The sequence below is a fragment of the Brachyhypopomus gauderio genome, chromosome 14, assembly GCF_052324685.1.
Source record: "Brachyhypopomus gauderio isolate BG-103 chromosome 14, BGAUD_0.2, whole genome shotgun sequence".
Taxonomy (NCBI): Eukaryota; Metazoa; Chordata; class Actinopteri; order Gymnotiformes; family Hypopomidae; genus Brachyhypopomus; species Brachyhypopomus gauderio.
This window is the reverse complement of record NC_135224.1, coordinates 15,739,700-16,006,210: the sequence shown is the minus strand read 5'-3', so window position 1 is coordinate 16,006,210 and position 266,511 is coordinate 15,739,700. Positions and strand designations below refer to the sequence as shown.

General features: G+C 41.7%; 9 protein-coding genes, 1 long non-coding RNA gene and 1 pseudogene across 30 annotated transcripts; 6 read left to right on the top strand and 5 right to left on the bottom strand.

Annotated features, from left to right (window-relative positions):
• Nucleotides 1-49,014: 49,014 nt before the first annotated feature.
• On the bottom strand, nt 49,015-54,242 carry adcyap1a (adenylate cyclase activating polypeptide 1a). 5 transcript variants are annotated; one of them, XM_076973459.1, is made up of 7 exons: nt 53,726-54,229; nt 53,197-53,292; nt 52,352-52,486; nt 51,825-51,929; nt 51,223-51,357; nt 50,637-50,748; nt 49,018-49,472 (listed from the first exon to the last, which is right to left on the bottom strand). In XM_076973459.1, exons 2-7 carry the CDS (start codon nt 53,289-53,291, stop codon nt 49,464-49,466), a joined length of 591 nt encoding a protein of 196 aa, XP_076829574.1. In that variant the 5' UTR covers nt 53,292; nt 53,726-54,229; the 3' UTR covers nt 49,018-49,463. The 5 variants fall into 5 exon arrangements, with proteins under 5 accessions (XP_076829575.1, XP_076829574.1, XP_076829573.1 ...); XM_076973458.1 differs by lacking the exon at nt 53,726-54,229 and adding an exon at nt 53,507-53,713; XM_076973457.1 differs by having other exon boundaries at nt 49,020-49,472; nt 53,722-54,224.
• Nucleotides 54,243-70,799: 16,557 nt separating this feature from the next.
• LOC143475512 (tyrosine-protein kinase Yes-like) lies at nt 70,800-86,682 on the top strand. 4 transcript variants are annotated; one of them, XM_076973372.1, is made up of 14 exons: nt 70,800-70,942; nt 71,055-71,159; nt 75,742-75,813; nt 76,955-77,236; nt 77,413-77,512; nt 78,444-78,542; nt 78,702-78,805; nt 80,501-80,650; nt 80,920-81,075; nt 81,531-81,710; nt 82,523-82,596; nt 84,425-84,578; nt 85,434-85,565; nt 85,724-86,682. In XM_076973372.1, exons 4-14 carry the CDS (start codon nt 76,963-76,965, stop codon nt 85,930-85,932), a joined length of 1,632 nt encoding a protein of 543 aa, XP_076829487.1. In that variant the 5' UTR covers nt 70,800-70,942; nt 71,055-71,159; nt 75,742-75,813; nt 76,955-76,962; the 3' UTR covers nt 85,933-86,682. The 4 variants fall into 4 exon arrangements, with proteins under 4 accessions (XP_076829487.1, XP_076829486.1, XP_076829485.1 ...); XM_076973371.1 differs by lacking the exon at nt 75,742-75,813; XM_076973370.1 differs by having other exon boundaries at nt 70,807-71,159.
• Nucleotides 86,683-88,019: 1,337 nt separating this feature from the next.
• Nucleotides 88,020-92,424, top strand: enosf1 (enolase superfamily member 1). The gene is made up of 15 exons (XM_076973373.1): nt 88,020-88,179; nt 88,424-88,526; nt 88,770-88,885; nt 88,969-89,055; nt 89,248-89,274; nt 89,386-89,458; nt 89,568-89,606; nt 89,914-89,996; nt 90,498-90,620; nt 90,701-90,835; nt 90,953-90,994; nt 91,076-91,205; nt 91,335-91,434; nt 91,647-91,728; nt 92,120-92,424. Exons 1-15 carry the CDS (start codon nt 88,096-88,098, stop codon nt 92,219-92,221), a joined length of 1,326 nt encoding a protein of 441 aa, XP_076829488.1. The 5' UTR covers nt 88,020-88,095; the 3' UTR covers nt 92,222-92,424.
• Nucleotides 92,425-92,692: 268 nt separating this feature from the next.
• On the bottom strand, nt 92,693-100,162 carry tyms (thymidylate synthetase). The gene is made up of 7 exons (XM_076973374.1): nt 99,807-100,162; nt 97,917-97,990; nt 96,825-96,999; nt 95,960-96,061; nt 95,629-95,804; nt 93,431-93,502; nt 92,693-93,326 (listed from the first exon to the last, which is right to left on the bottom strand). Exons 1-7 carry the CDS (start codon nt 100,033-100,035, stop codon nt 93,189-93,191), a joined length of 966 nt encoding a protein of 321 aa, XP_076829489.1. The 5' UTR covers nt 100,036-100,162; the 3' UTR covers nt 92,693-93,188.
• Nucleotides 93,479-124,961, top strand: LOC143475510 (collectin-12-like). 11 transcript variants are annotated; one of them, XM_076973362.1, is made up of 11 exons: nt 93,479-93,667; nt 107,391-107,570; nt 108,722-108,835; nt 109,167-109,217; nt 114,749-114,871; nt 116,536-116,634; nt 116,788-117,831; nt 119,983-120,474; nt 121,489-121,634; nt 124,052-124,161; nt 124,250-124,961. In XM_076973362.1, exons 3-11 carry the CDS (start codon nt 108,829-108,831, stop codon nt 124,395-124,397), a joined length of 2,220 nt encoding a protein of 739 aa, XP_076829477.1. In that variant the 5' UTR covers nt 93,479-93,667; nt 107,391-107,570; nt 108,722-108,828; the 3' UTR covers nt 124,398-124,961. The 11 variants fall into 11 exon arrangements, 10 of the variants coding, with proteins under 10 accessions (XP_076829477.1, XP_076829475.1, XP_076829478.1 ...); XM_076973360.1 differs by having other exon boundaries at nt 107,391-107,595; XM_076973363.1 differs by lacking the exon at nt 107,391-107,570.
• A 1,174-nt stretch (nt 124,962-126,135) lies between these two features.
• hacd1 (3-hydroxyacyl-CoA dehydratase 1) lies at nt 126,136-136,784 on the bottom strand. The gene is made up of 7 exons (XM_076973375.1): nt 136,568-136,784; nt 135,082-135,199; nt 134,782-134,800; nt 134,578-134,666; nt 131,553-131,674; nt 128,095-128,273; nt 126,136-127,458 (listed from the first exon to the last, which is right to left on the bottom strand). The coding sequence occupies exons 1-7, from the start codon at nt 136,684-136,686 to the stop codon at nt 127,376-127,378; spliced, it is 729 nt and encodes a 242-aa protein (XP_076829490.1). The 5' UTR covers nt 136,687-136,784; the 3' UTR covers nt 126,136-127,375.
• Nucleotides 136,785-144,891: 8,107 nt separating this feature from the next.
• Nucleotides 144,892-194,706, top strand: LOC143475507 (macrophage mannose receptor 1-like). 3 transcript variants are annotated; one of them, XM_076973355.1, is made up of 33 exons: nt 144,892-145,066; nt 145,352-145,753; nt 149,664-149,837; nt 150,907-151,062; nt 152,141-152,254; nt 152,392-152,532; nt 152,881-153,063; nt 153,341-153,498; nt 153,680-153,793; nt 154,876-154,991; nt 156,906-157,058; nt 166,793-166,941; nt 167,126-167,322; nt 167,503-167,618; nt 168,217-168,298; nt 170,357-170,501; nt 179,292-179,330; nt 179,662-179,828; nt 179,925-179,989; nt 180,090-180,190; nt 180,283-180,422; nt 180,565-180,673; nt 181,321-181,493; nt 183,022-183,066; nt 183,293-183,325; nt 184,645-184,747; nt 188,998-189,230; nt 189,415-189,580; nt 190,483-190,635; nt 192,213-192,329; nt 192,474-192,632; nt 192,823-192,855; nt 193,041-194,706. In XM_076973355.1, exons 1-33 carry the CDS (start codon nt 144,994-144,996, stop codon nt 193,274-193,276), a joined length of 4,545 nt encoding a protein of 1,514 aa, XP_076829470.1. In that variant the 5' UTR covers nt 144,892-144,993; the 3' UTR covers nt 193,277-194,706. The 3 variants fall into 3 exon arrangements, with proteins under 3 accessions (XP_076829470.1, XP_076829472.1, XP_076829471.1); XM_076973357.1 differs by lacking the exon at nt 156,906-157,058 and having other exon boundaries at nt 144,893-145,066; XM_076973356.1 differs by lacking the exon at nt 156,906-157,058 and having other exon boundaries at nt 144,893-145,066; nt 152,392-152,550.
• On the bottom strand, nt 161,302-164,634 carry LOC143475432 (zinc finger CCHC domain-containing protein 18-like). Its single transcript, XM_076973290.1, has 2 exons — nt 164,319-164,634; nt 161,302-163,863 (listed from the first exon to the last, which is right to left on the bottom strand). Exon 2 carries the CDS (start codon nt 162,970-162,972, stop codon nt 161,302-161,304), a length of 1,671 nt encoding a protein of 556 aa, XP_076829405.1. The 5' UTR covers nt 162,973-163,863; nt 164,319-164,634.
• LOC143475509 (uncharacterized) lies at nt 171,245-174,780 on the bottom strand. Its single transcript, XM_076973358.1, has 2 exons — nt 171,521-174,780; nt 171,245-171,334 (listed from the first exon to the last, which is right to left on the bottom strand). Exon 1 carries the CDS (start codon nt 174,761-174,763, stop codon nt 171,926-171,928), a length of 2,838 nt encoding a protein of 945 aa, XP_076829473.1. The 5' UTR covers nt 174,764-174,780; the 3' UTR covers nt 171,245-171,334; nt 171,521-171,925.
• A 5,673-nt stretch (nt 194,707-200,379) lies between the features above and the next one.
• LOC143475517 (uncharacterized) lies at nt 200,380-206,333 on the top strand. Its single transcript, XR_013121036.1, has 3 exons — nt 200,380-205,197; nt 205,348-205,463; nt 205,773-206,333. It is a non-coding gene; the product is annotated as an uncharacterized LOC143475517 (long non-coding RNA).
• A 13,038-nt stretch (nt 206,334-219,371) lies between these two features.
• LOC143475508 (macrophage mannose receptor 1-like) lies at nt 219,372-260,628 on the top strand (annotated as a pseudogene). Its single transcript, XR_013121034.1, has 32 exons — nt 219,372-219,518; nt 221,281-221,685; nt 222,368-222,541; nt 223,515-223,670; nt 225,664-225,777; nt 225,944-226,084; nt 226,438-226,620; nt 226,922-227,079; nt 227,259-227,372; nt 228,073-228,188; nt 229,674-229,822; nt 230,182-230,378; nt 230,559-230,674; nt 230,950-231,031; nt 233,538-233,682; nt 234,812-234,850; nt 235,143-235,309; nt 235,406-235,470; nt 235,573-235,673; nt 235,766-235,905; nt 238,397-238,505; nt 238,819-238,991; nt 250,522-250,566; nt 250,767-250,799; nt 252,117-252,219; nt 252,945-253,177; nt 253,355-253,520; nt 255,413-255,565; nt 257,640-257,756; nt 258,163-258,324; nt 258,515-258,547; nt 258,712-260,628. The product of XR_013121034.1 is annotated as a macrophage mannose receptor 1-like (transcript).
• The last annotated feature ends 5,883 nt before the right edge of the window (nt 260,629-266,511 follow it).

Genomic DNA, 266,511 nt, shown 5'->3' with positions numbered 1-266,511 from the left:
TCAATGATAAGTAGTAAATGTAAGTTTTGATTGGACTGGTGTAATGCTGGTGGTTTCCTGTAGATCTGCAGACGACTGCTTTCTCTGCTATAGGTTACTCAGGTTTTGAAACGAGCGAATAAGTGACCCAGCCACCATTTTCTTTTTCTCCATTTCTCTATCCTTAAACATTCATTCATGTTCTGTCTCATTAAAACATGAAGTTGACAGCTGGAACTGTCCAATTAAAAGCTCTCCCTCACTCTTTCTCTGCACGCACACAGACACACACACACACACACATCTCCATAATTAATGGCGTCTCACTGTTGGCATTTAGAAAGACTGAATCAGGTCACTTACTATCATGTACCTGCTCTAAGACTTGTCAAATCACACCATCATAACCCCACTATGACACCTCTGCTATAGAGTGTGTGTGTCTCCATGTGTGTGAGAGAGACCTTGCACATGCGCAGTCGTGGCTAGATAACTATGTTAAAACTGCTCTTATTTGTTTTCTAGGAATATTTCAGAAAATAAAGGGTGACCACAATTGATGATTGAATATGATTAATGGGGTTAACTATGATTTTTGTATCACTGCCTTAAGTTGGGCCATAATTAGACCAGATCCTATAAGTAACCACTTCCCAGTAGTAATTCCTCTACAATCTGTTACTGTTGCTATTCTCATTTCCTTATACATCTTCTTGTATCATGTCCCATGAGTATTGTCATTTGTCTTACTTACGATGTTTATTTCACTGCAATAAGGCCTACTCTGCTAATATGAAGTGGTCAGTAATGAATGTGATTCATGTCTTCTTGAGACAATTATAAATCTACTCATGGCAAAGTAAGAAAGAATGTTTACCCCACAAGACATTAGGTCATCACATCAAGATTGTGTTTTGTGCATTGCATCAGGTTACACTATTGCATTATGTGGGCGAAGCCAAATACAATAAATCACTGAGGTTATTATGTTTATCATGCACAATGCAGTCCTATTGCAGCCCAGAATGAGCACTAATGTTTTGTCATTACTTAAACACGAAAAGATGGAAGTATTTTCATCTTTCACTCGGACACACACATATGGACACAGACAAATGCTCACACACAATATCAGTTAAAATAAACATTTTTTGTTCTTACTCAAGCCCTTATCCACACTAAAACCATGGGCATTACTGTGGAGTTACTCCCTCTTTTGCAGCTCCATTGTTAGGAGCAGGTTTTCCACAAGATCTTGGAACGTGTCTGGGGGAATTCAGAGCAATTCATTCAGATGATTGATCTTAGGCAATGGAACTGGTGTTCACTTGAATTCCTCCACACCAAAGGCCCTGAATCATTTTTATGTGTCCTTGCTTTCTACATAGGGATATTGACATATTGAAACAGAAATAGGTCTTTCCTACACTGTTTCCTCTGAGAAGAATAAATCTGTCTACATATCTTTGTATGGTGTAAACAAGCATGCAACTCATACATATTGCATTTCACTTGATCTCAGGGGCCCATGCAGCCCAGACACTGGAAAAGAACCTCAGACTACCGTCTTACCTCCCCCAACGTTACTGCTGGCATTACGCTATCCAGTAGTGAATCCATCCTCCTGGCATCCCCCTAATCCAAATTCATACATCAGGCTGCCCGTTAGTGAATCATGATTCCCTCCAGACAACATGTTTGCAGAGTCCAGTGGTGGTATGTGCTTTACGCCACTGCAGCTGATGCTTGGCACACGTTAGGCTGTGCAGCTGCTCAGCTGGTCTTGTGCTGACACTGTTTCCAGAGGCGGCGTGGAACCCTCTAGTGTGTGACGCACCCCGCTGCACACTTCGTTAACATGGCAGCCCCAGTCTTTGAGTTTGCGCGGTCTACCGTTTTGCGACTGAGATGTTATTGTGCTTAGATGCTGATGCTTTCGTCTCAATAATATCACTTAAAGTTGACTGGAGCAGGTCGAACAGAAGAAATTTCAGAATGTACATCTGGCAAATATTTGTCTGTGGACACTGCTCAGCTAAGTGCCGATTATATGACAGGTATGAATGAGTTCAGCTGAAGCACCTGCATTCAGTAATTAGGAGTGTCATACACGTGCTTGTGCATATTTAGGCACCATTGTTCTAAACATTTATGCTGTATTTGTATATATATATATATATATATATATATATATATATATATATATATATATATATATATATATATATATATATATATATCCAGATAATTGTAGGTAGTTTGTTCTTTTTAGTTTCTAATGTAGGGGTTTTAATAAAAATTGGCTTCCACTGTTAGTTCACTCGGGATGGTTGAAGGATTAGCAACAATTGTTTTTTATGGATGTGGATTGCCTTCATTGCATATGTCTATGTCTACCTGCCCTCAGTCATATCTCTTTGTTTTTCTAAACAATGCATAACAAACCCATACTTCTGCATGATATCCATTCCTCCTGAATCCCCCAGGAAGGTACCAAAAATGGTTCTTCAATTACCATTGCATCTAAAGCTAAATGACTAAATCTAAGCGTTCTGTGCACGTTGCGGTCATTGGGTTGTGCCCTATACCTGTGACTTGCATTTTCTTATCAGTCAGCGGAAGTGGAAGATCTGTATATGAACAGTCAGCTCCCGTATCAACAAGCACATTACATAACCGGCCTTCAAGTTTGTTCTAATTTTGATACAATTACCACAATGGATAAAACTGCCTACAGGAATGGAGGCCACACTCCCCTATTTGGGAGCGCTGTGTCTATCTGATCAGTTATTTGAGGTTAGATTTTATGAGCTTCGAATTGCCGTCTTGTACTGCGTCTAACTGCTGACTGATTAGTACAGGCTGCTCTCACCAGTAGGTCTAACCTCTTGACGTTCCTTTGGCTTATGTGGCCTTTTAGACTTCTGTTTGTTTAACTTGAAACAGTCCTCAATTAGGTGTCCTACCTTGTTACAAAATTTGCAGTGTTCGGTGGATTGCTCCTGCTTGCGATGTGAATTAAAAAAGTGAATAGTCCCGTCCATTGGCTCTAGTGTGGAATTTCTTGTTGGATACGTCCTTTGTTTGGAAGCTAAAGTTTATTTTAAACTCCCACGCCTTACAATACCAACAACACTGGAATATGCTGCACATTTATGAAAAGTTAGCTGTTGGCTAACATTAAAGCGTTCACCATTGGGATCTGTTATTGATTTAATGACAGATACTCTAGATGCACTAGCAGTTCTAGCCCTGCAGTGAATAGGATTACGCTCCCTGTGCTCAGTTAATCCTGGAATAGCTGCAGCGAGCACCTGACTGCTTTTGTCTTGTCTCTGTCTAAGTTGGACTTACGCCCACATGGTCTTCCTCAACCAAATCTGCAAGTGGGGGTACAGGCTCTGACCCTACAGCCTGGGCCAAACCAGCTGCTCCAGCTAGCTGTGGTATCACAGCTGGAAACCGCTGACCAGCACCATTATGAGGCTGTGGCTCTACTCCAGGTGCAAGGACTGGTGCTGGTTGGGGTGGTAACACAACCCCCTGCTGGCAGGCCTGGTCTAATCTACTGTTAGCAACGGTCATTAACATAACATCTTCATCACCCTCGGTATCATCCAACAAAGGCAAAATTGTTGGATGATACAAACAAATTGTTGACGGGGGGTCTGGCGAACGTAAAATGTCACGGGGGGGGGGGGGGGGGGGATTGGACACAGCGAGACAAAAAAGACGGATTTAAAGTGTGCAGAAACAGTCTAAATAGTCGTTTGAACTAACCTAGTGAAAACCGGGACATTAAATGAATTATTTTTTTTGCCGGGACCGAATATTAAAAAGAAGGAAAACCGGGACAAACCGGGAAAACCAGGACAGCGACGTGAAAACCGGGACAGTCCCGGGAAAACCAGGACAGGTGGGAACCCTATTCGTACCTGCTCTCAACTTACTTTGGAGACTAGCTATTTGTCTAGTGAATGTCTCATTCTGGCGTCTATTTGTAAACGCATTCTCCTGATCTCCTCAGATCCAAGTTGTGCATACTGTCCAGTGCTTTCTTGTGTTGCTCTAAGGAGTTTAGGCTGTTGTGGAGGACTAAATAGCCTGTGGCAGCTAAAAGTGTTTCTTAGGCTTTTTCAATAAAATATGTTGGGAGTTTTCTCCTAGTGCTAAGCTTTCAACCCTCAGATGAAAGCCACTGTAAAATGAACCTATTGCTAAAATCTAGAAACAATCCTTTGATGCGCATTTTACCTCCAAAGCCCAATCCTCCATGAAGGCCTGTTCCTCTGCACTAGCATATTCCTGAGCCATTGTGTATACAAGCTAAAATCCGGCGCGCCTGCTCTGTGGGTATTTCGACCCATTCTACAAATGTGTCTGTATGGTGCACCTATGTTTTCCCTGCTGATAGACAGAAGGGTAGATGTGTCTTACCTCAGAAGAGACCAAACCCAAAGATGCAGCAACATAGGTGTGAATCACAGAGAGCAATCCAGCGGACGGTCGTTTTCTGCTCACAACACTGAAAACTGGTTACTTTGTACGAGTACTGGATCATGTCATGGTCACCGATTTCTGTAGGGGTTTTAGTTACGATATTTAACTAACATACCTACTTGTCTACAATCAAGAACGGAAATAGGAGCAGAAGGATTGATGTGCATAAAACTTTATAAACCAACTAACCAACTTTATAAAGTTCCTTGCTATAAACAACAGCTTGCTTTGTCAGAGGTTTATCATAAACATGCGCAGCAGATGGGATACTTTAGAGGTGTTGGTGTTAGCAGTGTTTACCTTTATTTGATAACAATTAACTCATTTGGTCCACTATAGCTATAACCAAAGAAGACTGTGGCCACACAATTAACGAGATTTATTCAATGTTCAAAACAATTCAAAACAATAACATAACCATTCCCCCACAGCATCTCAAAGGGACAGCAGTCACAAAAACTAGGTTAACCAATGGGAATCAGGCTGCTGGTAAAGACAACAGAGTACATTTCCACCCAGGACTGCCACCTTTGGGGTGAAGTCTACAAACCTTCTCAGTGACTGATCAGTGTCTCTTACCCTTTTAGCATAACCTTTCCCAGCACATAACAAGCTGCAAAACTAAACATGCCACACAAACACACTGATATAACCAAAACACAAATGGTCAGTTTTATCCCATTGCTATGGGAACGTCTTGAGGTAAACCACCATTTGTTGCCCCCCATGGTTTTATGCAGGAACACCAGATCCTGCATCCCCCACAGGAACATATCTGACCACTCTTACACTAACTCACCATAATTTTGCCCAAACCTCATAGCTGTGTTTTCAGACTCAAGGTAATGGCAATCATTTGATCTCGGATAAAGGTGAATGCTATGCTGGGTGGAAGAATTGTAAATGAGAATTAACTTGTGTGTATATGTGCGTAGGTCTAATGAAATTGATTTTGCCACTATTGGACCTTTTAGCAAAGCTCCCATATGTCCTCTTTTTCCCGGACATGTCCTACTTTTGAGACCTAAAAAAATGTCTGGGGGGAAATTCAAAATCGTCCGGGATTTTGCGAAGGAAGTGTGGGTAGATCACATGACATTAAAAAGTAGTGGATGAATGACAGGCTATCGTCCATCTGCACTGACGGTTGTATTTTGATTGACATACATGGTCGCCAATCTGACGTCTACCCAAATCTGGTCACCCTACCATGTGTTACCATCGCATAAAGTTCAACTGAGTTAAATGAAACTCCTCTGCTCATTCTAAAACAGACTGACTATTCTACAGCCCTCACCTACCTCTTTAGAATGATTGTACCCCTGGTTTTAATTGTGCATAGCACAACCTCACTAGTAACTTTAATACTGAGAAAGTTACTACTCCTCTGTGGAGTCTTGCTGCACTCAAATACAGCCAAATGGAGTGTTGGTTTAAATCCTTCAGAAAACCTGCTAAATGTCTCCAGGAAACTTGCGTTACCATAATTGTCTTTTAGGATACAAATTGGTCTTGCAGGTTTTGCTGATTTTATTTGGGTGAACTTTTCCGAATGGTTGAAATTTCCTGTGGCAACTGCAAGAATAAAACGAAATGTGGAAAATGTCATTCAAAATATGCTCTAGTTTAAATGTAAAAGGCACAAAGTCATTCAAACATGTTCTAGTTAAATATAAAATGCACAGTGTGCAACTATGTTATGATTTTTTTTTTTTTACATTTTTTTTTTAATAGAACACATCCATTAAAAAAGGTATGAGTTGGAAATGCAGCAAACCTCCAATGTCATATTATCCCAAATGACAGTGAACGGCTGATGAATGAGTTATTATTACATGATGAATGTGTTATTATTACATGATGAATGGGTTCTTATTACATGATGAATGTGTTATTATTACATGATGAATGGGTTATTATTGCATGATGAATGTGTTATTATTACATGATGAATGGGTTATTATTGCATGGTGAATGTGTTATTATTACATGATGAATGGGTTATTATTACATGATGAATGTGTTATTCGTTTCGATATAACGATTCGGTATCGTTTATGCCTTCACTTCTCACTTCAAAAGCCTTTTTGTATCAATTTAAGATATGAATTGGTGCTCTACGAACAGCAAACTGCTCAGGATTGAATTCATACTTGCAGTGTTAATCTTTGTCCAGCTGGGCTTAAATGAGCACGGTAGGTGTTAATTCAACACCACAGGTGTTAATTCAACACCACAGGCGTTCATATAACACTGAGGATTTCGCTCGTTGGTGAGAATTGTTTGGGCCAAAGAGATAAGGAACTAATATGGGCTTTAATTGGTATGACAGCCATGGGGTTGCATGTTCACCAATACCGTATTTAATGTAGCATCAAATCACATCTACAGGAGGCACCCTGGGCTGTGTTTCCTCGGATTTGTGACTCACCTCTGAGCAAAACTGAGATGAGACGTGTGGATTTGGATCCAAAAAGTCGCTCACATTCACCATGCCGAGCAGGGTGCACAGGAACTCTGTGCCATAACGTTACACATGTGGTAGCACACGGAGCAGTATGTGAGGGAAACACATGTTATGCCACATGCAAACAACATATGACTATATAACACAGTGTGGTCTAACACATGCTAAAGCTACAGTGCCCTAACGTGACTTCATCAGTTTGAATGGCACATACCAAGTAAATGTGTGACACTTACTACTATATACTATTTACATATAGCAAATAATCATCGTGTGGCACAGCACATAATGTGTGGGTGTCTTTGAGAGTGCTCTGAGCCGTGGCAAGCTAAGGCACTGCTACTCTAGCCATCTGTGGCAGGGGAACCATGACAGCCTGTGTCATCTCAGTGGGCAAGACACCAGGCTTCCTCTCCTCCCGTCGCTACTTAAGAAGCGTGCTGATTAATGGAGGGTGCCTGCACAGGCTAACTGAGGAGACCAGGGTAAAGTCTCGCCACAAAGGGAACTGACTGCACCTACCACTGTGGGAGAACGCGAGACTACACGCTTGGCTTTCATGTGAAAAATGCTGCTTTATTCTGTAGATATAAAAATGCCTTTGTGCATGAAAGGAGAAGTAGATTCTGAGCAAACAATATTTTTTTATCCCCTGGACCGTGGACTGGTCCGGAAAAAACTACACGACGTTTCATGACATGCGTGAGCTGTGTTAGAAATTATGCAATAGGATGACTGAGAATCTATTGGCTCAACTTTGGTAGCACATTGATTCTATATCTCATTCACTCATGACACTTACTGGCAATCATGTTCATTAATATTCTTTATTATGAGCAGGGTTACATTCAGCATATAGAATACAGCAAAACCTCATGTTTAAATGGTCTGATTGGTTCTGCAAGTCTGTGATCATGGGGTGAGTGTGTGTGTGTGTGTGTGTGTGCTTTCACTCAGACAGATATCATTAATAACCATTTGCCCCTGTCTGAGTGGCCATAAAATAAGACTATCTATGCCCTCCACTCAAACACCAATCCATCTATTTCTCCAGTCCTGCCCATTGTCTGTCCATCTCTGCTCCCTCGGCAGGCAAGTCATTGAAAATACCCCCACCACCACCACCACACACACAAACACACTGTTACTCATCTTTGTACTCTGTCTCCCCTCAGTCTCTCAGACTTGATTCAATATTTGGAGCACTTGAAACTTGCCTGGAAAATAAAATTTTATTAGCGGGCTGCAAGTTGATGCTGCTTTTCCATATACAAGCATGCAAAACTCTAGATAAAAATTCTATTGCCAGCAGAAGCACCTCAGAGAAAGTGTTAGGTAGTCATTTATATAATATTAGGTAGTTATTTATATAATAATTCAAGCCTGGTGTAAAGGAAACAGAGGCCACCCTAATGAAAGTGAAACTTTCAATCTGTTCTTTGAAGCTTTGATGAACCTTGCAGTATCCTAGACTATAGGCCACATGTTGCTAGGCGGCCAGAGTATTCAAAGAGTCAGCGGTGAATGGTAAAAGTGGTAAAGCGGTGCTAAATAATATGGCCTAATGTTTTCAGTTTATATTCCTGCAAGAAAACCAAACTCCAAAGGACAGTGCTGTTGATGTTCTTATTATGTATTATTGCTTACTTTTTGATCATTTTGGCTTATTCTGTCAAAGCTGGAAGCTGGACAGAAAATCAAAGTCATGAGGGGAAAAATACAAAAATAGAATCACGTCTGGTTTAAGTCCTGTAGGGACACAGGGAATCAAAATTCAAGCAGGGCTCAAATCTCTTTCTCTGTGTCTTGTTCTCTCTCTCTCTCTCTCTCTCTTTCATTCTCTGTTCAGATCTAAGGTTTATGCTGATATCTGATGCTTACCAGAGATAATCTGATGCTGAATCAATAAATCTGTTCAAAATATCACCATTTTCATAATTTGTCATTTGTAAACAGGATTAAACATAAAGAAATGATGTCTACTGAGGATAAAATGAACAAGTCTCTTTAAAATGCGACCAGCCATTTGATTACCCATTCAGTTTATTGCATTAATTAGTCCTTGTGATGCCATAGAGATTAATCCCTACCACTAAATATTGACTGAAGGAACATTGTAGATGTGATATGAGTTTGTAAATGGAGTTGAAAACATCAGTTGACATAAACAGACAATCAAAAAAAAGTTTCATCTCTACATTTTTATAGTCAGTACGATGCTTGTTCTATGAGCTGAAGCATGATGAGTTGTCACGGTACGCAGGCCCCCTTTGTCCTGTTGTGGTAACTTCGTCTGCATCCCCCAGGTGGACCATTAGGGGTCCCGACACCTGAGGGTCATTTGTCTGTCTATGTATGTCTTGTCTTTCTACCAGTTGACTGCTGGTTATTGTATCCTTCATTTGGATTATGCTATGGGTTTTGTGTTGGTGCACTTTATCTATTAATTATTATTATCTATCTCCCTTTTCCCTGAGACTGGTGTGATCACTTCCTTCTTTTTTTTGCCCTTCCTCACCCGTCACAATATTACTATTTAAAGATAGCACCATCAACAATACCTAATATTAAACGATGATTAAGAGGCATGCATTTTATTTTTTCATTCATAAAAAAAGAACGTTTCTGAAATGTATTAAGTTTACACGAAGTGATGCTTTCTGCCACCACTATCAGATGACTTGTTCTAAGCTAAATAAGTCCACCAAGTATCACAGAGACGAAGCATGACTCCTACCAACACAGGCTCTGCCAGCATTTATGTCCACAACCAGCTCAAGGACATCCATTTAAACACATTTCCATAGGAATTACAATAAGCCTGACTAACTACATAACATAAAAGTTTGGGTGTTTAATGGTAGCATTGCAGTGGAGGCTTTTGCTGGTTGCATGGTGCATTTAATAACATTAATTTCATTATTTCTGAAAAAACACTTGAGGTTTTCCTCCCATTTGAGACAAGAAAGTAAAAAGTTAGACCAGTTAGTATTCCATTATTGCAACTATACTCATTTACACTGGGATTACTGCCTTTAACCGATTGCATTAATCCTGTACCTCAGGTTCAGCTTCACAGAAGTGCAAGTGCAAAATGTATTTTTTTAATATAAAAACTTAAGTGCAAAATATTTTGTCCGTCACACTATAGTAAGGAGAAATTTAATACTAAAATGGCAAAGTAATTGTTGCTTTTTTATTATGTCTTTTGGGTGAGGATAAATATGTACCAGGCTTTTGAAACGGGATTTGGAAATATCCATCCACCATTGCATCATGATTTATGCACATGTGAGTGTTCTCTACTTTCCTCTAACTGTGCTTCTGGATGTTTTCCCAAACTGTGTTTTATTAATGTTACTGAATATTACAAACTGCGCATCTGCACCAGAGTCCATGGTAGGTGTGTGCCCATGTGTGTGTGAGAGCAATATAGAGAAAGGGGAGAGTGTTGATAGATGAAAGACAGGTAAGATTCATCACTTAAGCTCTATTTACCATCTGTTCCTAGTCGAGCAATGTTGGCTTCAACCTTCTCCACTCATCATCCAAATTACCTGAGCACTCATCTTTCTTTCTCCCACTTTTGCTTGTATGTTGTGTGTATATTTAAACAGATAAGTGAGTAAATAGATAATTGAGTAAATCAATATAAAAGAAAGAAAGATTGTCATCTCTGGTGATCATTGTCTTGGTTCTGACTTCTCCCTCATTTTGTTTTCACTTTTTATTTATCATTTATTCAACTTTGAATTCAATGGATTATTCATGGTGTCTATTTTATATTGCGCTTTTACATATTTAGCTTTGCTCTGTTTATGATGAATGTCTTGGTGTTACCTCAGTGTCTGCACTGTTTATTGTTAGTCATGCTTGGCTGAGTACCCATGGCTTGTCACCTTATTATTGTCCATGTCCCATGTAACACCATAACCTTGTAAATGTAATTTCTTTTACATGTCTCTTGTCCAGTATGCCATGGATATGACAAGGTGTGCTTTGACTTATGTTCAAAATGATGTTCAGTCAAAAATCAACCCCAAAATGAACACATTTGAGGCAAAAAGAGGCTCCACTGAACAGATTTGTCTGCCTACTGTTGGTCAAGGGAAAGACTGAGACCTTGTCTTCGAAAAGGGGGCCTTGGTTCTGACACTGTCCTGCAAGACTGTACTCAGAATCTTGTGATTCCAGTTTCTATGGCTACAGCTATTCCACGTGCAGCTGCTTTATAGTTATGTTGAACCTTAGATTAATGAACAGATCTATCAGCATATCACAGACTAGGTGTATTTTTGTTCGGACAGTAAATGGTGATGTTAGAATGTTTGGTTGATGTTGATATTTTGAAAAAGATTCTGTCATCAACTCATGTTCACTTCTGAATTTTTTCAGATTTCTACCAGTATTCTTGTAGTGGAGCATCTCTCCTCTCTTGCAGTCAGCCTTTTTTTTTTAAAGCTGCAATAGTGAATTTCAATCTCTGATGTGTCTCCTCCTGAACCCTCTCACTGTACTGACGTCACATCTCCACAGCTGGCTGATCAGATGCCAGGGGTTTCCAAATATATAGTGGAGGTTGGAGGCCCAGCACACACTCGAAAGGCAGGACATTCTTGGCATACTCTGCCCAGGAGAGCTAAGTGCTCCACGTCTCAGGATGTTCCTGGCAGACGAGGTGTAGGAACTTTTCCAGATCCTGGTTGACTCTGTTTGATCATTAGCCTGGAGATGGTGTCCTCAGGTAAAAGCTTACCGTGATGTTGACTTTACTTAGCAGCTCTCACCATACCCAGGATCTGAACCCACCTGTCCAACACAATGTCTTCTGGCCAAACTGCTGGAAAACATGGCAGCCCCAGGAGTGGGGTGAATCTCACAATCCTAGAAAAACGATGGTGGTGTTTTCCTCTGGTGCTAGCAGATGTGTAATGGTGTGGGGAGGGGGAGCAGCTTACCTGCTGGTAGTGTACGTGGGTTTTGCTCCATGTACAATCCACGCAGGAGGGAACATGATGTAAAATGTCCTGTGCATCGTCGGCCATCAGTGCACTCAGCTTATGAGGCAGGCCGTGCAGTTGAGTGTAGAGCTGCCTCAATCTCATTGTCCAGGTTCCAGGCAGGTGGAAGCATTGGCTCTTGGCTGGTGTGTGGTGCCTCTGTGCTGGATTGGCAGGAGAGTGTGACCACCCTCACGTTCTTCTCCTCCACTAGATAGGTGATGTGGAATTTGAACCGGGAAGAAGAGTGACCACAAGTTGTTCAGTGGTTTGGAGGTACTCCAGGTTTTTGTGGTTGGTGATCACCATGAAGAAATGCTGTGCTTCCTCCTCCCTTCAAAGGCAAGGTTCATGGCCAGCAGGTCCCGATCACTGACTAGGTAATTCCTCTCTACAGAAGAATATGAGAATAGTGTGCCTCTGGATTGAGCTTGCCTCCCTTACCTGCCTGTTGAGACAGCGTTGCTCCGTCTCTGATGTCAGACACATCTATCTCCACCACGAAGGGTTTAGTAGGACCAGGCTGCTGCAGCACTGGGCCCCAGTGAAGGCTGCCTTGAGTTGTTTAAATGTGCTACAAGCCTCTGGAGACCATCTGGGTCGCTTGGCTACTCCTCGGTGCAGGTCTGTCAGAGGTCTGGCTGATAACCGCTGATAGAAATTGCTGAACCCCAGGAACCATTTAAGTTTGCAGTGCATCTGGAGCTTGAGACACTCAGACATGACCTTCACCTTGAAGGGCTACATGCTTATGGAGCTCTCCCTGATGATGAAACCCAGGAAGTTTACCTCTCTGAGGTGAAACTTGCACATCTCCAACTTGCAATATACACTCACCAGCCACTTTATTAGGTACACCTTGTTAGTACTGGGTTGGACCCCCTTTTGCCTTCAGAACTTCCTTAATCCTTTGTGGCATAAATTCAACAAGGTACTGGAAACATTCCTCAGAGAGTCTGGTCCATATTGACATGTTAGCATCACGAAGTTGCTGCAGATTTGTCGGCTGCACGTCCATGATGCGAATATCCTATTCCACCACATCCCAAAGGTGCTCTATTGGATTGAGATCTGGTGACTGTGGAGGTCATTCGAGTACAGTGAACTCATTGTCATGTTCAAAAAACCGGTCTGAGGTGATTCACACTTTATGACATGGCGCGTTATCCTTCTGGAAGTAGTCATCAGAAGATGGGTACACTGTGATCATAAAGAGATGTACATGGTCAGCAACAATTAGTCAGGTAGGCTGTAGCATTGACATGATGCTCAATTGGTACTAGTGGGCCCAAAGTGTGCCAGGAAAATATCCGCCACACCATTGCACCACCACCACCTGCCTGAACCGTTGATACAAGGCAATATGGATCCATGCTTTCACGTTGTTGATGCCAGATTCTGACCCTACCGTCTGAATGCCACAGCAGAAATTGAGACTCACGAGACCAGGCAACGTGTTTCCAATCTTCTACTGTCCAATTTTGGTGAGCCTGTGTGAACTTTAGCCTCAGTTTCCTGTTCTTAGCTGACAGGAATGGCACCTGGTGTGGTATTCTGCTGCTGTAGCCCATCCGTGTCAAGGTTTGATGTGTTGTGCGTTCAGAGAAGCTCTTTTGCATACCTTGGTTGTAACAACTGGTTACTTGAGTTACTGTTGCTGTTCTATCAGCTCAAACTAGTCTGGCCATTTCCTCTAACCTCTGGCATCAACAAGCCATTTGTGCCCACAGAACTGCCGCTCACTGGATATTTTCTCTTTTTCGGACCATTCTCTGTAAACCCTAGAGATGGTTATGTGTAAAAATCCCAGTAGATCAGCAGTTTCTGAAATACTCAGACCAGCCCATCTAGCACCAACAACCATGTCACGTTCAAAGTAACTTAAATCATATTTCTTCCCCATTCTGATGCTCGGTTTGAACTGCAGCAGATTGTCTTGGCCATGTCTACATGCCTAAATGCAGTTGCTACCATGTGATTGGCTGATTCAACATTTGCGTTAATGTTGGACAGGTGTACCTAGTAAAGTGTCCGGTGAGTGTAGGTAATTGAGGAGGAGAGTGCTGAGAACTACATGCATGTCGTGCATATGTCAGTCTAGGGAAGTAGATTAGGATGTCATCAATATAAGCAATGATGAATCTAACCAGGAACCCTCTTAAGACCTTGTTTATGTATGCCTGGAAAACAGAAGGGGCAGTTGCGAAGCTGCATGGCAGAACCAGTAGTCATAGTGCCCAGGGGTGGGAGGGGAGGGCGGTTGCTAGCCCACAGGATCTGGGGGTTGTGAATCAAGTGACGTCTAATGTGAGAGGCTGTAATGGAGAGAGAAATATGTTAAAGGAAATAAGTTCTGTGTGTGCATGTATGAGTAGTCGGACTTGCAGGGGAGAATAAGATAAGCCTGGTACTCAAAGGTCTGCCATTGAGCACATGCACAAGTGCATGCACTTGAGAGGGGGAAGGCAGAGGGATACACCAGATCCCCAGCATCTTAGCGAAGCTCCAATCCATCAAGTTTCCACCCACACCTGAGTCCACTACCGCTGAAACAAGAGAAAAAAACGACCCCTGTGCGTGACTGTGTCTGGAATTTGGCACACGGATGTACTCAGACAATCACTCACTGGGTTGTTTCCTGTCTTGGGTGGCTGTCGCTGTCCTTGGACTCCAGCGCCCCCCAGCTGCATTGGCATCTTGGGAGCTGCTGATCCTGCTGGGAGTGGAGGCTCCGGTGGAGGGGACCCTTTGCGGCGAGAGTGATGTTTCTCCTGCAGAAGATGGTCATATGTGATGGCAAAATATATTACCTTGTTTAACAAGCCTGTTTCCTGCCTGCCAACTAGTTCTATATGCAGTTCTCTCCCCCAATCCTCCTATGACGACATCCACCAGCATTGGATCGTTCCAGTGGGCCTTGGCTGCCAGTATCTGGAACTCAATGGCATACTCTGCTGCTGGACACGAACCCAGTCAAAGATGCAGTAGGGCTTGTCCTCATACCCTTCCCCTATGAGGGTGGTTGAAGACTGTACTGAGTTCCTTTGCAAACCCTGGGTAGTCCGACAGCAGCGGAGAGGAACCAGACACCAGTGCCGTACTCCAGGAGCAAACTCAACCCATGATCATTTTGTAAGTCACTCTGGCTAAGAGCGTCTGCTAAATGCCATAAATGTAAATGTAAATGTAATGATCATGAGATACCCAAGGCTACTTTGGCCCAGTCTGACAGGTGGGTTTGGAAACCAAAGCAAAGTTTACATTGTACAACAAATTCTCTACAGACTTCTGCAACCCCATCACAAGGCTCCATAGTAAGCCAACTTCGGAACAATATTTCATTCAGAAACCGCCTGGCTGTCCTCCATGCTCATGGAAACACTCTTAATGCAGCGGGCTAGACTGTCCACCATGGACCGGAGCACATCGATCTCTTGGCCCTGCTGACCAAGCGCCGCCATCTGTGAGGTGAGCAGGGCACCACTGTTGGGATACCTGCATCACCACTTTGAGGCTCTGCATTCTATAACGTCAGCAACGAGGGAGCGAGAGGTGAGAGGGTTGCTGGATGGTCTTTATTATCCATCTTATGATGTTAGACAAATATTAAAAAGCTGACTTTGTAGCAGAAGGAACTATTAGCAGTCTGTAGATGACAAAGTATCAAGACGAAGAACTGGCAGTCTCTGGAAAGACTTCAGGGACTAACATCTATCACAGCTCAGCTAACATTGTGCAGTGATGATGGCAGGAACCTGTAGGTCTTAAATAGTGATTGGAAAGAAAGCAACAAGATGCATGTGCAGTGAATGAACTAATAGTGAGGGGATATTGAGTGGCCAATGCCTGCAAGTGAGAGTGGGTGTTAGAGGGTGTGTGTGGCAGTGTGGCAGTGGGCGTGTGCCTTCTAGACTGGGACCAGTGCACCGTGACAGATATAAGTCAAAACCCACCTAAGGACCTTTTCTTCATAAACTGAAGGGTTAGAACTTCACTATAGAAATTTCACCATAAAATCTGAACTATTTGGGTTTTTTCACTTATATCTTTCAAAAGACACATAGAACCATCTTATATTACGAAAAAAAATCCCTCATGTAACAAATCTGCTGATGAAATGATATACAGATAACTTACATTTGTGGCAATTGGCAGATATATATTTTGTGTTATTGATAACATATGGCTGCTGTGCCTGTGCTCATGTGTGTCCAAACATGCAAGTTTATGAAGGATAACATTTTCTGCTTCATAACTTCATGTGGTCTGGGTTTTATTGAACATTTAAACCACTCCAGTATGCAAGAAAATCTGACAACAATTGGCAATGGTGCAGTAAAATTGAGAGCTCGTTTTAAACTGGTCCTACATGTATAGATTAATGACGCCTCCACCTTACAACCTGTGTCCTTCCCTTACACAACATCCTACTGTGTAAACAAGTGATGACGTCCATGTTGGCCATTTTGTGAGCTGTATATTTAGACGTGTGTGTTGGGAATGAAAAGCTCTGTGTGCATCACACAGGCAAAAGCCTGCCCACTCCATTTTACCTGTTCCAGCAGTGTGTGGATCTTCCAAGTTCTGTCTCAATTACTTAAGGGAGGAAGAGGCATGGATGAATCATTGCATGCTATTCAAAGAGAGATGTGCACGTGTGTGTGTGTGTGTGTGTGTGTGAGAGAGAGAGAGAGAGAGAGAGAGAGAGAGAGGGAGAGAGAGAGAGAGGTAGAAGCAGAAAAGATGGCAGCAATCCTGCACTCGAATGACATTTTGGACCTGACAACAAATGGCCTACAATGGCTTTGTTCACCCTTTTCTTCCTGATTTGGAAAGCAAGCACAGAGCTTGTCAAAGGAGTCATATGGCCCACAATAGCCATCCAGGCCTCTGTCAACAAATGTCTGGCCATAAATGAAAAATGAAGTGAAATAAATATATAGATATGTAGATATCTAAATAAATAATCCCCGCATCCTTTCAGATAACTCCCAAAAGACTGACAGGTGTGGCAACATGGGATATGCGGTATGAGTCACTGAACAGGCACAGGAATTCCCAGCAGGTGGTTACTGCAAAGGAAGTGTAGTCATTGAAACATCCCAGCTTTGTAAAAGTTTAACAAAAAAAGGGAAAATAGCTGACTCAAACAAATGGCTGACTGAATTACTGATTGGTGAAGGTCAGACCTAATAATTTTGTTTTGCTTATCTCATGAATTATTAATGAGACCTTCACTCTGCTAGGCATGGTTGAACGAAATGTCAGTTCTGTCACACAAAGGGAGAATGTGCGAAAAGAGAGAGAACTGCGTTGTCTTTAAGTCTTGGGTAGGTTATGTTAGTGGCTGCTATTTCAAGTTTGCACTAGAAGACGTCCTAAGGGAAAACCAAAGTGAATGGCAATATATTTCAGTGTTTTAACTTTGGGCTTTTATTTTGTAACTTGGTAATGGTTGGGAGCAAACAGACTGTCACATTGGATATTCAATAGTTTTAATAGTTATGTATAATTATCATATCATTTATTACATGGTTGTTATATGGATTAAATGCATTAAATGGTGTCTAGCATGTGATGATAAGTCACTAAGCAATAGGTTGTCAGTAGGTGTCAGTAAGGGTCAGTACAGTAATGGTAGATAAGATGTGCGTCATGCATGTCGTGTTTCATATGGGATCTGAGAGCCATTTAAAAGAACGAGGCTGTGTCTTACCACAAAAACCAACGGCACCAAAAGCATCAGACCTTGAACGAGAACCGGACGACCTCCCAGAACATGCAGAGCTGCTGATTGCTTACATATGGGCACCATCATATTTGTGACAAGGCTCCTGGGATTTTATGGAAGGAAATATGATGGGAAGAATCTCAGTATCAGCTTTGATTCAGGAGTGCTGAAAACAGCATGCAAACAACGCATGAGGTATCGCCAAAATGTGAAAAACAGCAAGGATGATAAAGTATAGCACAAGTGGAATTACAAATCAAACAGTGCAAACTAATAAAAGCATTAACTTTCAAGCATTAACTTTTAATGCAATTTTGGCACAACATGCAATGACAGCACAAGACCAGTCCTTCCAGACCTTCCAGTATGGAGCATAGCCCAGAATCCACATGAGCCAGTATGACTCTGATGTTTTCCCCCCAATAACCACAAAACAAGGCAAATCAGCAAAAAAGCCTGAACTGTAGTTCCCACACAAGTGCTGGGCTTACACTGGCAAACACACAGAAGTGACAATCAAATATATTTGTATAGCGCTTTTCACAACACAATGTACAATGAATACCGGGCCTTCAAACACTTTCTGCACCCAGTTCAACAATGCTGTATGGTCAATGGCATTTACAGTTGTTTTGTAAGTTAAGCAGACTAAAAGATGACCAAAAGGAGCTGAAGCAGAATGGGTGTGTGTGTGTGTGTGTGTGTGTGTGTGTGTGTGTGTGTGTGTGTGTGTGTGTGTGTGTGTGTGTGTGTGTGTGTGTGTGTGTGTGTGTGTGAACGTGCGTACAAGCATGTCCTGCCTTGTGCTGTGTATTATTTTGCCTTTTTTTAGTCCAAGCTCATTATCTGAAATGTGAGTGTATGTTTAAACCTATTATGTGTGTGTGTGTGTGTGTGTGTGTGTGTGTGTGTGTGTGTGTGTGTGGTGTGTGGTGTGTGTGTGTGTGGTGTGTGTGTGGTGTGTGTGTGTGTGTGTGTGTGTGTGTGTGTGTGTGTGTGTGTGTGTGTGTGTGTGTGTGTGTCCAATCCTGGCTACAGGAGGCTAATTGGCCAGTGGCATTTAACACACAGTTCTGACAGACACAAAACACTGTGCGATATTGCCACACATACACACGTAGACCCGTTTAGCCTAGGGGGACCAGCAGCAGGACAACTCATTCATGGACCTTTCATATTAGAGGTATGTCTCATAAAGCTCATGTAGACCTACTTGACGTACATTGATATAAAGAGGGACACATTTCAAATGGAGGTTAACAAAGATAAATGTGTAATAAAAACAAGAACAGGGTGGTATAGATGGGGTGTAGCCAGGAAATAGGTGAAGCAAAATAGTGGGTGGTGAAATGGGTGGTGTCAAGGCAGAAGTAGAGGACCCTTACCTGACCTTCAAGATGAGGTCATAAAGTGTATGTAAGGTGAAAGTGTATGTAAGGTGAAAGACTAGAAAATAGATTGTACAATGCAACAACTTGTTGCAAGTAGCTAGGCCAGTATTTCATGGTGTAGATGGATTCATTCATTACATATAGGTTTCTCCTCAGCTCCTGGGAAAGATAATTTTTGAGAAGTTTTTTGGGAAGGTCGGTCTGGGAGTGACCGTATAAGAGGAAAAAAAAAATCTGTGGAGTCATGGAGGATTGACAGGAGTCTGTATGAGTGTGAGGTGGTGACATTTCTGCACATGTGTAATACTGTAGGACAGTAGTGAAGAAGTGAAGAATTTTTTAATGATTTATGTCCACAAACACAATAAACGGATGAGAGTGTGATGTCATTCCAACCCACTACACTCTTTGTGAGAGTAAAAATCAGAAACCAACCCATGGAAGAGACTTATCTGATCTATCATGACGTTTCATTATTACACACATAGATACACAACCAACTAACCATACAAAACGACACATAAACAAACTAAAAATGCCACACATCAAAAAGAAAAGAATGTGGAACAGGTTTTGACATTTTATTATTATTTTATTATTCTTTTTTTAATATTATTATTATTTGAATATTTTGAATATCAAAATATTATAAACAACACTATTGGCAAAACTTGTGTTGATTTGTGGTGTTAATGTCTATTATTTCTCTTGTTTACATTAATGGTAATCTCTCTCTCTCTCTCTCTCTCTCTCTCTCTCTCTCTCTCTCTTACACACACATACATACAAATTTAAATACATAAAAGTAACAGAAATGTGCGGTTTTATTGAGGTGTGCTAAACTGACAGTGATGACTACACTATATTGCCACTATATGGCCACAGTTTTATAAAATTAAGTAATTTTGTGAAAGAATGGATTGCTCTCAGAAGCTCAGTGAATTCCAGCAATTAACTGTTATAGGATGCCACCTGTGCAAGAAATCCAGTCATGAAATTTCCTTGCTCCTAAATATTCTACAGTCAACTGTCAGCTGTATTATAGGAAAAATGGAAGTGTTGGAGAATGCTAGCCTTCAGATTAGCTCAAGAACACAGAGAGCTTCATGGAATGGGTTTGCAGCTGCATCCAAGCCATACATCACCAAGGGCAATGCAAAGTGTCAGATACAGTGGTATAAAGCACGCCGCCATTGAACTCTAGAGCAGTGAGGGCGCATTCTCTTCTCTATCTGCAGTCTGGGTTTGGCAGTTGCCAGGAGAACGGTACTTGTCTGACTGCATTGTGCCAAGTGTAAAGTTTGGTGCAGGGGGATTATGGTGTGGGGTTGTTTTTCAGGAGCTGGGCTTGGCCCCTTAATTCCAGTTAAAGGAACTCTGAATGCTTCAGCATACCAAGACATTTTGGACAATTCCATGCTCCTAACTTTGTGGGAACAGTTTGGAGCTGGTCCCTTCCTCTTCCAACATGACTGTGCACCAGTGCACAAAGCAAGGTCCATAAAGACATGGATGGCAGAGTCTGGTGTGGATGAACTTGACTGGCCTGCACAGAGTCTTGACCTCAACCCGATAGAACACCTTTGGGATGAATTAGAGCGGAGACTGAGAGCCAGGCCCTCTCGCCCAAAATCAGTATGTGACCTCACAAATGCGCTTCTGGAAGAATGGTCAAAAATCCCCATAAACACACTCCTAAACCTTGTGGACCAATGTCATACATATTGAGCCCTATTTGGGGATTAGGAATGTGATGTCACTTAAGCTCATATGTACGTCAAGGAAGGTGAGCAAATATGTCACGTCCAGCCCCTCCCTCCTCCCTGGTCCCGCCTAGCTCCCCGCTCCCATTCGTTCCTCCCTCTGTCTGTCACGCCCCCTCGTTAGTGCCCACACACCTGAGTCTCGTTTCACCGTCTTGTCTCTGTGTATAAAGAACCCCGAGTGTTTCATTCCCTTGTCGGTCATTCCCTGTACGTAAGTTCCTCAGTTGTACCTTGCTATCTGTTCATGCCTTTGCACCCTCTCTGTTTTGTTTCTAGTCTTTGTATGTTGGTTTGGTTCCCCCCCGTATTTCATGCTTGTGTTTACTTTGTGCTTGTTCTTAGTCTTAGGTAATCTCTTGTAGTTTATATTTCCTTGTCTGTTTAGTTCATAGTCTACGCTATTGTTGTCCCAGCATCATTGCTCCCCTCATTGTGTACCTCCCCCCACATGTGTGTTACGCTGTATCCTGTTCCGTTGTGGTCTTTATGATTTTTTTCTCTTTGAGTGTTTCCCTTAAGAGTACTGTCTGGTGTTGGTTTATTCTTGTTGTCTTTATTAAAACCCCTAAACTTGCATTTGCGTCACACCTGTCCCCTGCCAACGTTACAAAATACTTTTGGTAATATAATGTATATTTAATCATTGGAATGCAGGCAGTTTTCTTAACAATGCCAACAATATTTTACCCACAAATAAATAATCTATTTTTAGTTCCTACTTAATTTTTCATAGTATGTCCTGGAGACCTTGTCAGAAGCACATCTGCTAAGCAGACAATTTGCCTGAAAGAGAAACAGATTCATGAGCTCTGACAGATATTTAATGAATCAGTTACGAGGACATTTGTTAGCACTTAAGTACTACAAATTTATGTTGGTAATTGTCTTAAGAAATAATTGAGTTTTAAAAAGTAATCAGTAAAATGACTTTATTTGAAAATTGTTTATCAGTAATCAGTTTATCTGTAATTATTCCTTAATAAACACTGCTTGTGGTGGCTGGACTTTAATGAGTAAAATGTTCAAGCCAAACCAAGATGTTCTCATTTGTCATGTGAGTATTTTGTACCACTAGTGTGGAACTGGACTTACTCTACTTTTTTTCACAGACACCCTCACATGTAGCTGTTTGACTCATTTGTTTATTAAAACTTGCATGGTGGCAGTATGTCAAATACATTTTTTCAAACATAAATGACATAATATGGGTTTGTTTGTGACAAATTTCAAGATGATGAGTCAAGTAAGCTGTAACTTGAAGATGCCCTACTACCTCGGTACAAGTTAGGACATCCAAGGTGTGAACATGTACACACACACACACACACACACAAACTTCACCAGCACTAAGGGCTCCAGTGGATGAAGCATTAGTCCTTTTCAGTGACAATCTCCCTTGTGTGTATCTGCATATGTGTAGGAGTATGTTTTCTATGGGGAACTCCACACCACTGTATCACACTCCTCTGCATGTACTCACTGCTGTCGCTGTCCAAAAGCTTGGAAACTCGCCCAAAATCTCGGAAATATCTCTGTATTCTTCTGCATTACACATGCATGTTACTCTGTTACACCAATAAATTCATAGGAAACCAGTATTTTATAAAATGGTGAGATGTTTTTGTCCCAACTGTTCCAAATGCTCAAGAGACATTTTAACAAGAGATGCCACAAAAATCACCACTTTCCCAGGTGCTCATTAAAATGCAACCGGTTGAGGTGTTTTGCTTCCTGAAACACTTGCAGTGAAGTGAACCCACGGCCCCTTCTGTGGAAATATTCAAGGGCCAAAAACGAATTTTCAAGTGTAACTTCATCTTGCAACATACTGTGGGTTGAGCAGTTTCCATGGGAACGATTTGTTAGTCTGTCATATACCCATCTCCCTTTGACTCTGTCTCTCAAGGACAACAGGATCGAATACACTACTATTTAGGTTAAAAATCCATCGGGGAACAAGGCATTCTTTAAGTTAACAGGTCTGAGTAGGCCGCCTGCCTAATTGTTAACAGGCACGATACAAAAACTGCCTTCTATCAAAGACTTAGTGTCAGTTCTGTCTCAGTTTCCAGGCTGGCCATCGTCGTTCAGCATGCAAGTTCTCCTTGGTCTTTTGGCTCTCTGAGTGATAAAAAAATGTCTGGTGCTGTCCATAGTAGGAAGCAGCAGACTTTTACCTGTCCATTCATATGGGCCATGTGCTGTGCAAAAGTGAGCATGAGTTTCACATGAAGACAGCCATAATCATACAGATAAAGGGACCAGATAAAGGTTGAAACATTACATTAATTAAATTCTTAGTTTAAAACTTAAGAATAAAAAAAAATAAAAGTGGGATGAAGTCTGTACCCTGGGAAATTTAATTACAGGCACAACAGAAGTGATTTTAATCTGGATTTAATTGGGGCCTGTCTGAGACCTTCTGGGAGGTACGGTCCCAGCTGTGTAGCATAGTAGCTAAAAGCTCCCTCACCACATTTGGCTCAGATTCTAGACACTAGCTGATGAGTTCGTATTGATCTGAAAGGTCTACAGGGTTTGCATTCTTCAAACATATCACAAATGTATTTTGACCCTAATCCATTTAGTGATTTATAGACAAATGGATGCAGTTTGAAGTCTATTTTGTAGCTAAATGGAAGGCATTGGAAAGATTCAAGCACTGGGATAATGTGTTCATTTTTTGTGGTGGTGTTTTAACATTCGAGCAGCGGTGTGCCGATTGAGCTCAAGCTGTCTAATAGCCTATTGGGGGAGGATAGTAAGGAGTTCACTGCAATAGTGCGGCCTGTTAGAAATTAAGGCATGGAAAGAAACAGGCAGACTGTTATAAAATAGCTAAAAAGAAGAGCCACAGGGCAAATGTGAGCTTGTGAAAGGCACAGAGCTTGAATGTGCCAAACATCAGAGACCCCTTGGCCATCCTGCTTTACAATCACTTTGGAGTTCAGAACACCCAGTACATGGGTAATCCTCTGCTTCTCACATCTAAGTTCGATGGAAGTGGATCTATACAAAGCTAATTCCATCTCATCCCACAGATTTTCATAGGGGGCTGGGTGCATCTGAGGAAATGCTGTTGAATTTTTTGCCCTTTTGAAAATCTTTAAGCTGGACAATTTTATGTGCTCAAAAACTTTAGTTATGACATTAGAGTTTGGTATTACCATGCTGTAGTTTTACTTTAGACTGCAGTCATGTGTTTGTCACGCTGCCCTTGTCCACGTGATGGGACTTTCCACCTGCCTATTGTTTATTGTTCCTTTCTGGCAGTGTGCTTACATAATCTTTGTTTACTTCCCCTTTCCACATGCTACCACGCCCCTCTTGTCAGCTACCTCCCCCACTTCAACTTTATCTCGTTCTCTTTCCTATCAGTGTGTGTGTGTATACCTCACTTTCATTAGTAATTTCATAATAATTTCATCGGTAGCGATTGTAGATGTTTACTACGCTTGCTGTGTTCACTTTATTTTCATAAAGTGTTTAAGGTTTTTGACTCGTGGCGGTGTCCTGGCTCTTTTTCACCCATACACACCGCTTCTTCACAGTGTTGAGTACCAGAGCTTGTCAGAATGATGTGTTTCAGCATAAATCGTGCATAAAACATGACTTTGTGCTATTTAAAGCCAAAAACGGCACTACTAAGACAAAATTCCTTATTCTTGTCACACTAAATGAAAATAAATGTAGAAAGAGACCTTTGATTCTCTGTCTCTGTCATTATATTTGGCACTGAAGCACATGTGGAGACACAACTTCACCTCCATTTTCCCAAGTATTTATTGAAAGCTCAATGCTTATGATGATTAAGGGTCTCGTTGTGCTGAAGGTAATGTAATAAAAGTTCTGTTCTGGGCTACACCGTGCAGACATAATAACGTTATGAAAGCAGGGACAGGAGAGAGAGGTCGCCAGCACACATCGCCCTTCACAAGAGCATCATGGAAGCCCATACTAGCCTCAGTGTGATGTCTTCAACAGCAACAGCAGACATTACTCTGGTCAGATTCTTGAACAGAAACTATGGACAACTATGCACTTCAAAGTCATCAGACTTTGAAAGCATTTGAAATCATTTGAAAGCATTTCTGAGTATAATTTTTTCTATCACTCCTGTACTTCCCGGACTTTGCTATTCTGGCGTGACCCTGGACCGGCCCCACATCCTGCTCAACACTCCGGTGTTCTGTGCTGTTGTTTATGCATGGTGCCATTCGCCTTTGGCGTCTGTCCTGTCATCAATAAAAGCAGCACTATTCCGCACTTGGATCCTAACTTGGACCCTAACCCTAATCCGAGACATGATTGACAAGTTCATGTTTGTTAATAATCAATGACATTCTTATCTTTTCCCTCTCATTGTCACGTAGGGCTATGCCCCCCTCCCTTCGCTGTCACTCCGGTGTCTCTGTTCCTCGTGTCTCTGTTGTTCCTTGCCCGTTAGCCCCACCTTGCTTGTCTGTTGCCCTGGTTTCCCTCTGTCTGCCACGCCCGTGTCATTATCATTCTCAGCTGTGTCTTGTTAGTTCCGTGTACTTATAGTCCCTGTGTTTCCCTAGCCCCTTGTCGGTTATTCGTTCTCTCGTGGTCGTTCTATTGTGGTTTCATGTTTGTTTGTGGATTGGTGTTTTCTACCCTCGCTGCCGTCGTGGTATTTGCTGTCTCTGTTGTTTCAGTGCTCTGTTCTGTGTTTGTCATGCCCATGTACCTGTCTAACCTGGATGGCTCTCCCGTTATGACCCCTGCCTGTGACTACGACTTCGATTATGGAATGCCCTGTAATAAATCTCACTCTTCTCAGCGTTTGTGTCCACCTCCGTGTTCTGCATCGCGCAGATCGTTACACTCATTAACAGACCATGTCCGTCATGTCGCAGCCATCTCAGCCGTTTTGACTTGCCTGCAACAGAATCATATGTCAAGGCTGTGAAATGCAAATTTCATCAGACTACAGTCAGATTTCTAGGTCTCTATGGATTCAGATAAAGTGTCCGGTTACCGACTGGCCGGTCCCCCAGACAACGAAGGACCTGCAACGGCATCGCCAATTATTACTGAAGTTTCATTAGGGGTTTTAGAATGTTGGCAACCCCTCTCACAAACCTCCATAGGAGCTAATAAAGGAAACATTTCGAGTGGACTGCTGAGGCGGATCGTGCCTTCTCCTTGCTCAAGGAAGCCTTTACATCTGCACCCTTGCTGCACCCCAGCTCCCTTTCATCATCAAAATTGATGCCTCAGAGGTAGGTGTGGGACCTGTTCTTTCCCAGTGACACCTGAAAAAATACCCACCTGAAATATTTCCATGCACGTTCTACTCCAAGAAATTGCAGGTAGCTGAACAGAACTATGATGTGGGAAACCGAGAGCTCCTGGCAGTAAAACTCGCCCTAGAACAGTGGAGACACTGGCTGGAGGGAGTTAAACATCCTTTCATGGTGTACACTGACCATAAGAACCTGGAGTATCTGAAGTCGGCCAGGTGACAGGCCAGGTGGACTGTTCTTCTCTTGTTTCTGTTTCTCTGTCTCCTACAGGCCCAGCTCGAAAAACCTGAAGGTGGACGCCCTCTCTCGAATACACAAGAGGGACCCGAAGGAGAGGAAACCGGAGTACAAACTGTTTCCTCACAGCCATTCGGTGGAATCTTCAGGGAGAATTTGAAGAGGCACTTAGAGAGGACACACCGACTGCCCAGAGGCTAAACAATATATCCCTGTGTCGCTAAGGGGTCGAGTATTATAGCTTGCTCACGCTACTGTGTGCACTGGTCACCCTCTCTTATGGTACTGGAAAGAAGCTGCAACTTATAAAACATGGTACTCACTCTATAAAGCACTTTAAACGGTCCGATGTTTCTTACATGGTAGATACAGATTCAGATTACGAGTAGATAGCCAAATTCTCTGAGCTGGGTGATAGACCAATGCTGGCAGACGACAACAATCTGCATTACGTTGTCGGTTGTGTAGGGCACGCCTCAGGTGGACGTGAGCCAGTACCCAGGTGAGCGTAGTCCAAGACCGGCACATCAGAGCGGCTAGTGTCCCATGACCCCCACATCCCGTTCAACACTCCGGTGTTCTATGCTGTTGTTTATGCATGGTGCCACTCGCCTTTGGCGCCTGTCCTGTTATCAATAAAAGCAGCACTATTCCGCACTTGGATCGTCCTGTGTCTGGTTATTACGTTACACCTGGATTTAGAAATATTGTTGATTGAGCAATTCAAAATTTTTTAAAATCAAAATTTACAATAAAAAAACTACTAATTAACTATTTCTGTGCATAGCTTGTATTTATTATAGTATCAATCAGATTAATGCACATATATTAATCAAAATGTTTACTAATATGTCATATATAATATTTAACAATACATAACCCTGACAAATCATGAATTGCAAAAAAAGGACAGAAATTGCCTGGTTGCGAGTAGTAGTGAAAAATGTCATTACAAACGGTCATCATAAATACAGACATTTCCAAAGAAACATGTTTTCATTTCATAATAATGGCCTCTAAACAGTCAGCCAATTTTAGCCAATCACTGAGCCCCATTATCCCTCAGTCTCGGCCACTCTTCTCTTTGGAGAATCTTGAGACACATACCGTGTTTTTTTTTTTATCAGCCAGCTATAACAGCCGCTGAATCAAATAATAGGAGCATACGTCATGTAAACCATAGAACTGTTTAAAGTACAAGATTTTAGATGTGCACTGTCACATCTGGGGATTCAAAAGGATAAACAACACATATATAAAAAAGACTGGTCTTTCATTTGTAACATTTGGCTGTTTAATGATGTGCCCAGAAAATAAAGGACTGTACAAAGTCAGGAGGCCTGGGAATCATTTTGTTTGCTTTTTGGCCATGTGTCATCTGAATCAACTTCTTACCCATGTAGAATAGTTTGCCCAGTGTTTTCAGTAGCCATAAAAATATGACCTTCCACAATAACAGGATATTACATTTAGATACTTGCTTTGTGTGTACATCATATACACATTTGTCTGCCAGTCCCAATCACAGAAACAGTAAAACACTTTATTAAACAAACATGCATCTCCTGATATTGTATTCAGGAATCGTTATCTTTATCATTGGTTTTTCAGATGAAATGTAAAGAATTATGCTGAGTGTAATAAACCTGAAATTTTATGCATTGATATAATGGTTCAGTGGGTGTATTTTATTGTTGTTGGTCCTAACAGTTCATGCAGAGAAATGCACGTACACACACAAACACACACACAGGCACACACACACACACACACACACACACACACACACACACACACACACACACACACACACAAACACACACACACACATAGATGCACCTGTCAATGGTCATAAAAAATATTTTATACTACTAGATGGTAATCCTCATAGCTTTTTAATATGAGCGAGGTTTGGGACAGGTATACACACACACACACACACACACACACACACACACACACACACACACACACACACACACACACACACACACACCTACACACACACACACACACACACACACACACACACACACACACACACACACACGCACACACACACACACACACACGCCTGCTGTAAAATGCAATAAAGCTTTTGGCAATTGCTTATGCCTTTTAAATGAATGAATCTTTCACCTTAATGAGAAAAGCTCAAGGGTCACAGAGAGAGAAGGTAAACTGCAACTGTTCCTTGTAAAAAACAATTCCTTGTTCCTTTTCTCATTACCTGGAAATATGTAAAATATAAAATAGCCCTGTGTGATAATAGATGTATACTATAAAATAGCGCTGTGTGTGATAGTAGATGTATAATACAAAATAGCCCTGTGTGATAATAGCAGCTTCAAAGGTTTCAAGCTGGCATGTGTTCCACTTGCACTTTTGACTTCCCATTCATAAATTCCATTGTTCAAAGTGAAAATCAATGTAAGTGATTTCCATTTATGAATTAAATGCAGTTAATGATCTTATTAGATATATATACACATATACTCAGAAGCTCAATTCAACTCTTGTTAAGTGTGTGCAGTTCATACAGTTCAGGTCATTTAAGACCATGTCTACTCAAATTGCTGTGTATGAGCATGAATATTAGCCTCTCTATGTTATATTAGCTATGGACTCCATCGTGTGAGTTTACTGTGTGCATGTGTGCCCAATTGGTCATGTATCATGTTTATGTGTACATGCACATGCATATTGTGTGTGCGTGTGTGTGTGTGTGTGTGTGTGTGTGTGTGTGTGTGTGTGTGTGTGTGTGTGTGTGTGTGTGTGTGTGTGTGTGTGTGTGTATGTGTGAGGGAGAGGGGGCAGTGAGCAGAAAAGAAGAAATAAAGGATTCTCTTAGGACTTTGCAGATTTGCATATTCTATCTTCATTTGAAAGGCCTTTCATACTGGAGCTCTAATCTACAACACAAAGTAAGGACAAGGTTTTGTACACACATAAATAGCCATGGGCCACTGTAATATCATGAATTGAATTATCAAGGAGTTCTTTTTTGGGGTGGAAGTCATGTGATAAATGTTAAAAATGGCTTTCTCTCAGTGTCAATGGGTCAAATGCTTCTTTCATTCTCTTGTTCTTTTACAAAAGATCAGCTGGCATTAATAGCTGGGGGATTTCTTGAAGTTAAGACAGCAAGACATAGATAAGCTGTTTTCATTTTGAAGAAAGATCAGACAAGTAGGCCCACAACCTATCCCTTGCCCCTGCATCCCTCACACCCCAGCTAACAATGCTGCCTTAATGTCAACAAGTCAGACACCACAAGCACAACTAAACTGACACATTTGCAGCTCAGCCCTTTAAATCTACCTCCAAAACCAAGCTACTTGGCGTGTATTCAAGAAATATCTACATAATTACATTTTATTTACTTGTTGGTTATTACAAACCTAAATTACATTTTAAGTCAAGAAGGTAGGATAATACCTGCACATTCCCCCAAAGTTTAACCTCGATGTTTACCAATGTTTGTTTTGCAATCCTATTTTTGAACCAAACTGCAATGCCAATAGTGAATCACCATTGGACATTCTTTTTAGTCTTGGCTTAATTGGGGTCTGGGAAACTGGCCCACAGGGCATTAAAAATGTCCACCTGAGGAAATCAAGATGTGTGGTAGTGGAAAGCCAAGGGACACATTGTTAAACAACAATAACCTCAAGAGAAGTTAATGTAGGGGCCAACAACTAACTGATGTTTTCTTGTCTAATCTTTGGCCTGGTGCTGTAATGCTTAGAACAGGGTTTCCCAGCTGTAGTGCTCTAGAGAGTGACTGCCCAGTATAGTTTAGTTCCACGACAAATGGCACTAATGTTTAAATGCTACTGAAGGTCTGGGTAAACTCATTAAGGTGTGCTGGATTAGAGTTGAATCTATATACTGCAGGATGGTAGAGCACAAAGACCAGGAGATTTACTCCAACCTAAGATTGTGGTACATGTGCTGTGAACATTTTAATATACCGGTAGTAACCAGCTGCTATTGTCATGATTGACCCCGCTCACACCTGTCTATCACATCTTTGTTTTCGTATTCCATGTGCTCAGTGTTGTCATTTCGGTTGCCATGCCTGTTCATTTGTAACCCTACCATAGTGTTATCACCTGTGTATGATTTAATTACCTTGTTATTTTTGTGCATTTATACTCTGTGTTTTGTCTTGGGCTGTTGGTGTTAATCCCAGTGTTTATATGGATCCTGTTAATGTTTATACTGATCGTGTCTCTGTTTTTGGTTTACAACGTCTCACTGTAACGTATTGACCAGACAGAGAGGGATCCAACTGCGGAAGTATACCGCTTTTATTCAAATGAGTCACGTTTACAAGAAACGGCACGAGTATCACTAGCGCTAGGTGCAGTAATAACAGCAGCGTTTTCGTGGGATGGTCAGGACGGTCCAGGGTCATAACGGGGGGGGCAGAATCCGGGAGGTACAGGAGGGCTAGACAGGAGGCGAGGTCTGGAGAGAAAGCAAGGGTCAAAGCACAGGAGATCGAACAGGCAATGGAAACGCTTGGTATGCTGCATGGGAACGGCAATACTTCGCGACGAGGAAGTGGTGGGAAGGTGTATATATGTGACTGAAAAGGGGGCGTGGTAATTAGTAGCAGGTGTAGCTGGGAGGGACATATCAGACGGCATTCCTTACACTCACCAAGAACTACGTGTTGGTCATATCTTTGTCTGATTCTACCTAAACTGTCTACATGATTCTCACTATGGATTTGCCCTTAATAAATCTTGCTCTTTTGAGTGAATACGTCCATGTCCTGATTGCTTACTGTTACAGCTATAAAAATTGATCTGTGATTTCTTTACAGATAATATTCCAATGAACTTGTTCATCCTGAATGAACAGTATCGTAACATTAGTCGGAGCAGTCCTATATAGGCCTAAGTGCTTTCAAGTGGTTATCCAAAGCTAAATACGATTGCTCCAGTTCATTTTTATTGACAGACATTTGTGACCTATTGACAGACCATTTCTTGACATTTCAGAACCTAAATCAATGACAAAGTCAATGTCAGGAGAGCATCACAAATACTGGGAATGTATGTCCACACCCTCTTAACGAAAATGAAAGTTAGCAAAACATTTCCAGAGTCACAGGTCTACATATAACTAATTTAGTTGTTAATTATAGACATACATCTATAAAGCTGGAAATTATATTTAAATGTGTGTGTGGTGAGCTGTTTAAAGTGCATGATAAATAAAGTGCATGATAGAATTGCATGCTAAATTGTCCAGTACACTGCCCAGGGTGGTGCACAGACGGTTCTTATTTTCTGTAGGATAACTACATCATCCTCTTCCGGTGTCAGCTTCAAGAGAGGATTACAGTCCATTTGTCTACAGTTCATTTTAGTCAATATAGTTTTCACTGCATTACATAGTGATTTATGCAGCCTTGGCTGACACACAGTGATGAAAATGTTAGCGTGGTAAAAAAAAATGTTGATGTTGGGTCTTTGTGGACCCAGGATAAACTCTTGGGTCCTCACAGATATCTGTACATAAAGTGAATGTGAAAAAATAAGAAATTATTGTAGAGTTAGTTTAATATAGTATAACATTTCTTATATACTTATATACCCAGAACACCACTGAGGTTGTACATTATTCTGTGGCACAAGGATTTGATTCAATGCAGCCAATCATTCAATTTCAAACATCACTATTTTTATTTTTCATATATGATAGTGAATTTTTTTAATACAATGTCTGATTATAATCATGTTCATATTATGAGCAAATATGTATTATAACCAATAGATGACTTCTGACCAGTTTTTTAGTATGTACGTTTATTTAAGACTCAGGGCTGCTTTTCTGGGCACATTTAACATTTTTGTCTCTCTTCTCTACCTTGAGTGGGTAATTTGCTGTGAACCTGTCTTGCGTCTGTAGTAACAAACATGACTGGTGTGGGTGGAGAAAGGTCCAGGCTGCAGAAATGTATCCAAGGGAAAGGAGGGAGATGAGAAGGAGAAGGTTCATATTTTCAAATCCATTTTCATATGCTAGCATTACTAGCAAGCATTGGTCACTGAAGAGCATTATGCAAAATATATTCCCAATCCATCGCACATTCGCTTCAAACCATGTCCTGTTAATTAAGCAGTGTCACATTTAGTATGGTTCAGAAGAATAGGTAACCATATGAATGACTGTTATCTAAAAAAAAGTATATTCTCAGAGCTGAAAGATGCAAAGTGCACTATATCAGAAGCTCTCTCTGTCAACTGTAATCAGTTCATTTTTGGCACAATGTTTGACATGACACGGTGTATCCTGCCATCCTGTCTCACTCTGCCTCAAAATGAAGCCGAAGTTTTGCTAGTGAAGATGTGATTTTTCATGTATTTGCAGAAATACAGGAGCTCACACCAGGATTAGCGGTGAGTAATCTGCAATGTCAGATCTGCAGTTTGTGATGGGGAAGTGACCCTTTGCTGGTTTCCTTACAATATCATGGTTGTATATTGAATTTTCACTGTAATTATGTCTCAAAGGTGCAGGCGAAAACACAAAAATTGACCTACATGTTCAAATTTGCATCATGAAAAAAATGAGGTGAGAGGTGAAGTGAATAATATGGATTATCTCTTCCAGTGGCCTGTACCAAGGGGGGGGGGGGATATATTAGGCAGCAGGTGAAAAGCCAGCCTTTGAAGTGTTGGAACCAGGAAAAATGGGCAAGCATTCTTGCCAAGGATCTGAATGACTTTGACAAACTGTGAAGGCTAGATGACTAAACAACAGGTCTGGTGAGGTATTCCCAGGATGCAATGGTTAGTCCCTGTCAGAAATGGTCCAAGGAGGGACAACCAGTGAACCAGCAGCAGGGTCATGGGCACCCAGGGACGCGTGTATGAAGCAAAGGTTGGCCCATCTTGTCCGATTTCACAGAAGAGCTACAATAAATGGCTGAAAAAGCTGGCTATGTCAGAAAGGTGTGAGAAAACACAACGCATCACAACGTCCTCCGTATGGAGCTGGGTTTCTGCAGACCAGTCAGAGTGCCCAAGCTGACCCCTACCCACTGTCAAAAGTGCATAAAAGGCAAGCTGGCAGTGTGATGCTCTGGGCATTCATGTGGATGTTACTTTGACATGTGCCACCTACCTAAACCTTGATGCAGACCAAGTACTCCCCTTCACGGTAACAACATTCTTTAGTGACACTGGTCTCTTTCAGCAGGATAATGCACCAGACCTGACAGGGACCTACAGAGTACTAATCAGGTGCTTTTATTGTTACAGCTGATCAGTGTAAATGCCTTTATGTGTGTTTACAGAGACCTGCTGCAGTGCATTGTTTCAGCAAGCTACAATAACACAATAAATGATCCATGAGGTAAACTGATTTTTAATGAGGCTAAACAACATAAAACATTGCCAATTTTCTCAGAAACTATTATCAGCCCAGTTTACATCTGCAGTGCACGGAACAGCAGTCTCAAGTTACAGCTTCATGTGGTGTGTGAAACTGAATCTAATTGCGATAACCGAAGGAAACGAATTGTGATACGAATGAGCTCAAGAAAGGGCATTGAGTGAACGCTGCCACACAGTCTCTGTCAAGTGCAGTTAAGTGGTTCAATTAGCAGATAGTTGTTGATTGTGTGAAGTCACCAACAATTTTGGGATGGTAAATAGATATTTAAAGTATGGAAAAGTCTCTTTCTGTTCTCCTTTTATCCCTTAGTCCTGTTATTTAAGGTGGAGCATTTGGGCTGATACCTGCACGTCTGCACCTGTACCTGCAAGTCTAGTACATTTGAGATTGATTAAAACAAATACACACACCCAGCTGAACATAAACCCAAGCAGGTACATAAGAACTGAACTGATTCTCCAGCGTCCACTATGTCTGTCTTCACACATACGATTCAAACAAACCTTAACACTCTCCTTCTCTCTGTCTTCCTCTTGCTCTTGCTCTCTCTATTTCTCTCTCTTTCTCTCTATTTCTCTCTCTCTCTCTCTCTCTCTCTCTCTCACACACACACACACACACACACACACACACACACACACACACACACACACACACACACACACATCATTTCACACCTGCATTCACACATACACATGTGCAGACACACAGTATACTACTGCCTATATTTAAAGTGCTAATTAACTCTCTTCCTCCTTCCAGAGGGACTTCCTGCTGCTCAGGTTTGTCACTTACAGGTTTCCTTACCTTCAATCAACTTTTTTTTCTTTTTCCCTCTTTTTCACACTACTTTTCATAGAAATACACTTTATCTGGAACTCCCACCCTGCCTTGTTAAGTTAAGAATTTTCTGTCTGCGCTTGAGTTTGTGTGTTACTCACCTGTAACGGGAAATCAATCAACATTCGGAGGAAATCTCTGCACTTTTATGTTAGCTTGTGCAGAGAGTTTGATGAGTGGTTGCTAGGCAATTCTGTCACTACCACCTGTTGACTTCATGGAACATGGTGAACCCCATATCTAAATATCTAAAGTGTTTGGATAGACAGGGTGGGGCAAAAGCTAATATTTTTTTACTGAGGTGGGGGTGTGTAAACCAGACATATACATGCAACCAGTTTCAATCTACCAAACAAACTAGGAGAGGTTTAACGAAAGCAGAACACCAGAGGGGTGTTTGGAACAGAAACAGCGTATGCAAAACCAGTCAGGTGTCAAGGGTTCAATATTTAAATGGTGGAATGTGGTGACATGTTCCTAGGTGTCTTTCAGAGAGGGTGTGAGAATGAGGGAAAGAGTACAAGTGGGGGTGGTGGGAAAGTGTCATACATGGAGAGAGAATGCAAAAGAGAGGAATGGAGAGACATGTGGGTGGTGGCAGAAAAGGATGAAAGTAAAATAGAGAGAGACAGAGAAAGTTTCAGGATGAGAGTGCTAAAATTATTTGTGACTTTCTTATTTCCTTTAAAGTGTCCAAGACATGGTGCTACTATATAAATATACTAAAGAGCTTCCACAGAGTGTTTCTATAAGGTCGTACAAAAAAGAAAATATGGGATATGTAAGCTAGCTTTTAACCCTCTGAACCAGTGTATGATTGCACTTGCAATGAAGCAAATGCCTCTCAGTGGAATAGCAGGAGGCTACATTCATGAGCATTCACAGATGGCAAATCATTACAGCTGCTGAGTAGCTGGATTGATTTGTTTGGATATTAGATTATTTACTCATTCATTTATTTATTCCATGTCCTTATTACAGGGACATAAAGAATTAGTTTCCTCTTATGTGATTTAACGTGGGGAAAAAAATAATTACAGTACAATACAGAGGCCCATACTTCCATAAAACATGGAAGAAAGCTTTTAAGAATTATCCTGAGAATCCATTGAGTAGAAAGAGTTTGCAGTGTAACAGTCCGTTTAATAGCCTTCCATTAAAATGTCATCAGTGGTTCTGGCTATTTTGATCTTATTTACTGTTGGACTTCCTAAAATGCCATTTAAGATCACACGTACATACACACAAACACACACACACACACACATGCACACACAAAACACACACAAAACACACACACACACACACACACACACACACACACACACACACACACACACACACACACCATGGAGCTGCAATGAAAGTTTTATAGATGTCTCATAAGGTGCTAATTACAATAGAAGAACCTGCATCAGTGTTAAACTGTAGCAGGTAAGATCTATTAGATGCAACATTGCTTTCAGTGGTGCAAAAGTGATCAATTAAAACTTTTGAATGTACATATTTAAAAAAATTATATTGTATTGTGGTATTTGTATCACACTTGTGCGCATAAAAAGTTTTAGGTTTTATGGGTCATTCATGCACTGGCTGTAAGTGTGTATAAGGGGGCAAGGGAGTATATATCATGGTACCATTTGCCTGATCACCCCTGTAGTGGAACAGATATAACACAAGCATTGATTGCCGCTGAAGGAAGCCACAAACCCCAGCTTTTATCTGGGCAGAAATGTAAATATTTTATATCCCCTTTAGTCATTAATTGGTCTTTGTCAATTACCAATAAAAAGTACCAATACCCATGTTAAGACCTTTAAAAATGTCTGAAGTTCCTACTTTGGTGTTCGAATAAACTCATGTTCCCTAGACATGAGCATTTAAACTGCACTAAAGTGTTTCTTTATCCAGGCTAGATAACTCCATATTGCTAGGGCTACCACTCCTAATGTAACACATGGTGACCATAATGTGAGTGCATGCAAGATAGGACATAAGCAATCAGATGCCCTTTGTTGGCATTTTGCTGTTTAACTAAATGGTACAGCTGTATGACTTTAAGCTCCATCTAAACCCCTGTTGATTGGAACTCCTGGACATGCTCAACACTGTAAGAGCGTTATGGTTACTATAGATCATCACCTCCTCTCTTAAGCTGGACATGTCAATCTTCTCAATGTTAAAATATGCTCATTTGTCTATCCACTGAAATAGTAAATTTTTCTTCAACAAATTAGTTAATGGCTATGTGATGGTTGCAAAGATTGGGATAAACTTGAGATAGAATGCACACATACCTAGAACCTACAACAGCTTATGCCATAGGGATAAATATGGAGTTCCACAATGGCCTCCATCTTGGCTTAGAGTAGTGTCACCATATTGTGCTTTAAATTGCTCAACATAATCCACTTATGAGGCACTGTAAACAACCACACAGTCAATATAGGTAACCACATGAGAAAGTAATCCTATTCATAAGGCACTGGAATGTCACTGGAGCATTTATCATGCCAAATGGATGCATCAGATGTAACAAAGGCCAAAGCCTCTTGAGCATACTAAGAAAGAGGCACTTGCCAATAATCCTTTAGAAGATCTTACTTGGACACAAATTGAGCTTCCCCATTGCAATCGATGCAATCTTCCAGCCTAGTTATGGGAAAAACATCTGTCTTCGTAACCTGATTTACTTTCTGGTAATCAATTTTAGTATAATATCAGGCTTTGAGACCAACACCACTGGTGAACTCTGCTCACTGATAGCCGACTCTACTACACCAATTTCTAACATATGGTCCTTCTTAACCTTCTCATGTTTCTCTGAAGACAAACCTATCAGTCTCAACATGATGAGCTAGGAAGTTGGTGAGGCCAGGAATAACCTGACATAGCTCTGGAAAATCTCCAAGACTTTAATATCCGTTTGATGATCCAAGGTCAAATGGATAAATTGCTGACTGCACTTCTCCAATTCCTCAGAATTTCTAAGACAGGTACAACCTGGCTCTACCCTCACTACAGTCTCAAAGTCATGACACCAGTGCCACTGAAATTGCAGGAAGGTGCTGAGAATATGTCTTTAACAAATGAATGTAACACACTCTACACTATCACATCATTTCTATCTCCAGCTTTTTTTTTCTGATGGTATAAGGTCCCAAACATTCCCTACACAATAGCAGTGATATCAGAACTTTATTTCACACTTCAAAAGGACAAGCCACTATCCTTGTGTCATACGAATCCTTCATTATTTTATTGGCAGGCTAGCCAAAGATGATCCTTAAAAGCAGACACATACAGAAGTAATAAATATGTAATCAGATTGATACCAAGCTCACATGTAACATCCTAAAATAATTCAGAAATAAAATTAGAACTCTGATTTGATTGTACCTCTCTTGGCAAACCAAACCAGGAACAAAATGTAAACCTGTTTTACATGGTCGTTTGGAAACATGTTGTCGTATTGATAATAGCCATTAAAAACTCATTACCCTTTTTGGTCTTTTTGGTCAACAGTTATTTAAAACTCAAGAAAATGATTCTTCTGCCACAAAGAGGGGCTTAGGAAAATAAATATTCTGCTTGGGTTTCCTTACTATCTGGCTCAAACAACAGGACCTACAGAAGGCAACCACATATTTGGAATCAAAGGGTTTCTGTGAGGATACGCTTTGTATCTAAAAGAGTCAAAGAAAATTCTTTGTAAAATTCCTTTGAGTCTTTTAGATACCCATTGATGCTTCCGTTGATGCTTCATCTGTGAGGCACAGCATGGCCTCACACAAACCCTCTGGTTCCATGATCATCTACACTCCCTTCTTCAGTGGCACAATGATCTGGTTGGTGATCAACATTTACACTTTAACACATCATTTTGCAAGGAAAATGCTTGTGCCACCGGTGCCACATCCCAGCTCTCTTCAAAAGAAGCTGCCATTCCTCAACGGGACTTGTCAGTCAGACCCTAACCCAATTATCCTTGCAGAACAACATGCGATTAATTTTCAAGCAATCAAATGCTTACCTCTGTCTTAAACTGATACTAACCTAATTGTAATAAAGCTTTTATAAGTTGAAGCAATATGCTGCTTTTTAGCCTCATAGATTAACATTGATAATAGGAAAGAAACAATGAAACCTATGCATCATGCAACATCATCAAGCAGAATGAGTTTTAATTAGACACAAGTCTCAGCAATTTGACCAAAGGTCTGCAGGCTTATGCCTCATCCTTGTGTGCATGTTTTTTAATCACCAGCTATGATGGCAGTTAATCATGTGAAGGGTCGTGACCTTGTGGGCTGTGACTGTCGGGTAGTGTCATCATATTCCAGAATTTGTGATTTCTGTGTCTGCTTATGTATAAAAATATTTTAGTTTGAGCTTCACCACAGTGTGTTTACTGATGTGTTATCACTTTTTTTAAATAAAATAATCAATTCCTTTTGAATTTAGTGCATATGCATGTAACCACACAGAGATCACAGATACAGTCCAAATCACATGTGCCGGAATCTAAACACTCCCGATGTTCGAGCCCTGATGTAAAACCACAGAATTAACTGATAGTTCTGAGCCAAGTCGACCAAATACTCGGCCTAGAGTTACAACTGGTGTTCAGACCAACTAATTTTAAAAGTCCAGCAAGCCAAAATTAACTTAGGATAGCATACAGTACACTACGTGTACTTTATGTGTATACAGAATAGCTCATATTGTTCATTTTCTACCACATCCCGCCATCCTATCCTCTCCACCAGCCCTTCCCTCAGATACAAAGAAGAGGACAGGATCAGATTACATGTAGATGCAACTGCTCGTTTATTAAATCTCATCATTTTAATAGAGAGTGTGTAAAGGCCAGTGCAATGCTACAAAACCTGCTCATACTTCTCCTCCTCATATTGAATTGTCAGTGTGTATGAAAGGTACTGTATAAATAAACATGCCGTGTCTCATATATGAGCACTGTACGCTGGCACCTAATGGCTGATAGCATTGAGAACGCTTACTGCACGTAGCTGTATTTTATAAATTTTATGAAATGCATAAAACAGTGTGCACAGAACTTGTAAAATTATAATGCTCACTGCAGAGTAGTTTTACATAGGCTGCATTATTTGATCAAAGCATTAAATAATGTTAGGCATGCCAGAAAAAGTAGCTAGCTTAAATTATTTAAGATAGTCAGAACGTTTGACAGAGAGCATCCAATTTCTCCCTTAAACACTGCCTGCACTTTTTAATTGTGTCTTGTACACCCGATTTCCATTGAATTCTACAACAGCATCTCAACTGGTTAAAATATTACAATATAATAAGGCTTTGTGAAACACTTGAAACAATTGTGCTGGAAATTGTTTCGAAGTTTCAAAACAATCAAACACCAGTCTCCATGGTGACATCTACTGGCTATCATCATAATGTAATTGTGGACCAATGACTCAGACAACCAACAACTTGGCAAACTCTAAACAAACTATTGTTCTGGTGGATCATCCCAAGGTATCAATACAAATTATCAATAAATATTTTGCAGAAATCACTATACAATAAACAAAGAACACAGTGACAGCATATTGAGACTGTAGTTTTCAATGTGTCAATTACTTTCTTTGTTGTGTTGTGTTCTTTAACATCCATTTCTATTGTTAGTTCATGTGCACATGACAATTATCACGATAATTTGGTGACAAAAGTCTGACATGTTTATTGGGAAAAATAACATGGGTTTTGTGGGTTTGAGTGTACTTACTATCCAATAAAATGTAGGCCTCTTCAATCTGTTTATTTGTAGAACACATTTCATCTGCAATTAAGTGTACTAATTATACTTGGACAATGAAGATCAATAAGGGAAATTAAGGGAAAATGTAACACATTTGTTTTATGGCAAGATTGTTATTCAGAAATATAATGTATTCTGCTATTTTGGGGATGAGTGAGTCTTATTCTAAATTACCTTAGAAAGAATGTTCAAATGGTACCCTTGCATCCTCTAAATGGCAGGATGAGTAATCCTCAAATGTACAAATCGGACACCCCACTATAATTGCAGTTTTCAAGCAAAAATAATCTCACACCATAGATCAGATTTATGTAGACTCTCCATATATCCTATCAGTCTACCTGCATCTATCAATCTACCTACACTTATCAATTTACCTTCACTTATCAATGATCTCTCACCAATCTTGTACTGTTGCTATCACTCTCTATATTTTAATGTCACTATTTCTAGCCTATAACTCACTCACCTATCAATAAGTCCTCTCACTAGCCTTATTTATAACTTATCACTCACTAAATCACAGTGTCAAATGTTATGTTCCTTTGTCACTAGCTCTCAAAATGTTTCTCCTGTCATAAAACCCCTCAAACGTGTGATGTTTTTGCTTGACGCATTCAGAGACTTTGAAAAAGCCACGTGGCACATCACATGACATCACATTGTTTTGGAAGCTTGACACAAGTCAGTATCAAGCATCCCATCCCTAATTGACACACTTTTTACCAGGTTACACTGCTGATTCTGTTACCAGTATTGGCCCAAGTCTTTTCATTTCTCTGTGCGGGCCACATACATTATGCCAAGCGTGGCCCGAGTTCAGTTATCCACTGCTCAGCCCTACTGACACCTGAATACTGAATAACCGTTCTTACTGCAGGTACCAGCTCATGCTCACTCCAGAATTTCTTTAACAGAGTAGCCAGAAGCCAATTATTTAATAATGCAATAGACTACATACTCCTATATCACCAAAAAGCATGGAATGACCTTAGTGAAATATTAGCTTTATTTATCTCCTTAATTTGTAGGCTAATGTTATTTGTTTAGCATTAGGTTCTGTAATGTTATGTTACACAGCTTGCTAGGCCTAGTTACCTTGCTGGCTAATGACCAACTCAGTTCACCATTAATGTTTTACTATCATCAACTCACCTGATTTTACTCTGGCTAACTAGAAGTGTTATTCTTATTGCATTAGATTTGACAGATGGCCATTAGCTAGCCAGCTGTCACTGTGCAGTGATGTCAAATTCTCGCCCTCAGTTGCACTCCCTCTGCTCTGGGTGGTCCCTTGTTAAAAGTAGCCTATCAGCGGGTTAATTTTTTTGAGATGGTCTGCAGTCATGTTTTTCACTTTTCTTTGAATGGCTGCAGCAACCTGGGGTGGGGTGGGGAGAGGAGGGGTGGCCTTAATAGGGGGAGCAATGGCAGGGGACACTTCTTATCTTTTGGGGGGGGGGGGGGGGGGGTATTCAAGCTTTAACTGCAGGGGGCACTGGTTCCTCCAGGCCACCACCCTTATGCCAGATGTCCCATGCCCCACCCATATGTGGCCCAGTAGAACACTGCTAGCTGGGAAGGGCTTTTCAGGTGCTTCTCCCAAAATTGCGGCCTGCAAGTAGAGCAAGTCCATGACAGTAATACAAAGTAATACAACTATTACTTACAATTACAATGTCCTGCAGCTTTTGCTCCTAAGAAATATTATTTCATTTATTACATCATTTATTTTTTGCTTATATTGTTTATGGGACAGCAGTACCAACCACTATAGTTGGACCTGTACAAAGGCAATAAAATGTTGAATTTGGCCTGAATTGATATTGGAAAACTGTCCCCTGATTTGACCTAAATTGCCATTCACATCAGACTGATTTGGTGGGGTGTGAATGGGATGTAAATGTTGAAGACTTATAAGAATGTGTCTTCTGTATTTAACACTGTAAATCCTACTTTGATTGAGAAGACTTGTACACTGTATGTATGCATGTGTGTGTGTATTTATGGTTTATTGTGTGTGTGTGTGTGTGTGTGTGTGTGTGTGTGTGTGTGTGTGTGTGAGAGAGAGAGAGAGAGAGAGAGAGACAAAGAAAGAGAGAGAGAGAGTTAACAGAATTTGATAAGCACGAAGGGACACTGTAATTAGTGAGCAGTGGAGAGGTTCCATCTGGACCAAAATCCCCAAGGAGACAAGAGAAGAAAGGAGAGGAAGAAAAAGAAGTGTGTGTGTATGTGTGTATGTGTGTGTGTGTGTGTGTGTATGTGTGTATGTGTGTGTGTGTGTGTGTGTGTGTGTGTGTGTGTGTGTGTGTGGGTGTGTGTGTATGTGTGTATGTGTGTATGTGTGTGTGTGTGTGTGTGTGTGTGTGTGTGTGTGTGTGTGTGTGTGTGTCTGTGTGTGTGTCTGTGTGTGTATGTGTGTCTGTGTGTGTAGCAGATGTTGTGCTATGTAACCTGGGCTGAACCAATAAAGTTCAACAGGAGACTGACAGCTGTGACATCACACTCTCCTAAGAGATGCACACATGCGCGCACGCACACACACACACACACACACACACACACACACACACACACACACACACACACACACACACACACACACACACACACAGTCTCTCACTCTCACTGACATATGCACACACTATCTGAATCAGAGGCATGTGTGTGAATGAATGGTGCCATCATCTTTCTTTTTCCTTTTACCCTTTGCTTGGCATTTCTCTCTCTCTGTGTCTCTTTCTCTCTTTCTTTCTCTCTCACTCGATCACTATTGTTTTTTTCTACTGATCTTTTTCTTTCATTTGCTCTCTCACTTTCTGCCTTTCTCTTTCTTTCTTTCTTGTATGTTTTTACTTCTCATCAGCACTTCTTCAGCACTTTAACTGCCCATTTAGCCCGATGACGAAACATGTCTACAGCATGAAAAAAGAACAATCGGTCCATTTCACTTAGCCACAAAGGAGCTGAGAAGATATTTTTTCTGGGGGGAAAAGGCAGCTGTTGGCAGTTACTAAAAAAGAAACCCATGATCAAAACAGTGTTAAATCACATTTCTCTGGAAGTATCACAACATGTGTATAGCCCTTGCACATCATTTTTTTTTTCTTTCTTTAAAAAGCTGCTATGTTTTGGATCCACGCTTTAGAAGATATCTTCTTTCATGTCAGACTGTATTCCTAGTACACTGAGTATACTATACTCAATAATTTGGTTTCAGCCGTAAACTCCACCCACAACTGCAGGCGTCCTCCCATTTTTAAATCATGCCCAGCCAGCAGCATGGGGTATATTGTCCCAAATGTTCACAATAGACTGATATTCTGAAGGAACACAGCTATGCAAGCCCGATATGTGCTGTAGTGCTCAACCATCCAGTTGTAGATGTAGCTGAGCTACTTGAATATCTGTGCCTATCAGCTCCTGTAATCCAAGTCTATAGATTGATGTAATGTTATCAGACTTTAATGCTATTTTGAGGAACTTCACAGTCTGACAGTCTGCTAATCTGAAACCTGCAGCGTTGTGATAATCAAGTGCAAATTGCTTTAGTACGAACCAAGTGAGTTCCACTTGAATTCATTTATACCGTATTTATCTCGTTCATTTTAACCCTCCGGTGACAGGTTTAAAATAAAGACAGACATGCACATACACTAAGAATACCATACAGCCTGGGGGGAGGTTAAGTCAGGATACATTCATATTCTTACTTACTGTCCTATAATCTCAGTCACCCCCTGCACACACACACACACAAGCACACACACACACACACACACATGTGCATACACATCCAAACATGGACACACACAATACTTTGTCTTCTCCTTAATGAAGTCTGGCCATGTGTCACGTGATGAGTTAAAATAGTGATAAAAACTGTTGTGTGTTTGAGAGGGAAGATACCTCTGTGATTTATGCACCTGTAGAGCACCTGTGAACACACACATGATATAGAAGAAAACTATTGCAAAGAGCCTTAATGCATAAAACTATAAAAGTATCCAATCACATTCGTGTAAGTGTGTGTGTGTGTGTGTGTGTGTGTGTCTGTGTGTGTGTGTGGGTGTGTTTGTGGGTGAGCACACATTAACACACACTCACACCCTCTTTTGAGTTGCTGTGTCACTCTGAGTGTGATACTAACACCATATGGTGGTTATGATATCATTTAAAACAAAAGATGCGACAACAAAGAAAAGCTGCTGGCTTTAAGCAGGATCTATTTTTGTCCTGTGCAATGATACACATAAATTATTTATAGAATAAGGGTAAAAATTAAGTGGAAATAGCATTATAACTGAAATCAAGACTTAAAGGCACATTTAGCTGGTGCCCATTTGACTAATACACACTGCATCAAAGAACCTGATGACTCTTTGAAGTCGACTCCTTTTATCATCATCAGTCCATCTGATGAACAGAATGCGGGTTTTCTTGGACAGACGGCTGTCTTCATTTCACACACACACACACACACACACACACACACACACACACACACACACACACACACACACACACACACACAAACCCTCATTAGGAGTCATGGCTATAAGCATTAAACATTTAGGCTCTCATTAAGCTGGTGATTAGAAGGAGGAGGTTAGAAAGAGCGAGAGGGCATGAGGAGAGAGAACAGAAGATATTGTTTTGGTCCTTTCTTCTGTCTTTTGAATTATAAAATGAAGCATCCTGGTGGGGCTGAAGCAATGGCCTATGAAGACCATCTCAATGTCTCTGTCTATGTCTCCGTCTCACTCTGTCTCTCTCTTTCTCCCTCACGGGTCATAACTGCTCTTAGAACTCACTTCACTCGTACTATGACAGATTGTCTTTTGTGCTCACACAGAGTGTGCCCACACTGCAAAGGAGAAATGTCTATTTAATAGTGAGGAGAAAGTGTTATTTGATAATATGTATAACATAGTTGCTATTTTTTTGTAACTTGTGGCTTTTTTTTTGTCTGTTGTTTTATTCAAGATTTAATTACAACTGTTTTTTTTAGCCATGGTATACATATCATATACCATTACATTTCATATATATATATATATATATATATATATATATATATATATATATATATATATATATATAATTTCATATACAAATATTATTCTTTCAAGTAAATCAGAATAATGGGTTAAATGTCATAACCATTGCCAGTGGAGATGGGCCCTGAACTGATGGACCCCATCAGGGAGGAGTGAGCACAAAACTAAGTGAGGATAGAAACATTTGACCTTATTCGGACCGATATCTAGAAATAGTAGTATATGAAAATAATAACATAATCCTGGCTTATTATGATTTTTTTCATTTTGAGACATATTATTCAGTAATGAATATGAATGTTTCAGCAACAACACAGACATTAATATGTAATTACAAGAGATATGACTAAGAGTCTGGATCTATTAGCGGGTCCTTGAAGTATAAGGACCTATTTTGCTCCATTTTACCACAAGACTGACAGGTAACACAAAAGGATGCAGAGTCCATTAACTGATGCCACTGGTTTTTGTCAACCAATGAGGGAGAGTAGAGGACTCTCTACTCTGGCCCCTTTTATCCAGAGATCAGTGAACCAGAAACTCAGCTGGGATGAGTTACAGCTGACTCTCAGGGTTTGACCCTCTGAGATCTCACACATCACTGAAGGTTCCTGAATGTTTTTTTAAGTTGAAAACTTTCAAGAAAGGGAAAAGATGAGTTTTTTCTCAAGTATTAACTGTTTCATACATGGTCTCCAGGGAAGACTAATAGTCCAACCCCCTTGAATAAGGTACTACTAACTGTGACTCTATAAAGTTTGTGGCAGTGTCTAGTATCCATGTTCAGCACAATGAACATTGTTATGGACAACTAATCATATGTATGCATACTGACAGTTGATGGCCTTATACAATCAGAAATATAACGTATATATTGATAACACACAGTCAACTAGCATCAGTCAAACTATTTGCATGTCTATCCATGCATGACCACACACACATCCAAAACCCACCCACAGCCGTATCTTCTCCGAGTCCTGCTTATGGTAAAATGAATAGTTTTTATTTTACTGCCCGTGTCGCTGTGTCCTGTAGTGTCACCGAAGCCATGGGGTGATCAAAACATGAGCCTGAGGCAGCGGTCCAAATCCACGGGGTGCGAGAAGAGGACCGTAGCGTGCGTAGGTGTTCATCAGTCACACCGACCATGCTTCCCTGTGTAGCACCACTGTACCCCTTCCAGCTCAGCAGTGCCCTCTGTCCTTTTGTGTGCCCTGGGGTTCTCTGAGGGCACACCAAACCACATTCTAACAAACAGGGAAGAACCTCAGCAGCCCTATTTCTTTGCAGATGCTCCAGAGCGAACCAATTGGGCAGGAGTCTGAATCTACCAGGCACATTCCACCACTTAGCATTCTCCTCTAAGCAGTCATAACCAATAGGAGAGTGTTAAGAATGCTTTTAGTTTATTCGTCCGCATATTTGAAGGGGAGAAAAAGGAAATACCAGACACATGCCAGGGTTTGACAAGATGAATCTGAGTTCGTCCTTGGCCTGAGATGCATTGTAGATAAGTAAAACCTTACGTTTTATTTCAGGTATATTGCATCTTTTATTTTATCTTGGCTAATCATTTATTGTATCTAAAGATATTAAAGCCCTCTTGATTTTAAGGCAAACTGTAATTCATCATGGACAAAAGTTATTCATTTTATCAAAAGCCACCAAGAGTGAGACTCCTAATCTGTTGTAAGATCCTACCCTGTATATGAAAGCACAAATAAAGGTATAAAAAATTACCTTATCCGAGATCAGCATTGCTATTTTCATACATTTGATAAATATGATCCATTGGTGTTTTTTTTTATTTTTATCATTTTGTCTTTAAGCTGATCAAATGCAGCATTAGTGGATGATAAAGTACACTGTATTTCAAGGTAAGAAGCGGAGGTTCATTTTGTAAATAAAAAAAAAACACCACTACACCATCCATAAGGACCATGGATAGAATGTGTAGTTCAATATTTATAATGATCCACAGTGTAATGCTCTTTATTTATACACAGTTCCGCAAAACAAGAAAACACACATATAGGTCAAAATGTATTAGTCTGGATCATTAACTGACAAGGAAATCACATTTACCATTCAATGTGTATAAGCAAGTAGGTGGTTAGACAGGAGAAATGAGATACTGTGAAAGGAAGGGACAGCAGTGGACAGATATGCGCTGATCTGACGTTTGTCCTGTACCAGTTCTTTATGGATGAAGTTTCATATGGCTCGATCCAGTCAGGTCATAACCGGATCGTCCATCACTGCCACACCCGGAGACACTGCATCCTCTTGGGACTCGTTGCCTGGCAACGTGAGGTGATTGGGTTTGGATGGATAAGAATGCGAGTGTGTGGGTGTGTGTGTGTATGTGGGTGTGTGTTTATAGGGTAGATGGTGTATGGAAACTGATGAAGGTTTGCTGTTGCTGTGTAAACTTAATAAATAAGTATTACATTCAAATTCGTCATTTTAAAATTACTAAACTAAAATTTACTTTTTTCCTTAATTCTGAGATTGCAAACTTTAGAAATAAATTCACCACTAGATTGAAATGTTTTGTTTGAATATAAGCATGTACAAGGATGTGTATGTATGGGTGGGTGTGTGTGTGTGTGTGTGTGTGTGTGTATGTGTGTGTGTGTGTGTGTGTGTGTGTGTGTGTGTGTGTGTGTGTGTGTGTGTGTGTGTGTGTGTGTGTGTGTGTGTGTAAAGGTCAGTATTTTCTCCATGCTGTGATGCAATGATCTAAGGGTTATTAACTCTGATCCTCTCTGACAGACATTGAAAGGTTTCCTTGTAGCACAAAACACACCTGAAGAAGTCATAGCTCTGTGGGAGACAGCACCTCACAGCTCCGGCCTCTCTGTGCTTCTCTGTTTCTCTTTCCATCTCTGTCTCTCCCTCTCCCAACTCATACACACAAACCTAAGCCACAATTGTTCCTCAGCTCAAACTGGTTTATCTATCACTAGCACTCCTGGAGAAGCCTGTCACCCGTATAGACTCTTTATCCTTTCAGCACCTACATGCAGTTTTTCTACAATTTCAAAAGTTTTACTTGGTTTCAGTTACTCTTGATGCATCTACTCACATTCATTTTGTAGCCCTTGCTTGAATTTCTCTTACCTATTAATCTAGCTTCTCTTATCTTTTAATCTTTTTGGATTCATATTTGAACCACCTGAGACATCCCATTTAGTTTAGTTGAGTATGTTCTACTGTTTATGTTATGTATTGTTTATTTCTAAGTAGACGGTGTTACTATAGAAACTCTGACCTTATGTTCTCCAGTTTATTTACATGGTTCTTTGTGATCACAAGATTGGCCAATCAACATGTCACATTTTTATGGTTGTCATTGGTGTTTTTGTTGTTGCTGTTTTTTGTTTTATTTATTTATTTATTTATTTTTATATGGGATCGTCCATATAAATGACTGGATTGAATGAATGTTGTTATGATTTCTCACTTTGCATGTTATTTTCAAGTTTCAAGCTGAAATTTCTTTTAATACGTTTAAAAAATTACACAATATTGTATTGTTTACAAAAATTTATTCATACAAATCTTACAACACTTTATTTTTTGACATTTTTTGGTGAACTCTTTTGTGGTTCCCGTGTCTTATTATAACCTATTCATCTACACAAGAAATAGATTTGCTTATTTAAGATTAATTTGAAGTAAGGCTTTAGGCGCTGTTAAACTTTAAACACACAGCATGGGTTTCAGGAGTGTAAGTGTTCGATGATTTCGACTCAGCTACCAGTCACACATGATGTGTGGTGAAGCTTAAACACAACAGGAAATGGAGTAGGAAGTGAAAAAATAGGGTGGGGCCGGGTGGCATTTGAATACACGTAAACGTGATCCAGTGAAATGGAGGGAGTGGGGAGTATGAGCAGGTGATGTGCAGCATTGGAGGGCCACTAACGTGCCATCTGAGATTGGTGGCCATTTTTTAAGTCGAAGCAAAGGCACCCGAGCTGCAAGCTGCCCTCCTGCGTCACAAAGCCTGCAGGAGAACGCATAATTAAACACAGATTGATTTCACACTCACACCTTCTCTCTCTCTTTTACATACACTCTGTCACTCTCTCCTACACACACACACACATACACACACACGCACTCTCTCTCTCACACACACACACACACACACACACACACACACACACACACACACACACACACACACACGTACACCCACCCTGATTATGTTTTAAGCTGTTTGGAATTTTTTATATATATATATATATATATATTTGTTTGTTTATTTATTTATATATCTTTGTTATGTGTTTTTTCTCACTCTGTCTGCGTTTCTTGATATTTGTTATTAATGGTGTATTTTCCATCCAATTCTACCTCAAGATTTAGTTCAGCTTCTTTTCTAAATAAACACACATGAATATTAAAGTATCACCACTGAACAAAAGTATGATTGCCCTCAATCCTTGTAATTATCTTCCAGTATCCCAAGAGGCTTTAAAACTAAGGAGATATGCAAAGAGAGAGGTGTCCAGAACTCCAGGACACAAAACACATCCTTAGACAATATTACAAACTTGACAGCCCATAACAGCATTAGCACAGAGAATGTAGATACCTGACATTAACAAGGGCAGATTTCAAGGGCAGTTTTATCTGTGATTTGATCCTTATAAACCTTATAAAGTTTGTTCAGGAAAACATCTGTGCGCTCATGCAAACACACACACACACACACACACACACACACACACACACACACAAACAGACATTCATAGGCTGGAGTCCCACTCCTATGAGTGAAAAAGGAGTGAAACAGAATAGCTCAGAAGGATGAGAGATAGGGTGTTTGGGAATGCTTTTACAGGATTGGTGGCCATTGGCTCAGATGCAGGCAGTTCTGCAAAGGCTTCTAGATTCTAACGCTCTGACAGTGTACTGGAGTGAAGTGCTCCTACTTCATCATCCACGGGACCCGAGAAATATTTTTCAACAAACCTGTTAACATGAGATAGATGTCATGGTTGGTGGAGAGTCAAAGAGGAGGGCGGACAGGTGAGGGAGGGGAGGAGTTTGGCTCGTGAGATTCAAGCGATAGATGACAGGAAGGATTACGGGAGAAAAAGGGAGGGGTGGAAGGCACCCCTCCGAAAAAAGGGCCGGACGGCAGCGGTGACAGGGGACTCACCAGGAGATCAGGAGGGAACTGCCTCAGCCAGTTCCACAAATATGCCTCAAACTCATCTCCATCCGGGAGCTCCCCAAAGTCTATGTCTTGTGGCAAATCTATGTCTTCAGGGCTGTTGTAAATGAAAAACACTACACTCTTAATTTCAAGTTCAAAGGTATGGAAGGAAGGTAACATTCAATGCAGCGAATGTCTTCATGACAATTTATTTACTCATACTCATGTTGGTCGATATATTTTAAAGACAGGGAAGGACGGAGCAGTGCACAACCACTTTCTTAATGTCTAAAAATAAATAGGTAAATATAGACTATCATTTGGTCAAACTAAACGTTTGGTCCACAAAGTAGATTTGTGCATTTCCAAGTGCTTCAGTACAAAAGAAAAACAGTATTATTATCAAAATATTCATTTTAATTTCTTTACTTCATACATAAATACATGTTTAAAGAACACAGGTGCGATCAACTCATCTCCACATTCTGAATGACTTGGGCTGTACATACAAGGTCGTTATATGTTTGTATTTTAAAAGCGCTACAAATAGGCGAGCCGTCGTCCTTTGGTTCTAAGTCTCTGTCTATACCTTTTGCCAAGGACCGCGGCCAGATACTTCTTCACGGCCATTTGCTTCCGATAACGGCTGTAGCTGTCCGTGAAGACCCCGTCTGAGTGGCGCTTGGATAGCGGTTCTGTCTCGTCCTCCATTGTACTTCCTCCTCTACGCGTGAGAGAGAAAAGCAGGAGCGCGTGGTGGTTAGACCGCCGGTGCGCCCAGCACAAGAGTGCTGCACAAAGAACAGTTCAGTTCTCTTCAAGGAATCAGAAATTCAGTTATTTCTCTGTCCTTCAGTGCCTTTCTGCCCTAAATGGGATACATAATTTATATGGCAGTTCACTCATTCTCGTTAGGTAGTGCAGCACTTCTTAAAACAAAATGAACGATAAAGCATATTATACATTATTTCAGTGTAACACGTGCCAACAGTTGTTTGTACCAAACGGGTTTCTTTAGTAATTCTTGGGAATGAACAGACAACATGAACAACAACCAGAAATGATGGTGTGTGAGTTGTGACCCACAAAGTAGACGCACCGAAACGGGTACCAAATCATGACATAAAAAATAGGGCGGCTGTTTTCAAAGAATATGGGAGGGGTGGAGGGAGGGGAGGGGTGGGCGCTTACCCTACGCGTTTAGCCATCAGAGAATGCAGGTATTTCCGGGCTGATAACTGACCCAGCGCTTTCCTGTAGGCTTTATTAAACATCCCATCTGCATGCCTTTCCATTCTGGGGTGACAAAACGCCAAACACAGACATTGTCACACACCCAGCACGGCGGGGCAACGTCTCAGACTACAATGCGTCAAGCATTGCCCAAAATAGGGCCGAGTTCAATTTATAACGTCTCACTCTAGCCTGGTCGTTTTCAGTCATTTCGTTTCGAAACACACTAAGTTAACTCACTTGCTTTGATCTTTTCATCATGATTTGACATATTTGTTCCCATAACGGTCTGCATATTCAGATAATCCTATCTCGACCTCCTGTAAATTATAGGTCTTAAAAGAAAGCGCGAGACTCGCTATCTGACACAGAACACATATATCACATAGATCAACGAGACATCGACAGAAAACAGATTCCGCATATGAACGAGTGGAAGAATGTCCAGATGACCGAAACAAAGAGGCAACGGAGGGATGCTTCACCTTTTCTCTGGTGGATAATATAACGTGAATACATCATCCACGACCGAGGGAGATCCTCGAAGAGCTATCTGGTCACTGTCAAAGGCCAAATCCGGTAACGAATTACCTTCATCGTCGTAGCCTGCATTCTCCAACCTGAAGTAAAGAAGTGGTTGGAGAAAACATTTATTTTCAGTCCTTTAATTTTAGTTCAGCAGCTCTTGGTCATAATATTCTCAACGAGCATAAAATTGACTACTTGCAATAGAAACTAAACAAAGCAATCAATTTCGTTTTAAAATAAGAAAGATCAAAACATATATATAATAAAGAAATACACTTTTTTATTTCTTCAATCTCCAAAAAAACTGTAAATAGTTTTTTTTTCCAAAAAAGGTCTTCAAATTTGTGTTCACATATACGCCATATCATGCATTAAACCATTAATAATGCATTAAAACTCCTTAATTTAATTAATTGCATGATATCTCGTTAGCAGTGTTTTCAAAAATAAAGATTTGACTTTCCATTAATCTGTTATATAATTTAATTATTAATTCCCTTATTTGCTTATACAGTCCTCAAAACAAGGACAGAGGATTAAAAAGTTAAATTTATATTTTATAATAGAATAACGTATGCTATTGGCTGGCATGTCTTAAAATTTTCAACGAGTTAATCATCAAAAGAACGAATATTCGCATGCGGTGTGAGCTGACCCTTGCGATAACTGTAAAACAATTCTGTCCTTTTGCGTCTCCATCCTTTCATTTTGCATCTATCCTGAAACGAAGCGCCTATTGCGCACAAATTGCAATACAGTTTGCAGTATTCACTCGTGGGTCGGGCAGACACGGGTTTCGTACCTGACGTTTGGATAGGTTAGTGGAGCACACACGCTGCAATGCACAAGAAGCCCGTAGATGAGGAAGGCTAGAGTCGCTTTGCTGCTCGACATCATTCTGAGGGAGAGAAATGCGCTGCACACGTTAGACTAAACTGCGTGTAACTTTTCTATATCGCACAAATTAAATGTACAGCACTATTTAAAAAATATATGTTAAACTGCGTCTGGTTAAATCAAACGTTCAAAAGTTTAAAGTAGAGTTTTACACGATGCTAGAACGCAGCAGGTGTCATGAGATTCACTACACTGGGTATCATGGAGAAACCAACCTTTTAATTGGCCTTTGAAGGTAAATGTTGTCTATACGCTTTTACAACTTTTCCCACTAATCAAGCTCCTGATCTTAAAGTACATACAAAAAAGTATGAATATGAATTTAATTATTCAAACAAAGCATTCTCCTCAAACTCCTCAGATGTTTCTTGTTCAGTAGTTCCGTTTAGCCATTTCACAAGAACTAAGAAGTTCAGCGTACGTGACATACCTACAGCAGCGGACGAGCTGGATGCAGTCCGGGTGAGGCTGCGACTACAAGGATGAGATAAGATCTCACTCTCTCTCTCTCTCTCTCTCTCTCGCTCTCTCTCTCTATTTCCTGCGTGCTTTCAGACCTTCCCTACCTATTACGCTAAACTTGACTTAGTCGACTTGGTCGTAGTCTGTCCTTCAGTGTCCGTTCACAACCAGCGCCAAATACCAAAGCGAATTTCTTAGATATCCTCGTTGAGAACGCTGTTAGAAATCGCGCAATCGTCTGCCTCCATGTCTTACTCTCACGGCGGCACCGCGAGTTTTATTCTTCCATCACGCACCGAGCCCTTTTCACTCCCCACTTTAGGGATGCTGACGACGTCATTGACCTCTTCCCTCACGCTCCCTCTGTCGTCACGAGCAGCTCACGCAAATATTCGGGTTCTTCGCGCAGAAGAAAGGAAGGCGCTCGATTTACACCACAGGTGATCGGTAATATTTGCCAACGTAATGTGTCTTGCGACTTGTGAGGTCGCCACTCCTAGACAGTTTTAGATACTTGCCATCATGACTCATTCTTAACTTAGCGCCGGGAAGAGCTTGCCTGTCCGATCTAACACTTATGCGCCTCTCTGCAGACTCTCTCTGTCCCGTGGCGGGTGCTGAAATCCCCACACTGACAGTCGGAAAAATGTCGTGCACCAGTAATTTGTGAATTATACATTTATTATTCAAGCACGTCCTTGATGTTTTCGTATCTCCTGCATCGCTTTTTAAAAAGCAAATGACACATTACAGGGGAAAAACGCAGTAACATTCATCAGACCGTGATTTCCGGTTTTTACTTTTATATTTCTCACTGGTTCTTCATTTTATTTAATTGATTAGGTGGTATTTGGGGTGCCTTATCTAACATGAACCAGTATGTTCCAATAAATAAAGAAAGCAAAGAAAATGATAGAAAAGATAAGGTGAAAATAGTATGCACCCGTAGAATCCCGAATTGCATTTAACTTTATAATCATATTTTTAAGCATCATGCTGATACAAGATTAGTTGTCGTCCTTCTCAGAAAATGTTAACAGGCAAATAGATTGGATTCTAATTCTGCCCATGCCCGGCACTCGCCCTGAGACTTCTGTGAATGAATCACCAGGTCCGTGAGTGGCGCGATCGTTCGTCATGTGATGAATACTTAAGAATACTTCTGGGGAAACACAAGAAGCTAAAACTTCTAGAAACAAATCGAAAAGAAAAAAAACCAGATAGTTTCGTATATCTATCATAAAGGGATCTCAAATTGCTAGACAACGTGCGCCATCAAGTGTTTTAGATTAATAAATACATTATATCACAACATCTCATTTGTGTGTTTATGTTTTTGGTTACTATTTTGCATGTCAGTGGGATAGGGTCTGTACGGCGCTCCTCAACATTAAGAACTCAGAGAGTAGCTACTGTTAATGACAATCTATGGCTTCAAAACAATGTACATTTCTCTTCGTCAGATGTCTAAAGTCTAACGAGTCGTCTTCTCCAGGAGGCTTGCCGTAAGGTCTCGTTCCCTGCAGAACGTGCACACACATTTCCCCGAAACAAAACCACACCGGCAAATAACCTAAATCTAATACTGCAAGCACTGTCAATATCCGGCCAGCAACGTGACCCCAAAGCGGTAAGTGGCACAGAATCCTGTCATGCATCTGATAAGGCTAAATTTACATCATTTTTTTAAACACAAAAGGATGTTTAAAGCAGAAACCTCTCAGAGATGTTGTAGATGCAACCCGAAATTAGAATTTCAGGAACATGAGCTAGTTAGGTTATTAATGAGTACTGATAGGCCTATACTTATGTTGTGATAGAACAGTGCACACACATTCACAAGAGCGGAGAACAGCAGGCAACCTTTCTGAAGATAAAGCGGTGACACTTCACTTTTACATTTTAAGTCTACATAACAACTGACAAACATGAATGAAATATAGGCTATAGTCTTGTAAATTCCAAGTGTCACTGGTCATTAAAACTGTGTTTATTAACTTTTATGTTAATTTGGCATAAAGAATAGCACAGATTTTTGCACTTGGGTGGGGAGATGAGACTTTGCACATTATGTCAACCGAATTTGCATTTTAGTGTTTTTAAATAAAACACATTTGTTGAGTTGTGTCTATCAGTTGTGACTGTAAAATGCTCGTAACAGTAAACCTGTATAGCATAATCGTTTTTATTAGCAGGAATAGACTCTTCTCATTTGGGTTTATGAACATATTTATGAATCCCCATGTAATGCCATGCTAATGTAGTGACAGCGTTATGCATTTTATCGTTATCTATTAAGTAAAGTGAGTTCCATTTGAAGTGAGCTGCATTTCCTTATGTAATAACTGATACCAGAGTTCTTGTACTTGGTGACACCCTCAGGGCATTGGAGAGGTTGTGACAATATCGTTCACATTATCACACATGATGGCTAACTGCTGAACATTAAGAAATGAAATTTTGAAATGCCACAACATTTACTTTAATCCGCACAATGGATACTCGCGTTTTACCCACTAAAGATGCACAAGTTAGCTAGCCTAGGTTAGAAAACTTGACAACCATGCTAACTAGACTTTTTAAATGTGCGCTCTGCATTCAATCATGCTGCTCTTTTCACTCACATTAACAAAGAGATGTGTTGGATAGAAACCGACGAGCAGTAAATGATGACTGGCTATACATTAGCACAATAGGTGTTTTCTGCTAGCTGGGGATTGGAGTTCCATGTGACATTTTTGAAGTAAAGAAAATGAATTCCACAGCAGTAACATTTTCTAACATCATGGGCGATTTCTTTTCAGTTTGCTAAGGTAGCTAGATACATAAGTGGGGCTTGCTGCTAGCATTACCTTATGTAATGTTAGAAACCCAACTTGGCTGGCTACATTGTTAGCTAGCTACCGTTATAGCTATAGCTAGTTAAAACCAGAGACTGTATATATAAGTGGACTAGGGGTGGTCGAATCGATATTTATATCGATAGTATCGATACAAAGGTGAGGATCGGTATCAGATCGATACCATGGCGAAAATATCTATTCTTTTGCTGCAGTTTATAGGTCTGCACGGGACTGCTTTTTTAATCCCGCTCCCGCGCGCTCCCGCTTGTTTTAATCCCGCTCCCGCCCGCTCCAGCCAAAAAATCGCTTGTTTTAATCCCGCACCCGCCCGCCACATACACATTTCTGTCGCCCCCGCCCGCAATCCTAATATGAATTGAATTAATTAGATTTAGTACTTGAAATTTTCTTATGTATTTATTAAAACAGCAATATAGCGATGGATCGCGCTGTCCCATTTCTTACCACAGTCCAAACACATGCCGTCAGGTGACGTACACCAACACTTTCTGATATCAATCACAACAAGCCGATTTTCCTCTCCATTAATTACAATGGAATATGACTTCCATACATCAGACTTTCCTGTAGTTGGCTTAATTGTGGTGTATTCGCCTATTTTAATAGAATTTTCCACAGCTGAAACTGGTTGACCGTCTACAGCAGGGGTCGGCAACCTATGGCACGCGTGCCACCATTGGCACGAGGAATAATCACTGGCACGCGACACGCTGGACCAGCATCAGCAAAAATATATATAATTTAATATAAATTAGTATATTAATGGATTATAATTTCAAGTAAAAATTATCGCCCCCCCCCCCCCCCCCCAACGGTTTGGAAGTATCGGTATCGGTATCGGCGATACTAACCAGTATCGTATCGGTATCGTATCGATACCAAAATTCTGAGTATCGCCCACCCCTAAAGTGGACTGGATGACACGAGTGAAAAGTGAAGCCTCCGTGAGTCAGCTGCCCTCTAGTGGCTGGCTGCAGTACAACTTTTAACCCCGCCAATTCCCATGTAAGTGAACGGGCCGGACGAGAAACTTTGAATTTTTATTACACGTAAAATAAGTTTTTTTGAGCAATTATATTTTGTCAATTCTATAACACTCCGTTGCGTTAGTATCTCTCCCAGTGATTTTCTCTACGATAAACAGATTTTATAGAAGTTATTAAGAGTTATTTAAAGGGGTGTGGCGATAGGGTGATTAACAGTTAATAGCTGCGTTGGTTGACATCTAATACCAGACGCTCAAACGTGAACGCGCTCAACATCAAAGCTCTCGACAGCAAAACTCTCGAGAGCAGTATTAAAGCCTTTTACCTTTGTTTATTTTGTAAAACGTCAAAAGTTTCTATACTGGTGGGCGTATCCTAACGAATGTCGGGGCGGAGATACGGTCTCTGGCGGAGATACTGTCCTGCCTACCGGTTCTAATACGCATGCTCTGACTCCAATTTTCAAGATGGCAGCGTCCGTGCCATGGTGGCTTCATGGTGGCTTTTTTGGTGGCTTCAAAAACTCACAATGGGAGTCAACGGTTACGTACCGTCCATTATATATACCAGGGGTCGGCAACCTATATATATATAATATAATATAAATTATTATATTAATGGATTATACTTTCGCGAGTGACCGTAGCGCACACCTCGCGTGAACGGCAGAGGCGTTTATACTTGGCGATCGATCGCGATATAATACTTAATTTGTGTCAATTTACACCTTCCCCCCTCCTCGGTCAACAATTTAAACTCGCCGCCATAGTGGCACACTCATTGACTGGACATGTTAAAGTTGGCACTCCATGTCTCAAAGGTTGCCGACCCCTGATATATACGGTCAATGGTTATAACTAGCTGAGCAAGTTTGTTGATGTGTTACTGAAACACTTGACATCAAACTTCAGGTTGAGTATTAAAATGTTGTTAATTATGTCACTACAATCATGTGAATGATATACTGTAATTAACTTAAAGAAAATAATTGGCAGTTATTAAATAGCTCATCTTTGGATGGGGGTCTGTGTGGAGATATTGGTTTCATCCTAAATTGCATTTTGCCATGGGCCTACTACACACTACACAAAAGTAATAGGCGAGTACGGTTAGTGTGTTTGAACGTAATAATCATTAAAATGTACGCGAAAAGTCCCGAATGATGATTCTGACATATGCGACAGCCACACTGCACTAACCCCTGATTCTACTGGACTTGCAGACACCTTCGAATCTGAGGGGGAAAATGGGAGAAAGCAAGGTGTCAGCTGTTTACAAATTTATGCAAGATACAACCAGGGGGAAAAAACATTGTATGTGTTAACGGTACGGCGGCCCCCTACCGGTTGTCTCCGTCCACAGCGGCTGTTGTTGTAGTTGTTGTGGTGTTCGTCCCTCAGGTGGGACGGGTCATATATTGTCTATATATGTCTTGTCTTTGTACCAGTTGACCGCTGGTCATTATATCCTTCATTTGGATCAGTTCACAGGTTTTGGTTTGCGCACTATTTCAATTAAACCTTACTTTTTCCTTGAGGCGTGATCGCTTCCGTTTTGTTTCACTCACCCTGCCCATCACAGTATGGTTATGTACATACCCAAATAATGAGTTGTTTTAGAACTATGTAATACTAAAACAATACTAATAATATTAAAATAATGCTAAAAATAATATTAAAATAAATATTAAACAAAACCCACCGTCTGCTTTAAGTAACGTGTCAGAATGTTCGTTTTAGTTTAATGTTTTTCTTGTGTAGTAATCCTGTTTACGTATTCCATTTTGGTTGCAGTCACTGACTCACCTACAGTCTACATTTGCTCTTGCTCTAATTTTGATCTATTGTGCAAGCACACAGATGGCAGCTCCCCTGTCAGCCATCTTAGTTTTTCCTTGCCACTGTCGCCCTTGGCTTGCTCACTGGGAGCTTGGACTCGGACACTTGTAAAGCTGCTTTGTGACAACTGTTGTAAAAAGCGCTATATAAATAACTTTTGATTGATTGATTGATTGATTTTGGTGACTTTAAAAATTCACAGTGGGAGTCAAGGGACACACACTGTCCATTCATATATACAGTCTAGGTGTAAGTACTCAGGTCACGTGTTCCAGTACATGACCAGAGGTATTTTCATGGGGTACTATATCATTTAATGTGGTGGACAATCTTTCTCAAGTTGACAGAATCTTCATACTTCTTGTGACCCCATAGTGTGGTTTGTGTTTGTCATATACTGGATACTATACGGCTTACAACTACAGGGACCAGCATGCAGTATGGAGAATACCAAGTGCAGTATACCATGCACAGTATATAGTAGGCTGTTTCAAACTTAGCCACAGTTTAGCAAATTCCTTATTCTTCCACCACAGATTTAAGATACTATTAAAACATCAAGAAAGTAAAATAGGATATTTTGATGTGCCGAATACTAACTTTTAAAAACTTGAAACATTTTTGACTTTTTGATCACTCTGCAAACAGCATGGGTAATTCTAAATGCAATTAACATGTATGATAGTGCCTAAATGTGCTAACTAGTGCTGTCAATTCCAGGTGCCACGATTAAAAGTCCTCACCAGGATTTTGCTCAAGCTTGCTAGATTTTCTAATTAGCAATCCAGGTAAAATTAGTGGAATCAACACAATCCAGGAAGCCAGAGCAAAATCCTGGTGAGGACTTTTAATCGCGGCACCTGGAATGGACAGCACTAGTGCTAACACATAACATCTTTCACAGTGTATTTGCATCTTTAAAAATGGAAACAGTATGACATTTTGCTTGTGCAAACGAAGTACATCAAAGTACATTAGCTAAACATATAAAAAATAAGGAAGAACCTATTCGATTTTGTTGGCTAGCTAGGCACTTGTCGAGCAGAAAACAAGCAGCTTTGGCAACATTTTGAAGTCCCCTTTCCTTCAACTAGGGCTCTTCAGCTGGAAGCTGCTAAGCTAATGTTGACTGTCTTTCTGCCAACCGTGATCTCTAAGCTTTTCTGCTTCACTTTTTTTCATTTGGCATAATGTTATTTGCTTCCAAGTCTACTATTGTTTCTGTATTGTTGTATTGAGTATCAATGTTGTTCTATGACAAACAAATGGCTTGTTAGGTCTAGCAGTAAATATACCATAGGGTAGGTAATTGACATCTATGACAGACTCTTTTTGAAGTCCTCGCTTTTGTTCAGTTTTACCAACAGCCTCACTTGGCAAGCTGTGCATGTCATTTGCATTACATCACCCTGAAATACCACAAAATAATCTGCTGAGCAGGATAGTCAGTTGACATAATGTGCTTTTATTTCATCTGTATCATTTCATATAATTGTTATACCCACTTCATATCCAAGTTGACAAAGACAGATTTTAAGATGTTTAAGGATAAAGGGCTTATATAGCCTTCTAAACAGCGTCCTTCATTAAAGTGTTATCAAGAATGTTAAGTGAATGTTAAGTGAATGTTAAAAGCGAATGTGGGAAGCAGAAAAAGGACTGCTGTTCTTTTCCAGTGGTGTCCTCAGGGACCCACAGACATGGAGAACTAGGACAGAAGGTGCCCTTGCCATGCACACAAAAGACAAAGTGAAATTATCCAAATCATTTTTAAGATAGCCTTCATGTGGTATGACATAGAGGTCAATGTGTCATGTATATACAACCAAATCACAGTAATGCTGATTTGTAGACACAATACAGCAATGCAGGAAAGGATAATGTTTTTAAAAAGTTTTTTTGGCTTAATTCATGTGTCAGCAATCAAAATACCTTCTCAATATACACAAGCACACATACAGAGAGAGAGACAGAAAGATAGAAAGAGAACAGCTTGCGCATTCAAAATGGAGACAAGTCACAGTAAATCCTGGTACAAAAGGGACAGTGACTTGGTACAAACACACAGTGACAAAAGGAACAGTGACAACATTACTCAACTTCTGGGTCTACCCCTATAAAAAGTTTCTGAATCTCTCTCTCTCAGTTCAAATTAGCTTCATTGGCATCACTGTCCACGGCACAGAAATATATGTCTGAACAGTCTATGGAACTAAAAAGCACAAAATAATAGTAATAAGAGTTTGGAAAAAATAATGGCAATATATAACAGAAAGTAGAATAAATAAAACTCCCCCTCCTTTGTTTCTCTTATTTCCTGTTTTATATTCATTACTGATGCATATTGTTTAATGAAGGTTGGTTACAATCTGCTTCAGACTGTGACACAGTCATAAAAAATTCTGTGATATGGAGCAATAGCCTGTGTTAGTATGATACCCAGTGGCACATTTGCACATGTGCACACTATGTACATCAAGTAATTTAATTAAAATGTGTGTGTGTGTGTGTGTGTGTGTGTGTGTTTGTGTGTGTATGATTCTGCAATAAACTACTCAGTAAACATGGGAGTGTAATAGGCTTTTACAGTAAACTGAAATTGAAATATTCTTTACTGGAAAGACACTGTTCACTATGTTTCCAGCGTAATTTTCAAGAAGCTAATTCCACTCACCTCATCCTCCTCTCTCTCTCTCTCTCTCTCTCTCTCTCTCTCTACCCTCCTCTGACTCATCACAGCTTTTCCTTTGGAGGCAGTGCTGGAAGCTCAGCAGGCAGTATTAGAGCTCAAGCAGTCTTGTTTTGCTTCATCGGGAGCTTTAAACGGACACACCTTAAGACTATGTAGCCTTAACTTCGATATACCACACCACTGACGTGGAAGCATCCCTCTCACTTTGGGTGAGACAGACCATGCTTCGAATAAAAGCAGTATATCCCCTAAGAAATCAAGCAGCCATGAAAGTCAAGTCCTGTTATTCTTGGTATGCACCACTAATCAGATGAAATATGCTTATTCTCACAGACAATCTGGTCATCATTGCCCAAAACTCATGGCAAGTGATATTTACTAAGCAGATATTCTGAGCCTCTTCAACCACCGTTTCAGAATTTGGAGCTCCAAATGGCTGAAGCATGCAGCTCCGACTTGGGGGCACTGCTGGTCGGTTTGACAGGTAACAGCATTGAACCTGCAGCATAGTGAGCTGGGTGAGCTCCAGTCAATGATAGAAGGCTTAGCTCACTGCATCCAGGCTTTCTTCATGGGACGAGAAGCCAGACAGAAGTATCCCGTACCAGCTAGTGGCGTGGAGATGGTAAGGTGCACCATTGCCCCTCCAGAGCCTTACGAAGATTATCCCAAATAATGTAAGAACTTCATAGTCCAATGCAAGCTGTGCTTTGGTTTCCAGCCTCGCCTGTCTGGCAGAGCTACTGTGGTACCAGTGGATGGTCCACTAGAGCTGAAGTGGTTGGGTGGCAGTGGGGTTTGTAGATGGTGTGGAAATGACAGAAGAGACATTCAAAGTGTTTGTGAATGTCACCCACAAGGGTCGATCTTCTCTTGGTTCAGCTGTCGTGGACTCCATATATTTGTATCTATAATAAAAAATAAAGAATTTAAAACAATGACTTCAGGCTGGGCCAAGGCCAACATTAGTACAAACAAAACTCCATAATTCCCCGTTTCATCTTAATTAACCTTACAAAAAGAAAACAAATGAAAATACAACAACCTTTCCTATCTCCCTATGACTTAACCAAGAGAAAAAAAGCCCAAAAGATTACAGCAGCCCAGCTTTACAATCTTAAAGCAATAACCCAAAATAGACAACCCCCAAAATCCCCCCCCCCCAAAATTATCTTCTTTATGCACTATAAACAAATACAAAAAATGGGTATTAGATATAAGCATGTAAGCATTACTTCTTACAACGCTTATCGATATTTCTCATAATAGACCTGACGGTAAAACCATCGGTCCAAACTCACACAGCCAGTTACAACTCAAGCCAGAAATCACTCAGTATCAACCAATGACCAGGTGGAGTCCTGGTCTGGACCTTATAAAGACACGCCATACAATCTCGTCCTGCACCATGAAGCCACATGACTCCCACACCAGATGGTATTCAGGTCATTGTGCCATCTTCATGAAAACCTGTAAAATAACTCCAAAACAACCAAACACCAAAAAAAAAAAAAAAAAAAAAAACGTGGGGCTCGCCAAAAACAAGCTCGCCTGTTCTTTGCATTGCGTAGGTGCTTGTGTGTCCTTTGCCCTGTAGTGCTTTTCTTTGTTTCGGGGTGCGTTCGTGTCTTGCGGTTTTTGTGTTTTTTGGTGTGGGGGTGTTTTGTGTTGTAGGTAGTGGTACCTTTTGGAAATGTTCAATTTAGATGAGTTTGTTGCTGCGCCTTCTGTGGACACATTCGACTCATGCGGTAAGGGGGATTTGTTTCGTATAGCTGACTGCTTTGGCATCAAGGTTAATTGTGGTGTTTCGAAAGCTAAATTAAGGGATGACCTGTTTCGTCTGTTGGTGGACAAAGGGGTGTTGCCTGAGCCAGAGAATGTGGAGGCTTGGATTGTGGGCAATGTTACAAAAGTGGGTTCACCTGTGGCAGTTGATGCTGCAGAAAAAGTCCTTGGCGCCTCACGTGCTTCTATATCTACATTTGTTATAGATCCTACCCTAGCAATTTGCTTGAAGGAGCTTGAGCTGGAGTAGCAGTGCCAGAAAGTTTGTGCACTGGCAATCCAGGCCAACAAGGAAGTTCGGATAAGGCAGTTGGAACTCGAAGCTCAAAGGGCTGCTACACTGCCAGCCTTTCCTCAAGTGTCCCTCTTGGATAGCTCTGCTGTTACCTAGGCTTGGGATAATGTTTTAGTTCACAGATAGAATCCAGCTCAAGATCATGATGGCCATAATTGGGACACAGTGGTGCAAGTTGTTCTTCCTGAAAAATATAGATCCCAGGTTTTAGCTTTTGCTCATGATCATTCTTTAGCTGGAATTTTAGGAGTAAATAAAATGTACCAGTGAATTTTACAGTGTTTTTTGGCCAGTTATGAAGACCGACGTGAGAAGTTATTGCAATTCGTGTCATGTTTGCCAATTGGCAGGCAAACCTAATCAAAGCATTCCACCAGCTCCTTTGTGACCAATTTCTATGGTTGGGGATCCATTCGACACACTACTTATGGATTGTGTCGGACATTTGCCAAAAACGAAATCAGGGTATCGATATTTATAGACAATGATGTGTGTTGTATCACGTTATCCGGAAGCGAGTCCCTTACGTTCAATAAACGCCAAAGCTGTGACTAAGGCCTTGCAGCAAAATTTTTGCTCTAAGTTTGGTTTACCTCATTATATTCAAATTGACCAAGGTTCAAATTTCTCATCCCGTGTTTTTGAACAAGTCCAATAACCAGTTGTCAATTAAACACAAAATAAAATGTTGAGTGCCTACCATCCTGAATTGCAGGGTATGATAGAGAGATTCCATCAGGCATTAAAGTCTATGCTGAGAAAATACTGTCTAGAAACTGGTCGCGACTGGGATTAGGGCGTTCCTTTGGTTTTATGTGCAGTGAGGGAGACTATACAAGAGTCACTTGGTTTTAGTCCAGCCCAATTTGTGTTTGAGGACTGTTGAAACTTTTTAAAGAGAAATGGTTAAACAGCAGTGTCTCTCCTGTGAATCTTCTCCAATATTTGAGCCATTTTAAGGAACGTCTACATTTTGCTTGTCAAATGGCAAAGAAAGAACTGGCTAGAGTCCAAGATAAAATTAAAAAGACTTATGACAAACGAGTGGTTGCACATTCATTTAAACCAGGAGATGAGTTTTTGGTTATGATGCCAGGTGTTGGGAGCAAGATTTTCTGGTCCCTACCCAGTGGTATCCAAGTTAAGTGACACCAATTACATAATTCAAATACCTGATCGGAAACGTAAAACCTATGTGTGCCACATTTATATGCTAAAGCAATATATATATATATATATATATATATATATATATATATCGCTGTTCTCCGACAGTTGAGTTGTTACCAGTAGCTGCTGTTGAAATTGTCTCTTCTTAAAGTGTTGAACATGAAGATTAAATATCTCCCTCAGTACCCATATTGGCTGCTCGTTTGCCCAACTCTGAAATTTTAAAAGACCTGGATGAGTTTTGATCAGGTCTTACATCGGCCGAGCAAACATCAATAAAGGGGTTAATTTGGCGTTATCCTGGTCTGTTCTCGGATGTTCCTACTCAGACCCCACTAAGATGGTACATAATATTGACGTAGGTGATCATCCTCCTATTAAGAAGCATGCCTATTGAGTTAGTCATGTAAAGCACGTATGCATGCAAGCTGCAGTGAAGTATTTGATTGAAAATGGTCTAGCAATTCCTAGTTTCAGTCCTTGGAGTTCGCCTTGCATAGTTATTCCTAAACCAGATGGAACAACATGCTTTTGTACTGATTACCGAAAGGTGAATGCAGTTTCTCGTTCTGATGGCTTTCCATTGCCTTGAGTGGATGACTGTATTGACAGAGTTGGTTCAGCCCATTACATCAGTAAGCTAGATTTGTTAAAGGGATACTGGCAAGTTCCGTTGATTTCTCGTGCTTCTGACATATCAGCTTTTGTTACTCCTGACAATTGTCTACACAATACCATTATGGCTTTTGGTATGAAAAATGCGCCTGCCACCTTCCAAAGGTTAATGAATCACGTGTTAAGAGATATACCTGACTGCACTGCGTATTTAGATGATGTCATGCATTCGAAGAGTTGGGACGAATGAACATCTTCAGACCCTCGAGTTGGTCTTTTCTCGGCTGTGGGCGGCATCCCTCACATTAACCCTTGCCAAGTGTGAGTTTGGCAAAGCGACCGTTACCTACTTGGGGAAAATGTGTAGGGTTGGGGTGTGTACGATCTGTGACTCATGCGTTGGGTGTTGGGAGATACTTAATAGTATCAATACTTAATACTGGTGGTATTCCACTTAGTCCGTTTATTTGCTGGTTGACCAAAATAAATATATTCGCAAAAATATTCTCATTTACTAAAGGGGGGTACGGCAGAAAAAGTTTGGGAACCACTGCCCTAAACCATCGTCCTCACTTTTAAGGGAGAGGGGGCAGAGTTTTTTGGGGTGTTTTTTTGGTGTTTGGTTGTTTTGAGGTTATTTTACAGGTTCTCCTGAATATGGTGGAATGACCTGATTACCATCCGGTGTGGGAGTCATGTGGCTTCATGGCTCAGGACGAGATTGGATGGCGGGTCTTTAAAAGTTCCAGATGAGTGGACTCCACCTGGTCATTGGTTGATACTGAGTGATTTCTGGCTTGAGTTGTAACTGGCTGTGTGAGTTCAGACTGATGGTTTTACCATCAGGTCTGTTATGACAAATATCGATTGTTGCTGTTGAGTGTTATGAGAAGTAATGCTTACATGCTTATATCTAATACCAACTTTTTGTAATTGTGTATAGTGCATAAAGAAGATCATTTCTGGGGGGATTTTGGGGGTTGTCTATTTTGGGTTTATGCTTTAAGATTGTAAGTGTGATGTGCAGAGGAGGCAGGCACGACGAAGAATTTGGTGGTGAAACATACACTTTAATGAAAACAATAGTGAAGTTCCGCGCGGTTAGTGCAAGCACACAGATGGGCGACTCACACAGACACGAACTTTAGACAAAGACGAGCACGAGACATTACGCGAACGCACATTAAATAGGTGAATAACACTAGGGGTGACCTGCAATAGTCACTGATTCGACTATAGTCGACTATACCCCCTAGTCGACTATGAACGTCATAGTCGAATGTACCATTCTAACTTCATGGGGGTGCCCAAGGATGCAGCTAAGCATTAGTTGTTACATGAAATGTCTTTGTTTTCATTATATATAGCCTTTTGTCAAATAAATTCATCCTAATTTCTGTTAATAAATATTTTTAAATGGTGTTTGCGCATTAACATTAGGCATCTACACATTAATAAATCACACCCTGCTGTTGCACGAGCGGAGCTGAACACGCTACAGAATACGCGCAGCATCTGCCGAGATTATAATGGCTACTAAAAAACTTCAAAAGTATTTTGAAAAACATAAAGATGAATAAAAAAAAAAAGATGAATTAAAGTGCAAGTTATGTCATCAACGTCTTTCATTTCGCACGACAACAACCAACATGGCATACCATTAAAAAAATAAATAAATGTTTGTTGTTTCAGTCATCTCGTCGCGGTGCGTCTCGGCAAGTAGGCCTATAAACATTTTTTGTTGTTTGCTTTTAAACCCCATTACTTGAACTTTTCCTTGTATTTTTTTGCTGTTGTGTGGCAATTTTTAAAATATTTTCAGGCAGGCATATTTTATTTAAAATATTTTTGACATTTTGCACAGTGCCTGTCTGACAGTTCGATATGCGCAATGCGCACTGATGGCTAATGTTCTCTAACGTTTCATAATTAAAATAAATAAGTAAATAAATAAAAGCTGAATAAAGCCAACCTACCGTGTTTATTCATTTATCTGAGTGTTTTAGGTTTTTACTTTGAAGAGGAAAAAAGTCCTGAATTAGAACGGGATCCCGTTTAAGGTGCTCTAAATTAAAAAAATAAAAATAAACCTGATTAGACTATTAGTCGACTAAAGGGAAAAGCTGATGAATCAGATTCGACTATGAAAATCCTTAGTTGAATACACCCCTAAATAACACACATTCCCCAGTGATCACCAGACGGGGCACAGGTGAGACCACACGAACACACTCACAAACGACCCACACCCACGGAACTACAAACATGGACATAACTAGACGTAATGACATGTAATGACACGCCCACAAGGAGGGGTCCGGAGCTGAACCGTGACAGTAAGGCTGGGCTGCCATATTCTTTTGGGGTGTTTTCTCTTGGTTAAGTCATAGGGAGATAGGGAAGGTTGTTGTATTTTTGTAAGGTAAATTAAGTTGAAATGGGGAATTAAGGAGTTTTGTTTGTTATGTTGGCCTTGACCCAGCCTGAAGTCATTGTTTTAAATTCTTTGTTTATATATAATAAACAAGACATCAATTTCAGTGTTGCCCTATATATTATTTTTTATTTATTTTTATGCTGCAATCCTGACTAGCAAGCCGGGTTCATCTGGGTCGTACCACCCACTAGAGCTGAGGTAGTTGGGTGGCAGTGGGGTTTGGAGATGGCGTGGAGTGTATGCTTTAGATGGCAGACCTGCGGGCACAGGACAGATGCACATTGGGCAATAACCCATTCCTGACCCCTACACTGACATTGCTGAGGTCTTCAGCCCCATTAAAGTTGCACAGCTGCCCTCTCATCACACATAGGGTTGTGCAATCTGCCTTCAAGAGGAAGCTGTACTGCTGCAGTGTAGACCCTACTATCTACCCCCTATCAAAAGAGGAGGAGCAGGTCATGAAATAGTACATCAGAGAGTCTCTAGAGAGGTCTCTCCTCCACACCAGCCTCAGCCTGCATCTTCTTTGTAAAAAGGAAAGACAAAGGGGTGGAGGCCACGTGTACATTATCAAGGGCTCAGTTCCCTTTTTGTGAAGCACCCATACCCGATGCCCTTAGTACCAGCAGCAATGGAGCAGCTCATGGGAGCTCTGCACTTCACTAAACAGGGTCTATGCAGGCACACACACACACACACATACACACACACACACAAACAACCATTCCCTCTGTCTCTATCATCTTGTTATTAATCACCTTATTACTAGGCACGCTTACTATTTATAGCCCACAGGTACTCATCATCTTTGCTGCACATTCAGCCGCAAGAGAAATAGGTGGTCTCCTTGTGCCTGCTCTCAAGGGATCAAGTGGATCAACCCTGAATCTAACTGTCACCAGATAAATTCAGATCCTTAATGAGCAAGCAGGAGGTGACAGTGGCAAGGAAAACTCCTTGAATGGAAAAGAGGCTCCTGCATTATTTTACTATGTCCTAGATTTACTATGGTAGTGTGTTTGACAGGGTTTGTATCCTTGAATATGCAATCATCGTTAATGCATTTGTAGCAGAAATTACAGTATTATGGGGTGTCCGTGTGGCCATTTGACCTTTCCATTGATTTATTGTTAACTGTTGTTGGTGATGTATGTTTTTTCGACAGAGTAGCAACATAATGACAAAATATGATTCTTTACAATACTATTTTAGGATTATATTCAATAGACCTTTTAAGTATTTGATTCCAAACAAAGTGAGGAAGTTCTTCAGAAGGTATGATTACGAACGAAATTATTTATTTAAAGTTCCATTATAAAATACCGATACAAATTTTCTGTTCTGTTTTCTGAACACCCTGGTGTTCAGACTCTTTAAATGTTTTCTAATTTTACATCTAAATTGTCTTCTTTTGTATCATTTAATTATTTTAAAATGTTTGTCTTCTTAATTGTTAAATAGCATATCCCAAATGCAAACTGATTGGTGCTAAAGCTTCTATTTCTGTTTTTAAGATTTGCTTGATGAAGTGATGCTATTTTTTCAACTTTTGTGACTTCAAAGTACGAATATTTAAATAATTTTTATCTTTATTTTGCCATTTTCCCTTCGTAACGGCATTGTTTATGTTTTATGTTTTGCATTTGTAATGAATTTAGTTTAGGAGAGGCCAGGTTTGGTTGTAACATGGGGAGAGTTGTAACACAATCAATTCCACCGATCACAGATAAGATAGGGGTCATATGATCATTCCAGTATTTACCCAATTCCTCCCTGATTTACCCAATTCCTCCCACATTGTTTATTATTTGACCTACATGTTCTTTACACAGGTACAATTTATTAGTGTTCATTAAGCATACATATTGTTAAATAAGTTTGTTCTAGTACACTAATTTACACACACCTGAGTAAAACAGAAGGTGGATTTGAGTTGAGAGAGAGAGAGAGAGAGAGAGAGAGAGAGAGAGAGAGAGAGAGAGAGAGAGAGAGAGAGAGAGAGAGAGAGATTGTTATGGATTGTTATTTTATTTAAAAAACCTCTTTTTGAAGCATATTGCATGGTGTGGTTTTTGCTTCTTTTGTCTAATTGCTACTACTTACCCCAGCATGTATTACAACCTACAGTGGGGTATGGTGATATTTGAACGCGACGTTGTGATCTTATGTTCATTCATTTTCAAAGAAAAGGAATGTGGCAGTGTAAGGGAAATACCGCTCGATGGCGCCATGTGATTTGTTTAGAGGGATTTCATCGAACCAGAAAGCCTTGCCGCAGTCTATGAATCCCCATGTCTGTGCCCCTCCGTATACGCCCACCCCCCAAAACACACCGGCGTCACCAAGAACAATCACAACAAAAACAAAAAACACGTGTTTGTTCCAACGTGGGTAAATATCTTTGCTTAGCTGTATATCTAAATTCAGCTTCCGCCATATTGTGACTACAAGTCTAAAAGGGGAGAGAAAGGAACGAACATAAGCTACAGATGTACAGTCATGTAAGCGTCAACTGAACCACGTTTCACGTATTCAAGAGAAACCAGTTCGATTTTTGTTGTCAGTTCCTGACTTAAGTCTTAACTGAATTCGGTAACTTTTCCCTGAACTTAGTTGCATTTCCCTGGATAATAGCAAGTTTGCTAAGTGATTTACCAGGCGTAGAGAGACGAAATGAAATGACTTTGGAATGGACAATTGAGTGAAGAACAAGGACCGGTACGTGCTTGAAACATCGGGTTTATGAAAAGTTAAAAGTTCGTTTTTGTTTTTTTACGCTTTATACAAATGTGTGTGTATAGTTTCACAGACAATAATTCTTTTAACACGAACGGGTGGATATGATTTCTAAACGTGTGAGGTGTGAGATTACATTTAAATATATGTGTCAGACACAGGACGGTGCTTGTGCGTATGTGTCTACATTTTCCGCACCAAATGAAACAGACCTGTATTTTATGTGATACGGGACTTTTATAGTTAACAATTTCAACCACATTTTGAGTTGAGTGCTAACTGCATCAGCAATTATACGCACGAAATATAGCCATATCTCAACACAGACGACATACAAAACATCATCTGGGAAAGATGACTATATAGTCACACATTATTAGTTCTTCCAAATGTAAATATTAATTTTCTATTCACTATAGCACAACTGCGAGTTGTATGTCTGAACTGGTAAGCCTACGACATTTTATGGACTGAGCCTTCCTCTTCCAGAATCCTGTTAGTGAGCTGTGTATTATATTTCACAACATGCAGATATGTGTCGTGATGATTTTTTTTTTCCTACACAGTAATAAGCATAGCGTGTGTGTTTAGATCTAGAAGAGTCTTTGCCTTGTGTGTAACATGTTTTGTCAGTCAGCATGTTCAAAAATAATTATTACCTAAAGAGTCTATGAGAGGCAGTCTGAATTTGGGCTGGTCATGTCTATATATATATATGCACTTTGCACAGCTGATGAAGAGCTTGTATGTATGAACCTTTAATTATATATATATATATATATATATATATATATATATATATATATATATATATATATATATATATATATATATCCAAAGAAGCTTTATTGGCATGTAATTTACAACAATATTGCCAAAGCATTATAACAGTAAATGACATTATCAGTGCATTGCATGTACTGTAGACATGGCCAAGACGATCTCTTGCAAGTCCATCTTCTGACGGCTACTTCCAGCAGGATAACGTGCCATGTCATAAAGCCCGAATCATCTCAGGCTGGTTTCTTGAACACGACAATGAGTTCACTGTACTCAAATGGCCTCCACAGTCACCAGATCTCAATCCAATAGAGCACCTTTGGAATGTGGTAGAAAGGGAGATTCGCATCATGGATGTGCAGCTGACAAATCTGCAGCAACTGTGTGATGCTATCATGTCAATATGGACCAGACTCTCTGAGGAATGTTTCCAGTACCTTGTTGAATCTATGCCACAAAAGACTAAGGCAGCTCTGAAGGCAAAAGGGGGTCCAACCCGGTACTAGCAAGGTGTACCAGTGGCCAGTGTGTGTGTATACACACACACACACACACACACACACACACACACACACACACACACACACACACACACACACACACACACACACACACCCGGCCTCTGTCGGTCAGGAGATACAGCTCCAGTTCTCTGGTTTTATCACTAACCCTAACCCTAACCCTAACTGCATGTGATTAGTTGGCTGGTATTTAGACAAGGCTGTTGGACAGTGCTGTGATGACCCTGTCTGATGGTCAGAGAGTCGTAGAGATCTTTTTTGGATGTTTAAAATCAGAAGGAATCACCCTAATCTGCCCTGCATGCATTGGTTGGTGTTTTCCTTTGGCTTATTTCAAACGTTCTATAGAATGCTGCATGCAGGGCTTCTGTTGGGGGTTTGTCCCGTTTAGTGTAGCTGTGAGATGGGAATATCTATATTGTGAAAACTTTTCTGGATTGCTCGCAGAGCTTTGTATGCTTATTCCTTTAGTGCATTCACTGCTGCGCTGAAGCTACCTGATACAGTGATGGTGAGGCTGAGGTAAGTGTACTGAAGTTTGTGCTCTAGAACGATGCTGCCCAAAGTGAACTGGTACCTGTGTTCTTGATATCTGAGCGTGTTTTCTTTAGGTTTACACCTGGCCCAGTTCTGGCAGTACTGCTCCTGAAGGTCCAGGTGCTGCTGTAATCAATGTAATCCCGGGGACAACAGCACCATGTCATCTGCATAGAGCAGAAACTTACTTCCCCATCCTGCAGGGCCAGGCCTTGGAGCTTGAGTAGTATTTTAGCTGTTTTCAGGACTACACTTTTCTGGACAGAGATCTTAGCTGTTGTGCCTGGGATCTGCTGGAGTCTCTCGGTTTGGGGGTCACAGCCCCTAGTGCTCCACTGAAATCACAGGTGCTTTCACCTTCCACATCTTTTCAAGCTCTTCACCCATGGAATTTCTCAAACATTTTGTGTTCCTTGTTCCTGATGTTGATATCACTTGGGATTGCTACTTGTACATTTATCACTAAGACTTTCTTCTGTTATTTGTCCACCACTACTTTGTCTTGTTGGTTACCATTTTGTATACTAGTTTGTATCTGGATCTTAGTTCCATCGATCTTCACCACCTTCGGGGGTCTGTACACTTTGACCTCTTACTTGGCACAGGTGTTTTTGCATACTATGCCAGCCGCCTGATTATGGTGTTCCATGTACACTCTGAGTTGCATCCTGCTGTTATGTGCTTGATTGTTTCAACTTTGCACAGTCTGCATCTTGGATCTCGCCTGGTGTTGTAGATCTATTGACTTCTATTGATGTTGTATTCTTGTTCATGTGCTGCCATCGTGCCTCCATGTTGTCTTTCAACCCAGCCAGGATATCAGCCACATCCACAGTTTGCTGATGGTATATACAGTACCATGAAGAGGTTTTTCCTCCCATGATGAGTCCTGCTGTATGAGGTACTCTAAACACTTGGTGAGCCGGTGTAATTGAGCTTGTGTCATTGTGCTGTTGCACTTAAGAGTGCTTCTTTGTTGCAAATGAAGAATGAAGAACATTTGTATAAGGAAGTAGCAGTTCGTTTAGTGGGAGCGGATTTGTGTAGCTGTGATATTTACTTTCTTGAATGAGCTGCTTTATTGACTGAGTTGTGGTTATATGCTGCTTGGATGAGGTGTGTGTGTGTATGTGTGTGTGTGTGTGTGTGTGTGTGTGTGTGTGTGTGTGTGTGTGTGTGTGTGTGTGTGTAAGGCTATACAATAAAAACAAATAGTGAGTTGTGTTACCATGCACTTTTGTTTTCAAATACATTTGTATGTGAGTGTTACTTGTTGATTCTGGTTGTGGTGAACTCATATGTAGGGGAAATTTTTCAGCATGTGTTCAGGTGCAGGGATCAAGTACATTAATTACAAATTAAAGTCTGTTCAAAATCTGTCCAGTGTATATATTTTGGTAGGCGATGAAATGGATTAATTATTGATTAATGCAGTGTAATTGCAAACATAGTATCGTAACTAACTGGCTAGATAATTCCTCATATTTTTTGTTGCAAATATGAGTGTTATGCTACTGCACCTCTTCAAAAGTGGTTTCATGCTAACTGAATATCAGTGATTCCTGTTAGAGAGTTCGCCACTTGGCGTGGACATTTGCAACTCTTGCCTGCTATTCTCTGCCCGTTGTTCCTCTGGCCCTGCCCTGAACCTACCCTGACCCTGCCCTGACCCCATTTTGGCCCCTAACCCTAACCCTTCTAATTATGGAATACACCTGTTACTGTGAAGTGAGACATGCCTGGTAGTTTCCCCTCACCTCTTTGCGAAGTACATGTACAAAATGGTGCCTCTCTTCCTGGTTTTGTGGTTTATCTTAGTTTCTTAGTTCCTTCTTCCTAGTTATCTTATTTTTTCATGTTTCTAATTGGCTGGCTCTGTCTGGTTCTGTTAACCAATCTCTTTTATTGTTTACAAATATACATAGAAGTTGTTATCTGGCATAGTTTTGACTCCAGTGTCCTACAACGATACAGGGATATGCTTATGTTATGTTACCATATATTACTATACCACATCATATGGGAAATTTCATAGATATTCAAGTGCATACATGTCCCTTATAAAAATGCAATTTATGGTTTACTGCACTTTATTCTACTTTCTGTAGTGTTTTCAGATTGTTCTAGAGGTAAATTCTCCTTATTCAACATTTACATGGGCCTCTGTCCTTCCTTTTTCTTCATTGGAGATCGCTAAGATAAACATTTTGACGGGTGAAGGGTGAAACTGGTAAATCATGCACCACTGCTGTGTCTTAAAGTTTGTCAGTCCTTGGGGACCACCACTGGCCTGGGGCCACAAGCAATTGGCTGACATGCCTAGTGGCAACTAGGTGTAAGTCCTGCAATCTTATGCTATCTAAAACGGCAATCTTGTTATTAATAATAATAATAATAATAATAATAATAATAATAATAATAATAATCTTTATTTGTACAGCACATTTCATAGAAACATACAAAGTGCTTTACAGAATAAATAAAAAAACATTAAAGGAAGCATTTTCATCATTCCTTTGTGAATCACTACCAAGAACAAGAACCTTTGTCTTCTCTTTATTTAATTGCAGAAAATTGTCAGACATCCATGTCTGTATATCAACTATGCAGTCAAACAGTGAGCTAATTGATTTTAGCGCTTTAGGTTTTAGAGAAATGTAAAGTTGAGTGTCTTCTGCATATTGATGATAAATAATAACATGTTTGTTAATGATATGTGTTAACAGAAGCATATATAGGTTGAACAGTAAAGGCCCAAGAATTTATCCTTGGGGGACGCCACAAGTGTGGAGAAAGAGGTACTTAATTGCAACAAAGTAATCACGCACAGTTGGATATGATCTAAACCAGTCTTAAGACTAAGCCACTAAGGCCTACCCAGCTCTATAGTCGATCAAGAAGTATTTCATGATCTATGGTGTCAAAAGTGGCGCTTAAATCTAGCAGAAAAAGCACCAAGAGTTTTTTTCAATCTCAGGTCATTTACTAAAATAAATGTAAATGTGCCATATTTTGTCAATTGTGAATTTTTCACCACAATTGAAATCTGTCCTCCGTTTTTTTTACCCATCTGTGCATTTAGAACACACACACACACACACACACACACACACACACACACACACACACTAGTGATTACTAGGGGGCTGTGGATCACATGTGCCCAGAGCGGTGGGCAGCCCTAGCCCGGTGCCCGGGGAGCAGTTGGGGTTAGGTGCCTTGCTCAAGGGCACCTCAGTCATGGCCTCAGGTCTGGGAATCAAACCCACGACCCTCCGGTCACAAGACCAGTTCCCTACCACCAGGCCATGACTGCCCCGCAACAGGCCATGACTGCCCCAATTAGTACCAACTACTACCTTAACTAGTGCTGTTTCAGTGCTGTGGAGAGCTCTGAAACCAGATTGAAAAGTGTCATTTATTTGATTTATTTTAACATAATCATTGAACTGGATTGCCAACTTTTTCAATGATTTTGCTAAGAAAGGGAAGGTTAGATATAGGTCGATAATTATTGACACTCTTTTGTTGTCTCTTTTCTCTTTTTTCTATGATGTTATCAACGGGAATTCAGAGCAGAGCATAGGTAAGAGTGCACTGGTAAAAGTGTACTGGCACAAACAGTGGGCAGGAGTGTGAGTGGTGGCTCAGTTACACAGCTCTGTGGAGACCCAGAAATGTTGATTAAAGCTGCCTCTGCTTTGAGCCTGTACCTCTGAACATGCCCATTTAATGGAACACTGTACCTCTGAGGATAAACCACTATAAGCTAGTTTGTTTGGCATTAAACATTTTTAAAAACCTTTTTTGAACGTCCAAGTAACAATTCTGTTAAATCAATTTTTATCATGCAAATGAGTGTATGTAAGTGAGAAAGCTTGTGTTGCTGTCTGCCTGTTACTTGAGTGTCTGTTACCCATTTGTCTGTGTGTGTCACAGGTTTGGCTATGGGGTATTCACAGAGTAAAGAGGACAGTGACCCAGTACAGAAGACCAATGGATCTTCCTCTCCCACCCGGTGCACAGACCAACAAAGACTATATGGACCTGAGCCTAGAAACACCACACAGAACCAGGATCAGCACAAAAGTCCACCAACTGACGCACCTGTCATCACAAATTACTGCACACCATGTGCTATTATAGAAGATGTGACACCTTTCGATGGAGGTGCTTCCTGCAATCCAGAAGGGGGCGGTTCCATCCCTGGGAGCATAACGGGTGAGAATTATTCACATGTAGGAGCACTCCTACACTTACTTAAAATAATAGGATGTGGGAGGTATGCTATTTTTGGCACATGAAGTCATCAGAATATTCAATCTAGCTTTTGCAAAGGCCTTTGGCTTATATGGCTTATAAAGCACTCCCAAACTCTGATTTGCTGTTCATCTTAGGTGGAGTCTCTTTGTTTGTTGCGCTGTATGATTATGAATCCAGAACAACAGATGACCTGTCATTCAGAAAAGGAGAGCGATTTCAGGTCATTAACAACACGTGAGTGAATTTGAGTGCCACCATAGGTTGCCCCGCCACCATAGGTTGCCCTACTGCCATAGGTCAAGGCACACTTAATTGCTCTGCCACAGCTCGTAATTTGACAATAACAGCAGTCACATCGATGCCAGATAAGACAGAGAATTCTGTCACTTGCTCGATTAACCTTTTGCACTGATCGAGTATAAATGAACCACAAGGACTCATCTGCTACCATTTGAATTAATCTAATGAGCTCTTCTGCAGCCATGTTTCAATAAACTCGCCTGTACTGCTTAGTCCCTATAGTCCCGTCCTGATTGGCTGAGCAAGTGTGGAAAACTGTGGAATCTGATTGGCTGACTGAGGTGGAAGACTATGAAAATGAAAAGCATTCGAAATGCATTGTGAAAATGTTGTATTTTGTATGTATTTTGCTGTTAGTATCATAATGTTATTGCAAAAACTCTTTTTAGCATGGTGGTGAGATTGAAAAATACCTTTCAAATGAATTATCATGGAATGCAAATGCATATTAAGTCAATAACATTGTAGTGATAATTTTGATACAACCTTTGCATGGTCACATGAAACATACAAATAAAGCATCAAAATTTATTTGTTAATACCTTGTATAAAATATGGTTAGACATCTACCAAATTGCGAAAGTAAATGGAATTATTGCATTTGAATTTGAGCTCAAAGTTGCTAGTATATGTACAACATGTAAATGTCAATGTAGAATTACATTGCCATTTTGCATATTACTTTTTAATTTTGATTTTGAGACTTTTGAATTACTCACATATCAGCAACATATCATACAGCAATGGATCTGACCTGTATGGATTCCACAAGATCTCTGAATGTGTCTTGTGGTTTACTTAAAAAATTAAAATGTAAATAATATTGTGGTCTCTCTCTCTCTCTCTCTCTGTCTGTCTCTCTCAGTGAGGGTGACTGGTGGACAGCTACCTCGTTAAGCACTGGCAAAGAAGGCTTCATCCCCAGCAACTATGTGGCTCCATCTGGCTCCATGCAGGCCGAGGAGTGAGACTGGTTGACATGCTTATTCTGTTACTTTAATGGTTAACACACCACTCCGTAATACTAAATCCTAATATATTCTCAGGTTTATTATAATATATTACTGTGAATAATTGTATTTATTGGTGTTTTTTAATATTTCTAAATGTTTGTGTGGATCAGGTGGTTCTTTGGGAAGATGGGACGTAAGGATTCAGAAAGGCTCCTCCTTCAACCCGGTCTCCAGCGAGGGGTATTTTTAGTGAGGGAGAGTGAGAGCAGTGAAGGTAATGGATAAACAGATGAAAGACAGATGCAATGATGGGTACAACACACCTGCAGTCAGTGCCATGTAAAAATGGTCACCCCCACTGGCATTAATACATTAGGTTCTTGCTACTTTTGGAAGAATATTAGCATCATTATCTTAGTGGTTGTTGATCTTCTGTACAAGCCTCGGGTCTCTTACAGACAGGAACAGGTTTCCTTGGCTCTGTATTTGGCTCCATCCATCTTTCCGTCAACTCTGACCAGTTTCCCCAGACCTTGCAGATGATAAACAACCCCACAGAATGATGCTGCCACCACCATGCTTCACTGTGAGGATAGTGTACTCAGGGTGATGAGCAGTGTTAGGTTTGCATAAGAATCTGCAACAAGACTAACTTTGTCATCTTCAGAGCAGAGTTCGTTTTTTCCAGAAATATGCTGAGTCACTATCATGCCTTTTCACAAGTTCCACATGTGATTTCCAGTATTTCTCCAGCTTTATGGGGTGTCAAGTCCTGTGCACTGCATTTCCCATCTCAGCTGCACATATCTCCAGCTTCTTCAGAATAACCTTCGGCTTCTCTGATTATTATTGTACTCCTTAATAACTTACTGACTTTTTCTAGGCAGTTATGGTTGTGCTATATTCATTCCTGTCACGGTGACAGCTCCGGAACCCTCCTTGTGAGCGTGTTGTTATGTTGTCTGCGTGTCGTTATGTCCATGATTGTAGTTTCGTGGGTGTGGGTCGTTAGTGAACGTGTTCGTTTAGTCTCACCTGTGCCTTGTCTCGTGATCACGAGGGTATGTGTTCATCAACTATTTAATGTGCGTTCGCGCAATGTCTTGTGCTCGTCTTTGTCTAAAGCTTGTGCCTGTGAGTGTATGTGTGCCATGCTTGCGCTATTCACACTGCACTATGTTCATTGTTCATCACAATTAAACGTCTGTATGTTAAAGTACCTGCTAGTCGTGCCTGCCTCCTCCCACCGTAACAATTCCATTTCTGTATAAAGCAATTGCACACAGGTAGAATAATCAAATAAACAGGGGATGTCTTGTGGTAGTTGGTTGCACCAGAACATATTTATGCATTTTCACACCAGTGGAGGTGAATTCTTGTGCAAGCAATTTTTTAAATGTAAATTTTTATACAATATTTACCTAATTTGTGAAGAATTTTGCAAATTGGGAAGCCGGTCCAAGTCTAGAAGCCAGAAGAAACAATCCAAATAACAGTACAAAGAGGGACAAGACAGGTAGCCAACAGGTTAGCCAAACACAGCAAAGGCAGTCAAAAGAATAACATTCAGGTTACACTGGTAAATACTTCATAAAGAACATTGAACAGGTTACTCAATCTAGTGTGAACAGGATTAGTAATCGAGTAACATCAGAGGGGTTATGGGTTAGTGGATTGAGCCGATTCCTGATTCGTGTGGGCCTCTGCTGGATTCTGGGAAGTACAGTATATGAATGAGCCCATTGATTCAACAGAGCTGGCAGGTGAAACACACTGAGTTAGAAGTTAGAATAAAGAGTGACTACTTTGTGTAGACTCATGATTTATAATTCCTATTAAGATTATTTAAATGCCAGGTTGTAACACACATACAAAACAAAAAATTAATCTTGAATACCTGTAAGGCAATATAAAGGCCTAACAAATGTCCCCCGTCCCCCTCCCCAACCTCTCCTGTCCAACTCCCCAGATGGATTTTCTTTGTCTCTCCGTGACTGGGAAGAGGGTCATGGAGATAGAGTGAAACACTACAAAATTAAATCCCTGGACAACGGACAATATTACATCACAGCCCGGGCTAAGTTCAGTACACTCCAAAACCTTATCAAATATTATTCAGGTAAAACAAACCTCCCTCCCTGTGCATGTAATTCTCGTTCTGCATTTCAGCATGCTGACTGAACACAGGATTCACAGGATTGGATTTGTGATCCAAATGAACTGACTGATGTATATATGAAACAATATTTCAAATATACAAATATATTTGATTTGATTTGATTTGATTATTTAAGTGCAAAAATGATGTCAATGCAGTTGCAAAATCGGTCTGATGTCAAATAATACAACAAAAGAAAATCTCTCTCCCTTTGTCTTTCACTTTTCTAGTCCATGCACATGGGCTATGTCACAGACTGACAGGAGTGTGTCCGATGACACAACCACACACACAGAGCTTGGGTAAAGATACATGGGAGATAACCAGGGACTCTCTCTCTCTGGAGGTTAAACTAGGTCAGGGGTTCTTTGGAGAAGTTTGGTTAGGTAAGAGTGAACACATGCATACACATTCTCTCATACTGGCCAACAGCTACCATTTATTACAACCAACATTAGCATTTATGAATAATTCATGAAGAGATTGGTGATGCATTGGGCAGTATTTCTTCTAAGTCTGGACTGTGAGGAAATATATGTAAATTATGACAAGGTACTTTGTGCTTTAGCCTGAGGGACAGGATGAAAATATAATTTTTTCAGTCAGGAACAGGAAGAGTAAATGAATTAATGCATTATAAATAAAACAAACTTCTGTAAGCCAGGAAGAGTAAAATGTTTAGGCCTTGTAGTAATAATAGTTACTGTAATACTAGCCACTCAGTTTAGAATCAAGAAACCAGTATGAGAACATTTTTGATAATTTTTTTTTACAAGGCTTCAACAACACAGTTCAACATGTTTCATCAGGTCCTCATCTTTGCTTTCTCTTTTTTGATCAGGCACATGGATGGGAAGCACTAAAGTAGCAGTCAAGACCCTGAGGACAGGCACAATGTCTCCAACATCTTTCCTCCAAGAAGCTCAAATCATGAAGACGCTTCGTCATGATAAACTAGTGCAACTCTATGCTGTAGTGTCAGTGGAGCCTATTTACATAGTGACAGAGTACATGAGCAAAGGTATACCCTGGCACACACACACACACACACACACACACACACACACACACACAAACGTATTAGATTTGTTCTAGGTTGTCTGCAAAACAAACTCAGATTTTGGTGAAAGCAGTCAGACCAGTTTTGTGGGAATGATTGTTCATTATGTCATGGACATACTACATGACAGTCAGCAGGTCAGCAGATCGCTGTGCTATTCTCATTGCACAACTATCCTGTAAATGACAATATTCAAGTTGTGGTTTGCAAACTACATGACTTATCAGTGACAAGGGATCACACACTATCACACAACGAGTCTGTCTGGTCTCTGGAGAACAGAGAAATCACAGAGAATGACACAATAGTATGCATTGTTGTTTTATTTACGGGTAATTATATATGTATACAAACATATACACTCAGCACCCCATATTGACAGGAAAAATCAAATGTAGAAATTTTAGCAAATTTATTAAAAAAGAAACCTGAAAAACCTGAAAAAAAACCTGAAAAATCATATTGCTGCTATAGTGGTTCATGGGGTGTACTTAGGTTTTCACACATGACTTCATTTTAGCTTAATTTTTGTTAAATTAACCTTTGATTAGAGATTAACCAAAAACTACAATAAAGTGCTTCTTCAATACATGCATGTATACCCACCTGCATAAACAATGAAATCACATTACAAAAGATTGTTATTCAATTTGAAAAATTGGTCTACAAAAAAAAAAAACATTCATGTTTTGCATTCATTCATTTGTATGTAGGCCTCTGTATCATTTGTATTCATTTGTTTAATCAGTCGCACACGGTCACTATTCTCACAGGCAGTCTTCTCATGGTCCTCAGAGGAGAAGGGAAGACACTCAAGCTTCCCATGTTAGTGGACATGGCAGCAGAGGTAAGACGTAGTTTATCACTGGTACACACACAGAAACCCTTCTCTTTTACAAAACCCATCAAGAATAAAAAAAACACAGAACAATTATGTTGAACCCATAGGAAAGATGTAATGCCACAGAAGAGTATTGTGTAAATATACTTTTTGATCAGTACTTTTTCACACATTTTCTGGAGCGGTCCTTGGGGTTTGTGGATTAGTCCACATCTCTATATAATGATTTCAGGGATTAACTGCTAAAGTGGTTCTTTTCACTTACATAGTTGATGAAGCACTTAAACTATATACACTTTATTCTATATTGGAATATCTTAATGCAAAGGATTATGCGCAGTGCCTTGCAAGAGCATTCAACCCCCTTAAAAGTGTGACATGAGCGGCACAGACGAGAGGTGAAGTAAGATCAAAAGGATCTCTTTTTTAGTAATAAAGTAGCTGATGCAGCAACAGCGGTAGCAAGCAGCACTGAATAACATCTCAGCACCGCAGACACAGCGTAGATCAGGTGAATATGAACAAAGCAACAGGACTCATGCAGGACTCACGGCTGGTGTGGGCAGCACTGACAGCAGGAACCTTTGGGCTTAAATAATGCTGGAAGTGTGCATGTGTGTGTGCGTGTGTGTGTGTGTGTTTGTCCATCTTGCTCTGGGTACCAGCACAATTCATTTGAATTACAAATGACACTTGCACAGATTATTACATTAACAAATTCTTTTATTTGAAAAATGATATGTTTTTAAAATAACATTTCAAATTCAAAATTTGTTATTTGTCAGTAAGTCTTTAAAAATACAAAACTGAAAAATGCTGCTTGCATAAGTATTTCAGCCCTTCAGACTAGTACGGTGAACCACATTCTTCTTTAGCAACTCTTGGGGCAGGTTTCTACCAGCTTTGTAACTGTTTGGAAAAGCGTTTTTCACCCTTACTGTTGGCAGGTGTTCTCCAGGTGGCTCGTTCACAGAACATTCATCTCTTTGTTTTTCAACATCCTGCATTTCCCTGTGCTTGGGAGCATTGTTATACTGACGTGACATTTCTCTTGGATATTTATTGCAGCTTTTTCCTCTCTTGTGCATGTCTGTTTAAGCTATGTCACATGAGCAGGAGTGCTATTCTACTAAATATTAGCATGGCTGCAGAATGGCTGTAGCCGTGCTGATATTCAGTATGACAGCATGACCTTGAAAGTGACATTGCTTATGCACTAGATCTACAAGTTAACAGTAATAAGAACAGCACCTTTTGATATGTTCACTAAATACCTTTTTTTGGCTGCGTCAGCAGAAAGGTTTGCAAGTGGACTGGACTGTTGCCATGCAACACAAACTTTATCCTGTACACTAGCTCACTAGCTAGCTCACTCAGTGTTATCACAAAACATTTTTGAACATAAAACCATTATCACTTTAAATTAATTAAATCTGTTTTTTTTTACAATAAAATGCCAGTGTAACAGAATGGTACACTCCCCCCATTCATCTGATCACAGTGGTTTGGTCCACCATATGCCACACCCCTCTGTCACACCTGTCACTCATTCTCCCTTAATCAACATACTAGTATATACTGTAAGTATATACAGCAACATACCCTACCTCACACACAACACTCACTGTGCGTCACAGACAGCATTAACATTGCCATGTTAATTGTATTTTCAGACAAGTCTGATGCCTTTCGAAGAGTTAAAAATGTGTGTGTGTGTGTGTGTGTGTGTGTGTGTGTGTGTGTGTGTGTGTGTGTGTGTGTGTGTGTGTGTGTGTGTGTGTGTGTGTGTGTGTGTGTGTGTGTGTGTGTGTGTGTGAATATTTATCTTGAGCAGATCTCTGATGGTATGGCCTTCATTGAGAGTAAGAACTATATCCACAGAGACCTGAGAGCAGCCAACATTCTGGTCTCTGACAATATGGTGTGTAAGATCGCTGACTTTGGTTTGGCCAGACTCATTGAGGACAACGAATACACAGCCAGGCAGGGTAAGCTGATGGTGGTAACCTAGAGGGTAGGACTTTGGGCTAATGACATCTGTGGTCCGAATACCAGCTCTTCCATTCAGCCATTGTTGGGCCCTAGAGCAATATGTGTTCGTACTGTCCAACCATTCTGTCCAATGGGTTTTTAATTACTGCTTTTCCTGTGTCCTGGACTGAAGCCAATTTACCAGGTATGGCACAAGATGAAGTTTAATTATGTTTAAAGATCACCCTGGTGTTCCATGGGTCTAGTCAGTCTTATTGAATGAAATCAGATGTAAGAGAAACCTGCAATTGTACAATTCCAGTAAGCTTGTATTGTTCAGTGAAGACTACCAGCAGGCCAAACAAATATACATTACACATAAAGGGTTTTGAAAGAGAACAAAACAAATAAATATTGCATAATGACTACATAATGATATGACCATGTGCACGTGAATACATTGTAAAATGGAATGTAGTTCATTTAACATAAGTAACATGGTATGTCCACTGGGTAATGGCATAACCTACTTCTGTTAAATTTGGCATGGGACATTCACTTCAGGTGTCACTGCAGTTGCTTCTGGAGAGGCTGTCCTAAACGTGGTAGCACAATGATCCTTTGCAATCTTCAGACTTATTTCTGCAGTTTGAGATATTTTGAGGTTGTGCATTAGGGGTGGGGAGAGCCCTTTAGAAGGGAGGAGCCTTTAGAAGGGAGTGGCCTGTTGCCACAGGCCAGCTCCCAAAGCTGTTGCTTATGCTTTCTCTCAGCGGCCTTACTGAAACCTTCTGTTGGTTTAAGATGACTTATGAATTCATAATGGCTGCTTCTTCCCAATGTCCTTGCTTTACTCTATTCTCTCTCTGTAGGTGCAAAATTTCCAATTAAATGGACCGCCCCTGAGGCTGCTCTCTATGGAAAGTTCAGTATCAAATCAGATGTGTGGTCCTTCGGAGTTCTGCTCTGTGAAATTGTCACCAAGGGAAGGGTCCCTTATCCAGGTGAGCAGAAAGGTCTAGCTGCATACTAATGTATACACAAATGGTAGCATGATCACTTTCTCTTCCTGTCTGTGACTTTCACACACACCCACATCCATGAGTCATAGGACTGCTTTTCCTTTCCTATCTCTCTGCACACCCCTGCCTCCTCTGTTCAGGTATGCTGAACCGGGAGGTAGTGGAACAGGTGTGTTGTGGGTATCGTATGCCGTGTCCCCCTGCCTGTCCAGCCTCCTTGTATGAGCTGATGCTGCACTGCTGGAAGAATGAGCCAGACCAGAGGCCCACGTTTGACTACATAAAGAGCTTTTTAGAGGATTACTTCACTGCAACAGAGCCTCACTATCAGCCTGAAGAGGAGCTGTGAAACGCACACACAGAGTTCACACACGACTGATTTATTAATACCAGTGAATTGGCCTGAGAAAGAGATTGGATTTGGAACAATATCCAAACACATAATCTCTAACCACCAAAAAAGGATCTGTGCACATTATTTATAACTGGTGCACTGCGATCATGGTTTAGCCTCAGTGAGTCAGAGGAAAACTGGAAAACTTGATATGCTCACTAACCTGATGTTCCTTGCCCGGTTATGCCGCCCTGCGTGCCTGTTGTCCTGGTTTCCCTCTGTCTGCTACGCCCGTGTCGTCATTGTGTTCAGTTGTGTCTAGTTTAGTGTACTTGTATCTCTGTGTTTCGCCCGTTGTCGGTTATTTGTGGTTTGTTCGGTTTTGTGGATTATCTGTCATCGCTGTTCTGGTATTTTCCATCTCCGTTGTGTTTCTCCGTTGTGAATGGCTCTCCTGTTACGACTCCTGCCTGTCCTGTTGACCACTTGGACGGCTCTCCCGTTTTGACCCGTGCCTGTACAAACGACTTCGCCTATAATTCTCCTTATTAAATCTCGCTCTTCTCAGCGTTTGTGTCCGCCTCCTCGCTCCGCAGCGCGCTACGCGTTACACTACACTTGTTAATATGAAGGAGTTCAAATTCCTTTTTGCACTTTTTTATTAAGCTAATGTTTTGTCTTTGTTGCTTATTAAGGACATGTTAATGCATTTATATGCAGAAAATAGATGTATGTTGGTGCAATAAACATACAGATCTGAATTCATTTAAAATGTGTTCTTATTGAGAATAATTTGTAGTGTTTTTCATATCCAATTATTTGAAGTGCGTGGTCATGTGGCCCTCCAATAATAGTGCTGAAAAAATTTTGGCCCTCTTTATCATGGAAGTTGCCCATCCCTGATATATATATATATGAGAACTGGATTTCGTATATAACATTTTGGTGATAACATAATGATGCTTTCTCCTTGCAGACAAAGTGCAGGTCACTTTTCATATATCCAGTAGTAACAAAACAAATATTTTGGTTCCATGCCAGCTCTGCACCTCCATCTTACTGGTCTTGGGAAGCCGTCTGTTTGCATTCTCCTGAGATGGTGCGGTTGCACGTGTTTCCCTGGCTTGCCTTCTGGGTATTTTTTTTATTTCATCATGAGCAAAACTTTTTTTTTTACCGGTGACTCAAATTAGGGTGTGCCATCAGCAAAACGACCAGTCAAACTGCACGACAACGTGGCGAGCACAGCTAGCCGCAGTGGCCTGCAAATGCAACCTCCACCAATCTTTCTCAGCACTGCAGAACACCAGTAACTGCTAATTTCAGATATGTGATGCACACTCAACACCTGCTTTATTAGGTGTGTTAATGGGAATATCTGGGCCTGCCTATTGCCTTTCACCATCTGACAGACTCACAGATGTAGAACTTGCATTACCATTCCACTGCTATATCAGTGTTATAGATGCAGAGTGATTGTGTGTGGCAAAATGAACCAATAAGACATGTGGAATTAGTAAGGTGCCCAGCTGGAGAAGCTTCAAGGGAGACATTTCTAATGAAGTGGTTTGGAGGGTTACTTTACTGACAGAATGAACAGGGTGAACAGCAAAAAATGCATGGGTACTGATCTCTGAATATTTAACAAAACATAAATGTAATTGGACATTGAAAGTGGCCTGCCTGGATATTTGTGAAGTAATGAGACACAGTGACTTAATTGTTTAAATCATAATTTTTCTTATTAGAAATATGTCAATGAATGGAGCTCCTGTCCACCAATAAAAACAACATAATATTAACTGCTAATGGTCAACCTATAATCATTAATTATCATTAATTAAATGTTTTCATAAGGGTCTGACTTCACATTTTTTTATTTAAGTAAGCATTGGCTTAAAAGCAACATACTAATATATTTGCTATTTTGGTATAAGTGCTTGGATAATAAGAATGCTGTAAATACTTTTTTATGTTTCTGTACACTATCCATACTACAGTAGTAAATTATATCCATATACCCACACTTCAGTAGTAAATTAGTGTAATTATGGGTAAATTATAACGTCTTCCTTTACAGTCAAAGCACAGCTAAATCAGGAACAGCGTTCTGGGGGCGTGGTCTTCTGACATTGAAGGCTTCATTACTTACCTAAACAGGCTACATTCCGTCAGAAAATGCTTAAAGGCAAAATTGTTAAACTAGTAGTGAGCGACGTGAGATTCCCTACGTCTTTGGAACATCATGGATCAGACGCCATGGTTTGTAGAATATTGTATATATATATATTTTTTTATGATGTTTTCCTGCAGATGTCGATGACTGAAACAAAACAAATTTCGGCTTAAATGCAGCCATTTTAAATACACGTTCATAACGATTAGGTTACTGTCAGTGACGTTCAATGGAAATAATGCACGGAGGCCCATTCTATAATCACTAAATTTGTATACAACAACATACAATGACAAAAACCTGTTTCACGGTCATGTGACTGTTTCACAGCACAAGGACCCGGACTACTCGGTTGCTTACGTCGTAGCTGAGACCGAGGCTGGTTTAAAAGGCTACGGACTAACTTTCACTGTTGGACGAGGAACGGAAATTGGTGGGTTTCTTGACTAATATTAATAACCAAGCCCATTTGGTATCAGCAGACACCACATGTAGAGAAATTGTATACTACGTTAGTGTACTGCACATTTGTTATAAGAATGCGCCACCTCGTGGTATTACATAGCATTTAAAAATCGTTCTGTCTCAAAGCACTTGACAAGTAGGATGTTAAAACTTAAAACTGACACTCATTTGTGTTGGAATTTGAAAATTAATTCCAACATTCTGTCTGTAGTTGTATGTGCTGTGGAAGCCCTGTCCTCGTTAGTAATTGGAAAAACATTGGAGGAGATTGTGAGTGACTTTGGTGGCTTCTACAGACTTCTAACTAGTGATGGTCAAATGAGATGGGTAAGTGGCCAAACCCATTACAGAAGGGTGAACATGTTGACAGACCAACATTCATCAACTTAATATTGTTAACTGAATGACAGATTGGGCCAGAGAAAGGTGTCATCCATTTGGCAACTGCGGCTATTCTCAATGCTCTCTGGGATATGTGGGCTCGGGCAGAGAACAAGGTAAAACCCAAAACATTTCCCTCTTAGTTTTGTCACTTTTTGGCACCATGTCTGAAAACATCCATAGTTCAGCTTCCAAGTCATTTACATACAGAAATGTACTGCATGTAGATGTTCTATGTTTACCATCCTAGTTATGGAACAAAGTTATAGAATACAGAAAAAAAATATTGTGATTATTTTTCTGTACAGCCCCTTTGGAAACTCTTGGTTGATATGGTAAGCCCATCTGACTATGTAAGCAGATTGTTGGTGCATTATATTTATGTTTTGTGTGGCAGGCAGCCTTTGTTTCACATTCAAGAACAAATGTGTTTTGTGTGTCTACAGGACCCCAGGAAGCTCATTCAGTGTATAGATTTCAGATATATCACGGATGCCCTCACTGAGCAGGAAGCATTAGGTGAAGTCAGCGTTATTAGCAGTCAATTAAATGGTGTTTACCCAGAACTCTATCAGCTTACAAAGCTTTTTCTCTGTCTCTCTCTCTCTATCTTTCTCTCTGGAGACAGATATACTGGATAAAGCCAAAACAGGAAAACAGAAGAGAGGTAGGAGGCTGATATTCTGATTTAGATGTGGATATACAAACAACTAATCGAAGCTAGTCGTCATGCTCATTAATACTGTGGCAGGAATTACAGTGCCACTTCACTGAAGGCAAGAAGACTTTATTGCAGTAAGCAGCAGATATTTAGACAATAACTGTAGCTGTACCTAAGCACATATACATAGAGCGAAATTTAGTGAAGTACACAGTTTACAGAGAATCAGGACATTTCAGACATTGGTACTTAATCCGCTATGTAAGCATGTATATACACTATGTACTATACCCATAACCCTCAATCCTTATAGAGCAACAGATGCTAAAGGAAGGTTATCCAGCCTATACCACGTCCTGTGCCTGGCTTGGATATTCAGATGAAAAGCTCACACAGGTATGTGAGTGTATGTGTTTTGCCCTTTGTGTCATGAGGAATGAAGCAGAATTGTGTATTATGTTAAGGCAGGGCAACAAAATTTGAACTTCTTTTTTCATCCCACAAATGAAAATATATGATCCTTATATTACCATTTATTGCTGTATTCCAATATATCTAAAACCCTTCTGTCATGAATGGTTTTTAAATGCCAGTAATAAAATTTTATATATTTTTTATATTTTATATATATAAGTATATTTTTCAGAAGTAAGGCACTCAAATCATTATACTTATAATATGTATATTCTAAAATATGTCTAATTCTAAAATATACAGTTGTGTAGTTTTCGCATACATTTGGCCTTAGCAGCATCCCTCTTCAATGCTCTGCAATAGTTTTCTAAATGGGGTCCCCTATTGTCAAACTGAAACCATTTGGATTCAGACCTCAAAAATACATAAACCTGTTTTGTTAAGAGAGTATTTGCGAGCCATGTGTCTTTGTGTTTTGTGTAGCTGTGCTCTGATGCACTGACTGAAGGGTGGAGCAGGTTTAAAGTGAAGGTAGGAGCAGATCTGCAGGACGACATTCGCAGATGCAGGCTCATCCGGAAGAGGATCGGTCCAGAGAACATACTGGTACTTCTAACTAGCAACCGAACCATATAATGGTACCGCAGCAATTTCTGCTTGATGACTTTTGACCTCACCACACTTAGATGATCGATGCGAACCAGCGTTGGAACGTTGCTGAGGCCATTTCCTGGGTAACCACACTAGCGGAGTTTCGCCCACTGTGGATCGAGGAGCCCACTTGTCCTGATGACATTCTTGGACATGCTGCTATCTCCAAGGTAATCATGGAATGTGAGATCAGCATTGATGAAGAGGTCTGCATTAGGGGATTTGCCCATATGGTTTTAGTTATAGCTTCTGTTGTTTGCATGTTGGTAAATCTATATCTGTTTCAGGCTCTCGCCCCTTTGGGAATTGGAGTTGCCTCAGGAGAACAGGTGAGCCTGTTTGCTTTAAACCTTGAACTCCAAAATGTGCAGTTCAGTGATGGTGACTGACAGCATGGATGTGTTTTTCAGTGCCATAATAGGGTGATGTTTAAGCAGTTTCTGCAGGCCTCAGCTCTACAGTTTGTTCAGATCGACAGCTGCCGTGTGGGCAGCATCAATGAGAACCTTGCCATTTTGCTAATGGCTGCCAAGTTCAAGGGTGAGACCTGAGTGGGTGAACTTTGGAGTCTGTCCTAAACTTTGGCTAACAATATTCTCAGTGGGAACTTGCCTTGTTGTTGTGTTGGCGACTGTATGTGCATGTTTGCATTTTGGTGTGGATCTGCAGTTCCTGTGTGTCCTCATGCTGGTGGAGTAGGACTTTGTGAGCTTGTTCAGCATCTCATTCTGTTTGACTACATCTCAGTGTCTGCCAGCCTGGACAACAGGTGAGCATCCAGGGAAGACCCACAATTAATGGGCCTATCTGACCTCAAAGTATTACATCTTTATTGTGCCTTATTATTGTCTGTATAGCCAGATGTGTAGTTACAGCACCATTACAGTCATTATTTTAACTGGATACGGTCTTGAAATTCACAGGTATGAAATTAAGTCTATAATATTTCATTTCTAATGCACTTCATGTTCTATTTGCAAGGATGTGTGAATATGTGGACCACCTCCACGAGCACTTCAAAAGCCCCACAGTAATCAAGAATGCCCATTACATGCCTCCCAAGGTAAAGCTTCAGAACAATATTAAGCACATGGGGATAATGTCATTTTAAGGCCTGCGATGATCTGTTAAGGGACTCTTGTGTTTTAAAAGAATCGTATGCAATAGCTGCAGGTTCATTTGTAAGAAAACATATACTTTGTATCTATGTTTACTGGCTACATCAGGTGTCCATTTGTACCAGCCCAGTTGTCACTATGCACAACTTTAACAGCAGCTCTATTTTCTGTTCATCGTGGGTCATTTTCAGAAACCAGAGACCAGTTTGTGTGGTGCACCATTCTTAACACCATGTTGTGGGTTTGCTAGTAGTTGATTCACTCATTTAAGGCGTTCAAAGAGAAAAGGACTTACACTAGGCAGCATATGCCTACCTGTCTTATTCCTCCCCTCAGGATCCTGGATTCTCCTGCGAGATGCTGGATGAGTCTGTTCAGAAACACCAGTTTCCTCATGGAGAAGTGTGGAGATCCATTCTGGAGAAGAAAGGATCTTAAGATGTACAGCCTTCAAGAGTATGTCTCAGGATAGGCATTGTGATCATCAATGATTTTTTTCTTAAAATTATATATACCAGTACACACACCAGTCAAGTTTAGACACACCTACTAACCTACTAAGAAAACAGGTTAGATGCAAACCAACGAATGAAAACATGTCATGCTCTAATAAAAAAATAAGATTATTTGAAGTAACCATCCTATATTTTGAGGAGCTTTTTCACTCTCTTGGTGTTCTGTTAACCAGCTCAATGAAGCAGCCACCTATGCTTTTTCCATCAGTCGTGAAGACATTTCACATATGCAAAGCACTGGTAGAGTGAGGAACATTTAAAGTGTGAGGGTGCATTTAACATTGTTTTGAGAATGAATTCATATATAACACTTTTCCCAAATTGCATTTGTCTTATAAACAAATGTAAGCATAATCCATAAGATTAAAATGTTTTTTTTTTATTATTACAAACATGCATTTAGTCAGGTGTCCAAACATTTGACTGGTAGTGTAATGTTTGTAATGTAACTGGTAGAGATACACGAGCACACCAGATTACAGAGAAATACTAATAATTGCATTTAATAATCAAGTTTTATTTACAAAACATCTGAGACAATTAAACAAAGGCAATAACATTCTGCCGGTAACATTCTGGGTTTTCAAACATTAAATCTTTCTTGCATATTTTATAAAAATTTGACATCTGATTAAAAGATATTTCTTATTCATTGAATCTGTAAACCTTGGCAATGGACAATATTACACAGAAATATTTTGAAAACTTTTGAATGACAATATTAACTAATTTAATTTAAATTTTGAATTTAAATGTCTACATAAAACATTTAACTATATGTATTTTTCTAAATATGTTGGTTATTTCAGCCTCAGTAAAATTTAGAGAAATATAAAATATTTAAACATAAGCCCTTATAAGAATATCAGTTGAAGCACAGCGGTCAATGTTTAAACAGCCATTTGCATCTTGATTGTGGGGTAAGGGTTATAGTCGCATATCTCAAAATGCTCAGCCCTGAAGTCATCAATACGTTCCACGGTACCGCAAATCTTCAGCTTGGGGAAAGGGCGAGGCTCTCTCTGAAGCTGTACAAACATGAAAAACAAGAATGTAAATTAACACGGACACACACACCCATCCCGACCATTTCGTCAACAGAAGCAAAAAAAGAAAAAGAAAAAAGACACACCTGCTCTTTTAGAGGCTCAATGTGATTGAGGTAGATGTGGGCATCACCAAGAGTATGTACAAAATCGCCAGGCTGTAGAGAATGAGAGAAAAACAAAGTTACGCCCAGGCAGAAGTTTAGATAACACTGCGGCGATGGGATGTGTCGACATTTTAGCTCATCTTGTGATGAGAAGCAAAAAAAAAAAAAAAACCATATCTGAAATTCTAAAGCAGATGGAGCTGAAACATCCATACGGTAAGATGTTATTATACGGTAAGGTGTTATTTTTCTAATACATTGAATGTACCATATAGGTGCTACAGAATGGAATTTTGTAATTTTCTTGGCATAGTTGATTAAGCAGAGTTCAGTTCATGGAATTTACATACCATTAACTATAAAGATTGTTGTCTTTACCTTCAAACAAGAACTTTGTGCTGCACATTTCACTCAACATTTTCACAGATCTTGGACAATATTGAGCAGGTTTCACTCAGTGTTAGACAATTGAAGGGCAGTTCCTACATTTTTGGGCTCATAACCCCAACAATCAACCTGTACATAACCATGCTGTGCAATTGTATCTAGTTTTTGTCGGATGAAACTGAAAGTTTCATAGTGAGCTACCAACTTGTATTGTGTTGTCAAAAGTAGCTAGTATAAGTAACATTAGCTACAAGCATGCTCCTTATAACTAGCATGACTCTAGATTATTTACACATGCTTATTTTAATTCTGCCTGTGTCTAGTTAAAAACACAACCTTTGATGTCATAGAAGTCTACAATATGTATTGATGCACATACAAATATGTATTGTTGTCAATCCCTTTACAAGGTCATTTTCTAATTTATATTTCATCAAGACATACTCACAAGGTAACTAGCTTGTTTGCTTCGAGATTTCCCTTCTAAAGCTAACTTACTCCTTCAAGCATCTCAACCACAGTTGATGGATTTTGTTTGAGAACTTAAGCATGATATCTTTGCATGTTTGCATTACAAAGTAAATTTAATTACCCCCACTTACAAATGATGCAAGCTGCCAAACTACTTTTCATTCTAAAGCCAATCCATAGCATTGTAAATGAGTATGCAAAACCTCATCTGGGCATTTTTGGCCCCAATCCAAATCACATACTTTCTACGTAGACATCAGTGGACAGCTTAAGACACTGAATATGCATTCTAGGGCAGATTTGATATCGACTCACATAGTGTTGGGCGGTATGACGGTATTTTGGTATACCACGGTATTTAAATATGGTGATGGTATATCAACTACGATGGCCTTTTACTAGTAGGCTATTGAAATTAGCTAGCCAACTAGCTTTCTAGTCAGTTGACAGCTATGTTATAGCTAGTTTCGATTCATTCCTTTGATGCCCTCGTGCGCGTTGTTTACATATTCCGCTTCCGAGGAACACGGAGCTGTGGAACCTTATTTTGTTTGGAAACTTATTTTGCTTAAGAAGTTATCTAGTACATACGTTATTGTTTATTGCGTTTCTAAAGCTGTACTGTCATCTCAATGTTTTATTTTTTTCTTTATTGCAGTTAATTAGGAGGGGGGGGGGTGATGGGAGCGGGCCCAGGTTTAATGGTCACGGTTCACTACTGCATTTTAATGTCCCTATTAACACTAGCTCCTCTACGCACTTGTCTCTGCCTCCTTTATTCCCCCAATCCGCGGTGTTAGACAGACAAACTTAACTTTTTTGAGCATTTAAATGCTGCATTTAAATGCTGCTTCTGATGATGATCTGAAATTGAACCTATTTAAATATCAATATATGTACACTATATTGCCAAAAGTATATCCAACTTTCTACAGAGTCAGTCATTACAGACACATTATATCTCTCAGCTGTTCTGGGATCACAACCCACACATGGATAAGTGGATGCAAAGGGATGCATGGAATATAATTCAAAATATAATAAAATTTGCCTCTTTATTAAGATGCAAACAGAAAAACTGGAAATGAAAGAAAACTAAATTTGAAATCCCCTCCAAAAACTGGGGACAAATTGTCTATTGATTGCCAACGTGTGCAGTGGTTACAGTTCCTTGAGGTTTAAAAACCTACACAGAACTGATGGATTACATAAAGCAGGAACTACTTTAGGGTGTAGAATATACATGTAGAATAAAAACAGGATGTTGAAAATAGTTGATGTCAGTTGTGGATTCTAGTGAGGCTTGTGTGCTTTTTTACCTTAAGCCCTGTGACATGGGCAATCATGTACGTCAGCAGAGCATAGCTAGCGATGTTGAATGGCACGCCAAGACCAATATCTCCCGACCTCTGGTATAACTGGCACGACAACTCGCCATCTGAGACGTAGAACTGACACAAGGCATGGCAGGGTGGTAGGGCCATCAGGGGCAAGTCTGAAAAAGAGGTACGAAGTTCACTTACAAATCCCCTCTGCCCTGATCACATCATGGAGAAAGTAGATGCACAGATGAAGATAGGGAACCACTCTCGGTTCTGGTACTACACATGACAAATGCAATGTGGTGCACCGCGCATGTTTAACCTGTACCTTTAGGATTCCAAGCACACATAATGATCCTCCTGTCCTCTGGATTGGACTTAATGGTGTCAATGACCTTCTGGAGCTGGTCAACGCCTTGTCCAGAGTAATCTGTCAATGAGTCAATCGCAACTAAGGTGATGCCAAGCACGCAGACGTAATCTGTGAGGTGACCACCTGGTTGCACTGTTGTGCCATATTGTTTCTTGTTGAAAGAAGCTGCACAAAAGGCCATTACTTCTGAAATTAATTCATAATAGACAATTCACCACACAGTGTACGGTTAAGGGAAACACGCAGACCCCTGGACATTGAAATTGTTAATTAAGAATTTTAGTTTCAAATGTCACCCACCATGTGTACCGACATTGTATTAGATTAAAACGGATTTAAATATATGAATAGACCAAACAACCCCTCACTGAATATAAAAAAGGAGCTGTTTGACAGTTAAAAAAAACAACAAAAAACAGCACTTACTGGTGAGCTGTGCTGACTTATACATTTCACAAATTTCATTCATTACTACTTTTGACAAGAAAATTCTCATTTTGATTGCATTTGTAGTCAAGCATAATTTTTAAGACATTGCAACTCTACATAGGTTTCTACATAGACCACAGTCTTTGTCTGGGGGCATTCATGGTCTGGTGGTAGGGAACTGGTCTTGTGACCGTAGGGTCGTGGGTTTGATTCCCAGGCCTGAGGCCCCAACTGCTCCCCACCGCTCTGGGTACGTGTGCACCACAGCCCCCTAGTAATCACTAGTGTGTGTTAACTGCACAGATGGGTAAAAAGCGGAGGACAAATTTCGATTGCAGTGAAAAATCACAATTGACAAATATGGCACATTTACATTTTTACATTTACTTACCAGCGTGCATGTCCGTGTACTCAGCACCAAAGTGTCTCCACTGGAAACCATACACTGGGCCCAAGTCTCCCTCTTCACGCTCTTTGAATCCATTCTTATCAAGGAAGTCTCGTGAGCCGTTCGCATCCCAAATCTTCACACCTTTTTCTGAAAGCTCTTTGGCATTTGTTGAACCCTGTTAAGTAATATCACCAGTTTCAGAATGCAGTCACCCAAATCAACAGCTACACTGCTGGGACTGTTCTGGGACTGCACTTTGACACTAAAATACATACACTTGTCAGGACAACCCCATTCTAGCCATGTACAGTGAATAAAAATCCTGGCCCCAGCACAGCACCTAGAATATTCCTGCCACTTGCTGATGGTTAGGATTTATAAAACAGCACTGTAAGCCAGTCTGTACATTATAATGTCCTATATGTCTGCTCTAGTCTCAATTGCACGACATGCATAATGTACTGTATACCACAAATTAGTCAAAGTTTCAGTGTTGCTTAGATGAATGCAAACGAATTATAGTTGGTTAACCTATTTCCAAGTAATGGGCCATTATAGCCTGCATTTCTGGTCTCTAATGCTCAGGGCACCATGTTGCCATGCAAATATGAGATATTAAAGTTAAAAGGCCCTTCAGGATCTCTTTGGAGTTTCTGCTTCTCATTGTCTGTGAGCACAATGTGCCATTGTGTCCAGTACTGTACTTCATCATTACATCCCTATTACAGCTCTAAGAATTTATTTTGTCAAGGAGAAGATTGTCAGTTGACAAATACTGATATTACAGTAATGCAAACAGCAATATGACAACTTATTGAAATCTTGTTCTGTGCCAGCCTACAGTAGTAATTTGAGAATGACTAAAGAGTACCTTGTACAGGCAAACAATTAACTTGGCATTATTTAATGTGGTCCAGAAATTTTGAATAAAGTACAAATGAGAAGTATTCATCCTCCATGTAGGTAATCTAATTAATATCCCATCTTACATGCCAAGTCACAATTTTACCTTGTAACTTTTGTAATCTACCATGTTTGTACTGAAAATTATTTGTTACATATACATAATTAACTAACTGGCTAGCTACTTACCTTTATGAACCACAGCAGCTCCTCCAAAATACCTTTCCAGAAAACTCTCTTCGTTGTTAGCAAAGGAAACTGATCTAAACAGAGTGACAAAAAAAAATTATGTCAGGACTGACAAATTGTAAAGATCTACACTGGGATGAGATTGTTGCCACCACACCCATTACCCACATCCCCATTCCACCCATAGCCAATATTCCCAACATCCCCCCACCCCATCCCTAAATCAACTTGAAATTTATTTTTCAAAACTTGGGGGAATTCCTCCCTTAAATGTGTTTAACAGGGGGGATTTCTACACTTTGAGAGGGGGGAGGGTAACACTTGTGAGCTGAACTTACCTCAGGTATTCTTTTTTTGCACTTTTACAACTTAAGTTAATAGTCTGCAAACTATATACATTGCTAAATTGTGTCCTTGTGCTTCTCTCATCTTTTCCATTGTCCATACACTATTCTTTCCCTGTATTTCATCAAAAAAATCCTCTGAAATGAGCAAATGAGTGAGGCTTATATTCCTTTATTCGGTTTCAGTTTCATTCTGTTTGTGCTAAAACTATATTCGCTCAGTATCACAACCAACACTGCTAATTCACTGCTTCTGTCCTTCTCCCGGTCATCTCTTAAAGCTCATCAGTGTCCTTAGTATTTGTTTTGGCTGCTGCCTTTTCTCTTGTCTTCAAGTTCTATTCTTCTTTTGTTCTCTGCCTCCTGTTTAATCTCCTTCCACTTGATAATGGCACTGTTGAAATCAAATTGCTGTCGGGGAGGGCCAAATTCTGAAATGAGCATTCGATTATTGTTATGAGCACTAGATTATTCCGAATTTGGTTTTAATCCCGTTTTGTGTGCTGAATCCACGTTCACATGACACGTTTGCAATTGGAATGAGCTTTTTCTTTTTGTGAACCATGACAGAACAGCAGGAAATCTTCTGTCTGTTTCATCCATATATCTATCCAAATATCGTACATACCTCTTCATATCATCAATGACTGACTGAGTGTTGAACTCAAAAAGCTCATCTCCTTTAAATCATTCACATTCTCAAAACTTGTACTGGCTCATCTACCTACAATTTCAGCGTTCCTGAACAATTTTGTTTTTATTTTGTTTTCGTCCATGTATCTTATACACAATCAGTCATTTCATGTCTGTGGACTCATACAGAACACAGGGGACGTTTTTAGCACAACTTTGTCAAAATCCACTAGTGCTTTTGCAATTGCTTGGTGCATTTCTAATACATCTTTCTCATTAAGGTAGCTTCCATAACTTGTGGGGTCGGTTTTTAATTCTGTTAAAAGGAGGACACTCCATTTCTTTCACCAAATTGCGCAAACACCGTCCAAGTGGCAACTTTTTGCAACACCTGCTAGTAAAAGGCGAGGCTGATTTCACTTAACTTCAAGCCACGGATATATTCTAAGCCAATTAGCCTGAAACATATCTTTGTTATCTTTTGTATCTTTGCGCGGAAGTCGGTCCGTCCGGATAGACGTCCCTCATTCTAGCGTGCAAACGTGATCTGAGTTTCCCGCATAATTAATGCAAAATTAGCGGGAGTCTAAGGCAACAGCATTTTTGAAGAACTTTGGTGTAGAAAAGCACTTTTACATCCATAATTACTTGACTTAAATGCAGGCCCTACGGTACAGCTTACTAATTATATACAATAGGTTAGTTTGGGTCTATTAGGCGACATTCCATCTGGAAAGAAGTAATTAACCTATCTGCATCATAAAACTACCTTAAATATCAGCACTAAAGTAAGGGACAAGGTGTCACAAGGTTGTGTTCTTTTTCCATTTGTTTTCCTGTCGAATCCATCAAGACTAGATTCTGGACTAGATTTCATCACTGACCAAGATGAAATCCCGTGCAAGTTACTCACCTCGAAGGTTATATCTTGCCTGTAAGCCAAATACAGACACGACTCCAGTCCCTGTACGGTCGCCTTTTCGTGTCCCATTTTGTAAAATGTATTCAATTTGGTCCAAATATCCCTGCTCATCACAAAACAAAGAAAACGACGTAACCTTTTTATTTTTAGGTATTTGTTTTTCTTCTGCATCGCCTACTTTGCATGAACCCCCCGTATGCATTTCAGATGTTGCCGGCATTCTATTCACTTTATATTAAATTATCTATTAAAATAATTTAGTTTCGGGGCAAGAACAACAGTTTATTCTACAGACACACTTCCCGGCCCGGACACGAAAATTCGCGGGAACTGTTCGTCATATTGATGTAACCAGTAAGAAACAGGGCGGTATGACGCCATTTCCGTACCAACACTTCCGCGCGCTCTTTTTTCACTTCAGTGTTTTTTTTTCCGTCTCGATTTTATCACGGTTCTTGCGCAACAAGCACACTTATGGAGTGATTTTTGTTTCAAAAGTTCTACAGAAGCAAAAGTAAATCTGCAGGCAAAATTCTTAGCATCAAGAGCAGAAATTATATGTTATGAATGCAAAACAGAAAAAAAATATCAAAAGTATATTTTAAAAATATAATTGGTTATTTTGAAACTTATTTTCGTTTGCATTTTGACAAGTTTTTGGTTCCATTGTTTTAGTTTATTTGGATTTTCCCAGTAAGGTCTTTTGCTTCTGGAATCTCTCTTTGCTTCTGCTTCGTTTTTTGCTCTGGGACCAAGCCACGCCCATCCCACCAGCTTCCCAGCGTTTTCAAACATGGCGGAACGTGTGGGAAATTGTGTGTCTTGTCGTGTTCACCTGAGAAGGGTAATGCTGCAGACCGGAGCCCTGGTGGGCGTGGGTAAAGGGCGGAGCATGTGTCAATCATTTTCGACTGCAGCCAATCAGATACTAGACTTTCGTTGTCAAGCAAATTTTATTAAGCCAATTATCAGCCAGAGTTAGCTGTCAATCATTTTTTACTGCAGCCAATGGCGTTTACGTCCTCAAAAAGGCGCTTTGGCAAGTTGAAACAGCGAAGGATATCGGGAGCAGCGGGAGCAGGCTCTGTTTGCACTATTTGCACTCTGTATTGACAGAGAAGAACTTTTTGTTTTGCACATAATACAGTGAGTCCCCTCTTAACGACGGGTCTGGTTAACAACAGACCGGAGTTATGACCGACAGTGGCAGCACAGTGGAGTGTTGTGGAGTGTAGTGGAGTGTTGTGTACGATAAGCCCACCTCAGCAACGCGATCACTCTTTCTCACGCTGTACGCACGAGAACATTGTTTTTTTCTATACTGTATTTACGATTAAAGCGCATCTAAATCTAGGGTCACACTTAACAACGAAAACTGCTTTACGATGGACTTTTCAGTCTCTAACACCATCATTAAGCGGGGACTCACTGTAATATTGTTTGCTCTTGAAAAGAAGGAGAAATATTTAATATTATTTATTTTATTTTAACTTTTATGAATTTTTATTTTAATTTCAATTTGTAGAAGAAGACGTTTATTAAAAGTTCATGCGTACATAATGCATGTTGAGTTATAATAAAACATTTCAAAATGCATGTGTAACTCAGTTAAATAAAAGTCTGTTGTCCAGTCATATAATTTGTATTTTAGTGTTCTTAAAATCTCATTTCGTTCTCGTGAACACAATATCGTGTCTCGTCTCGTGAGCTGAGTGTCTCCCCACACCCCTAGTGAGAAGTATTTTAAACTTTGATTTAAAAATGTCTAAAGTCATGGCTCTTTTAATGTTTTATTGAGCTACTTTTGTGTAAGAGCGGCATATACTTCTGTTTAAAGAGCTTCTCTGTGCAGTTTCTGCCTTCTTTTTGCAGATCTGTTAAGATGATTGGCTGCAGTAAAAATGATTGACAGCTAACTCTGGCTGATAATATGCTTAATAAAATTTGATTGACCACGAAAGTCTAATATCTGATTGGCTGCAGTCCAAAATGATTGACACAATATTTACATGGACATCCATTATGTATTATTTTACCTTTGTGTACTTTTGTCCCCCAGGATGCTTCAGCTGCCCCCCCCTTCTAAGCTATAATGGCCATGGGCTCTTCTGGCCTGCATAAAAGAAGCCCTGAGAGGCGCCCGCACTCCCTTACATTTCCAACATTAATTAATCCCAACATAGAGTCTTGCATAATGGGGATGAGATAGTGATGGGCAAATGAAGCCTCTTGAAGCAATGAAGCTTTCCAACCCTTTGCTTTGCAAAAAGGTTCATTACTCGAGGCTTCATTCATCACTCACTAGTGACATCTGCTGGTGAAACTGTAACAGCCTCGTCATTCAGTTGGATCATACTTTCAAAAATGTGTAAATGCAATATTGTCACAAAGTTTCCATCAAACTCATGTTTAGTAACAGGAGAATCATTTAAATCATACTTAATTGTCATGTTTTAATTATTAAAATGATTTGTAGCCAATCTAATCCTTGACCATTAGTGGTTGTGTTGGGTTTTCTTGTATGTCATGAACGTATTTGACAATGAAGATATGTTGTACTTTACTATGTTGGGAATTGAGTGATTGTTGAGTGACTGAATATTTGGAGTTAGAAACTGATTTTTTTTTAAAACAGAATGTGTTTAAAATAATTGCTTCTTGGGGCTTCTAGATCTGGTTTGGCAGTCATGACCTGGTGGTTAGGGAAGGGAAGTGGTTAGGGAACTGAGCTTGTAATCGGAGGGTCGTGAGTTCGATCCCCAGGCCTGAGGCCATGACTGAGGTGCCCCTTAACCCTCAATTGTTCACTTATATAAAAATGAGATAAAATGTAAGTCGCTCTGGATAAGGGCGTCTGCCAAATGTAAAATGTTTTTAACATTACAAATAAGGTTTGCCTCTTCCAATGGTTTTTAGTCTGTTTTTGATGTGTGAATCTGATGTACATCCTGATCAAACAAAAAGAATTTAGAACGTTCCAGATTTTAAATTTAACCACCTACTACAACCCACGAAGCAACAGGGTTCATAGCGCTTTTATTTTGAAAAACGATACGCAAAATGAAGCAATGACGTGGCCGATGTAATGCGAGGCCTCGTTTGTTGCTGATCACGTGATTTTGCTCAATATGACACAAGCTCCGAAGCGGGGCTTCATCGGACACGCCCCTTTTTACTCGGTACACGCTTCGAAGCCTAGCTTCAGATGTCCCATCACTAGGATGAGACAGGCTCTTCTGACCTCATCACAGGGGGCCATAAGGGGGGGCAAGGATGTTGTGACAGAGGCAACCAGATGGAGAAGTGTAATTCGTCACTCCAGAGAACATGCCTTCACTGCTCTAGAATCCAGAGGTGGCGTGCTTTACACCCCTGCATCCCACACTTTGCACTTGGTGATGTATGGCTTGGTTGCAGCTGCTCGACCATGGAAACCCATGACTCTGCATGGATTGACTCTGCAGAAATTTGGCAACCTCTTCACACTATGCGCTTCAGCATCCGTTGACCCCACTCCATCAGTTTGTGCGGCCTACCACTTCTTGTCTGAGTTGCTATCGTTCACAAACACTTCTTCAGGAGCGAGGAAATTTCACAACTGGATTTGTTTCACAGGTGGCATCCTATCATAGTTCCATGTGTTATGTTTTATGTCTCCTCACGTGTGTGTGTGTGTTACGATGTACAGTGTGTTTAGGTAGGCAATCCACTCCTTAGTTCCACACTGAGAATTCCTGCATCACCGATTGTCCCCCATACTTAACAGTGGGCATGAGGTGTTTTTCTGCGTACTCATCCTTGGTGTTTTGTTGCCAAAAAGCTCTTTCTTGGTCTCATCCTACCAAAGCACACGGTCAAAATCCAATTAAAATCCCAGTACCGCTTGGCAAACTCCTCCCGTTTACACTTATGAGTATAACTCAGAAAAGGCTTTCTCTGTGCATGTCTCCCAGACAGTTTGTTGGTATGTAGCAATGTCTCAGTGAGCCCACATCAATGTGGTCACCTCCGAACCCCTCCCTTTAGTTATGCTGCTATAGATTCGCCTGCCAGAGCCACATGCTAATCACTGGCACGTGAGCTGTCTACATTTATATCAATGATGGTTTAAATTGATGTCCACACATCAATTATTGTCTAACTTTTTGCATGCTTCCACCCAAGACGATTGCATGCAAGCACCTACAAGCACCTGGGAAATGATCTGGCTTGCCAGTGGATGTACTGATGCCGGGGTTGGATGTGCCATTTCTGCAAGAGGACGTGCTGATGCTAGCTCCTACCTGAGGCTCACCATCTGCACTGAAGGGACTGTGACTACTTGGCCGGGGAAAAGGACCTTAACTTTATCTGTAGAACCATCCTGCGCACCACGGACTTGTGCTAACAGGCCGCCCAATGGAGGATGGGTTCCCTTTTGAGTCTTGGTCCTCCCGAGGTTTCTTCCTAATCCCCACCATCAGGGAGTTTTTCCTTGCCACTCATTAGGGATCTGGATCATACGATTCTAAAGCTGCTTTGTGACAACATGTGTTGTGAAAAGCGCTATATAAATAAATTTGACTTTGACTATGTAGATGGTGCCTGAAGGTTGTTTGGGAGACCTCAATTCTTGTCAATTGTCTTTCCTATGTTTAAGAGTGAGCAAGAGAAATAGGCCTCTGTGTAACACCCTATTTATACCCCAGGGAAACAGAAAGTGATGAATTACTAATTAAAGGTTTTTAGATACTTTGATCCAATTTATAAACTACAGTACAGTAGAAATGACATAAATGGTTCAAATACATTTTAAATACATTTCAAGAAATTGTTGAGTGCTAATAATGGTGGAACAGGTCATTTTATGGGAAATAAATTTCTTAGTCAGGATTTTTCTTTATTTTATTTTTTTCACTTGAGTTGAAGGTTGCTATTTTCAATTTTTTTTCAGAGTGAGATTATGCTTCTGCAATAAAAAAATTCTTTATTTTAAGGATTTTAACACATTTAAACTAGGGGTGTCCAATAATTACAGAGGGTGCTGTATAAAATACAGTAGAAATATGAATGCATGTCAGGTTGGCATTGCTAATTAACATAATTAACATTTTAGAAAACTAAAATATGTTGATATGTCTTTTTATATTGAACTTGTATGTTTTAAGGATATTTCTCTCAGGCATGGTTAGTGCATATTTGTTAGTGTATACCCCTTCTCTCTTACTGCTAGGAGCAAACACAAACACATTCTTATAAATGAGCTAGTGATCCATAATCATCCATAATCAGTAAACATCTTTCTTTCCATCATCCACATATTGGAATGAAACATTTTATTTATTCCTCATAAAATGATCAAATTAGCTAGCAAATTATCTGACATTTAATGTTAGCAAGCTAGCTAAATAAACTTACATTAACAGTAAATTAAGGATATTGTTCAAAATACTTCATTTAATATGAAATGATTAGCAATGTTTCTATACTCAACCCAAAGTTAAGTTTGATGCCAAGTGAGTCAGTACAAAAATTGTACTGCAGACAACCACAAGAGGGCAACAGATGACTTTACATGCTGTCATCAATCAACTTGAATATAGGGATTGTATAGAACAAAAATATGAGAAATTATTTACTTATATTTAAAGTTGAATGTAAAATTTAAAGAAGAAGCTCTAAACATGCAAAATGAAAGTCAACTACTGCCTTGTGCATACCTCATTAAAGCCAAAAATGATTTGCTTTCTATAATGTGTGATCAGCAATGGACGTTTTTCAGCATATGTGATAGCTGTAGTATATGATATTCTGGGCAGAAGAATGCTAGGAGCTGCTGCATTAATAGCCTATAATATCCAAATAGACCTTTTTGCATTCGAATGTGCAATTTGTTTCTGAATTTGACAAATATTAAACTTTTAGCCCACACCCAGCCAACACACATACACATAGCCAATCAGCTCCAACTCCAACTCAACAGTCACTAACATATCTAAACTTCTTCACTTCCATGTATCAAATCACATACTTTTTGATTAAACTACTCTGCACCTTGATTTACATTACCTCTTTAAACATACAAACCTAAAGTAGTGCAGTAGTGAACTTTATGCAATGTTTTACATTTACAGGAATTTTAAGAATTAAGAGGGACAGCTTATTATTATTCACAAATTATGGCTAACAAATACATGTGACCCATTTTGTTTTGAGGAGCAGGATCACACAATCAAACAAGAATGCTTTCTAAGGGCTCAGACAACACCAGGATTTTATTTAATGGAGCAGGAGAAATAACTTGATTTGGTTTCCCAGCTATCTGGCAAATGTGACAGGAATGTCAATGCTGTGACACATCTGTCTTCATCATTGGCCAAAAGAAGTAACATAACAGCCATTGATATGTTTTCCTGATGCCAAGGTGTCCAGATATAACCTGAAAGATGGCCAAGCCTAGCACATGTGCTCTGAAGGGCTTGGGAATAACTACCTGATTATCTGATCTACACTTACAATCAGTGTGGGGGCCAGGTTTAGTCCATTTTTGCATAAGGACCCATTCATCCTAGCAGGGGCGAGGCTAGGGTATTTTTAGTGGTGCTAGAGCACCACCGTGAGGTTGCTTAGCACCCCCTGGCTCAACACATTTTTTAAATATTATATTTTGCAAAAAACTTGCTCTGCACCTGCGCAATACTTTGGTATTGTGCCTCTGTGAGCACTGGGGGCTGGGCACCCCTAAAGACCAGATCCTAAAATCGCCCCTGCATCCTAGTAATGCTCTACAGAATGGGTGGTTATGTCAGCCTCTTTCACCCTGTCAGACAAACATCGAGATTTTGAGCAGTGTTGTTGTTGCATTTATATAAGTAAGCTGATATAAGTGGATACATTTACAACAAGGACATTGAAGGATTTGGTATGGACAACGCATCACACCAGACAGACTTCTGGAAGGCCCACACTGAAAATGGAAAACAACAAGCAAACATAAATACCACGTTTGCTACCCAAAGAGTGTCTGACTTCCCTACACCCAACAAAGAAAAGAAAAGACAAGCTGACTTTCCTAACTCCTCCTTTTACACCCATGACAGAATAACTAGCCATTTTGGAAACTGTAGTCTATTTTAGTTTTTTTGTGTATGTGTGCAAGTATGTCTCTGCATGAGATGCATGTTGTTTGTTGTAAAGTGAGGGGATGTAAATAAATGTGCCATATTTTGTCAATTGTGATTTTTACACCGCAATCGAAATTTGTCCTCCGCTTTTAACCCATATGTGCAGTTAGAACACACACACACACACACTAGTGATTACTAGGGGGCTGTGGATCACACATGCCCAGAGCGGTGGGCAGCCCTAGCCCAGCACCCGGGGAGTAGTTGGGGTTAGGTGCCTTGCTCAAGGGCACATCAGTCATGGCCTCAGGCCATGACTGCCCCGTTGTGAGTTTTTATGCTGCATTGCATGTTGTATTTGTGTTGAATGTGGATCACTATATGTTTACTTGAACACGCTAATGCGTCACCTCTTGGAATTTGGAAAGGGCTAGTGTTGATATGTGTGTGTGTGTGTGTGTTTCTCATGCAGATGCAGCTCCCCAGAGGTGTGGTGGTCCTCTTGGGTCTTCAGGGGTCTCTCAGTAGGCAGGAGCCCCCTGATGTTATGGGGTGACCAGAATACTCGTGTTAAAGAGCCCCCCTAGGAGGTGGAGGCTCCCTGTATGTGTTGGGGCCCACGGTGCTCTGGTCGGAGGAGGTCCTGCTGAAGGTGAAGACCCCTCCTCGTACTTGAGGTAACCAGGAGGAGGACCTTGGGTCATAAGTAGCTTCCATGGTGGAGGCTCTCCTCGAGGTCCAGTAGGTTGGAGGAGTCATACCTCTAATGACACTTACCGGAGGGGAGGTCTCCCCTAGAAGTTATCGAGAGCCAAGGCCTCGGTCTTCTGAGCTTTCTGAGCATATACTCAGAAACAATTAAGGTTATCCCATTGATATTACTTGCAGATGTTACTAGCTTACATATTTAGAAATCAACCATAATGTTTGTTTGTGATTGTGTGTGTGTGTGTGTGAGAGAGAGAGAGAGAGAGAGAGAGAGAGAGAGAGAGAGAGAGAGAGAGAGAGAGAGAGAGAGAGGAAAGGGGTAATGCATGTAACTGTGCGTAAAAGTATATTTAGAGAGTCTTGCTGTGAGTATGTGTATCAATAAATCAGAAGACATAGGTCCAGATGCACTGAACAGAAGATACAGTATAGTAGACGCACTCTGATAGTATGGATGAATATAATATCAATACAATACAATTAAATAATTGTATTGATTTACTATAAGACCACATACACAAACATGCGTGTTCACACTTTCACCTCTAGTTTTTTTCATCCTGTAAAACGTTCATTTCCTATTGCTTTGAAATGTTTGGCCCTGGTTAGTGCTGTGTGTTTGAATCATCCATTGGTCTGCTGCGCGAAAATCTTTAACGCTTTGAAAGGTTCGCTAATGATAACCAGATGTTTCATCCGAGGTTGCTCGCTCCATTGGGGCCCGGTAATGTAATCATAAGCCGTGCCATTACTCTGGGCAAGAGAAAATCTCTCCCTCTCCTTTCGATCCGTGGATTCAACAGATGGAGAAAACACGTGCTCACGGACGTGTGCGTGCCACTTCCTCTCTTATTTGACATATTTGTGGTTTTGTGAGCCCACGCCGCGCGGGAGTAGAAACATCAGTACCGCAACGGCGCTCAATCGTGGCGAGTCCATCGGACGGGACAAGAACACAGCTGCCACTCCGAGGTTTTTCATGTGCAACTTTGGACTTTTGGAAGGAATACTGAAGCCAAAGCTCTAGCAACTCTTAGCAGTTTGTTTTTGCGTCTGCTAAAGTTGTGTGAACATGGATAACTATGTTGTTTTCAGAGACGGCTTGTCAACAACAAAGATACGTCATTTGGTGTAAGAGTATGGTGACTGAATCGTCGAAGCTGAAGGCTTTCTTCTGAAACGCGTGTGCTGTGTCAGCCACTATGAAAGGTAAGCTACAGTACAAATATTTCATATGTGGCGTCGACTGTTTACTAGACTGTTTACTATGCGTTCTTGGAGTAGCATATCAAGTACTTTTCTGCGATTACGTGCGTGCACGTCTGTGCATCTGGTCGAACTTAATTGTAGAACATTGTGAAATGATTTGGTGTTTGAGCGCAGATTGCGTAGACGAAAGCTGGGCGACTAAATTGATCCACAGCCAGTGGTACTAAGAAAAACTCACGCCTGAAATGCAATTTCAGTTATATCTCACATTTCCAAAAATGAAATTGATTCTAATTGATTCTAATAATTGATTTCTCACTCTTGAACTCAGACGAGATTGCTGAGGAGGACGATGTCCAGTCATTTGGATATAAGAGGTTCGGTAAGCATCAACTCATTACCTTTGAATGCTGTTATACCGGTGAGCAATGCACATCTCCCCGTATCCCTAGACGTGTTTGCAAACGTTGTTGTGAGGGCACGGTTTCCCCCGGTCTTCTGCAGTGTGCATATGCGTGCAGGGACTGTTTGACGCTCAGCAATGCAGATATCCACTCCAGTACGTCTTGGTAAAGCAGGTTGAACATGATGCTAAGAATATCTAGACCTCACAGGGAGTTCATGTACTGCCATATTGATATATGCTATGTACTTTGCTCTGCAAAAGTCTGTCTGACAACTTATGTAAATGTGTGTTTTCAAATTTTCGTGATTTGCCTGTTAATATTTTTGCACCTTGAAATGAATGGGTGTGGCATAAACAAAAGTGCATGACTGAATGCAGTATTATGGATGATTCAAAATAGTTCAAATATATCAGTGGTCCTTAGTCAGTTTTGTTTATTACTAGATTAATATAACACGTATAAGCAGAAGACTAAGCACTCTACGCCAGGAAAATGATCATGCCGAAAGAGACACTGGCAAGACAAAACTCCCTGGGTGGGATAATGGAAGAAACCTTGGTAGGACCAGTGCTCAAGAGGGAACCCAATGATTGGCTCAGTTTGTAATCAGTCTATTCTTTAATTTGTCCCAGTACCCACGTCAGTGTAGGTGTGGAGCCCCATTTTGTCCAGTGGGTCTAGGGTGGGTGGGCTACTGGCAACACTGGCTCACACAAGATCTCCAGAAGATCCACAAGTAGAATGCAGCTGCTGATATTCACACTGACATATCGGTCAGCTGGGATTTAGTTAGACTCTTGTATGTTACCTAGATTCTTGTAAAATCATTTTTATCAGGAACCAATAAAAACGGGGGGAGTTGTCATCCTGGGTGTGTGGGACTAGAGGTGTATGGGACAGGCCAGTGTTCTGTGTGGTCCATCTGCACAGCGCACTGTCAGATGCCTGGAAGCTAAACAGGGTTCTCTAGACATGTTATAGTGTTTTGTTGTTCAGATTTTCATAGATTAATTTCATTGTAATGTCCTCTGGTATATTTAGAAATAAATATTTAGGCCAGGACAACATATTAATCAATAGTTTTGGCAAAATGCTAAACATGATAAATTCATATGTAACCCAAAGTTAATCAGTGGTTAGTGCTAAGTTTTGAAAATCTTGTGCATGCATGCTTGGATGCTTGCGTGCGTGCGTGTGCGTACATTGGCACACTCAAAGTCACTGGCCCATCGTACATGTTGGCTGAACATTTTATCTCTCTTTGGCCATTATGTGACACACAGGAATTGGTGTACTGCAGATCCTTTGTTTTTCACTTGGGGTTATGAGACAAATTAAGTCATAACAGGGGTTTACCAGGCCACCAGTTGATCTCTTTGTCTTTGACTGTCTCTGTGTCTGCAAAAGGCAGAAATAAATCTTTCGTCTGGCTATCAGGCTTGGATTTGAAACTGCTTGCAATCAAGTCATAGGTATGTGGCTACAGGTCGAGAAATTAGGATATATGTATATACAATTTTTTATAGTGAATAGCAGCTATCTCTGTCAGGTTACGTATTTGTGTGCTTTCAGGCTTAGGTTTGTTGCTTGTGTATGTATGTGTGTGTTGCTAGTGTATATGTGTGTGTGTGTGTGTGTGTGTGGGGGGGGGGGGGGGGTAAAAAGTGCATCTGCTGTGTTCCATCATTGGTTTCAGATGGTATTTTGGAAATCATGTAAAAATCCAGTCTGTGACTCTATCAGTCTCTCCCAGTCACCACTTCATATTCACACACACACACACGCACACACACACACGTGTTCACATACTTCACTGCATCATTCCTTCACAAAGAAATATGCACATGAAATGTTTTTCTGTTTGCATTGGAAATAACTAGAGATTGTACATTCTAAAGTCATTCTAAAGATGATATTAATCTGTTATTTAGTATTTCTACTTCATGCTTCCTGTAATCTATCAAATAATGTCACATGGCCTGCTACAATCACTATGTTTCAAATCCTAATGTACCATAAAGCAAACTCAAGTGTATGCCAGTGATATAGCAGAATACTGACCCAACAGAGGTGCATTAGAAGTTAACTACAGGGGAACAGAGCAGAACTGGCACCTGACCAAAGGCACTCCGTAACAACCAATGCCAAATACTGACAACACTGATAACATTGTTTATTTTTAATATTTATATCTGCATTATAAAAACAGGGAAAGTATCGATGCAATGAAATACAGGATTATGATGTGCTAAACAAACACTAACCATCATATCTTTATTGTTGAGAGTAACCTACTGTATACTTTGATGCTTGAATGATGTCTTGAAGACACTGTCATGTATGCAGAGCATTTGTAGTGTAACGAACTAAAGTTCTCAAAGAAAACCATTTGATGTGTATCTAAAATGTTCTGTTTTGAAAATGAATTCATATATATAGGCTAATAATTTTGCCAAATTATAATTATCTTGTGTTTAATCCATTATATTCAAATGCCTTTACTATTACTATTAGAACATACATGCAGTCAGAAGTGTCCAAACCTTTGACAGGTACAGTATATGTATACGTTTCTTATTTGGGAGCGTGGAACACTGCAGACGGTGAGGGGAAGAGTACTGTGTGCTCTCAGTCTCTCTGACTGTCGTACCTTGTTACTGTTCATTTTTGCTGTATACTAGGCCTGTGTTGAAAAAATCGATTTTCCGATTCAGAATCGATTCGCATATGATGATCTGATAATCGATTCGTATGTCCAAAGATCGATTTTTAAAATTAAAATAATTTTTTACATTTCCCCCAGTGAAGTTTTACCCCCACCTTGTCACTGAATTCACGCAGGCGCGCTCGGTCTAACTAACTGTAAAAAACATGGTGTCGGACAGTGACGGTAACGACGATAGTCAAATCGGAAATCTGGATTCAGAGAACTAAAAGGAACAAATACCCTCGACAAAACTAAAGCCATATAATGGACAAAAAATAAGTATTATATCGCGATCGATCGATCGCCAGTAGTTGGCGAATTAGTAACTCGTGTGAGCATGTGAAGACAGTCAAATGCGTGTTTTCCACTACGCCAGTTTTAAAAGTGTTAGCGGCTCGCTAGTCTTGTAAACAAACTGCGCAGCACGAAGATGTAGCAGTGTGTCGCCCTCAGAGTTGATGAGGTAACCGGGCCACGACACAGACCGTTAGTGCAGGTGAGAGTGGACCGGCTGGGGAGCCACATGAAACCAAAGAGCCGCAGGTTGGACACTCCTGCAGTAGGAGTCCACTGTTGCATATAGACACCTCAATGATGTCCTCTGTTTATTGTCCTGGATTACCTTTCTTGAAGGTAGATTTACGATTACCCTTTTCACCAGTCTTCCAGCCATCAGTAACTACCAACTAATAACTATTTGCTGTTTAATATCGATATAATACCCTACTAGTTTTAACTATAATACTAGCTTCTCTACACAGTCAGTAAACTGCTCAAATACATTTTTAATAACACCAAACCCCCGAATTGGATCGAATCGATTAAATCGAAATAAATCGATTCTTAATCTTCAGAATCGGAATCGGATCGATTCTTGGAATTTGAATCAATACCCAGCTCTTCTCTATACCACTATTTGTCACACTCTGCTAGCACAATAGGGCCAGTTTCACACAGAAGAGTGGAGAAGTTGTAAATATGAAGGACTATGACTTGGTTCTATTCAGTCTCGTGGTTTCATAACGGTTCACTGTAAAGTTTCCTTCCACTAAGCAAAAGAAAAGTATGGATGAGGCATGAAGGGATGAAGGAGGAGGAGGTAAAATAAAAGAGCTTGGGGCATATCATATGTTTGTTTTTTTTCCAAAAATGAAAACAGAAGCTAAGATATTAATGCAAACCACCAAAACCAAATCTTGAGCCAACATCAACTGTAGACTTCTGTGCATGCACACACACACACACACACACACACACACACACACACACACACACACACACACACACACACACACACACACACACACACACAGTAATACTGAACAACAGACCAGACCACCTACTTAGAACTGGCAGCCTACTTTACATTCAATGTCATGACGATCATAACTAAGAAAAGAAAGTAATTTCATCAGGGAGAGCAATTGAATCACACCTTTAAGACTTTAAAATCATATTTCCCAGCTGTGTAAATCTCTGCGTATGCAAACACTTGACTCCGAACTCTGACTCCAAACTGAAACTCTTATGAAAAAGTGTGAAATATTTAACAAGTGAATCATCACTAACATCCAGATCGTTAGCCTTTATGCACATGTTCCTAACATTTAACCAAGTTTTTCCACAAAAAACTACACTGGCTGAGGCTGTAATACTCCTTTGTTTGCAATGTTTGAAACATTTTAGTGATATTCTGTGACGGAGTGAGAGATGCAGCAGGAGGCAGAGGCTGAGGGTGACTGGTTTTATTTTCCATCGTCCAACTTAAATGCTCAGGCCACAAGGCAGTATAAACACGAACAGAAAAAAGATAACAAAGGCAGTTATACTAATTAACAACGGAGTTTAGTGGTGAGAAGAATATGGAGCAGGTCTTTCTCCCACGGTGCGAGGCGGGGTAGCAGGCTGAATGCACAGCACTGAACAGCGCGACCTGTGGGAATAAATACACCACCACCTGATTATGTGACGGGCGTCAGTACTCCGGTGATTGGGAAGGTGGGAGTAACCGAGACTGAGAGGGTGTGCTCTGTGTGGTTGTGCTTGCATGTGACAGAGGGGGTGTGTGTACGCGCCCTCTGGCGGCGTCCGGGCTGACCTACCGTGACATATACGTTATTCTCATATACCACTTGAAACATAGTGAGGCTGCGTCTTTGTTGTGTTGTCATTTCACTCAGCGTGATAATAGAATGAAAATAATGCTGTCAGTCTTATTGTTGTGTCGACTAAAGGTGAACTTCATTTCCAAATTTCAAGCACTTGTTTGCATCACTTGTTTGAAACCGTGTATTTGAGTACCGGTCTTACATCAGCTTTATTCCACACAAAGCTGTGACCAAAAATATTAGAAAATGCAAATTACGCAGTTACAAACCAGTGAAACATTATCTTCCATCATCTTCACCTCAGCCTCACACAGACACTCATTCTGGCTCGTTACTCTCTGTAGTCATCGCTAACACCATGAGCGTGACGTGACCTTGGAGGTCCTGCTGGGGATTCTTCTCTAGCGTGTTTGGATCTGTGTGTGTGTGATTTTCAGTAACGGGGAAATGAAGTTTCCACAAAGAGAGCGAGTCTGTAAGTGTGGAAGGTGAGAGTTTGTTCTGGCACCAAGACCGCGAAGCTGTGGGAGGAATAGAGGATCTCAGTGCTTGTGCTTTTTCTCTTAGATGTGTGTTCAAGTGTCTATCAACTGTTTTATTGGGCTGTACATGTTTACCCTTATTTACAGTTCATCACAGGAATAAAATCTATTAAATGTAATGTTGATATTCCATATTGATCTTTCTACAGGTATCCAAGAAGGATCTCAGTGTACTAAGTGTAAGACTCAGGGGGCACTGAAGGTTGCTATTGGCCTTCTGTATGTGCTGTGTGTTCTGCTCACCGTTGCTGTAGCCGTAATGGGTTACAAAGGTAACACACACACACACACACACACACACACACACACACACACACACACACACACACACACACACACACACACACACACACACACATACACATTTTATCTCTCTCTCCCTCTCCCTCTCTCTCTCTCTCTCTCTCTCTCTCTCTCTCTCTCTCTCTCTCCATCTCTCTAGGGTATGACTACACTAAATTGCTCAGCTCATGTTACTGTGCTTGTGTTTAAGTTCATGTTTTGATCCTGTTTCATTGGCATGTTTTGCTAGTTGGACAGTAATGTTTATTTCATTGGTTTGAATGTGTCTGAGGTCACATCTTCAGTCAGTTTGTGTGGGGTCTTAACACAGCCAAGAATAAGTACTCTGCTGTTTAATCACCATGGATACTGCCCTGGGTTTGTTTGTATTGTAGTGGTTGCAAGTGCAGCTAGTGTATATAGGGGGTGGGTGTTATGAGTGTGTGTGTGTGTGTGTGTGTGTGTGTGTGTGTGTGTGTGTGTGTGTGTGTGTGTGTGTGTGTGTGTGTGTGTGTGTGTGTGTGTGTGTGTGTGTGTGTGTGTGTGTGTGTGTGTGTGTGTGTGTGTGTGCCAGCCCACATGCAGGTTCTTTGCAATTACATCTAGGAATGACTTGTCAAAGAGGCCAAAGGGTGTCGTGGTGGTCGGGGAGGTAAAGAGGGATTCTGGACTCATAGTTGAAACTAAGGTTAAAGACAGACTTCAGAACAGTTTCAGAACAGGTTTGTTTAAGTTTTTAATGCCAAATAGCCATACCCATAACTACCTTTTTGCATAGAAATTACAGACTCAGCCCAGTGAGTTTGAGTAACATGAACATTGTGGAAAAACAGTAAAAGAAATCAAGTAGGTGGATCATAGTGCACTGAATGAATGGTTTGGGGTTTGTATAGAAAGCATGCATGTCTCTCGTCATGTCTCATTTTTATCATTCTTAAATATTTGAATGCTTGACTGTATGATTTATCTCCCACCAAGGAGAAAATTATTTAAAGATCATTTTAGCCTCTAGCATTTTCTGAGAAATGCCAGTTGTTCAATTCATAATGATGTTGGTGATATATTACTTGACCTCAGATAACTGTACTATCTTGTGCTCAGACACTCAGGCCCACCCCAAAATCAGTATGGTGTGTTGTTTCCTCATGGATCCTCACTGAAAGAGATTTTGTTGAATCTGAGGCTGTTTGTGAGAATATAGCCCTTCTTCATATCCTCAGTTCACTGTTGTTAAGCATATGATTGTTTAAGATTCCTATGGAAAGGATATTTGGAAAGAATTCTGAGAAAATCAGTAATTCTGAATTTTCAGAGGAAATTGATGGTCCTGTCTCCTTTGGGTATGTGAAAACAACCCTCACACTTTTCTGATCAAGAGATTACTGGCAAAACATAACATCTATGGCCAATGGCTTTAATCTCTTGGGTTTACTGAAATGTTTTCTAAACAGCATGGTTTCAAATGACCCCAGAGCAAAGATTTAAAGGAACTAAAGAGTATTTAACAACATTATGCTTTATTCCAAAGATTATAAATGGCATATTGTAATGAGAAAGACAACAGTGAAATACTTTTCAGTAATTTGTTGGATTGTGTTTCTTAGTACAATGCTGTTACTCTGTACTATTACGGTGTTATATATTTTTTCATCAGTGGTACAGAGGGTTGAGGCTGTTACTGGAAGAATGCATAATTATGGAGGGAAAATCAATGCTGTGGAGTTGGATGTGAAAAAGCTTGGTAAGCTTCATGGTAATATAAACTACAGCCACAAGTTGCTAATTCTCACAATCTAGCAGCCAAGGTTATCATTCAATTTCTTTCTATTCTTTGCTGTTTCTATCTTCCTTGCTCTCTCTCTCTCTTCTTCTCTTTTGGTTTCTTCATGTGCTCTTCATGTGTCAGATGATGAGGCTGGAGTGAAACTGAAGAACACGTCCGGTGAGCTGCAGACGTATCGCTCGGGTTTGCAGGCGCTGCGTCAGGGCCTGGCCGCCGTCTCTGACCATGTGAACAGGAACGCCGCCACACTGCGAACGCTGCGCTCCTCGTCGCAGGACCTGCGTGCCCTGCAGGACTACCTGCGCTCGCAGCAGGAGGTGAACGTTGGGGCCCTGCGCTGGGCCAATGCCACACTCCTAGTGGCTGTCGCTGGTGCGCCCGCCCTGCGGAGGGAGGCGGAGCGTCTCCGGGGGGACCTGCGCTCGTGCATGGAGACGCAGCAGATGCTGCAGCTGGCTACTAACCACCTCAACCTCACTAATGCCCTGCAGGACTCCGCTGCTAGCGCACTGCAGCGGTCCGCGGAAGGTGTGGTCGAGGCCACGCAGGGCACGCGGGCCGACGTGCTGACGCTGCAGCGGGACACAACGCTGGTGGCCGGCGACTTGAACTGGCTGCGGGACAAGATCCGTAACGTTGAGAGTGCTGGGCTCGATGCCAAGACCCAAACCCAGGCCAGCTTGGAGGTGCTGGAGGACATGAATGCTCAGCTCGCTAACATCTCCAGTCAAATTGCCAACGTTAGCGCGCTCACCGACAACAGTGGGGTCAGCCTGCGCGAGCTGCTGGATCAGCAACAAGAGTCCAGCGTACGCACGGACACCCGATTTGACCGCCTGGAAGAGCGGCTAGATGCCGGGGAAGAAAGCGTCGACATGGTGACGGGAAATATCAGCTACGCTACGCAGATGCTGGGCGGCGTGAATGGGGAGCTCCTTAACCTGAGGCGCTGTTCGGATACCGTGGGGCGGCATTCGGACCTCCTGCTGGGTCTCAACAGGAGCCTGGCTGAAGTACAGGCACAACGGGCCACTCTCAGGACCCAGCAAGATGATTTGTCGGCACGGCTGGACAAGGAGGTCAGCAGCATGGCGATTGTCATGGAGGAGATGAAGCTAGTGGACAGCAAGCATACGCAGCTAATAACCAACTTTACAATCCTGCAGGGTAGGATATCACCCATGCACACACCTGTATACACACTGTCACGTCCAGCCCCTCCCTCCTCCCTGGTCCCGCCTAGCTCCCGCTCCCATTCGTCCCTCCGTCTGTCTGTCACGCCCTCGTCGTTAGTCTCGCACACCTGAGTCTTGTTTCACCGTCCCGTCTCTGAGTATATATTCCCCGTGGTGTTTCACTTCCATGTCGATCCTTGTGAATCTGCGGTGTTCCTGTCTCCCCTGTGCTTTCTCCCCGCGCCAGTTTGTAGCCTGCGTCTTCTCCTTCCCGTTCGGGTTTGTTTTCCATTTTGTTCTTGTTCCCTTTTGTCTTCTTGTAGTCTTCCCCTCGTCAGTTAAAATATGATTCCTCCCTGTTCTCTGTGTGGTATCTCCTTCCTTGTTTCCCCTCGCCTGTGTGGTTTTGTTGTTAGGTTATAATAGATGTGCTCTTTGCTCCCGGTTGTTTATATTGTGTTCATGTTTCCGTGTTCGCTACAGTGTGACCGTTTAGTCTCAGTTGTGTTCTAGTCTTGTGCTTAGGCGTCTGTTGGTATTTGTTTCATGTACATGTCTACTCGATTGTCCTGGTATTCCTCTGTATCGTTACCCATCTGCCCTTTGTCGCCTACTTACCTAGATGTCGTTGTCTTCCTTTGTTTTATCCGTTACCTTTGTTTAGAATAAACCTTCCTTTTCTTGCGTTTGCGTCACACCCACCCCTTGAATCGTTACATAAGGACCGACCTAAAGTATGACGCAGCAGGAAAGGCCAGTTCTCGCTAACCACGATATGCCCCAAGTTAGGAATCGTTTTTGGGATAGCTTGAACGACCTTCAATCAAGGTTTGTGAAAGATGCAAGTGGTAACCCTAGGAACTTACCCTCTCTTGCTTACTGCCCGGATATTTACAACGGAGAACAAGCACCAGCGGAGACATTCGTTATGCAGAGTACGGAGTATATCAGACTCCTAACATGCCCAAGACCTCCTGACAGCTTCCTGGTTTTATTCCTGCGTTCCTTGCTAGAAGGAAAGGCACTAGAGTGGGCGAACATAATATTAGCCACTCGTTTAGTTGAGGCATGGACTGTGGAGGGGTTCTGCAACCTTATGCTGAGTAGGTTCGCTGGAGTCGTCTCTCTGGCTGACAACATCACCCCAGCATTCCTGCCTGCTCCTGACGGCGCCGCCTCGGCGTCCCCAGCTTTGGATGACGCTTGCCCGGTGCCCCCCGATGACTGCATCCTGGAAGCCACTCCCCGAAGGCCCCCCAAGAATTTTTTGGGGGGACGCAGTAGCCACTCGCCCCAGGAGTGGCCGGCTCGGACCCGGGATGATGTCAGCGTGGCGGCCACGCCCCCCGATGATGTCAGCGTGGCGGCCACGCCCCCCGATGATGTCAGCGTGGCGATCACGCCCCCCGATGACGTCGGCGTGGCGATCACGCCCCCCGATGACGTCGGCCCGGCGGACACGCCCCCCGATGACGTCGGCCCGGTGGACACGCCCCCCGATGACGTCAGCCCGGTGGACACGCCCCCCAATGACGTCGGCCCGGTGGACACGCCCCCCGATGACGTCGGCACGGCGGCCTCGCCCTCCGATGACGTCTGCACGGCGACCCCGCCTGTTCCCGCTGCCCGCCAGCGGGCCCCGCCTGTCCCCGCTGCCCGCCAGCGGCCCCCGCCTGTCCCCGCTGCCCGCCAGCGGAGGCGTCTGTTGGTATTTGTTTCATGTACATGTCTACTCGATTGTCCTGGTATTCCTCTGTATCGTTACCCATCTGCCCTTTGTCGCCTACTTACCTAGATGTCGTTGTCTTCCTTTGTTTTATCCGTTACCTTTGTTTAGAATAAACCTTCCTTTTCTTGCGTTTGCGTCACACCCGCCCCTTGAATCGTTACACACACACTTTCAGTCATATGAAACCTCATGCTTAAGCAAGGACAAGAGTGTGCATTTGCGCACTTTTTTACACACTTGCTGAGTGCAAAAATGTGCATAATGTACTCATTGGTATTAATGTGTGTGTGTGTGTGTGTGTGTGTGTGTGTGTGTGTGTGCATGCACATTAGTGAAGTACCTTTGTAACCCATTATGGCTACAGCAGTTGTGCGTTGAGCTTCCATTGAGTTGTGTATTCTGTGCTTTCCTCAGGTCCACCTGGTCCAAGGGGCCCTCTTGGTGAAAAAGGGCACACTGGAGCAGTTGGGCCTCCTGGCCAGAAGGGAGAACGAGGTAACATTGGAGAGGCAGGTGTACCAGGCTCTCAAGGAGAAAAGGGAAGCTCTGGTTATCCTGGACTTACAGGATTCACAGGCAAGCAAGGGTCTCGTGGAAGCTCAGGACCAAAGGGCCTACGAGGGTCAGGAGGCCGTGCAGGACCACAGGGTGTTAAGGGAGAGACCGGTACACCTGGACAGCCAGGCAGAGACGGGCTGCCCGGACCTCAGGGGCTCAGAGGACCAACAGGTGTTCGTGGACCAATTGGCCCTGTAGGGGAATCAGGACCTCCAGGTCCAGTAGGGCCTATGGGGCCTACAGGACCACCAGGGTTACCAGGACCCCCAGGAAAAGTAGCTCCATTGCCAACTATGGGTGTTGAACTCCAAGGAGAGGTGCCAACAGTTGCTACCATATCACTGCCAGGTGGGAGCATCATGTATGAGGAATGTCAGTTTGTCAACCCAACTGAATAAAATACGTTTTCATTGCCAACCAGAACAGAAATTGGAGTCCTCATATACTTTTTATGTGATTTAACCTAATTTTAGTGCTATATTTTTAATTGAATTCTTTGTCTTCCTTCTAAATTATGATCATGCTGATTTGTTAATCTCCTCCATTACGCATTATTCAAAAAGTGCTTCCAGGCACTGGTTCAGGAACCAGAACCATTAAAGAACCAGAACTCATCTCTAATTAGATCAAATCTCCCTTTGAACTAAATAACTAAGTGTCAGCTGTAAGGCAGTTATGCTTTTGAGCAGCTGGATGATAATTTGACTCTTGAGCAGAATGAAGCGTCAGCTGACAGAGAGCTGAAAGTGAACCAAAAACAAAATAGTAAACATTGGAGACACTGGAAACGGAGCAAACACCTACAGAAATCTGCAGTGTAGCTCAGTCGAGAAGAAAGGGGGGAACCTAAAAGTAGAACTTCAGTCAAAGTCTAGTTCAAAACCCATGTGATATGCTTTGAGAAGACCTGAAATAGGCATTGATTCAAGAGTCCTCAATCACTTGAAGCACTTCTGTATGGAGGAGCAGGCCAAAATTCCCTTTGAACTGATATATGGGCTGATAGACCATTCCAGGAAACAGTTGCATGAGGTTGTTTTTGCCAAATAAGGGGATAACAAAAGATACAATTTCTGCTGCCTGGATGGTACTGAATGAGTAATGAATAAACATGTGTTAATTATATTATTTGAACTGATGTCTCACTAAAATCAGGATTGGATATCCAGATATTCCATCTAAATATTTTTAAAAAGCCATGGTAAGGTGCAACTTCATAAATAATATGCACAAACACAGGCACATTAGGATGGCTGAACTGTTTCGTATTCATATTCACCCATTTTCATTCAATACAGCTCTAAATACCCACTGACTGCTTCTATGCACAGGACTGACATCATGTCCCTTTGTGTTGTATAGGTGCTCCTGGTTGCCCTGGAGACTGGTTAAGGTTCAGAAACAGCTGCTATAACTTCATTACCGAGCAGCTCAGTTTTGACAGTGCCAAGAAGAAATGCAGCTCTGTGTCTTCATCCTTAGTCATCATCAGTGATGGTGAAGAACAGGTGAGGAAAGACTCCCAGGAGACACTACCAAGAGAGACTCCCAGGTGAGTCTCCCAGGAGTGACTCCCAGGTTTAGTGCATCTTGTACACTTGGACATGGAGTTCCGAGTGCAGTATATATGAATCAGAAAAGTATCTCATTCTTTTCTTGATTTTTTTAAATTAAATAGCATCGCAGGGTTATTCCCATATGTGTCACACCATATGAATGGATTACTTTATGGTTATGGTACTTGTTCAGCTTTGTTAATGATGAAATACTGAAGTTATCTTAAAGGTATCTTAAAGGTATAAAGGTCTAAAGGTATCTTATCAAAGCATAATGATAAAAAAAAACAAAATATATAAAACACAGATGGAAAGAAGTTAATGTTATTCCAAGGGAAATGTGCTTTAAGATTTTTGAATCATGAAGTAAGTGTGCTAACATACCTGGATAAAATCTCTTTGGAAATGTGTGTTTTTGTATTATTCCAAAGCAACTGCCAGGGGAAAACCACAGATGTTGGAGGCTAGAGGGTGGCAATGGCCTATGTTAAGACTTCTTTGGACAGAATTACATGAAGCTTTGGAATTATATAAAATTTTATAGTACCATATGAATTTGACACATTGTCCTGCTAAATTTAAACATACGTTCTGATAAATATTATGGGGTATTATTGTAATTGCAATTACAATAGCCATAATATGGTGTTCTTATTCCCCTGCATCAGAGAATTGGATAAACCTAAGCAATAAAATTTATGAAATGAAAGCAACTGTTTTAGTTCAACTCAGTTCAACCCATGGGTGAGATAAATGAAGGGTGGGGAAAACCGAAACAAGAACTAGGGAACAAAACCAAAATATAATCACAGACAATGAGGAGGAGACCATCACCACAGGAAATGCAGCACAAGTAGAGGGGAACTGTATCAATGAATCCATACAGCCAGATCTCACTGAGATACACTGTGAATGACTACGCTCCTCTATATTTGATTATTATTATTATTATTATTATTATTATTATTATTATTATTATTATTATTATTATTATTAATAATAATAATAATAATAATAATAATAATAATAATAATAATAATACAGATTAGGTCTGGGGTAGATTGTGTAAGAAAACAGATGAGTCAATAGATATTACATAAAATGGGTGATATGCTGAGATGAGTATGTATGAGTTAGACGATGGGCAGCTGAACCATTTGAAGTTTGTTTTGCAAGGAGGGGCTAATGCTGGGGTGAAGTTGAAATAATCAAGGTGGCTGGAAAACATGAATGATAGATTCAGCAGTGCTATATTTGTGACGGGCGGGGGTGAGCAACAAAAAGGAAGTGATCACGCCAAGTCTCAGGGAAAAAGGATGGTTTAATAGAAAGTGTGCAAACCTAAAACCCATGCTATATCTCCAAATTAAGGATATAATGACCAGCGGTCAACTGGTACAAAGACAAGACATATATAGGCAAACAAACGACCCTCAGGTGAGACGGATCACGGGCTCCGCCCACCTGAGGGACGCACATGACGTCACCAGACAACAACAACAACAGCCGCTGTGGACGGAGGCGGCCGGTAGGGGGCCGCCTCACCGTGACAATATTGCACAATATTGCACCCCCTGAGAAGGAACTAAAGTAGAAGATGTATCACCTGAGAGTATTGAACTGTTTTCTGTATGAAATGTAGGAGGTAACTCAATTAAGACCACGATCATTAATATCCCACACAGAGCCTAGAAAGAAGAATGGAAGGAGAAAGCATGTGAAAAGCACTTGGAACCAATAAGAATGAAAGCACTACTAGCAGCAGAAAAGAGGAGGGCATTTGTACATAAATGTGCCATATTTGTCAATTAGGATTTTTTCACCACAGTTGAAATTTGTTCTCCGCTTTTTACCCATCTGTGCAGTTATCACACACACACACACACACACACACACGATTACTAGGGGGCTGTGGTGCACACATGCCCAGAGTGGTGGGCAGCCCTACCCTGGGAGCCATTGGGATTAGGTGCCTTGCTCAAGGGCACCTTAGGCCTGGGAATCGAACCCACAACCCTCCGGTCACAAGACCAGTTCCCTAACCACCAGGCCATGACTGCCCCTTTAAGGGCAGTTTCAGTGTGGTGACCCTACTGGAAGGAAAAGCTTATTATTCTTTAGGTTTGTAAAAATAAGGTGCAGCTGTAATATATGGTGAGTCATATTTGAGGTGATGTCACTGCTTGCCTATAAATGTGTCACTTTCCAAACATAAGTACAGTAATTACCAAAAAAAAAAATCACTGTACTTGTTTTACATAATTGAAGCTCAGTGTGACAGACAGTGTATGGAGGATCTAGACAGCTCTGTATAGTTGGGTGCTTATGTCTACTGTATGTTACTGTGTGGTCATGTCTTCTCCCCTCAGGGCTGGCTGCATATTAATACAGTGGGTAAAGGCTATTTTTGGCTGGGTTTGACAGACAAAGAAGAAGAGAATGTTTGGCGTTGGGTGGATGGCTCTATACCTACTTTCACGTAAGTACAGGAGCAATACTTCTGTTTTATTGTCTCATGTAGGAGACTAGATAAAATAACCACACAAAGTGGGTGTGTTCATGTGTAGGAAATGGAGGCCAGGTCAACCTGATAACTGGAGCCATGGACATGAAGAAGGAGAAGACTGTGCAGGGCTCGTTCATGGTGGCCTGTGGAACGACTTCTACTGTGATGACCACATCGGATCCATTTGCGAGAGAGCAGTGGACAGCTGAGATCTGATATACAGCCACTGCAGGTATAATAGCGTGGTGAGCTGTGGTCAACTGTGGTCACAGCTTAAAGCATGGAGATGCTCTAGAAGCAGATTCGATGAGAGAGGACAGTCATCTTTTCCTGCAGAGGAAGTCAGTGACTACAGCCTTTTGGGTCAAGAATTCGATTTCCACTGTAACCTGAGATTACATCAGTGTTCAACAGGTGCAGTGGTTCAAAACAATCAATTTAAGACCTTGCTGGAAACATGAACATTTATCCACCACTTATTTAAGGTGTGTATTACATATCAGAATCAGTCAAATGGAAGCACTAGTGTTAGGTTTCTCATACAAAAGCTATGTAGAAATAAGATGAAATAGTGGACATGCTAACCATGAACTAACAATGAAGTAAACACACAGATAATCTGGCTTCAGGGATAGAAGCATATGAAGTTGCATTTCAGTACTTCGATAGAGTCATATCCCATATATTTCTCATACTTAAAAAAAAAAAAACTCTAACCTTGCATTTCTATGTACCATTTGTTCTAATCTCTCAGGTAATCTCACACAGACCAATATCATTAGTTGCTGGGCCCTGTGGTTTAGCACAGAATAATTGACATTCTGTGAACATACAATTACATAAAATGTAATAAATCATGTCTATGTCTATCATAAGTGAGTTAATTATTTTAAAGTATTGGTATAACAGTATTTTCCCACCAGTTCATGTAAAAAAGAAAGAATCCCAGTCATATTTCTTTTTTACTAGTTCTTTATTTATTCTTGTCTCTTACCTTGATTCTATTCATATAATACACTCATTAACCTGCAGTGCACTTAACGCGTTCGAACACATTCATTTTCTTAAGTATTCACATTTTTATCATTTCACTATTTTGTGTTCATTGCCCATAACCCTACCCCTTTCCTCCACAGCTGCACAAAATGATTTGACGGTAGCACCTTAGAGAGAAAGACAGAGAAAATGTTCTTTTAAAATAGTTTCTTAAAAATTTACTATTCCATGCCAAATCTGTTGAAAAGATCTTCAGATTTTGGAGCCATTGTAAATAGAATCTGCTAATTGTTTTAGAAATGCAAAGAAAATGCTTACATTGCTAACAGCCAAAATCTACCAATTTAAATCGCAATAATTTCATTGCCATGATCCAGCTACTGACTTTATTTCTATAAGACCAGAAAACCAAGATCTTCAATGCACTGTTTTTCCACCTGTGTTTACACCTATCAAAGGCTGATAGAAATTAGATGTATTCTCCTAATACAAAATATTTTAAGTACATCCGTCATGTTCAAGTAAGGCAGGGTGGTATCCAAGATGTCAGTGTAGTCTTGTTATAACAAACAGCTAATCAGGAGAGTGGGGTATTAGATTAACTGTATGGTATGCTACAACATTAATTAGTTTTCTGCCAATTCAATTCAATTAAAGCAGGTAATACTAAAAAAATTCATCTGTGAATAAAGTGTTGAATTAACATATTTAAAACATATTTTGCATGTGATTTCTAACAAAAGAGACGTGGAATAACAAATAGAGCAAAAAATGTCAATTATGATGAGGAGAAAATAAAACTGCTCAGGTAGAAATGGTAGATTCTCAATGTCTTGCTCAATATGATGTAGTTCATATATAAAACCGGCAGCTTCAGTTATTGCATAATATCATGTAATTTTAATGTTAATGTTTCAGTCTTTATAGTGAGGCTCAGTTTTTGGTTGACACTATTGATATAGTTTTTACTTGACTATATTACTTGAAAACTGCTCCAAAAGGGACCTTTTTAAAATAAAATTCCTGAGATTAAATATCTGAGAAGAAAATGGCTACTTCACGTTTACACCTTTCTTTACATTTAGTGAACATTATCATAAAAAACTGTATATCCAAGGTATTTTGGCAAATGGTGTGGTTCCAAATTCTGTCATGGTGTTTAGACCAAGTACTTTGATATGGAATGGCCCAAAACACAATACAAAGCAAAGCTTTGAAGGCTATCTGATCTAATCAGGATTCAGAACAGGTTTAACTAAGTCCTTGAGCTACCCAGCACAGAGCTGCTCTTTCTTCAGCTATCCCTGAACAAATTTCACCAGTTTTAAACTAGTTTGCGGTGTAAACACTGAAGCAACAAAAATAGTCATATTGCAGTCGAAGTATTAAAAATATTTCAAAAACATTGCAACATTTTTCCTTCCCTTCGTTCTGGCACCACACTTGTGTATTTACATTCCAAACACAAACAAAACAACAGCACTGACACAAAACTACTGTGAAAAAAACATTTATATATTGCTATTTATGATCTAGACGATTTTGAAAACATAACTTGGACCAGATTAGACCATCTTTAACATACAAAGCAGTATGCAGAAAACAAACTTTTTAAATAAAACCTTTTTAATAAATATAAATGCAGGAGAATATTCATGTCCAATTGTTTGTTTATTAAAGAACCAAACCTTGTGTTTGGGTGTTTTCACCCCAGTTAAGTAAACTTTTAAACTTGTGTGTGATATGTTACTGAACAATTAAAGGGAAAAAAGTTCTGGGGCATCCTTGCCACTCATTTTTTATATTTCCTAATGTTTTCCCACTTTTTAGTAAATATCCATCTCTGTAATGGATCTCAAACAATGTTTCTTGTGTAAATATTCTGGATGAATTTGGTAATCATACCATTGGTACTTTCCATCCAAATAAAAACCATCTAGTCAAGTCTGGTAGAGCTCGTCTCCAGAGCTGAAGAAAGAGTGTCATACTAGAGTGGTTCCGTAGTATTTCAATTTTTTTGGATTTTTGTTGTTTTTTCTTATATGACTTTGGCTTATGGCTTTGGTTTGTTGATAGCCTGCAAACACAGAGGTGTAGCCCATTTGATTTATCAAGCTTTCTTCACCAAGGATGGCTGTCGATTTTCAGAGCTCTGGCTGTCAGCTGTCTGGCGGTTAGCTGTAGACTCTATCTATTCATCCTTCTCTACTATAACCTCTCCATGCAACACCCTTCTCCTCTGACGTAGCATGTGCAGGAAGAGCTGAGGAAACACTGAGGAGTGGAAAGACAAATGAGAGAGAGAAAACAGATCAAGGTTAGTTGTGTAAACAACATGGCAAAGCATGCAGTAAAGCAGACAGCTATGAGAACAGAGAAAATCTGACATCTAAAGAGTTATGTTTGACAGAGTGTCTCTGTCTGTAATTTAGTTCTCATGAAAGAATATATTGTCTAGGAGAAAATTGTGGCCTGGCACTAAATATGCGATGCAAAACAATTATTTTTTTATCAACACAATAGCTCATTTGAGTTTGGGTTTACAACTGACTGACTAAACCTAAATACATTTTGGTTTCCCAACTGGTTTGAGCTCCCTTAAGAAGACAATGCACTGTGTGTCCTATTTTTTGTGGTCTATGATGCAATAAACACTAAGGATGCAACTTTCCATGCATAGATGATTACCTTAAAAAATGAATCTGAAAAGTATTCCAAGAAATAAATGTAGTTTATTGTAGTTTCTCCTTACCTGGAAATCCTATGTACCACACTGCAACGTTTAACACTATGGGCCACTATATAAGACATTCCATATTGTGATAAACTACTACATGCTACAGATGTTTCACTAATTTCAACTGAGTTATTGGAAAAAGTGAAGAAAAATGGAAAATTAAGGGTTCTTACATGGGATGTAGGAGAGCATCACGATGATGAGGAAGTAGTAATAGTCAAAAGAGACATTGTACTTGTTTGGGAGTCTTAAAGAGTACATTCCTGATTTCCGAACATATGGCAGAGCAGCATATATGGTCATGAGTTCACCAATCACGCCCAGAGGATACATGATAATAAACATGTTATACCTAAAAGATAGAGGAAAATTCCAGAAGTCAGACACTTGTGACACATCACACAACATCTGAAGTACAACCAAAAAGATAACAGATGCTACATTATTAGAAATGTCTAGACTAGTCAAATGGTAAATCTGAATGATACTGAAACTGCTTCTGTAGTCAACTGAATCTGGATTCATGGTCATGTTATGATTCCTATAGTTTTATACTGTTACACATTACATAACATTACACTCCAAGATAAGATGTTTTAAATGACATAACATTGCTTGAGCTTAAGCAAGCATTAACCTAAGTGTCACCATACAGCCCCGGACCCCTTCGGTAGTCTGCATCCATATATGTACTTCCTGTGGGTGTGGTTGTCTTGTGTATGTGTTCCCCCATCTCGTCAGTCTAATATGTTGCATGTGGAGCTCGTTATGTGTTTAGTATATATTGTCTGTGATAGTCTTGTCCTGTGCTTGTCTTTGTGAGTCCACTCTATGTTCAGTGTTGGCTAAGTGCTACTTGCATTGTAAAGCCCAATTGTTAAATAAACCCAACTGTTGTTATATGACTCGTCTCTGCATCCTGCATACCTCCCACATGACACTAAGTATTCAATTATTTTGCCGAAACATTTTAAAGCATTTTATATTTTTTAAAAGGAAAAATAACTGAAAGAACAAAATTACAATTATGTAATACCATAAATGAACAAATATCATAGACTTAACTAAGTAACTTAAGTAACTAATTTGGTTTAATTGCTAGATGATAGTTGAAAATAATGTTTTTTAATCCATTAGTTCAACTAATATACAACTATAAATATACAAAATGTTCATAAAAACGTCTACTTCAACAAAAACTTCAAATGTCTGCTAAAAAAAAAAACTTCAATGCAGTAACACAGGTGTCGGTAGACATATAACAGCTGGCATAATTCCAGCTGTGTCATCATCCATGTGTAGCATTGCCAGTCACATATTAGGCACTGCCTGATGACCTCACTGTAGACAGCTGGCATGCTTTAGCTGACTTAGCACACTGAAACTAGATCAACAATGAAAACACTCATACCAGCCAGCATCTACACACGACAGCTAATCTTCACTCTATAAGGATGTGATTACATTGATATTAATAATACTATCTAGATGAATTATAAGGCCATAGTGTAACTGGTGTCCCAGTCACCTCCAGCACAGACAATATGACTTCTGCACTTACAGCAATTCCATTCCCACACTGAAAATAAGGGACCTCTATATTTAGGGAGCATGTTTAGTGCTTCTAAGGTGTAAGAATTTGGAGTTTGCAGCACAAGTAAAGTTTGGTATTGGGGGGGAAGCGTGGAAGTGTGTGTGCACATGGGGGAGATACTAATAGTGGATGGGCATTCCATGCCCAAAACAGTCTTAAAAACAGGAGCAGCTGAACACAAGTCCTCCACAAGGGATCTAACCATGCTACACACACACACACACATACATACACACACACACACACTCATATATACACTCACATGCGCACACATACACACAAACACAAATTCTCAAACACTTAGGAAGACATGTGAGTTATGTTACTCATCAAAGGCAACTGTATTTAATCACTGTATGTGTTTGTGCACTCTGCAGATACCTGTCATCAGTGCCATGCTTCTCCATGCTTTGTCACATTCTGGCCCTCTAGGTAACATTTACAATTTTACAATTTGAACAATTGAACAATTGATGAATTTTTTGTGTTTCCCCCAGAGTTCTCCAGTGCTTCTGCCTCTTTCTTCAGATTGCTGTTCATTCATTTTTGATACAGCATCAACAAATGATCAACTTAATTTAAGCAGTGGGCAGTTCACCCATTACCCATAAGGAGACTTGGTGAAATGTGTAATAGAACAAGTGGTAATCTGACATTTACATGTACAGAGAAAAAAAGCAGTGATGGCTTAACTTCAGCAGTTTTTAGGGTCCTAATACATAGTAGTCCCTGCAGCCTCAAATGCAGGACTTATGGTCCCTGCATCTCATGTTTCAAACTACTGCAGCATGTACAGAAACAAAACATGTATTCCACACTGTCAAGCAACAGCTGCATTTTGACGGATCGATCATTGTAACACTTGTTACAATATGAGCTGCTTGTTTGAGACCTGTTAAGATGGTTTTAAAAAGACAGCAATTCAAATAAAAAAAAATAGCATTTCTATGTACCCAATCTAACCTGTGCTTGGGGGTTGTAGGCGCTGGACCAAGAACTCTGGCCAAAAATGAATTTTAGTCAAAAATCTCTAAATTTGCAAATGTGAAAAGTCTGAAAAAATATAAGAAAAATATTAACAGTTGTCAACAAAATTACAGTATATCGTGTATGAGATAATGAAAGAAGCATCAACTCTGCATGCTTTTAAAGTAGCCATGTACAACAAATGACTGGCTGATGATGGCTGAATACTGGCCACATCTAAGATACTGCCTGTATATTATGCTTTGGCTATTAATAAGTCTATGTAAAATCTCAGCTTAATATGACAGTCCAGGTGTTTGTAAACAAGGACACTTTTAGTGCAGGTTACTGGGATAATTTTGTCAGGACATTTATGTTACTAAAATGCAGGCAGTAGATGTGCATACCAAACTCAAAAACTATGAGTTTGAGCTGAGTCAGTTATAAAACCCCCATGTACATTTTATAGTGTGTTAATCAGTTGTTTAAAAAAATCTGAGATTCTTTCAAGCTGGTGCAGCTCTTTATAAATCATGTTTAGCTAAATTCACATGGTACCTAAAATAGCCTGGATGTTTATTTCCTTTGAAGCCAAAGAGCTGTCACCAAATCTATTTTCTTTTTTTTTCACAAAATCTCACACATTTTTTAACTTGACTGCAGGCCTTTTTTGATCAGTCATGCCAGCTTACTCTAATCCTTTTACTCATTTTGCTGTAAAATAATTAGTTCTCAAACTCATTATCAGAAACAGTGCATGAATGCACTGTGTAATTTAAATGCATTTTTACATGTACTGAATCAGATGTGCTATATTAACTTGGATTTTAAAGCATATTATGTGCATTATAAGTGCTGTAGCTAATCTTGGCAGACTGGAAAAAGGTATTCTAAAGAGACATGTAAAGGTAAAGAAAATGTGCCAATCACAGCCATGCTGGAGTCACTGAGTTACCCTCCTATACTGAGTTTCCATCCCATGAGGAGTTACCCTCCCATGATGGGTTACCCCCCTGTGCTGAATTACCCTCCTATGCTGAATTCCCATCCTGTGCTGGGTGGCTTTCTAACCTGGCCCATTTGATGAAGTAGGGCAGATGCTTGAGGAGACTGAAGGTGTAGAAAGAGTAACGTGTGATCTCAGTGAATGTCCACACCACCAAGAACAGCATCACACTCTCCTGATTTTGGACCTAAAGGAGCAGAAAGTTAACAGTAATAAGCAAAGCTTCACCTTCATCACAACTATAGTCAATAGTCCTCGTGTTTGTATATTCTATTTCCATGTTTTAGAAATATTTTCACACATTCAGCGTAGTTTCTAGTACCAATGACTGTAAGGTCCCTCTCTCTTCTGTGGATCACATAGTCACATACACTCACTGGTCACTTTATTAGGGACACCTTGCTAGTACCGGGTTGGACCCCCTTTTGCCTTCAGAACTGCCTTAATCCCTCGTGGCATAGATTCAACAAGGTACTGGAAACATTCCTCAGAGAGTCTGGTCCATATTGACATGATAGCATCACGCAGTTGCTGCAGATCTGTCTGCTGCACATCCATGATGTGAATCTCCCGTTCCACCACATCCCAAAGGGGCTCTATTGGATTGTGATCTGGTGACTGTGGAGGACATTCGAGTACATTGAACTCATTGTCGTGTTCAAGAAACCAGTCTGAGATGACTGGCACTTTATGACATGGCACGGTATTCTGCTGGAAGTAGCCATCAGCTGATGGGCACACTGGTCATAAAGGGATGGACATGGTCAGCAACAATACTCAGGTAGGCTGTGGGGTTGACAAGATACTCAATTGGTACTAATGGGCTAAAAATGTGCCAGGAAAATATCACCCACACCATTGCACCACCACCACCAGCCTGAACTGTTGATACAAGGCAGGATGGATCCATGCTTTCATGTTGCCAAATTCTGACCCTATCATCTGAATGTCGCAGGAGACATAGAGACTCATCAGACTAGGCAACATTTTTCCAATCTTTTATTGTCCAATTTTGGTGAGCCTGTGCAAATTGTAGCCTCCGTTTCCTGTTCTCATCTGACAGGAGTGGCACCCGGTGTGGTCTTCTGTTGCTGTAGCCCATCTGCCTTAAGGTTCAATGTGTTGTGCATACCTCGGTTGTAATGACTAGTTATTTGAGTTACTGTTGCCATTCTAGCAGTTCGAACCAGTCTGGCCATTGTCCTCTGACCTCTGGCATCAACAAGGCATTTGCGCCCACAGAACTGCTGCTCACTGGATATTTTCTCTTTTTCTGACCATTCTCTGTAAACTCTAAAGATGGCTGTGCATGAAAATCCCAGTAGATCAGCAGTTTCTGAAATACTCAGACCAGGCCGTCTGGCACCAACAACCATGCCACGTTTAAAGTCACTTAAATCACCTTTCTTCCCCATTCTGATGCTCCGTTTGAACTGCAGCAGATCATCTTGGCCATGTCTACATGCCTAAATGCATTGAGATGCTGCCATGTGATTGCCTGATTCAACATTTGTGGTAATGAGCAGTTGGACTGGTGTACCTAGTAAAGTGGCCGTTGAGTGTAGCAGCTCAGTGGCACACAATCTGTTCTGACCATTATGACATGTTTGCCAGTCTAGTGAGGTCAGTATATATAAAAAAACATACAGACAGGGTTTGAACTTTTCCCCGTGGGGTTCTATGCATGCACTTCCACAATACACAAAGAATCCAATGACAGAGGATATGATGTAACTTATAAACCAAAACTGTTTTTATTGGCTGTTAATACAGCCATGTGTATGCCCCACAAAACTCAGGATTCACTCCTAATGAATAGTCATAGAGTGGTCATACAAAATCCTGCCTGAAGGCTAGTTTCCTATCCAGAATATGCCACTCCACCAGCAACTCCTCAGCAATATTAGCCGTTTGACCTAACCATTTGGGCAATAGTACAAGTGCTTGGTTTAGAATAGTACAATTGCTTAGTTTTATTAGATATGTGAGCAAAACCATAATGCTCAAAGAATGAATTACTACATTAACTGTACTGAAATGTCTTGTAACAGCTCTGTCATATTTATCCCATGTGATGCACACTACTGATTAGGTATAGAGGCTCAAATTTTATTAAACAGTGACCACATTTACATGCACACAAAGCCTCACTAAGGTTTTAGTCAGTGTCAGAAACTGGACCAAACCAGACGTTTACCAGAGCTGGAGAAAAGACTAATGCATTCATATTTCCATCCATCTGCACAGCAGCACAGAGTGGCTTTAAAAAGTGTGAACAGCCCTTTATGAATCAGTGAAACATTTGTACGTTTCTCTATTATTACACTTTGCAAAACAGACTTTCTGAAGCCATCTTCAGGCTGTTTTGGGGATTCATTTATAAATGCCATTCTTTTTTTTTCTCTTAAAGCCACATTATGTCAATTTCTGATATAACTCTTCAGCCACTCCAAAATGCAGACCAATTCTTGTTTTGTAATTAATTTTTTTTATATTAGCTTCAAAACAATTAGTCATAAAGAGTCATCACACCTTACACACATCAGACAAGAGTCAGTGGTGTTTACATGTCTGAATCTACCTCGAATAGTACAACTAAAATTGGCCTGAACCAAATGTTTCAGTCGAGCTAAGATTAGGTCAGCTAGGACCTTGGCAGCAAAATCACAGGAAAATTTGACTAGAAGTCTTAGACTAATCTGAATTACTGATGGGCATCTAAACATAGCTATTGCACATTTTTCTTCATATGTGAGATTTAATACCTGCATAATAACAGCACTTATCTACAAAAATCTTCAATAACTAAATAATAAAAAATCATAATTGTATTTTACAAATTCTACAAAAGTAAACCCTCTAAGCATAAGACCTCGCAAGTGTGTATTACTCAGCTCTTCAGAACCTGATGATCTCATTTCAGTGACTGACAACACAGATAGAAGAATGCAGAATTGGACTGGACGGACTAACCATGGAAAGGTGTTTCTGGAGGAATGTCAGGAAGATCTGACTTATACCAGTACTTTCCTTCCACATACTGTATATAACTTTTCTTGCACTTTGATGTGATTGCATGACTGAACTCACCTGTCTGATACTATGCGTGATAAACCAAACCATGAATATCCGAGAGCACACTTGGACCCCAGTCACAATCACAGATGTCCTCACCAGTCCTGGAACACACATACGCACACAGCTAGAGGTGCAGGAATGTTCTCACCTACTTCCCAGCATCAATATAGCATGCTGAAGTGCTTAGGAATTAGGAATTGATTAGGAATTACATACCAATTGCACAGTGCCCAACCTGAATAATAAGATGGTAACGAGAGAGAGAGAGAGAGAGAGAGAGAGAGAGACAAAGGTTTAAAGGACAGAAACCCAAACAAGTTTGACTGAAACATCACATCTTTATATTTCTATTCGACATTTTTTCTTTCTGGGTGATGAAGGGCAAAGAAATTTTGATGCAGGGTTAGGGCAAATGACAAGCAGGGTCGGAGAAGTGAGAAAAAGAGCAGAAGACTGAAAGAGGTAGAATTGAAAGAGTGAACGAAGGAGCAAGGCAGAAAAAGAAAGATTGCTTACCTCCAGCAGAGCAAATGTTTGGAAAAATTTAAGTGTCCTTGCTATGGTTTTGTACAAGCCCTTATGTGTGCCTTTCTGGAGATAGAACCGTGTCATCGCCACAGCCAACACCAGCCACCTATACCACACACATCAGACATATCACACACATCAGACATATCACTCATCAGACATATCACACACATCAGACATAGCACACACATCAGACATATCACAAATATCATGCATATCACTCATCATATCAGTGTACACGACAAAACAGTACACATCCTATGTAAAATACAGACATGGTTCAAAGTTCAAATGATCCACCTGAAAAGGTCATTGTCCATCAAAAAGTTTTGCAGACCAGCTCAGAGGACTGCTCAGAAATGCAAGGGTTTGATTCTAGCACTTGAATCTAAGGATCAACTCAATGTTCCACTCAAATCCACATTTAATCCAGTCTTTAAGCACTCTCCTTGTCACAAAGATATTTATTCTATAGCTAGGAACACAATAGATTTGTCTTCTTTTTTGTAATACAGAAAGACAGCTGCTGAAACAGGAAGAGCTGTGTTTTCACTCATTGCAAACTCTGGGATACATTATGTGTATGAGAGTATTATGTGTATTCTTACACTTGTACTGGACCACCTTATACAAATTCCCTTGTCTTAGATCCGCATTCAGTTGTCTTTCTGGCAACCGCTAATGAATGCTATACCTCAAAAAGATAAATAATGGTTCAGGTAGCCTTATGACCAGAGAAGGAAGCATCATTCAACACTTTCAAAAATTCTAGTCACTGATTTCAGGTCCAAAAAACATTAATACAGGTATTTTTCTGTAGCCTCCAAAGCAAATTAGCCAGATCAACACGCTTAGTTTGATTTCAAGTGTTTCTATATAAACATTAACAGTGTAAATTCAACACGGCTACATTTTCTGTGTATGGTGTCATGGAGCAGTCTATTTCGTAGATAAGCTTTATACGAAGTATATTCCAAGTCCTATTCACTTTTCCCCCTAATTCTGCCTTGACCTCTTGAGTGTCTTTAGCTCCAGACTCTATAGCCTATTATGCTTCAATAGCATATATACGTCTTTAATGCATGTCGATTTAGGATTCCGTTTTCCCAAAGCTCCGGTGTCAGCGTGCGTCTAAACTTATCGCCAGCAGTGGAGTGTGGGGATGACGCGGACGCCGTACCCTCGACCGTATTTGGAAACGCAGACGCGCGCCGGTGGCCATACGGAAAAACCCTTCCAGCCTGTTCCCTTATAACGGCCGTTATTCACGAAGAAACAACCACAGAATGAAAGATTTCCAGGCAACGCGTGCCCTCGTCATTGCTGTTTACAAATAAGGCTAAAAAACCTTTACACGAGCGCTCTCGGAACAGGAACACGTCCGAACACTGGTAGTGTTTGGGCACTGTGCGGAGACTTCTGAAGCGTGGCGGACTTCGGCAAATGTTTTTGAAACAAATAAACTTGCACGTACCCGGCCGTCATGGCGATGTTGTAGAACGTGAGCCATGCAGTGGCAATAGCGCCTTTCGTCCGCTTCTTGTTGTTAGATTCTTTCTCCTCCACCGCTCCGTCCTCCTCGCCAGACGCCATGGTACCGGGGGCAAACTGCGAAAGTCAGAAAAACGGTGCGCGAGCGCAGCTGTCATCAGGGGCTGGGTAAACAGCGGGGTCATTCTTCCCCGAGACCTCTCTCGCGGGACTGATGCCTGCAACAAGTGCGCCGGATGTCGTCGATAACGTTAATTACATTTGATTATCTAAGAAACACTAAAATACTGTAAAGATATACGTAATACATGTCGTAATGAACTCCGTCGACTGAAAGTCCAGGACCACAATTAAGACTACAGAAAAAAGGCTCCGAAAAGTGTTTGTGGGAATGAAATTATATCCCTCCATTATCTCGACGTTTCTCATCCAACTAATATAATTAGTACTCTTTCAGAAAAAGTTTGACTTCACTTTCATTAATCATTAAATCTTAAACATGAAACAAAAAGTCTATTAATTAGTTGGTACATGTTATCAGTTATTCTTAAATTCTTAGTGTCCAGTGTCAAATATGGTTGGATTTTGAAAACCAACGTTTATTCAGGTTTGTAGAGTTTGCACAGTATAACAGGCAGACACATCATACAATAAAAATCTTACTTTTACAGTTCTCCAGTGAGCATAGTAAGCATAAGAACACACATTAAAATCAAGTTTTGCTAATCATAGAAAGAGCATTAAAATAGCAAAACAACTAAAACACCTGTAGTAAAGTGTAACAATTGCAGGATATTCAGAACAATTTTTTCAAGGAGGAACTACATTTCCCAGCATCCACCGCTCTTAGTGTCACTAGGTCATACTCTTAGCCCGTTGAAAATTTGGGAACCAGAGAAACTTGCACCACAAAAAGATCCGTGGGACATTCATCTCAGTATTTAGCTTTGCCAAAAAGGCATTGGGGTGAGATTCTGCTGTTCTCTAATCTAGGTTCCAAACTCAGACTCTTATGTGGGTCAGGAGAATAAAATAAATAGACAGATAGATAGAGTAGTAAACAGATTTTACTGTCCTGCAGTTGCAAATGCTTGTGGTTTAGCATGTATAAAATATGAATGGTAAACTGTAGGTAAGTTAGTCTGTTTATGCTTTTTGGGTTAAAAAAATACAATTTTTTTGTATAGCAGGAAGCTATTCGCTACGGTTGGTTGGACATTGTGTGGAATGAACAGTATTTGCAGGTCAAAGGATCTGAGAAAGTGCTCCACAGCAAGTTCTAAAATTAGCGCCTTCCTTGTGCCCACTAGAAATCAGAGTAAAGTGAAGACACCACCAAATATAGTGCAGCCCACCTAATCCTGATCCTGTTACACACACACACACACACACGCGCGCGCGCGCGCGCACGGACACATACACACACACCCTCAAACTATACAAACAGACAGAAATATATATACACACTGTAATATATTTATTGTACTTGTGAAATCCTAAACTGATTCTAATAAATCATAGTTGTTAATTACCATAACATCAAATGGCCACAAGATGGAGACATATTATCAGCAAACCAAAACGATTGATGGATCAGGGAGTTGAGGAGTTGATAACACTATAGACTATTTTGATGAATTATAATGCACACTTTTCAGTTTTTTATTTGTTGAAAATGTTTTGAGTCATGTATAATTTTCTTTCCACTTCACAATTGGTCTTTCACATTAAATTCCAATAAAATATATTTGTGGTTGTAATGTGACAAAATATGGAAAGGTTCAAGGGGTATGACTACAAGCCACTGTGTATTTTGGGGGGGTTAATGTGTTGTGTGTGTTCATAAGGGTTGGAGAGTGAAAATGATTAGTGTGTGTGTGTAAATCAGCTGGCTTGTGAAAATCTCTGAACCCTCTTTTCCTTAAAATGATGCTTCTATCCTTTCCCTTATTTTTATAGCAAATCAAATCAAAAAAAATTTTATTTATATAGCTCTTTTTACAACAGTTGTTGTCACAAAGCAGCTTTACAAGTGTCCGAGTCCAAGCACCCAGTGAGCAAGCCAAGGGCGACAGTGGCAAGGAAAACCTTGAGAGGAACCAAGACTCGGGGGGGGGGGGGGGGGGGGGGGAACCATGACAACAACAACAATTTAGAGAGCAAGACAGAAAAAAAGAAAAGGAAAAGATGTGAGGGATAAAGTCCATCTTGGTGTAGAGTTATAAACATGAGTTCTTCATGTAATTCTTTATGGTTGGTAATGATATACATGTGTCCTTTATGTAATTCATGTTTCCTATCCATCATCCTGTATCCTTCATCCACACTGGTTTGTCAGGGCGGTGGGTTGGTCCTCCATCATATCCGGTTGGGCAGGAGGTGGCCGGACCAGGATGGATCTCTGGAAAGGCTAGTCTCTCCTCATCTCAGTGTTCCTTGAGTAGGTGGGCAGCCATGTGGAGAAGATAAAACAGGGAAAATTAGCTCTGTATAAGGACATATACAGGATAGATGAGATAATAAAAATTTCTGGAGTGTGGCAACAACTCTGGCATTTAGTTAAATTATTACAGCCTAGCTAAAAAGGCAGAACCAGAAGGTAACATAGGCTTTGGAGCATTCTGAGACATTGAAGACACCATATAATGGTGTTCCAACACACAGACACTCAATTCTGAAATGATTTCATAATTGTTTTCCTCTGATTGGTCTAAAAAAGTAGCCATTACTGACAGCCACAATTTTTTCTTGAATTCTTTTGGTGTTTCTTAAAGCAAGAAAGTTGCCATTAGAAATGACTTTAGTTTTGTGTCATGTCTGTGATCTGCCTTTTTCTACAAAATTAAACAACGTCCTCTGAGGCTGGTGATTTCATAATTTTTGCCAGGGGTTGTCTTTGATAAATGTTAGCAATAAACATCTTCTTCTAAATTCTGTCATTATGTTCTTCCAGTTGTGTGCTTAAACAGTCCTGAACATATTGGTGTGTAAATATATTACATATATTGAATGGTGACTATAAAAATTATCCAATAAATTAAAGTGAGATTCAGACTGGTGTGTATGTGTCTTAGAGAGGTTTGATTTTATTTATAAGATTTAGTAGAGGGTACATGCGCAAATTCTAACTCAAAGCACAGTTAGCTCTACCGTGTGTGTAGTATTTCTCATGCAGAAGTGAATATATGAATATTTTGATGACAGTAAAACATTGTTGTGCAATATAGATTTATTTCACAACTAGAACACACCATAAACGTTTTTTGCTGAGCACCATACAAACTAAAGATTTCCTATTCAGCATAAGAATAAAGCAAATTTACATTGTGCTATAAAGTAAGTAGCATAGGTTCTTGGGTTGTAATTTTGTATCGCTTCTTGAAGTTGTGTGAAAAGTTCCATACAGATGAGCCTTGCAGCCTTCACATTAGGTATTTTCAGTATTGTACACGCTTTCCGTGGAAGGAAGGGGTCGGTGCTTCCTAGGTGCTGCGTTCCATTACCAAGAAAAAGGGCACAGTGGACTACTGGGTGACTGGTTTACTGAACAAACATTTTTGTTGCTTTAGTAAACTTACGTGCTGGAGAGATAAGTAGAACATAACTGCAGGTGTAAGGGGTGTGTTAGGTGGTGGGGGACTGAGAGCAAAGGAGTGGTTGAGAGCGTGTGTGTGGTTGGGGAGTATGTGTGTGGTTGGGGGTGTTGAGTATGTGTGTGGTTGGGGAGTATGTGTGTGGTTGGGGGTGTTGAGTATGTGTGTGGGCGTCTCACCGTGACACGATGATCTTAACTGTCACCAAATGAATAAAAAAGACTTATAATAACAAATTGGTTGTATCTTTTCATACTGATGTTTGGGGGAAAATGCTGACAGGGAATTTGCATGATAAATCAACTGAAGGTCTCTACATTAATCACCTGCATTCCACTGATGTCCATTGATATCCATTGATGTTTGACTCCAAACTTCAAATTCCGAATATTTGTTTTAACATTTAACAAGTGAAGATGGATTTTGAGATCCATCCATGAAGTTTTCCATTATTTCTGCAATTTTTCTCTAGTCTTGCATGAGGGGTTCAAAGACTAAACCAGATGAAGCTCTGGCCTGCTATGCTTCCTCATTTCCTACACCTCACCCGTCCTGTTTATAACACTGTGCATGCGAATCGTATTTTCTGAGGAAGAGCATACTAACAGTTAGTTTGCCCAACTCCACTGTGGTCAAATTCTACTTCCTCATTAGATCCAAGAATACATGTACTCAGTAGCTTCATATACACGCATTCATGCTTCCTTATGTTGCTGAGCTTTCAAAAAAAAGGAAAAGGGAAATCAATGATGGAGAGCACAGTTCAGTGCCCAAAATTAACACACCTAGCATGGAGAGGGAGGCTTAGCATTATTGTGTGTTATTTAGTTAATCCTTGTAGCATTTGTCTTTTATTTTGTCTTTTTTCACTCTTTGAGAAAATAGGGCTGTGAAATTGTAAATTGTGGAATTGTGGAAGGTGGCACAGAGAGCGATAGGCAAATGAACATTTAGAGGATCTTTATTCCCACTGTTAGACTCAAGCACACAAAAAACTGACACGGCAGCAGTAACAACTCAGAGGCATGGTGGAAGGAAGAGGTGAGATCAGGATAAAGGATTTGGGAAGCTGGCACCAGCGTCGTTCCTCCGGGCTGCACCACTCCCAAGTCCTGGATCAGCATGCCTTTCCATCAGGAGAGCAGTAGGGCACCTTCCAGCAACCTGCACTGCCTGGAAATGTGTGGGAAGAGCAGGTTGGTTTTTTCCAGGACAGTAGATAGCGCTGGTCAAAGAAGGAACTGGACCATTTTGGAGAAATTGTTCATGACAACAAGGTTCACAGAATTGACATTGGTATAAGCTTGCAAACAGGATATAAAATACAGGTTAAATGTGTGAATATCAATTTAAACAACCATATATATGGCACACGCACCTTATAGGTCAACAGAAGAATTTATATCAATTAGATATTTAAACGGAAGTCAGTGCAACACCAAGCGAGTAGGACTAATATGATTGAATTTTCTAGCCCTAGTTAGGACTCTAGCATTCCATACAAGTTGGAGTTACTATAGAGACTGTTTGAGAGCATCCAATTAAAATACATTTACAGTAGGCTAATCTTGAGACAAAAGTGTGAACCAGTTTCTCTGAATCTGATAACGAAAGTAAGTGTCTCAGCTCCGCAATATTCCATAAATGGAAAAAGGCAGCCTTAGTGACACTGCATATGGGTGTCAAATGAAAGATCCGAATCAATAGTGACACCTATGCTTTTTGCAGTAGAACAAATTACTTCTTGTAGTTTTGGGTCCATGAAGCACACCTCAGTCTTATTGGAATTTAGAAGAAGAAAGAAAAACATCATCCAGTTTTTTTAAATTTCCTGGATGCAGTGCTCAATTTTGGGAGTAGTATTGACATCGTCTGGATTTGAGGACAACTGAGTATAATCTGCAGAGCAATGGAAGCTAATGATTGTGCCCAGCATATATAATGAGAATAACATGAGATCCAATACAAATCCTTGTGGGACACCATATTTTACATTTGTGCATTCTGAGCATTCATTATTTACTAGTACAAATTGGTAAATATCTGTCAGGCAAGATTTAAACCAGGAGAGTGCTTGACCTCTTATGCCAATTAGTGTCTCTAGCCTATATAGGCTAGAGTTGTGATCAGTGGTGTCAAAAACAGCACTAAGGTCTAACAGTATAAGAAACATGTCCTTTATCAGAAGATATTAAGAGATCATTTACTACTTTAGTGAGCGTGGTTTCAGTGCTGTGGTGAGACTGAAATAACTAATTATAAAATAAAAATTTCATGGACTCATGGACATATTCTGTAAAAAAGAAGACAGTTGCAATCAAACTACTTTCTCCAGAACTTTAGAAAAGAACGACAAATTAGAGATTGGCCTATAGTCGGGTCGGACAGTTCGTAGGGATTAAGACCAGGTTTTTCATAGATAGATCATAGCCTTCAGGGTTCATAAACAGGATTATAATTTTGTTCAGCCCTCACAGTTCCATAACCGGCACTAGGAGAACAGTTTCACAACACACACGCGCGCGCGCACACACACACACACACACACACACACACTGCCCTTCTCTACGATATACCTTCTGCCTAGCTGTGCTGGCGAATTGCTGATTGCTTTATATTTGATTATCGATTATCTTCAGGTTATAGATAACTACTCTTCATTTCTCCATGCCTCTCGTTTCCTCTGTGCATCAGTGATACACTCAAAGTACCTTGTTATAATGAATGGATGTGCCTCTAAATGATTTTGCTATTCTGAATTTACAAGCTTGTGCTCAGGAACAATTAATCGGTAATATTACTATCTTTGAAACTGATCTCTGCTTCGTGTTTCAGCATTTCAATTAGTAATGCTCATGAGCAAATTGCTTCAGTGTAAGAATGTTAAAATATGCCTGATACTCGCAGCTTAGAAACTTCCTCAATCTTCAGACTCGGACAAGCTGCAATCAGATAGTTTTGCAATCAGAGTAGCAATAGCAATCATGTCAGCATCACATGCTTTGAAATTCTTTTAGGAAACTGAGGCTGTAGAGGTGACAGGATGTGATGTTGCTGGGTGGAATGCAGAGTTTCCTGTTCCTGTGTAAAATCATGGGTGGTAAAAGATGGTGGTCTTCCCTTAAGGTTACAGACAGGCACAGTGGGTGTGCCTCAAAAATTTCCCATAGAAATGGGAGTGAAACTTACACTGATATTTCAAAGCAGAAGCATGGTTAGATCTTTCACACAGGCTGTATCTGACTGTGATTCAATATAAAGACAGAAATATTCGGTACTTACTACAAAGCGCAGACAGCGCATGTATAACATGAAAAACACTTACGGACATAAATGACTCTAACAAAGACGAGCATGGGACACTGTGAAAGAAGATGGGAATTTCCTATTAAATTTCTATGTAGGAATGTCGATGGTGTAATTTCCCCATTCACTGTAACAACCGCACATCACATAATGCTGTGTTATGTCTTTCTACCAAGAGCATCCTCTATTTATTTTTGCCTTGTGCAAGATTATGCAAGAAAATATCCAAGTATTTCAAAACAAACAAACAATAACAATTATTTCATCATATTTATATGTATACATCAGCTCTGTTAAGCCAATGATAAGCCATATAATGTCTTTTCCAATTCCAGTCGGAGTGTGAGGCTTTATTCCCGTTAAAATAAAGGTAATGTTGTGGGAAGGAGATATCAGGAGGTGAGGGAGGCAGCAGCACATCTTTAACATCCATAATAAAGCAAAACAGCACTTAGTCAAAACAAAAGAGAGTTGTAGCACTATAACTGCTCAAAGCACCTAAAGCACACACTAGTCCAAATGCTTAAAAGAGCAGAGTTCAAACACACGATGGGAGGGCAGAAAGACGTCCTCAGCAGCGCAGTGTCAACACGACAGGGTTGAATGCACAGCACCGGAGACCTGGACATGTGGCTTTATATAGACAGAAAAGGAGGTGTAGAAAATAGGTGAAGGTGCTGATGATGAGGGAGTGTCAGTATACAGGTGATCGAGCATTGGGGAATGGCCTGGAGTGTGTGTGTGGGCATGGGCATCTCCCCTGGTACAGGCCCATCATGACAGGTACCACTTTACTCTGAAGTACCAGTTCTTTATTGATGTAGGTTTTTGAGCTTTTATTATATACACTTGGGCTTAGTGGTCAACAGCTTGTAACATGTTTCCTTATTGCTGAGCTACAGATCCATCCTCCAACTGCCTTTCCCTCGCTACATCAGCAGTTTCTCTCTCCACCCCCCCCCCCCCCCCCGATGAATCACACACACATGATTCACACATAAACACATTCAATTTCATTCAGACATTATTTAGTTCTTATTTTTAATTAGTTTGCTGTTTTTTCAACTCTGACATAGATATTCTATCCCTTGGTGGAACTGAAAATAATACATTCAATCTAAAACCTGGAACACTTCATGATCAGCGAGCTACAAACTTGATAGACTTCACAGATAGTGTCATGAGCTGCAGGTGCAGAGGATGAAGAGAGAGAGGAACCTGCACGGAGTATGCAACAACATCGGAGGAAGGCAGGGGCCACTGATACCTACAATATATAAAATGTTTTTGTGTGGGGGGTGTAGAAACAAGACACATGCACAAGAGCGGGAAGAAGGAAAGTCTGCTCAGTGGGGAAGTATGTGGAGTTCAGCTTTGTTCCTGTCTTTAACTCCCACTCAAAAAGGAATCACACTCCACACACAGTGAGAGGAGTGTGCTAGTGTCACACAGTCTGGGTGCAAGCTCACACTCCCTTCACGGATTATCCTTCTTGGACTGCAAATTAAATATGAAGAAATTCAGTTTTCATCTGTTTGTACTGCTTTGCTTCTGTATGGCTTTGCACTACACCATTCAGCTTGGTATGTAGGTATATGTAGAATTTCATTTATTGCTATTTTCCTCTTAACATCAAGGAAAAGTCTTGCAAACTGATTGGAAAAAAATGATTGGAAATTGAAAAATGAAATACTAATTATATTTTCATAATTGAATGTGTACCAGGAATGATTAAAACAATTTTAAAACATTTAAGTTCATTTGCAAGCAGTCAGTTTAACAGAAAATTTGCACAACCCTACCAACATCTTCAAGATCTTGAACATCTTCCATCTTCTCTTCACATCTGCCATCTTTCCCCCGTACAGACAGCAGTGCTTTCGTAATTTACAACGAGGCTCACAACAAGTGTGCACGGGTGGCGGAGGGGAACGCAGTGCAGGCTGGTGACTGCGACCCAACCTCAGACCTGCAGCGCTTCCGCTGGATCTCCTCATCACGCCTGATCAGCATCTCACACAAGCTGTGCCTCGGGACGGAGAACCAGACAGACTGGGTGCGCGTGGTTCTGGTGCCCTGCGATGGCCACAGCCCCACACAGATGTGGGAGTGCAAGGACGAAACACTGTTTGGTCTGAAGGGGCAGCCTCTGCACTTCAACTACGGCAACCGGCATGAGCCCAACGTGTTGATGCACACGGGTACGGGATCATGGAGTCGCTGGCAGATCTATGGGACCAAGGAGAACTTGTGCTCCCATGGATATGAAGGTAGAACCTTCACACGAATAACAACACTGAACACTGTCACTGAACAACAGGGCAATAATATGAATTTTACTAGAACAAACTGAATAAATTTAACAAATTAATGTTTAAACTTTGAACAACACACAAATGCATACTGTTATAACAAAATAACAAACATGTTAGGTGGAACAGTTAACTAGATTATTTCAATTTCATTTTTCTGCTTTATCTTTATTTATATATATATATATATATATATATATATGATATGCATTAAAGTGTATGCACTTCACTATATGTATTAATGTCTGTGTACCTAATGACACCTGATGCTAACAAGGCAGGCTGAGTGTGACGTGTGGTGCAGGGAGAAGGACGAGGCTCAGAATCCAACTCTTACCACTATCGTCACCTTTATTACTACAAAGCGCAGACAGCGCACGTATAACATGAAAAACACTTACGGACGTAAAGGACTCTAACAAAGACGAGCATGGGACACTGTGAAAGAAGATGGGAATTTCATATAAAATTTCTATGTAGGAATGTCGATGGTGTAATTTCCCCATTTACTGTAACAACCGCACATCACATAATGCTGTGTTATGTCTTTCTATCAAGAGCATCCTCTATTTATTTTTGCCTTTTGCAAGATTATGCAAGAAAACATCCAAGTATTTCAAAACAAACAAACAAAAACAATTATTTCATCATATTTATATGTATACTGTGACGGGCAGGGTGAGCAACTTAAAAAGGAAGCGATCACGCCAAGTCTCAGGGAAAGAGGATGGTTTAATAGAAAGTGTGCAAACCAAAAACCCGTGCATTGTTCCAAATGAAGGAAATAATAACCAGCAGTCAACTGGTACAAAGACAAGACGTATATAGATGAACAAACGACCCTCAGGTGAGACGGATCACGGGTCCCGCCCACCTGAGGAATGAACATCACGTGACCAAAAACAGGACCGCTGCCGCTGTAACCGGGGGCGACCGGTAGGGCCCCCCCCCCCACAACGTGACATATACATCAGCTCTGTTAAGCCAATGATAAGCCATATAATATCTTTTCCAATTCCAGTCGGAGTGTGAGGTTTTATTCCCGTTAAAATAAAGGTACTGTTGTGGGAAGGAGATATCAGGAGGTGAGGGAGGCAGCAGCACATCTTTAACATCCATAATAAAGCAAAACAGCGCTTAGTCAAAACAAGAGAGAGTTGTAGCACTATAACTGCTCAAAGCACCTAAAGCACACACTAGTCCAAATGCTTAAAAGAGCAGAGTTCAAACACACGATGGGAGGGCAGAAAGACGTCTTCAGCAGCGCAGTGCCTCTCACACGACAGGCTTGAATGCACAGCACCAGAGACCTGGACATGTGGCTTTATATAGACAGAAAAGGGGGTGTGGAAAATAGGTGAAGGTGCTGATGATGAGGGAGTGTCAGTATACAGGGGATCGAGAGTCAGGGAATGGCCTGGAGTGTGTGTGTGTGTGTGTGTGTGTGTGTGTGTGTGTGTGTGTGTGTGTGTGTGTGTGTGTGTGTGTGTGTGTGTGTGGGCATGGGCATCTCCCCTGGTACAGGCCCATCATGAAAGGTACCACTTTACTCTGAAGTACCAGTTCTTTATTGATGTAGGTTTTTGAGCTTTTATTATATACACTTGGGTTTAGTGGTCAACCGCTTGTAACATGTTTCCTTATTGCTGAGCTACAGATCCTCCAACTGCCTTTCCCTCGCTCCATCAGCAGTGTCCCCCCTATGAATCACACACACATGATTCACATAAGCACATTCAAGTTTCATTCAGACATTATTTAGTTCTTATTTTTAGTTAGTTTGATGTTCAGCTCTGACATAGATATTCTATCCCTCGGTGGAACTGAAAATAATACATTCAATCTAAAACCTGGATCACTTCATGATCAGTAACCGAGCTACAAACGTGATATATATATATGATATGCATTAAAGTGTATGCACTTCACTATATGTATTAATGTCTGTGTACCTAATGACACCTGATGCTAACAAGGCAGGCTGAGTGTGACGCGTGGTGCAGGGAGAAGGACGAGGCTCAGAATCCAACTCTTACCACTATCGTCACCTTTATTACTACAAAGCGCAGACAGCGCATGTATAACATGAAAAACACTTACGGACATAAAGGACTCTAACAAAGACGAGCATGGGACACTGTGCGAACACACATTAAACAGACAAACCACATAAGCCCAGAGTGATCGTGAGACGAGCCACAGGTGAGACCGATGAACACACAGACACAACCACACCCACGAAGATCCACAGACGCAGACGACTAGACGTAGACAACAAACACACGCCCAAAGGGGAGGGGTCAGGGTCTGTGACAGAGCCCCTCACTAACGGCACTACCCGTCCCAGGGTGCCAACAGAACTGAATGCCCAGAACCCACACCAATGAGCGGATCCGGAGCCCTCAGCTCTGCGTCTGGGAGATGACCGCCCTTGGTGGAGAGTCTGCCACGAACAGCTTAGAACACCCTCCCTGGGAAGACAGGGGAAAACACGTTAGACATACACAATGGCATGTTCACGAAAACACTAACAGGAACCTTAATACACAGAGGCACAAAAGGGAAAAGGGGATTTGGGAGAAACACAGGGATAGATACAAACACAGGCACAGACACACACACAAACGGAGCCAAGCTTCGAGCCTGTAGGAGGGCTGTCAGAGGGGAAAAGCCTCCCGGATTTGCAGGCACTGCAGTGGGCGGTCCTCCTCCTGCCCTTGCCACAAACCCTCCGCTGGGTGCGGCGCGGCTGGCAGACACCCTTGTAGCCCTCTTGGTGGGCATGCGAACAGTCTTTCGCGTACTCGGAAGGATCGGAGCACTCGGACAAAGGAGGAGTCGCATCCTCTCCCTCTAGCTCGGTAGGAACCGAGTACAGGGATGGAGGAGGGCTTTCTTCTTCCTCCTCGTCTTCCTCCTCTAACTCCTCCCCCTCGAACTCGCTCTCGGGGGTCTTCTCCGTCGTGCAGAGCTCCACGGAGCCTACCCTCAGGGGCGAGGAGTCTCTGTTGGGAGAGCAGTGTCTCTTTCCAAATTCTCACTGCGGCCTTGCGGAAATAATTCGCCATTGTAGCCACCTTGGTGTCTCGGGCTTGACGCAGCAGGTGTGCGCACACAGGATCCTGCTGCATCTTCTCGACAGTCACTGGGGCTACGCGGTGAGGTGCAGGGAAAGAGGCATGGTGGTGCCTACTGGGCCTCTTCCCCTTCTTGGCATGGTACGTGTATCCTGGCATAATATTGGTCGGCTCATCTTTCTGTGACGCGTGGTGCAGGGAGAAGGACGAGGCTCAGAATCCAACTCTTACCACTATCGTCACCTTTATTACTACAAAGCGCAGACAGCGCACGTATAACATGAAAAACACTTACGGACGTAAATGACTAACAAAGACGAGCACAAGACTGCGCGAATGCACATTAAATAGACAAACCACATAAGCCCCGAGTGATTACGAGACGAGCCACAGGTGAGACCGATGAACACACTCAAGACACAAACACACCCACGAAGATCCACAGACGCAGACGACTAGACGTAGGCAACAAACACACACCCAAAGGGGAGGGGTCAGGGGCTGTAACGTGACATTGAGCAAACAGGATCATGAACATATGGTCCCTCAATATACCGACAGCACAAGAAAAACCACTTCAAATGAGAATGGCAAAAAATAGATTTATTCAAGTGAACTGAAAAATATTGCAATATGTAAAACATGCCAACAATCTGTTTGATGAATCAATCGCTTACCAGTTTTTTTGTTTAATTGATCATATATTTGTGAAAATGTCCACGGGCCAGAGGGGATTATGTAACATGTATTATAATCGCAGATGCCCTCTTATTTCTCCTTGTTTTTCACAGAGCTATATACCATTGGCGGCAATTCGTTTGGAAGCCTGTGTCATTTCCCTTTCAAGTTTATGGAGAAGTGGTATGCTGAGTGCACCACGGAAGGTCGAGCTGATGGGAAGCCATGGTGCTCCACAGAGATGGACTACAGCAAGGAAAATAAATGGGGTTTCTGCCCCACTGAATGTAAGACTACTCATTTGTATGGAGGAAGAAACATACCACATTTTCAAGTTACCCTTAAAAGCTCATATTTTTAAAACATGACACATTATCCCCCACAAGTGTGTGGTATGTTGAAAATGCTGACCCCAGGTCACTTTTCCTGTTCTTTAGTGGTAGGCCTGTGTTTGACCAAGGACACAAACACAAGTTTGTAATTTCTAATTTAAGCAATGGGAATATGTCTAGACATAGTGGATTTCTTTCATTTTTGTTTCATCATTAATTGATGTGTATTGTATTGAGGCCATGTATCTGTGTTTAGTCAGAAAAGCTCTGGACACTGACCTGCTGTCACACACATTTACTATGAAGCTGCTTCCTTTGGTGTTTATTTTCCTTGTGTAATGCAGAGGTTTGTGAAGGTTTTTTGATTGCTTTATGCAGTGGTTGGTGATAAAATAATGGGGGTGGGGGATGGGATGTGTATGCCAATCACAGTACAGACAGATGTTTAATTAAAAAGGAAAGTGAAACACAAACAATGGTTGACAAACAGCAAACATGAATATACACAGGTTTAGAAGAAGTGACATATGAGTAGAATTAGGCATTGGTGGGACAATGACCAGGCAAAAGGCAATAAACACTGGGGTTTAAATACACATACTATTAAGGTTGTGTACACCAGAAGTCAAGGGGACAAACAAAGGAACAAGAAAAACAAGGCCACGTGCGGTCATCTTATATAATGATTGTATTTATATGTGCCCAGGCTTTTGGTTGTACCTTTGCAACAGGGGTTAGTACACAGGGATTTGTGGATCCATATTATTAGGTTGCTTACATCCTGAGACATAAAGGTTGCTAGAGAGAGAGAGAGTCGAAGGCCAAAGCAGAACCTTTAAGCAGAAAACCCATTAGAACAGAAACATGCTCAGTATACATTGCATGAAGGCAATACAAAGGAAGCAGAGATGAGAACCAGGAGCTGATGATCAGAATACAGGTGAAGGTGAGTTGTTTCAACAGGGTAGGGGAGGATCTGGTCATTTCAAGCAGAATGTTTCCCTTCTTGTCCCTCTGTCTATAGCTCTGACAGGTTGGGACAGTGACCCAGTCACTGGTGTGCTGTACCAGAGGAACACTCAGTCAGTGCTGACCTGGCACCAGGCACGCAAGAGCTGCCAGCAACAAGGTGCTGACCTGCTCAGCATCATCGAGCTGCATGAACAGACCTACATCTCAGGTACACAGACACACACACCGACCTACATCTCAGGTACACAGACACACGCACAGACCTACATCTCAGGTACACAGACACTCATAAAGACCTTCTCTAAACATTTGAATGCACTTGTTGAACTCTTCAGTGTTTCAGTACTTTTTGCCCAACTTGCACAGCTGTTTCAAACAGGTGTTTGATCCATGAATCAACCAATACATTTCTTGGTTCAATTAGAAATGGTATTTAAGTAGTCTTTCTCATCATAAGACCAAGACGACACCTAACAATTGATCAACCCCTGTTGACGGGGCTGCACAGGTGTCATCGTCTTGCATGGGCCAGGGAGCGTTTACACTAAACAAGGTACCAATGGGCCTCAGTGCTGTTCGCTAATGAAAGTTGATTCACGTTGAGCAGAAATGATTTCCGCCAATGATGTTGGAGACATCATATAGATCGCTATGCATCAGCCAATGTTGTCTCCAGACCAGCCTTTGGTGTTGGTGGTGTTACAGTGTGGGCATGTGTGTCTAGTCAATACAGAAGTGCCCTACACTTTGTGAAAGGTACAATGACAAGCCAATTCTACTTGAATAACACCAGTCATTCTACTTTACTTGAATTTATCCTGTCATTGTGCTTCTGCATGAACAACACAAGTCTAATTTCATCTTCATGGACAACAATGCTCCAGCTCATCAAAGTCAAATCATTAAGGAACGACTGCTGGAAACTGGGGTACATCAAATGGAGTGGCCTGCACTTTCTCCAGACCTGAATCCCACAGAAATGAGTGCCATTTAGACACTCATAATTCTGTACTTCAATGACTGAGGGCCACAATTCAAGAAGAGTGGAATGCCATGTCTCAGCAGACAATAAGTCAAGACTTGTGACTTGTCATTGTTAAGCTGTAATTGATGCTCAAGAGCACATGACAAGTTATTGAGACACTGACATTTTTGTTGGGGTATACAGTATAAAAACATTTTCAGTTTCATTATGTGAAGAATCATTAAAAAATCACATACACAAATAAGAAAATATTTTTTATATATTTGGTAATGAGTAAGGGGGTTTTGCTATATTTTCACAGGTCTGACCAGCATACTTGGCTCTGCTCTGTGGATTGGACTAAATTGTCTAGACTTTGAAAGTGGCTGGCAATGGAGCAATGGGCATCCCTTCAGATATCTGAACTGGGCTCCAGGTAGCCCCCCTCACACAAACACACACACACACACACATAGCCACACACACACACACACACACACATGCACACACAGACTAAGCAATCATCTTCATGTTAAGTCCACAGTTAAAATTCTCCCCTCTCCCACTCCTCAGGCCAACCCTCACTGGAGCCTGGACTGAACTGTGTAGCACTGAATTCTGGGAAGGCATCCAAATGGGAGAGCATGGCATGTAGTAGGAAACTGGGCTACATCTGCCGCAAAGGGAACTCTACTGCCATTATACCTTCAACAGGTACAGTAAGACATACAGGTACATTCATAAAATGCTGACCATTATACAGTGAGGAATTGTGATTTCTGGGTTTTATTTTTAGATTATGTCTCTCACAGTGGACATGCACCTAAGATGAAAAAGTTCTGACCCCTCCATGATTTCTAAGTGGGAGAACTTGCAAAATCACGGGGTGTCCAAATACATATTTTCCTAGCTGTTTACCAGTTTATATACCAGTGCCACCCTTGAAAGTCCACCCCCTTACTGGTGTGTTTATGTATGGGTGTGTGTGTGTGTGTGTGTGTGTGTGTGTGTGTGTGTGTGTGTGTGTGTGTGTGTGTGTGTGTGTGTTTGTCTGCCTGGTAGACAAGGATCAGGTCAGTTTCTGCCCAGTTGGCTGGGTGCCGTATGCAGGCCACTGCTACTCTCTCCAGCGTAATAAGGTGCTGTGGAAAGACGCCCTAGCAGCCTGTCACAAAGAAGGAGCAGACTTGGCCAGCATTCACAACATAGAGGAGCACAGCTTTCTCATATCACAGTGTGGATATTGTAAGAGTACACACACACACACACACACTCACACACACACAGGATGTACACAAATAAGCACACAGAAATTTCATTTGATTTTCTGTGACATTTCTGGTAGAAATCTCAAACACACAGGCTTCGTGCTGAGCCCTTTGAGGATACACATTCAAACTAACGTAGCCACACCATCAATTTACACTACAACTCTGCTCAGTCACTATTCTGATTTGGGTGTAGAATATCACCTCCCCTCCTACTGTGATTTCCTGAATGTGTGTGCCTGTGTGTTCTCCAGTGCCCACTGATGAGCTATGGATAGGCCTAAATGATCAGAAGACTCAAAACTTGTTTGAGTGGACAGACAGAACTCATGTTACCTTTGCCATTTGGGTGGTGGGAGAACCTTCACATGCAGTGAACCACAGGGAGGACTGTGTTGTCATGAAAGGAAAGGTACAGACTCCTCATTTATCTACCACACAAGTCACCTGTCACTCCACATGAACTATACACCGATCAAATGAGAAGCTGACACACTGAAATGGTTATGCTTTTTGTTTCTCTATGAAACATATTTTTCATATTTCAGTGTCCCAGCAGTGATTGATGATATTTTTTTCTTATGACACTGTAGGAGGGGAAGTGGTCAGACCATATGTGTGAGAAAGAGCATGGCTACATCTGTAAGAAGAAAGCTTCCAGCAAACCTGCAGGATCACCTGAGTTGGTCAGTCCAGGATGTCCCAGTGTGAGTCATACACTCCTGTGCTCTCTTAATATCACACCAGTGGGGAACCGTCAGGGCCCTCTACGCCCTCTCAGAGGGCCTAAAATATTCTTAAAACATTATATATATAATTATCCAATTTTATTTTATCTACTTACAGTTTTACAATCGACATCTAAACAATTACAAAAATATAAGCAAATAAAATATTCAACCGTGTCTATTCAATCTGTGTTGGAAGGTGAGGGGTTGAGTGGAAGCCTGTGAGCCTGTGTCTCCCCCTATCAGGACTGTGATGCCCGCTGTTCGTTTACAGAGGGCCTGGCAGTTATAATTCAACGCAATACCAGTTTCAAATGACAGTAAAATTGACCAATCATATCTTCCCTCTTAGTGGGCGGGCTTAACTGTATGATAATTTCCGCCCGCTGTGGCGACGCTAGCTGTCGTTACCCTACCGCCGCTAGCTAGTTTCGATTCGGCCCTTTGACGTCCTCATTTACATATTCCGCTTGCGAGAACCACGGAGCTGTGAAACCTTATTTTGTTTGGAAACTTATTTTGCTTAACAAGTTATCTAGTACAAATGTTATTTGAACGCACTACATGCGTTTCTAAAGCTATACTGTCGGTTTTTTCTTTATTCTTTAGTGCAGTTTATTAGGAGAGGAAAAAAAATCGGGGGGGGGGGGGGGGGGGGGGGGTGTAGCGGGCCCAGGTTTAATGGTCACGGTTCGCTACTGTATCACACACACACACACACACACACACACACACACACACCAAGCTGCTTGTGTAAATACTGAATCAGAATAGTGTGAACACAAATTACTGTACATGTAAAAATTAGCAGTCAAAATTTACATTGTGTCCTCATGTTGCGGCTGGTGAACTGAAAGAACTTTTGAAAAGAAAGTAATTTTTGCAGTTAATTGGGCCATTTTAGAGTATAACCATATTTGTTAATGTTCAACTGTTCTTCAGTAAATAAAGCTCTTGAATTACACTGATAGGTCTTGGCACATAAACAAATCTTCGAATACATAGAATTTCATATCCATAAGGTGTCATAAGTCAAAATCCTGTTTTTGTGGTTTTTCTAGGGTTGGATCAGATTTAGTTCTTTTTGTTATAGTATTGCTATAGAAGCCAAAACCTTCAATGGGTCGAAAGCAACATGTCATCAGATGGGAGCTGATCTAGTGTCAGTGGCTGACAGGTAATGCAAACATTACTAATGTTTTTTGCAGTTGCTAAGACCCAATTTCTGAAACGCTCTTTTTGTCAAAACTTAACATACAGCAGCCAAAGCCACACAGATGTAACCCCACCCTTGCGTCTGTCACTATAAGACAGTGTTGAGTATCACCTAAGAACCAAGGGTTGGCTTCACATGTAGGTTCAATGAGGAGACTGCTGTGAGTTACCTGCCTAATTACTGAATTAGGCCTGTAAGGTCCACCACAAATACCATACATACGCAATAGACTGATAACCTGAGAGAAATGTATTGACTTAATAAAGGCATTCGCAACACAATGAAAATTAAATTAAAAAATCAAATTAAGAATGAGTACTGGACAAAAAAGTAAATAAATAAACAAAACAGAATTTCCACATCACTTGTATTATCTACCCAATGTTAAATTTGCAATACACAGATATTTGTATAATGACAATGTTTGGATCCTATTTGGCCAATTAAATGTATTTTTTCTTGAAACAAAAAAAATGTCTGAGATCTCAGGTATATAAAAAATGAAATAAAATAGTCCCTTTAGTTCAAAAAAATCACCTGGGGTACCCCAAATCCCTACCGCCCTTTTCCACTGTGAATGTCCGAGATGGGTATTGCAATGGAGAAGAATATGAAGATGTGGGTTGACTCTTCCCTCCCAACGGCGAGTGGCAACGGCGAAGATGCAGATTGAAGGAAGCAGAAAATGGCGGAAGAACCGGGAACCCAATCAAAGGACTCTAAAAAAAACCAGCCTAAAGCCGTACAAACAATACCATTTACATATGCACAAGCAGACGAGTCGCTGCTTCACAACATCCACTTTACTTAACGTATAACTATTAATGTCCGCTATAACTCTATACATTGAACATGGATTCATTTAACATTTCAAAAATAAAATCTCTCCCTTCGCACATGGCTCTTACATTAACTTCTCGGACCGTGACAGTGCAAAGCGCTATTTCAAGGTCTCTATACACTTAGAACTTAGCCACATGAAGTTTAAACATAAATAAATTGATAACCCACACTGAAGAATTAACAAAGCACAGGCTTCAGTCACACTCCATCATTCCTAGATTTTTTTCTCGACTGGTTTTAATGAGAATGCTCATAACGAGAGTAATGAAACCAATTCTAATTCTCTCTTTAGTGTGTAGCACCTTGCTAGCGAGTTAACTTGCTAATATAGCCTATCATTACTCACCGAGAAATCTGTAGCTCAAAAAAAATATCCAAAATCCTACGCTGTCCTATTTGGTCACAGATCGATCACCTTCTCTGGGTCAGCGTCTGATAAATAGCCGAATTCCTAGGTGTGACGAATTCTCAGGACTATTATAAAATTATATTGAACTTTTCTTGCGTTCAGCAACTGCATCCACAATGCGCTGACAGAAGGAAAAAAAAGAAAAAAACTCACAGACGTCTATCATCCCTATCAATTCGCGCGCTGAATGCCCACGTGACAACCTACAAATCTAAATTAAAGTAGACATTAATATGTACTGCTGGCATCTCTACTCAAATGATTCCCTTTTTTTTCTAAAAATAATGAATTTATATTTAAAGGGCCATGGTCTTTTAAACTACATAAAGCAATAAAAAAAAATAAAGCAGAAATAACCTGGGGCTCAGAAAATCCAGGTTACACCCTCCCCCTCTTACTGCATGAGGCCCTGCATGCACACTAAACCCTACAAGAGACTTCATGGGGGGTACTAGACACTGGACCAATGAGATCTTGCAGACTCTCAAAAAATGAACTAAGGGCAAGGATCAAGGGTTTCCCCAGTTCATCATAGGTGAACTTATGTGGAACACGTCTTTCTCTGCTAGAACGCCTGGGCTCGGGGATGTGCTGTTCTTGAATGACACTTGTGTCCTCTTCAGGTCCTCGAGGGACAAGGTCATGGTCATGCTGCTGATCAGAGGGGACTGCCTCACTTCCCTTATGACCCAGTGTACTGCTTCCACTCCTGTCCCCTTCTGGTGTGTCACACTCGGGAATGTCTACAATGACATACTCCCCGGATTGGGCAAAAGGTGACTCAATCAGTTCGGTGGATTGTTCAGGACTTAACTGTTCAGATGTAAATGAGTGTGGGGCGTTAAAGTTAGGGACATTTGGTTTTAATGGGGTTGGAAATCGTTTCTTGGGTACATATGTTATTTCCTGAATAAAAGGGTCATGAAAAGTAATTTGCGTGGGTGCCTCAAAAATACAATCAACCTCCTCTTCATCTGTAAAATCCCCTTCTGAAACATCACATTCTGCCAAGTGTTTTTTTTAGCTTATTCCTTCTCGAACCTACCCTCTTTGCTTTATTTGGCCCTGGCCCCTGCTCTGGAGTTTCCTCAACAGGCAGAAATCCACAGGGCAAAAGCAGGTCTCTGTGGAGAGTTCGATGCGGCCCACTGCCCTTCTCGGGCTTGACAACATACACAGGGCCACCATCGATTTGTTTCAGAACAACGTGAACTGATCGCTCCCACCTGTCGGCCAACTTATGCTTCCCGCGCACACTAACATTCCTCACCAGGACCCGGTCACCTTCGACTAACTCAGCAGCTCTGACTTTGACATCAAACCGCAATTTATTCCTTTCCCCTGCTTTCTTTGAGTTTTCAGCCGCCAGAGAGTAGCTCTCATGGAGGTTTCGACGCAAATTCTGCACATATTCTGAATGTGTCTTATGGGTCTCGGTAGGAGGGCCAATGCCCAAGATGAGATCAACTGGAAGGGTCGGCTGCCTGCCGAACATCAACTCGTAAGGGGAGTACCCAGTTGTGTCATTCCTTGTGCAATTGTACGCATGTACAAGGGGTTTGACAAAATCCCTCCAATGTTGTTTGTTCTTTTCCTCCAAGGTTCCGAGCATGCTTAACAGGGTCCTATTAAAGCGCTCCACAGGGTTTCCTTGGGGATGATAGGGTGTAGTACGCACCTTCTCTGCCCCAATCAGCAAACACAGCTCTTTTATTGTGTGGGATTCAAAATCCCTTCCCTGGTCACTGTGAAGGCGACTAGGAAACCCATAGTGGACAAGGAAGTTTTCCCACAGGGCCTTAGCAACCGTCCTGGCCTTCTGGTCCTTAGTTGGCACTGCCACAGCAAACTTTGTGAAATGGTCAGTTATGACCAGAATGTTCCTCATATCATGGCTGTCAGGCTCAAGGGACAGGTAGTCCATGCAAACCAACTGTAATGGGTAAGTTGTTTTAATGTTGACCATCGGTGCTGCTCTCTGCGGTTGAGCTTTCCTCCTGAAACATCTTTCACAGGTTTGGCACTTCTTGTCAATGGATTCCTTCATCCTTGGCCAATAAAATCTGGCTCTAGCCAGACTTAGCACACGCTCAGGTCCTAGATGACCAACTTCATCGTGTAGCCCATGAAGAGCTCTGTCTCTATATTGCGCCGGCAACACGAGCTGATAGACCACGTCTCCTCGATCAAGACACTTCCTATGGAGGATGCCATCCCTAAGTTCAAGCCTTTTCCATTCTCTAAGGAGCAACTTGACCTCGTGCGGCTCGGCGCTTACAGCTTTGAAGCTGGGCTTTTGTGCACCGCCCATTAAGGTGATGACCTTCTGAATTGATGGGTCCTCCCTCTGTGCCTTATACCAGCATTCCTTTGTCATGCCAGGCAGGGTTGTTTGGCCTTGGCCAGTAAACATTTCAGGCACAGACGAAGCATCTGTGGCAAGCGACTCTGCAAGAACAGGGAGCTGCAGTGAGATGACTGTATGACGTTGACAGAGGGCAGGAATTACATCTGTGGGAATCTCCCTTTTCTCCCCCTCTAAAATGCGCTTCGCCATTGCCTCAATCCTCTCCTTCTCCTGTAGGAAGTCCTCGTCATCTTGAGGTGGGGCCTGTGGACGTCGAGACAGACCATCTGCATCACTGTTACTATGTCCTGCTCGATACTTGATATTGAACCTGTATGTCGACAGGGCAGCCAACCAACGGTGTCCTGCCGCATCGAGCTTAGCAGAGGTAAGGACATAAGTGAGCGGATTATTATCTGTCAGGACAGTGAAATCAGTACCGTAGAGGTAATCATTAAACTTTTCACAGATTGCCCACTTTAGAGCCAGGTACTCTAGCTTGTGAGCTGGATAATTTCGCTCACTCTTTGACAAGCCTCTACTGGCATAGGCTATCACGCGGAGCTTTCCACCTTGCTCTTGATAAAGAGCAGCTCCCAGACCCTCACGGCAAGCATCCGTGTGCAGCACGTATGGAAGCTTGGGGTTGGCAAAGGCTAGGACCGGAGCAGATGTTAACTTGTCAATAAGTGTTCTGAAAGCAGACTCACACTCAGGTGTCCACTCTGCATTGAAGGGAGAGCGAGGATGGACACAGCTCTTTGGCCGGTCCCTCTTGTAGACTTTACCTCTCTTCTTGGCTGGATAATATCCAACAGTGAGAGAGTTGAGGGGCTTGGCGATTTTAGAATAGCCCTCCACAAAACGCCTATAATAACCTGCAAAGCCCAAAAAACGCTTTAGTTCTTCTCTATTCACAGGACGAGGCCAGTCCTTGAGAGCAGAAATTTTTCCTGGATCAGTGTGGACCCCTTGGGCATCCACCACGTGACCAAGGTACTTTACTGATGACTTAAAGAACTGGCACTTCTCAGGTGACAATCTTAGGCCATAGTCCTTGAGGCGGTGTATTATCTTCATGAGTCTCTCCTCATGCTCCTCAAGGGTTTCTGAAAAGACTATAAGGTCATCTAAGAACACAACAACCTCACTCAGATGCAAGTCTCCAACGCACTTTTCCATGAGGCGTTGGAAGGTGCTCGGAGCATTGGTCACACCCTGCGGCATGCGGTTGAATTCATAGAAGCCCAAAGGACATGTAAATGCTGTTTTTGGTTTGTCCTCCTCTGCCATCTCCACCTGATAATACCCTGACCTGAGATCCATCACTGAGAACCACTTTGCCCCACTCAATGCCGAGAACGTCTCCTCAATATTGGGGAGGGCATATGCATCTTTTATAGTGCGGGTATTCAGCTTCCTATAATCGATACACAGCCTAATCTTCCCATTCCTCTTCCTTACTAACACCACTGGTGAGGCGAAGGGACTCTCTGACTCACGTATGACCCCAGCATCAAGGAGCTCTCTGAGGTGCTGTTTCACAGCCTCCCTATCACTGGGATGTATGGGCCTCGGGCGCTCCTTAAAAGGCGTTGGGTCCTGCAAGCGTATACGGTGTTTCACAGCAGTTGTATGACCCAAGGAGAGCTCATCAACAGCAAAGACCTCTGGGATTGAATTTAGCAGGTCTGAAATTCGTCGTTTCCATTCCTCAGGCATAGGGGAGTCATCAAGATTGAACGCAAACTGCTCACCTGGAGTCTGAGAATTAGTGGCAACACACTGCATGGAGTTTAGGGGCATTGCACTCTGAGCAGCAGATATCTCACCAATGACACACCTCGGAGGCAGAGTGACATTGTGGTCTGTTATGTTTCTAAAAGTAACAGGAATCTTGCTGGAGGCCTTACAGGTGATGTTTATAAGTGCACACTCAAGAAATAGCCCACCTGGTATGGAAAAAGACCCGGGGGGTTCAAGGACAAAACACGTGCTCGGATGCTCTTTCCCAACCCTGACATCCCCAACCACACATAGCTTATGCCCTGCTGGGATGGTGACGGGATTTCTCCCATGCAACTTCACAGGATGAGGTTGATTTAGACTTTTGCACATTTTGGCAACATAATGAAGGAGCAAAGCGAACTGGTCTGACCTCCTCTGGAGGCTCGGCCTGTCATGATTCATCCCACGCTGATAGAGTTGCAGCAGAACATTTGTGCCAACCAGCATTGGGACTTGGCTGTTAAACTGGCACTCGGGGACAACAAGCGCTAGGGTGGTTAGCCGCTCCTCCGTACCAGTAACACCATGTGGGAAAGTTAGTGGGATCTCAATATAGCCCAAATACGGTACAGACTGACCCCCAGCCCCCTCAATCTCAAGCAGATGACGGATGGGCTGGATAGGGAAGGACAACAGATATCTGGAACAGAAAGTCTCTGAGACGGTTGTGACCTGGGACCCGGTATCAAGAATGGCTCGGCACTCTATGTCCCCTATGGAGACTGTAGAGACACAGCGAGGGCCGATCAATCCGGAAGGTAAGGCATTGGGAGATTCATTACCGCTCCCAGAGGCTTCAGTTTCAATTTCCACACTGTGGATCATCGCTGCGGGACTTGTCTGATTGACGTCCTCAGCTCCCGCTCGTCCCACTGCAGGAGCCTCTACAAGTTTAAAGATGATCCGGCGCCTCCTTGTCGTGCCCAAAACCTGTTACGTTTATCTCGGAGCTCTGCATTCTTTTTACGAACAAGGCCAGGGTTAGGTTCATTGGTGCATTTTACGGCAATGTGGCCATCTTCTCCGCACTTAAAGCAGAACCCTGGTTTTGGCTGAGTGGGAGTTTGGGGTGTCGAAGGACTTGTGACATGGCCAGCTAAACTTTCACCTCGTAAGGGTGCTTCCTTCTTTGGTGAATCACTCAGGGGCTCTTCACGCTTAAAATCTTTAGTCTCCTTGTGTATTAGCTGTGCAACTTGTTTCCGAAGTTCTGCAACTTCCCTTTCAATCTTGGAACTTACATCAGGCTTTGTGGGAATTATGGCAATAGGTTCCTCATCAAACACTGGTAGACTCAAGACTGAGTGAACATGTGCTGCAGCCTTTGTACTTCCCAGATGCTTTTTCATTCGGTCCATCTTGGCAGCCCGCCGATCCTCCTCTGTTCTCAATAGCAACAGTAATTCTGGAAAAGAGGGGGGACTAGTTTTCCTGTGCTCTAGTTGGAGGCCAATGATCAAACTCTGGTCCCAACATCCTCTGCAAAACTGCCTGAGTAAATACTTGTCTGATTCACCAGGTGAAACCCCCCCTCTAGAGATGGCTTTGGTAAGAAGCGTTTGGAGACGGTTCAGGTAGATAGAGGGCTTCTCCCCGGAATTCTGGTTTGAACCCAAAAATGTCGCAAAGAGTTCTTCACCATCCTCTACCACCCCAAAAGCAGATTCAAGCTGAACGAGGTAAGCTTCAGGTGGTGCATTTGTTCCAAGTGGCTTGACCACATCAGCTGCAGGGCTAAGCAGACTCTCCAAAATCCTTCTCACCTTGTGGGAATCCGATAGTGAAACATCCTTGAGGAGTAGGTCTACCTGGGTGCGCCAGGCATCATAGTCAACCTCGCCATTTGGCTTGGGAAGCCGCCAAGAAAAGGTTCTGACTCTGCTCTGACTAAAGTTAGATGGTGAAGCTTCATTACGAATGAAATGCTCAACAATAACTTTCTGGACTTGAGGTGGGTTGATGGCACTTGCATTCAGAAATGGAGAGCTTGTAGGGGAGCTGAGACAGGGAGCATTAGGAGCTGGATCAAAACGGCTTGGCTCAGCATTGTCAGGGTGATCCCCATCAGTTGTTCTATTGTCGCTACTAGGTGTAGGAGTATCTGACAACTGGAGGTGAGTGTCAGGGCTCGGGAGGGGGGCAGCGTCAGGTTGGACTGGTCCTAACTCCCGCTGAAGCATATGCCAAAAACCAGCTTTACTTCTCCCAGCGAGAGTGCTCAGTTCGGCTAAACATCTCTGGGCTAACTCTCTACCAAGCTCCTCTTGACACATCTCGCGAATGGTTTTAACATGCCAGGTAATGTTGGGATCACCAGGGCTAGGTACCTGGCCAAGGTTTGCAGGATCGAGCCTCAAAATTGACCGTTCTGATGAATACTCTACAAGGGCTCTGGCCCTCGGCTGATCTGGCACGTCAGGAACCCTGACTATTTTTTTTACATCTCCATTAACCTTAAAGAAGTCGATTATCTCACCATCGGTGTACTGTTCATCTATGCCTGTAATGTAAAGGCTACTAGGTCCATGTACATCAAACTGGTTGCACAGATCCATTTTATCAGGTGTTAAGGTTTAACAATGGTTTGGGTCTATCTCAATAATATTTTGACAATGGGTTGAGTCTAAGCTCCTGCTGTGTTCCTGCACATTAATTTTTTTAAATTATTATTAATTAATTAATTATTATTATTATTATTTTTTTTTTCTTTGAAAAAATCTATTTGGGGTGGGACCTAGCTTAACTGCAGCAGTCTCCTGGCTGGCTCGCCACTTTGTAACCCCACCCTTGCGTCTGTCACTATAAGACAGTGTTGAGTATCACCTAAGAACCAAGGGTTGGCTTCACATGTAGGTTCAATGAGGAGACTGCTGTGAGTTACCTGCCTAATTACTGAATTAGGCCTGTAAGGTCCACCACAAATACCATACATACGCAATAGACTGATAACCTGAGAGAAATGTATTGACTTAATAAAGGCATTCGCAACACAATGAAAATTAAATTAAAAAATCAAATTAAGAATGAGTACTGGACAAAAAAGTAAATAAATAAACAAAACAGAATTTCCACATCACTTGTATTATCTACCCAATGTTAAATTTGCAATACACAGATATTTGTATAATGACAATGTTTGGATCCTATTTGGCCAATTAAATGTATTTTTTCTTGAAACAAAAAAAATGTCTGAGATCTCAGGTATATAAAAAATGAAATAAAATAGTCCCTTTAGTTCAAAAAAATCACCTGGGGTACCCCAAATCCCTACCGCCCTTTTCCACTGTGAATGTCCGAGATGGGTATTGCAATGGAGAAGAATATGAAGATGTGGGTTGACTCTTCCCTCCCAACGGCGAGTGGCAACGGCGAAGATGCAGATTGAAGGAAGCAGAAAATGGCGGAAGAACCGGGAACCCAATCAAAGGACTCTAAAAAAAACCAGCCTAAAGCCGTACAAACAATACCATTTACATATGCACAAGCAGACGAGTCGCTGCTTCACAACATCCACTTTACTTAACGTATAACTATTAATGTCCGCTATAACTCTATACATTGAACATGGATTCATTTAACATTTCAAAAATAAAATCTCTCCCTTCGCACATGGCTCTTACATTAACTTCTCGGACCGTGACAGTGCAAAGCGCTATTTCAAGGTCTCTATACACTTAGAACTTAGCCACATGAAGTTTAAACATAAATAAATTGATAACCCACACTGAAGAATTAACAAAGCACAGGCTTCAGTCACACTCCATCATTCCTAGATTTTTTTCTCGACTGGTTTTAATGAGAATGCTCATAACGAGAGTAATGAAACCAATTCTAATTCTCTCTTTAGTGTGTAGCACCTTGCTAGCGAGTTAACTTGCTAATATAGCCTATCATTACTCACCGAGAAATCTGTAGCTCAAAAAAAATATCCAAAATCCTACGCTGTCCTATTTGGTCACAGATCGATCACCTTCTCTGGGTCAGCGTCTGATAAATAGCCGAATTCCTAGGTGTGACGAATTCTCAGGACTATTATAAAATTATATTGAACTTTTCTTGCGTTCAGCAACTGCATCCACAATGCGCTGACAGAAGGAAAAAAAAGAAAAAAACTCACAGACGTCTATCATCCCTATCAATTCGCGCGCTGAATGCCCACGTGACAACCTACAAATCTAAAGTAGACATTAATATGTACTGCTGGCATCTCTACTCAAATGATTCCCTTTTTTTTCTAAAAATAATGAATTTATATTTAAAGGGCCATGGTCTTTTAAACTACATAAAGCAATAAAAAAAAATAAAGCAGAAATAACCTGGGGCTCAGAAAATCCAGGTTACACAGACAACAGGCAAAACACTTCACACATTAGTAAAAAGCAAACACTTCATCCAAAACTCTTTCAACTCTTGCCAAAATTGTATTTATACACATACCACAAATATCAGATGAACAGCCTTTCCTATTTGACAACTACACTGATGTGACAAACAGAAAACGCTACAACTATGTGTTTTTTGAGTGTTTGGGGTGTCTGCTGTAAAGTTTAGTCCGCTGTAAAGGTTTGTCAAAGTACTGATATATACATGTATATTCACGAATGCAAAATTAGGGTCCATCTTGTCTTGTATTTGGGTCTGGCTACAAGATCTCATTGATATCACAACCAATGTCTTATCTGGTCGAACAGTGGAGGAAGTACCTTCTGGAGTATCTACCCCTGTCATGCTGCCCCATCAGTGTTACCACAAGCTTCCTCCATATACCTGGAGAAGAGATGGTGGGTTGGCAAACACCTCCATGTTGAAAATAACTCAATAGTACAGAAGAATTGAGAGTATGGTGGAGCTGAATCACAACAAATTGTTGGTGTTCAGTGAACCAGTTTTGTACTTGAACAGCCCAGTGGAAATGTATGTTGTCCCACATGACAACATACCTGGACTGTTCTGGTCCATCCCCATAGTGATGGAGAATGAGTATATTGTGCTCTTTGTTAAGGAAGGTGATGTTATAAGCCTAAAATAGTCAATATTCTGTGTCAGTGTTGTCACTAATGATGTGTTGTTGAAGTAGTCAAAGTATGCTATTGTTTGCTCTGACCATGTTGAAGATGGTCTTTAATTCCCCAGCAAAGGGTAGTCTAGCAGTTCTGCAAAAACATGATGTGAATGTTTTATCGGCATGAAATCAAACTTTACTGTAAGTTACTGTAACTAGTGATATGGTACTAGAGTAGTAGTACACAGTGGTACTGTGATTTCACAATCAGTTCTGTGATTTCATTAGTTTGGCATAGAAATGTGCAGATGATGCTACCATGTAGCAGAACATATTAGGCTGGACCCTTTGCCTCCAGAAAACTCAACCCATGGTTGACTACATTGTCAACCAAAGTGGCTCTGATCTCATCTGTTATGGTTGCTCTTCCTCTTCATCATTCCCATCCTCTTCGTCATCGTCTCTGTGCAATATTTGACTTCATTGTTGTGCAAACCAAGATATGCAACGTGTGGCCTCTTTATAGGGCTCTGACTGTGATTACTAAAGATTTGTAAAAATCTTTATGTAGTCTTTAATGTAGTGCAAAAAGTGTGCAATTTATTTTATTGCTAAATGAGTGTAAGGCAGAGAATGTGCTTAAGGGCATACTCACACTAGGCTCTGTGATCCGGGCCCGGGCACAGTTCCCTGCCGAAACACGATTCGTTTGGCTAGTGTGAGCGCTCCAACCGTGCCCGGGCCCGGATCAGTTAACCGTGCTCGGGCCCGCTTGAAGAGGTGGGCCAGGGCACGATTCATGTGGACTCGGGTACGGTTCGCTTCTAGTGGGAGCGCTATCCGTGCCCGGGCCCGCTTGGTATCTCGTCTGATTGGTTCATTTCGCTGGAACTCAAACATGACGTCAGTGATGCGACGCTCACGTTAAACAGTCATAGCGGCAAAGCGATTAGCAGACAAACGTTGTGTTAAATTATCGATAAATCTGTGCTTGCACCGTGTTTCTGCACTCCCAAAATGACTCCAAAAATACAATAAAAAGAGAATCGTGAACTCCATAGTGTTGTGCGAGCGCGCTTTTTTTCCAAATAAAGTCACATTGTGGTGACGTAAGCGTGCTCGGGCGCGGTTGATGAAGCCAGTGTGAGTGCAGGCCAGAGGGGGAGTGGGGAGGGGGGATAACCGGGCCCCAGCACGGAACCAGCAAACCGTGCCTAGTGTGAGTACGCCCTAAGATTTAGTGCACAAAGTTAATGAGTTAGTGGTTTACAAAATTGTGGTTTTGGGTATTAGCGACTGCAAAAAACTATAATTCATCTGCTTTCTGAAATCATATATAATCATATATAATATGCATTTGTGTGTTTTATTAGATATGAGAATGCATTTCTTATTAGCCAAGTTGGTTTACGACCCGAGAAATACTTTTGGATTGGTCTGTCCAATACTGAACAAGCTGAACACTTCAAGTGGACAACTAAGGAAACAGTCAAATTTACACACTTTAATGTAGGAACTCCAGGTACTGTTACTGTTTGTCCACTGTTTATGAGCTTTTGTTTAGGCTATTTGTATGTTGTCTATCACTTGCTTATGTTTATGTTACTCCACACCTCCCTCCAGTGGTGAGTGATGTCTATGAATAGTCACACCACCATGGGGTTAAGCGTTCTTAATAATGTCTTTTGTGTTGTTACCTGACTTAGGTAAGCAGCAGGGTTGTGTTGCCATGCGAACTGGGACCTCAGCAGGATTATGGGATGTAATTTCCTGTGATCACAAGCAGAAGTACATCTGTAAAAAAATAGCTGAAGGCATTACTACTACTAAAGAGCCATCTACAACACAACCTCTTAGTTGCCCCTCTGACTGGATAAAAAAAGATCCTGCTAATTGCATTCGGGTACAGTTCTTTCTCACCCCAGTCCCCAACAAAGACATATACACACACACAAGCTTGGAATATGACCACATAAGTGCACTTAGTTATGGCAGCATAGTTAAAGTGATAATAAGCAAATTGATCCTAAGTAATATGATGAACTGATGCACACATTCACACAAGAACCTTTGCTCTCTTCAGGTATATAAAAATACGGCTGACAACATGAAAACGTGGTTTGAAGCTCGTGATTTCTGCAGAGCCATTGGCGGTGATCTTGCCAGCTTCCACTCTGAAAGTGAAAGAGACTCTCTTCCGTATGTTTGTATTCAAAATATTGTAAAATTTTGTGAAATTACATAAAACTATATTTGTACTAAACAGTACCTCTACAAGACCGCCAAGGTTTTAATTTGGGTCTACATTAGGTATTATTTCTGTAACGGGCAGGGAGTATTAAATAAAACGGAAGCGATCATGCCAAGTCTCAGGGAAAAAGGAGGGTTTAATGGAGAAAGTGCACAAACCAAAAATCTGTGACATGCTCTGAATTAAAGATACAATGACCAGCGGTCAACTGGTACAAAGACAAGACATATATAGACAAACAAACGACCCTCAGGTGAGACGGATCACGGGCTCCGCCCACCTGAGGGACGAACACAACAACAACAACAACAGGACAACTGCCGCTGTGGACGGAGGCAACCAGTAGGGGGCCCGCCTTACCGTGACAATTTCTATTTGTAATGATATTGTGTGTAAGTTATGTCAGTAGCAATACTTTTACAGATATTAACAGGTAGAAAGTAGAAAAACTTGCCAATAATAACCAGAGTTATTACTGATTGCTAAGTACTCTTATTTACAGCAATTCCTTGAAATAAATACTTTGCTGTCCTTTACATGGTATAGGAATACCTGGGGTATCAAAGCTTGGATTGGGTTTTCCTCTCTGGATGCTAATTCTGGCTTTGTGTGGACAGATGGAACTCCAGTAAGTCTGAATGACACTTATTTTATTGCCTTCATTGTCTCATTTTAGAATTGGTTTATTCTTTTTATTTGTGTGGGTAATTAGACACCATCTGAAAATGTTTACAGCTATAACAACAAAACTACACTACCGTTCAAAAGTTTGGGGTCACCTAGACAACTTTGTGTTTTCCCTGAAATCTCATACTTTTATTTATCAAATGAGTTGCAAAATGAATAGAAATATAGTCCAGACATTGACAAGGTAGAAATAATGTTTTTTTTTTTTTTTGAAATAATTTTCTACTTTAAACTTTGCTTTCGTCAAAGAATGCTCCCTTAGCAGCAATTACAGCATTGCAGACCTTTGGCATTCTAGCTGTTAATTTGCTGAGGTAATCTGGAGAAATTTCACCCCATGCTTCCAGAAGCCGCTTCCACAAGTTTGATTGGGTTAATGGGCATTTTTTCCGTACCATGCGGTCAAGCTGCTCCCACAACAGCTCAATGGGGTTGAGATCTGGTGACTGCGCTGGCCACTCCATTACCGATAAAACACCAGCTGCCTGCTTCTTCTCTAAATAGTTTGTGCATAATTTGGAGGTGTGCTTTGGGTCATTGTCCTGTTGCAGGATGAAATTGGCTCCAATCAAGCGCTGTCCACAGGGTATGGCATGGTGTTGCAAAATGGAGTGATAGCCTTCCTTATTCAAAATCCCTTTTACCTTGTTCAAATCTCCCACTTTACCAGCACCAAAGCAACCCCAGACCATCACATTACCTCCACCATGTTTAACAGATGGTGTCAGGCACTCTTCCAGCATCTTTTCAGTTGTTCTGCGTCTCACAAATGTTCGTCTGTGTGATCCAAACACCTCAAACTTTGATTAATCTGTCCATAACACTTTTTTCCAATCTTCCTCTGTCCAATGTCTGTGTTCTTTTGCCCATATTAATCTTTTTCTTTTCTTAGCCAGATATGGCTTTTTCTTTGCCACTCTGCCCTGAAGCCCAGCATCCCGGAGTCGCCTCTTCACTGTAGACTTTGACACTGGCGTTTTGCGAGTACTATTTAATGAAGTTGCCAGTTTAGGACCTGTGAGGCGTCGATTTCTCAAACTGGAGACTCTAATGTACTTGTCTTCTTGCTCAGTTGTGCAGCAGGGCCTTCCACTTCTCCTTCTACTCTGGTTAGAGCCTGTCTGTGCTCTCCTCTGAAGGGAGTAGTACACACCATTGTAGGAAATCTTCAGTTTCTTGGCAATGTCTCGCATGGAATAGACTTCATTTCTCAGAACAAGAATAGACTGTCGAGTTTCAATTGAAAGTTGTTTTTTTGTTTTTTTCTTGTGAGTTTAATCGAACCAACAATTGTAATGCTCCAGATTCTCAACTAGCTCAAAGGAAGGTCAGTTTTATAGCTTCTCTAATCAGCAAAACTGTTTTCAGCTGTGCTAACCTAATTGCACAAGGGTTTTCAAGGGTTTTGAAATAAATATCCAATAGCCTCCTTACAGAGTTAGCAAACACAATGTACCATTAGAACACTGGAGTGATGGTTGTTGGATGGTTGTTGGGTCTCCATACATCTATGTAGATATTGCATTAAAAACCAGATGTTTACAGCTAGAATAGTCATTTACCACATTAATAATGTATAGAGTGTATTTTTGATGCATTTAATGTTAGCTAAATTGAAAAAAAACTGCTTTTCTTTAAAAAATAAGAACATTTCTAAGTGATCCCAAACTTTTGAACGGTAGTGTATATACTTATGGTTATAGAAACTGTACACTTACTAATTGATGACATGAATACATTTTAGTGAATGATAAAAGATTTGTGGCTTGGGCTGTGTCTAAGAGTCTGAGGATTTCTAATAGAAGATTACTTTAGATGGGGGTTGCTTTAGATAAGAGTCTCTGCCAAATGTAAATGTACATAATGCTGGAGATTGGGTTTATTTTGGCAGATAGTGTAGCAGGTTGCAAATATAGTTCTGTTTGAGTTAATGTACCAAAGTTGTCTTTTTCTGTGATTCTGAATTGACTTCTCCATTTTATGTGTTTCTGCATGCTAGTCAGACTTTGACAATTGGAACCCTGGCGAACCCAACAATTACAATAACGTCGAGCATTGTGTGGAAGCTTTCTTTCATTATGTAAACAGATGGAATGATAAGGAATGTGATGCCTACAATGACTGGATTTGCCAGATACGATTGGGTAGGTGTCCCACCAAACAAATAAAGACACATTAATGTTGGCATGATACTCTAACCCGGTGTCATGCGCTTTATCACCCACGGAGTCAGGAAGGCCGAGACTAGTTTGTGACGGTTCTCAAAATTGTATACTTCTAGTAAAACAAAATACCAGACGTTTGTGAAATTTCATTTTTTATGTCAAAAAAAGAGTACATGTCTGGGTAAAAGATGAACTTTGGTCACTCTATACTAACTGTATATTGTCACTTGCTGCTCATTAAACAAAGAAATACTGCACAGAACTACGAATTAAAATAAAACAATACAGCCATCTTTTAACCTCGGAACATGGAATAATGAATGTAAAGTTAAACTATAAAGTTAAATGCACATGTAAAGTTAAACTGTTAAACTGCAGTGAGCTACAGTGATGTTTATAAAAGGTCAAAGCTCAAGACATCAAATCAGTATGTCCATTATTGTGTGTTTATGTTTTATTAATTGCTGGTGGTAATATTGATTGGCCATGTATTTTTGTCTGTTTAAAAGGTATAGCCACCTAGGTGCATTAGCAATGAAATTTTGGTCACAAAAATATTAAAAGAGCTACTTCTTTACATGTGACAAATGAGATAAAGCCAATGGAAATGGCTCTCCGACTCTCTGGCATCGACATCTAGCCATGTGTTACATTGTTTTGATTCTGTTCTTGTTTGACCTCATTTATTTGCTCTCCACCAATTTGTTCTCCAATACAATTTGTGTGCCTCCCCTTAATGACCACAAGCAGCAACAGTTCTTTGTGAAGACGGATGGTTTATGGTGTAACAAACTCATTTCCCATCGTGAGAACTACAAATACAGGATTGCAAAGATATTTGCTATAAATGACAAAGATCATGACATTTATCCTTTAACTTCATTAATGTAACTAAAGCAAATGTAACATGTTCGATACAATTCACGTCTTTAAGAAATGCGCTACATATACCTGCATTAGCAGACTAACATTCACGTAGAAACAAATATTAAACAAACCTCGTTAACTGCTTTCGCTAAAGGAGAGGAAATATAACATCTCGTAGTCTGACGAAAGTCAGATGAACTTCTCTTCAGTAGTAGTTACTTTATCTTAGACAATGAACTTGAGAATATAAAGAATAACACCAACACGACGACAACTTAAAGTAAACACATGTGCTTTTCAAATCAAAAAAGAAAGAAAGAAAAACAGCGAAGTGGAGTGTAAAATCAGCAGTTGTCTACAAGCAACCCGGACCCCAAGAAAAACCGTTCGTCTCTATAGCAACACTAAACACAACCGCACAAAAGTAAACAACTCGTCTGTCAGCTACACTCCCACCAAATCACTTATGATTTTCAATCAAGAGCTGACAAATGTTCTCTACTAACAAACTAGATGTGGTAGAGAATAACCACTATCTAAATCCTATCAGTAGCTTCTAGCAAGATCACTGTTTTATGAATGGGTCTCTCTAAGAAGATAGGCTTGGCAGTGCGTTTGCCATATTTATCCAGATTTGAGTCACCAACAAGTAGTTTCACCTTCCTCACTTTCCCGTCACGTCCTAGGTATACTTCCAGTACTCTTGCTAACTTCCACTGATTCCGTGGAGCAGAGTCATCTTGCAGAATAACGATGTCGTTGACCTCTGCATTCCTCCGATCCTTGTTCCATTTCTGCCTAGCTTGAAGATTAAGAAGGTATTCCTTCTTCCAACGAAACCAGAAGTCATTGGCCAAGTATTGCACCCTGCGCCACCTCTTGTGAAGGTAAAGATCTTCTTTAATGAACCTTCCCGGTGGGGGTAAAATGATCTTGGACTTCATTGTCAAGATATGGTTCGGTGTGAGAGGCTCTGGACCGTGTGGGTTGTTCAGATGTTCAGTAGTGAGTGGTCTACTGTTTATGATAGCCATTACTTCATATAGGAAGGTGCGTAAAGAGGCACTATCAAGTCGCCCTGCTGAATGATCGAGAACAGACATCAGTATACTTCTTACTGTGCATATTTGCCTTTCCCAAATACCTCCCATATGGCTTGAAGATGGTGTGTTCATGAGAAACTCACAACCTAGTGCTTTCACTTGCTCTTGGTTCATTCCCCTTGCAGCTTCAATGAACTCATTTCTTGCACCCATAAAATTGGTACCTTGATCACACCGAATTTGACGAACAGCACCTCTTATAGCAATGAATGAGCGTAAGGCATTAATGAAAGAATCAGTGGATAGATCCTCGAGCATCTCAATGTGTACTGCTCTAGAACACATGCAGGTAAACAGCAGGCCATAGCGCTTTAACTCTCTTCTCCCATCTTTCACATGAAATGGTCCAAAGCAGTCCATCCCACAATATACAAAGGGAGGAGTTGCCTCTGTACGCTCTTCTGGAAGGTCAGCCATTCTTTGTTCCTCAGCACATCTTCTAAATTTCCTGCATTTAGTACACTTGTAGATGTAAGAAGAAACTGCACCACTGCATGCCAGGATCCACACGCCATTAGACCTCAGCTCATTCATGGTCATTCCCCGTCCTTGGTGATGTACTTTCTCGTGATAATGCTTGATGAGCAACATTGAAGTATGGCTATCCTTTGGAAGGATTGCTGGATGTCGTACATGTGGATGAAGAGTAGCATGTGATAAGCGACCTCCCACTCTGAGAATGCCTTGCTCATCAAGAAATGGGTTCAGTCTGTGCAACTTAGTCATATCCCGAACATTCGGCATGCTCTGATTCTTGATATGCTGAATTTCCTTGAAAAGGGCCTTCTCTTGAGACATCTTAATAATAGTGAGCTCTGCTTCACTTCTCTCAGCCAAGCTGGTGGCTTCTCCAGACCTAGATTGTAAGTGTTTAATTTCCTTGATCCATCGCTTAAGCCTGGCAACTGCTTTCACTGCTCTTGTCCAGTCAGAGAATTTACAGAGCCGATCTTGTAAGGATCTTTCTTCTGTCGCTTGAGTGTCGTGAATAGTTACCTTCCGTAGTTCTGGGTCACTGTCCACAGACTCTCCCACCATAACTTCTTCTCTAGGAAGTTCTCTGTTCCAAAGAAATTCCGGTCCTGTGAACCAGTTGGAATTTAGAAGCTGTTCTCCTGTAAGCCCCCTGGAGGCATGATCTGCCGGATTCTGTTCTGAGGACACATACCTCCACTGTTCAGGCTTTGTGCTTTGTCTGATGCGTTGGATTCGATTTGCCACAAAAAGATGGAATCTCTTGGCATCATTGTTTATGTAACCAAGTACAACCTTCGAATCTGTCCAGAAATATTCTTGTAGTGCATTTATCTCCAACTCCTTCTTAAGCATATCGCTTATTCGCACAGCGACAACCGCAGCTGAAAGTTCAAGTCTTGGGATGGTCATAAATTTCATGGGAGCAACTCTAGACTTCCCCATAACTAGGGAGCAGTAAATCTCCCCTGTTGCATTGATTCCTCTCAGATATGAACATGCTCCATAGCCAGAAAGACTGGCGTCAGCAAAATGATGTAGCTCATAGCGCTGAACATCCTTGAAGTCTGATGGCATGTAACATCTTTGGATTTTCACCTCTGACAGATTTTGAAGATCGTGGAGCCAGGCCTCCAATTTAGGCTGGAGATCAACAGGGAGTGGATCATCCCAACTAACTTTTCCAACACACATATGCTGTAAGACTTGCTTTCCTGTCAGGATTAAAGGTGCTATAAACCCAAGTGGATCATATATTGAAGCTACTGTTGACAAGACTCCCCTTCTTGTCAGTGGGTTCTGCTTCAGTGTCACTCTAAACTGAAATTCATCCGATGTAACACACCATGACACACCAAGCACTCCTTCTACATGTGTTTTATCTAACATCATATATGGATCCTCAACCCTTTCAGCATGCTCTTCCTTGGGAATCGTTGCCAAGACTTCATTGCTATTAGAGATGAACTTGTGCAGTCGAAGTCCGCCTGTCTTACAAATTTCTCTGACTTCTTTCACAATTTGAATGGCGGCTTCTGAGGATGACACACTCAATAATCCATCATCTACATAGAAGTTCCTTTCAATGAATCTGACTGAGAGATCACTGAAACATCCTCGTCCCACAGCAGCAATATGCTTGAGACCGTAGTTGGCACAGCCGGGTGAAGAGGCAGCACCAAATAAATGAACTCTCATCCTGTAAACTAAAGGTTGAGAATCTAACTCTCCATTCTCCCACCATAGAAATCGCAGGTAATCCTTATCCTTTGCCTTCACATGGAATTGGTGGAACATGCGCTCTATGTCACATATCACTGCTATCTGACCCTTTCTAAAACGACAGAGTACGCCCACCAAGGTGTTCGTTAGCTCAGGACCAGTCAGGAGATGCTCGTTCAGACACGTACCCTGAAACTTCGCAGAACAGTCAAAGACGACGCGTATCTTCCCAGGTTTTCTTGGGTGGTAAACCCCGTGATGTGGGATGTACCACACTGGTTGCTTATTAATGTCGTCTTCTGGAACCTGTTCTGCATCACCATTGGCTATGATGTCATTCATAAAATTTGTATAGTCCAGGTAGTATTGCTTGCTTCTTCTAAGTTTCTTCTCCAAGCATTTTAAACGGTGTACAGCGCATATCCTATTGTTAGGTAGACTGGGCCTTGCTTCCTTAAACGGTAGAGGCATCTCATAGTGTCCATCATCCTTAATACATATCTCTTCTTTCAGTTGTGTTAGAAACTGTAGGTCTTCTTGGGAGATCTGTTTATCTTCTGCAACTGTTTCACAAAAGTCAGACTCAAGTGCCTTAATTATGTCTGGTGGAGCAACCATCTCTCTAACCTGTGTTCTGCAGACAAAGTGAATCTCGCCCTTCAACTCTGAAGAGGACTGAAGGCTTGGGATCACTGGCATCACCATAACTTGATGACTTACTCCAATTGCGTCTCCATAGTCAATGTGAAGGTTGCTACATCCAATGATGCTCCATCCCAAGTCTGTTCTCTGCGCAAAGGGTTGGTTCTCTTCACCATACACAACTTCACGCGGGAGGAGAGCTTGAGAACAATTGTAACCAATCAAGAGCCCGATCTCACAGCTCTGTTGTGGAGCAATTTCTCCGGCAATATGCTCAAGATGAGGCCATGCTCGTGCAGTCTCTGGTGTCGGAATATGCTCTCTACTCGCAGGGATGAATTCTCGTGAGTAAGTCACTGGCAGCAGAATACTTTTATCTGAATAGAAACCTCTAACTTGTAGACCCATCAACTTGTGGCAAGCTACAACCATACTCTTTGAAGTCATCGTGGAGAGCCTTAACTGGACTGGTTCTTTCCTAACACTGAGAGCTTCTGCTGTCTCTTCCAGAATGAATGTTGAATCGCTCTGAGTGTCCAAAAGTGCGTACACTAGAATTTCTTGATGTGGTTCACTTGTGGCTGATACCCATACAGGAATTATTGTGGAAGTATTTGTAAGGCCGTTGTCTACTATGACTCTATTCGACAAAGCATGTGGAGATGTGCTTGGTGTCCTCTCTTGTGATAGTTGTGCTCCTTCAAGTTCTCCATTGCTTGGCCTTGTGTACTTCCTATCATCTCTAGCACGGTCTTTGTGCAAGCAAGTTGGGTGTCCCTTCTGGCATACCTCACAGATGCTCCTATGATTGCAGTTCTTGGAACGATGACCTAACCTTAAACACCCAAAACACAATTTGTTCTCCAAGACAAATTTATGCCGCTCTGCTACAGGTCTTGCACTGAAATTACGACACTTATGGATACTGTGACCTAACATCTCACAGAATGTGCATGTGACAGCTGAACTCTCAACAGTGTGAGCAGCTAATGCTCTTATCCCTTGGCTCCGTGGTCTCGACGCTCTAAACATCTCAGTCTCACTGAAATTTGAAGTGTGCTTCAATGCGTTAAGGGAAGTAACTGGGTTGCAGGAGATGTTGGCTTCTCTCGTGAGGAATTTAACAAATTGACTAAAACTAGGAAACATGTTTGTTTCTTCTTCAATTTCTATCACTTTCCTATTCCACATTGATGCTAACCAATCAGGAAGCTTAGAAAGCATGTTCTGGTTTTCACTGCAATCATTGAAAATTTCAAGACTCTTGATGTCCTGCATGGCAGCTTCACAACCACGAAGGAAGTCTGCAAAATCCCTGAGTGCCACACTGTCCGTTAGGCCTATCTTGGGCCATGCTTTGAGAATGTCTCTGAAGGATTTGGCTATGATGAATGGATTTCCGAACCTCTCTTCTAGGACAGACCAGGCAGCACTATAGGCAGCTTCGGTCCCTACTAGGAAATAACACTCAATAGCCCTTTTTGCTGCTCCACTCACATACTTACGAAGATAATAAAGTTTCTCAGTGGCGGGAATATTTTTTCGATCTATTAGTGTCTGAAAGGATACTTTCCAGTCATTGTAACAGAGTGGGTCACCAGTAAAAATGGCTGGCTCTGGAATTGGCAGACGACTCATGCTGATCGATTCGGCCAGCATCCTTGCGAGGGATGTAATGCTGTCATGCTGTGGGCTTACTACGACTTGTTGTGGAGGATGATATTGGAAAGGGTGGTTACCGTGTCCAGGTACCTCTTTCCAATCCTTTGATTCACATTTACATCTTACATCTTCAAATTCCCTTTCACAAGCATAATTCTGTGAGTATACTTGCATTCGTGCCTTAGCAGCATTTAACTGTTTGACTGTTTCTAGACGCTCCAGCTCTTTACGCTTTTCATCTAACATTTTCTGTCTTGCTGCATTTTCAATCTCTAACTGGGCTTGTAGTTTAGTTTCTTCCTGTTCTCTCTCTAAGCGTCGTCTTAAACTATCTGCTGTTTGTTGAGCTATTATCCTTTTATTTTCAGCTTCAAGGGTTTGAATTTCTCCTAATTGGCGTTCTTGATCTTGCAAGACTTGTAAGGTGGCCTGATTAGCAGCAACCTCAGCAGCTGCCTCTTGCCGCTTTAAAAATGAAGATATGGAAGTAACATTTGAACTGCTCTGAGAACAAGTAGAATTTGACCGTCTGGAAATAGAACTTGACCCAATTGAAGAAATGGATGAGATGACTGACTTAATGTCATTCAAATCCAGTGGCTCCCCTTCTGCCTCTTCTTTTCTTTCCATCCAATCCAATATTTTTGATGCAACCTTTCTTGTAACAGTTTCACATTTATCCATTCTACGGCGCATGTCATTATTTGGAACCTTAATTCTGCGCAGATCTTCATACACATGGTTCAACTCTGTTGCAGCATTGCTTACCTGGGAAATTAAGTCTTGCAGTACATTGTCTGTGCAAGGACCGCTCACCGTTTGCATGGCATCCTTTACAAGAACTCCCCACTTCTCGTACTGTACCTTAAAACGACGTTCAAGTTCCATGAATCTTTTATGATGCAGTTCTTGCCCTTTTGCAGTTAAGGTTCGGATTCTTTGACTTCTACGAGGCTCACTTTGCTCGTCAATATGCGACGCATCATCGGTCTTTGGGTGCATTTCTGCCTCTACTTGGGGATTTTCTTGTTGCGCTGTCTGCTGAGATGAAGGTTTGAGAGCAGCTACCACCATCTCATTCTGACCGTCACTTCTGAGGGATTCTGCCATTAGTCTAAATTTAATCCTTTGTCTTAATTATACTGCTACTGTAGAATATACTACCTTGAACACAGAATAATCTGAATAAAACACTGCAACGAACAGTTTCCTGAATAAAATATGATAAATCGAAATGCTTACGACCGAACAACAAACAACACTTAACTGTGACAATTAGTTATCTTAATTTTTACAATCACTCTAACAGACGAGCATGAATGTACACCAGCATTCGATTTTAACGATAAAATGAATGAAGTCCTTATTCACAATATTAACGTCTTTTAACAGCAGTTTGACAAACTTATAGCACTTAATTTCTTGTACTCCGTAGTACGCGCCGCTCTTGCATAACGTGGATGAAGCCTAGAGATGGCATACGGAGGATACGACTTTCGCTGGGTGTTCACTGCCTGCACCGCGCAGTCGAGTTCTCACTGTGCCTCCCCTTAATGACCGCAAGCAGCAACAGTTCTTTGTGAAGACGGATGGTTTATGGTGTAACAAACTCATTTCCCATCGTGAGAACTACAAATACAGGATTGCAAAGATATTTGCTATAAATGACAAAGATCATGACATTTATCCTTTAACTTCATTAATGTAACTAAAGCAAATGTAACATGTTCGATACAATTCACGTCTTTAAGAAATGCGCTACATATACCTGCATTAGCAGACTAACATTCACGTAGAAACAAATATTAAACAAACCTCGTTAACTGCTTTCGCTAAAGGAGAGGAAATATAACATCTCGTAGTCTGACGAAAGTCAGATGAACTTCTCTTCAGTAGTAGTTACTTTATCTTAGACAATGAACTTGAGAATATAAAGAATAACACCAACACGACGACAACTTAAAGTAAACACATGTGCTTTTCAAATCAAAAAAGAAAGAAAGAAAAACAGCGAAGTGGAGTGTAAAATCAGCAGTTGTCTACAAGCAACCCGGACCCCAAGAAAAACCGTTCGTCTCTATAGCAACACTAAACACAACCGCACAAAAGTAAACAACTCGTCTGTCAGCTACAATTTGTTTAAAACACAAGCAATCAATAATGTGTTACTACCGACCTCTGCTTACATTTTTTCCTAGGCATATTAATGTTTTACTGCTGCAAGATTTGTTAACAAAATATTTTTAATTAAAAATACTTTTCCTCTACATTTATTTCTGGCTACACCATTGTGCCACAGGTACAACTCCCAAACAACCTCCTACAAGTGGCCCCCAAGGTAATAACTTTATTCTTCACTGTGCACTTTGTACATCTTTCAAGGCCGGTTCAAGCTTTTATGGGGTCATAAGCGGAAATTCACTTGGGGCCCCCATACCACAACCTCAACCACAAATGCTTCATCATCTTGGTGCTCTTGGGAGCCCCCAGGTGGCGTGGGGTTCCTAAGCGGCCATGTAATTTGAGAATGCCTTGGACCATCTCTGACATCTTAAAAGTGCTATAGTTATTATATGAATTTCAAATCTTCTGAGGTCATTCACTAAATGTATTTTTAGTAAATGTAGTGTTCTGTGTTCGAGTGTGCCTATATCCTTTCCACTGCACAGGGGAGTTTAATATAACTGCTGATGGCTGGATTGAGTTCAGTGGTTATCAGTACTTCATCAATAAAAATGCCCTATCTATGGAAGATGCTCGTGACTTTTGCAAGAACAACCATTCTGACCTCATTGCTATAACTGGTCAAACTGAGAGGAAGTTTATTTGGAAGCAGGTAAAGGATCCAGACTGAATTATTTGATTCTAAATATCTCCTCTGTAATAGGAAAGGGCAATGCATTCATAGTGTTTATCAAATTCCTTTTTGCAGATTTCAAGGACCTCAGAGAGAATGTACTACATAGGAATGACAGTTGCACTGGATAAATCATTTAGGTAACATTACATAAGTAATAACAAAATAAAGAAGGTTTTGAAAACAGTTTGCAAAGTGAAATGTTCTCCGTCTGGTTTAAATCCTCATGTTTCCTTCTAGTTGGTTAGATGGGTCCCCAGTGGTCTATACAGCATGGGATGAAAATGAACCAAACTTTGCCAACAATGATGAGAACTGTGTAGTCGTGTACTCGAATGTGGGTAAGATCAATTCTTCTACATTGTCTCTGTTTGATAATGCCAGATGTTGCCATGTAAGGTTTATGATACATCAAAACATCTCTATCAATCAGGCTTCTGGAATGATATTAACTGTGGAGTAGCATTACCCTCAATCTGTAAAAGAAGCATTAATTTTGTCCCCAACACAATGGCACCTGAAACTGCCCCAACAGGAGGTTGTGCTCCTGAATGGATCTCTTTCCAGGGAAAAGTAAGTGAATTCCGAATAACAAGATCTATTGTTTTGTAAAACTCTAAAAAGAAATCTAATAACCCAAACAAAAAAATGACCTCACTTTTTATGAATATATGACAACACAATTTGACAACACAATATATATATTTTTTTCTAGTGTTATAAATTTTTAGGGAAAGGTGATGAGAAAAAATGGCATGATGCTCGACAATACTGCATCGATCTAGGAGGGAACTTGGTTACCATTGGGAATCAAACAGAACAAGGTAAACTTTTCATTACAATTCCAAAACTCTTTTAAAATATGTTTCATTTTTTATGTATCCCTCTGCTTGATCTTAAAACATAATCAACAATCCTGACCTTATTGTTGTCACATTGGGCTTGTTTATGTCTGCATAGTTGTTCATACTTTTCTTTTGTCTGTGACTTCTGTGAACATTCTGTGAACACTTTGTAAGTCACTCTGGATAAGAGCACCTGCTAAATGCCCAAAAAGGACACATGAATATAAAAGTGTGTGTGTGTGTGCGCGCGCACGTTATTCATTACACCTGTCATCATCTTGTTAATGTTATGCTGCACACGTGCGTCTTGTTAATATTCCTGTACTTGATGTTTGTTGTGTGTTTGTCAGTCGTTCAACTCATCCCATCACTTGGTTTTGCATGTTCTCCATTCATCAAATAAAACAAAAGTTAAAGACAACTATCTCTCAGCATCCTGCTCCTTCCTGCGCTCCTAATGCTACAGTTGTCCAACTATCCTTGGAAGATTCTGTGAATGATTTTTAAAATTATTAAAATATAATTTAAAGCTTTAGGGAATTCACATTTATTTCTCAAATCTTTACTGGTCACATCTTAAGAAAAGTCTGATGGGTTTTACTTAAGGTTTAAATTTATCTTCTCAGCATTCCTCACTACCTTGATGCTCAATACACATGATGATGTGTGGATTGGATTGAATGACATCAACTCGGAGATGCAGTTCCTCTGGACAGATGGCAAAACTGTACGGTTCACCAACTGGGCCAAAAATTACCCAGTGTCAGTCCCATATGACCACCGATCACATGGAGCAAATGCAAGTATATTTTACTTATTATAAACTCATAGTTCTAAACATTCACATATATGGTCTGTGTATCTAAGCCTTTCGCCCCCTCCTGGAATTGTATTCCATTAATAATAATCCTCCAGTGCTTTCAAGCGAGTCCAGTAAACTTGGCACCAGCATCAAGGCCATGTGTCCAGGTGCTCCTCAGCCTTCACTGCTTTCTCACGCCCTCATGGCTCCATGTCTGTGACTGCATAGTGAGCACCTGGTTTTCATCAGGCTTGACCCAGCTGTTCCTATCATCTCAGCAGGATTTCTTCTTCCAGAGACCTCTGGTGTGTTCTCTGCCACACTTCAGCATTGCTAACAATTTCTGGCCAGTGCATTTTGAGGATTTGTCGCACACACTGGATTGCAAATGTCTAGATCTTCTTCAGTGTGGCCTTTGTGATCATCCATGTCTTTGCATCATACAGAAGAGACAAATCTTGGTAGAATAACCAATGGTCTTGGAGCTCCAAACATATTTTTGACATCTGTTTTGACATCCACATTACATCGGTCCCTCGTTTGTCCACCACACTTCCCAGGTGGGTGAAGACTTCTACTTCTTCCAGAGGTTCTCCATTCAGCCGCTACTGTACTGAAGGCATCCAAGAGAGTGGATGATGTGATGATGTGGATGATGTGACACTCCCTCTGGGCGTGTCTATGTGCACTCCAACAGTGATTTTAATTGTTTCAGGATTCTTAAATATTATTTAAGAAAATGTTTTCGAAAAGATAAAACTTGATTTGGATTTTCTAATAATTGAAAAAATCTGTGACAATATTCCCATTCCGATTCAAATTTTGGAATCAAAATGCCAAGATTACTGGAATACAATTGTGCAGAAAAGCCTGCTCTCCAAAACATTCTCCTGCTGTCTGAGCGACTTTCCCTGTCTCAACATTATCTGCACATCCCATGTGACTATTATTAGTGTCTTGTGTTGCATCTTCTGTGTCTTGTGATATCTTGTGTTGCAGCTTCTGATGTCTGGCTTCCACTAGGAAAAAGCTTCATTAAACATTATGTAATCAAAAGATAAAATGATGTAATTTATTTTATGATGTAATCCAGATTTCTGTATACATGATGTCCACTCACCCTAATACCCATTCAACTTCTATAAAATACATAATGTGACAGGGATTCCATGAACTGAGCTGTACTCAGATGGCTTTGAGTAACTATAGTAAATGTCTGCTTGTAATTCAGAGCTGCATGAGAATTTACTTTGTTCTTGCTTCAGCATATTCTTTTCTGCATTTCTGAGAGGTAGAATTCCTGTTTTAAAATAGCTGCAGCTTAAAGTCCCATGTGATGAAAAAAGAAAGGTTAATGGTTGTCTTCACTATGAGTTTATTATTCCCAAGACACCTAGGAACCTTCATGTTCTGAAATAGAGAATCTCTTAAATAGAAGCATTGTCTGTATTATTTAATCTATCTTGGTTTGGCTCAGTTATGACTAGCATAACTTCTTAAATGTATATATTTGTTTTCAATACAGCCATATCTACCATGGGGCATGGAGGACTATGGACATGATACAGATGTAGGTTTTACAACCATTTGTGACACCCAATGACATCTATGACTATAATTGTTATGTGGGACAGTGTGGTTCTTAAAGTAGACTTTCTTGTTCACCCCTGTTAGAAAATACACAATTTATATATCTTTTAAAGTGCTAACTTTTGTTTAAAAGAATGATACCCCACCCCCCCACCCCCCCCCCCCCCCAAAATAAAAAAGGTCACCAGTTGGTTTCTTTTTTTCAGGCTATATGGTGGCATGACTTCGAAGAAGTGGAGGTGGGTTTTCTGTATTTTCAGTCTGTTGCTCAGCAGGTTTGTCAATAATCATGAGCTGAAGCCTTACATTGCTTTGAATCTTTTTCTGCATCACTTCATGTTTCCCATGTCACAGCATGTAAATTATATGATTTACATGATTGCATAATCATAACTCACTACTTGACCCAAGAATGTTGTCAGAAAATCATACACCATTCATACTTTAGCTCAGGGGTCTCTGCTTGATCTGCTGAAGGGAAGGTGTGTATGCAGTCAGGGTGCCTCCTCCTCACTCTTCTCTAGTATGTGTGTTTTTACTCACTCCCAGTGAATTGCCAGGATTGGCGTGGAGTAACTAGAGGGCAGACACAAACACTGAGGAGAGAAAAATTTATTGAAGGGCATACCGAAATCAGGATCGAAAAAACAGGCTTGAGTCAAATCCAATAACGAGTCTGATGTATGATCATAACCACCACGTAGTGACATGATGGGAGACAAAGAAAGAATGAAATAAAGAGAATAAACATGAAAGAAATAACAACACAGTTTGATTGCAACATATCCCACAAAGCACTAGAGACTACACAAACCAAACGGACTAAACCGAACAAAATGATCAGTAACCCACAAGACAAAAGACAAGGCAATAAATACACTCAAACAGAGAAAGCCTGTCAAACAAACATGGGGAATGGGTTACGTGAGTGAAATGAGGGACTAAGAGGCACATGGCCAACAAAACAAACCCTGTCAGGGAATGATAGGAGGAGGAGGGGCCAGACGTGACGCTCAGATAAGGCAGATAAGTTAGAGTTGTGACATGTGGTGTCATTCTCCTACAAATCACTGTTGAAAATCCAATACAATTCGTACATTTAAATAACCAACATTACTTCTGTTTATTGTATATGCTGATGTGACCCAGGGAGGGAGTAGAAAATGAGAAAACATTAAAGAACATACATTTAAAAAATAGGCTTGAAGTCTGATGTTTCACTGGTCTAGACCATATTAGGCTATGGCAGCTGTGGGGTTTGAACAGGAGGATGTTTTAAGTGGCCAAAGGTGAATGAGATAACTAATATGTGGGAGATTGAGAGGAGGGGAGTGGCTAATATGATTGACATTTAAGTGTGTGTGTGTGTGTGTGTAGCTTCAGGTCTATTGAAGATGTAATGTTTTTGGGAAGAAGAATGTGAGGAGAAAATTTTGTGAGGAGAATGTTGAAATACTAAAATACTATGTTGAAATACTAACAATAAAATAGACCACTGAACTCATGCATCATCCAGTAGTCATCAACTGTAAACTAAATAACTAATCATTACCTGCAGTTTGACTGTGTCATTATGGTGAGGGAGACATTCAAGATCACTGGCAAGTGGAAGGTTGAAGACTGCAACGTAAAGCGAGGTTTCATCTGCAAGAGGAGCATTGGTGAGTGGAAGTAGTTTTAATTCTAGTCAGCAGAGATAGGCAATATATTAATTACAAATGTTTGAAAAACACTTGCATTTGAATACAGTATTTTCTAACAAATAAAAAACAAATCTAATTTGTAGGTTTGACAGATTAATACTGTATTTTAGCATTTGTAACCATGAGAGAAACGAGGCAGGACACAAATGCTTGTAATATACATCTACTGATGCAACCTGGACACATCATCAGTCATGTTACCTGGGGTCACAGAGTGTTTCGGGTCTTTCAACATCATACACTCTCACCCAGGCGACCCAGCCGGGGTTGATCAGGCCCCAGCTTGTGTCCAGGTAGCTCTACCCCACCCACAGGTCTCCTCTCCTTATCCACAGCCATCTTGAGGCAACCTCTGCTGCCTCTGTGGCCTCCTTGATAGCCCTTTGTTTGTTGGCCTCCGTGATGCCTAAGATGTTTTATGTCTTGCAAAGTGACTGGCCTGCAAATCCTCTACATCCCACCTCAATGGGCACACACTGTGCTCTCCACCCGTTATTCCGGCACTCATCTACTAGCTCAGCATACTTTGCCCTTTTCTTCTCGTTGGCCTCCTGAATACGGTCCTCCTAGGGTATGGTGAGTTCTAGGAGAAGTCTGGCTTTCAGGACTTGATCGTGGTGCCAGCGGTAGCACCCCTCGCCCAGGGCTTTTGGACAGCAGCTGAGGATGTGTTCCAGGGTTCCTCTCTTCAGGCAAAGCTTGCAGGCTGGTGACTCCTCCAATCCCCAGCTAAACAGGTTGGATGGGCTTGGTAAAACATCATAGATAGCCTGGATCAAGAATCATATGCGGTGGGGTTCTGCTGTCCACAGCTCTGCCCAAGAGACTTTTGCGGTCAATTGCGTGCTCCCACCTTGTCCAGGCTCCCTGTTGTCTCATTCCAACCATCTTGCTGGCCCGCTCCTCCTCTACTGATGCAAGCATCTCCTGTTGCACCAGTAATCTCCTTTCTTTGCCCTCCACTTTATCATAATGAGATGTTGTGATGCTTCCCAGGCCAGATCTTCCCTGAGCCACTATTCCGACCCTCTCCTCGTGCCATATCCTTGACTCGGCCACATCTACAGCCTCTACTGCCCTCCATTTCCGCCCTGTCCTCACTTCAATCCCAGCCTGGGAGACCTTTGGATCCTCTGACTCCCTGTACTGCAGTACCTCCCTGAAAAGGCACACTTTGAACTCCTCGTTCAAGCTGCTGATGGAGAGCTTTAGCTTGTTGTTCCGGCCATAAAGGGCAATGTTGCTCAGGCTTCGAGGAAGACCCAGCCACTTCCTTAGAAATCTGCTCACTCTCCTCTCAAAGCCTTCAACGGTGGAGATTGGAACTTCGTAAATCAGGAGCGGCCAAATAATCCATGGGAGGATGCCATGTTGGTATATCCAGGCCTTAAACTTGCCAGGAAGGCCCGATTTGTCCACTGCAGTTAGCCATGTTTCCAGCTCAAGGTTGGTTGAATGGATGGCTGCCGTGTCTTTCAGGCTGCAGTCAAACACGTTCCCCAGGCTCTTCACTGGTTTCTCTGTTATTGATGGTATTACAGAGGTGCCAAGGAACTTGTTTGTAACTTTCCCTTTCTTCAGTACCAAGGATCTGGACTTAGCTGGCTTAAAGCACATTCGCACCCAGGTGGTCATCTCCTCCAGGCCTTTCAGGATCCATCTGCTTCCTGGGAAATGTGGAGTTGTCACCATCAGATCGTCCATAAAGGCCCTAATGGGCGGCTGGCTTATGCTAGACTTGGTTAGGGGACCTCTACACTGGGCTTCTGCTGACTTCATGATCATGGTGAGTGCAAATAATGTCACTCCAGTCATGATCCCCTTCTCAAGCTTGTGCCAGTCTGATGTTATCGACCCAGCAGAGACTCTCAGACTGAAAGTGTTATAGTAGTCCAGAATGAGGTCTATAAACTTGACTGGGATATAGTGCCAGTGCCACTGCTGTGTCGATGTAGGAATTCTTCATGCTCATGCTAACTAGAGTGACTTATTGAGGGCAAAAATTGACATTGTACATGATGGAAAGAAACCAGAATACACGATTAAACAAAACAGAAATGAAGACACGCACTGAGCAGAATAATGAAGGTTAAACTTATGGAGGCACGTGAACAAAACAACCAACAAACTGAGGGGACAAACAGAGGAGAATAAAAACACAAGATAATCAGGGCAAATGAGAAACAAGTGTAACCAAGGCTGGGAAAAGAAACAGGACAGAACTAGGAACAAATATCGCTCCCCCAATCTAGCATCTATTCTTTTCTCCCAACCTCACTTCCAAAAACATTGGACACATATTTTTTGGTAAATATATTTAGTAGTGGTGGGACTTTAACACGTTAATTTCGATTAATTAATTACAGGAAAATTAATGAACTAAAAAAATTAAGGCATTTAACGCATGATACACTTTTGCACCATGGAATATTTCTCAGTGCACGAGTTCATACAGGCATACAGATTATATGGACGCACATTAAGACCATCATGGAGATGACTGAAGAGGCTGCACTGGTGGATGGGAAATTTAAATATAAGAAACTTCCAAATGGAAGTACAAACACAAATAGTGTTATTTGCACTTTATGGAGGAAGGAGTTCGCTTATCACAGGAGCACTTCCACCCTTCGTTACCACCTCAACGCAAAACATGTTGGGACTAATGCGCAGGTCAGTAATGATCACTTAGCTGCAAAATGTATTCCTAGTACAATAGGGTGACCAAACGTCCATGTTTCCCTGGACATGTCCGTATTTCACATCATGTCCCTGGCGTCCCGGGGTTTTTTTAAGTGAGGAAATGTCCTGGTTTTTAAATGACCTTCAGTGGACCATTAAGACTGGATTAAACTTAATTAAGACTGGATTAAACTTTCGCGAGTGACCGCAGCGCGCGACTCCGCACACCTCGCGCGAGCGGCAGAGGCGTTTAAACTTCATGCTTCACATTATTTGCAGTGTTGTTAGCTCTCTCTGGTGGAAGATAAAGGCTTACAAGAAGCGCTGCAAATTGCGTCAACTGATGCAAGTTACGAACTGCCATCCAGAAAGACAATGTCGAAGAAAATCCAGCAGCTGTATGATGAGGAAAGGGAAGTAAAACAGGTTATTGTGAAGAGCGCCACAAATGTGGCTCTGACTGGGGATCACTGGACCGCTGTTAGCAACAAGAATTATCTTGGTGTGACAGCTCATATTATAGATGATGAATGGAAGATCCAGTCATTTGCTTTGAGCATGCAGAAGACCACTTCGAGGCACTATGGATATGCCTGTGGCAGAGGCCTGGGAATTTAAAGAAAAACTATACCATCTAAAATTATATTAAAAAACATCTTCTGATTTACTTCAATTTTTCTTATTCTTCCAATATCCTGAGCAAAACTCCTAAAATTAAACATTTTTGGTCAGAATTTCCAGTGTTCTGAAAACTGTTTGCTCTGTTTTCTGCACTCATCTATTGGTCTGTGTAGTAGACTGGTGGAAAAATAAACAAGATGTTGAAGTTTATGCTTATGTTAATTGATTCATTCATCATTCAAACTTAAATTAATATTTCTGTCACGTTGAGGACCCCGGCCCCTCCCTTTTGGGCGTGTGTCTACATCGTCTTCGTCTACTCATCTGCGTCTGTGGATCTCTGTGGGTGTGGTTGTGTCTTGTGATAATCTGTCTCACCTGTGGCTCGTCTCATAATCACGCGGGACTTATGTGGTTTGTCTATTTAATGTGCGCTCGCGCAGTGTCCTGTGCTCGTCGTTGTCTGAGTCCACACGATGATCGTGTTTGTTTCATGTTTTACGTGCGCTTTATGCACTTTCCGTGTACAATAAAAGTGACGTTCTGTTGCCAAAGCCGAGGATTACGTCTAGTCCTTCGCCGCTCCGCCAGCGTCACAATTTCTCATGTTAAATACTGAAATGCGATTAAAATGCGTTTAATTTTGATTAATTAATCACAAAGCTTCTGATTAATTCGATTCATTTTTTTGATCACGTCCCACCCCTAATATTTAGCTACTTTGTTTTCATGTATTTGTTAATGTGTTTGTAATTTATGTCAAGAAACATTCCAAGGTATTTGTATATCTACTAGCTGACATGCCTAAGATCCATCAGTTCTTAAAGCTGTGACTGTAGAACTGTGGGTACATGAACATCATTAATCACCCTCCATTCCATGCATCCATATTTGATCTTCCTCAGACTCTCAGATACAAGTTCCAGCAACAACAGTATCACCGCTGACTTATTCCATGCTGGGGAACAACTCGTACAAGGTGCAGATGGAGAAGATGAGCTGGGATGAGGCCAGGAGGCAGTGCAGGGCGGATGATGCTGACTTGGCCAGTGTGCTAGACTCCATCACCCAGGCTTTCGCAATTCTCAGGATTGACAGATTCAAACAGCCTATGTGGATCGGCCTCAACAGCAACTTGGTATGCATGTTAGTCTGCTTTACATAGTCTGAACTTAGAGAGCCTGTGATATAAAAGGTTGCCTGATCTCCACAGTTATAGCCAATGTTCACTACATACACAAAGCTAACATGGATGTAGCTGAGGAAAACAAACAATAGGGCCTACTCTCTCTCTCTCACCAAGTATCTGCTGCTGTTTGCAGACATGGGGGCAGTACCGCTGGGTTGACAACTGGACACTGAATTATGCTAACTGGGGGACGGGAGAGCCAAGTCAGAACAAGGCCTGTGTGTACATTGACATGGACGGATACTGGAAAACGGCAAACTGCAATAACACCTACTACTCTCTCTGCAAGCGTTCCCCAGGTAGACAACTGCTCAGTACTGGTATAAGCATTCCCCAGGTAGCCCATCGCTCGGTACTGCTATAAGATTTTTTACATATAATTTAGGACCTGAAAATAACCAACTCATTAAAAATGTTTGTTTTTCTTACATGACACACTGTCTGCACATTCCACAGTATGTTATTTTATGCTTTTCATGTGTGTCCTGATGTATGTTCATTTGTGTCATTTGTCCCACCTGTCTCATGTGTCGTTTGCATTATACATTGCACTCATGTCTTGTTAATTTGAGTGTATTTAATATTTGTCAATGTTGTGGTCCTTGTTTGTCTTTGTTTATGTTGCGTGTCTGTCTAGTGTTCATTTAGCGCTAATGCTAACAATAATAACGTGTCTTCTTTAAACTGCTTTCGCCTCAGCTTCCTGCCTTTCCCTCGCCCATGATACACATTGGTTTTAATTAAGGCAAAGCAAGCAGGAAAGTGAAGTAAACTAATGGGGAAATGCAATGGAACATATACATAAAAACACACATATACAGAAAAACACACCAAAGTGAGGATTTTAATAATATGCTAATTGGACAAAAAATACAGGCGTAGAGAAGATGCATAGGATTCTGGGAGATGCAAAGGATAATTGAAGCCCTCACCATGCTCCTGATTGCCTCACTCCCTATAACAGATGCTCCTAACTGGTTCACTCCATAAACTCATTTGCACAGTGAACATATACATTAGCATTTTTTCTTGGGTTGTGAGGCTTGTCAGGATGGATGAATATTGAAGAACATTATATCAATACATACATTTTGTCAAATACTTTTCTTGTGTTTACAATATAATAAACTAAACTAAAGGTTCAGAATGTTAAGACCAGTGTATGTACCAGATCTTTTTTCATTTTGTTCTTTGTCTACAGATGTTGCCCCCACAGAGCCTCCTCAGCTCCAAGGAAACTGCCCTGAACCAAGTCAATTCAAGACCTGGATCCCATTCAGAGGACATTGCTATTCTTTCCTGGCTTCTAAGAGGGAGAGCTGGGCCCATGCAACAGTAGAGTGTATTAGAATGGGTAGGACCATCACTACTATCCCATCCAATTAATGAGATTACAGACAGGTATGAACAGCTAATGGAGTGCAATTGGAGAAGTAAGAGTGGAACAGGAGGAACAGTTGGCGAACCTGGAGAGGGAATTAAGGGGCAGCTAGTGAACTGGAGGGACAATTAGTAGGTTGATAGATGGACTGGACTAAGATTTGATTGGGTCAGCCTTGGATTGCCAGTACAACCAATTCTGGTTTTAATTATTATTCAGTTATTATTACAACTGAAGCATACAGTGAGGAAAATAAGTATTTGAAAACCAGAGCAAGTTCTCCCACTTAGAAATCATGGAGGGGTCTGAAATTTTCATCTTAGGTGCATGTCCACTGTGAGAGAGAAAATAAAAAAAAAATAAAAATCCAGAAATCACAATATATGATTTTATTTTTTTTAACTTATTTGTGTGTTACTGCTGCAAATAAGTATTTGAACATCTGTGAAAATCAATTTAAATATTTCGAGTACTTACCTCCTGCGCCGCTCCCTGGCCTCTCAAGTTTTCCTCCCGCTGTCATTTTTCCTATCCATTTGGTTTTGTTTTTGGGAAGATTTTTTGTTATTTGCGGCATTTGCCAGCCAGCCAGTTACTTCCCCTGGTGTCCTTTGTTGCTCTTTGGTTTTTGCTTTCTGTTATCTGCGTTGATCTCATTCTGCGAGTATTTCAGTTCTCCTGTATTATCCGCGTTGATTTCATTTCGTGACTATTTTCTGTTCTCCCTTGCTATCCGTGTTGAATATTTCCATGATTACTTTCAGTTCTCCCCTACTATCCGCACTGAATATACTCCGCAAGTGTTTTCTGTTTTCTCTCGTTTATTGCTCTGCATGCGAGTTACACGGACTAGGCACTTGGGTCCACTACCATAAAAACTCCGCGGGGGATTTCGCCTCCTATATCCCCCGCCCTTTCACAGATCTTCTTCAGATCAGCCAGGTTCCTGGGGTGTTGCTGATAAGTTTGAGCTCCCTCCAAAAATTTTCTATAGGGTTTAGGTCTAGGCCACTCCAGAACCTTGATATGCTTCTTAAGGAGCCACTCCTTGGTTATCCTGGCTATATGCTTTGGGTCATTGTCATGTTGAAAGACCCAGCCATGACCCATCTTCAATGCTCTAACTGAGGGAAGGAGGTTATTCCCCAAAATCTCGCTATACAAGGCCCCAGTCATCCTCTCCTTAATATAATTCAGTTGTCCTGTCCCAAGTGCAGAAAAACACCCCAAAGCATGATGCTTCCACCCCCATGCTTCACAGTAGGAATGGTGTTTTTTGGGATGGTACTCATCATTCTGTGTCCTCCAAACATAGAGAGAAAAAAAAAGAAAACATAATTGTGTCTTAAGACTTAAGTCATAAAACGTCATAAATATCTTTAAGTTTGTAAGCTCAAGCTAAAGACACTAATGATAACAGGTATCACTCAGTATCACTGTGTCAATCCAGCAGAACGGCTGCAAATTACCAAGCTGGAACATCATGGGTAATGCATGACTCTTCCTGACATGGTTTTAAATATATGTTAATGCTGTTTCTCTGGTCACAGGTGCATCACTGGTGAGTGTGGAGGATGGTTTAGAATCCCAGTTCATCCACAAGAATCTTGAGATTCTCCAGGATGAGTCCCAGTCTTTCTGGATCGGCATGCACCGCAGCCATGAAGGTCTGCCTCCCCATTCAAAACTTCACCTGGACAGGGAACATCACTGTCCTTAGCCAGTGCACATCATTTCAAAGTATAAAAAATGTTGTGCATTTATGTGTGTGTGTGTGTGTGTGTGTGAATTTGTGTGTATGTATATATCAGGCAATTTGATGTGGGTTGATAATGCATTGGTGGACTACACTAACTGGGGATCAGAGATGCCAAGTAGCCATGACTGCGTGGATGTAAAATCAGAGAGTGGCTTGTGGTTTACTTCTCCGTGCCATAACTACAAGAGTTTCATCTGTAAAACTGCCAAAGGTCAGTCACACAGACACACACAAATGCAGTTAAGAAGGATTCACCAGTCTGAATCTGTTGCACATAGTCTGAACTTTATGACTTGAGATTTTAAATCATGATGTGTAAACATATTAAGCTATTTACATTTTGTTTTGGCTACTGTGATCTTTGGTCTCACTGTACGTGCCTGTTTTTTTTTTTATTTTAGTTATACCTCCAACAGAGAAACAGCCAGATCCAGGTATGTACAGGAATAGTTACTCATCCTCTGAAAAAAAAAACTGAATAATCTAGATGAAAAAACATATAACAAAAGTAGGAATCCATGGCCCTCTCAAAGCTAGTGTGTGACAATCCATTAAGAACATCTAGTTGTGTTCCCTGATCATTGATGTCCTCCTCATAACACTCTTCTCTGCTCTGCAGTGCCTCGGGTGGACGATGCCCCACATGGCCATGCTGGCACCGTTATAGCTGTTGTCTTGGTGATTATTGCTGTGGCAGGGCTGGCTGCCTTCCTGTACTATAAAAGGCCATTCATACCCATGATGAGAGAATTTACATTTGACAACATACTGTACTTACCAAATACCAGGCAATCAACATCTATTGTCAATGACAAGGGACTGGTTGCCAACATTGAAGAGAATGAGTCTGCATAACACTAACCATTAAATGTACAGTATATGTACACTCACATATGCTCTACTGAACATGAATTGCATGGTTGTAGGAACACACTGGACACTCCGGTAAATCTAAAGTGATTTGGCCTAATTGGGTTATCCGGATAAGCAGATGAGTATGGATGGACGGACTGATTTTATTCTTGAGATTTTATTATTCTGAAAAAAATTAAGTTGACATCACAATAATCGATCATAAAATGTATTCCTAATTTGTGGCTTCTACTAAGCTGTTCTTTATTATAGCATGACGTATGGTCCCTTACCTCCTGTCAGTCAGTTTAGTGTCTCTCTTACTTCTGTGTTTTGGTTTTTCATGTGCGTTCATGGTTTCTTTCATTGTCCACACCCCTCATACACCTTCGTTATTTGTTATTTCCATCACCTGTGCCTTTTCCATCACCTGTGCCTTGCTTCTGTAATGTCATGGTTAGCCAGAGTCTGATCCCTCTGTTGGCTGGTGGCTCTATAGTGCTGGGGCCAACTCATACAGTTTCCATCCTCTTTAGTATGTGTATTTATATCATGTCATGTATTTACTGTTTGCTTGTCGTAGGAATTCCAAGCTCTGTACTCTGTGTGCCTTGCTTCAAGTTACCTATCCTGTAACCCTCTCTACTGTTCCTAGTTTGAAAAGTTTGAAAAATTTGAAGTTTGAAAAGTTTTATTTCGGTTATGTGCTCCACAATCAAAAAGAATATATATACCAACAAACAAACAAAACAACAACACAACCTCAGTTATAAATAAACATATCAGCAAAATACATATAACCCAAAAGGTATAGGTTGAAGCTTGTAGCTTATTATACCTACCCTTTTTACATTAAGCCATTCTCATAATTTGTATACCAAAGCAAAGTCACAAAATAACATTAAAATAAATAATAAATAAATGAATAATTAAATATCACCTAATCCATATATAATCATTGTACAAGTTTATAAGAATTTACTACCTTACTCTTGTACATTTTTTTGAATTTAGTTACTGAACTACACATTTTCATTTCCTTACTGCAATTATTCCACAAAGTTAACCCCCTAACCGATACACATCTATTTTTTATATTAGTCCTTGCTCTTATTTTTTTAAATCTACTTGTTTCCCTAAGTTCATATGTGTTGTCTCTTATTTCAAATAACTTCTGTATACTGTTAGGAAGAGAATTTTTTTCTGCCTTATACATTATCTGTGCAATATGTAAATCAACTATATCATAAAATTTTAGAGCATGTTTTTTAAGAAACAGTTTATTGGTTGATTCATAATATCCTGCTTGGTTGATAATTCGCATTGCTTTTTTCTGCAGCATGAAAATTGTATGTGTGTTCGTTTTATATGCATTTCCCCATATCTCCACACAATAGGTCATGTGTGGAACTATTAAAGAACAGTACAGTATATATAGTGAATTTTGATTTAAAATATGTTTGGTTTTATACAGTATTGCAATAGTTCTGGCCATTTTAGTTTTTACATTATTTATGTGTGGTTTCCAACATAACTTATTATCTATTATCACCCCCAAAAATTTATTTTCGTACACTCTTTCAATTTCAACATCATCTATACTAAGTTTTACCTCAGTTCTAATTTCTCGGTTACCAAATATCATAAACTTTGTTTTAGTTAGATTCAATGATAACTTATTAATATCAAACCATCTCTTCATAGTACTTAATTCTCTTCCTACTGTATTCAGAAGCCATACAGTTGTTGTAGGTCTGTAGATTTAGGGACTGTTCGTTTAATTTTTTGTCTAGCTATGTCTACCCTGACTGTGATGCCTTAAAATTGAACGTTAAAATTGGGGAACATTAAACTCTCTACAGAATATTTGATAGGTTTATCTGTTGTCTGTCATTTCTCTTTCTCTCCCTCCCTCTCACTTTCTCTCTAGTACCACCCCTTTGACCCCCGCATTGCTAAAATCATAACCATTGAACTATGAGACTTAGTCAGTGTTGGGTAATCTAAAAGAAGCATTTTTCAACATATATCTCTAGTCTAAATGTTGCTAGAGATATTTTATTTCAAGAATTAATCAACTTTAAATATAACTTTATTTATACATCCATTTTATTTATGCATTTGTACATGCTTTCAGTTGGACAGATCATACTGAACTCTGGGCTGTCTTACCATAGCTACTGTCATGGAAATTTATGAAATATATCAGGACTTGTGTAGTTAAAAGAGAAATTTATTTACAATGTAAATAAGCATGAGAATTCACTCTGAAACAAAAAATCTGAGCAGGGAGTGCAGTTCTCTCTCCTTTACAGTTCATCCGGAACGTATTCACAGCACTTTCACTTTTCCCACATTTTGTTACGTTACAGCCTTATTCCAAATTGTATTCAATTTAGAGGTGACCTGCAATAGTCACTGATAGTCGACTATACCCCCTAGTCGACTATGAACGTCATAGTCAAATGTACCATTCTAACTGCATGGGGGTGCCCAAGGATGCAGCTAAGCATTAGTTGTTACATGAAATGTCTTTGTTTTCGTTATATATAGCCTTTTGTCAAATAAAATCATTCTAATTTCTGTTAATAAATATTTTTAAATGATGTTTGCGCATTAACAATAGGCATCTGCTGTTGCACAATTCAAATGAGCGGAGCTGAACACGCTACAGGATAGTCAGCATCTGCAGAGATTATAATGGCTACTAAAAAAACTTCAAAAGTGTTGGAGTATTTTGAAAAAGATAAAGATGAATCAAACAAAGTAAAGTGCAAGTTATGTCATCAACGTCTTTCATTTCACATGACAACAACCAACATGGCAACAACCAATATGGCATACCATTTAAAATTGCCATTGCCATTGCGTCTCGGCAAGTAGGGCTATAAACATTTTTTGTTGTTGTTTGCTTTTTAAACCCTGTTACTCGAACCTTTACTTATAATTTTTTGCTGTTGCGTGGCATTTTAAAAATATTTTCAGGCAGGCATATTTTATTTTAAATGTTTTTGACATTTTGCACAGTGCCTGTCTGACAGTTGGATATGGGCACTGCGCACTGACGTTGACTTTTTTTTGTTAATGTTCACTAACGTTTCATAAAAAAAAAAAAAAAGTAAATAAATAACCTACCATGTTTATTCATTTATCTGAGTGTTTTAGGTTTTTACTTTGAAGTGGAAAAAAGTCCTGAAGGAGAACAGGATCCCGTTTAAGGTGCTCTAGATTAAAAAAAAAACCAGATTAGACTATTAGTCGACTAAAGGGAAAATCTGAAGAATCAGATTCGACTATGAAAATCCTTAGACACCTCTAGCACTATATGTATGGAGCTTTTTTTAGTGTCACCAGAACCTGAATCTGAAATCATTATTACTTGAAAAAGTCATTCAGGTATGCAAAAATTCAAGTTAAAATTCAGGTTCAGGTCGAAATTCAGGTTTTCTGATGCAGAAAATAACAATTTGTAGATAAGGAAGGATTAGAGGTCATATTCAGGGTCAAGAAATTCCATCAGTATTTAACTAGGAGAACAATTCTCAGGATGTTGTCATACAATACGCAGTGATATGTAAGTAATGCCTGTACATACGAAGAGTTCATGACCAGAAATGGCATTGCTCACAACACGTTTGCACTCTATCATCATCATACTGATAGAATTCCTGCACCCTGAATATGACCTCTAATCCCTTCTTATCTGCAAATAGTTATTTTCTGCATCAGATAATGTGCGCGAGACAAACCCAATTGGGCATTCACCTCCATCCGTCATGTGATGAATAAGAATTGTCCTCACCCCTTCTCCTCATCATAACACACCAACACGTTAGTGGACTGTATCTCATCCTTCTTCAGTAGTGTATGAAGTGTTGAAAGGTTTAGCAGGAAGGAACATGTGACAGCCACTTCAAGGCGATGCAGCACATGATCTAGCATTGTTTAAGTGGCTCCTGTAATCCTTCCCTGTCATCAGAATACAAGGTCCACCACTGGAGAATAAGCATGGTACTATAAGAATATTGCTGGGCTGCCCCCAAAAGGGCTGCTGATGTATTTCCACCACAATCAGTAGCACTTCCCCTTTTTATCATTCTACTCAAGATTCCCATGTCCAGCTTGTACAAAGGTCCCCCTGCTGGCTTCAACCACTTCTTTTTACTTGTTCTGTTCAAGTCTCTAAAGTCCTTATTAGCTGCGTATTATGACCTGAGTATTTTTTAACACCAACTCAAATATCATCCGCAAGCAGTCTCTGCTGAATACCCTTACTGTGTCTTGTGAAAGAGGAATTTACAAACAGAGGAAGAAAGCCTACACTAAAAAATGTCAGTCTATTTTGAAAATGCACATGGTTTTTAACATGATGTAGGCTTATAGCCTACTTTAAAATATTCTGACATTAAGTTACAGGCATAATTCATGTACAATTCTACCACCACCCGCTGCTCTTAAGACTTTATAGCTAGGGGTGTCAAACTCAATTTCACCGCAGGCCACATCAGCATAAACGTTGCCCACAGAGCTTATAAATGTAACTACTCCTTAACTACTCCCCTTTGTGCAGAGGCCATTTTCAGCCCATTTTAAGACATTTTTAGCCATTTGTACTAGTACACTTTAACTCTAGTTATCTCAAGTGTACATATAGGAAAATGATCCTTCAGGACTGAAGTAGACAGTTGGGCCAACATATTGATTCACCTCTAGTCTTATATTTCTTAATATTCTGGCATGTTCTGGAGAGCTTATCTTATCTTAGTATGTTTACAACCCAGATGGCTTGTTGTTTTGTATGGAACCCCGCAAGGGACATGGGGAAAAAAAACAGGAGAAAAAAAAGAGGCACTTTTGCGAGATCCCGCAAATGTTTTGCAAGATCCCGAGTTACTTTTGCAAGATCTCGCAAATGTTTTCTGAGAGACCGAGAAAGATGGCTTCATAGGTTTGGGCCATTGAAGAATGAGAAGGCTTCAAGGAACAAAGCAGAAATGGAGGATGATTTAGAACATTTCCTGAGGTCAAGAGAGGTCCCACAGGAGGACATCATGCGCATGCAACGAGACAAGGTACTTTTAAAATTCGTTAAGTTATAGAACAAGATAGCATTAAAAATGCACTGGGCAGCAGCACAGTGGCGTGGTGGTTAGCAATGGTTAGCAATTGCTATAGTTTGCTATTAGCAATGTTTTTTAGGGTAATCTACAGCCCGAAACTGTGTGGCCCCTTTCTTATTCTTCTTCATCGTGGTAAGCAATGTTGCCACACAAGAAGGTCCCGGGTTCCCAGTGTGCAGTGTGCACATGGGTTCTCTGTGTCATCCCTGCACAGTCCAAAGACATGCTGTTAGTAGGGTTAAATTGGGTTAAATTGTCCATAGTTGTGAATGTGAGTGCAAATGGTTGGCTGCAGGGTTGCCAACTTTTCAAAATCACTTGAAGTGAGATTTGATTTGGGGGGGGGGGGGGGGGGGGGGTGGCGTGTGCAGCCTTGTCGACAGGGGGAAACAACCGGGTCTGTTGTCCCGGGCCCCAGGGCCAGGGGGGCCCATCAAAGAGCCGAGCAATTTATTTTTTATTTAAAGTCTATAATTTTAAATATAATCTTGAAATCTTTCATTAATATAAAATTCTGTACTCAAAATAAGCTCAATGGCTAATATATATATATATATATATATATATATATATATATATATATATATATATATATATGTTTTTTACCTATCTGCATATTTTCCATTATGTGCATACACCCCCGCCTCCCACTGAAAAATGGTTTGATCCAGCACCGACTGTAGCCAGCTGGTACTCGTCCAACAGTGGGAAATACAGTGGTGGATAGTTAAAGTAAATACAGAAATCTGGAGCGCAGAAAAGAAAGGAAAAACATTTACCTGTGTTCCAGGTTTGAAAAGTGCTGGAATTTAGGCTAAAGTACTTGAAAATGCTTGAAATTTTAACTACTTCGTTTCACAACAAATATCTGTCTGAACAGTTCTCCTGTATTACGTTAACAAATACAAGCCTCTTGTAATTCCAAGTCGAAACAAGAGAACGTGAAATAATAAACCACTATTAAATGATGTGATAAAAAGCTAATTATTTCAAATCATTTTGAGTATTTGTATAAATATTTAACTTAATTAAGTTTAACGTGCTGCAAAATATTGAAATGGACCTTGAAAGTGATGTACAAGTGCTTGAATTCCACCCTGTAAAGGTGTATGAACCCTGCAAACATGACTGTTCATTGCGCTGAGGCACCGCACGCGCGAAGTTACAAAATTCGAGAGGTGCACGACCTCGCGAATTGACAGCGCGTTGTTGGGGGGGGGGAGTGGGTATAAAATTATATCGTGATCGATCAATCACCAGTGGTTGGCGCCGGAGCGAACTAGTAACTCAGTGAATCATAGATGTAGAGATAAATAAACAAAAATATTTTTAGCTGACAAATCGTTTGGGTGGCGTGTGAAGACAGTCAAATGCGTTTCTTACGCTTATTGCGTTTTTTTCTATACTGTATTTACGATCAAAGCGTATCTAAATCTAGTCACGCTTAACGATGAAAACTGCTTTACGACGGACTTTTCAGTCTCTTACATAATGCGTGTTGAGTTATAATAAAACATTTCATTTTTTTGATTCAAAACATTTCAAAATGCATGTTTAAAGTTAAATAAAAGTCTGTTGTCCAGTCATATAATTTGTAATTTTAGTGTTCTTAAAATCTCATCTCGTCTCGGATCTCGTGAACCCAATTTCATGTCTCGTCTCGTCTCGTGAGCTGAGTGTCTCGTCACACCCCTAGTCAAAATATATGACTTCATATGGTGATCGAGTAGCTGTCCTATCCTTCTGTCAACAGTCTACATACAGCACGGATAAAGAGACTCTTCTGCAGAATCTAAGACAAAAAATTGGAGCACGGAAAATGAGATCAAAGACCAAAGGACCTGCCAATGATTTAAGTACCTGATTATGCCTTCATGTGTAACGTCCCTGTGACAAACTCACCTTACATGCCGACAGGATGTGTTTCAATGTACCACTTCCTGCACATAGCTTACAAGTTGGATCCTCACCTAACCACTGCCCGAGGTTTTGTGCAGTTGGAAGCACATCATAGGTAGCTCTCACAAGAAATTTTATACGGCTTGCATCCAATGCCCATAACTCTCGCCAGGTGATTCTCCTCTTCTCCACACTTTCCCATTTCATCCAATGTCCCTGCATATTCTGTCCTGCAGCTTTTTCCCATCTTACTTCCTCCTCCTGCTCTCAAATAAAACCAGTCACCATTTGCCTTCTCTCAAGAGATGTGGCCTTGCTGAATGCCCTCCAAGTATCACCTGACCCTAGTCCTGCCCTCCCATTTTGCACCTGTCCTACAACATTTCTATGCTCCAATGCCCTCTTTGCTGCCTGAGTTGCCTCTTGGGAATTCCACTTTCTTCCTGTATGTGTCACGGGTGCCGCTGCTTTGATCAGTGCATCTTTTGACCCTATTAACAACATTTCTCCTCAACTAAGCTTGTTAGTGGCAGTTCTAGCACTCCTCTCCCCAACCATGCCACACTACTAAGACAATGTGGAACCCCAAGCCATTTTCTTACAGCCTTATTAACAATCCTTTCTAGCCTCTCAACTTCAGTCACTGGAATATCATATACTGTCAGTGGCCACCTTAGACGAGGCAACAATCCAAACTGCAAACACCACAACTGTAATTTACCTGGCAAAAAGGACTTATCGATACTATTAATAGTCTCACCCATTTCCTTCCTTAACTCTACAACCTGCTCTTTGTCGTTCAGTGCTGCGGTGTACCACCTACCTTAATCAGACTCTTAACTGATTTCTCCAGAATAGACGGTATTCCTTCTCCCTCCATCACATACTTTTGTTGTGTCAACTTCCCTTTCACAATTGAAACACTTCTAGACTTACTGGGTTTAACCTTCATCCTAACCAGCCTAAGATTATCACTTAACTTCTCCAATAGCCATCGAGTACATGGAACAGTACCCTAATGCCCTAACCGGTGGGAGCAGGGTGCCATTATGCAACCTCTCCCCACCTACAACCCACTTAGAAGCCCTAATAATCACCTTCATTGCCATTGTAAATGCTAATGGTGAGATTGTACACCCTGCCATTATTCCTACTTCCAGACGCTGCCAAGATGTAACAAACTCCTCTGTGCTGAAACAAAACTGAATGTCTCAAAAATATGCTTTAACTAGCCTCGTAATCTCATCTGGAATCTGAAAAAATTCAAATGCCTTCCACAACAGAGCATGCGGCACCGAACCAAAAGCATTAACCAGATCTAAGAATATCACATGTAGATCTCTTCTCTCTGCCCTTGCTATCTGGTGCCAAATCATGCTACTATGCTCTATACACCCTGAAAAACCTGTGATCCCTGCTTTTTGCACTGATGTATCAATTAACTTATTCTTTTTCAGAAACGCTGCCAGCCTACGTGCAACTACAGTAAAGAATATTTTACCCTCCACATTAAGCAAGCTTATGGGACGAAACTGCTCTATGGCTACAGAATCCTTCTCTTTCGGAATAAGAACACCACCTGCCCTTCGCCAGTCCTTTGGGATAATCCCCTTCTTCCACACTATAATCATCAACTTCCATAGAAACTTCAAAACATCTGGCGCACTTTTATATAATCTATATGGAACTCCATTAGGCCCTGGTGCTGAACCTGCTTTTGCATACCGCACTACATCCTGTACTTCATTCAACTTAATGGGATTAACATCCATCTTCCACTGTAGAGCACCTACCGGTGAGATATCTGCTGGCAATTTCAACTCACTAGCCCTTTCCTCCCTTGAGTACACTTTCTGAATATGCCCCTCAAGCTCCTTCTTTCCTACCTTTAGGCTCCCTGACTTCTCCTGACTAAACAACGTTTTAACAAATCTAAACGGATCTTTAAAGAATGCCTCCCTAGCATGCTCTTTCTTCTTCCTTCTTTTCCTCATAGCTTCTGCTCTCCGCAATTTCCCTAACTTACTTTTCAACTCATCCTGCAGTAACTCAATGCCCTCTCTATCCTGCTCATTACCCCGCTTCCACTGCTTCCTCAATAACCTTGACAAGTTTTCTTATTTCTACCTGCCTCCTTGATTTACAAACATCCTTACTAATTCCTTTCTTCTGCACAACACCAAATCTTGCCACACCATAATCATAGATAACTTTACCTAGCCTGTTCAACTTACTTTCCGCTCTTCTCTTCAACCCTTCCAACATCCCTTTCAAATCATCATTAACACTCCTCCACAACATTCTATCACCTGCCCCTGGCCATTTAACCTTCGATCTGTACCCCTAACCCTTTCTCTCTTCCCTTTTGCTTTCCACTAACCCCTGGCCCATCACCGCTATCCTCCTCTCCACCTCATGTGCTTGAGTTGGCCTCCATAGTAACAAGGGTGTTGATATCCTGCGGACTGTGGTATATAACCTGCCACTGGACTTCAGCCGACTGACTCGAACAATTCTGTGAAAGGTATTGTTCAATGCGGGCCCCCTGCTCTCCTCCACTCAAACATTTCATCTTCTCTTGGTGAATCCTCAGCCTTCTCACTGACGTGACCTTGCACTACCCACATACGCAAGTCTGCAGTGCCTTTTCACCTACCACCCTGCCTGCCTCTATGCTCAACCCACTTGTAGTCACAGTGTTGCCAACTTTTCGCTGGAGTGAGCTTCTCAACATACCTTGCTTGGTTGCACACACATGGGTACCATGGTGGCTGCTGCCATGAGTTGCTAGCCTATGGCAGCACCGTTAGGGTCTGTTTCCTCTTATCAGCTGTCTTTCCAAGCTGTCACAGAGTCTTTCCCCTGTTGTCAGCTGCCCTTTTCACAGCAGTCACTAGCTTAACTAGACACCAAGTAACATAATACAGGAAGATGATAAAATCCTGCACCTAACAATTAGAGTTATGCAAAAGGCTTGGCTAGGATGTATTAACCAACCAACCACTATGATCTAATAATACCCTACTACCAGTGATGGCTTAGTTACCTTGAAAAAGTAATCCTATTACTGATTATTGATTACTCCTTTTAAAAGTAACTTAGGCCCCGTCCACACAATGCCGGAGATTTTTAAAAACTGAGGTTTTTGTCTCCGTTGTAAAAATATCTCCGTCCACACGATCAGCGTTTTAAAAAATATCTACGTCCACACGACGCCGGAGATTTTTTAAAACGGAGGTTTTTGTCTCTGTTTTCAAAAATATCTCCGTCCACACGATCAGCGTTTTAAAAAATATCTACGTCCACACGACGCCGGAGATTTTTTAAAACGGAGGTTTTTGTCTCTGTTTTCAAAAATATCTCCGTCCACACGGCTGCGTATCAGCTGCGTATCCATGCTGAACAAGCTAAGCGAATGTAAACAAAAAAAGACATGCGCAGACTCACTTTGTGACGTCAGCGTTTTCCTAAACATGCGTTTTCCCCGTCCACACAAATACGCCGAGACCGGAGTTTTCAAAAGTCTCCACCTTGGAAGGCATTTCGTGTGGACGGGAGGCTGAAACGGAGACAAAAAAACCTCCGTTTTAAAAAATCTCTGGCGTCGTGTGGACAGGGCCTTAGTTACGTTACTGATTACTTGATTTTAAAAGTAACTACGTTAGATTAAAAGTTACTTTAGTAGTTACATTCAGCAGCAAAATTAATTTTTCCAATGCTCACTTTATTGGAAGTGCATTTTAATAGTAACAATGTATTGAAGCAGGTTCGGTAACCGAGGCAGATACTGCTTAATCCAAAAATCCAGAGGAGGGAAACTATTGATAACGCAACCCTGGCGCTTGCAGGCTCCACCCCCAGTGTCACTTAAAGGGCTAAAACACCTTGAGTGGCCAAGTGTCTGTCCGTTAGGGAATTCACCGTGAGGAGTAGTAGTCGCTATTTGTTTTGACAGCTATTTGTTGTGAAACGAAACACCATTACAATTTCAAGCATTTTAAAGTAGGCTACGTTATTTAAAATTCCAGCACTTTTCAAACGTGGAACACAATGCAACATTAAAGCTCATCAGGTAAATGTTCCTTCCCCTGTTTTTGAAGGGTAATTCTTTATACTACCACATATCATTACGGGAGGACACTGCAAAAAATGAATTGTAAAACGCGCTCGCACTCTCACAGGGTTGCGCGCAGCATGCGGAGTCGAGCGCTACAGTCAGACGCAAAAGTAGAACTGAGCCAAGAAAAAAGCAAAAATATATATTTTTACTAGGGAAAATAAAAATAGTAACGCACAGTTACGTGGATAAGTAACTTTAATCTGATTACTGGACTAGAAATAGTAGCGCGTTATATTACTTGTAACCGAAAAAAGTGGTAAGATTAGAGTAACGCGTTACTGACATCACTGCCTACTACTATGCTCATGACCCATTGTCTCAACTACCCAGTACTACTAAAAAACTACTGCGATGACAAGATAGATTTCACTCACCCTATGCACACACTAGTTGCTTGAACAGAACACAGCAGCAGCTACAATCTGATACTGGCTCGACAAGTATCCAGAAGCAAAGCGCACTATGTTCATGGTCCATTGCCTCAACTGCCAAGTACTCAGACCACCACAAAATTTATTATTGTATTTATTAAAATATACTAAATGCCTGGCTGCCAAAAACAGTAATTAAATTCTATTTGTTTTTTGTTTTAAGTAATTAAATTCTGTTTGTGTTTACAGAATCACGATTTCCAGATCCAACCAAGTAAAAAAAAAAAAAGAGATCAGCATGTGAGACAGTGACAACACATAGTCCAGGACAATCACATTACATGCATTCAACACCAACAGAAATTAAAACAACTGTCACGGGACAGTGGCAGGACACTGACTCAAGTGATCATGGTAATGAAAATGCTTGGAATCAACTCCAGCTTTGTAATGATTTATATGGCCACAGCTCAGAAGTTATTGGTCTGACCAGTGCAGTCCCTAATGAATCCCCCCAGCTAGAGTCAGCTCACAACCATCACAAGGCCTCTGACTTTGTTCCAGGTATAGATGAAGCAGATACAGTTGTATGGAATCCTGAAGAGGACCTTGTCAGAACCGATGGTAATGAGGCAGTCGTGATAATGCTAAATTGTGTCAATGATGATGATCTAATACAGGTAAGATCACAAACAGTTGTGTATAAGGTAGAAAAGTACAAAATAAAGAAATATGATTATACTCCAACAAAAACTTGCATAGTTTGAGTTTCAATACAAAAACCTCAGTTATGTATTACTGCTTTTAAAAGAATTAACCATGTTCAATATTTCTGTACTGCATTATTCTGTTCACTCACAAATGACAAATAACATGAATTGTCAATGTAACAATGATTTCTGAATGGACAGCAAACTTAACCTAAAACTGTGAAAACATTAAACATTTCTTATTGGCGTGTGTGTTTTTTGTTTTTTTTTCCCACCCAGGACAATGGACTGAATTTCATACCACAAGATTTGCCCCTAGGTTCTAGCAGACAACTTTCCCCATCAAATTCAGCTGGCAACCCAGGGAATCCAGAGAACCCCCAACGTATATCGGTTTGCAGGGTAAATTTTGCTGAAGATCTTTTGGCTGCATTTATGGACAGCAGCATAATGACTGACTTTAAAGATGGACTTTGTAAATGAAAAAGCTGTTGATGATGCTGGGGTGTCAAGGGAAAGTGTACACTGCCTTTTGGGAGCAATTTTTGGAACAGTGTGAAGGTGAAACTGAACGAGTTCCAAGGCTGAGGCAAGACTTTTGTGAGGCGGAGTGGCAAGCAGTCGGACACATTTGGGCTAAAAGGATTGCTGGATTATGGTGTCATTCCGATGAGACTATCAAAGGCTTTCTGTAAGGCAGGGGTGCTCATTACGTCGGTCGATCGCGAAGGAAGTGTCGGTCGATCGCGAAGGAATGTGCGTAGATCGCGTCACATAAAACAGTAGTAGATGAATCGCACATCTGCACTGACGGTTGTATTTTGATTGACATTCACGGTAGCCAATCTGCAATCCACTCAACAAATTACGTTCGCCACCCCCCCCCCCCCCCCCCCCCGCTCAACAAATTACGTTCGCCAACCCCCCCCCACCCCCCCCCCCCCCCCCCCCCCCCACCGCTCAACAAATTACGTTCGCCGCCACCCCGGTAGATCTTTTTGACTTGGTCATCTTATAAGTAGCTCGCAGGCTGAAAACTGTGGGCACCCCTGCTGTAAGGAATGCCGTCTGATATGTCCCTCCCAGCTACACCTGCTACTAATTACCACGCCCCCTTTTCAGTCACATATATACACCTTCCCACCACTTCCTCGTCGCGAAGTATTGCCGTTCCCATGCAGCCTACCAAGCGTTTCCATTGCCTGTTCGATCCCCTGTGCTTTGACCCTTGCTTTCTCTCCAGACCTCGCCTCCTGCCTAGCCCTCCTGTACCTCCCGGATTCTGCCCCCCCGTTATGACCCTGGACCGTCCTGACCATCCCACGAAAACGCTGCTGTTATTACTGCGCCTAGCGCTAGTGATACTCGTGCCGTTTCTTGTAAACGTAACTCATTTGAATAAAAGCGGTGTACTTCCGCAGTTGGATCCCTCTCTGTCTGGTCAATACGTTACACTTTCATTTTATCCTGCATTCATGGAATTGACTCAGTTGATGCAGACATCCTGATCCATGATCGTTTTTCAACTACCTCCTTCCTGTTGAGAGATCAGCTGTTGAGAAGGTTCTCAGTGGCACAATGGATGAAAGTGACGAAGAGGACCTGCTTGACCTTTTTACAAGGATGGGTTTCCACTCCCTACCTCATCAGAACTACATCCAGCCTGCCATAAGGCCTGTCATAAGGCCATTCTTCAAGAGCCAAAGTATATAGTGGATTGCTTCTCCACAGCCATGGCATGTGTAAAACTGAAACTGTCAAGTGTGGTGGATCTGTATGAGGCAAAGAAGGCCACAGGCAAAAGAGTATCACAACTATTTGAAACAACAAAGGTGACGATATCTCAAATAGAACAGACAACCTTAAACCATCTTCAGCGTTACATCAAAAATGCTGATGAAAGCAAAGCTGAAAAAATCCTACGTTTCTTCACAGGGTCTTCTGTCATTTCTGTTGACAAAATTCTGGTGTGCTTTAATGCTGAAACAGGGCTGAACAGAAGGCCTGTTGCTCTTACCTGTGGAGCTACTCTTGAAGTACCATGCACTCACACTTGTTATCCTGATTTTCGCATCGAGTTTGACAACATCCTTTCCAGCAATTACTTGAAAATGGACATCAATTGAACTTGCTGGAAGTCTGTTTGTCTGGATTAATAATTACGTGTCATTTATTATAAATATGTTCACCGTTTTCTTTTTTTCCATTAAAATTTGTTATTGAAATGTGGAATGCATTCTGCCATACAGGGATCAGTCATCGGTTTGGTGTAGATGGTGTACTATTATGACACCATTTTTGGGGCTGGCATTAAAGTTACAGCTCACATGAAAGCCACCTATACTAATTTTGCTGTGGCTAGCTGTTTATAGAAACTGTTGAATCCAGACAATAAGAAAAAGATATACACTTAATTTCATGGTGAAAGGACCATGCACTTAGTCTTTTTTACTCAAAAAACTTTAAGTTAATGTTGATAATTTTCTGTTGTTTGTTGTCTGTACAGTTTATATTTCAAGTTACAAAATAAGTCTGATTATATTTCAGTTTATTTGTCCCATAATACAAAAAACATATAGGCCTACCATGACTTCCTTATAAGTGATGAGTAATGTCAAAGTATCATTTGAATTATTGTATATTTTATTGAAGCTCATCAGGACAGGTGTGTTCAGAAAATATATACTTTCTGCTCATAAAATAAATTTTTGAATAATTTGATGATCAGAACATAGTGTGTATGTCCATCAGTTCAAATGATCAGCATCTTATTTAGCTTTGCACACCAACAAGTCTTGAATAATTTAAATTGGAAAAACAAACAAAAGAAGTAAATATATTGTTAGATTGTATTGATCCTGAAAGTCAAGTTTCTGAAACTGCAGCCGCTGGGGTTTTGATGCCCCTTAATACAATTTTGTGTGACCTGCCAGATACAAAGAACAGAAATTCTATTTTACCCATTATTCTAGACACCATAGCTAACTACATTCCAGTGATTACAGCAGTCAACTCAGTAACTGAAAAAACAAAACACCATTAAAGCTGTAGCTGACAGACGAGCTGTTTACCTTTGTGTGGTTGTGTTTGGTGTTGCTATAGAGACGGAACGGTTTTTCTTGGCCCGGGTTGCTCGTAAACAGCTGCTGATGTCACACTCCGCTTCGCTGTTTTTTCTTTCTTTCTTTTCTTGGTTTCAAGAGTTTTCTTGGTCTACCTTAAGCTGTCGTTGTGTTAGTTATTCTTTGTATTCTCAAGTTCATTGTCTAAGATAAATGTAATACTACTAAAGAGAAGTTCATCTGACTTTGTCAGGCTACGAGACATTATATTTCCTCTCCTTTAGCGAAAGCAGTTAACGAGGTTTGTTTAATATTTGTTTCTATGATGAATGTTAACCTGCTAATGCATGTATGTGTATCACATTTCTTAAGAGACGTGAATTGCATTGCATGTTAGATTCGCTTTATTTACATTAATGGAGTTAAAGGATAAATGTCATGATCTGTGTCATTTATAGCAAATATCTTTGCAATCTGCTGTATTTGTAGTTCTCATGATGGGAAATAAGTTTGCTACACCATAAACCATCCGTCTTCACAAAGAACTGTTGCTGCTTGTGGTCATTAAGGGGAGGCACAGTGAGAACTCGACTGCGCGGTGCAGGCAGTGAACACCCAGCGAAAGCCGAATCCTCCGTATGCCATCTCCAAGGCCTCATCCACGTTATGCAAGAGAGGCACGCACTACGGAGTACAAGAAATTAGGGGCTATAAGTTTGTCAAACTGCTGTTAAGAGACGTTAATATTGTGAATAAGGACTTCATTCATTTTATCGTTAAATCGAATGCTGGTGTACATTCATGCTTGTCTGTTAGAGTGATTGTGAAATTTAAGATAACTAATTGTCACGGTTAAGTGTTAATCAGTCGTAAGCATTTCAATTTATCATATTTTATTCAGGAAACTGTTCATTGCAGTGTTTTATTCAGATTATTCTGTGTTAAAGGTAGTATATTCTACAGTAGCAGTATAATTAAGACAAAGGATTAAATTTAGACTAAAATGGCAGAAAATGGTGAATCCCTCAGTAGTGACGGTCAGAATGAGATGGTGGTAGCTGCTCTCAAACCTTTATCTCAGCAGACAGTGCAAGAAGAAAATCCCCAAGTAGAGGCAGAAATGCACCCAAAGACCGATGATGCGTTGCATATTGACGAGCAAAGTGAGCCTCGGAGAAGTCAAAGAATCCAAACCTTAACTGCAAAAGGGCAAGAACTGCATCATAAAAGATTCATGGAACTTGAATGTCGTTTTAAGGTAAAGTACGAGAAGTGGAGAGTTCTTGTAAAGGATGCCATGCAAACGGTGAGTGGTCCTTGCACAGACAATGTGCTGCAAGACCTAATTTCACAGGTAAGCAATGCTGCAACAGAGTTGAACCATGTGTATGAAGATCTGCGCAGAATTAATGTTCCAAATAATGACATACGCCGTAGAGTGGATAAATGTGAAACTGTTACAAGAAAGGTTGCATCAAAAATATTGGATTGGATAGAAAGAAAAGAAGAGGCAGAAGGGGAGCCACTGGATTTGAATGACATTAAGTCGGTCTTCTCATTCATTTCTTCAATTGGGTCAAGTTCTAGCTCCAGACAGTCAAATTCTACTTGTTCTCAGAGCAGTTAAAATGTTACTTCCATATCTTCATTTTTAAAGCGGCAAGAGGCAGCTGCTGAGGTTGCTGCTAATCAGGCCACCTTACAAGTCTTGCAAGATCAAGAACGCCAATGAGATTCAAACCCCTGAAGCTGAAAATAAAAGGATAATAGCTCAACAAACAGCAGATAGTTTAGGGTTAAGAGCTGGAGCGTCTAGAAGCAGTCAAACAGTTAAATGCTGCTAAGGCACGAATGCAAGTATACTCACAGAATTATGCTCGTGAAAGGGAATTTGAAGATGTAAGATGTAAATGTGAATCAAAGGATTGGAAAGAGGTACCTGGACACAGTAACCACCCTTTCCAATATCATCCTCCACAGCAAGTCGTAGTAAGCCCACAGCACGACAGCACTACATCCCTCGCAAGGATGCTGGCCAAATCAATCAGCACGAGTCGTCTGCCAATTCCAGAGCCAGCCATTTTTACTGGTGACCCACTCTGTTACAATGACTATGAAAGTATCCTTTCAGACACTGATAGATCGAAAAAATATTGCCGCCACTGAGAAACTTTATTATCTTCGTAAGTATGTGAGTGGAGCAGTAAAAAGAGCTATTGAGTGTTATTTCCTAGTAGGGACCGAAGCCGCCTATAGTGCTGCCTGGTCTGTCCTAGAAGAGAGGTTCGGAAATCCATTCATCATAGCCAAATCCTTCAGAGACATTCTCAAAGCATGGCCCAAGATAGGCCCAATGGACAGTGTGGCACTCAGGGATTTTGCAGACTTCCTTCGTGTTGCCATGCAGTTGCCATGCAGGACATCAAGAGCCTTGAAATTCTCAATGATTGCAGTGAAAACCAGAACATGCTTTCTAAGCTTCCTGATTGGTTAGCATCAAGGTGGAATAGGAAAGTGGTTGAAATTGAAGAAGAAACAAACATGTTTCCTAGTTTTAGTCAATTTGTTAAATTCCTCACGAGAGAAGCCAACATCTCCTGCAACCCAGTTACTTCCCTTAACGCATTGATGCACACTTCAAATTTCAGCGAGACTGAGAAGTTTAGAGCATCGAGACCACGGAGCCAAGGGGTAAGAGCATTAGCTGCTCACACTGTTGAGAGATCAGCTGTCACATGCACATTCTGCGAGATGTTAGGTCATAGTATCCATAAGTGTCATAGTTTCAGTGCAAGACCTGTAGCAGAGCAGCATAAATTTGTCTTGGAGAACAAATTGTGTTTTGGGTGTTTAAGGTTAGGTCATCGTTCCAAGAACTGCAATCATAGGAGCATCTGTGAGGTATGCCAGAAGGGACACCCAACTTGCTTGCAGGAAGACCGTGCTAGAGATGATAGGAAGTACACAAGGCCAAGCAATGAGAACTTAAAGGGGCACAACTATCACAAGAGAGAACACCAAGCACATCTCCACATGCTTTGTCCAATAGAGTCATAGTAGACAACAGCCTTACAAATACTTCCACAATAATTCCTCTATGGGTATCAGCCACAAGTGAACCACATCAAGAAATTCTAGTGTACGCACTTTTGGACACTCAGAGCGATTCAACATTCATTCTGGAAGAGACAGCAGAAGCTCTCAGTGTTAGGAAAGAACCAGTCCAGTTAAGGCTCTCCACAATGGCTTCAAAGAGTATGGTTGTAGCTTGCCACAAGTTGATGAGTCTACAAGTTATAGGTTTCTATCCAGATAAAAGTATTCTGCTGCCAGTGTCTTATTCACGAGAATTCATCCCTGCGAGTACAGAGCATATTCCGACACCAGAGACCACACAAGCATAGCCTCATCTTGAGCATATTGCCGGAGAGATGGCTCCACAACAGAGCTGTGAGATCGGGCTCTTGGTTGGTTACCAACCCTTTGCGCAGAAAACGGACTTGGGATGGAGCATCATTGGATGTAGCAACCTTCACATTGACTATGCAGACGGCATTGGAGTAAGTCATCAAGTTATGGTGATGCCAGTGATCCCAAGCCTTCAGTCCTCTTCAGAGTTGAAGGGCGAGATTCACTTTGTCTGCAGAACACAGGTTAGAGAGATGGTTGCTCCACCAGACATAATTAAGGCACTTGAAACAAGTGCAGAAGATAAACAGATCTCCCAAGAAGACCTACAGTTTCTAACACAACTGAAAGAAGAGATACGTCTTAAGGATGATGGACACTATGAGATGCCTCTACCGTTTAAGGAAGCAAGGCCCAGTCTACCTAACAATAGGATATGCGCTGTACACCGTTTAAAATGCTTGGAGAAGAAACTTAGAAGAAGCAAGCAATACTACCTGGATTATACAAATTTTATGAATGACATCATAGCCAACGGTGACGCAGAACAGGTTCCAGAAGAGGACATTAATAAGCAACCAGTGTGGTACATCCCACATCACAGGGTTTACCACCTGTAACGTATTGAACAGGCAGAGAGGGATCCAAATGCGGAAGAACACCGCTTTTATTAAAATGAGACGCTGGTACAGAAACAGGCAGGTAAATCTCTAGCACTAGGACAAGTAGCAACAGCGTTTTCTTGGTGTGGTCAGGACAGTCCAGGGTCATACCAGGGGAGCAGAAGTCAGGAGGTACAGAGGGACTAGGCAGGAGACAAGGTCAGGGACGTAAGCGAGGGTCGGAACACAGGAGAGCAGACAGTTAATAGAAAGGCTTGGTATGCGGCATGTGTCGGCAATACTTCACGACTGAGACGTGCTGGTGAAGTGCTTAAGTAAGACTGAAGGGGGCGTGGTAATGAGGGGCAGGTGAGGCTGATTATGGAAGATCAGGTGGCATTCCTGACACCACCCAAGAAAACCTGGGAAGATACGCGTCGTCTTTGACTGTTCTGCGAAGTTTCAGGGTACGTGTCTGAACGAGCATCTTCTGACTGGTCCTGAGCTAATGAACACCTTGGTGGGCGTACTCTGCCGTTTTAGAAAGGGTCAGATAGCAGTGATATGTGACATAGAGCGCATGTTCCACCAATTCCATGTGAAGGCAAAGGATAAGGATTACCTGCGATTTCTATGGTGGGAGAAAGGAGAGTTAGATTCTCAACCTTCAGTTTACAGGATGAGAGTTCATTTATTTGGTGCTGCCTCTTCACCCGGCTGTGCCAACTACGGTCTCAAGCATATTGCTGCTGTGGGACGAGGATGTTTCAGTGATCTCTCGGTCAGATTAATTGAAAGGAAGGATCTATGTAGATGATGGATTATTGAGTGTGTCATCCTCAGAAGCCACCATTCAAATTGTGAAAGAAGTCAGAGAAATTTGTAAGACAGGCGGACTTCGACTGCACAAGTTCATTTCTAATAGCAATGAAGTCCTGGCAACGATTCCCAAGGAAGAGCATGCTGAAAAGGTTGAGGATCCATACATGATGTTAGATAAAACACATGTAGAAGGAGTGCTTGGTGTGTCATGGTGTGTTGCATCGGATGAATTTCAGTTTAGAGTGACACTGAAGCAGAACCCACTGACAAGAAGGGGAGTCTTGTCAACAGTAGCTTCAATATATGATCCACTTGGGTTTATAGCGCCTTTAATCCTGACAGGAAAGCAAGTCTTACAGCAGATGTGTGTTGGAAAAGTTAGTTGGGATGATCCACTCCCAGTTGATCTCCAGCATAAATGGGAGGCCTGGCTCCACGATCTTCAAAATCTGTCAGAGGTGAAAATCCAAAGATGTTACATGCCATCAGACTTCAAGGATGTTCAGTGCTACGAGTTACATCATTTTGCTGATGCCAGTCTTTCTGGCTATGGAGCATGTTCATATCTGAGAGGAATCAATGCAACAGGGGAGATTTACTGCTCCCTAGTTATGGGGAAGTCTAGAGTTGCCCCCATGAAATTTATGACCATCCCAAGACTCAAACTTTCAGCTGCGGTTGTCGCCGTGCGAATAAGTGATATGCTCAAGAGGGAGTTGGAGATAAAGGTACTGCAAGAATATTTCTGGACAGATTCAAAGGTTGTACTTGGTTTTGTGGCAAATCGAATCCAGCGCATCAGACAAAGCACAAAGCCTGAACAGTGGAGGTATGTGTCCTCTGAACAAAATCCAGCAGATCATGCCTCCAGGGGGCTTACAGGAGAACAGCTTCTAAATTCCAACTGGTCCACAGGACCGGAATTTCTTTGGAACAAAGAACTCCCTAGAGGAGAAGTTGGGTGAGAGTGGTCCAGGGGTCCTCAAAAAGTCTTAAATGGTATTAAATTTCATTTTTGCCAAATAAGGCCTTGAAAAGTCTTAATTTGTCTTAAATTTTCAACCAAAATGTTTAAAATTTGCAGAGCTAAATTTAGGGAGGAATAATTCCGTCAGCCATGTGTTGAACTTTGGGGGAGGAAATCGGTAGCCATGCATTGCTCAACCAATACAATACAATACAATTGCACAAAGCAATTGTATTGCTCGCAAGTATTTTGGCCTTTACGAGCACCCGTAATTGTTGGACTGGCAGGATCGAATTTTCATGCGGGCTGTGTGTACGCTAACGTCTGTTCGGAGAGATGGGGAAATGTAAATTTAACCAGAAATGGTTGGAAGACCCAAAATATTCATGGTGGCTCAGAGCCGTCACAGATACCAGCGAGGCAAGCTGTTCGGTGTGCTGCAAAGTGTTCAAGCTCGGCACGATGGGGATTAAAGCGGTGGATTCCCACATGAATAGCGTAAAATATGTTGCCTTCGCGAAGGCTCGTCAGCAGCAGCCTGCAATATCGACGTTTTGCGCTGCTGCTAGAGCTGCTGCTAGCGCTACTGCAACGGCCAGCAGTATAACAAAAGAATTTGCTCAACCTAGCATTCAAGCTGTATGTGGCTCTACAGGTACTTTGAAGGCTGAGGTAATATGGGTACTAAAAACAGTTACGAGTCACCAGTCATACCGATCAAATGAAGGAATTGACTCACTGTTTAAAGCCATGTTCCCTGATTCCGCCTTAGTTAAATCATTTACTTGTGGAAAAGATAAAACAAGATATGTTGCAGCATTCAGTCTAGCTCCATTCTTTAAAAAAGAGCTGGTGGCAGAGGTGAATTCTAGCAGCGAGTTCATCCTCATTTTTGATGAAACCCTCAACCACAGCACTAAAAACAAGCAACTCGACATCCACGTCCGTGTCTGGAAGGACGACCGTGTCCAGTCCAGGTTTCTTGGTTCCCAGTTCTTGGGACATGCGACCGCCCAGGACTTCACCGATTCAAAGTGAGTTAACTTTGTTTTCTGGTTGTTAGCCATTGAATATGTCTTGTCTGAGCCTAGGCTAGCCTTGTCTGCTTTTGATTAAATAATTATAACTGTTCCCCAGGACTGTGTCCAGGACCTGCAGCTGAGGAAATTGGTGTCCATTTTCATGGATGGTCAGAACGTCAATTAGAAGTTCTTGGAACTTCTGCAGCAGGACCTTGCAGAGGAATTTGATTCTCAGCTGATCGTGGTGGGAAGTTGTGGTCTGCATGCACTCCATAACTCCTTCAAAGGTGGTTAGAAAAAATGTCAAACTTGGCTACAGATGTTGCTGATGTTAAGGTTTTGCCAAAAAATTCCAATGGCAAACTGCTTGATTAGGTTAAAAAGCCTTTAATATGCCGAGCTGATGCGTTGCCACAAGTGTCTTCTACAGAGCCTATCCATTAACTAATTCCCAAGTCCCTATAACAAAGAGAAGACTCAAACACTCACATACAACTACGTGGCATCTACACAAATATATCTGTAATATTTGTAACTTGAATAAGTAATAAATTCAGAGGTATTTAACATTAAGGAGTAGGTATATTTTATAAGTTACATATGGCCAGTGGCGGAGCCAAAGGGGGGCAGGGGTGGCAATTGCCACCCCCAACAGTGCCCTTGCCACCCCTAGTGCCACCCCACTGGAATTGGTCATTTTAAGAGAAAATATGTGTTTCCTTTTGTTCATCATTTGTATATGGACCCCTCTGATAAAGCCTTGGTCACTCTTTGGCCACCCCTTTAAAAAAAGTCTAGCTCCGCCACTGCATATGGCCCTCCGTGGGTAACGATTATGCTGATGTGGCCCGCGGTGAAAATGAGTTTGACACCCCTGCTCTAGAACTTTGGAAAAGAATGACAAATTAGAGATTGGCCTATAGTTGGACAGTTCCTAGGGATTAAGACCAGTTTTTTTTATTTGTGGCTTAGTTACTGCAAGTTTAAATTATTTGGGGCTGTAGCCTAGGCTCAGAAAAGAGTTCATTATAGTGGGCAAACGTTCTATATTATTATGCAGTAGTTCTTTGAGTAGATGAGTTGGTACAGCATCCAGTATACATGTAGAGGGTTTGGAAGAATTTACCAAAGAAATAAGATCAATTGGGGAAAAGAACTCTAAATGAGCATCAGAGCTGACCAGACAGCGGCAAACAAGTTATTCACACATCCATCCACGTTATCCATCTATCCATTCCAGAACCACACAGCTGAGGAACTGTTTCTTCTCTTTACTGAACATTTCAATTCACTTATGAACTACTCTAAATGAAATACCCACATTGCTATTATTTAGCAGTATTTATACTCATTGTTAGGATTTCTGAAATCGTCGCTAGACATAGATCATAGCCTTCAGTGTTCATAAACAGGATTATAATTTTTTCAGCCCTCACAGTTCGATAACCGGCACCAGGAGAACAGATTCACAACACACACACACACACACACACACACACACACACACACACTGCTCTACTGTACAATATACCTTCTGCCTAGCTGTGCTGGTGAATTGCTGATTGCTTTATTTTTTATTATTTTCATGTTATAGTTAATGACTCTTCATTTCTCCATGCCTCTCACGTCCTCTGTGCATCAGTGATACACTCAAAGTACCTTGTTATAATTAATGGGTGTGCCTCTAAATAATTTTGCTATTCTGAATTTACAACCATCAAATCAAATCAAATTTTATTTATATAGTGCTTTTTACAACAGTTCTTGTCACAAAGCAGCTTTACAAGTGTCCGAGTCCAAGCCCCCAGTGAGCAAGCCAAGGGCGACAGTTGCAAGGAAAAACTCCCTAAGAGCATGAGGAAGAAACCTTGAGAGGAACAAAGACTCAGGGGGGGAACCCATCCTCCTCTGGCCGACTTGTGCTCAGCAACAATTAATTGGTAATATTACTACTTCTGAAACTGATCTCTGCTTCGTGTTTCAGCTTTTCAATTAGTAATGCTCATGAGCAAATAGCTTCAGTGTAAGAATGTTAAAAGATGCCTGATACTCGCAGCTTAGAAACTTCCTCAATCTTCAGACGCGGACAAGCTGCAATCAGAGTTTTGCAATCAGAATAGCAATAGCACTTATGTCAGCATCACATGCTTTGAAATTCTTTTAGGAAACTGAGGTTGTAGGGGTGACAGGATGTGATATTCCTGGATGGCATGCAGAATTTCCTGTTCCTGTGTAAAATCATGGGTGGTAAAAGATGGTGGTCTTCCCTTAAGGCTACAGAAAGGCACAGCGGGTGTGCCTCAAAAATTTCCCATATAAATGGGAAAAACTGACCATCTTTAATGTTTTATGTTATCTTACTTGAGTGAAACTTACACTAATATATCAAAGCAGAAGCATGGTTAGATCACACAGGCTATATCTGACTGTGATTCAATATAAAGACAGAAATATTCGGTACTTTTCTCTTTGTGAAAGAAAGAACATCACATAATGCTGTGTTATGTCTTTCTATCAAGAGCATCATCTATTTATTTTTTGCCTGGTGCAAGATTATGCAAGAAAACATCCAAGTATTTCGAAACAAACAAACAAAAACAATTATTTCATCATATTTATATGATACATATTTATATGTATACATCAGCTCTGTTAATATATTATAAGCCATATAATATCTTTTCCAATTCCAGTCGGAGTGTGAGGTTTTATTCCCGTTAAAATAAAGGTACTGTTGTGGGAAGGAGATATCAGGAGGTGAGGGAGGCAGCAGCACATCTTTAACATCCATAATAAAGCAAAACAGCACTTAGTCAAAACAAAAGAGAGTTGTAGCACTATAACTGCTCAAAGCACCTAAAGCACACACTAGTCCAAATGCTTAAAAGAGCAGAGTTCAAACACACGATGGGAGGGCAGAAAGACGTCCTCAGCAGCGCAGTGCCTCTCACACGACAGGCTTGAATGCACAGCACTGGAGACCTGGACATGTGGCTTTATATAGACAGAGAAGGAGGTGTGGAAAATAGGGAACAGGTGAAGGTGCTGATGATGGGGGAGTGTCAGTATATAGGGGATCGAGAGTCAGAGAATGGCCTGGAGTGTGTGTGTGTTTGTCTGGGCATGGGCATCTCCCCTGGTACAGGCCCATCATGACAGGTAGTCACAGATACTCTGAAGTACCAGTTTTTTATTGATGTAGGTTTTTGAGTTTTTATTATATACACTTTGGGCTTAGTGGTCAACAGCTTGGAACATGTTTCCTTATTGCTGAGCTACAGATCCTCCAACTGCCTTTCCCTCGCTTCATCAGCAGTTTCACTCCCCCCCCCGATGAATCACACACACATGATTCACACATAAACACACACTACGATTTCATCACTTCAAGTTTCATTTAGACATTATTTAGTTCTTATTTTCAGTTAGTTTGGTATTTTATCAACTCTGACATAGATATTCTATCCCTCGGTGGAACTGAAAATAATACATTCAATCTAAAACCTGGAACACTTCATGATCAGTAACCGAGCTACAAACGTGATAGACTTCACAGATAGTGTCATGAGCTGCAGGTGCAGAAGATGAAGAGAGAGAGGAACCTGCACAGAGTATGCAACAACATCGGAGGAAGGCAGGGGCCACTGATACCTACAATATATAAAATGTTTTTGTGTGGGGGGTGTAGAAACAAGACATATGCACAAGTGCGGGAAGAAGGAAAGTCTGCTCAATGGGGAAGTATGTGGAGTTCAGCCAGTGGCGGACTTAGCAATTTGGGGGCTCAAGGCGAATTTATCTAGGGGGCCCATCAACATTAATATTCAAGAAATAAGTTAGGTAGTCAGGGGGCCCTACAGTGGGCTGCAGTGGGAGGGGCCCAAGGCAGTTGCCTAGCCAAGCCTCTATGCAAAGACCGCCTCTGAGTTCAGCTTTGTTCCTGTCTTTAACTCCCACCCAAAAGGAATCACACTCCACACACAGTGAGAGGAGTGTGCTAGTGTCACACAGTCTGGGTGCAAGTTCAAACTCCCTTCATGGATTATCCTTCTTGGATTGCAAATTAAATATGAAGAAATTCAGTTTTCATCTGTTTGTACTGCTTTGCTTCTGTATGGCTTTGCACTACACAGTTCAGCTTGGTATGTAGGTATATGTAGAAATTCATTTATTGCTATTTTCCTCTTAACATCTAAAAAGTCTTGCAAACTGATTGGAAAAAAATTATTGCAAATTGAAAAATTAAATACTAATTACACTGCACAACAAATTTTTTGCTTCTTGAACACTGTTAGGTGTTTGTCATAGATTTTTGGGTGCTGATCACGAATATCACATCAAAATGTATGTATCACGTACCATTTAAGAGAAATCTTCAGTTTTATCATAATTTTTGCTTACATTTTTATCCAAACATCTCACTCCAATAAGTGACTTATCAGCAACAGTTTGTGCAACTTGGGCATGTCCAGGCATGTATATCCTAATCTGCCTTCAGCAATGAGACTTGTGACACATTACAACAGTCTCCCAATTCTGAAACCACCCAAGGATTGGATCTTAGACAAACCAGAAAACTCTAGTGCAGGGTACTGACAGTGACATTGACCCAGATTTGAACCTTGCTCATAAGGTGATCCACATCTGATAACACAGACAGAATTGAACGATTTGGTCAGAGATTTGGGTCTGTCAAAAGCAAAAGCCGAGTTGCTGGGTTCCAGACTGCAGGGATGGTGTCTGCTGTCACCAGGTACGAAAATTTCTGTGTTTAGAAGCCGACATCATGATATCACCAAACGTTTTGCACAAGTCAACAATCTCTGTTGTAACATTGAAGGATTGTTCTCGGCCTTGCGTTGTGATCACAATCCGGAAGAGTGGCGTCTCTTCATTGATTGGTCAATGCTAAGCCTGAAAGCTGTTCTGCTACACGATGGCAACGTTTATCCGTCAGTACCTGTTGGCTACGCAGCACACATGAAGGAAACGTATGAGAACCTGTTGCTCAACCACATCCAGTATCGCAGGTACAACTGGAATATCTGTGGAGATCTGAAAGTCGTTGCTCTGTTACTGGCACTGCAGCTCGGCTACACCAAGTGCTGTTGTTTCATCTGTGAATGGGACAGCCATGCCAAAGAGTCACATTATTGTCGACAGAGCTGGCCACTCCGCAAAAAGTTAGTTTTGCCTCCTCTACACATAAAACTTGGACTCATGAAGAATTTTGTGAAAGCACTGAACAAGGAAGGCAAAGGTTTTCGCTATTTAAGACAGATGTTTCCAAAAGTCAGTGATGTGAAGATCAAAGAAGGTATTTTTGTTGGTCCCCAGATCAGACATGTTATGAGTGGCATACCAGAAAATGAAGTGCAACATGTCACTCAAGATTCACTTCCTTCACTAACATTTGGGACTTCTTCCCTGTGAATCTCAGTGCAGTCAGTGACGAACACGGTCAGCTGTTTCACCAGGACATTGCTACAATGAAGAAACATTACCAGGGCAACTGGAATCCATCAATGCTTGCTGACTACTGTTGGACACTGCAACGTGATGCACCAGAAGTTGAATACAAAAGAAAATCAGTAGCAAAACATTTTTAATTTTGTTGAACTTAATGGCTCATGCGGAACATAAACGCGATTAAATAGGTAAACATATAAATGTCAGTTTCTTAGAGTTCCTACGTGATGCAGTAAAACAAAAACTATATTTGTGCATACCCTATACATACCTGTCACAATCACCTAAAAGTTTTCAGGAAGCAAGACTTGTGTACCAGGAATGACTAAAACAATTTTTAAATATTTTAGTTCATTTTGCAAGCAAATGAACATTTGCACAACCCTACCAACATCTGCAAGATCTTGAACATCATCCATCTTCCCCCCCATGCAGACAGCAGTGCTTTTGTAATTTACAACGAGGCTCACAACAAGTGTGCACGGGTGGCGGAGGGGAACGCAGTGCAGGCTGGTGACTGCGACCCAACATCAGACCTGCAGCGCTTCCGCTGGATCTCCTCATCACACCTGATCAGCATCTCACACAAGCTGTGCCTCGGGACGGAGAACCAGACAGACTGGGTGCGCGTAGTTCTGGTGCCCTGCGATGGCCACAGCCCCACACAGATGTGGGAGTGCAAGAATGAAACAACACTGTTTGGTCTGAAGGGGCAGCCTCTGCACTTCAACTATGGCAACCAGCATGAGCCCAATGTGCTGCTGCACACGGGTACGGAATCATGGAGTCACTGGCAGATCTATGGGACCAAGGAGAACTTGTGCTCCCATGGATATGAAGGTAGAACCTTCACACGAATATCAACACTGAACACTGTCACTGAACAACAGGGCAATGGGGCAATATGAATTTTACTAGAACAAACTGAATAAATTTAACAAATTAATGTTTAAACTTTGAACAACACACACTGTTATAACAAACATGTTAGGTGGAAAAATTTACTAGATTCATTTTTTCAAATGCATTTTTCTGCTTTATCTTAATATATATGATGATATGCATTAGTGTATGCACTTCACTATACGTATTAATGTCTGTGTACCTAATGACACCTGATGCTAATGTTCCATGCCCATATTTTACTGTTTGGTGTCATTCTGGGATCTAAGCCTTTGTTCTGATTATGAAGAACCTGTTGGGTCTCATTATAGTATGATGGAAAAGGTCGAGCAGGCTACGCACTGCCATCAGATCTGAACAAGACAGGTTGAGCATGGGCTCCCTCAATATACAGCACAAGAAAAACCACTTCAAATGAGAATGGCAAAAAATATATTTATTCAAGTGAACTGAAAAATATTGCAGTATGTAAAAAATGCAAACAATCTGTTTGATGAATCAGTCGCTTACCAGTTTTTTGTTTAATTGATAATATATTTGTAAAAATGTCCACGGGCCAGAGGGGATTATGTAACATTATAATCGCAGATCCCGTCTTCTTTCTCCTTGTTTTTCGCAGAGCTATATACCATTGGCGGCAATTCGTTTGGAAGCCTGTGTCATTTCCCTTTCAAGTTTATGGAGAAGTGGTATGCTGAGTGCACCACGGATGGTCGAGCTGATGGGAATCCATGGTGCTCCACAGAGATGGACTACAGCAAGGAAGAGAAATGGGGTTTCTGCCCCACTGAATGTAAGACTACTCATTTGTATGGAGTAAGAAACATACCACATTTTCATAAGTTACCCTTAAAACCTCATATTGTTAAAACATGAGACATAATCCCCTATAAGTGTGTGGTATGTTGAAAATGCTGACCCCAGGTCACTTTTCCTGTTCCTTAGTTCTTTCCTGTGTTTAGTCAGAAAAGCTCTGGACACTGACCTGCTGTCACACACATTTACTATGAAGCTGCTTCCTTTGGTGTTTATTTTCCTTGTGTAATGCAGAGGTTTGTGAAGGTTTTTTGATTGCTTTATGCAGTGGTTGGTGATAAAATAATGGGGGTGGGGGATGGGATGCGTATGCCATCACAGTACAGACAGATGTTTAATTAAAAAATGAAAGTGAAACACAAACAATGGTTGACAAACAGCAAATACAAATATACACAGGTTTAGAAGAAGTGACATATGAGCAGAATTGGGCATTGGTGGGACAATGACCAAGCAAAAGGCAATAAACACTGGGGTTTAAATACACATACTATTAAGGCTGATAAAAGGGACGTGGTAACATGCAAGGGTTGTGTATACCAGAACTCAAGGGGACAAACAAAGGAACAAGAAAAACAAGGCCATGTGCGGTCATCTTATATAATGATTGTATTTATATGTGCCCAGGCTTTTGGTTGTACCTTTGCAACAGGGGTTAGTACACAGGGATTTGTGGATCCAAATTATTAGGTTGCTTACATCCTGAGACATAAAGGTTGCTAGAGAGAGAGAGTCGAAGGCCAAAGCAGAACCCCATTAAGCAGAAAACCCATTAGAACAGAAACATGCTCAGTATACATTGCATGAAGGCAATACTGTACAAATGAAGCAGAGATGAGAACCAGGAGCTGATGATCAGAATACATGTGATGGTGAGTTGTTTCAACAGGGTAGGGGAGGATCTGGTCATTTCAAGCAGAATGTTTCCCTTCTTGTCCCTCTGTCTATAGCTCTGACAGGTTGGGACAGTGACCCAGTCACTGGTGTGCTGTACCAGAGGAACACTCAGTCAGTGCTGACCTGGCACCAGGCACGCAAGAGCTGCCAGCAACAAGGTGCTGACCTGCTCAGCATCATCGAGCTGCATGAACAGACCTACATCTCAGGTACACAGACACACGCACAGACCTACATCTCAGGTACACAGACACACGCACAGACCTACGTCTCAGGTACACAGACACACGCACAGACCTACATCTCAGGTACACAGACACAGACCTACATCCCAGGTACACAGACACACGCACAGACCTACATCGCAGGTACACAGACACTCAAACAGACCTATATCTCAGGTACAGACATATGAACAGTCCTACTTCTCAGGTACAGACACATGAACAGATCTAGATCTCAGGTACACAGACACTCATAAAGACATTCTCTAAACTTTTGAATGCACGTGTCGAAATGTTCAATGTTTCAGTACTTTTTGCACAACTTGCACAGCTGTTTCAAACAGGTGTTTGATCCATGAATCAACCAATAAATTTCCTGGTTCAATTAGAATTGGTATTTAAATCTTAAAGTCTTTCTCATCATGCTGTTCACATCATAAGACCAAGACGACACCTAACAATTGATCAACAGTACCTTGCCATTGCGAGGCTTCTAACAAGATGTTCTCTGATGGAAGTGTCCACTGAGCTCGAACCATTACAGGTTGCAAAAGAGATACAGAGAGACTGGAAGAGTCACAAGAAGGCATAGAAAGTGTGGGATGTGGCCAAAGGACGTTCTTTCTGTGACCTCCAAAGGACGTTCTTTCTGTGACCTCCAAAGGACGTTCTTTGGCCACATCACTCACTGATGCCCACTTCATTGTGAACAGTTACCTGCAGAACCAGATAATGAACGCCACACAAACTCTCGGCACGTTTAAGAGGCACCCAAGTGTCGTGTCAGACCATTCGAAACTGTTAACCTCAGAGTGGTCTGCGTGCTAGATGATCTACAAGGGTACCTGACCACAGTACCAGGCATAGGTGTCATCGTCTTGCATGGGCCAGGGAGCGTTTACACTAGACAAGGTACCAATGGGCCTGTGGTAGAGTGAGCCAGTAGTGGTACGGAGGCACTTGGGAATAGAGTTTCAGAGAGATCAGGACTCCGTTTCTTCCTTTTCACACACTTTATTTTCTTATACAAACAACCACAAAGCCTATAGCGTCAGGCCCGACGCAACACAATAGTAATATCGCTCCCCCCTCCCTGCTGGTTCACATGCACGCCTTTTATGTCGTAGGCTCCTCCCCTAGCAGGTGCGGGTCACGCCCTCTTGCTCCATTACAATCAATACACTCGCATACCAAATTGTAGTCCATAATAATATATAAAAACGTTGTCATTACTTGTCTCTGCGCCTTCACTACAACCTCCTTGGTAACCTGAAGTTCGTGATGAGTCGGATCCCCGACCTCATCACAGGGCCTCAGTGCTGTTCGCTGATGAACGTTGATTCACGTTGAGCAGAAATGATTTCTGCCAATGTTGTCTCCAGACCAGCCTTTGGTGTTGGTGGTGTTACAGTGTGGGTTACTTTGTGAATGGTTACAGTTACTTTGTGAAAGGTACAATGACAAGCCAATTCTACTTGAATAACACCAGTCATTCTACTTGAATTTATCCTGTCATTGTGCTTCTGCATGAACAACACAAGTCTAATTTCATCTTCATGGACAATAATGCTCCAGCTCATCAAAGTCACATCATTAAGGAACGACTGGTGGAAACTGGGGTACATCAAATGGAGTGGCCTGCACTTTCTCCAGACCTGAATCCCACAGAAAGCCATTTAGACGCTCATAATTCTGTACATCAATGACTGAGGGCTACCCTTCAAGAAGAGTGGAATGCCATGTCTCAGCAGACAATAAGTCAAGACTTGTGACTTGTCATTGTTAAGCTGTAATTGATGCTCAAGAGCACATGACAAGTTATTGAGACACTGACATTTTTGTTGGGGTATACAGTAAACAGTATAAAACATTTTCAGTTTCATTATGTGAAGAATCATTAAAAAATCACATACACAAATAAGAAAATATTTTTTATATATTTGGTAATGAGTAAAGGGGTTTTGCTATATTTTCACAGGTCTGACCAGCATACTTGGCTCTGCTCTGTGGATTGGACTAAATTGTCTAGACTTTGAAAGTGGCTGGCAATGGAGCAATGGTCATCCCTTCAGATATCTGAACTGGGCTCCAGGTAGACACCCCCCCCAACCACACACACACACACACACACACACACACACACACACACACACACACACACACACACACACACACACACACACACATGCACACACAGACTAAGCAATCATCTTCATGTTAAGTCCACAGTTAAAATTCTCCCCTCTCCCACTCCTCAGGCCAACCCTCACTGGAGCCTGGACTGAACTGTGTAGCACTGAATTCTGGGAAGGCATCCAAATGGGAGAGCATGGCATGTAGTAGGAAACTGGGCTACATCTGCCGCAAAGGGAACTCTACTGCCATTATACCTTCAACAGGTAAGACTTACAGGTACATTCATTAAGGGAACTCTACTGCCATTATACCTTCAACAGGTAAGACATACAGGTACATTCATTAAGGGAACTCTACTGCCATTATACCTTCAATAGGTAAGACATACAGGTATATTCATAAAATGCTCCATGATTTCTAAGTGGGAGAACTTAGAGAATCACAGGGTGTTCAAATACATATTTTCCTCGCTGTATACCAGTTTATATACCAGTGCCACCCTTGAAAGTCCACCCCCTCACTGGTGTCTTTATGTATGTGTGTGTGTGTGTGTGTGTGTGTGTGTGTGTGTGTGTGTGTGTGTGTGTGTGTGTGTGTGTGTTTGTCTGCCTGGTAGACAAGGATCAGGTCAGTTTCTGCCCAGTTAGCTGGGTGCCGTATGCAGGCCACTGCTACTCTCTCCAGCGTAATAAGATGATGTGGAAAGACGCCCTAGCAGCCTGTCACAAAGAAGGAGCAGACTTGGCCAGCATTCACAACATAGAGGAGCACAGCTTTCTCATATCACAGTGTGGATATTGTAAGAGTACACACACACACACACACACACACACACACACACACACACACAAACACACACACACAGGATGTACACAAATAAGTACACAGACATTTCATTTGATTTTCTGTGACATTTCTGATGGAAATCTCATACATACAGGCTCCGTGCTGAGCCCTTTGAAGATACACATTCAATCTAACGTAGCGACACCATCAGTTTACACTACAACTATGCTCAGTCACTATTCTGATTTGGATGTAGAATATCACTTCCCCTCCTACTGTGATTTCCAGAATGTGTGTGCCTGTGTGTTCTCCAGTGCCCACTGATGAGCTATGGATAGGCCTAAATGATCAGAAGACTCAAAACTTGTTTGAGTGGACAGACAGAACTCATGTTACCTTTGCCATTTGGGTGGTGGGAGAACCTTCACATGCAGTGAACCACAGGGAGGACTGTGTTGTCATGAAAGGAAAGGTACAGACTCCTCATTTATCTACCACACAAGTCACCTGTCACTCCACATGAACTATACACCGATCAAATGAGAAGCTGACACACTGAAATGGTTATGCTTTTTGTTTCTCTATGAAACATTTTTTCATATTTCAGTGTCCCTGAAGTGATTGATGATATTATTTCTTATGACACTGTAGGAGGGGAAGTGGTCAGACCATATGTGTGAGAATGAGCATGGCTACATCTGTAAGAAGAAAGCTTCCAGCAAACCTGCAGGATCACCTGAGTTGGTCAGTCCAGGATGTCCCACTGTGAGTCAAACACTCCTGTACTCCCTTAATATCACGCACACATACACACACACGCACACACACACACACACACACACACACACACACACACACACACACACACAAAAACACACACCAAGTTGATCGTGTAACTACTGAATCAGAATAGTGTGAACACAAATTACGTGTAAAAATTAGCAGTGCAAAATTACATTATTTCCTCCTGGTGAACTGAAAGAACTTTTGAAAATAAAGTAATTTTTGCAGTTAATTGGGTCTAACCATATTTTTTAACGTTCAACTGTCCTTCATCGAATACAGAATTTCATATTCATAAGGGGCAGTCATGGGCCTGTGGTAGGGAACTGGTCTTGTTACCGGAGGGTTGTAGGTTCGATTCCCAGGCCTGAGGCCATGACTGAGGTGCCCTTGAGCAAGGCACCTAACCCCAACTGCTCCCCGGGGGCCGGGCTAGGGCTGCCCACCGCTCTGGGCACGTGTGCACAATAGCCCCCTAGTAATCACTAGTGTGTGTGTGTGTGTGTGTGTGTGTGTGTGTGTGTGTGTGTGTGTGTGTGTGTGTGTGTGTTAACTGCACAGATGGGTAAAAGCGGAGGACAAATTTCGATTTCGAAAAAATCACAATTGACAAATATGGCACATTTACATTATTTACATTAAGGTGTCATAAGTCAAAATCCTGTTTTTGTGGTTTTTGCAGGGTTGGATCAGATTTAGTTCTTTTTGTTATATTATTGCTATAGAAGCCAAAACCTTCAATGGGTCGAAAGCAACATGTCATCAGATGGGAGCTGATCTAGTGTCAGTGGCTGACGGGTAATGCAAACATTACTAATGTTTTTATTATTAAAGTTTTTTGCAGTTGCTAAGACCCAATTTCTGAAACTGTCTCTTTTTGTCAAAACTTAACATTCAGCAGCCAAAGCCACACAGACAACAGACAAAACACTTCACACATTAGTAAAAAACAAACACTTAATCCAAAACTCTTTCAAATCTTGCCAAAATTGTATTTATACACATACCACAAATCTCAGATGAACAGCCTTTCCTATTTGACAACTACACTGACGTGACAAACGGAAAACACTACAACTATGTGTTTTTTGAGTGTTTGGGGTGTCTGCTGTAAAGTTTAGTCCGCTGTAAAGGTCTGTCAAAGTACTGACATATACATGTATATTCACAAATGCAAAATTCAGTCGAACAGCGGGGGAAGTACCTTCAGGAGTATCTACCCCTGTCATGCTGCCCCATCAGTGTTACCACAAGCTTCCTCCATATACCTGGAGAAGAGATGGTGGGTTGGCAAATACCTCCATGTTGAAAATAACTCAATAGTACAGAGGAATTGAGAGTATGGTGGAGCTGAAGCACAACAAATTGTTGGTGTTCAGTGAACCAGTTTTGTACTTGAACAGCCCAGTGGAAATGTATGTTGTCCCACATGACAAAACACCTAGACTGTTCTGGTCCATCCCCATAGTGATGGAGAATGAGTATATTGTGCTCTTTGTTAAGGAAGGTGATGTTATAAGCCTAAAATAGTCAATATTCTGTGTCAGTGTTGTCACTAATGATGTGTTGTTGAAGTAGTCAAAGTATGCTATTGTTTGCTCTGACCATGTTGAAGATGGTCTTTACTTCCCCAGCAAAGGGTAGTCTAGCAGTTCTGCAAAAACATGATGTGAATGTTTTATCGGCATGAAATCAAACTTTACTGTAAGTTACTGTAACTAGTGATATGGTACTAGAGTAGTAGTACACAGTGGTACTGTGATTTCACAATCAGTTCTGTGATTTCATTAGTTTGGCATAGAAATGTGCAGATGATGCTACCATGTAGCAGAACATATTAGGCTGGACCCTTTGCCTCCAGGAAACTCAACCCATGGTTGACTACATTGTCAACCAAAGTGGCTCTGATCTCATCTGTTATGGTTGCTCTTCCTCTTCATCATTCCCATTCTGTTCGTCATCGTCTCTGTGCAATATTTGACTCCATTGTTGTGCAATACAAGATATGCAACGTGTGGCCTTTATAGGGCTCTGACTGTGATTACTAAAGATTTGTAAAAATCTTTATGTAGTCTTTAATGTAGTGCAAAAAGTGTGCAATTTTTTTTATTGCTAAATAAGTGTAAGGCAGAGAATGTGCTTAAGATTTAGTGCACAAAGTTAATGAGTTAGTGGTTTACAAAATTGTGTTTTTGTGCCTTAGCGACTGCAAAAAATTATAATTCATCTGCTTTCTTAAATCACATATAATCATATATAATATGCATTTGTGTTTTTTATTAGATATGAGAATGCATTTCTTATTAGCCAAGTTGGTTTACGACCCGAGAAATACTTTTGGATTGGTCTGTCCAATACTGAACAAGCTGAACACTTCGAGTGGACAACTAAGGAAACAGTCAAATTTACACACTTTAATGTAGGATCTCCAGGTACTGTTACTGTTTGTCCACTGTTTATGGGCTTTTGTTTAGGCTATTTGTATGTTGTCTATCATTTGCTTATGTTTATGTTAGTCCACACTCCAGTGGTGAGTGATGTCTATGAATAGTCACACCACCATAGGCATATTATTTCATTAGGTATTGGTTATTTAGGCCTGTTAAGTTTGCATGACCATTGTCCATCATTGATACTTTGGCTGCTTTTGTTCTTGTTACTGCACTTTTGTTTGGTTTAGTTTTACCTTTCAATAAATGCTACAAACGCCGTTATAGTTAAAAATGGGAAATACCAATTAATGCTTTTTAAGCATTCTTAATAATGTCTTTTGTGTTGTTACCTGACTAAGGTAAGCAGCAGGGTTGTGTTGCCATGCGAACTGGGACCTCAGCAGGATTATGGGATGTAATTTCCTGTGATCACAAGCAGAAGTACATCTGTAAAAAAATAGCTGAAGGCATTACTACTACTAAAGAGCCATCTACAACACAACCTCTTAGTTGCCCCTCTGACTGGATAAAAAAAGATCCTGCTAATTGCATTCGGGTACAGTTCTTTCTCACCCCAGTCCCCAACAAAGACATATACACACACACAAGCTTGGAATATGACCACATATGTGCACTTAGTTATGGCAGCATAGTTAAAGTGATAATAAGCAAATTGATTCAAAGTAATATGATGAACTGATGCACATACTCACATAAGAACCTATTCTCTCTTCAGTTATATACAAATTCAGCTGACAACATGAAAACGTGGTTTGAAGCTCGTGATTTCTGCAGAGCCATTGGTGGTGATCTTGCCAGCTTCCACTCTCTAAGTGAAAGAAACACTGTTCCGTATGTTTGTATTCAAAATATTGTAAAATTTTGTGGAATTACATAGAACTATATTTGTATGCCTCGGTACCTCTACAAGACCGCCAGGGTTTAAATTTGCGTCTAAATTAGGTATTATTTCTATGTGTAATGATATTGTGTGTAAGTTATGTCAGTAGAAATAGTTTTACAGGTATTAACAGGTAGAAAATAGAAAAGTTATTACTGATTGCTAAGTACTCTTATTTAAAGCAATTCCTTGAAATAAATATTTTGCTGTCCTTTACATGTTATAGGGGTACCTGGGGTGTCACAGCTTGGATTGGGCTTTCCTCTCTGGATGCTAATTCTGGCTTTGTGTGGACAGATGGAACGCCAGTAAGTCCGAATGACACTTATTTTATTGTATTCATTGTCTTATTTTAGAATTGTTACTTTGGTTTGTTTTTTTATTTGCGTGGGTAATTAGACACCATCTGAAAATCTTTACAACTATAACAACAAAACTATATGCATATGGTTATAGAAACTGTACATGTGACGGGCGGGGGTGAGCAACGAAAAGGAAGCGATCACGCCAAGTCTCAGGGAAAAATGATGGTTTAATAGAAAGTGTGCAAACCTAAAACCCGTGCACTATCTCCAAATTAAGGATATAATGACCAGCGGTCAACTGGTACAAAGACAAGACATATATAGGCAAACAAACGACCCTCAGGTGAGACGGATCACGGGCTCCGCCCACCTGAAGGACGCACATGACGTCACCAAACAACAACAACAACAGCCGCTGTGGACGGAGGCGGCCGGTAGGGGGCCGCCTCACCGTGACAGACCCCCCCACCAAGCCGCACTCCCCTCCACTGGGTGTGTGGCACACAGCGGCTGCACACAAAACATGAAGGGGCAGGAAGGCAGAGACAGGCAGGAACACACCTCCTGCCGTCCGGGAGCTGAAACATAAAACACAAAACATTACACAGCTCACCGTTAACAACACAAAACCACGCCCCGGTCGGTCACAGGGCCCTCACGCCCTAACCGGCATTCAGCTGGTAAGCCCCATGGGTGTGAGGACGAGGGGCTACGGCTCCTCTCTCGTCCCTCGTGTGTGTGTGGGTGTGCAGGCTACCTCTCCAAGGCGTGGCTACTTCACCTCCTGGACCTACCTCCTCCCAGAGCTGACCCCTGCCTTCTGCTAGGGGTCACCCCAGCCTCCTGGGGAGCCAACCCCTCCCGGGGCCTCTCATCTCAAGGTGGACTCCTCCACCCAACCCAGGAGCGCCAGAGACCGAGGCCCAGAGCACCCCCGACGCGGGCTAGGGAGCAGCCCCAAGGGCCTCCTGGTCACCCCGGGCAGGAGGGAGGATCTCCATCCCCAGCAGGAGCTTTTCAGACCGGAGCCCCATGGTCCCCAAACATCCGGGGGCCCCAGCCCTCTAGGGAGGGGCTCTTCACGACCGGGCTCCGGTCACCCCACAACACAAGGGGGCTCCTGCCAGGTGGAGACCCCCACAAGGTCCAGGAACACTGCCAAGGAGAAGCACCTGCACAAAGAACACAACCTCACACACACACACACACACCACACACATACATATATACAAATACGAAACACAAACGCGCCCTACCCTATTCAGGGCCTCCCTCGGGAGAGACGCCCTCCGTGCCACACCCCATGGCACGGGACCACAGCCGGTCCCCCCCCAAACACACATTTAAGGGGAGGAGCATGCGTGGAATTACATGTAACAGTTGACAACACGCTAGGACAAAACACACACGCAAATACTAGACAAACAAAACTGTGCACAAACAACGAACGGAACGGGATCCATACGTGCACGCTCGGTAGACACTGACGCGCCGCTCGGGTTCGCAGTCGCTCCCCCACATTAAACACAAGACGACGGGGGAGCGAGGCGACGGTGATGAGCAGTACCCACGTCACACATGAAACATTCAACACAAACGAGCGACGCACACTGACCAACGTTACCATTCATACGTACACAGACACCACACAAGATGAAGAGCATACCCAGGGAGACTGCCCTGGTCCTCGCCGTGCCACACACACAACACGGGCACGGCGGAGCTCTTCAAACAAACAGACAACAAACACGAAGAGTTTTTCCCAGAGCAGACAGCCCTGGTCCTCGCCGTGCACACACAACACAAAAGCACGGCGGAACTCTTCACAAAACACCACGCAGACAAACACCATGAGACATGACCACGAACGAAGGAGAAAGTAAAAGAGACTCGGCGGCTTCCGAAGGGTGGCTGGTCATTCTGTGACGGGCGGGGGTGAGCAACGAAAAGGAAGCGATCACGCCAAGTCTCAGGGAAAAATGATGGTTTAATAGAAAGTGTGCAAACCTAAAACCCGTGCACTATCTCCAAATTAAGGATATAATGACCAGCGGTCAACTGGTACAAAGACAAGACATATATAGGCAAACAAACGACCCTCAGGTGAGACGGATCACGGGCTCCGCCCACCTGAAGGACGCACATGACGTCACCAAACAACAACAACAACAGCCGCTGTGGACGGAGGCGGCCGGTAGGGGGCCGCCTCACCGTGACAGTACACTTACTAATTGATGACATGAATACATTTTAGTGAATGATAAAAGATCTGTGGCTTGGGCTGTGTCTAAGAGTTTGAGGATTTTTCATAGAGGATTACTTTAGATGGGGGTTGCTTTAGATAAGAGTCTCTGCCAAATGTAAATGTACGTAATGCTGGAGATTGGGTTTACTTTGGCAGATGGTGTAGCGGGTTGCAAATATAGTTCTGTTTGAGTTAATGTACCAAAGTTGTCTTTTTCTGTGATTCTGTATTGACTTCTCCATTTTATGTGTTTCTGCATGCTAGTCAGACTTTGACAACTGGAACTATGACGAACCCAACAATTACAATAACATCGAGCATTGTGTGGAAGCTTACTTTCAATATGTAAACAAATGGAATGATAGGGAATGTGATGCCTACAATGACTGGATTTGCCAGATACGATTGGGTAGGTGTCCCACTAAACAAATAAAGACACATTAATGTTGACATGGCACTGTAAACCGGTGTCATGCGCTTTATCACCCACGGAGTCAGGGAGGCCGAGACTAGTTTGTGATGCTTCTCGAAATTGTATAGTTCTAGTAAAACAAATTTTTTTGTTTTAAAACATATTTGTCAATTGTGATTTTCACCCCAATCGAAATCTGTCCTCCGCATTTATCCATCTGTGCAGAACACACACTAGTGATTACTAGGGGGCTGTGGTGCACATCTGCCCAGAGCGGGGGGCAGCCCAAGCCTGGCAGATGGGAAGCAGTTGGGGTTAGGTGCCTTGCTCAAAGGCACCTCAGTCATGGCCTCAGGCCTGGGAATCAAATCCATGACCCTCTGATCACAAGAACAGTTCCCTACCACAGGACCATAACTGTAGTTTTGACAGCCTGATGTCTTGAAACAAGGGCAGAGCCGGAAATAGTGGGGATGATGTAATTTTGGGTCTGAGCCCCCCAAATTATATAAATGTTTTAATTGTGCCAAAGAATGAGGGAATTACAATACATACATACAGTGAAGCTGATATTGCTCATGTAACGTTAAACTGTTAAACTGCAGTGAGCTACAGTTTATAAAAGGTCATAGCTCAAGACATCAAATCAGTATGTCCATTATTGTGTGTTTATATTTTATTAATTGCTGGTGGTAATATTGATGGTGATAAACAGGATTAACTAGGGCCATGTATTTTTGTCTGTTTAAAAGGTATAGTGACCTAGGTGCATTAGCAATGAAATTTTGGTCACAAAAATATTAAAACAGCTACTTCTTCACATGTGACAAATGAGACAAAACCAATGGAATGGTTTTCCCATTCTCTGGCATCAACATCTAGCCATGTGTTCCATTGTTTTGGTTCTGTTCTTGTTTGACCTAATTTCATTGCTCTCCCCCAATTAGTTCTCCAATACAATTTGTTTAAAACACAAGCAATCAATAATGTCTTACTACCCACCTCTGCTTACATTTTTCCTAGGCACATTAATGTTTTACTGCTGCAAGATTTGTTAACAAAATATTTTTAATAAATTTTTTTTTTTTCCTCTACATTTATTTCTGGCTACACCATTGTGCCACAGGTACAACTCCCAAACAACCTCCTACAAGTGGCCCCCAAGGTAATAATTTTATTTTTCACTGTGCATTTTGCACATCTTTCAAGGCTGGTCCAAGCTTTTATGGGGTCATAAGCAAAAATTCACTTGGGGCCCCCATACCACCACCACCTCAACCACAAATGCTTCATTATCTTGGTGCTCTGTGACATCGTAAAAGTACTCTATCAGCATGTACTTATTATACTATAGTTATTATATGAATTTCAAATCTTCTGAGGTCATTCACTAAATGTATTTTTAGTAAATGTAGTGTTCTGTGTTCGAGTGTGCCTATATCCTTTCCACTCCACAGGGGAGTTTAATATAACTGCTGATGGCTGGATTGAGTTCAGTGGTTATCAGTACTTCATCAATAAAAATGCCCTATCTATGGAAGATGCTCGTGACTTTTGCAAGAACAATCATTCTGAACTCATTGCTATAACTGGTCAAACTGAGAGGACGTTTATTTGGAAGCAGGTAAATGATCCAGACTGAATTATTTGATTCTAAATATCTCCTCTGCAGTAGGAAAGGGCAATGCATTCATAGTGTTTATCAAATTCCTTCTTGCAGATTTCAAGGACCTCAGACAGTATGTACTACATAGGAATGACAGTTGCACTGGATAAATCATTTAGGTAACATTACATAAGTAATAACAAAAAAAGAAGGTTCTGAAAACTGAACCTGAAATGTGAAATGTTCTCCGTCTGGTTAAAATCCTTCATGTTTCCTTCTAGTTGGTTAGATGGGTCCCCAGTGGTCTATACGGCATGGAATGAAAATGAACCAAACTTTGCCAACAATGATGAGAACTGTGTAGTCATAGACACGCGTATGGGTGAGATAAATTCTTCTACATTGTTTCTGTTTGATAATGCCAGATGTTGCCATGTAAGGTTTATGATACATCAAAACATCTCTATCAATCAGGCTTCTGGAACGATATTAACTGTGGAGTAGCATTACCCTCAATCTGTAAAAGAAGCATTAATTTTGTCCCCAACACAATGGCACCTGAAACTGCCCCAACAGGAGGTTGTGCTCCTGAATGGATCTCTTTCCAGGGAAAAGTAAGTGAATTCCTGTGACGCTGGGCGGCGGTAGACGGATGAGACACAGAATCCGTTCTTTAGTGGCAAACGTCACTTTAATCACAATTAGAGGTTGCGCAATAGCGCACGGGCAACACAGTATAAACACACAACGTGTAGACTTAGACAACGACGAGCACAGGACACTGCGCGAGCGCACATTAAATAGACAAACCACATTAACCCCAGGTGATTACGAGACGATTCACAGGTGAGACGGATTATCACATGACATAGCCATCACCACGAAATATCCACAGACGCAGACGATGCACGTAGACTACGTAAACACACGCCCAAAAGGGAGGGGCCGGGGTCCTCAACGTGACAGACGCCCCCTCCAAGGGCACTACCCGTCCCGGGGTGCCAACAGGACCGAGTGCCCCGAACCCACGACGATGGGCGGATCCGACGCGCTCCGTCCTGCGTCTGGGAGGTGACTGCCCTTGGTGAAGCGTCCGCCACGGACCGCCTAGAACACCCTCCCTGGGAAGACGGGGGAAAAGACGGAAGACACATTAAACGGAACGTTCACAAACACACAAACAGGCACGCTCACACACAGTGGCACAAGAGGGAAAAACGGGTTTGGTACACAAAGGGGAAGACTGACAAACACGGGAACACACACACACGACATGGGCGCCAGGCTTCGCGCCAGGAGGAGAGCGAGCAGGGGAGAGAGGTCCGGAGCTGCTGGTGCTGCAGGCGCTGCGGTAGGCGGTGCTCCTCCTGCCTTTGCTGCGGACTCTCCGCCAGGTGCAGCGCGGCGGGCGGACGTGCCAGGGGCAGCGCGGCGGGCGGACGTGCCAGGGGCAGCGCGGCGGGCTGACGTGCCAGGAGCGCCGGGGCTTGCGTACGCGCCTGGTGCGTCGCGGCTGACGGACTGACCGAACGGGCTGTGTGAGTGGTCCCCTTCGGTCTCCATCTCTTCCTCTTCTTCCTCTCCCTGGCTCCACTCCATGGGCTGCTCCGGGCTGCCACCCCGAGAGCAGTCCATAGCACTGTCTCTGGAGCGAGCGGAAGAGGGCGTCCGCTTCCCTCTTACGGTCTCCGCAGACCTCTCTGAGGGGGGAGGGCTCTCTTCTTCCTCCGTATTGTAGGAGCCCTCCTCCTCCTCACCCTTCTCTGCGGTGCGAGAGGGGCACACGGGCGGAGGGAGGTAATCCTCTTCCTCCGATTCCTCCTCCGACTCCGCCTCTTCCCTACCGTAGTCCACGGTGGAGGCGGAGTCCTCTGACGGAGGGTATTCCTCTCCGTCCCCTCCACCGTAGTCCACGGTGGAGGCGGAGTCCTCTGACGGAGGGTATTCCTCTCCGTCCCTTCCACCGTAGTCCACGGTGGAGGCGGAGTCCCCTGACGGAGGGTATTCCTCTCCGTCCCCTCCACCGTAGTCCACGGTGGAGGCGGAGTCCTCTGACGGAGGGTATTCCTCTTCCTCCTCCTCTCCACCGTAGTCCACGGTGGAGGCGTCGCCTATAGAAGGGGGGTAGTCCTCTCCCTCCTGCTCCTCCTCGGAGTCCTCCTCCCCGAACTCGCTCTCCGGGGTGGACTCGACCGCCCCGTAGACGCATGAGTCCATCCTCAGGGGCGAGAGGGCGCGTGCTGGAGAAAGGCGTCGTTGGCGCTCACGCCAAATCCGCACCGCCCCCTCGCGGAGCTCCTCTGCCAACTCGGGGTACTGCGTCCTCCGTGCCGCGGCCAGCTGGAAAGCGCAGACAGGATCCTGCTCCAGCTGCTCCTGCGTAGGCACAGCCTCCTGGCGCGGAGAGGAGCCTTCCTCCTGACCGGGGGTGTCCTCCTCCAGCTCGAGCATGCCCACCCGCAGGGGCGACCGCTCCCGAGATGGAGAGGGAGAAGAGCGGTGATGCCGCTTGCTGGGTTTCTTCCCCTTTTTTGGCTTTGCTTTATAGCCCGGCATCTTTCACTTGGTGTCTCAGACGGCTCGTCGTTCTGTGACGCTGGGCGGCGGTAGACGGATGAGACACAGAATCCGTTCTTTAGTGGCAAACGTCACTTTAATCACAATTAGAGGTTGCGCAATAGCGCACGGGCAACACAGTATAAACACACAACGTGTAGACTTAGACAACGACGAGCACAGGACACTGCGCGAGCGCACATTAAATAGACAAACCACATTAACCCCAGGTGATTACGAGACGATTCACAGGTGAGACGGATTATCACATGACATAGCCATCACCACGAAATATCCACAGACGCAGACGATGCACGTAGACTACGTAAACACACGCCCAAAAGGGAGGGGCCGGGGTCCTCAACGTGACAATTCCCAATAACAAGATCTATTGTTTTGTAAAACTCTAATATATATATATATATATATATATATATATATATATATATATATATATATATATATATAATAACCTAAACAAAAAAATAACCTCACTTTTTATGAATATATGACAACACAATTTGACAAAACAATATTTTTTTTTTCTAGTGTTATAAATTTTTAGGGAAAGGTGATGAGAAAAAATGGCATGATGCTCGGCAATACTGCATCGATCTAGGAGGGAACTTGGTTACCATTGGGACCCACACAGAACAAGGTAAACTACTTTGTGTTTGTTGTGTGTTGATTGTCAGTCGCTCAACTCATCCCATCACTTAGTGTTACATGTTCTCCATTCATCAAATAAAACAAAAGTTAAAGACAACAATCTCTCAGCATCCTGCTTCTTTCCGCGCTCCTAATGCTTTAGTTGTCCAACTATCCTTGGAAGATTCCGTGAATTATTTTTTTAAATATTAAAATGTAATTTAAAGCTTTAGGGAATTTACATTTATTTCTCAAATCTTTACTGGTCACATCTTAAGAAAAGTCTGATGGGTTTTACTTAAGGTTTAAATTTATCTTCTCAGCATTCCTCACTACCTTGATGCTCAATACACATGATGATGTGTGGATTGGATTGAATGACATCAACTCAGAGATGCAGTTCCTCTGGACAGATGGCAAAACTGTCCGGTTCACCAACTGGGCCAAAAATTACCCAGTGTCAGTCCCATATGAACGCAGACCATATGGAATAAATGCAAGTATCTTTTACTTATTATAAACTCATAGTTCTAAACATTCACATTTATGGTCTGTGTATCTAAGCCTTTCGCTTATTCCATTAATAATAATCCTCCAGTGCTTCCAAGCGAGTCCAGTAAACTTGGCACCAGCATCAAGGCCATGTGTCCAGGTGCTCCTCAGCCTTCACTGCTTTCTCACGCCCTCATGGCTCCATGTCTGTGACTGCATAGTCAGCACCTGGTTTTCATCAGGTTTGACCCAGCTGTTCCTATAATCTCAGCAGGATTTCTTCTTCCAGAGACCTCTGCCACACTTCAGCATTGCTAACAATTTCTGGCCAGTGCATTTTGAGGATTTGTCGCACAAACTGGTTTGCAAATGTCTAGATCTTCTTCAGTGTGGCCTTTGTGATCATCCATGTCGTTACCAGTGATGTCAGTAACGCGTTACTTAGTAACGCGTTACTCTAATCTTACCACTTTTTGCGGTAACGAGTAATATAACGCGCTACTATTTCCAGTCCAGTAATCAGATTAAAGTTACTTATCCAAATAACTGCGTTACTATTTTTATTTTCCCTAGTAAAAATATATATTTTTGCTTTCTTCTTGGCTCAGTTCTACTTTTGCGTCTGACCGTAGCGCTCGACTCGCACGCTGCGCGCGACCCTGTGAGAGCGCGAGCGCGTTTTACAAGTCATTCTGTGCAGTGTCCTCCCGTATCGATATGTGGTAGTATAAAGAAATACCCCTCAAAAACAGGGGAAGGAACATTTACCTGAAGAATTTTAATGTTGCACTGTGTTCCACGTTTGAAAAGTGCTGGAATTTTGATTAACGTCGCCTACTTTAAAATGCCTGAAATTGTAATGGTATTTCGTTTCACAAGCTGTCTGACTGAACAGTTCGCTTGTATTACGTTTACAAATAAATTTACAAAAAATACCGCGCAGCTACACAAACGTAATGTCAGGAGATACTGTAGCGATTACTACTCCTCACGGCGAGTCTTGCCCTTTAAGTGACACTGGGGGGGGGGGGGGTGGGGGGGTGGGGCGGGGCCTGCACGCGCCAGGTTTACGTTATCAATAAAGTTTCCCTCATCGGGATTTTTGGATTAAGCAGTTTCTGCCTCGGTTACCGAACCTGCTTCAGTACATTGTTACTGTTAAAAATGCACTTCCAATAAAGTGAGTATTGGAAAAATTTATTTTGCTGCTGAATGTAACTACTAAAGTAACTTGTAATCTAATGTAGTTACTTTTAAAATCAAGTAATCAGTAACGTAACTAAGTTACTTTTAAAAGGAGTAATCAGTAATCAGATTACTTTTTCAAGGTAACTTAGCCATCACTGGTCGTTACATCATACAGAAGAGACAAATCTTGGTAGAATAACCAATGGTCTTGGAGCTCTAAACATATTTTTGACATCTGTTTTGACATCCACATTACATCGGTCGCTCGTTTGTCCACCACACTTCCCAGGTGGGTGAAGACTTTTACTTCTTCCAGAGGTTTTCCATTCAGCCGCTACTTTACTGAAGGCATCCAGGAGAGTGGATGATGTGATTTGATTAATGGTCCAATTTCCTTGCCTTTATATTAGTGTAGTATGTGCATGTGTGTGCTCTGTGGTGTCTTGATTAGTAAAATCAACTGAAAGAGCTTTAAAATTGAAAGAAAAGGATTCAGATTTTCATCAATTGAAGTAGTGGCATTATATTTGACAGATGTATTTACAAGCTGTCAAATGTAGACCCAGTACAAATAAAATGCTTATTAAACTGCCTGACCATGACAGCTTTCATATATATATATATATATATATATATATATATATATACATATATATATATATATATACAGTTAAGGTCAAAATTATTAGCCCCCTAGGAACTTTTAACTGTTCCCCTAAAATACTGGCAATTCTTTGCAATATACATAAATTTCATATAGTAAATTATTAATCCATGATATAGGCCTATTTTGGTCCACTTTGGAATGTAAAATAAATATTAAATATTTCTTTATGAAACAAATTGGTGAAAACTGAGATGGTCAAAAGTATTAGCCCCCATGTGATTTTGTGTTTTCAAAGCCAATTAACTGGGTTTCAAACCACACCTGACCAATAAATTAGGTTTGAAAACACACCTGAGCAATCAATTAGCACTGAACCTTATTTAAGTGACTCCAAGAAGCAGAGTTAGTATTACTTGACTGCTTGAATGAAAGGGATACTCTAGGGTTGCTCTATAATTGTTGTAGGAAGCAATATCATCATGCCAAAAAGAAGAGAAATCAGTCTGGACCTCAGACAGAAGATAGTGGACCTTCATTTTCAGGGGGAAAGATATACTGCCATTTCCAAGCGTTTCTTGGTTTCTAGAACAGCTGTGCGTTGCATCATCGCAAAGCACAAAGAAACAAAGTCTGTTAAAAATAAACATGGCCGTGGTCGAAAACGCAAGATTTCTAATACTTTGCAGCGAAAAATAATCAGAGATGTCAACAAGAATCCCCGGACCTCTGCAAAAATGATTGTTGCTGAACTTGCTTCTTCTGGACTTGATGTTTCACGCAAGACTGTTGTGAGGGCTCTTCATCGTGGTGGACTTTGTGCTCATCGTCCAAGAAAAACCCCATTGCTCTCACAGCGGCACATCAAAGCCAGACTGAACTTTGCCAGAGACAATCTGAAACACAAGGGTGAGTTTTGGAAGTCTGTCCTTTGGTCTGATGAAACCAAACTTGAGCTGTTTGGGCATATGGATGCTGCTTTTGTTTGGCGTAGGAAGGGCGAGGCCTTCAACCCTAAAAATACTGTCCCCACAGTGAAACATGCTGGTGGAAGCATAATGCTATGGGGCTGTTTTGGTGCTTCAGGGACAGGAAAACTTGTTTGGGTGCATGGGACCATAAAAAAAGAGGATTTTGTGGAAATTTTGAAGAACAACATCAGGTCATCTGCTGCCAGTCTAGGGTTAGGTCGTCGCCGGGTCTTCCAACAAGACAATGACCCAAAGCACACATCGAAGTTGGTCAAAACCTTTTTGAAAGACAACAAAATCAACGTTCTCAGAGCCCTGATCTCAATCCAATTGAGAATCTGTGGAGGGAGCTCAAGGTTCGGGTCCATGCTCGGAGACCAAGCAATTTGCATGATCTTGAACAAATTGCCAGGAAGAATGGGCTAAAATCCCTCAGGAGACATGTGCCAACTTGGTTAGAAATTACCAGAAAAGATTGTTGTCAGTTTTGAATCACAAAGTCTACACTATTGACTATTAGTTGTCAGGGGCTAATAATTTTGACCACTGCATTTTTTGCTTTTTTCTTGTTTCAGTGAAGCAAACCAATAATTTTTTTTTATTTGAATTTATGCAGATGTTGTCTTTGTTCTTGTGGGCACACAGAAACTATAAAGACTCAAGGTTATGGCCCATGACATTGGAAGGATAAGGGTTTTATATGATTTCATAAGGGGGCTAATAATTTTGACCTTAACTATATATATATATATAGTGACTGTTCAATGATGCTTAAGAGTCTTATTCATTTATTTAAGATGCTTATTTTAAGTTAAATATAGTTTTCTATTTTATAAAATAATTTTATACAACTTTGTATTATATTTTATTCAGGTGTCATGGTACAGCCCCTGATGCCTCCCTCTGGGCGTGTCTATGTGCATCTATATATCCAGGTCCTTTTCCATGTGTGTCTTGTGGTGAGTGTCTTGTGGTGTGTGTGTGCGTGCGCGTGTGTGTTCATCTGTGTCATTCAGGATATTTGGTGCACCTATCTCGTATCTTTTTACTGTTATGTGTATTTAAGTATGCGTGTTGTGGGCATTCTTTGCCAGTCTTTGTTTGCCTTTGTGCCATTGCTGTGTTTGACTACATGTGGTTTCATCAATAAAAAAAGAAACTACAAAGATGCTCTCCACCTGGTATCCTGCTTAAAGCCTCACGTTATATCAGGAAGATATGACAAACTCCAACAGTGATTTTAATTGTTTCAGGATTCTTAAGTATTGTCGCGTTGGCCAGGAAAGGAGTCTCACTCGAGCTCATTTTAACAAGAGAACGCTGTTTATTTAAAGACTCATCCCTTTTTCTGCTTCCCGGACTGGCCCCAATAGCAGTTACCCCACTCAGCTGCACCCACCTCAGTGAGGGTGCCCCCCCAGAACAAACACATACACATCCCCAAAATGCTCCCCACATCTCCACAACTGAAACCCCCAAACAACTGTACATGAACTCACACATTAAATGAATTATTCGTAACTTATAGACTCTGGAGTCAGCCTATCCCTGTGCACGACGACATGTTTCCTGCCCCACCTAACCCTGTATACAACCTCGCTGAGCCGCTCCACCACCGAACATGGCCCCATCCAACTCGACTGTAGTTTCGGGCAGAGGCCCCTTGACCGCTTAGGGTTAAATAGCCACACCTGTTGGTCCTGAGCCAGCGGACCTCCTGTACACTGCGTATCGTAAACCCTTTTCTGTTTCAGGCTCGCAGCCCCCTGGGCGTCCCTTGCAGCCCTATGTGCATTGTGCAGCCTCCCTAGGAGGTCCCTCACAAACGCTGGACCGGGCTCACACGGTGGGCCCATGCCCAGGGGCGCCCCAAACGCGAGGTCCACCGGCGTGCGGAGCTCCCTGCCAAACATAAACATAAGGCACGCGGGGGTGAACCCGGTGGACTCCTGCACCACCGAACGGCACATGAGCAGTACCACGGGCAACCGCACGTCCCAGTCCCTCTGGTGTTTGCTCGCCAGCGTGCGGTTAAACCGCTCCACTAAGCTGTCTCCCTGTGGGTGTAGAGGTGTGGTCCTGGTCTTATTTATTCCCAGAAGCCTGCACACTTCCCCCATGACCTCGGATTTGAAATTTCGCCCCTGGTCGCTGTGCAGTGTTTCCGAGACACCGAAACGACAAAAGAATTTGTTGACTAGCACGGACGCGGTCGTGGTCACGCTCTGGTCCGGCACGGCGTACGCCTCGGGCCACTTCGTAAAATAGTCCATGGCCACGAGGATGTATCTGTTGCCCGCCGCTGTAACCGGGAACGGACCCATGACATCAACGGCGACCCGAACACATAGGGACCAGTGGTGCCCTGGATCTCGAGGCCAGCCCCTTTTTGGCGGCATACGCCTCGCAGCAGTGCACGAACAGCTCAACATCGCGTCTACAACCCGGCCACCAGAATCTCTGTCTCAGCCTGCGCAGCGTCTTGGCTATTCCAAAATGCCCGCTGCCCAATGCACCGTGCATTGAGGACAGGACACAGTTCCTCAAACCTTCCGGGACCACACTCTGTAGGACCTGATCGCGTCCGTCTCTGACCACTCACGGCACAGCACCCCTTGTTTCACTCGTAGACTAGCCCAGTTCGATTTCAACGCCTTTACTACAGGGCCTAGTCTGCATACATCTTCCCAGGCTGGCGACGAGGACGCTTCCAGGTGTTCAAGGCTCCAACCGATTTCTGGGTCAGCAAGCTGGGCCTCTCTAAATTGTTCTGCAGTAAAGGATTCTAGCATTGGCATGAGTGAGCCGACTGCCGGTCTGAAAGCCGCGCAACGCCCAGGTTCGGGGTTGCACGTGTCAGACTTTGCACAATGTCTGCACCCTCCATCTGAACACGGCCTGCGCGACAAAGTGTCTGCGTTACCGTGAGATCTACCTGGTCGGTGTACAATGGAGAACCTAAACTCCTGCAGCCTAGCCAGCCACCTGGCTTGCTGCCCCTCAGGATCACGGAGGTTCAGGAGCCACTGTAGTGACGCGTGATCAGTGCGTAGCTGGAAAGGCACTCCGTACACGTATGGCCTGTAATTCTCCAGGGACGTGATCATCGGCAGTTATTCACGCCTTGTCACGCAGTAGTTTCTCTCTGTCTTACTCAAAGCACAACTGTAGTAACCGATAACAAGCTCGGGGCCCTCGTGCACCTGAGAGCACGCCACCGATACCATGGTCACTCGCGTCAGCGTCGACTACGAACTCCTTGTCAAAATCAGGATATGCCAGAACGGGCGTGCCGCAGTCTGTCCTTTAGCTCTTTAAACGCGCTGTCACACCTGGGTGACCATACAAACTTTGTCCCGCCTCCAGTGAGCTCGTGAAGCGGTGCTGCGACCTCCACAAATCCCCGCACGAACCTTCTGTAGTAAGAGGCCAGGCCCAGGAAACTCCTGACCTGTTTGGCGTTAGTTGGGCGAGGCCAGTTTTTTACTGCTTCCGTTTTAGTTGGGTCTGTACCGATCCCCTCGCTGCTGATGATGTGCCCCAGAAAATTAAGCCGTCACTGCAACAGGTTGCATTTCGCGAGGTTGAGCGGTAAATTGGCCTGGTGTATTTTTCCCAGGACCACATCAAGGTTCGCTAGCGCCGCCTCAAACGAGCCCCTGTGCACCAAAACGTCGTCCAGGTATACGATGCATTTAGAGCTTGGGACCCCTTTCAGGACCCTCTCCATAAGCCGCTTGAACGTCACGGGCGCATTACAGAGCACGAAAGGCAGCACGAAGAACTGCCATAACTCCCTCCTGAAAGTGAACGCCGAACGCTCTTTAGCCGACTCGGTTAGAGGGACCTGCCAATACCCACTGCGCAAGTCTAGGGAGGTAAACCACGTTGAGCCCGCGAGCAGCTCGAGGGACTCGTCGATCCTCGGTAGCAGATACGCGTCGAGTTTCGTGACCGCGTTGAGCCGCCTGTAATCTACGCAAAACCTCTATTCACCAGTTTTCTTCTGAACCAGGACCACGGGCGAGGCCCACGGGCTGCTCGAAGGCTCAATAATGCCAGCTTCAGCCATGTTATTAATTAGCTCCTCCACTATATTGCGCCTTGGAAACGGCAGGCGATGGGGCCTGGAACGGATAGGTTTCCCGTCTCCGGTCTCTATGTCGTTTGTGGCCAGAGTAGTCCTAGAGCAGTTGCTATCGGACAGCGCAAAAATGTCTATATACTTTTCCAACAGGGACCAAACCCGGATCTTTTGCTCGGCGACGAGATGGCCCACACATCGAGTCCACAATTTGCAAACAGCCTTAACGATCTCTGAGTTTACGAGCCCGTCCTGTCTGACGCGCCGGTGTGCTGGTTCATACCCTGAGTGCACTCCCGGCGGTCGGTCACCAAACGAAACAGTCTTGGTACCACAGTGTATGACTGGCCCCGCGCGTCGTAAAAAATCCAGGCCCAGAATACACTCATCGCAGGTGTGGCCTATCCAAAACTTCTGGATACGAGGCCCGTCTGAAGTCTACGCTTGCCATAGTGTGGCTGTGGAGCACTGCTCTTTCCCCCGACACTGTAACAAGGCTAAGCTGCTCCCCCGTAACAACACTAGTGTTAGCCTCAATAGCCCTTGTATCGTAACGTAGCACAGAAATGGCTGACCCCGTATCGATCAAGGCACTCACCTGTCGCCCGTTTATTCTCAGGGGGTGTAGAAACCATTGATGCCCAGGCGGCGAGAGGAGGACACAGTCCCGAGCGTGCACTCTGACGCCTTGTGATCCGGCACCCCGCAACTCCAGCACGCCATCCCCCGGCATCCTGCCGGATCTTGTCTCGGTCTTGCAATGACCACCGGCTGTGTTGTGGGACCACTGGAAAACACTAGCACTGCCCTCTCCGCATCCTCGACCGCCAGGTCCAGTGACGCCGGGTCCTTCAGTAGCATATGCTGTCGCAATTCAAAGGGCTCCAGTGCCTCCACGAATCTGTCCAATGCCAGTCTCTGCCTGACTTCCTCAGGGAAAGTGGGGTACGCTTGTCGCACCAGCAGCAAGAGATCGGCCACCAAGCTCGCGATGCATTCGCCTTGTGCGTGCTGTCTCATTATCAGTTTCTGTCGCGCTGTGCTGCATGAGGGCTGCTTGCCAAACCACGTGTTCAGCGCACCTTGCAGCACAGACAGTTCCTGCAAGTCATCGCCTTCTAACTCGACTAGAACGCACCTGGCCCGTCCGCGTAGCGCCAGGCACAGCTGTGCCGCCGTTTCTTTATCCGACCAGCGCAGTGTTCTCGCCGGGACTTTCAGCTGTGCGTCAAACTCGGCCCAGTCCGAAAGTCTGTTGTATTGGGGCAGCGGCATCGGGGAAATTGTTGGACTCTGGCTCGGGTTCCGTGCCGCCGCATTACGGCGGCCTGGCGCAGTCGTCTCTACCAGCGGGCCGGTCTCGCACCCACGGTTCCCTGCTGTCACCAGTGTCGACGGTGATTGGGCGTCTCCGAAACGGGTAGTGACGTATGGTTCTCCCGGCCAATCTGTCGGTTGCCGCTCTTCCGCTCTCCTCACACTACGTCCATCAGCATGGCTTCGCATCTCCCGTCTTAGCGCTTCCTCCTCCAGAATTAGCTGTCTATCTACCTCGGCAATCTGGTCCATTATCTACTGCAGATCGATCCGAGGCCCACTTCTGACACCATTTGTCACGTTGGCCAGGATAGGAGTCTCACTCGAGCTCATTTTAACAAGAGAATGCTGTTTATTTAAAGACTCATCCCTTTTTCTGCTTCCCGGACTGTTCCTAATAGCAGTTACCCCACTCAGCTGCACCCACCTCACAGTGAGGGTGCCCCCCAGAACACATACACAGAAACACATACACATCCCCAAAATGCTCCCCACATCTCCACAACTGAAACCCCCAAAACAACTGTACATGAACTCACACATTAAATGAATTATTCGTAACTTATAGTCTCTCTCACTCATCTCCCAGCATCCTTTGTTGGCGAGTGGCAGGGCCCGTCAGTGTGCGTGTCTGGCGCCGTCACAGTATTATTTAAGAAAATGTTTTAGAAAAGATAAAACTTAATAATAATAATAATAATAATAATTGATTTGGATTTTCTAATAATTGAAAATATCAGTGACAATTCAAATTTTCAAATTTTGGGATCAAAATGCCAAGATTACTGGAATACAAAACATTTTCCTGCTGTCTGAGCGACTTTTCCTGTCTCAACATTATTAGTGTTTCCTAGTCAATACAAGGGATATCTTGTGTTGCAGCTTCTGATGTCTGGCTTCCAGCAGGAAAAAGCTTCATTAAACATCATGTAATAGCATGCTCACATACAAGATAAAATGATATCATTTATGTTATGATGTAATCCAGATGTCTGTATACCTGATGTCCATTCACCCTAATACCCATTCAACTTTTATAAAATACATAATGTGACAGGGATTCCATGAACTGAGCTGTACTCAGATGGCATTGAGTAACTATAGTAAATGTCTGCTTGTACGTCAGTGCTGCATGAGAATTTACTTTGTTCTTGCTTCAGCATATTCTTTTCTGCATTTCTGAGAGGTAGAATTCCTGTTTTAAAATGGCTGCAGCCTAAAGTCCAATGTGATGAAAAAAGAAAGGAAAAGAAAGTGTCACGTTGACGTCCCCAACCCCTCCTTTTGGGCATGTGTTTACGTCATCTGTGTCTACTCATCTGTTTCTGTGGATCTCCGTGGGTGCGGTTATGTCTCGTGATTATTCATCTCACCTGTGGCTCGTCTCGTCATCACGTGGGGTGTACGTGGTTTGTCTATTTAATGTGTGTTCGCGCAGTGTCCTGTGCTCGTTGTTGTTTGAGTCACTCCCGTTTGTGTTCATCTCTGTGTGTAAATGTGCGCACAATGCGCTATTTGTACTGTTAATGCTATTTGTGACGTTGTTCAGAAACAGCGGACTCGTGCCTCGTCCGTCTCTCTGTGGCCAGCGTCACAGAACGATGAGCCGAAGATGCCAGGCTATGCCACCCAGCCAAAGAAGGGCAAGCGACCCAGCAAGCGGCACCATGCCTCCTCCCTGGCCCAGCACCACGAAGCCACGGTGTCTCTCGAGCAGTTGGAGCAGGACCCGCTGTGTGCCTACATGCTGCGCGCTGCTCGGGAGACCTCTGTTCCCAAGTGGGCGGAAGACTTCCGCCAGGGAGCGGGGCAGATATGGCAAGAAAGACACCCCTCTCCTTCTCGCGAGCTCTCGCCTCTGAGGGTGGGTGCCTTTGAGCTTTGCTAGCCTAGCGAGGAGGAGGAGGAAGACAATCCGCCCTCCGTGTGCTCTGCCCCCACCGTAGACTACAGTGAGGAAGAGGAGGAGGAAGAGGACTACCTTCCGTCCGTGTGCTCCGCCCCCACCGTGGACTACGGTGAGGAAAAGGAGCAGGAGGAGGACTACCGTCCCTCTATGTGCTCCGCCCCCACCGTAGACCATGGTGAGGAAGAGGAGGAGGAAGGGGCATACACTGAGGGAGAGGAGGATGAGATTCCGCCCCCTTTGGAGCTCTCCGGCGGGACTGTGCAGGGGAGGAAGAGTCCAGAGGTGGGCTTATCCTCCCACCGCTCCAGGGGAAGCGCCATGGACTACTCCCCGAGTGGCAGCCCGGAGCAGCCCATGAGCTGGAGCCTGGGCAGTGAGGAGATGGAGGTCGAGGAAGACGCTCACACTGCCGGGTCTGGAGGGCGGTCGCGAGGCAAAGGGGGACTTCAATGCAGTCCACCGAGGGGGGAGACCAGTCGCGCTGCACCCGGCGCGTTCGCCAACAGCGCTGCACCCGGCGCGTCCGCCAGCCGCGCTGCACCCAGTGGAGGGTTTGCAGCGAGGGCAGCAGGAGGACCGCCCACTGCAGCACCAGCAGCTCCCGGTTTCTCTCCCCTGAACACTCTCCTCCTGACGCGAAGCTTGGCGCCAATTTCGTGTTTGTTCCAGTGTTCGTGTTTATTACCGTATATCTACCAAATCCCCTATTCCCTTTCGTGCCTCTGTTTGTTAATGTTCCGGTTTGTGTGTTTGTCAACGTGCCGTTGTTTTGTCTAACGTGTTTTCCCCGGTCTTCCCAGGGAGGGTGTTCTAGGCTATTCGTGGCGGACTCTCCACCGAGGGCAGTCATCTCCCAGACGCAGGACTGAGCGCGTCGGATCCGCCCATCGATGTGGGTTTGGGGCACTCGGTCCTGTTGGCACCCCGGGACGGGTAGTGCCCTTGGTGGGGGAGTCTTTCACGTTGAGGTCCCCGACCCCTCTTTTTGGGCGTGTGTTTACGTCGTCTGCATCTACGTCTGTGGATCTCCGCGGGTGCGGTTATGTCTCGTGATTATTCGTCTCACCTGTGGCTCGTCACGTCATCACGTGGGGTTTATGTGGTTTGTCTATTTAATGTGCGTTCGCGCAGTGTCCTGTGCTCGTTGTTGTTTGAGTCACTCCCGTTTGTGTTCATCTCTGTGTTAAAATGTGCGCACACTGCGCTATTTGTACTATTAATAAAGTGACGTTGTTCAAAAACAGCGGACTCGTGCCTCGTCCGTCTCTCTGTGGCCAGCGTCACAAAAAGGTTAATGGTTGTCTTCACTATGAGTTTATTATTCCCATGACTCCTAAGAACCTTCATGTTCTGAAATAGAGAATAAAAAGCATTGTCTGTATTATTTAATATATCTTGATTTGGCTCATTTATGACTGGCATAACAAACTTCTTAAATGTATGTATTTGTTTTCAATACAGCCATATGTGTCATGGGGCATGGAGGACTATGGACATGATACAGATGTAGGTTTTACAACCATTTGTGACACCCAATGACATCTATGACTATAATTGTTATGTGGGACAGTGTGGTTCTTAAAGTAGATTTTCTTGTTCACCCCTGTTAGAAAATACACATTGTCTATATATTTTAAAGTGCTAACTTTTGTTTAAAAGAATGATGTTTACCCTCCAAAGCTCACCAGTTGGTTTCTTTTTTTCAGCTTATACAGTTTCATACTGTGGAAGAAGGGAAGGTGGGTTTTCTGTTTTTACAGTCTGTTGCTCAGCAGGTTTTTCAGTAATCTTGATCAGAAGCCTTACATATCTTTGAATCTTTTCCTGAATCACTTCATGTTGCCCATGGCACAGCATGTAAATCACATGATTTACATGACTGCATAATCATACCTCACTATTAACTTAACCCAAGAATGCTGTCAGAATATCATACACCAGGTGTGTATGCAGTCAGGTTGCCTCCTCCTCACTCTGCTCTAGTATGTGTGTTTTTACTCACTCAGTGAATCGCCGGGATTGGCGTGGAGTAACTAGAGGGCAGACACAAACGCTGAGGAGAGCGAGATTTTTTGAAGGGCATACCGAAATCAGGATTGAAAAAACAGGCTTGGGTCAAATCCAATAACGAGTCCGATGTATGATCATAACCACCACGTAGTGACATGATGGGAGACAAAGATAGAATAAAATAAAGAGAATAAACAGGAAAGAAATAACAACACAGTTTGATTGCAACATATACCACAAAGCACTAGAGACTATACAAACCAAATGGACTAAACCAAACAAAATTATCTGTAACCCACAAGACAAAAGACAAGGCAATAAATACACTCAAACAAACTGAGAAAGCCTGTGAAACATAAGCAAGGGGAATAGGTTACAGAGTGAAATGAGGGACTAGGACGCACATGGCCAACAAAACAAACCCTGTCAGGGAATGGTAGGAGGAGGAGGGGCCAGACGTGACGCTCAGATAAGGCAGCTAAGTTCGAGTTGTGACATATGGTGTCATTCTCCTACAAATCACTGTTGAAAATCCAATACAATTCTTACATTTAAATAACCAACATTACTTCTGTTTATTGTATATGCTGATGCGACGCAGGGAGGGAGTAGAAAATGAGAAAGCATTACAGAACATACATTTAAAAAATAGGCTTGAAGGCTGATGTTTCACTGTAGCACAAAGATTGGGCAGATAGGGTCTAGACCATATTAGGCTATGGCAGCTGTGGGGTTTGAATAGGAGGATGTTTAAGTGGCCAAAGGTGAATGAGATAACTAATAAGTGGGAGAGTAAGAGGTGGGGAGTGGCTAATATGATTGAGATGCATGTGTGCGTGTGTGTGTGTGTGTAGCTTCAGGTCTATTGAAGATCTAATGTTTTTGGGAAAGAGAATGCGAGGAGAATGTTTTGTGAAGGGAATGTTGAAATACTACAATACTATGTTAAAATATTAACAATAAAATAGACCACTGAACTCATGCATCATCCAGTAGTCATCAACTGTAAATTAAATAACTATAAATTACCTAATCATTACCTGCAGTTTGACTGTGTGATTATGGTGAGGGAGACATCCAAGATCACTGGCAAGTGGAAGGTTGAACACTGCAAAGAAAAGCGAGGTTTCATCTGCAAGAGGAGCATTGGTGAGTGGAAGTAGTTTTAATTCTAGTCAGCAGAGATAGGCAATATATTAATTACAAATGTTTGAAAAACACTTGCATTTGAATACAGTATTTCGTAACAAATAAAAAACAATTCTAATTTGTAGGTTTGACAGATTATTATTGTATTTTTGCATTTGTAACCATGAGAGAAAGGAGGCAGGACACAAATGCTGACTAGTTTGACTTATTGAGGGCAATAATTGACATTGTACATGATGGAAAGAAACCCGAATACACGATTAAACAAAACAGAAATGAAGACATGCACAGAGCAGAATAATGAAGGTTAAACTTATGGAGGCATGTGAACAAAACAACCAACAAACTGAGGGGACAAACAGAGGAGAATAAAAACACAAGATAATCAGGGCAAATGAGAAACAAGTGTAACCAAGGCTGGGAAAAGAAACAAAGGACAGAACTAGGAACAAATATCGCTCCCCCAATCTAGCATCTATTCTTTTCTCCCAACCTCACTTCCAAAAACATCGGACACATTTTTTGGTATAGATATTTAGCTATTTGTTTTCAGCTATTTGTTAATGTGTTTGTATTTTATGTCAATAAACATTCCAAGGTATTTGTATATTTACTAGCTGACATGCCTAAGATCCATCAGTTCTTAAAGCTGTGACTAGAACTGTGGGTACATAAACATCATTAATCACCCTCCATTCCATGCATCCATATTTGATCTTCCTCAGACTCTCAGATACAAGTTCCAGCAACAACAGTATCACCGCTGACTTATTCCATGCTGGGGAACAACTCGTACAAGGTGCAGATGGAGAAGATGAGCTGGGATGAGGCCAGGAGGCAGTGCAGGGCGGATGATGCTGACTTGGCCAGTGTGCTAGACTCCATCACCCAGGCTTTCGCAATTCTCAGGATTGACAGATTCAAACAGCCTATGTGGATCGGCCTCAACAGCAACTTGGTATGCATGTTAGTCTGTTTTGCATAGTCTGAACTTAGAGGGCCTGTGATATAAAAGGTTGCCTGATCTCCACAGTTATAGCCAGTGCTCACTACATACACAAAGCTAACATGGATGTAGCTGAGGAAAACAAACAATACTCTCTCTCTCACACCAAGTATCTGCTGCTGTTTGCAGACATGGGGGCAGTACCGCTGGGTTGACAACTGGATACTGAATTATGCTAACTGGGGGACGGGAGAGCCAAGTCAGAACAAGGCCTGTGTGTACATTGACATGGACGGATACTGGAAAACGGCAAACTGCAACAACACCTACTACTCTCTCTGCAAGCGTTCCCCAGGTAGACAACTGCTCAGTACTGGTATAAGCATTCCCCAGGTAGCCCATTGCTCGGTACTGCTACAAGATTTTTTTACATATAATTTAGGACCTGAAAATAACCAACTCACTAAAAATGTTTGTTTTTCTTACATGACACACTGTCTGCACATTCCACAGCATGTTATTTTATGCTTCCAAAAGTTTTTTTATCGTGTTTCAGTGCTGCTATAAAATATGTAAACAAAACAACATGGGTGAACATTTCTAGTTGAGGAAAACCAATCTGTTACAACAGAATAGTGTCGTGGCAAAGCACCCATCCCCTCCTTCCGGTGCATGTCAGTGTTTATATGGTCATATGTGTGTATATGGTCATTTCCATTTGTGTCATTTTTCCCACCTGTCTCTTGTGTCTTGTTAATGTGAGTGTATTTAATATTTGTCAATGTTGTGGTCCTTGTTTGTCTTTGCTTAAGTCACGTGTCTGCAGGGTTGCCAACTTTTGAAGATCGCTTGGAGGAGGTGGCGAGTGTAAATTGTTGACGGGGGGGGGCAACATAAGTTGTCGATGGGGGGTGGTTGGCGACCATAAAATGGACACAAATTAGGTGTTATATCGTGATCTATCGATCGCCAGTGGTTGGCGCCAGAGCGAACTAGTAACTCATTGAATCATAGATGTGGATCAGAGGTAAATAAACTAGATTTTTTTTTTTCGGCGTGAGATATCGGAAGTGTGGCGTGACAGCGTGTGAAAACAGTCAAATGCGTGTGTCTCACGCTCAATGCGTGAGAGTTGCCAACCCTGTGTCTGTCTAGTGTTCATTTAGTGCTAATGCTAACAATAATATCGTGTCTTTTTTAAACTGCTTTCACCTCAGCTTCCTGCCTCTCCCTTGCCCATGTTACACATTGGTTTTAATTAAGACAAAACAAGCAGGAAAGTGAAGTAAACTAATGGGGAAATGCAATGGAACGTATACATAAAAATACACCAAAGTGAGGATTTTAATAATATGCTAATTGGACAAAAAAATACAGGCGTAAAGAAGATGCGTAGGATTCTGGGAGATGCAAATAGTGTTGCCACCTGTCCCGGTTTTCCCGGGACTGTCCCGGTTTTCACGTGCCTGTCCCGGTTTTACCGGGCTGTCCCGGTTTGTCCCGATTTTCCTTCTTTTTAATATTCGGTCCCTGCAAAAAAAACTAGGTTAGTTCAAACCACGATTCAGACTGTTTCCGCACACTTTAAATCTGTTTTTTTTTCTCGCTGTGTTCATTTTAAATAGGGTGACCATATTTTTGTTTGGGAAAACCAGGACACTGTGGACAAGTTGTTGAGCCGGGGGGGGGGGGGATGGAGGTTGCGAGGAACGTAAGTTGTTGAGCGGTCGGGGGGGGGTGGGGGGGGGGGGGGGGGGTGGCGAACGTAAGTTGTTGGTTATCCGCCAGTTTGCCCCCCCCAACAAATTACGTTTGCCAACCCCCCCGGCTCAACAACTTTTATTCGCCCCCAACCCCATCAACAAATTATAGTCGCCACCCTGTGGGTATGACAGTGTCCTTGTTTTTTGTCAGACCTAGGTGGCAACCCTAGATGCAAAGGATCATTGAAGCCCTCACCATGCTCCTGATTGCCTCACTTTCTATAACAGATGCTCCCAATTGGTTCACTCCATAAATTAATTTGCACAGTGAACACATACATTAGCATTTTTTCTTGGGTTGTGAGGCTTGTCAGTGACTGGAGGAATATTGAAGAACATTAAATCAATACATACATTTTGTCAAATACTTTTCTTTTGTTTACAATATTTTTACCTTAAAAAATAAATAAACTAAACTAAAGGTTCACAATGTTAAGACTAGTGTATGTACCAGATCTTTTTTCATTTTGTTCTTTGTCTACAGATGTTGCCCCCACGGAGCCTCCTCAGCTCCAAGGAAACTGCCCTGAACCAAGTGAATTCAGGACCTGGATCCCATTCAGAGGACATTGCTATTCTTTCGTGGCTTCTGAGAGGGCGTACTGGGGGCATGCAACAGTAGAATGTATTAAAATGGGTAGGACCATCACTACTATAAGTAAGAGTGGAACAGGAGGAACAGTTGGTGAACTGGGAGAGGGAATTAAGGAGCAGGTAGTGAACTGGAGGGACAGTTGGTAGGTTGATAGATGGACTGGACTTTGATTAGGTCAGCCTTGGTTTGCAGGTACAACCAATTCTGGTTTTCATTATTCTCCTCTTCTCCACACACTGAAGCATACAAATCATGGAAATCATGGAGGGGTCTGAAATTTTCATCTTAGGTGCATGTCCACTGTGAGAGAGAAAATCTAAAAAAAATTCTTATTTATTTGTGTGTTACTGTATTTGAACATCTGTGAAAATCAATTTAAATATTTGGTACAATAGCCTTTGTTTGCAATTACAGAGGTCAAATGTTTCCTGTAGTTTTTCGCAAGTTTTGGACACACTGCAGCAGGGGTTTTGGCCCATTCCTTCACATAGATTGTCAGTGCTGGCTACAGGGCTGGTCCTTCTGTCATCACCAGGAGGAGCCCACGAGTCAGATCTCAGCCCAATCAGCGGCGATGACCTGCACCTGTCTTCCTTGTGTTTTAAGGACCGATGCAGTGTCTCACCACTGAGTTGTCAGTGTACTTTGCTGCCAACCTTCAGCCCGTTTTCTCTCAGTCAAGTTGCGTCAAGGTGTTTCGCCACCCTGTCTCTGTCTTTGTTAAGTTTTTTGTTTTTCTGTTACCCTGTCTTTTCGAGTACTTACCTCCTGCGCCGCTCCCTGGCCTCTCAAGTTTTCCTCCCACTGTCATTTTTCCTATCCATTTGATTTTGTTTGTGGGAAGGTTTTTTTGTTCTTTGCGGTGTTTGCCAGCCAGCCAGTTACTTCATCTGGTGTCCTTTGTTGCTCTTTGGTTTTTGCTTTCTGTTATCTGCGTTGATATCATTCTGCGAGTATTTCAGTTCTCCTGTTTTATCCATGTTCTCATTTCGTGATTATTTTCTGTTCTCCCTTGCTATCCCATTGAATATTTTCGTGATTTCTTTCAGTTCTCCCCTATTATCCGCGCTGAATATTCTATTGCGAGTGCTTTCTGTTTTTTTTTTTTCGTTTATTGCGCTGCATGCAAGTTACACGGACTGGGTCCACTACCATAAAAACTCAGCAGGGGATTTTGCCTCCTATATCCCCCGCCCTTTCACAGATCTTCTTCAGATCAGCCAGGTTACTGGGGTGTTGCTGATAAGTTTGAGCTCCCTCCAAAAATGTTCTATAGGGTTTAGGTCTAGGCCACTCCAGAACCTTGATATGCTTCTTAAGGAGCCACTCCTTGGTTATCCTGGCTGTGTGCTTTGGGTCATTGTCATGTTGAAAGACCCAGCCATGACCCATCTTCAATGCTCTAACTGAGGGAAGGAGGTTATTCCCCAAAATCTCGCTATACAAGGCCCCAGTCATCCTCTCCTTAATATAATTCAGTTGTCCTGTCCCAAGTGCAGAAAAACACCACCAAAGCATGATGCTTCCACCCCCATGCTTTACAGTAGGGATGGTACTCATCATTCTGTCTCCTCCAAACATAGAGAAATGTAAATAAAAATGTGCCATATTTGTCAATTGTGATTTTTAACACCGCAATCGAAATTTGTCCTCTGCTTTTTACCCATCTGTGCAGTTAACACACACACACACCAGTGATTACTAGGGGGCTGTGGTGCACACGTGCCCAGAGCGGTGGCCAGCCCTAGCCCGGCGCCCAGGGAGCAGTTGGGGTTTGGTGCCTTGCTCAAGGGCACCTCAGTCATGGCCTCAGGTGTGGGAATCGAACCCACGACCCTCTGGTCACAAGACCAGTTCCCTACCACCAGGCCATAACTGCCCCGCAAAAAATACAAAAAAAATTACAAAATATAATAGTGCCTTAAGACTTAAGTCATGAAACATCATAAATATCTTTAAGTTTGTAAGCTCAAGCTAAGGACACTAATGATAACAGGTATCACTGTGTCAATCCAGCAAAACGGCTGAAAATTACCAAGCTGGAATATCATGGGTAATGCATGACTCTTCCTGACATGGTTTTAAATATATGTTAATGCTGTATCTCTGATCACAGGTGCATCACTGGTGAGTGTGGAGGACGCGTTAGAATCCCAGTTCATCCACAAGAATCTGGAGATTCTCCAGGATGAGTCCCAGTCTTTCTGGATCGGCATGCACCGCAGCCATGAAGGTCTGCAGCCCAATTCAAAACTTCACCTGGACATGGAACATTACATTTACATTTACGGCATTTAGCAGACGCTCCTGTACAGAGTGACTTACAAAAGTGCTAAGTGTTTAGTCAGAATATGCATCTCTAGTATAAACAGGTTTAAGCCCAAACTACTCGAGCTCAAGCACTGCCATAAACAGTTGCCAGTGCTGATACCTAGAAAGAAGACAACAAAATATAAGATTAGACACAGAGCAATACTCTGCATGCAGTGTGAGTTAGCAAGTGTTCCCAGAGATAAAGTGCAATTAATTTATACCAATGTCCTTAGCCAGTGCACATGGTTTCAAAGTATAAAACATGTTGTGCATTTATGTGTGTGTGTGTGTGTGTGTGTGTGTGAATGTGTGTATGTATATATCAGGCAATTTGATGTGGATTGATAATACATCGATGGACTACACTAACTGGGGATCAAAGATGCCAGATAGCCATGGTTACTGCGTTGATGTAAGATCAGAGAGTGGCTTGTGGTTTACTTCACCATGCAGTACCTACAACAGTTTCATCTGTAAAACTGCCAAAGGTCAGTCACACAGACACACACAAATGCAGTTAAGAAGGATTCACCAGTCTGAATCTGATGCACATAGTCTGAACTTTATGACTTGAGATTTTAAATCATGATGTGTAAACATACTAAGCTGTTTAAATTTTGTTTTGGCTACTGTGATCTTTGGTCTCACTGTAAGTGCCTGTTTTTTTTTTTTTTTTAGTTATACCTCCAACAGAGAAGCAGCCAGATCCAAGTATGTACAGGAATAGTTACTCATCCTCTGAAGAAAAAAAAAACTGAATAATCTAGATGAAAAACATAACAAAAGTAGCTATTGTGTGATGATCCATTAGGAACATCTAGTTGTGTTCTCTGATCATTGATGTCCTCCTCATAACACTCTTCTCTGCTCTGCAGTGCCTCGGGTGGACGATGCCCCACATGGCCATGCTGGCACCGTTATAGCTGTTGTCTTGGTGATTATCGCTGTGGCAGTGCTGGCTGCCTTCCTGTACTATAAAAGGCCATTCAAACCCATGATGAGAGAATTTGTTTGACAACATACTGTACTTACAGAATGCCAGGCAATCAACATCCATTGTCAATGACAAGGGAATGGTTACCAATATTGAAGAGAATGAGTCTGTGTAACACTAACCATTAAATGTACAGTATATGTACGCTCACATATGCTCTACTGAACATGAGTTGCAAGGTTGTAGGAACAAACTGGACACCTCCGGTAAATCTAAAGTGATTTGGCCTAATTGGGTTATCCGGATAAGCAGATGAGAATGGATGGACGGACTGATATTATTCTTGAGATTTTTTTATTCTGAAAAAATTTAAGTTGACATCACAGTAATCGATCATAAAATGTATTCCTAATTTGTGGCTTCTACCAAGCTGTTCTTTATTATAGCATGACGTATGGTCCCTGTGATGGAGTTGCCCTCCAACACGATGTACACAAGTATGGACATTGGTTTCATGATAGTTGATAATCAAATGAAGACACATATGATTTAATTAAATTTTATTGAGTAATATTTATCAGCTTACCAAGAGAGAACCTGCACAGAAAATACAAAAGTTATACAATGTCTAATGAAAGGTGGGAATTTTATCTGAGTAATTAAACTAAAGTAAACACTTACCGATGATTGGATGCAGAGGAAGGCAGCCATGTTGTCTTGCTGAGAAACAGAGGCTGTTTCTCAATTCAGGGGCTGCAGCCCACGAAGTGCGCATTTGTAGGCCGGTTACGTCACTGCGCCGCGACGAGGCTGTCTCAATTCGTGGACTCCTTCTTATGCGGCTGACGAATGTAGTCTTCAAAACCCCGAAAACGAAGGATGCATCTGAGTATCCTTCGCGTCCCACCATATCCCAGGATTCATTGCTCTATGAACAATAAACAGGCGGAGTCTAGTGTTCGGGCCGAGGAATTCGTTTTTAAATGTCGGTATTTTTTAAATATGGACATTTATACTGCAATGAGATGCTAAATAACATGCCAGTTATTAATGATATTGCAGGTAAATATGTGCTTTGAGTATTTACTAAAGAGTAACGTTTATAAAAATACATTGAATTTTGTTAAGAAGTTATACTTCCCGCCAAACTTGTGAATACATGTTCAACGCATTTTCTTTTAGGCATTTGTGGGTGATGTGATACTTGTCGGACAGCACGCTAACACGTATGTAACGTATGAAACGGGGCAGAGCGTGGTCACGCAAACATACGTCTTGCGAAGACTAGACTGTCTCATTTAACAGCCGTGAGATGCAGCCTACCCGGCCTTCGAAGTGTGTGGCCACCGTGGGCTGCGGTCTACGCGGTCTACGTAGGCTGCAGCCCCTGAATTGAGATGCAGCCAGAAAGTGTTCTGTGGAGAGCTTTTATTGGTTGGATTTCCCGCCAAAAATACAGGAAGTGACATCACACCACTCTGGGGTAGGACTATAAAATGCCTGATGGGAATTGTTTGGGCAGAGAGGTTTTTCCTCTGGTGGCAGAGCAGGCAATGCTGAAAGTAGCAGGTATCTTCATGATTGAACTGACAATTGATTTGAGTCTTTTGTGAACTATAGTGATGGCAAACCGAAGCTTTGTGAAGCACTGAAGCTTTCCTCCCAAATGAGTTGAAAAAAGGTTCATTACTCGAAGCTTCATGACACAGTGTACAGTACCGGCATCTGGTGGCCAAAACCATGAAGTGCTTCATGTATCTTGTGGTTTGAAGACAAGGGAACTGTTTTTTACAGCATAAACTGTTTACATGCATAAAAAATTTGACATTTGTTGTTTCAATAAAGGCAACTGATAAGACTACATTGTTTGTTGTGCATGTTTTCCAAATCTAACTGCTGGGTTGAGCAGAATGCTGAGAAAAATGAGTGATGGCTGAATAATAAAATGCATTATATCACAATGTAAACACTGTAAAAAATTCTTAGAAAAAACTTTGAGCAGGTCTTTTGATAACTTATTTATATTTATCACATTGCCTATTTTCCATAGGCAAGGCTCATGTGGGTTTGCTGTATGAGGTAGTTAACAATTTTATGTTCATGGATGTGAAAGAAGTCAGATTGCTTTTTCAGTGGGGCATTGAACATTTTATTTTATGGTGGGTGGTCATGATTGTGAACTTGGATCATGATTGTGAACATGGGTAATGATTGTGCATAACTCAGTTTTTATTCAGGAACAAAAGTTTTTCAACTGTGCTGGGGCTAAGTTGGTTTCTTTTTTTATTAACAATTTCTCCAGCCTTTGAAAATACCCGCTCACATGGGACTGAGGAGGCTGGAGTGCATAAAAACTCAAGGGCAAGCTGTGTGGCACCTGTTAGGCTGCGCATTCATTTGTCCTGGCTCTGGGTCCGCTGGTTGCTCCACCGCCTCTAACAATGGCACAGCATACCTGTGCGCAACATTGTGCAGGACCCCACATGCCCTCACAATACAGCATACTTTCTCTGGCCGATACAGGAGCATTTCCCCCATGAAGTAAATAAATAAACTGAAGTAAATAAATAAAAGCTGAATAAAGCCAACGTACCATGTTTATTCATTTATCTGAGTGTTTTAGGTTTTTACTTTGAAGTGGAAAAAGTCCTGAATGAGAAGGTGATCCCGTTTAAGGTGCTCTAGATAAAAGAATAAAAAAAAAAACCTGATTCGATTATTGGTCGACTAAAGGGAAAATCTGACAAATCAGATTCGACTATGAAAATCCTGTTGAATACACCTCTACCTCATACACCTTTGTTATTTGTTATTTCCATCACCTGTGCCTTGCTTCTGTAATGTCATGGTTAGCCAGAGCTGATCCCTCTGCTGGCTGGTGGCTCTATGGTGGGTGGGGCCAACTCATACAGTTTCCATCCTCTTTAGTATGTGTATTTATATCATTTCATGTATTTACTGTTTGCTTGTCGTAGGAATTCCAAGCACTGTACCCCGTGTGCCTTGCTTCAAATTACCTATCCTGTAACCCCCTCTACTGTTCCTAGTTGTTGTAGGTCTGTAGATTTAGGAACTGTTCGTTTTATTTTTTGTCTAGGTATGTCTGCCCTGACTGTGATGCCTTAAAATTGAACTTTGAAATTGGGGAACATTAAACTCTCTACAGAATATTTGATGGGTTTATCTGTTGTCTGTTATTTCTATTTCTCTCCCTCCCTCTCACTTTCTCTCTAGTACCACCCCTTTGACCCCCGCATTGCTAAAATCATAACTATTGAACTGTTACGTTTGCTGAGGAGTAGGCGTGACACAACTGCAAATGTAAAGAAGTTTAATAACGAAACAATGACAAAACAACTGGCTATAAACAGAAACGCTACACAACGAACGGAAATAGGAGTAACTACATAGAGTACAGGCAACACACTAAGGTGAGTAGGGACATCCAAGTAAATCACAACATAGGTCGAGGCAATAGAACCTAGAACTAAGATCACAGACCCACAGGAAAAACAACGAACACCAATAAAAGAGAAACAACTAGACACATCAACAACGAACACCAATAAAAGAGAAACAACTAGACACATCAATACTTAACGATAAGAGGAAACAGAGAAGGAAAACACTTAAAAACACTTAAGGGGAAAAACACTTAAAATGGCTAGGGAGACTAGACTAGGTGACTAGGAGGACACAGAGAAATACATACTGAAACGAAACCAGAGACACTACATATCAAACAAACAAGCGAGAGCAGAGACAGGACAAATAAGTTCAACCAGAAACCAGGAATACTTAAGAACTACGAAGAACCATGACAGACGAGGGAGCATAGCAAATGACCGACGTTGGTGAATGAGACAGGGGGAACTAAATACACAAGATGGAAGGGAGAAAACGAGACACAGGTGCAAACGTTAATGACTGGGGTGTGACAAACAGACAGGTACCTTACACCGGGGAACTAGGCAGGGCTAGGGCATACGACACAGGACTGGGGCAGGAGGCGGAGCTAGACATGACATGAACTATGAGACTTAGTCAGTGTTGGGTAATCTAAAAGAAGCATTTTTCAACATATATCTCTAGTCTAAATTGTCACGTTACGGTCCCCGACCCCTCCCTCTTGGGCGTGTGTTTACGTCATCTTCGCCTACTCGTCTGCGTCAGTGGATCTCCGTGAGTGCGGTTGCGTCCTGTGATAATCCGTCTCACCTGTGGCCAGAGGTGGGTAGGAAGGCATTACATTTACTCCGTTACATTTACTCAAGTAGCTTTTTGGACAAAAATGTACTTGTAAGAGTAGTTTTAATATGAACGACTTCTACTTTTACTTAGCCCTATCCGGACGGGATTAGTTTTTCAGGGGGACGTCTGTGAAAAATATTTCACCCTTGTACTCAGTGATAAAACTCTTGCATCCGGACAGCAATTGAAAAAACAGGAGGACCCGTGAGTTTTTGGCTTTCTCGGTCACATGATATCGCCTTGTCACGTGATAGCATGTTTAATAATGTCACACTGCCAACTCTGATGATTCCTTTTTAACTTTTAACTTTACTACTGTTCAGTTCAGCATTTAAGATCTCCGTTTAAGTTAAGCTATTTTGTTAAACCAATACAGAAAACACATTATAAAAAATCGCTAATGAATGTAAATAGCTAAATAAATCCGTTAAATAAAATAAAATAAATCCATTAAAAAATCCAGTAAATCCATTTTCGCTCGCCGCTGTCTTTACGTGGATCTCCGTGAAAACGCGCGCCCAACGTGTAACTACGGTGCGTGGCAGTGGACATATAGCTGTTTTATTAAACGCGAGGTGATGTCTGCATGTATAAACTCAGACATGTGGATCCGGACGGGACTAAAATTACCAGACGACCACGGAGTACAGCGAAAAACAGTAGGTAATTCCGCCTGTAATTTTCTCTGAGGACGTCTGAGAAAAACACGGACATGCTCGTTCCGGACGGGATTAAAATCACAGAGGACCCCCCGTAAAAGAGAAAATTACCCCAGGACCCCCTGAGAAACTAATCCCGTCCGGATAGGGCTTTTTACTCCGTTACAATCGGATTTGCGCCGCCGCGCGCTACCGTTACTTTCGTTTTGTAAATAATTCATCTTTTCAGTGAGACTGACCAACGTCTCGTCGCCTGAGTATGAGTGACCAATCAAATGAAGCCGGTCAGTCACGTGATCACATACGCAAACTTTCTCCACCGGTAGCAAGAAAGAGAAAAACCTCCCGAGCATCCCTGACCTCACAGCCAATGTTTACATTACAAACGTGTAAAAAAGACAGTTGTGTCTGCCAAAACGTGTGGACATTTCAGCCTACAAGAAATCAACATCAAATTTGAGGAAACACGATGCGATAAGTTTGCTGTATGTATAATTTTGTCTAATGCGATATCTCTGAGGTATACGTTTGTATGATGTAATCAGGGGCGGACTGGGGAGAAAAAGTGGCCTGGGAGTTCCTGACAGACTGGCCCACTATATATATATATATATATATATATATATATATAATATATATATATATATATATATATATATGTGTGTGTGTATACTATATATGAATCTATACATGGCACGTAGTGTATATGACGGCGTTTATTGTCATATGGACAATATTAATTCCAGCAATAATATGATTACAAAGCCACATAGTGGCTTTTAAATAGTCCACCATAAGACCACCAAACAAGTTGTTAAATAGTCCACCATAAGACCACCAAACAAGTTGTTTTACGCAAAGTGCATCCTAAAGAACAACCTACAACTCTAACGTGGGTATTTCTTCCTCTTACCTATTTGTGGTGGTTAGTTTTAATCTAAGAATTTCAATAGCTTTAAAAAAGACAGTGCACAGTGCTCTGCCTTGAAGACCGCCACTTGCGTCCGTGTTAACCGTGTTAAGGTAATTTGCCTTAGACGTTGCAGAGGCGACAGCAGTACATTTAAAATAACATGTTATCTACAATTTAAACTGCTGTATGTTTTCGTAGTCCAGCCCGTATTTTCTGGGACAAGTTAGTTTTTTTCTGATCTCCGCTGCATACTGTCAGCCCGCACCAGCTGGCCCAGTCCGCGGCCCGGTCTAACTCATTCATGTGTTTACAGGCTCAGTCCCCGGCCCGGTCCAACTCGTTCATGTGTTTACAGGCTCAGTCCGCGGCCGCGCTGAGCAGGTTAGTCTGACTGGAGCGGGGGAGGTAATAACACCGTTAAACAGCAGCGTGACTACGGGCCGCAGTGTGCGGCAGTGGCTCCACCACGGGCCGGGTTAAACCACTGGCGGCCAGCGGCCCGGCGGCCCACCGGCCCACTAACCCATCGGCCCACCGGGGAAATCCCCGGTAGCAATGTATGCCAGTCCGCCCCTGGATGTAATTATTAAATGTAACGCAGTGCAATACTAAAAACCAATTCACACTCTGAGTGTACACACTAGCAATATATGATGATTTAGTTGAACCAAAGTTTGCTACAAATTGATTCAGTTAGCGTCAAAATGTAGCTACACGTATTGGCTGACAGTCTCATCAGTTAGTGCCTTTGTGGAACACATTAAAGTTACACAGGCCTAATAATTAGGAACAAACAAAAATACAAATAATTTATAATGAATAAATTTTATATTTATTTATAATAAATCATTTTTGTTATCATTAAAAGTCATTGTTTCCAGTAACTCAATTTCCCATGATGTCATTTATTGACACGAGACAGTACTCGTGCATTTACTCACTACTTGAGTAGCTTTTTATCAAAGCACTTTTTTACTTTTACTCAAGTATATTTTTGGATGCATACTATTACTTTTACTTGAGTAACATTTGGTTCAAGTAACAATACTTTTACTTGAGTAAAATTGTTGAATACTCTACCCACCTCTGCCTGTGGCTCATCTCGTCATCATGTGGGGTTTATGTAGTTTGTCTATTTAATGTGCGTTCGCGCAGTGTCTTGTGCTCGTCGTTGTTTGAGTCATTCATGTGTCTGTTTGTTTGAATGTTATACGTGCGCTGTCTGCGCTATAATTGTAATAAAAAGTGACGTCTGCGAAGAGGATTCTGTCTCGTCCGTTGCCACCATGCCACCTCCCCTGTCCAGCACCGCAAGGCCACGGTGACTCCTGAGATGATGGAGCAGGACCCCGTGTGTGCCTTCATGCTCCGTCAGGCTCGGGAGTCTGACTGCCCGGAGAGGACGGAGTACTTCCGCGAGACCGCAATGCGGATGTGGAAGAAGCGTCACCCCTCTCCCTCCAGAGACTTTTCACCTTTGCGGGTAGGCTCCCTCGAGCTCTGCTCCACAGAGAAGACTCTCAAGAGCAAGTTCGAGGGGGCGGACTCTCCAGGCGAGGATGAGGAGGAAGAAGAGGGCCATCCACCCTCTATATGCTCCGCGCCCACTGTGGATTACGGTGAGGAAGAGGAGGAGGAAGAGGACTACCCTCCGTCCGTGTGCTCGGCTCCCACCGTAGACTACGGTGGGGAAGAGGATGAGGACTACCCTCCGTCCGTGTGTTCTGCTCCCACCGTGGACTATGGTAGCGAGGAGGAGGAAGAAGAGTCCTACACGGAGGAGGAGGAGGGGTCCTATACAGGGTCAGAGGAAGAGAGTCTGCCCCCCCTCGGAGCTCTCCAGCGGGACTGAGAAGGGAAGGCGGAGTCCAGATGTGGGCCCATTCCTCGACCGCTCCGGGGAAAGCGATATGGTCTA

Coding starts and splice junctions, on each gene's coding strand:
- LOC143475507 (XM_076973355.1), top strand. CDS start 144,994: ATGAAGAAATTCAGTTTTCATCTGTTTGTACTGCTTTGCTTCTGTATG. Junction 149,838..150,906: donor GGGTTTCTGCCCCACTGAAT/GTAAGACTACTC, acceptor CTCTGTCTATAG/CTCTGACAGGTTGGGACAGT. Junction 180,191..180,282: donor AGTCGTGTACTCGAATGTGG/GTAAGATCAATT, acceptor TCTATCAATCAG/GCTTCTGGAATGATATTAAC.
- LOC143475512 (XM_076973371.1), top strand. CDS start 76,963: ATGGGGTATTCACAGAGTAAAGAGGACAGTGACCCAGTACAGAAGACC. Junction 77,513..78,443: donor TTTCAGGTCATTAACAACAC/GTGAGTGAATTT, acceptor TGTCTCTCTCAG/TGAGGGTGACTGGTGGACAG. Junction 84,579..85,433: donor CGAATACACAGCCAGGCAGG/GTAAGCTGATGG, acceptor CTCTCTCTGTAG/GTGCAAAATTTCCAATTAAA.
- LOC143475432 (XM_076973290.1), bottom strand. CDS start 162,972: ATGGATCTGTGCAACCAGTTTGATGTACATGGACCTAGTAGCCTTTAC.
- LOC143475509 (XM_076973358.1), bottom strand. CDS start 174,763: ATGTTCCACCAATTCCATGTGAAGGCAAAGGATAAGGATTACCTGCGA.
- hacd1 (XM_076973375.1), bottom strand. CDS start 136,686: ATGGCGTCTGGCGAGGAGGACGGAGCGGTGGAGGAGAAAGAATCTAAC. Junction 128,274..131,552: donor TACTTCATCAAATGGGCCAG/GTTAGAAAGCCA, acceptor TCTATCTTTTAG/GTATAACATGTTTATTATCA. Junction 127,459..128,094: donor GATGCTCTCCTACATCCCAT/GTAAGAACCCTT, acceptor TCCACTCCTCAG/TGTTTCCTCAGCTCTTCCTG.
- tyms (XM_076973374.1), bottom strand. CDS start 100,035: ATGCCGGCAACATCTGAAATGCATACGGGGGGTTCATGCAAAGTAGGC. Junction 95,805..95,959: donor GTGTGCTTGGAATCCTAAAG/GTACAGGTTAAA, acceptor CCTCTTTTTCAG/ACTTGCCCCTGATGGCCCTA. Junction 93,503..95,628: donor CCCATGTCACAGGGCTTAAG/GTAAAAAAGCAC, acceptor CATTCTCTACAG/CCTGGCGATTTTGTACATAC.
- adcyap1a (XM_076973459.1), bottom strand. CDS start 53,291: ATGATGTCGAGCAGCAAAGCGACTCTAGCCTTCCTCATCTACGGGCTT. Junction 52,487..53,196: donor CTAACCTATCCAAACGTCAG/GTACGAAACCCG, acceptor TCTTTACTTCAG/GTTGGAGAATGCAGGCTACG. Junction 51,930..52,351: donor TATTATCCACCAGAGAAAAG/GTGAAGCATCCC, acceptor TTGTCACCCCAG/AATGGAAAGGCATGCAGATG.
- LOC143475510 (XM_076973363.1), top strand. Junction 109,218..114,748: donor ATTTGGATATAAGAGGTTCG/GTAAGCATCAAC, acceptor ATCTTTCTACAG/GTATCCAAGAAGGATCTCAG. Junction 117,832..119,982: donor CAACTTTACAATCCTGCAGG/GTAGGATATCAC, acceptor TGCTTTCCTCAG/GTCCACCTGGTCCAAGGGGC.
- enosf1 (XM_076973373.1), top strand. CDS start 88,096: ATGCTTAAAGGCAAAATTGTTAAACTAGTAGTGAGCGACGTGAGATTC. Junction 88,886..88,968: donor GTGATGGTCAAATGAGATGG/GTAAGTGGCCAA, acceptor ACTGAATGACAG/ATTGGGCCAGAGAAAGGTGT. Junction 91,206..91,334: donor AATGGCTGCCAAGTTCAAGG/GTGAGACCTGAG, acceptor GTGGATCTGCAG/TTCCTGTGTGTCCTCATGCT.